We start from the raw sequence: 288,358 nt of genomic DNA, 5'->3' as shown, positions 1-288,358 counted from the left end.
TCCCTGGACCGAAATCAAGCATCCTAGGATCGGCTTCTGGCTATCAGCTGTCTTCAGCCACGATAGCTGGACTCCAGTGGTGTGGAGAGCACGGGACTCATGTCTGAGCATACACGTCCCACTCGGGGTGACAAATGCAAAAACAACAGTTGATGGACAGAATGCAGAACAATGTCATACATTCACCCCAGTACAGAGATCTGGGCCTAAATCCATCGTGTTTTGCACTCCACACCACCCCAGTTCAGACATGGCCATATGCAAATCAGACTTGACCCTGTACCTCATAGGAACAGTCCAGCCCGAACTACCAAGCCATGTCTTCCCTGGACCGGAAACAAGCATCCTAGGACCGGTTTCTGGCTATCAGCCAGGATAGCTTGACTCCAGTGGTGTGGAGAGCACGGGACTCACGTCTGAGCATACCCGTCCCACTTGGGGTGACAAATGCAAAAACAACAGTTGATGGACAGAATGCAGAACAATGTCATACATTCACCCCAGTACAGAGATCTGGGCCTAAATCCATTGTTTTTTTGCACTCCACACCACCCCAGTTCAGACATGGCCATATGCAAATCAGACTTGAGCCTGTGCCTCATGGGAACAGTCCAGCCCGAACTACCAAACCATGTCTTCCCTGGACCGGAATCAAGCATCCTAGGACCGGTTTCTGGCTATCAGCCGTCATCAGCCAGGATAGCTTGACTCCAGTGGTGTGGAGAGCACAGGACTCACGTCTGAGCATACCCGTCCCACTTGGGGTGACAAATGCAAAAACAACAGTTGATGGACAGAATGCAGAACAATGTCATACATTCACCCCAGTACAGAGATCTTGGCCTAAATCCCTCTCAAACCAACCCATAAACAGTTTGGCGTAAGAGGGAGCAAACCTGGAGCCCATCGTCATTTGCTGCATTTGGTGGTACCATTGTCCGGCAAACAAAGAATAGTTGTTTGTAAGAACCAAGTGGCTCATCTCGATGAGCATCATAGAATGCATCATCAGACTAGCACTACGGCCAAAAAGAAAATGTTTTAAGGCTCGGTGTCCTAACTCATTCCGAATGCAGGTGTATAAACCTACCACATCCACGGTGACAAAAGCTCATGGTATCATCCCATATCACATCTTGTAATTTGTTAAGTATATCAGTGGTATCACGAATGTAAGATGGGAGATTGGCAATCAGGGGTTTCAAGAAAGAGTCTACATACTCAGAGAGAGGTTCAGTGAGACTTCCTATGCCTGATATATTATGTCTACCTTGGGTTTTTTCCTTTGATTTGTGAATCTTCAGCAGAATATAAATAAAAGGGTGCCAAATTCAATAATGTTCAAGTATCTAAATTCACTGTTGTTCAGAAGCCCAGTTTCAGTCCAAGAATGTAGCTTGCCAGAAATCAAACGTCACTTAACTGCCTCATGCTTTCCCCATCATATTCAGTTCTCTTCATAATAACAATGTTCCCTCCTTTATCTGCCTCTCTGATAACTATTGAGTTATCTGAGCCCAAACTTTCTAATGCATGTTTCTCTTCATACATAAGATTGTTCTTTTTTAAATATTTACTGCTTTTTGTAGATTTTCTTCTATTTTATGCAAATGTAAGCTGTTGATCCAATGCTCCCCTCACCTCGTATACTTCTGTTTGCTTTAGCGCCGGGAAACCTTCGGGTAGCTGTGCGCTTAATCAAGTGTAATTATAATAATAATAATAATAATAATAACTCTGTTATAGTTTTCTTTACAAATAAATCAATGGCTGCATATTGGTTTCCTTGTGGAGTGATTTTGGAAAAAGGCATTAAACCACTGTTACAATTGTAATCCATCTCTATATCAAAGTGAGTGCAGACATTGTTAACATCAAGATGTTCATCTTCAGAAAGAGACACAGTGTGCACATTTTGTATATCAGTTATAGACATAGTTGTTCTTTTTATTTTAGTTCATTCAACAATAGGCATTTTCTCATTGCTTGCCTAAAGCTTTCCAACTTCAATCGTCTCGCAAATTTAAACAAGTCAATCTGTAATTCCACAAAATCACAGTTTGTGTTAGGATAGAAAGTAAGCCTGCATGATAACACTTCAGATTCACAGTTTGTCAGAACCCTATCTGGGAGATTCACTATTTGTAAGATACCATTTCCTCTAGATTCATGGGAAAGCTCATCACTAATTAAGTAGTGAGTTTATTTTGACTGCGGTACCCATCCTTGTATTTTCTATGTTTCTGTTTTCCCCTCCTAGTCTTCCTATATTCTTTCACTTCCCCAATTTCATTCTTTGCATTTCCTTGGAAAAAGAAGACGAATAAGGCAATCCAGTGACCACCAAATTACTTGATCCTGGTTCATCATTCGATGATATGTCAGAGCTACTATAGTTCACAGAGCGCAATTCAGCTGTTTATTCTTTATTTATTCTTTAAAACTAGGTTCTTTAATCCTACGGGGAATCCAGTTATTACAAGTTTCAGCAATACTCCTAATCAGTTTTAACTTTTCCGTCACTACACACACTTCACCATCCCACCTAGACCTTACTTGCATCCATCATACGGCAACAAAAACAAAAGATAGCCGAAGTGACCCTTCGGGGGACATGTAGGGCATTGCAGCACCGGCCCCTTCTCTCGTTCCTTCTTTTTGTCCATGTGGGAAAACCCCTCCCTTCGTCCTCCTTCCCTCTCCCATTAACCCTTGCATCTTGTTCAGTGAAAAAAAGCAGGATGTGTGGTATCCTCCATGGTGGTTCCTCCAATTGATTATGACCCTCTCTGTTCCTTGGGACAGCAGAACCTTCTGACATGACATTCCAACTGTGGAGAGAGTTTTCCCTTAAGTGAAGAGCTGTACCTGTGCTGTGGCTAGAGTGTTACCAATAAACCTATCTTGAAGCACATCCTCCTCCTGGTCCTTCATTCTACAGTTCCACAGTATGTTATATAGATTTTGGGCTGCGGATGATTGGCCGGTCCTTGTGAAGTAATGATGTATGGTAATTTATGCATTCAAAAATTGCACTCGTAGAAAGGTACTGTTATGAGGTACAAGACAAAAGAAGAAATAAATAACGTTAAAAAAAAAAAAAGAACCTGCAATAGTGAGATAAAAAGGCAGGGAGTTTCTGGTGGTCAATTAAAGAGGCATGAGGGGAATCTAGACTACTCATCCTTGGGATTCAGCACCCCGACCTTCAACAGCACCAGCCATGGGCTTCTGAGCAACACTTTGTGTACCAACATATTATTTTACAAATTAAGCACTGCTTGTAGGGCCATATAACATCACTAGCGCGAGTACGCTCCCAATCAGCATCAAGAGAACTTCTTCAGGAAAATGATCCAGAGGCTGATTAGGCCCTCCTTCATGGGAAGAGATTGGTGATAGACGGGCTTAGGCTTGAATCATAAAATTTGACGTTACAGTGATCTTGTCAAGGAAGGGCTAGGCCCTTATGTACAAACGCAGTTCCTCATACACACAAAATGAGTCAAATCTTTCAATACTTCAGGCTTGCAGAGGTTGACTTATAAACTCATGGCAACAAATTCACCCAAATACACCCAAAGAACATAGAATGTCCCCATTTTTGGCAGTACTCAAGTCATACACCAGAATCAACACGCTACATGCTACCGGTGGACCAAACCTCAGGGGCAGCCCTTCTAGAAACTGGACATGGAGTAATAGTGCTATCAGATCACATTCTAGTGATCTGATAGGGGCACAGTATTTCAAAGTAGACACCCAATTTGGAGCCTAAGTTACACTTTTCTTATAGACCCAGTAGCAAAGCAAACAATCCTATCTCAAATCAAAGACTTTTTCCTGCTGAGTGATATAAGAAAATACAGTCTTATGATGGTATGAGACTCTTTGAAAGCTGAGATAAGGGTAACCTGCATAGTGGAAGCAGCTAGGCTAACAAAGATAAAAGAAAACAGAGGGCTTTAGAAGCGCAACATAGGGTGACACCAAAGTTCAGGTAGAGCACAGCAAACGGCAACACTACTTTTGCGGTATATCTTAAACCCTTATCTTAAAGGATATGCAAAAAAAGCCAAATAACAAAGGATTGAGACTAGGGATAGATTAATACAAAATTGTAATGTTTTCCAATGATACTTTGGTATCACTATCAAAGCCTAAGGGGTCCTTAACTCCTTTGAAGAGGGAACTATAGGAATTTGGTGCTGTCTTGGGTTTTAAGGAGAACATACATAAATAAGCTCTTAATATCAATATTCCGAATGGCTCCAGACATGTTTCCTATTTAGGTTGTGTGCCTCATCAATTAAATATCTGGGGGGTGAAGAGTCGGATACTAAGATCTGGTGCGGAGGGGAAGGAGTAGGAAGTAACATGTCTTTGTGAGACTGCTTACCTAAATAGTGTCGGCCATCTTGGATTGGGGTGACACTCCTTGTCCTGCCAGCAGCAGCCACATTTGATTGAGAAGCTAGCCCTGAGCAGCAGCTTTTAGACTTAGAACAAGCAGCACCTCAACCCGCACACTCCAAAATCTCTGCAGGCTCATGACCATCACGGCTGCCTTCCCAAAGCAGCCACTCCCCTTTGACACTACATAAAAGCAGAATATAGGTTCAAGATCGGCTGACTGGATCAACAGATTAAACTAATTCATTGACCCCCTGGAGGAATCGGACAAGGCCAAAGTAATCAGATACTTAAAGAATATTGAGAGTGATGGAGTAAAGGAAGTCATCAAGAAGATCCTGAAGGAAGAAGCCAACACATACCAGAAAGTGAAAGACGCGCTCAACAAGAAACTTGGCCCTGCCACCAATGTAAATGTAAATGTACAGGAATTTATATAGCGCAAATCACCAAGCGGTTTCTAAGCGCTTGCTTAGGGAACCCGTCCTGGTATTCCCCTGTGAGATAACCCCGGCAGGGTATCCGCAAGGTGAAAGCCAGGCATCCCGCCGCAAGGGGCCGTTGTGGAGATTAAGCAAGCTATTGCCCAGAGTCGCAGAGTGTGAACCCGTGAATCGAGTAGGCACCGGAGCGAGAATTGTCGAGTCCATGGACATTTTAGGACTCAAGACCCCCCCGAGCCGGGAATTGAACCCTGGTCCCGGGCTGACGTCTGCTTCCAGGTCTGCCTCCTCTAACCAGTGAGCCACACTTCTCCAGGAGCGACCATGGACGAAATTGTGGAGTACCTAGAAGCCCTCCTCAAACACTGACATTTCAACAAATTCAATAATGAGATAGCCATGTGGCTCAGGATCATCGATGTGTGCCAGTCAGAGAAATTTCGGACACACATACTGAGCAAAATACTTGCTCTCGCCAAGATACTTGTGGTGGCACGCCCCAAAGAATGAGCCAAGAAACAAGCAGCCACCATGGAAGCTGGACATCCCAAAGAGAGACAGTGTTGGTCATGTGCAACAGCCACCAGTCTTGGAGAGACAAACACAGACCTGCACCCAGCGGATCATCGAAGACATGCTACCCATGTGGTCTTTCCTACCCACATGATGGCAAATGCCCAGCCACAGGGCACATGAGCAAGGGATGTGGCAAAGAAAACCACTTTAAATCTGTGTGCCGGGCTCAAGACAAGCGAAAGATTTCTGACCATCACTGGCCCCAGGAAAAGGAAGAAGGGGGTGGAAATGCAGCCACAGATCAAGGAACACAGTGAAGCACCACATGCGGAGCATCTCATTCACTTCCAGACGACAGCCCACCGCTTTGTCCTCTGCACCATCCACTGCATCATTGGCCAGCAACAGTGAGGAGGACAGATATCTCCTAATACTGTCCAAAAGCAGCTAAGTGGGTCAGCTAACATCTGTCATCTTAACGATAGGAGATCACAACATGAACTTCATAGTAGACAGCGGCACCACAGTCAAAGTGATAATAAGCAAGCAGGATCTGGCACGCCTACCAAATCTCTCTCCATTAGCTGAGTCTCGGAAGAAGATGTACTGGTGGTCTGAGAAGATGTCCCTCCACTGCACTGGAAAACTCACCACGATTCTCAGACACAAGGAACGTGCTACAACTGCCAAAGTCTACATACTCGAAAGACAGACATCCGCACCAGGAGTCCCATGCCTAGATATCACCGTCCACCTTGGAGCAGCGCAATTTATGCTCAACCCTTATATGTCACAGAAATGCCCTTGTATATTCGCATTTGACAATATATTCACTGTGTGCCCTAACTTCATCAACATGTGTAAAACATATAAACGTATTAATGGACTGAAACAATTATAGAGATTAGAAATGTATACACGTGTGCACTAGTGTTCAGTTTAAAAATGTTTGTTTGTATTCTTTATTCACGTTCCTACACTTATACTTCAATCTACATTTACATTTGCAATCCAGCATGTAAAACTGAAGGGTTGATATTCAAATGCCCTATCATCCACCTGCGAGTAAATAACCACTCCATACCCTTCATCATTGATAGCGGTGCATTCATTAATGTGATGTCATGTGATTGTTTCATAAAACTCACACACACTCTAAAGCCTCTCTGCAGCTGACGATCATTTATGGCCACTGTAGCTCATGGAGAGGCGGTCACCGTAAACACCATACAAGTCTTACAATGCAATACATCAGGGGCATGCCTCCTCAGCTTCACCACAGAGATGGACCTCATTTACGTCAATTACCACATATAGACCAGCTACAGAGTCACCCAGAAATGTCCCTCCCTCTTCAGGTGTCCGCATCCAGCTTCACATCAATGTGCCTGTCCACCTGGTGGAGCAAAGGCACCAATGAGTAGCATTCCACTTGCAGTAGAGAATGAGATCAACAAACTCCTTCACCTCAACAACATTGAGCCTTCCAAAGGCCCAACGCATCAGTGTCCCCGATAGTGGTGGTACCAAAAAAGATGTGTGGATCTGTGTTTATATGCGCCAGCCAAACAAAGCTATCAAGCAGGAGCCCCAACCATACCATGCCCTCACATTGCAGACATGATCACCCAATTGAATAATCCAAAACGTTTCTCCAAGCTCGACCTAAACAAACGGTATCACCAAATTGAGCTAGAGAAACAAAATTGATAAATCACGACCTTCGTACACACATATGGGGCTCTTCCGATACAAGCGACTAAATTTCGCCATCTTGTCATCAGCTGAGATCTTCCAAGATGTTACCTGTCGAGTCATCCAGCCGGTGGCAAACACATTTAATGACATTGTTGACATAATAGTACTTGTAACTATGCGCACAAAACATGATGTAGCATTGGACAAAGTCTGTTACCTACTCAAAGACGTGGGGCTCCCTGTCAATGCTGGTAAGTGTGAGTTACATAAGACTAAACTGAAGTTCTTTGGGCACATATTCTCAGATCAAGGCATGACGCCCGATCCAGACAAAATAGTGGCCTTCACCACCTATGCCCCACCGCAAGATGTCAATGCACTCCGATCCTTGCTTGGCTAGTTACTGTGCTAGATATATACATGACTAAGTCACCATCAGCACTGGACTAAGCCACCTCACAAGACAAAATGTGGACTTCTGGTGGTTGCCAGAGTGTAATCAAAGTTTTCATCAAATAAAAGCGGCAATTGAGAAGGAGACCATCATGCCTACTTTGATCAAAACAAGAAACTTAGATGACTTTAGATGCCAGCTCAGTTGGGCTGGGGGTCATCCTGGCACAACACATCGGAGTGCCAGAGGCCCAGTGACTAAAGGTAGCCTACACCAGCAGGAGTCCCTCAGACACCAAGAGAGCTTATTCCCAACCAAAGAAAGAAAGCTTAGCAGTAGTCTGGGCTTGCAAACATTTCCACATATTCCTATATGGAAAGCAGTTCATCAATGTGACTGACCACAATGTCCTCCTCACAATTTTTGGAAATCCAAGAGCAAAAAGGTCTCCCAGGCTTGAAAGATGGTTTATACTCCTACAAGAATATGACTATGTCATAGTCCACAAGTCTGGAAGAAAACACAACCCTGGTAACTACTTTTAAAGTTACCTGGTGCAACAGGCAAAACAGCACACATCAATGGCTTTCATTTTCTAGTCACCACAAGCATATACCCTGCTCTCTCAGTTCCACAAATAGTCATTGCCACCATGGAAGACAGAGATTTTACACTAGTCAAGCATCTCATAGAGACACACAAGTGGAAACACAGCAAAGGTGAGGGTGGTGCCTAGGGAGAGATCATGGTTTTCTATAATGTCAAGGTGGAGCTAGCAGTGACACAAGAAGGCATTATACTAAGGTGGTCGCTTGCGTTAGTGACTGTAGTTCCCGAAGCTAGATGCCGTAGCAAAGGCTGAATTGCAGGCATGCCATTTGCATTTGCCTGTCATCAGAATCGAAACAACTGCTTCTAGAGATGTCAGACCTTCCAGATGGTGCGTTGGAGCGGGTGACGGTCAACTTCTTTGGCCCACTCACCACTGGCAGAAACCTACTTGTGGTGATAGATGAATACTCCCGTATTCCACTGGTCAAAATGATCTCATCAACTGGTAAACCAAGCCTTGAACGACATCTTTGCAATGTGGGGACTCCCTAAAATACTGGAGTCAGACAAAAGCCCCCCCATTTACCAGTAGATATGTTAAAGACTTTATAACTGACATGTCAATCGAACATTACTGGATAACCCCACTGTGGCCCTAAGCCACAGTGGGGGCCTTTTACAATGGTGTTCTGTACAATGTATGCGCCTGTGCGACATCAGTGGGTCGAGCATGGACTAGATTTTGACATGCATGCTTTTCGCACTGGTCCCTCCTTCTGTTCGATTGCTGGCACTTCCCGGATCTAGATCAATTGTGCCATTAATAAGATGGGACTTTGTTTTCATCAACATATCTAGGATCTTTTCCTCTAGTCTATATCTTGATTTAGACTTTGCATAGTTCATGAGGCAGAAACCTCATTTGCAGTCTCTACTTCACACTTGAAAAGTTGAGTTTACATCATCAAGCTGAGTTACCACATGGTACTGATATGTAGAAGCAGTGATGAAGTGTGTAAACGAAACACATTTTTTATGTGTCCTGATAAAACATACTGATAGCGTGAGCACAGTTGATATGGCCAAGTGTTACACAATCATGTAAGACCAAAAGCTTCTTATTTTTCAACCCAACCTTGTACATTATTAGTCTTAAACATATTCAAAATAGTGTGCTATATGGTCTACCCAATGGACCGTTAACAACTAGGTTCCTTTTGTTTAAGAAGGTAGCAAATTTTGAGCTCTTTCTTGATGGGGTGTGCCCTCAACTAGCAAAGACCTTATATATGAAGTTTAGATATGGTGTATTATATATAAATGCAATTATGTCACAATGGGCTATTAATCATGCTGGAACAGGCAATGATTTGTGTTCCTTATGCCCAAATAAGGTTAAAGAAAATGATTTGCATGTATTATTCTTTTGTCCTGCTTATGCCAAGCCTAGAAAGACATCGAAGAAATCAATTTGTATAAATGTGGGAATAAGGTCTTGTAAAGAGGCAGAAAGAATACTAAAAACTGAAACAGCACAATTAATTGTATTTAGTGTAAGTACATTTCTACTATCTGTAAGTTTTTTAAAGGCCAAGAGTATCTGAATTATTTTCTAATTAAATGTTTTCACATACCACGTGAAACTACAACTTTAAAACCACAGAACCATTCTCACTTACCATTCACTGCCATTGTGCTCATCACATCATAATAAACAGTTTTATTGGCATCCCAGTGCTTCTTGGCAGCAGATTTGTTTGCTCATGTTAAAATACACAAAGCCTTAGTCTGGCCACATTATATAGTTCTCTTTCTCACCTTTAGTTCTTGGACCTGACTACAGCAACGTTTCCTGGCAGTCAAAACATGGGAAGATGTATCTGTTTTATTTGTTAACTGTGGTGATTGCAAGTCAGCATGTTATTCTGAAACGAAATGAAATGAAATGAAATGAAATAAAACTTATAAACGCGCAACTTTGCCCGAAGGCATCAAGGCGCCTACCAAAACAATGAAAAATTAAAAAGGCGAAACCAAAAGCTAGGGGTAGGCTTTACCAAAAAGCCATGTTTTCAGGGCCTTTCTGAATGAATGAATTGAGGGTAGAGTCCTAATTTCCAAAGGAACCGTATTCCACCATCTTGGAGCCAGATTGGAAAAGGCTCTGCCTCCCCATTTAGCTCTTCGCACTCGGGGAGCGATGAGGAGCAGTTTCGCCGAGGACCAGAGGTTCCTGGCAGGAGCATAAGGAATCGGGAGATCTTTTACACCTCCAGTCTCAATCCTATTTAGGGCACCAAACACCAAGCATAAAACTTTATAAGAGATCCTGGCGTCAATAGGAAGCTAGTGCAAAGATTTCCTGGCGGCGGTCGCTGATGACCTTTTAGGAAGGTCCTGCACAAACTTTGCCGCGGCATTTTGCACGGATTGAAGACCTTGCAACAGGCCCTTGTTAGCTCCCGCGTATAGAGCGTTGCAATAGTCAAGCCGAGATGTTATCAAAGCTACCGCAGTTTGTTTCCGGGCTTGCACGGACAGGTAATGTTTAATTTTACGCAGGATGGCAATGGCACCCCAGCAGGTGGAGATAGTCCGCTTTACTTGGAGGGCCATATCGAGGGAGGGGTCAATCATAACCCCCAGATTTCGTGCTGCCTGGGTAGGAGCTGGGCAGGCCCCCAGAGATTCGGGCCACCATTCCGCCGACCAGATGTCTTCCTTCACGCCGAACACAAGGATCTCCGTCTTTTCGCCGTTTAGCCGCAAAGAATTGTTAATCATCCAATGGGCAACTGCCTCCATACAGAATCTAAACTTGGAGGCAGAAGAGCTGACACGAATGCGTGGAAGTATAGTTGTATCTCTCCAGGCTTTCACGACAATGATAGTGCCATTGTAATGCATTGCTCATTTACAATCATCTCTTTCTTGCACTCCCTTTCAGTTATTCGAGCAATCATACTGTCATTACTTCTCTGGTGAAAGGTGCACCGTAGGTCAACAGTCCTCATGTGGGGCCCGGCCAGCCCAGGATTGCACTTCCCTAAACTAAAGGGTCTAAGAGAAGTGAATGGAGGCCTCTCTCACCTCTGATGGGAACATCCAATCTGCTGTGATTTTGTACACGGAAACATCAGCTCACAAACCAGGAATATGGTCTGCTATTTTATGTCTGCATGAACTGTCTCTGAATGTTTAATGTAGTCTGTCGTCTTGTATGTGCGTTAAATTCAGGACACAATGGGGAAAAATGGACCGCTGGCACAGCACCCTGTGACAACGTCTAAGATTCACTCCAGCAGCAGAAAACCCCAGGCTTTGCCTCTGCTTGGCCACTTGTAGGCAGCTTCCCCACATTAAAAAAGAGATCTCATTCTATGAGCCCCTTACCTACAAAATCCTCCCTTTTAATCTACATTCACATTCTCCTACACCAGTGTAGATTTCCTATGCTAACCTAGCTCCATGGGCAGTTCTCCCAGAATAGCCTTGAAAATCGTCTATATTTTCGCTGAACTGGCATTTATAGTGACCCTGCCGATTCCCAGGGCTGAGCCACCATGGAGAGGCATTCATTTTGATCATTTCCTGCAAAAAGAACAATGTTTCTATGTAATTTCAAACCGGAGCGACCCGTGCAGGTAAGAGCGGTGGTGCGGGGTGGAGGGCGGATTTGACAGACGACGCAGAGGGAAAATGAAATGACTCATTCATTTTCCCTCGTCGTCGTCTGTCGAATTAAGCACCCCACTGCTCCACCGCTCTTACTTGCACAGCCTGCCCCTGATTACAACCTTGACAACCTGACATCCAGACTGGCACCAGGAGCGTGTGCTATGTAAATGTGCTGATTGGTGTTAAAATGTCTGTGCTTCAGCTCCTTATGTGCAGTTTATGTGAGTCATGAAGAAATACAAATCCTTTTTGCACAGTACCCTTCTCTATCATTGTTTAAACAAAGCATACTCAAACTCAATTATAAATGGCTTGAATTACAATCCATAGGGAAATGTGATAAACTCCATTAGTATATTTTACGGTGGTCCCATTCTATTTACTCACGGCCAATTACGATGTCAGGCAGAAAGCCTCCTCCCGACAGTCAGAATTTCCTCGAGTCTGTCAGTTTACATTCCAACCAACCGATTACGATGTTCGTTGTCGGAACTTAAACCGGGCGGTTATTCCGAATCAGTTCCGACTGGCTTTCGGAGTATCCGTGTAGGTCGGACCCGCATCGCACACCCCTATGGACAGCGTTTCCGCTCACAGGATTACGATGTCGATTTCCAACAGCCTTTCTGATTAGGACTGTCGGACATGGAAAGGCTGTCGGGAAGTGACTTTGGGGGGCCCTGGCAGGGCCCCCTAGGCCCCGCAGCCTATGGTTGATGGTTGAGGGGGTACCTAAGGGACCCCCTTGTAAAACGCTGCACTGTGTGGAAGGCACGTGGGGTGCCTCCCACAGGGTGCACGGTTTTCCACAAACACCCCATTTCCCAATAGGAGCCAGTGTTACGGTCGGTTCACGGGCGTAACATGAGCTCCCATAGGAAACCATGGGTATCTGACCAAACAGTGTTTGGTCACATCGTAATCCGTCGGTCAGAACCACCAACCGTGAGTCAGTCGGTCCCGAGACCCCGACGGCGTTGGTCGGAGGCAACTCCAACGAACATCGTAATGAGGCCGTTAGTGTTAGTTAGGTCTCACCCTATTATGAGTACCATTGATAAAAATATCTATTAAAGTGTCACAATTAATTTCTCTATAGCCATCTACAACAAAATAAACATTCAGTAAATCAAATCTACTTTCACTCTGCACTTTGTAAATCCATTCTACAGCATTTGCTTTTTCATTCTGTTGTCACGTAGCTTGTATGTAGTTGAGAAAACATTAAGGGCCCCTTTACGAGTTTGGCGGATGGGATACTCCATCATAAACGTGACGGATATCCCGTCCGCTTTATTACAAGTTCCATAGGATATAATGGAATTGTAATACGGCGGACGGGGTATCTGTCACGTTTGTGATGGAGTAACCCTGTCCGCCAAACTCGTAATCGAGCCCTAAGATTGCCGCGATTTACCACCTGATAATTCTTTGGCTATTTAGCTACAATACTTTGTTCCTTTTTTCCATACTTTATTCAGTGATTGAAACAATTTTGCTTCAAATGCAGAGACAGGGGCTATTCCTCGCATGAAATCCAAACCAAACACAGTGCAAACAGTCCTCAATATTATCTGAATTTTTTAGATCAATGGCACCTTCTTTCATCTATCATCCCCACAATGTTTTTCTGGTGGGAGATACAGTACTTCTCATCTCAATTATGGACAGATAGTTTGAAGCATGTGCCAGCACCATTATTCTCTGACACACTATTCAGTGTGCCAATTTCATGAGATCCAATTCACTCACAATGTACACATCTCTGAAATAATTCAGCTTTGTTGTCCTATTTAGCACTGTTTAGATGTTACAGATATGAATTTGAAATTGAAGATGAAACTTCTGTTGAGAGAAATGTGATTGTTTGACTTATAAATTATCAAAGTACGATATAGCACACTCCGAAGAAATACTATGACCTCAGAGCATATCATGCAGTTGATGGCCTAAAGAAAATCAAAAGAATAGATTTTGTTCCTCCAGCTGTCACGCATTTTCACATATAGAGCTTTGTGGTCATGGATGTCTATAATGCATAACATTGAACTGTTCATTCTGACCAGAAGCAACAGATTGTTGATCATAATTTTGATGTCTTCAGGCAAGGGTCTTCGACATTTAACCACTTCCAATCAACATACTGGTAATAGCACTTTTATTGCTTAGAGTCAGCTTAGCATTCCTGTGAACTTGCTAGATAGAAAGTGTTTCAAGTAGCCCTAATTCTAAGCATTGTTTCATTTCTTCCTGCAGCAAAGAGACCCCAGAATTTTCGCATTGGCACCTGCTTTACTAACCAAGCCTGCAATTGGAACTTAATGAAGGAGCGCTCCCAGTGAAACACAAACCTTGCTAATGGATTTTAGTGTCTCAGTCTCTAAAGATTTCCTCATCCACTGTTCATGGAAAATTAATCAGCATTTTTTTTGTGGTGAAGCACATCCCTATATGGATGAGACTGTTTTCCACTTGAAAATGTTCTTGATTAGTAGGCCCTGTCCTACAAAAACAGAAAAGACTGCCAGAAAACATTTTTAAAGAAGATTGGACACTATTTCCCAACAACAGTACATAAAACACCCACATTATCTGGTCTTGTCCCCACATCTCTTCATTCAAATCCAAGCATGTCACTGCTCTGAAATGGAAAGCCTGTATAGGTAGACACAATGCTACAGAAGACTGCTACAACCAGGAACACATGTTCTCCAACAGTCACCAAAACACCAATAAAAGAGTCTTTTGAAAATAATCTGGCCAATTATGATTGTGTTCAGGTCTATTCATTCAGGTCCACCCATGCCACTGTCTAGCAAGCCTGCAGTAGAATACTATATGGAGTTATAACCCAATTTAACCAAGTTGAATGCGCTACTTGAAACATTTACACAATTACCTGTTCTTTTCATCATTTACTTAGGACTGTCTATTTCAAATGAAGCTTTTCGCTTTCATAACCCAAAGAGTAACCTGTATTGGCAGTATTTCATTGTCCCGCATGAGTGATGCTGAACCCCTACTCCAATGCTCATCTACTCCTACACCCACAAAGTAATACATGCTAGATAGAACACCTAGATGGGAGAAAGGGGATTGGGAACGGAGAAGCAAGAACAAACAATTGGCAAGATGCTGTAACATCTGCATCACTTAACCCCTTAATTGCTGCCGTCGGCCAACGGTCGTCACGGCCACTACCTCCCCAGTGCTGCGCACGACCGTTGGACGTCCATTCAGCACTAGTTCCAATGGACAGCGCAGCACTGGGGAGGTTTATTTACAAGCTCTAAAGGGGTTAACGCTATTGTACTGCCGTGTGTCTGCCTATTTGTCTATCCTTCTGAAGTTTTTATCCTAAATACAGATAGTGCTAGTTGGTTTAGGCTTATATACACTGTCATGTGAACATGGAGGAGTAGATACATTACAAACAACAAGACATTCTAATCTAAATACAGGATCACTTCCCAGTGAGACATGCCTACATAGCTGTTATAAGCCTAGGATACATGTAATACAAAGGCCCTAATTACGGTGAGAGTCGGACAGGATCCAACCGCAGGTCAGAGGCTTTCCGTGTCCTGGCCCCCTTGCACCCTTGAAATGGCATGCGCAATTTGCGAGTACCTATTTGGTACTCACAAATTGCGCATGCAATTCCCATTCGTTCCTATGGGCCCCTAGGCCCATAGGAACGAATGGTAAGCCATTCCTCAATTGCGAATCACAATTTGCGAGTTGCAATTAAGGAATGTGTAGGAATCGCAATTTTTTTGCGATTCCTACATGCATAAGGAATTGCGATTTCTAAATTGAAATTCCTTAGAAATCGCAATTTAGGAACCGCAATTCCTTTCTTTGATGCATGTGGCCCATTATTTTCAGGATATTTTTGTTTTTAATATCGTTTTCAGTAATAATGTTCTAAATATATATTGTTTTTAAATAATTGTTTTTTTATTTTAATGTGTTTTAGTTAATATATACATTTTATGTGTTACTATTATGAGTATAATTGCTATTTTTAAAATATAATTTGCAATCTTATGTGATTTAGACTTTTTTATTAAATTGTTAAAAGTAATTTATAGTGTTGCAATGGGTTGGTGGGTTTGTTGGGGATAGCATGCGAAGCTAATTAAGTAATAATTAATTAACAATTATTTATTGGTAATTCATTATGTAATTGAATGTTAATTATGTCAATTACGTAATACAGTCTTAGTTTCATTTTAGGTGCGGGATGCTAGGTTTTGCAGAGGTATAGGGTGGGAAGTTAATTAGGTAAAAAATTATTACCAATTAATATTCATTGTTAACGAAATTTTAATTGGTAGGTAAATTATGTAACACTTATTTTAATTATATTTTAGGTGCAGGCTACTGGATTAGTAGGGGTATAGGGTGGGAAGTTAATAAATAATTAACTAACAAATAAATAACATTTAGTTATTTGATTGATTATTAATTATGTAAATTGTGTCATATTTATTTATTTTAGTTATATTTTAGGTGCAGGCTATTAGGTTTGGAGGGGTAAATGGTGGGAACTTAATTCAGAGATAAGTAATTAACAGATATTTAGTCATATATAATTAATTATTAATTCTGCACATTTTTAATAATGATTAATTTTAGTTATATTTTAGGTGCAGGTTTGTAGGGGTATAGGGTAAGAAATTAGATGTAATTTAATATAATGTTTTCTTGTATATTATTTGTTATTTGACTGCTAACAATGTACAATAATTAAGTTATTAATAATTGTGTAATTGTTCTACTGTTTTCTCATTTATGGATTTTAGTAGTTATGTGTGTATTACATATGTATTTTTAAATGTTGAGTTGTTCTCTTTTTGGATCAGTTGGTTTAGAAGAAAATAAATATATATATATTTTTTAGAATAATTTATATTTATATGTACTTTATTAATTGGCAATTAATTATGTATATTTTTATTTTTACACTTTTAATTTATATTATGGTAAGTGTTTCTGCCCACTTTATTTGTGCTATAATATTTCTTAATTGAATAGTTGTTATGTATTAAATGAAATTAAATTACTTATTTGATCTTTCAGTATTTATGGAAGTTGAATTTACTATACATAATTAGATTTTATACTTTTTTACTTTAATTATTTATGGTTGTTAAATATACACATATATATACACACATGTATATGTTTTATGTTAATTAATTATGTTTATAGTAGGAGTTGAATATTTTGGTGCATTAAAAGGGTGATTCATATGTATAACATGTTTGAAGTGAACTACATCCGCTCCTGTTGCTTAGACTGGAGTAGGAATAATAAATCTAACCCTCCGAAGACCTACACTTTCCTTACTGTTGCATGAACTGGAGTGGGAATAGCATATCTAATATTCCTAGACCCCAATACTTTTCCTAATATTGTTTAAATACATTTTGTAATATAATTTGTTTATTTTACATAATTAAATTTTTTTAATTGTTTTTAATTTGCTTATATTTTACTTATTGTATCCCTCAGGTGGGTGCTGCTTTGTTCCAGTGATTAATGTCAATTGAAACCCTCTGGTAGGCTCCGCGCCCGCAGTGCTGAAATTAATTACAGAGCTGTTGCGCTGCCTACGGGCCGGTGATCCATGCCCAGGCAGTCTCATCACTCTTTTCAATGGTGGTGCAATTCCTCCCGGCTTTGGGGCCCCGATAATTATGAACAAGAGTTCCCAAAGGCTAGTGGAACGCACACCGCAACAGCTTGTTCGTACAAACCTTTATTTGGAGGAAACATCAACATGAGGGCACAGTCCTTTCACACCGACCGGTTTCGGAGCCTTCTGCTCCTTCTTCACGGGTGTTTCCTGGAGTTCAGCGGCTTACAAACGTCACTCAGCATGCTTTTAAAACCTCCAGCCTAATTAGGCATTCTAATAGGTACTATTTTACTCCTTCTGGTGGGTTGCATGCTGGGTTTTGTAGTGTGCTTGACTTTGTTTCCCTCAGGTGGGTGCTGCTTTGTTCCAGTGATTAATGTCAATTGAAACCCTCTGGTGGGCTCCGTGCCACAGTGTTAAAATTAATTACAGAGCTGTTGCGCTGCCTACGGGCCGGTGATCCATGCCCAGGCAGTCTCATCACTTTTTTCAATGGCGGTGCAATTCCTCGCGGCCCCAAACTGCTGGCACAGAGCCCACCAGGATTGTGGAATTTCTGGAACTCGCAACCCCGTCTGGGCCCGCCGCTGCTAGCAGCAGGGGTTTGTTGCGAACTTTGGAGCTTGGATATATATATATATATTGATCATGTGATCAAGGCTCAAGCGAGCCGACACGTTATGGCCACAGCAATAAAATAAATCATTATCCGAATTTGTGGTCCGTGCCTGGTTCCTGTTCATGTCTGATAGCAAGGAGGCAGCGCGAAGGAAACGGAGGTTTTGCATATATATATATATATATATATATATATATACATATATATATATATATATATTTCCACGTTTGAATCCTCACGAATTCCTTTTGAATAACGCACTCACAGGCTTTTCCATTCCCCAATTATTTTATTTCAAATACATCCAAGGTTGAGGAGACAACCGACACGTTTCGCTATCCCTGATAGCTTGTTCATATATATATATACCTTCTCGAGTTTTCCGATTTAGAAGAGCCACAATACTGTAAGGTAAGTATCCGTTTATTTAGTGCAAGTTACAGCGCAGTGGAGAGAAAACTGTCCATGATATCCATCAGCCTAAAGCGTTTCATGCTACCTTTAGCATTTCATCAGAGGCTTATGTTCGGCAAAGCACAAAGCACCGGCATCAATCTTAACTCTCACCACCTGCCTCAGTGGGCGTTGGCACTCCCCGAGCCTGATGGGATTTGTAGTGCCGTCATTGTCACTACAGTGAGCTGCTTTACTGCGATGCAGAAAAATTTGGTAAAAATAAAACCCCAGTGGGTTTGGAAAGTGTCCCGTTACCTCTGGGCTGCAAATGCCTTCTTACACAAAACGACCTTCCTGTCCTTAACGCTGCGTGTGAGCAAGACACCATCGTGTGCCGAAACGCGTAACAAAGGAATAAAAAACTGGTGAACTATCTCTCCTGAGTACGCATTATACCTTTTGTTTGGATTTGTATATATATATATATCCTTGTACTCGTCTCACACCACAGGAATTCTTTTCCAAAAGAGACGAGGCGAACCCAATTGAGTGCTGAATATTTTTATTGCTTTTTCTTGCCCAGCACCGCCGCCATGACGCGTTTCGGTCCTACTCGGACCTTGATCACATGACCATATATATATATATATGAGGTTTCCTGCATCTCCCCTCAATATTCCATCTCATCAAGATTTCCGAGGGACACAGAAAGGCAGCATAACACTCATAACAGCAAGTCCACGGCAGGTAGTAGTTACAAAATGATCTTTTTTTTATTTTCTGTTTGTTCTCCATTGTTTTTTTCTTTGCAAACGTGCAAAAGTGCAGAGTGTACACAGAGACAAACAAACATTTATATATATCACAACAGCCGCCTTCATCCGACGGTCCAGCTGCACTCTCCCCACAGTTCCAGCAAGGGTGCCACAGGCTAGTCCAGGTACTGAATTTCTTTTTTAATTATTATTATTTCAGCATACTGCAACACCCAAAACTGGACGTCTACGTGTTTCGCCTTTCACCTTCAACCGAGCAATCCCATACCCCAAAACCATAGTGATTCTAAAAAAAGTGTGTATCATGTGGCCCTCACACACTTCACATGTACAGCATCTAAACTGCCTGTCCTGTAATCAAGTCTCAAAGCGGCAGCCATATTAGAGTTGCAAGTTGTTAGATATCCCCATGCACTTTAAACTGCATTGCATTCTTGTTCTTTATATAACAGATATAAACCACATTACTCAAGACAATATCTTCATAAGAATTCACAACCTTTCTGCAAATATTGGTCGCATTATAATAATATTACTGTTCATGGAGACCTGTGCTCAAAAATATATTGCCCATGCACATCAATGTTACAATCTCCTTGCATTAGCACAATGTGATATGTACTGTATATCACACATTTCCTATAGTGTTTAGTTCTTATGGTCTACTATTGCATTACATATACTCACATCCTTCAAGTTCCCAAGGTGACTACAGGTTTAAATATACTTTTAAACAGTGAATATCATTATATCTCATATCCAACATCGGCGGTCCGTAAAGTCCAATTATATTTCTATATGGGATTGCTATATCTCCCAATTTCTATTGTTATATCCCTTTGGCTGGTATAGCAACCACCTAAAGTGCAAGGGCATGTTTGTAAACACTGTTTCAAAGACATGGACAATGGCAGGAAATAAAGTGCAAAAGCATATTGTAGACAATTATACCCATATATACACTCCATCCTACACTTAGGGCCCAATTCTGATGCGGTTTGGAAAGCTTCCCAACCGAATTGGTTTGGGAATGGTTTCCAACCAAATCAGATCTGTAGAGTCCAACTGACCAAGTACGATGCATCCGGATGTTTCCAGATACGATTTGGTTGGACTCCAATTTACTTCAATGGGAGCTTTTGTTCCGACCAAATGCATAGGCTACCATTGAAGAAAGGGGTGACTGGGGAAAATTGAGCACCCTGTGGTGGGCACCCCCTGGGACCTGCCACACTGTGCATGGCTGGTAAAGGAAGACCCATGGGTACTCCCACAGGCCTGATTGGGAAGGCTCCAGGTGCAGGGGGGCCCACTACAGGCCCCCAAAGTCTGATTCCGACTGCATATTCGAGTCGGACGGCACGATTCGGAAAGGTGGTCCAAATCCAGCATAGGATTTGGTAATTTGGAAACGCAGCCCGTAGAGAAGTACAATTCTGCTCCGTATGGCTTGGTCCTTCCAAATGCCATCGGATTTGGATTGGGATATTCCTAATGCCTAACTCGCATCATACTCGTAGGTTGGAAACCTTTCCAAGTAGGTGGAAAGACACAATCCCGATCCGATTTGGACGGAGCAAATGCCGTTAGGAGGCCTTCCTAACCGCATCAGAATCAGGCCCTAAAAGTGCAAATGCGTGTTTGTAATCAGACATGGACAATTGCCAGAAATAAAGTGCAATCGCATATCATAAACAACTATACCCGTATATATACTCCATCCTAAACTTAAAGTGCAAATGCCTGTTAGTAAACAATAAGTCCTGATACCATATCTAAAGGGCAGCTGCTGTTCATAGATAGCACAAATAATCCTCTCCATGATAACATCTCTATATCTATGCATCCAAATTGCAAATACATTATATGGCTAATTCCCCGCTAAAAGTGATAGTGCTACATGTAAACAATTGTCTCTCCAATCCCATTACTCTCGTTTATCAACCATGTAATGCCGATTCTTCCACCTCTATTCTTTCATTCTTGGGGGCATTCACTTGTTCCTTTATATGAGACAGGACCTCGTCACTCTAAATGTAATATAAAAACAAGTTGTGCCTAAATGCTGTGATAAAAACATGTGTGCTTCCCTTTCAACATTCAGTAAAGTGCAACTGCTATTTTGTGCAACAAATTATAGAGGTAAAATCCAGAGCAAGCTCAGTTATATCTTAACAGTTCTCAAACCACCTGCATGCATTTTATATCCACCAATATAGTGATCATCAGATCAGATAGTACAAATACTGATTAATCATAGGTGAACATGCAGTTCCGCATCAACATTGTGACCCCATGCCTTAAAGAACAATCATCTTCAATTCACACTGACGCAATTCAAGTTCCCTGTTTCCTTTGCGTGGGTGGATCTTGATGTGCTTTATGCCATAATACTACAAGGATGTAAATTGCTCTGATGCACCTCCCAAAAGTGCTTAGCCATGGGGTAGGCTTTATCTTGGTGCTTAATGGCCCTAATGTGCAACAGGATCCTGAGTCTGCCTACATACTTCATCCCACAACCATATTCCAAAATATAGATCACAAACTTGGTCTCACATGTAATCCTTTCTCTGATCCTACAAGTTCTACCCTCAAATGTCCCATAGGTAGTGTGAGTAGCTCCAAATACACATGCCTTACAGATGTGTGTGTGTATATATATATATATATATATATATATATATAAACACCTGCCCATAATGTTGCTTCAAACTGTTAATTTTTCACTATTCTGCCGTAGCGCGTTTTGGTCACCATGTGACCTTGTTCACATGCACGCCGAGCCATTAACTGGCCTCTCATTTTCATTTCATTTCATAAAGCTTTATTCGGAGCATTGAAAACATGTCCATAAAAGCACACACAGTTATAAATACAAAACATATGATCAATTTAAAAAGAAACACATAATACATTATTATCCAGAGGGGGAAGGAATAAATAGTTAAAATGATTAAAAGCGCATACTTTTCCTAGTACCAATTGCTTTGAGCAGGAAAGTAGCCGTAAAAAAGCAAATGTCCGGGTGGTGCAGATTAAAAAGCAGTTTCATAGAGTCATTAATTGTTCTTACTCCAAATCTTTTCAGCATAGGCTTTAGGAACATTTTCCGTAGCTCACTGTACAATTGACATGATAAAAGAAAGTGCATAGTGCTCTGCTCAGCATTATTATCACAAGCACAGGGTCCAGAAGGGCGCATTTTTATATTGGGACACGCTACCAGATAATGTACTGTTCCCATCCTCATCCTGGTCAGCACAAACTGGTGCGAGACTCTGGTCACCTGTGTCAAGTATGGTTGAAATCCGATAAAGTCATTCATGCTATTGTACAGCATACAAGTAGAGAGTTTTAATTCCTCCAAAGCACGCCTCTCTGCACAATAGTTCAAGAAAGTAGATTTCAAATTAGACTTGGAGATGTCAGAGGCACAATATCGATTATTAAACATATCAAACCCAAAAACCTTTTGAAAGCTATCAATGACATATTTGATCCAAGGGATCTTTAAATGCTGGTCCAAAGTAAGGCAATCATTGATAATGGCTCTATTCAAAGAGGTACCATCATTCAGCCATACCGAGCGCCACAGTAATAGGGGTCTTAACATAATCATGTCATTCAGGAATTGAATCCCCAATTCCTCATGAACAAAGTTGTTGGAAGTTGATTTGGGTAAACACAGGAGCCTTTTCAGAAAATTATTCTCCTCTACCTGTAGACTCCCGGCTGATGACACACCCCATACTCCAGCCCCATACAGGGCCGCAGAAAGACATCTAGATTGAAAAATATTTAACATGTCTTTAATGCGCCTATTCCCCAACTTCTTGGCGAATACAAATACCCCGTTAGCACTCCTCATCATTTTTGTTTTAACGGCTTTATGTTCTGTATCCCAGCTGCCGTTTTTAGAGAATGTAATCACCCAAGTAGCAAAAGTTATCCACTTTTTGAACCGGATCACCTTCTATGGAATAATGGAAATTAGATTTCGGTTTAGATCGTCCTGATCCACACTCCATTACATAAGTTTTAGTCCTATTAATACCCAGTTTCCTGCTTTTGATGAACTGGACAAACCTGTCCATCAAACGTTGAAGACCCAATGGTGTTCTAGACAGCAGCACGGCGTCATCCGCATAGAGTAACACAGGGATGTTAAGGTTGTTAGCTCTCGGGACATCTGACGTAACTGTCTGTAGAACTGAATCGACCTCATTAATGAAGAGTGTGAAAAGCAGGGGTGCTAAAACACACCCCTGCCTTATTCCCCTCCCGATCCTAAACTTGCTTGTGCACTCCCCATTAGGTCCATACCGAACACTGGTGCATAATTTTTCATACAGGCGGGCCAAGAAGTAAACTATACCTTTTGGAGCTCCCATTTCAATCAGTTTAGCCCAGAGTATAGCGTGGTCTACCATGTCAAAAGCGCTGCTTAGGTCAGCAAAACACAAATAAATAGACCCTATTTTGGCCTGGGTATATTTCCCTACCAAAAGTTCTAAATTCAAGCATTGCTCTATGGTACCACGACCCTTCCTGAACCCAAACTGACTGTTAGTTAAGATCCCGTTGGTCTCTGCCCATTCCTCTAGTCTAACTAAAAGGACCCGGCTCATGACTTTCACAGATGAATCCAGTAAGGATATTGGCCGGTAATTTTTTGCATCACCCCGGTCACCTTTCTTGAAGATGGGGAAAATTATTGATTCTGCCCATGTTGACGGTATCTCATAGCTAACTGCTGCATTAAAGATCTTAACCAGCAATGGGCCCCATATCTCCGGAGCAGTCTTATACACATCTATAGGCACCCCATCAGGTCCCTGGGCCTTCCCTCCCTTGCTTGCTCTAATACTATCCATGACCTCTGGTATGGTGATATTTAAGGCAACAATAGGCCAACCATCTCCAGAGGATACCGGTCCATTACCAGAATCAAAAATGATGGAAAAATGTTGGATCCATGATTCCATGCTCACGTTTGATGTTAGCTCTGGTACCTTTTCGTCCTTAAGAAATGGGCAGTTCACAGTGGCCCAAAACAGTGTGCAATTCTTCAATTCTGCTGCTTGGCTAAGATTATCCCATGCTTCCTGCTGGAGTTCAGCCTTTCTGCGTCTAAGGGTCAAATTGTAATCCTGCCTAAGTTGGGTCACCAGACTCTTATCTCTAGGTTTAACTGCTAAGGCCTCTTTAAGGTCTTTGCGGGCGGTAGAACAGACATGGTCAAACCACCCCCTTTTTTGTCTACTCTTGTGCCCGGCTACTCTAGTAAACTTCTTATTGATGGTTGCATTAATTCTACCAAAGTGATCAATGCTGTCAGCCATGATTTTGTCTTGTTCAAGGATTGCCGTAATTTCTATCATACAGCTATTAATGATAGAATCAGATGTTATTTCGGCTTTATCTCCTTTCCACCTTAACCTGAAACCATTTGGTCTATGGGGTTCAATATTAACAATAGTACCCAGATCGGAAACAGGGGCAGGTTTCCAGATCATGGCGTCAATAGTTAAACAATTATGGTCACTTAGCATAACATCAACCACCTTAAGCTCTGAACACAGAGGAATTAGGTTAGAGGACATGCACATAAAATCGATAACAGTACTAGCCCCCCTCCCTTTGAAAGTCGGTAAACTTTCTCCCAGGTCATTCTTTCCATTTTCCAAAATTTCCATGTCATGATCTATCAGAAAGCTATTCAATCTTTCTCCATACAAATTATGGGGAAAGTGAACGTCAGCATCCCCTGAACGATCATAGACACCACATAACTTCTGGGATGATAAGGGGCAAACTGAAATGTTAAAATCCCCCACAAAAATAAATTCATAAACACCATTAAAATTATTCACAATACGACTTAGTGCATTTTCTAAGTCATTAATTACTGTGTGCTTGGTACCATCAAATATATTATTATAAAAATTAATCAAAAGTATATTTCTACCCGCTTCTTGCGCTAGCCATAGAATTTGGGAGTGAGCCCCCACTACTACATGCTTTTTCACCAAAATTGGTAACTTGACTGATATCAAAACCAACAACCCTCCTTTTGCTCTACCAAAGGGCGATGCCAGGGCAGGAAGTTCATAGGATACAAAGCCATCACTGCCCTTAAAATTTTTGCACCAGGTTTCCTGTAGGCAAATGATATCAAATAAACTAAAAAATTCTTTCCATCCTAGAATATCCTCCTTGGCCGTCAAGCCTGCAATATTCCAGCTGGCGATATAGCAAGTTTCACTTTTCCTATGATGGCTAACATTAGGCGGGCCTTCACTAAATGTGGACATGTTCTCATCTGAATTAGAAAGCTGAATGTTATACCTAAAATTCTCATCTTTTCCTCCTACGGGCATACAATCTATAGTCACATTACTAACCAGTTCGATTTCAGACATAGTTGACCCTCCATTATAATTATTGTTTACATCCCTCCCATTTCCAGGGCCCATCTGATGTCAGTCATTTTGGTCCAGAAAACTCAATGACTGATACCTATTCTGGATTGGGACTTGATAGACCATCCCATTAGCAGGTGAAAAAATGCCATCACAAGTGGGTACAAAATTGGGTGTGTGTGTTATAAATCTGTTCCCACCGGGGGCAGGGTGCAACATGTGCATAGGCAGAATGGGTCTGCCATCAGAAAAACCAGGGCTAAAGGTGGATAACACAGGTCTATTTCCAGTAGATGAAAAAATAAAATTATTATTATTAGCCCCCTCCCTACAATTAGCAGAAGGCAACCTGTTAAGATGGTTATAGAAATAGCCCAATGGTCTAGCGACGACATCTGTCTCTGACTGCGTTAATGCAGCTGCTCTAAGCAAGATCGTCGCAACATGTTGCGGGTGTTTAAAGTTTATAATTACACAATCACCCCCACAAGTCTTCCGGGTATTACCAATCCAATTGACTCTTCTGATAGATATAATTTGATCAGAGTAGCCAACTGGATAACCGCAATGGCGGTTTAACCAAGAAGTTGTTTTGTTTTTTAAGGGATCCACCGACTCCTGGATATGTGGAGTCTGAGTTAGAGCCGGGACATTAGTTAATACCACTACATAGGGTACACATTCAGGGGGAAGGTCTACTGGTCTTCTACATATCCTTACAGGTACCCCATCAGTCCCCCCCATGGCAGCTGGTGTGGCTGGTGTGGCTGACACAACTGGCACCGGCACAGTCTTGTCTCTATTTGGTACTGGTAGTGTTCTTTCATCAGAGTTTAAACCTCCAGACACTACGGCTGCTGACGCAACCGCCGGTACCTGCGAAGGTCGGCCCGTATCATGTAATAATGGGCGTGCCAATACAGGTGTCTCTTTTGGTGGTTGCTTCCCTACATTAATAGCAGGAGGGGCACTATTTACCTGGCGTGGTCGTCCCTTATCTTGTTTGGGAGCTGGGTGAGGGCATGTAGTATCTTTAATAATTTGTATGGATTTATCCAAATTAACTACATGCTGATCCACCATGGCCCTCAGTCTCAGTACTTCCGCCCACAAAGCATCAATTTTAACTAACAAAGGCTCCACAGCCAACTTCAATTTGTCATCGATAGTACTCACTAACAGGTCGATTTGGTTAGTATTAATGGAAACACAATTATCTTTAGATGATGCCCCATTATCCCCGATATTCTCCTTGTGTATAGTATCCTTTTATTTCCTAGCAGAAAGGCTTCCCCGTTTGGGAACTACTTTCCTACATGCTCTCATAAATTTTGTAGCTCTGGTGGACTGTAGAGGGGTGCCTTCAGGGGTCTCAGATGGGTTCAGTATATCTTCCACCACAGTAAGATCATCAGGAGCCTCAGTGGATTCGACATTAATACAGATGTTATCAGTCTCAGCTGCTATGATAGTATCGTTGGTAATAATTATATCCGCATTATTAGGATCCAATGATGAAACCAGAGGGAGATCAGGTAAGTTACATTTGCCTAGCGATTTCCTTCTATCGCTATTAATTCTAGTGACTACTTTCAATAGGTAGCTGTCCGGGAGAGTAGATTGGATAGACATATTGGGGGTAATTCAAAAGTCACGGGCAATTATGAAGTCACAAACAAAGTTTTATACACAATTAGCCTCTAGCCCGGCCAAACTGGGCACGTACTCACAAATTCAGCCAAGGGAGGTGGCCCGTCCCGTCCCTGGTCGTCCCCGGACGGCCACAGACGGCCCCGCCCTTGTCCCGGGCTTCTCCCGCGCGCGACTCGCGGGTGCTCGTGCGGCGTCACTCCCGCCGCCGGGGCACCTGGGTATTGAAGTCCCCGGGAGTTGGTGTGGGAGCGCTGGCCGTTTCCCTCACGGCTGGAGCGCTGATGCTGGACACGCTGGCCGTTCCCCTCACGGCTTGTAGGTGAGTCCCCCGAGGAGCTCAGGACGCTCCGTGCCTTAAGGCGCCTCCGGGCGCTCGTGCGGCGTCACTCCCGCCGCCGGGGCACCTGGGTATTGAAGTCCCCGGGAGTTGGTGTGGGAGCGCTGGCCGTTTCCCTCACGGCTGGAGCGCTGATGCTGGACACGCTGGCCGTTCACCTCACGGCTTGTAGGTGAGTCCCCTCTCAAATAGTGTCCACATGGTCAATTGCACCAAAAACAGACTGCATCTCAACGTACATGCCGTTGAATCCATTATAGGCAGCTGTCTAATTTTGTGTATGTTGTATCTACCTTCACTCACATATGTAAATCACAATACATATTATGCATCAATGCGTTGATACACAGCAATCAACCAACATATCCATTCCAAATCATTTTCACATAATTGAGCCCCATTGGGCAATTAATGATCTTTACATCAAACGTTTTCATGTTTGCATTGCTGGGCATGGTAAAAAAGATGCACAGCTTGAATTAATACCATCGTGTTGCCTTCTCTTATCTAGATTACTACTCTGCTCAGGGCTGGCTTTAGGGAAGTGTAAATTGATACTTGTATAGCGCACTACTCACCCGCAAGGGTCTCAAGGCGCTTGTACGAATACCGCTGTGGAACCCATCCTGGCTTTCCCTGTGTGGTGTCCACTCCTGGGCACCCCCAAGGTGGAGGCCAGGCATCCTTAGCGTTGTGGGGGCCGTTGTGGAGATTAAGCAAGCTATTGCCCAGAGTTGCAGAGTGGGACTCCATGATTGGAATAGGCACCGAGGCGAGAATTATCAGGTCAGTGGAATTTTGAGCCCAAGACCCGCTGAGGCGGGGAATTGAACCCTGGTCCCGGGCTAGACCTCTGCATCAGGGTCTGCCGCTCTAACCATCGAGCCACACTTCTCCCCTGTGACTGGTGAGGTTGCACAGGGCCCTTACCTGTGGAGGGGGGCCCTGTGTTTAGCAATAACTTATGATTGGCGAGATGAGGGGCACTTTTGCCCGGTGGTAGTGAGAGAATCTGCGGATGCGGTCATGGGGTGTGGGGGCGCCAAAAAAGATTGTCGCTCTGGGCACCACCAGCACTAAAGCCGGACCTGACTCTGCTTCCTTCATGTTGCATACAGCCTTCCCTTGCAAACAGCAATTAGATTTTTGTTTATAGTGACATAGATACTGTGGATATACTAAAACAATTGCACTCCAGGTGCACAGCCTTGTTCTTGTTACTCAATTCCCGAGTTTATCAAATTTCTGCTGTCAAAATTAGGTGCTCCTTTGGTGACGTCTCCGGCCCGTGACGTCTTCCAAATGAATAAACAACCGTGCTTCTAATGATCCATTAGTTGCATCCCAAAGGGAACACTGCGTTCTCCTCCCCACGAAAAGTGGATTCCACTCCAAGTTTTCGTTTTGTAACTTAGTTTCATTTATTCATTGTATTCATGAATTATTCTTTTTATAACTTTTTCTTAATTCATCCAAAGACTCATATTCTTTGCTGACATACATTAGGACATCTTTGCTAAATTTTACTCCAATGCATTTCGGGCACTAGGAAGCCCTTCCTCAGGGAGTAGCACTGAGAATTCAAAGAACAGTAAATCACATTCAATATCACATGTAATTGATATTCTGCAAAATAATACTGTGTGCAAAACACTATATGCTATTAAGTGTAAAAGAAAACAAAAGAAGAGTGCTCAAGTGTATTGTGAAGAAAGACCCGAAAATAACCGGAGTAACCAAAAAATACACTCACATGACTTCCATGTAAACCATTCGCCGTGAACCTAAAAAACATAACCACCGGTTATGATATAGACTACCATCCATTCATAACAGGAAGGGATGTCTACCCCTGCCAAACTAAAATACTAACCTTATATACTGATGTTCAATAATTTCTTAACACTCTCAGGTTCCTCTGCGTATAGCCGGAAACCGGAACGCTTACCGCGCTTCCGTGTAACTGCCAGTAAATGTAGTTTCCATTGGTTCAGTTCGCGATCACATGATCAACAAAAAGCAACGACAGACTCTAAGCTCCGTGAAACTAAAAAGATCGCTACAACCCGAACTATGATACTAAATCTTAAAAAACGCAAAAAATCGGAAATGTGGAGTAGTTCACAGAATAGACCGTGTGTGAATGCAGAAAGAGCAGAATGAACAAAATAAATAAAGTAAACATGGTTGTATATACAAATAAAGTTGCATTGAATGATCAGACTGAATCTTAAAAACACAAACATTATGCACAATCCAATAAGGAAATAGGACCCTCAGGTCGCTAATTAAAGGTAATATGCAAATTCAATTCTATCATTAAGCCCATGGGGCTTGCTTGAGCACAGTCTTTGGATCCAAACATTCTCTTGTTGAAGCAAATATTTACTATTGTCCCTTCCTTCTTGTTTCTCAACATTTTCCAAGATTAAAAACTTCAATTGTGAAATGTTATGGCGTGCTTCCCAGAAGTGTGTTGCAACTGAAGATTTAACGTTATGTGTATGAATGTTGGATTTATGTTTCGTTATTCTGATTTTAATTTTTCTCTCCATTTTTCCAACATATGTTTTGCCACAAGGACACTTGAGTAAGTAGATCACGTTTTGGGCATCGCAAGTAGCAGTAACTCTCAGTTTTATCTCATGTCCTTTCAGAGGGTGATTGATGATGTTTCCCTTTATGATGTTGTTGCAGTTCCCACAATTTAAACAAGGTCTGGTACCTTTATATGATTTTGTGTTTGTAGATTTCTACTTTAAAATCTCTCCCAAATGTTTTTCTTGCATATACCAGAGGAAAAAAATTGGGATTCATGTATTTTGAGGTATTCTCAAAGAGACTCTCTTTGGCTGAAATGATTGGCCTTCCCGGTGGTTCTATTGTGCTTTTGTGGATTTTAGGCATGAGGTATAGTACCAGTGGCTTTGGGGAATCATTATTCAAATATTGAGTTGTTTGTATGCTTCAATAGTGTACATAATCAGAAGCCACAGTACTATATTACATCCTGTGTCCAAATTACGATCTACCACATTACTATCAGATTGCAGTTGTGATGCAGTTTTTTTATCAAGTTGTGGTAGGCCCTCTGTTCATTATCCCATTTCACATGACATATATATATATATATATATATATATATATATATATATATATATATATATATATATATATGTATATATATATAACGCCAGCAGTGACGTCTTTAACCCCTTCAGTGCTGCGCGATTTTCGCTGCAGTGCTGAAGGGTTTAAAAGCGTATTGGCTCATGACGGAAATGTTCCGTCATCAGCACCGGAACACCGACGCTGATGACGGAACCGTTCCGTCATGAGCATGGAAGGGGTTAACTACACCACCAGTGAGCTGGAGCACTCACGCATAACCGCAACGATGTGTGATCAAGACCGTGTACAGGGCGAAACCCGTCACACATTATTTATGATGTGAATAAATCCCTATTCGTTGAACAATTCACTGTCTCTGCCTAAGTGTGCGCTCTATTGCTTGGAACTCTATATATATATATATATATATATATATATATATATATATATATATATATATATGTAGAGAAAGAGAAAGCCTTTTCGAATAAAATACGCTGTGCAAACCTACAAGTGGCCCGGACTTCTTTCTTTATCTTGGAGAGTTTTCGGCTGAGAATATATATATATATATATATATATATATATATATATATATATATATATATATATATATATATATATATATATATATGCAGCACGTAACTCCAACCACTTGCAACCCGCAATGCCGGCGGCGAAGAAGGAGACACAGACCACCACAGCTCTTCAGGCGAAGTTTTTTTTATTTAACACAGCCTGCCAGGGTTGGAAGTGGTTGGAATTACGTGCTGCACATTGTTACGGAGGTCGGTTGCATCCGTCACCAGACCCCCCTCCTCGGAAGTCGGAAGCTGCCCTCAACCGAAATAAACAAGTTAACAGATAACCTACGCATAACCTAGGATTTGGAAACGATATATATATATATATAACCTACTGGCACCTAGGTAGTTATAGTCAGGACCTTATTTCTATTAAAAAAACGTTTGTTCTTTCCAAAATGTTGATTTATTCTTCAATCAATTCTTATAACGCCAGCACAGATCAACCCACGCGTTCCGGTATATCCGTATGCCTTGTTCACGTGAATTTAATCACGTGATTATTCACATTTTTAAAGAACTACTTCCAGGAAACCCTGATTATGGCATTTCCTGTTTGTTACCAGGGCTACCCCACTGATATAAAAAAATATGGTAGCTTAGTGGACTAGTGCATCCAATGCAGAGGCCTGTGTTCAACCTTAAGGTCACGGTTCAATCCCAGCAGGCGGGTCCACTCAGCCTTTCATCCATGTGAGGTCAATAAAATGAGTACCATTGAGTTGGGTAACAATAAACATCTGTTATTCAGCGCCTTGAGACCCTTGGGTGATAAGTGCACTTTACAAGTACACGTGTTATGTTACATAAAAATATATATAAACACACATATATACAAATCTGGGGCCACTGAGTATAATCACACATGCTCCCAGCACTATCAGTGGTCAACAAGCCACTACACTGACACATGTCCCCTGCTGATTTATGTGTGTGGTTTTGCTTTGCGACAGTCTAAGCTATTCATTGAGACTTCACTCCACAGTGATGGCTGAGAATAGTTCTGTTTTATGACATACTGACTAGTTTCCTTAGACCTCTTTGTGATGAATGACTGTAATAGTAGATTGCAAAAAATGTATCTGGTCACTAAGACCTTTCTCTAGGGTGATGACTCAGTATAGTAGACATCTACAACAGGCTGACTGACCTCCCTGCTCATACATTTCTCCTGCATGGAGAATAATATTACTAGTGGTTTGTGACACCGTGGCCTATCCACAAAGACCTCTCTACTGGTTATATGGTGTAGTTGTTTTTGTAAATCTGACATTTGCACTAACATCTTTTTCCAGGCTCATGAATGGTGTTGTTGTTGGAGGAACTTGGCGCCTTGGACATAATAGAATACTGTACTTAATGTATATTCTAGGGCGGCCTGTACTAAGTTGTAGAACGGTGAGGCTGGAGCTCTGGGCCTTGGTTAGGGTGGTTGCTGTGGGCCGGCAGGACACTGTCTGTATGTGCCAAAAGGTAAATGGGTAGTAATGGACTGAGTATATGATAATGTAATTTTTCATGATGAGCCACAAGGGGGAGGGAAGGGGTGGGGTGGTTGGTAGGTTTTTGATGTTTTTTCCTGTTTTAGATTTACCGGTAGTATTGAATGCAGTGATTACTGGATATGACAAAAGACCTCAGGATGGGTAATACTAGAACTGCATGTACTTTGATATGGTTGGGGAGATGTGCTTCCTCTTGTACTATAACCAACATGTGTAATAGCAATATTGGGTGTCCTCCTGTAAAACAACTTTTACATTGGGATTCATACTGTGTGAATTATGACTGCCTTGTTGACTCTTACTCCAATGTGAGAAGACAATGTGATTTGTTCCACCCAATGCTGTATAATGGCATTACCTTCCAATAAAAATATGTTTTTAAAAAAATGAATGCTGTTGTTGTGGTTTGCAGTAGGCTCTTCTATACGGTTCAACATTTTACTTTGGTCATTAGTGTTTAGAGTAGTGGTTTAGAAGATACAGGACTATCGGCTGAGAACTGTCTCTTAGCTGATACGTAAGTGCAGTAGGTGATAAGGTTACAGTGAACTCTGTGCTGTACGTCTCTCACCTGTCCCTTCTTATTATTTTTAAGAAATTTAAATGGTATTTTATGAAGTATATTGAAGTTTACTTTGCTGGATGATGTTATCAGTAATGTCATCAGTGATGTAATTTGAGAGGTCACCAATGATGTCACTGACCATGTCATGAGTGATGTAATATGTGAAGTCATAAGCAGTGCATTGCAGGGGCATAAATTATAGTTAGTACAGGTAACTATATCTGCTGAGTTTCTGTGGTGGTGTGTCTGCAAAATCTGAGCCTATTTATTATGTCCATGTAAACTTCATTTTTTCAGTGACTGTCTAAGATTTTTACATTTTCTTTTTTAACTAGACATCTTTGTAATCTGTGAGTTTTCAGTGAATTCCTATTTTTTTAATGCTATTTCTTAACTATAACATCCCTGTAACCTTTGTTTTTTTAGTGAATTTCGCAGGTTTGTCATGTAAATTGCACAGCAATTTCACCTATAAGTTTGATTTAATAATATACATGTTCCAAGTTTATAAATACATTTTATTCACATATTTATTGTTAGCGTACATTTTAAAAGTAACAATTACAAATCAAGGTAAGGTAACATGTATTTTTTCTATAAATGCAATACACCTGGGGATGTATGACGTTACAACGCATACTTTTACAACGCCTACCTTTACAACGCGGTTTTTACATCGCATACCATTACAACGCATAGTGCTTTTAGGCGCTGGATAGTGATTTATTTAATTTACTATTCCAACTCCAGTCCCCGTGGATAGTAGGGAAGGTGTTGGATAGTATATTAAATACATTCCCTATCCTAGAGCGCCCCCCAGCGCTATGCGTTGTAATGGTTTGCGTTGTAAAAGTTGCGTCGTAATGGTAGTGCGTTGTAAAAGTTTCGTTGTAACGGATGTTTCCCACACCTGGTTTTTCTCTTTTTTGTATTTGTTTTATGGATTTACGGAGCCACCGCGTATTTGAGAATGGAGCCCATACAAGTACTCCAGGTTTACTAGTTCCTGTGACAAAATCACAGTGGATCTGCGGATTCGATAAAATGTTAAAAAAATATATAAATATATTGTAAAGGTCTAACAACTGTTGACATTTACATCAGAAAACCATATCTATACATTAATATTTGAAAGCCTATCTCTGTTTCACTAAATTTATTTTACGATTTTGGCGAATATGTGGTTCAACCACAATTTCACCGCAGATCTTCCGTGATTCCAAGAACACACCTAAACCTCAACTTCTCATTGGATACAGTAAGTCTTCAACCATGCACATTGCAAACCACACCCTAAATCAGTTATTCAGGTTTCACATCTCTCTGAAGACAGACTAAAAACCACATCTAAACCCTTTTTTTGCCCTTCCCTCAAAAGTACAGACTTTTAAAGTCAGGATGTCTTCTGCTAAAGATAGAAGACAAGGGAAAGAGCAGACCGAAGAAGAAGACTTCACCTCCAAAGAAGTGCCCAGAAAGTTGTTGCAAAATTTGTCAAAAGCAATATATGCAGCAAAGAACTGTCGACAAGTACGGGTAAGAAGTATTCACATGGAACATCCTCTATGTAGAAACATCTAAAAAAACATACATATAAGGATGCATTCAGGATGATGAGAGAGAGGGAAGGTGGTGCATCATCATCAGGAACTGGATTATCTGTCGGACCGTTACCACATGACCAGATGGTTACCATACCCACCGTTTCACCAAAACTGCAACACATGAGGACCCATTGTGTCAAATGCCATATGCCAGTTGCTCTAAAAATGTCATCGTTGCCCAGTTTATGGATGCTGTCAACAAACATAATTGTTAAAAATAAATTCACCTCACCATGCCACCTTGCATTCCTCTTTAAACACAAGCAGATAACTGAAAAGCAAATATAGAATACATTTCACTTTACATTACATACTGATAACATAGTATAAGCAAGTGAGTAGTTACATAAATGGTTTGTCGGTGTGTAAAAGGCTGTGTAAGTGCCTGAGTATGGATGTATAAAGGGGTATATGAGTGGCTGTACAGATGGGTAACTGGGTGAGTGAGTGGTTGAGTGGAAATGTGAGTGTGAGTATCAGTATCTCTTTGGGTGTGTGACTGGATGTGTAAGTAGCTGTGTGGGTGTGTGACTGGGTGTGTTAGTGACTGTATGGGTATCTAAATGAGTATGTAAGCAGCTGTATGGACTGGTAACTGATTATGTTAGAGGGTGCTTCAGTGTGTGCAAGTGTCTCTGTTAGTGGTGGATACATACGTTTTGTGTGAGTGGATGTTTAAAGGTCTCTGTCTGACTGGGTGTTTGAGTGGCTATAGGGTTTTGTAAATAGGTGTTAGATCTGGGGGTCTCTAGTTGGCAGAGGTAGGTACCACTGTCCAAATAGGGACCCTTGCTTCTAGTCAGGGCAAGGAGATAACCCTCTGAGATAACCTCCGCTCACCCTCTAGGTAGCTTGGCGCGAGCAGTCTAGGCTAACCAGAGGCAATGCGTAAAGTATTTGTACCAACACTCACAGTAACACAGTGAAAACACCACAAACTGACTCCACAACAGTTTAGAAAAATAAAGGTATTTTTTAATCTAAACTACACAAGACCAAAACGACAAAAAATCCAACATACACAGTTCAAGAATATGGTTTCAAAAGAGTTCTTAAGGTTGCGTTAAAATTCTTCAAGTTGCGGTAAAATAACCACAGTTGCGTGAAAAGTTCACAGTTGCGTCACGTTTACTCACAGTACCTTTAGTTGCAACAAAGTTCCAAAAGCAGAAGCTGGTGCGGTGGAAAACAAGCGATGCGTTGCTCCTGAGACCCTGGGGAGGCGATGCGACAGCCCCGCTGCAGCAGCGGGCGTGTTGCGACGAATCCGGTCTGTATGGGGAGGAAGGCCACTTGTATGGATTCCGGTGCGTAGGTTCAGTAGGAAGTCTGTTCTCGCAAAGGCACGATGCGACGATCTCGTAGGTGCTGCGACGATCTCCGGGGCGACGATGCGCGGTCCAGCGGTGATCCTCTCTCTCGCAGCTCCTCGATGCGATGATTCTGCGACGATGCTCGCAGCGACGTGATGCGGTCCGCAAGCAAGCGGTGCGGCGTTCTCACCCAGCGACGACAGGCTCTGCGACGATACTCGCAGCGATGTCCGATTCTCCCGCACCGGTCTGGTGCGTCCCGCAAACGAAGGATGCGACGTCTCTGGCAGCGGCGTCAGGCGCTGCGACGATCTCGACCTCCGTAGCGGCGGGAAACTTCTCGCCCTGTCGGGGATGCGCTCCGCAAGCAAGCGATGCGACACTTTTCAGTTTCAAAAGTCACTCAAGCTTAGTTTCCAGCTTCCCAGCACAGGTCCAACCTCCAGAGGCCCCACAACTGGATCAAGCACTCTAGGAGGGACAGAACTCTCTCAGCAGAGTTCAGGGAAGCTGGGGGTGAAGTCCTTTTGTTCCTGGGACTTCAAAACAGGGAGCCAGCTCTTCTCAGGCCCTTGGAGATTCCTTCAAGACAGGGGACACAGCTCACAAGCAAAGTCCTTCCCCTCTCCTTGGCAGCAAAGCAACAGGTCAGTCCAGCAGAGCAACAGCGGGACAATCTTCCTTCTTCAGTTTCAGCTTTCTCCTTGGCAGAGGTTGCTTCTTGATTTCCAGGATGATCTCATTTTCTGTTGTCAGGGGTCCTGTACTTATACCCCTAAAGTCTTTGTTCTCTTGGTGCATGTGGGCCCTGAGCCCGGTCTGAACCAGTTCTGGGTGGATCCTGAGCACTTTGTTTTGCTGGCTGCATCTTTCCTTTCAGAGTGAGGGGCAGGGTCCTCAGCCGCCCAGCAGGGGGGTGGAGCCAGCATTGTGGAAGGCAGGCACAGCCCTATTCAGCCCAGGTGCTAACTCCTCCCACCACTCCAGTTGCAACTGCAGTCATTCAGCCCAGTGCTGACTCATCCATCCTGCTGGGGAATTCCCCAGCCCCTGTCACTCACAAACCAGACAGTCAATACACAAACAGGCCCAGGCACACAGAAGGGTTAGACAAGAGAACAGCAACTTTCTAAAAGTGCTGTTCTCAAACACAGGATTTAAAAACAACCTTTCCTAAAAGATGTGTTATTAAATTCTGAGTTCAGGGATACTAGATACTTATGTCCTTTCTTGTTCCTATGGGAAGAAATGCTGTTAACCACTGTAGCCAGCATCCCCCATGTTAACCTATGGAGCAAGATAGCCTTACAATAGTGAAAAACGAAAATGGCTGTAATTCACTACCAGAACATGTTACCTGCACCAGTACATGCTCTACCTTTCACATACACTGCACCCTGCCCAGGGGGGTACCTTGGGCCTTCCATAGGGGTGACTAATGTGCACAGAAAGGGAAGGGTTAGGCCTGGCCAGTGGGGACACTGACCGGGAGGACATGGCAGTTCTAAACTGCCCATAGGCACTGCAGTGGCAGGCCTGAGACACCATTTTAGAGCTACTCCTGTGGGTGGCACAATCAGTGCTGCAGGCCCACTAGTAGCATTTGTCATCACCAGCCCTGGCACACCCAGTGCACTTTACTAGGGACTTCATGGTGATACAAATATGCCAAACATGTATATTCAATCAGAATAACAATTTACACAGGGAGCACTTACGCTCTGGCACTGATCAGCAGTGGCAGAGTGTCCAAAGCATCTAAACCAGCAAAAACGAAATCCAGCACAGCATCAAAAAAAATACAGGAGGTAGAGGCAAAAAGATAGGGGAAACCACGCCAAAGATGCCAGGTCTAACACGTGTCCCCTCCAGCTGAAAGTGGGGAGAACTACCCACCCTCTTGGGAGTTCTCTTCACTAAGGCGGAAAAACCTGGACAGACCATCAGCGTTGGCGTGTTCTGTACCAGGGCGGTGTTCCACCGTAAAGTCCATTCCCTGTAGGGAGATGGACCACCTCAACAGCTTTGGATTCTCGCCCCTCATCTGCATTAACCATCTGAGGGGCCTGTGGTCGGTCTGAACACGGAAGTGAGTCCCAAACAGGTAGGGCCTCAACTTTTTCAGAGCCCAGACCACAGCAAATGCTTCTCTCTCAATCGCACTCCACCTCTGTTCCCTGGGGAGTAGTCTCCTGCTAATGAAGGCTACCGGCTGGTCTCCTCCCTCCTCAGTGATTTGTGAGAGTACTGCTCCCACACCATGCTCTGAAGCGTCTGTCTGAACTATGAACTCACTGGAAAAGTCAGGTGCCTTGAGCACCGGTGCTGTGCACATAGCAGTTTTCAGGGTTTCAAAAGCAGTTTGGCAGGCGTCAGTCCAGTCAACTCTTTTGGGCAACTTCTTGGAAGTGAGTTCTGTCAAAGGGGCGACAATGGTGCCATATCCTTTGCCAAAACGCCTGTAATACCCGGTGAGTCCTAAAAAGGCTCTCACCTCTGTCTGGGTCTTGGGGGGCTCCCAAGCCAGAATGGTATCAATCTTGGCCTGTAGGGGCGCCACCTGGCCGCTCCCCACCTGGTGTCCCAAATACACCACAGATCCCTGCCCTATCTGGCACTTGCTGGCCTTGATAGTGAGGCCTGCCCTTTGCAGAGCCTTCAACACTTCGCAGAGGTGTTGCAGGTGTTCCTCCCACGTGGAGCTGAACACAGCAATGTCATCCAGGTATGCGGCGCTGAATTCCTCCAGCCCGGTGAGTACCTGGTTAACCAGTCTCTGGAATGTGGCAGGGGCATTCTTCAACCCAAAGGGCATGACACGGAACTGGAAGTGCCCCTCTGGCGTTGAAAATGCAGACCTCTCTTTGGCCCCATCAGTTAAGGCAATCTGCCAGTACCCCAAAGTCAAATCAAATGTACTGAGGTACTGGGCAGCTCCCAACCGATCCACGAGCTCATCAGCTCTGGGGATGGGGTGTGCGTCAGTCTTCGTGACCGCATTGAGCCCACGGTAGTCCACGCAAAACCGGAGTTCTGGAGGGCCACCGGGGGTAGCAGCTTTCTTGGGCACCAAGACCACTGGGCTAGCCCAGGGGCTGCTGGAGGGCTCAATCACCCCTAGCGCCAACATCTTGGAAACCTCTTCCTTGATGCTGGCCCTGACCTTGTCAGCTACTCTGTAAAATTTCTGTTTCACAGGCAGACTGTCTCCAGTGTCCACATCATGGACGCACCAGTTGGTGACTCCTGGGGTCAGGGATAACAGGGAGGAGAACTGACCCAACACTTGGCGACAGTCACTCTGCTGTTCTGGGGTCAGGGTGGGCGAGAGGACCACACCATCCACTGACCCATCTTGCTCCTTAACTGCCAGGAGGTCAGGGAGAGGATCACTATCCTCTTCCATTCCCGCATCTGTAGCCAGGAGCATGGTTACTTCAGACCTCTTAAAGTGTGGTTTGAGGCGGTTCACATGCAAGACTCTCAGGGGCTGCCTGGGAGTCTTCATGTTAACCAGGTAGGTTACCTCACTCTTCCTTTCCACCACCTCATATGGCCCAGTCCACTTGTCTTGGAGCGCACAAGGCTCCACTGGTGCCATCACCCACACTTCCTGCCCAGGTTGAAATTCGACCAGAGTGGTATTCTGGTCATACCATCTTTTCATTTCTTCCTGGCTTGCTTCCAGGTTCGCCTGAGCGAGCTTCCTGAAGCGTTGTGTCTAGTTGCGGATGGCCAGCACATAGCTGAACACATCCTGGGGGGTTTTCCCACGGGACTTTTCCCAACCGTCCTTCACCAGTGAGAGAGGTCCTCTGACAGGGTGGCCATACAGGAGTTCAAAGGGACTGAACCCTAAGGACTTCTGAGGCACCTCCCTGTAGGCAAACAACAGGCATGGTAACAAGACGTCCCACTTACGTCTCATGGGCTCCGCTAGGCCCATAATCATACCTTTCAGGGTCCGGTTGAACCTTTCAACCAACCCGTTTCCTTGAGGGTGGTAAGGAGTGGTGAACTTATAAGTTACCCCACACTCCTCCCACAGAGACTTCATGTACTTAGAGATGAAGTTGGTACCCCGGTCGGAGACCACCTCTCTGGGGAACCCCGCACGGGAAAATATCCCCATCAATGCACGGCCCACCACGGGTGCTGTCATTGTCCTGAGAGGGACTGCTTCCGGGTACCGAGTGGCATGGTCCACCAAGACCAGGATGAACCTGTTGCCTAAGGCCGTCTTGGGGTCCAGGGGCCCTACGATGTCTATGCCCACCCGCTCGAAAGGGGTGCTCACCACTGGCTTGACAGGTTTGGCAAGATCTGCAAAAGGAACCAACGTGCTTTCTCATCTGGGGCCAGTGAAAGTGGGTGACAAGCCGGTTTAGGGTCTTGTCTTGCCCCAGATGTCCTGCAAGAGGCACGTCATGAGCCAGACCCATTAGGAAGTTTCTGAAGCGCTCGGGTACCACCAGCACACGGGCTGCACCGGGCTCAGCAAACTTAGGCTCACTATACAACAAGTCATCTTCCCAGTAGATAAAGTGATCTCTGGCTGCTCCACCTGCTGCCTGGTCTACAGCCTGTTGCCGCAGACCCTCGAGGGAAGGGCATTCTTTCTGCGCCTGGCAGAATTCCTCCCTGGAGGGACCACCTTCTTGCTGCCAATGGGTCAGCTCAGGCAATTCTCCCAGTTCGGCTACCTGTTCCCCTGTAGGTTCCAGGGCATCCCCCTTGGGTTCTGCTCCTTCCTGGACCGTGGGAACGGCTGGGGCTGGTTTCCCGCGCCCTCTGCCTCTTCCTCTCCTGGCAGGTCTCTGGGCCACTGTTTCAGGCTCCAGTTCTGCTGAATCACCCTTACTGGCTGCCATAGCACGCGTGGTCACACAGATCCACGCAGGCAGACCCAACATCTCCAAGTGAGTTCTGTGTTCTACCTCCTTCCAGGGAGAACTCTCCAGGTCGTTGCCTAACAGACAGTCTACAGGCAAGGCATCACTGACAACTACCTCCAAAAGACCAGAGACTCCTCCCCATGTAAAGGGAACCTTCGCCAGCTTGCAGAGGCGCACTGAGCTGTCAGCTGCCACTACAGGGCGGAGTACACCAGGGATGATTTGGTCTTCAGACACCCACTGACACCTCACGGATGTCACGCTGGCTCCTGTGTCTCTCAGAGCCTCAATCTCCCTCCCATTGATGGTCACCTTCTGCCCATATTTCTTAGTGTTAGAGGGCAGCAAGGTTTCCTGGACCATCTCTTGGTCTCCTAGAGAGACAAGGGTCATGACCGCTAACTCCCCCCAATCACTAGAAACCAAATCCCCTCCCAAAGCTACACTAGCTAGCGCTGGGGCGGGGGCACCAGTGGGTGCTTGCTTCTTCTTGGGACATTTTGGAGCTATGTGGCCCACCTCATTGCAGTGATAGCAGGTAGGGGGGGGGCCCTGTTGTCTTTATTGTCCCGCCTGCTCTTAGAGGGCCATGGCTGTTTAGGTTTGGGGGGTTGGGATTCCTTTCCCTGGGAACTATTTTGGGGCCCTTCTGAGAACTCATTTTGATTACCCTTGTCCCCCCCACTCTTCTGCTGGGGACCCTGCCCACCTTTGGCTGTGGTACCCACAATTCCTCTGTGGACCCTGGTACTGGTCCAGCGGTCCGCCTCCTTAGCAAGCTCAATGGGGTCTGTCAGCTTGCTGTCTAAAAGATGCTGGCGCAGCTCTGGAACACAAAGACTACTCAAGTGCTCCCAACTGATTAAATGCAACAACCCCTTAAAATCAGTTACTTTACTGCCCTTCATCCAACCTTCCAGTGCACGCGAGTACAAATTCACACACTCCATCCAAGTCTCAGACTCTCTCTTTTTGGAGTTCCTAAACTGCAGTCTGTACTGCTCTGGGGTAAGGCCATACCTGAGACATAAGGCCTCCTTCATATTGGGGTAGGTCATGGCACCTGCTAATTCTAAGGGCTCTAGAGCACTCCTCCCAGAAGCCTCAAAATGTTTCCACAGGCCCGCCCCCCAATGCTGATCAGGCACACCATTCATCTTCAATGCAATTTCATACGAAGTGAACCAGGCATAAATATCCTCACCCCTATGGTAATTCTGTACCAGGTCCTTGGGAATATATACTTTACCCCCATGCACTGGCTGCGCGCTGCCACCATTTGAACTGGCTTCCACCTCCTTGGCTTTAAGATCCAGTTCCCTCATGCTCAATTCATGGGCCAAAAGCAATTTCTTTTCCTCCAAGGCGCGGGCACTTTTGCTCTCCTCCGCCGCCTTTTCTCTCTCTTTATCCATTTCAAATTGCTTCATTTGCATTCTCATTTTCATGACTTCCAACTCATACTCTCTTACTCTCTGATTTTCTTGTAACTCTTCTGGGGTGAGGCCCCTACCGGAGTGGTTGCTGCCAGCTCCTGAGCCTACTCTGCCCACTGGCAGATCTTTGACTTGAAAACCATTTTCTACATCCACATCATCCTCTCCCTCTTGTGCCTCCCAATGGGCCTTCAAGATTTTCTGCAGCTCCTCCTTTCTGTAGGCGCTCTTTATGGGGCACTCAAACTCAAGGCAGAATTTCCTAAGTTGCTCAACTTTGTATGAATACAAATCTCCAATGGCAAACTCCATCTCTACTTCTGCCTCTTTACTGGGTGCCTTCCCATGCACAGACATGATGTGTTGAAGAGTTACTCAAAAATAGAAAAATCAAAACCACAAAATCAGTAGTATGCGGTGGCGTAGTGGTCTGCACTCACTAGTGATGTACACCAATTACTGTGGGTCAAGTACAAATACAAGTTCAAATCCCACCGCCTGACCACCAATGTTAGATCTGGGGGTCTCTAGTTGGCAGAGGTAGGTACCACTGTCCAAATAGGGACCCTTGCTTCTAGTCAGGGCAAGGAGATAACCCTCTGAGATAACCTCCGCTCACCCTCTAGGTAGCTTGGCGCGAGCAGTCTAGGCTAACCAGAGGCAATGCGTAAAGTATTTGTACCAACACTCACAGTAACACAGTGAAAACACCACAAACTGACTCCACAACAGTTTAGAAAAATAAAGGTATTTTTTAATCTAAACTACACAAGACCAAAACGACAAAAAATCCAACATACACAGTTCAAGAATATGGTTTCAAAAGAGTTCTTAAGGTTGCGTTAAAATTCTTCAAGTTGCGGTAAAATAACCACAGTTGCGTGAAAAGTTCACAGTTGCGTCACGTTTACTCACAGTACCTTTAGTTGCAACAAAGTTCCAAAAGCAGAAGCTGGTGCGGTGGAAAACAAGCGATGCGTTGCTCCTGAGACCCTGGGGAGGCGATGCGACAGCCCCGCTGCAGCAGCGGGCGTGTTGCGACGAATCCGGTCTGTATGGGGAGGAAGGCCACTTGTATGGATTCCGGTGCGTAGGTTCAGTAGGAAGTCTGTTCTCGCAAAGGCACGATGCGACGATCTCGTAGGTGCTGCGACGATCTCCGGGGCGACGATGCGCGGTCCAGCGGTGATCCTCTCTCTCGCAGCTCCTCGATGCGATGATTCTGCGACGATGCTCGCAGCGACGTGATGCGGTCCGCAAGCAAGCGGTGCGGCGTTCTCACCCAGCGACGACAGGCTCTGCGACGATACTCGCAGCGATGTCCGATTCTCCCGCACCGGTCTGGTGCGTCCCGCAAACGAAGGATGCGACGTCTCTGGCAGCGGCGTCAGGCGCTGCGATGATCTCGACCTCCGTAGCGGCGGGAAACTTCTCGCCCTGTCGGGGATGCGCTCCGCAAGCAAGCGATGCGACACTTTTCAGTTTCAAAAGTCACTCAAGCTTAGTTTCCAGCTTCCCAGCACAGGTCCAACCTCCAGAGGCCCCACAACTGGATCAAGCACTCTAGGAGGGACAGAACTCTCTCAGCAGAGTTCAGGGAAGCTGGGGGTGAAGTCCTTTTGTTCCTGGGACTTCAAAACAGGGAGCCAGCTCTTCTCAGGCCCTTGGAGATTCCTTCAAGACAGGGGACACAGCTCACAAGCAAAGTCCTTCCCCTCTCCTTGGCAGCAAAGCAACAGGTCAGTCCAGCAGAGCAACAGCGGGACAATCTTCCTTCTTCAGTTTCAGCTTTCTCCTTGGCAGAGGTTGCTTCTTGATTTCCAGGATGATCTAATTTTCTGTTGTCAGTGGTCCTGTACTTATACCCCTAAAGTCTTTGTTCTCTTGGTGCATGTGGGCCCTGAGCCCGGTCTGAACCAGTTCTGGGTGGATCCTGAGCACTTTGTTTTGCTGGCTGCATCTTTCCTTTCAGAGTGAGGGGCAGGGTCCTCAGCCGCCCAGCAGGGGGGTGGAGCCAGCATTGTGGAAGGCAGGCACAGCCCTATTCAGCCCAGGTGCTAACTCCTCCCACCACTCCAGTTGCAACTGCAGTCATTCAGCCCAGTGCTGACTCATCCATCCTGCTGGGGAATTCCCCAGCCCCTGTCACTCACAAACCAGACAGTCAATACACAAACAGGCCCAGGCACACAGAAGGGTTAGACAAGAGAACAGCAACTTTCTAAAAGTGCTGTTCTCAAACACAGGATTTAAAAACAACCTTTCCTAAAAGATGTGTTATTAAATTCTGAGTTCAGGGATACTAGATACTTATGTCCTATCTTGTTCCTATGGGAAGAAATGCTGTTAACCACTGTAGCCAGCATCCCCCATGTTAACCTATGGAGCAAGATAGCCTTACAATAGTGAAAAACGAAAATGGCTGTAATTCACTACCAGAACATGTTACCTGCACCAGTACATGCTCTACCTTTCACATACACTGCACCCTGCCCAGGGGGGTACCTTGGGCCTTCCATAGGGGTGACTAATGTGCACAGAAAGGGAAGGGTTAGGCCTGGCCAGTGGGGACACTGACCAGGAGGACATGGCAGTTCTAAACTGCCCATAGGTACTGCAGTGGCAGGCCTGAGACACCATTTTAGAGCTACTCCTGTGGGTGGCACAATCAGTGCTGCAGGCCCACTAGTAGCATTTGTCATCACCAGCCCTGGCACACCCAGTGCACTTTACTAGGGACTTCATGGTGATACAAATATGCCAAACATGTATATTCAATCAGAATAACAATTTACACAGGGAGCACTTACGCTCTGGCACTGATCAGCAGTGGCAGAGTGTCCAAAGCATCTAAACCAGCAAAAACGAAATCCAGCACAGCATAAAAAAAAAATACAGGAGGTAGAGGCAAAAAGATATGGGAAACCACGGCAAAGATGCCAGGTCTAACAATAGGTATGTGAGTGGCTGTATCGTGGTTGGCTGGATGTATGAGTATGTAAATGCACGTGTAACTGACTGCCTGAGTGCTGGGTACAGGAATGGATGTATACGTGTGTGAGTGGGTGGTACAATGCCTGTATGGATGTGTGAATGACTATGTAAGTGGATGTACAGATGAGTAAATGGGTGTGTGAATGGTTTTATGGGTCTGTGACTGAGTGTGTCAGTCACTGTCTGGCTATATAGATGCTGGGTACACAAGTGCTTTTGTGGGAGTGTAACTGAGTGTGTAAGTGCCTGCTTAGCTGTGTGAGTTGGTTCAAATTACATACTATTAAATTACATACAATCAGCATTATTAAAATATATTCATTAATACTGGCTTAATAAAAAAATAAGTTTTTAGTATATCAATTCCTCTTCCTTCTCTGCCTCGCACTACCTTTTTAGTTAATGTTCCAATCTAACTTCCCTTCTAATTTGCCTTTGACTGTAATGACTAGAGGGTACACATTTTCTTTCAGGTTATATACACTCATAGGTTTTTTCCTTAAAATACATTTTTATAGTACAATCTAATGAACATACCTGTAAAATCTCTTTGCTGTTGTCCAACTTGTATTTACATATCTGTTATCATCTGTTTTCCACTGCAAATCTCAATTCAGAAATATGGCAATCCTCCTCCACTCTCAGTACAAAAGTACCAAATAATGGCTACCCTTCCCACTGCTTTCACTTCCTTACATCTTTTATTTTTGTTATACCACTTCTAAATGGTCACTATTTTTAACCCTTTCCATGTTTCCCGTAAAGAAGCCCAATTTGGTCGTTTTTTGTAGCTCTGCGGATTCACCGCGGGGATCAGCGTGGTCACCCCACTCCTCCTTATGGTCTGCGGAGGATCCATGAATGCACACAAAAACCCTTAAATGCATTTAACAATCTGTTGTTAATGCTTTTCATTTATATTATATTTTGTAAAATATTGTCAATTGCAAGACTGAGCAATTCTTATACACCAATCTTCTTTTCAGTTTCACACTGCAGTCTCTTTTGTTCCCTTCCCCCTCACTCTTTTAGCTCTGTTTCTATACTAGGCAACCATGTTTCCAATAGTCCCTGGCTACCAATAGGTCAAAAGTTCACAAGGCTTACTCTCTACAACATACTAACTTCCCATTAACTGCAGCAGGTGTGGTTGACTGTTTGCAATTCCAAGCATATCCTAATCAACAAAACCTTTTTTTCCAAAGCCAATCACAGAGTTAGTTGCTTTTTTTCTTATAGTCATTTCATAATTTTAGCTTCCTGCACATCTCCACCATCCAATCAAATATGTTATGTTATATTCTCCTTCAGCCTTTTTCGGTGTGTTGCTCCTGCTTGGCTCCAAAATGATTAGAATCTGGATTCTGGGCTACTGTTTTATGTTTTAGGCCACAAAGAGTGCTAAAAAGAGTTGCATTGAATAGGACCTTGGTATACCTAATGTGGACATTACTAACCCTTGTACTTTGTGGAATTTCACTGAGTTACTGGAAAACTGGTTGAAATTATGCAGAGTTCTGTGGCCTGACGGAGTTACCTGCACAATTCATTGCCCCCCACCCACCCTGCATTCCCTGCATAGTAAGGCCTTACCTTAACTGTCCTGAGCCTCCTCTTTGGTGGGTATGGCCGCACCGGCAGTGCAGCCCTGCCGTCAGTCTCCTAGCCGCCACTGCCTTCCCAAGTTCCTTCCTGGTTCCTTCCTGCTCCTGCTGCTTGCTGCAAGCGCCTTCTGCTGGTCCGGCATAGAGAATTCAATTAACAGGAAGAACTGCAGAGTGCATGGCTTATTGCGTGAAGATATGCCTGACTCTATCATGGGATTTCATTGGGTCAGGCATGCCCTCACGCAATGCGCCATGAGCACTGCAGTTCTTCCTGTTAATTGAATTCTCCGAGCCGGAGCAGCAGAAGCCGAGTGCGGCCAACAGTAGGAGCAGGACACCATATGGGAGGTAGTTAGGTCCTAGACTCCTGTCCTCAGCAGCGGTAAACTCTGATCCACTGCGAGTGCAGAGTTTTTGGAAAGTTTGCACTCCAAACGGAGTGCAGAGTTCTAAACCTCTTCAAACTCCGCTGGCGGAGCGGAGTTAACCATCCACCTTTAGACATTACTTGGGTTGGCAAGAGAAGGTTAAAGTGGCATCAATTTCTGCCTTTGGTTGAAAGTATTGCGGTTTGCCAACATCCCGCCTTCATGATTAGGCACTGTGGTGGCAATGACCTAGGCACAATTACGGAGTTAAGACTGTAAATTCTAATGAAGGATACCTTTGCTAAATTAATGTCACTTTTCCCACATACTGCATTGGTGTTCTCCAACATTTGCCAAAGACAGAATGGGCAGTGGTCAACCCAATTTTATCTGCAAATAGAGAAAACCAGGAAACATGTCAATAAAGCTTTTTCTGCATTTCTCCGAAACCACAACATGGGCTCTATCTACTATAACAAATACGATTTGACATGGACAGAATATATCGTAAAGACAGAGTCCATTTCACAGGTAACAAGGTGTTCCTCAACAGCTTAAAAGACTGCATCCTATTCTTTGTGTAATTATCAACTACACACCATAAACACAAAGTATCTTTTCAGAGCCAACCCTTTTCCCAAACACTGGTTGCAATTGTTTTCATATCCTTTTTTTTAATTCTCACTCGGATCCACGGATCCAGAGTGGATCCTCGGCCAAATAAGAGGTCTGCCGGCTATAATGAAGGCGGATCCGTTATAGATCTGTGGACCCTCTGTTCTCAAACAAAAGCACACATTCAATGCAAAACAGCCACACATTTAATACAAATATATCTTATTCCAATTTATATAACTATCACTGTGTGTGGGTGTGTGAGTAGCTATGTAAGTAACTGAGTGTGTGCATGAGGGCTATATGGGTGTGTAAGTGGGTGTGTTAGTGGCTGTGTGGGTGTGTAACTGGGTGTGAGAGTGACAGTGTGGATGTGTGAGTAGCTATCTAGTGCCTCTGTCTGGTGGCTCAGTGGACTAATGTGTCTACTGCAGGAACCTGTGTTTGACCTTATGGTCACAGGTTCAAATCCCGGCTGGTCCACTCAGCCTTTCATCCATCTGAGGTCAATGAAATGAGTACGATTGAGTTGGGTAACAAAAAACATCTGTCATTCAGCAACAAGTTAACTACGGGTGAACGTGCGCTTCACAAATACACATGTTGTGTGTGGGTGTGTCAGTGCTTTTCTGGATGTGTAAGTGGGTGTGTCGGTGTGTAAGTGGTTCTGTAAGTCTTAGTTTGTGTGTGAGTGGGTGTGAAGATGACTGTGTGGTTCTGTAAGCGGCTGTATAATTGATGGTTTGGGTGTGTGAGTGGCTGTGGGGTAAGTGGTTGTGTGCATGTGTAACTGGGTGTGTAAGTGTGTGGTGGTTGTGTGAGTGGGTATGTTTGTGCTTGTGTGGGTGTGTGACTGGCTGTGTTGGTCTGTAAGTGGCTGTTTAAGTGGCAGTATGGATATCTCAGTGGGTGTGCAGATCTGTAAGTGGCTGTATGGGTGTCTGAGTGGTTGTGTGGGTATGTTAGTGGATGTATCACTACCTGTATGAGTGTGTATGTGGGTGTGTGAGTGCTTGTGTGGCTCTGTAAGTGGCTGTATGAGTGTCTAAATGGGTATGTGAGTGGTTTCTGAGTCTCTGACTGGGTGTGTGAGTGGATGTATGGGTGTGTATAGCGGCGGCTGCCATAACGTGGGGTGGTTGGAGTTGCATGGGAGGCATCACATGGGGAATACACTATAAAAACAAGCATCTGCAATGCAATAGGTTTCGTATTTACGCGAGTTTGCGCTATTGACATTGCAAATAATGCCTTTCATTTTTGTTTTTGTTTTAAAACCTAAATAAAAGGCATTGCCATTTACAATGCCAATAGCTTAAACTCGCGTAAATGCGATACCTTTTGCATTACAAATGCTTGTTTGATTTGAGTTTCACACTCCATGAGAATGCGTGTATTTCCCAGCTGTCTCACTCATGTGCTTCTCTCTTCTTGCACTTGGTGTTGCTCTCTGTCACCCATGTGCTTAACGCCGCCCACTCCATGATGTACAAGCCTTCTGTACCTCCCCCCCTTTGCGGTCTTGCCCGTGTGCTTCTCTCATACCCGCTCAATGCTGTTCTTTCCCCGGTTTACTCTCAGATGCTCCACTTTGCTCTCAACGTATCTTGTGCTGTCCTCCCCGCCCGCGCCCTCCACTTTGCTTATTCACACTGCGCCCTCCGTTTTGCCTCCCTGCCCCATGAGGCTTGCCCCTTGTGTTATTGCCTCTCCTCCTGTCCCCAGTGTTGCCGTCACCTTCACTGCTTCAGCCTCCCAAACTCAAATCTTGATTTTATGCGTTTTAGTTTTTTTTAGTGACCGACCCAACTTGGATCCGGAACTAAAGAAATAGAAAGTGATTGTGTCATTTTGTAGGCGAGTACATGCATGGTGTTTGCACCCAGAAACATGTTTTCTTTTCTTTAGTCACGCTGCTCAGCATTGTGGATAATGTGCAGCAAACCAGTGCAGAGTCGACTCTAGTCTATTGTAGGCAGAAGGGGAGACTGGCCCTGCAGAGGGGGGGTGGGGGTACAGACAGGAGGATGCTCATGTACCGGCATGATGGGGGGCGGGGTAAGAAGAGGGGTGACAGGCACGAGAGATGCAGGATAATCAAAAGGAGCACCGCCAGCTGGACACAGGAGGAGAGGGTGACAACACCCGCAGACAGACAGCGAGACAGACAGCGGGACATCCAGAGGTAGGTGGGGTGAGAAGGGCAGAGTAAAGCAGAGGGGTGAGAGGCGCGGGGCGCCCTCAGGGACCCAATCACTCACCACGTAGGAGGACCCGCCCTCCCCGCTGCGGGTCTCGGTCTCTGGGATGGAGAAGTGCATGTCCCCCGGTCTCGCGCACCACGCTCCTCTTTCCAGGCACGGCACGCGCCGTCTCGCGCCTGCCCCTCCCACACACCTTCCCCTCTCCTCACAGCATCACAGACAGTGGGCGGGCGGGAGGGAGGAGGCACGGACAGTGGGCGGGCGGAAGGGAGAAGGCAGGACAACGGGAGGGAGGGGTATTTTATTTATTTATTTTATTTATGCATATTTATATAGCGTGGACTTTACCCGAAGGCATCGAACACGGACAGTGGGCGGGCGGGAGGGAGGAGGCACGGAGAGTGGGCGGGCGGGCGGGAGGGAGAAGTCAGGACAACGGGAGGGAGGGGGATTTTATTTATTTCTTTTATTTATGCATATTTATATAGCGCGGACTTTACCCGAAGGCATCGAACACGGACAGTGGGAGGGAGGAGGCACGGACAGTGGGCGGGAGGGAGAAGGCAGGACAACGGGAGGGAGGGGGATTTTATTTATTTCTTTTATTTATGCATATTTATATAGCGGACTTTACCCGAAGGCATCGAACACGGACAGTGGGTGGGCGGGAGGGAGGAGGCACGGACAGTGGGCGGGCGGGAGAGAGACGGCTAAAAAAACAAGGCCAAGGGAGAGAGGGAGGGCGAGGACATGGGAATGAATGGACGGGGTGGGATGGGAGTGCGTGTAGGGATTCGGGGGCGTGTTTTTCATGCTCTCCCCTTCCCATTGGCTGGAAGGTAACATTCCAGCCAATGGGAAGAGGAGAGGGCGGGGCTTAAAAAAAGACCCAGAAACGCCCCCGAATCGCGTTCTCACTGGGAAAGACTGATTGACAACGCTGTCTTCCAATGGCTAGCCTCCATTTATGGAGCTAGCCAATGGAAGAAGGGGCGGATTCAAGTCCCCATAATGTAAACAATAGCTTTTGCCTGGGCGTAGCCCTGCTTCGCAGTGCTACGGCCAGGTCGAAACCTAAAAAAACGTAGTCACGAAGTGTCCCCACACGACAGTGTAGAAAGGGAAGAGGAAGCCGCTACCTTACCCCTTTTCTTCTCCCCTTCCTTACAGCATGCTGCCTCAGCCGATATTGAGGCACCTGCTCACGTGACCAGGACTCTACTCCGGGAGGAAGCTACAAGCTGTCTCGGACCTTTAAGAAGGACCCAGAAGAAGAAGGAGGCGGGATTCCGGCGACGAGCAGAGAGGAAGACGTGGACAAGCCAAGAGGAGCGGAACAAGAAGAAACGGCGCTGCTACTCTGTGGGACGCGCAAGACAGCAACAGAGAGCGACCGGGGACGGGAAGAAGCCCTGTGTCCCGCCACGTTTCCGGAGGAGCGTGGCTCCCTCAGGTGCGTGTCCGGGTCCATAAGTGGATAAAATCTGCTCGAGGAAACGAGCAAACTTAGGCTGGGGAAATTTGGAAGGAAGGGCGGCAGGTGTGTGTGTGTGTGGGGGGCGGGGTCACTAGAGAGAGCTTAATAGTAAAATAATGAAGGAAACACTGCACTGGTAAAGGTTTGGTGAGAAAAAAAGATAGTAATTGACCCCTCACATCCCCCTACCACACTTATAAATATTACAAGGACGTTATTCTGAAGAGACAAGGATAAAGACTTACCTGGATCCTGTTTTCTTTCGAGGGGCAAAGGGCGGGGAACTGGAACATTCCAGAAGGAGACTGGAGAGCCTGAAAAAGAAAAGAAGAAAATAAAAGTTGGGGCGAACACATTATTTAAAAGAAAGAAAGACGACTGCAAAACTAGGAAGAATAGACTGTTCAGAAAAAGAGAGAGAGAGAAAAGACACATAATTAATATTGCGCATAAAAGAAATAAAAGAAAGATAAAACTAAGAAAAAACCTGTTTATCCTTTCCTTTACAACTTTAACCAGGAAGGTTGACTTGCTTGTCACACTTACCTTTTGCCACCGGCTCCTCCAGCGCGATTGGTCTGAGCAGGTAGGAAAGACACCCAGGAAGTCTGTGGGGTTTCTCCAGCCTGGCTACTCAATGCAGCTGGGCTGGAGAAAACCTAAGTGTGCATGTGTGTTTTGGTCATTTTAATTTACACTTGCTGGCTCTCAGCCAGGGAGTGGGGCTACGGTCCTTTGCCTTTGCAGAGGAGCCGCCACTGCCTGCATGTGTCTAGTGGTGAAGTTTGGATGGTCTGTGGTACCAATGAAGCATCACCTAAAACATACCCTTCCACTCCAAGGTACTTCTTGCTGTGTTGCAGACTCTGGAGTGGATCTCATCCTGGTCTCCATCAAAGATAAGCCTGCCTACCTAAGCTTTTCAGTGCCTTTGTCCTAAAGATTACGTTCCCATGGTTAAAACTGAGAAGCATTTTGTATATATATCAGAAATAAGCCATTTGTCTTTGTTTTGTGGTCTTTCAAATTTTCAAAGGTGCATGAATAGAGCAGGTTTAATGGATGGCCACAGGACCCATAGTTGGATACGATATTTCCGTAATCTTTCGCTTTTCGTAATGTCATAACTGGCTTTAATCTTTTCCAAGGATCAAATATTATTCTTGTCAAACAGTTCGCACACTCTAACTCATCCATGCATTTTCCAAACATTGAAACAATTCATATCCATTGCTGGAGTGAAGTTGGGGTTGCCCAGCATAGACAATAAGGTAGATAGGCCTAACCTTACCACTACCCTATCTCAGATAAAGAAGGTGGCATGAAAAATGAGGGAAGAGGACAACCTCAGTGTGTTTTTATGTAAGCACAAAGATGTCCACACAGAAGTGCCTGTGGTAGCTCAGTGTCATGTTTTCTGTTTGCATTTGAATACCATGTTAATATTTAACATGTGTAATCTTTGCTTACCTGTCTAAACATAGAAATGTATATTTAGATCAATTATGAAAAGGGATTTTACATCAATGGTTAACCATTGTTTATGTGTGGACATACTATTCAGTAGGAGTCGTTGTAGGCCTCAGATGACCAACTCCATTTCAAACTAAATGTATTCTTATCTGCTGCGCATAATATTATTCTCGCTGGAGGCACAGAGAGCTGCCGTGCTTTTGCCAATTGAATTGTTTTTGCTGAAATTCTGTGCAAAGGGCATTGTTGTTGCACTTTAATAAATTGGACAATGTTTTCCAGCACCTGTGTGAGAAGGGAGACAGAGTAGGGAATACTCCCTTGTGTGCAGTGGTGGCTGGCAGGGAATGGGGCTGTAAGGGTAAAGGAGGGTTTGAAAACAAAACCACTTACCTTTCAAATGGCCGCCATCTTTCTGTCGCGTTGCCACTCTTCTTGGTAAGTCCGAAACAGTAAGCACCTAGGCTCCCCATAGCCAATCACCGTGCTGCATTGTGATTGGCTCCCCATAGCTAATCACAACACTGCAATGCAGCGTTGTGATTGGTCTTAGCGCCCTGAATTGGCACTCAGCTGGGCACAGGGAGCCTGTGCATGTTCCTCACCAGGCTGTGCAGTACAGCCTGCTTGATAAGATGCAAATTGTATATGACTTTTTAGCCAGCCCCAGACGACCGGCCAAGCAGTCATGCACACTTGGGGTGTGAAAACGACTTCTCCCCCTGTGACCCGAGCCCCGTCCCGCCCTAACCCAGCCGCCTAGCAAAGAAAAATAAAATGATAATAATGACGTTATTATCATTTTATTTGTATTTTGTTTCTGCCCTGCAAGCAGTGCCGCGATGCTCCTCTGCCTTAGAGTCGGAGCCGCCACTGCTTGTGTGATAACCATGAAGGCTGCAGTGATGGCAATGTCTGCATTGTGCTAACCATGAGAAAGCGGCCAACACCAGGTGCATTGTGGAATGTGGGTTTGGGACTGGTCGCTGCATCAATCAGTGGGAAACGTAGAGTGGTATCTTATATCAACTGTTCCGATTTAATTGCATGCTTTTGGTATTAGTAAGTTATACTCGCTTCTGTCCATCTTCAGAGGTCGACCTCCCTTTCCCAGCTCTTGAGACCTCATGCTCCTTTTTAGCTTCTCGTGCAAGCACATTTCTTCTTGTCCTGATCAGAATCTTCACTTTGGTTCTATTTGAGGTACTATATTTGATGACACCTGCTCCTACACATTCCTAGACTTTCCCCACAACCTTAGCTTAGCATTGAGGAGTTTACCTTCAAGCAAACAGAAGCTGAATACTTTGCCTATTATGCCTTCAAATAACTTGTTTTCACATTTGCCTTTGATTACCTCAACTATATTCACATATGCTGTATTCAGGTGATTATCGATTTATCAGTAATTGAGTAGATTGAGATTTTTACTTTACTAATACGTTAATAAACATGAATGGTCCGCAAATGTACTCCTCTCTGTCACTAATGTTAATAAACATGTATGGTCTGCAAATTTACTCCTCTCTTTCACTAATGTGGGGCACAATATGCTTCAATGACATTAATATGTTGTTATGTTGATGCATTAAGCTTCAGTTCGACAGAAAAGCCCATCCCATCCGAGTAAGGTAGCGGAGTTTTAGACTTTGCACCGAATTTGCATGGTGCAAATCCCATCCTATCATCGTGCTATCAAATCTGGTACCAAGGATAGTTGTCTCTGAGGCGTAGAAAGCCAGAATTTGCCCCACAGACAGTTAGTACCTGCCCCAGCCTAGACTGCATAACGGAGCTTTCCATGGTCGGGCGTCATTGATAGTGCAAAGTTGATCGCTGGTGAGAGAGAACTGTTGTGGGGTGCTGTGGGTTGCGTCATAGGGTGGCGTGCTGTTCTTGGTCGATTGGTGAGTGTGCCACACTGGGATTGGTTGTTATGTCAGAAGGTGTTGCGTTGTGAAAAGACAGATCTGTGGTGTGGTGCTGAGATTGGAAGATAGTTCTGCTGTATATCACTTTGTGTTTTGCTGAGAACTCCCGGGTATTTCCATTTAGGTATTAGAAATTGCGCTATGCCACATATAGAATCAAGATGGCTTTTTTCATAAAATTAAGGGCTTTGATTACGGATGATGTAAAAACACCTGTTTGTTAAGACGAGGAAGCCCCTCCCGAAGGCACGCCTGCAATTTACATGATACATTACACACTTGTATCTGGCTTAAACAATAGAATATGATCACAACGAATGAAGGGTCCTTGCAGTTTTGACCATATAGAACCTTTCATTTGAATGACATTGAAAATCTGAAGAGTGTGTTGTATGAGATGAAACCCCAACCTAGAGCAGCCCAATATGAAGCTTTAAATGTCTGGGAGTGGACAGCACGTGAATGAGAAGGAAAAATATCAGACACAGACTAAAAAGACAGTTCATAGTGGGATGGATGCAAAGTGGGATGCAGAACATCAGGTGTGGCGGACAGATATGATAGAGGGAGATCGAATCTACCCCGTACTGCCTAGTGGAAAGACAAGAAGAAGGAAAGGACCTGAGGTGAAAATAAAGAACGGTGAGAATAGTGATACAGATTCCAGCAATTAGTTTTTAGTTGATTTGTAGGCCTCTCGACCACCTTCATACAACGTAGTCCAACAAGCTGGGGGATATCAACAATCTGGGGGGCTTCTGCTGTCTGCAGATACAGGTGCTAGTGAGACTGTCGATCAGGGCTTCCTTGATAGGAGAGTGAATTGTACCCCTCCACCTTCACAGATTTCACTGGATTCACTCCCAAATCCACATTTAGCACCTATTCACTTCCAGCTTCATGGGTAATGCTGTAGTATGGATGGTGGGTTCATTGTCGACATTGCTAAGTTAGCATGAGCTTCGCTGCCGTGCCTTTGCTACATGTGATTATTTTGCAAGACTTTTTATGTGCCCTTTTCACATGAGAACTGTCTGCTTTTCGCGTTCTCTGCTGTGCTCTGAGGTTTAGTCTGCATACGATGTACAAGGTCGATCAACAATGCCCCTTGTTATTCTGTTCTGGTAAGTCCCTTGCACCTAGACATAACGTGACACACAGCTGCGCTACAGAAAATCATATGTTTTAATATTGCAAGCTAAGCATATTGTGCACGCACTTGGAGGGAAACCTTTCCAGAGAGAAGAGCTGTGCTTGTCCTGAGATGTAAACCTTTCATCTAGGCCTTGAGGCATGGGGTCTGCTGACAAAACCAAGAGGACTTCTTTTTTTTATAATAAACTATATTTAGCATAGGGAGGGTGGTTAGGCACTGTCACCCTTTTCCACTGCCTTTATATAATGATACCCCTGTTTGTATTCTATGGAATTGTGACAATGCTTACAATATTGTTTCTATGCATTTTGCTGCTAGTAACGGCATGTGTACTGTACCATAGAGCGTGTTAGTTAAAATAAACATTTTTAAACTATACAGTGGCTCTGAAAACTCTCATTGTGGGCAAGTATGAGTGAGTGAGCGAAAGAGTTGTCTTGTTCCCGAGATTCATGAGAGAGTCGGGAGTGTCGTGTTCTGGGGTGTCTAATCATTGGTAGCTTCGCTGTTAGTCGGAGAACAAATGAGACACTATTGCTAGTCGGTTTGGGGGATTTTGGGTACTGAGGGGATAGGTTGGTACACCACTATCTACCGAGGTCCTGGTTTCCTGCGCATAGTTCTGTATATGTACAGAATCCCCGCAACAATGCCACCGATTCCATTGCCAAGTTCCCTCAACAATGACCCTGAATATTGTCAATGTTATTGCAAAAGCTGTCACGCTTGTAATTATCAGGACCACTGACGTATCTGGGATTGATACCTTCACTGAGATGGGAGCAAGACCTTGAACAGCAGCAACACCTGTTGTGAGTGTGCTGACTGTAGAGGTTGATAGCCCCAAGTAACGGCCATCAGAGACTGGCTCCCCTACAAGAATGCTAAATGTGGTAAAGATGAAGGTAGAGTTGGAGGAAATCATTAAAGGACTCTCAAGATGGGGTTTAAAGATTGGCACAATGAAGAGGAACTTTTGTTTCTTTGCGAGAAATCTGCTAGGCAGGCTTGCATGACACAGAAGCCCCTTGAGGGGATAGCTACAGAATTTGGGATAGACCTCTCTAAAAAGTCTGACACTAAGAAAGAATTTTAGGATGTTCACGTCCTAAGATGCACTTAATGACATGTGAACCCCGGGGTAAAAGCTGAAATTAGGAATGAGTCAGTAACATTCAGTTGCGGAGCAATACACAGAGGTTTAGAGGTAGGAGAGCTTAGAAAACCAAGAAAAGGAAAAAGAAAGATGATGAAAAGGGATCAGATGGGGATGAGAGTTGTTGTGATTCCGAGATAAAGGCTTATTCACTGAGACAAGTACATAGAGGTGCACATGTGCTTGTGCCTTGGAGTTGTGGTGATTTCACATTTGCTAATTAATTCCTAAACCTAAGAGAGGACCCTGGTCTCTCGTATATAACTGTTGATAGATTTGTGAAGATTTCAAAAGTACTTTGGAAAGATCTGAACAATTTCTTTGGCATTATGGTCCCTAATGATTTGTGGGCTAAGTGTAAAGTGACTGTTCAGTGACCAACCGCAGAGTTACCGAGAGATGTAATGTAATGTAAAAATTATTTATAGAGCGCTCGGTCACCACTGGTTTCATGGCGCTTTAGTACAGATGAACAGAGGTGGAAACAGGGGACAGTGATGGCCAGACTCATGTTCTTGTTCTGTGGTCATGGAAAAATATCATCAGCTAGTTAACTTTCTAAAAACCAAGATAAACCAGAAAGAGATTGATCGGCTGAAAATCTCAAGAACTACTCAAGAGTCCAAAGAGTCAGTGCATGCTTATTACAAAAGACTAATGCAGGTCTTTCATCAGCATAGTGGTGTTGAGAACCCCGATCAAGGAAATCTTAGTATTTTGGGTCTTGGTTTGCTTCCTGAGATAAGTTTGCACATCCAGCAGAATGTGATTTTTTGCCATTTAAAACATTTAAATGATTTACTGTGCTAAGCAAACTATTGCAGTGACCATTTCAAACCAAACAAAATAAAATTAAGAAATTCATGTTGGCTCAGACAAAGTTAGCTTAGATAGGATTTCAGAATGATCTCTACATGGCAAATCCTGATTCTGGTTCTGGTACTGGTGCCGGGATGCAGGGAGTTGGATAATAAGGTGGTGGTCAGATGATGCAGGGTGGGAATGGTGTCCCACAAGGTAGAGGATGAGGAGAGCCTATTGATTCAAATTCAGGGCCGGATGTAGCTATGTTAAAGAAAACAATGATGTGTCATTATTATAAAAAGCTGGGCCACTGGAAGTGAGAGAGTAAGTCTAATCCGAATCAAATGCAACTTTATGGTCAAGTACCTCATGTGAATGTTATGCCTGCTCCGAATGCGAAAGTGCCAAGACCTGCAAATCCTAACCTTCCCTAAACCCTGTTAATGCAGCATAATCTAAATACTCTGAGAATTAATGTGAGTCTGAACCCCAGAGGTCAACATAACCCTTTCCTGAGTTCTAATAGTTTCCTTCAGCTATCGGTCTTCAGCAGCTTCGGAGATTCAGGGATTGACCAATCACAATGATGGTGCCTTAGAGAGGAGGAATATTGTGTCCTTGGCACAGTATTGGAGGTAGACCAGAGTAGTCCTTATTTAGGTGGAGAGATGAATGGCCACCCAGTGTCCGTTTTAATAGACCCTGGAGCTACCTGTTCTACTGAAAGGACAGTTGAAGCCTCAAACCTACCCATCTCGGAAAAACAGGCCCAACTTGTAGGAGTTGCGAATGAACAAATTGTGAACCCTGTTTCAGTTAAAGTCCCTGTGAAGAAAGGTCCCCCTTAAGGAGACCACCAGTTTGTGATATGTGATTTTAGGCCCTTGTAACCCCCTAATCCTGCTCTAATATTGTTTCAGATACCCTGCGAGGCTGAATGGTTCACAGTCATCGACCTGCGCCGATCCTTCTTTTCCATTCCATTGCATGAAGACAGCCAGTTCCTTTTTTCATTCCAGTTCCAAAATAGAATTTTGACGTGTGAAAATACAGAGAGCCCCTTTATGATAAATCAGATACTGGAAAAGAATCTGGCGGCTTTGCATTTGCTATGCAGCTCGTTCTTGTCCAGGACGTTGATGACCTATTGGGGGCATTGCCAACTCAAGAAGCATGCAAACAAGAAACCATTGGTTTTCGGAATCACTTGTCCGAAATTTGACAAAACATTTCCCCAACAAAGCCGCAGTACTGTCAGAAAGAAGTCCTGCAACTAGGCCATCACATTGAAAAAGGAGCAGGAAAAGTGTCCCACAAGAGAATCGCTGACATATTGCAAATTAACCCTCCCAAAACGCAGGCAGAAGGTAGGATGTTTCTGGGAATGGTGAACTACTGTTGTCAGTGCAATCCCAACATTTCCCTAGTGAAAAAAACTCTACTTAGGCTTGCACACAAAGATGTGCCTGATTCACTACCATGGGTCAAAGAGTGCGAGGATGCCTTCCTCAAGCAGAGAAAAAGTATCTGTTGCGCCACAGCTCTAGGAACTCATGATTATGAAAAGCTGTTCATACTGAACTACTCTGAGATGGAAGGGCGAACCCTGTCAGTGCTAACTCAAAGGCACAAATATTCCAAATGCCTGTAGCCTATTTTTCAGCCACTTTGGATGCAGTAGCCATAGTATTACTTTGTTGCCTAAAGGCGGTGGCCACAGTTGCTGTCATCATTCACCAGTGTGAGTGTTTCGTCATGGAGAATCCCAGAACAGTTATGGTCCATTACTCAGTCAAAATTCTTCTCACCTGCACTAGAACCTAACACATGACCAACAGCCGATTGATAAAATATGTGCAGGTTATCCTCGCTGCAGAAAACATCACTTAGCAGAGGTGCCCTTGTCGCATTCCTGTCACATTGTTGTCATTGCCTTTTGTTGATGAAAATGATGATAGAGTTGAACACAACTGCCACAACTTGACTGAATTGAGTACCAAGCCAAGAACAGTGTCTCTGTCAATTTAAAGTCACCATCTGTACTGATAGCCAGCACAGGTTTGGTGTATTTCATAAGTTCCGGCAGTTATGGTCCCAGAGGGGTTTTATGACAATGTTTGGTTCTTTAATAACAAACCGATGTTATGTTAGGAGCCTCCTTGAAGCATTGCAGATGCCGGCTGAAGTGGCGGTTGTAAAGTGTGCAGCACTCAAGAGTATAAACAATAATGTTACAGCTCGCAATCAATATGCTGATGAAATTGACAGATATTGAGCTTTTGGGTCTTTCACGTTCAATAGCGACTTTTCAAATTAATCCAAAATTGACACGTCTATGAGCTTTATGTTGACCGTTGCTCATACATGGGACAAGATGAACAGTTTGCAGGAAGAGGTGCCAGACTGTGAGCAGGAGTGAAGAATAAAAGCAGGGTGTATGAAAAATAACAATGAGATATGAGTTGCACAAGATGGCCGACCTATGTTACCAGGCTCCACGTTGCCCCCTATAACCCAATACTTTCATGGTGCCACCCACATATGCTAAGATGCGGTGGTTCGCCTTTTTAGTACCTATGATATAATCACCAATTTCAAGTCCATGTAGCATAACTCTGTCACATGCCAACAGTTAAATGTGTGGTGGAAGACAGCAGTCCTTACAAGCCATACATGGGAATCAGGGGGTCCATTTAATTGCAGGCAACCCTACTTTGTCAAGATGTTTGTATGTAACGGACTGCGCTACATCTTGGTCGTGGTTTATCTCTTTTCTGGATGCGTGGAGGTGTATCCTACTGGGAGAAATGAAAGACTTACTGTGACCAAACTGTTGCTATAGGAGTCAATCCCTCATTTTGGGACCCTGTTTCTCTGAAATCAAATTGTGGATGCCACTTCAAAAATGAGGTGATTAAACTTTTGTGTGCAGCTTTGCAGGTAGATCAGAGGTTTTATTGTAGTTACAGACCTGAGGCTTCAGGATTAGTGGAGCAGATAAATGGCACACTGAAGTCTTGTTTTGCTTAGGTGTATGCTTCCACCTCTTTGAAATGTCCAGATGCCCTTCCATTGGTATTAAAGAGTCTGAGAAGCATCCTGAATCAGAGGATAGTGTTGTTCTCCTAGAGATTCTCATGAGCAGATCCGTGTGCCTGCGACAGCGCTTGTAAATATTGTGGATAATTTGGTTCTTGACTACTGCAAAGGCCTAGGTGATGTTGTTCTGTTCTGTCTCTCACTAGGTTGAGTTGATGACTCCCATTCCAAGTCAAGAACAGTGCCACAACCTCAGTCATGGGAACTGGGTGCTGGTTAAGAAGCAAATGAGGGAGTCATGCCTAGATCTGTGATTTCGTGGCCTGTATCAAGGACGAACTGGCCGTACCCAGCATTGTACATTTCCCCGGGAGGCTGGAGGGGTGGGAGGCTGGCTTTGTTACTGGAGGCCGGTTTTGCAGCAGTGCTGCCATATCGACCCCCGGCAAAAAAATCAGCAGGACTGTCTAGCACAATTACTCACTTCTCACTGCTTAATTCCTTACCCTCAACACGAGAGGGTCTTGGCCCCTAATCAGCAAGGCTAGGCCAATAATATCAATGTCAAAACAGAAGAAATGCCAATACTGATACCCAGTCAAAAGTCATTCTATAAGATCACACGTGAAACTCATTGTGATCTGATCATCAATTTCTTTTTTCTTTTTTCATAGCAATAGAAAAATGGTCAATCAGTTTTTTGAGACAGTGTTTCGATGGTCAACACAAAAACATGATTATTCAAATATTTACATAGACCACACCAAACCACATCTGATCAATACACCATTATTTTCATATATTTAGACGTCCCACTTATTAGACAACAAAAGACAAAACATAGACAACAAATAGTGTATATTTGAACAAATAAGCAAGCTCAAGTTCCAAGAACTTCAAAAAAGTACACAACTAACAAAGAAAGGAAAAAGGAAAAACAGAGCCCAAAAGTGAATCTTTTAGACAGGTAGTATTTTAAAAACCTTAGTCTTTTGGCAAAGACACAACAGTGTTCAGTCCAGGGTAACCTAATGATTTAATCAATCTTTTTACAGACGTTCATTCCAAGATGCAAGGAAAGGTTGGCCTGCCAATCTGTTTGTTCACTTGAAAGGTCATATATGGTCAATGCGTTTCAAACCCGGAAAGTCATTTTAGGGTTCTCCCCAGGACCTAGAACTGTAAAGAGCTTCTAAAGCTGATCCTGAATGCAGCGTTATACGCCTGTTTAAAAAAAAAACTTTGAACTCCAAAATGGTGAAGTGTGGAAGGCTGTGCTTTACTTTTAGAACCGTGATAAATTTGAATATGAAGCAGGACGCCATGTTGTTTTTTAGGTCTCGCGCCTGCGATTGCAAAGCGAGCCTATAGTTGTCGTTTCTGCTTTCAAGGACTAACAAGAGGAGACAAGAGACTGGCACGCGCACGCAGCCTGCCGGAATCGGATCAGGTCGCAGGCGTGAACACGCGCTCCGATTCAGGCAGGCTCTTCAGTCACCATGGATCACAATCACGCACGCGCACACACACACAGCCACACATATACACACGCCCGACACCCCCCACCCTCACCCACTCACCGGGCTCTTTTCTCGCTGCGCTGCTGTTCTGTGAGTTGGAGAACCTTCCTCGCACCATTACGCCTTGCCTGCTCTCTCCCGGTAACCCCATCCTTCCCGGAATCCCTACTTTCTTCTGGTCTCCCTCTGCCTCCAAGGTGCCGCGCTCTGGACGAGCTACGTCACCGGGTGCTAACCTGCTACAGAGGCGGGGAGTATCCCGGAACTTCGCAGGCTCCTGCCTATCAAAGTAGAGCCCGCCTCTCTCGCCTGCGTTCCACGCCTCGTTATTTCGTAAAAAGACAGTTCCATGTCAGTCCTATGGTGGCTACGAAATAGAAGCTGCCACGGACTTCCGGTGCAGCCCCACGAGAAGAGACACTTACTCAAAGTATGAGGGTAAGGGGCTCGTGAGTATATGCTGCCGTTCAATGGCGTCTCACGTCACCCTGACACCCAGACGGGTCACACGCCCTTCATGAACCATCCATACATTCACTGCAGAGGGCAGTCCTGTGGGGGGGAGAGGGAAAACACATATACACTTGTGCTGGGTAGAGTGTTGTGTAACGGAGTACGTGGAAATATTCCCCCACTGATGTACAGTGCAGTTTATGGGATGCATGAATATGCTGCCGCTGACGAACACTACAGTGCGAGGGGGAACGTGGAAATGCACCACCGTGGAAGGTGCCCTCGATTGCACGGGGGGCATGAACGTACACGGCCACCCGTGAAGAATGCACTTTTATGGGGACCTTGTCGGGGTGAGGAGGGAGGTGCGTGGAGCGATGCTAGTGCATGTGAGTGCGTGAGGGGCGACTAAAGATCGAGCGCGGCGGGAGTTACCTTATATTCGTGCCCCCCCTCTTCCCCGGTTAGTGAACACAGCCCTTCCCTGCTCCTCCCGGTGCTAATGTGATGGGTACCAGCAGCTGTGTTTGTGTGTCAGCCGTCTCCATTGCAACTAGCAGGGATGCTCCGGGGAGGGCCCGGCCGCAGGTGACTCAGTGTTTCCACAAAAGCCCTCAGTGCATCCCTCACTCTCTCGCCGCCGAGAGGCGCCTGCTCTGCCTGTCAGCCTGGGACGTGTCCCTGGGGTCAGTCCGAACGGCGTCCCTCTGTCCGACAGGCCAGTGCCTTGAAAGGGCGCTGAACTCACACTTACGAGTCTGCGGAGTAACAACAACTATTATTACTATCCATAGAGCCCACAGGCTGTTAGGACATTATTTTTGCAGTTATTCGTTTGAGGTTTTATATAGCGCGGACTCAACCCGAAGGTGTGGGAGCGCTTTACATGAGCACCAGTTACGGGAGGTGACATGAATTGCTCAGAATCACAGGATGTTGGGTCGACGCCGAGACTCGATCCTGGTGCCCCAGTTTCAAAGTGGGCAGCTCTTGCCCCTACTCACACCCTCTTGCTTGGGTTTTGACAAGTCTGGGCATCATGAGAGCCCGAGGACCCTCGTGTCGGTGATATGTCACGACAGGCAGTAGCAGGCAGTATGCGGTCTGTGCCACGTTACTATGTGGTGTGCCCCTGTATCACCAGGTCCCGGGAGGGCCCCGGTGGGTGCCACAGCCTGTGGAGTAAGAGCACCGCTTCGGGAGTCGTGTGTCCCGAAACTCACAACCGAAGCAATTCGCGGATATCCTCATTCGATGCCTCATTATTAGGTCTCAACTAGTACACTCTGTCCGCTATCTCTTCAATCCCGCCCGTGCATCCGTTGTCCCATCTCTTTACTCCCACCCGTGCATCCGTTGTCCCATCTCTTTACTCCCACCCACCCGCCCGTTGTCCCATCCCTTTACTCCCGCCCGCTTGCCCGTTGTCCCATCTCTTTACTCTCGCCTGCCCGCCTTCCCATTTCTTTACTACCGCCCGCCTGTTATCCCATCTCTTCACTCCCGCCCGCACACCCCTTGTCCCCATCTCTTTACTCCCGCCCGCCCGTTGTCCCATCTCTTTACTCCTGCCCGTGCACCCTTTGTTTTAACTGTTGCCTGCCCAAGATCAGGAAGCACGCATACCAAACCGGCACCTCTTCAGCACTTCTTGTCAGCCAATAGCACCCCCCATGCCCAGCATACACAGAGAACTACACTGCTATGGCACAGCACTACCAATTGCCTGCCTTCCTGCCCCTACACTGTTACCCCGCAGTGCAGCCACAGGACAGTGGCTACCAGCCGCGGGCCGTGGAGGGAGTTACGGTGGGGCAGGGAGGCGGGGAGGGGGAAGGGCAGGGTGGAGGGTGCTAAAAACTGGCATATGGATCATTGCAGGTAAGTACACAATTTAATTAATAAAACGAAATTCGTAGCGCGCACAGCATTGCTTTTTGCCATGCAGTGCGCGCTACGAATTTCGTTTTATTAATTAAATTGTGTACTTACCTGCAATGATCCATATGCCAGTTTTTAGCACCCTCCACCCCGCCCCTCCCCCTCCCCGCCTCCCTGCCCCACCGTAACTCCCTCCACGGCCCGCGGCTGGTGGCTACATTGCCCGTGTCTGCCCCGCAACACGTTGTTCCTGCCATGGAGGTTTCCCACAGGCGGGTGCAGTTAATAAATACAGGGACCCAAAGATATGTGGCATCGCAGAATAAGAACAGACGTGGTACAGGTAGGCTTTTTAAAATGTATTTATTAGTTTTCACTTTTTATATAGCGCAAACTTTAACCGCAGGTATCGGAGCGCTTTAAATCAGCATGCTTATAACAAGCAAGACTAGAACTCTATATTACTGCCAACTTTGTTTAGCATAAGCAACAGCTTACCATTCACCAACAATGTTTAAATACCAATTGCAAATAAAAAAAAATTAATGCAAAGCATTGTCATTTACAATGCCAGTAATTCAAACTTTAATGCTGCGAGACCTATTGCATTGTAAATGCTTGTTGTAATAATGTCTTTAATTTGTGGAAGGCAAAGTTAGAATTTCATCGTGGCGTAATCCTTTTAGAATTCATTTTAAATCGTCCCTTGTCTTCCGTCCCTGCGACTTTCAGCGATTGATATCTCTGATGATTTATCTTCCTGCTGGAGAGAGATCGGAATTTTGTCTATTAGTAGTTTTGACTCATCCAATGTAAGGCAGTATGTTAATATTCCCCCTGCAAGGAACGTGTGCCATACAGATCACAGAACTGTATTTAATGTGCATAGCTCAGTGGGTTACTGCTTTTGTCACAGAGATCCTTTAGTAACTTGCAATTCATGACTTAAAATCATAATAAATCTAATACAGTGAGCTATAAAATTCCATCAAATAGATGCATGCCCACTGCATGACACAGGTTCGAACGTTATGCTTTTTCTCCAGTCTTTCATTATCCTAATGTTGCTAAAATGGGTTTGTTTGGGGAGAAATACCTTCTTATAAGTACATCCAACCCCTGTGTTGCATTTTGAATCCTTAGTTTGTGCTTCTCTAGACCAAGCACTCTTAAAAATGCCTACCAGTATGTATGACATGTAATCCTACACTGTGTATCCCCTTTTGTCTTGTGTAACATTTTCTAAGCACTGTATGATTCATTGTCTATGTATGTGTGAGTGATGTAAAATGCTCCAACTGGTATGAGAGGCACTATAAAACAAACAAAATACATGTGAGAGGAGCTATAAAGAGATGAGGGGCACTCTTGGAGGGTGATACTGAGAAAATCATTGACGAGCCCGAACAAGATTGTTGTATCCTGATGCATGTAAGGTCATTGTTTGCTGTGCTTTAAAAGCTAACACAATTGACTATATAATAGAAATGTGTTGTAGAATGCACCACTTTTGTAATTTTTTTCCGAACTTCTCTTGGGGAGAGAGCCCCTTTTGTAGTGGTCAGGCTCACTTCCTGTGCTCGCTCCACAGTGCATGGGGGCTGGTCTGACAAAATTTGCCCAGTCTGCTATGAATTTCCAGTCCAGCCCTGACCTCTATCAAGTAATCCTGGTCAGAAACACTGCTGTTAAATGCGGATATCTACTGAACTGGATTCATGCTTTGCACGCCTGAAGTGTGAGACAAGCTGGAGAAGAAGTAGCAATGGCCACTACTCAGTCTCAAAGGCCAAACCCGGTGCAACATGAGAGCTCAGGAGGGACAAAGAAGAGTGTGCACAACTGTCTCAAAGCCAGCCCGAACTGTGGTAAGTGAGCCAAGAGTGATTGCAGATACCCAAGCCAAAGGAACTGTAAACGCAGACTCTGAGTCTGGAAAAAAGACAAGCAGGTGATCAGAGGGGGACAAGGAACGAGAGGTGGCCAAGGAAGGGTGAGAGATTGAGAGTTTCCATGTCAAAAGAACAAATCCCATAAACCATCAACAAGGAGACAGAGAACAGTGAACAAAGTGACATTGAACAAACAGTTGTCAGATGATCAAGAGTAAAACAGGTGCCTAATTGGAGGTACTCTGCTCCTGAAATGACTTACTTTGCTGAAAGTGAAGCTGACTTGGGAACACATGAGACTGAGGAGTGACAGATTGTTTTTGGAAACCCTCTGTGATGAAAACTGACACACTTTGACTGACTACATTTTGGATTTTGACTGATCTGTAGTCAACTGGCATTTCTGAATTAGTGAACTTTTAGATTGAATTGTGTGATTACTTTTAGGACCCACGCTCCACTAAAGTGTAGGGCTTCCATTTTAGACGAAGATTGACGTAGGGTTAGAGATTGACTTTTAAGCACCAGAATCTGATATCCAGAATCTGATATTTATTGTGAATAAGCCAATAGTTTTACCGATTTGCACAAGTAGAAACAACTAATAGACATTTCTGTCTTATGCTATTTTAAGTCTTGCATTTTTCCTTGCTGGTTTGAAAGAAACCATGTTGATCCTTTCACTAAACCATGGAGCTATAGGGTCATTGTATCAATAATTTCCATCATTATTAAGATTTGCTTATTAATAAGTTTAAGATCCTCTGCAGGTCTAAACCTACCACTTTCCCTGTAAAAGAACAGCCAAGTTTTGATTTAAAATTATTACATAGAGATAGTTCTGAGGGAAATTTTTACAACAAATGTGTTTTTAAATCGTTTGCATGAGTCTGGTAAGTCCAAAAGATTTCTATGTGGGCACCTATTTGCCTGCATCTGTGACAGTGGGTATGACCTATCATCAGGAAAATTTTGAACAATATTTTTCAAACTATGATTTGCTCCTTTCTGAGGTACCCATGCATAAACATCTGAACCGTCGTGCTAATGCCAAAACAATAGATATTGTATGGTACTTTTTCAGAACCCAATTTAAGCTTGACACTACCCAAGTCTGTAAAATATAGATAAATTAGATAACTAGGGAGTTGTGATTCCTGGGAGAACCAAACACAGTGCTTCACAAATAGTAAGTGATAGCTTTGGAGCTTTAATCCCCTCTATGGGAGTAGTTTTAAATCATCTGAAGATTAAACGGCTGTCTACCTTGGTAGATGAACCTGCTACCAGCACAGCTGGTGCATTATTAGCTGTTAATACAGAACTAGTTGCCTTTAGAGCTATAGTTTTATAGAAAAGGCTTGCTTTAGATATTTTGCTCACAAAAAAGGTGGGGTTTGTAAGATGCTACATGTCCAACAATGCTGCATGTGTGTGCCAGATAAGAGCAGGGAGATCTTCAAGTATGTGAAGAATATCACAAGTCTATCTAAAGACTTGAAGGAGCTGAAACAGGCAGGTGCCTGGGAGGTACTTAGTAAAGGATGTTCTGCTGGCGGCATATGGCTAAGTGGGATTGGCAGTGGGCTTTTAGATGCAATAGTTGGACCTTTATTGATTATTGGCATTTGTGTGATCCGTTTGTATTTAAGCTGATTAAAGGGGAGAAAGGAGGAGGAAAAGATGCTGGGAAAAAGGGGGTGAAAACAAACCCTGAGGGAATCAAACTGAAGGAGAGGCAGTGTTATGTATATGATTAGTTGAAGGAATTAGAGGAATCTATATGTAAGCAACAGCGGCCAATACCTGGTTTCTGAGTTGTCATTGAGAGGAAATGGAGTGTATTAAATGGTGTGGTAGTGTGACCATTCTGTATCATACACTCCCAACCACTTTAGGACAAGTCAGGTTTTGTTTGTTAAACCTTAGCTGAAGCCTGGGTAGCTGTGGCTCTGATCAAGCAGGCTTACACAAGGGAACGAGGGTAAAGCATGTAATTTAAACAGCATCAAAACACTTCAAGAAGAAAGAAATTTGATCCTCAAGAAATCCGACACCAATTTATAAAAATAGGTTATATTTTTATGAATTCACGGGCACCAAAATGAAAAGACCCACCAGAGGGTTCCAAATATACAGATTGTACAAGAAAAAATAATCAGGACTTTTCACTTACCTGCAAACAAACATTTGCAGGTTTAACAAATTTGAAATTAAGAAACCTTTTTAAAAGCAACTTTTATAGAGTATTATTCTCTTACTTAGAGTTACTTTGGCCGACCAACTCTGGCAGGGAACCAGTTACGGGGACACATTGCATGCTATTACAAGGCATGTCACTACAACGCATGCCATTACAACGCATGCCATTAAAATGCATTATAAGGTAAGTAATGGAGATTGTTTTAGTTTTAGGGTGGGTATGGATTTTGGGGTAGATGGGAATAGTAATTTTTACCCCTACACTATCCAACACTTTCCCTTCTGTTACACTGACTGGGGTGGGAATAGTATTTTTACCCCTACACTATCCAACACTTACCCTACTGTTGCACTCACTGGAATGGGAATATTAATTGTTACCGCTACACTATCCAAAACGTATCTTACTGTTGCCCTAAAAGTATTATGCGTTGTAATTGTATGCGTTGTAATGGTATGCATTGTAATGAAATGCGTTGTAAAGGTAATTTTTAAAAAAATGCATTGTAATGGCATGCGTTGTAAAAGCATTCGATGTAGTGGTAGTTGTGATGTAAAAACTGCGTTGTAAAAGCATGCATTGTAATTGTTTGCGTTGTAACGTCATATATTCTCCTGGGGCTCCTCCTCCATCCTGGTGAAGTGGTTCTGGCCACAGATGTCGACATCCCTCGCAGTCCTTTTGGGTTCAGCAGAAGTCCAGTCACCGCTGGGCTACCAGTTGCCCAGCACAAAGGCGGAATCAGCAATTTGCTTCTTTTGGTAATAGTTTTCCTTCTAGGCAACCAAGCTGCATTTTAACAACTCTCCTGGGTCCAGCAGACTCGAGTGCAACTTCTGAGCATCGGCCCCTGGTCACTTAGGCTGCACGGAAGAGATGACTCACGATCCAGTGATCCCATCTACCAACCCGCCAGGCAGGCTACTTCAGCTTTTGCAGCCCTGTGATGCGAACAGTGATTCAGCCAACTGATTCTTGGAGTATCTGCTTCTAACTGATCTAAGGATATGACTTCTCCATGAACAGGACTCAGCATGCACAGTAAGCCCAAGGAGCAGCAGGTGCAGTTCAACTTTGGTGCAGCCTCTTCTTTGCCAGTTCTTTGGTCCTCTTCTCCAGTCAAGTGAGCACTGAGTTCTGTGTGCCAGGGGTACCCTTTTCTATCCACAATGTGCCCTTAGGGGAGGTCTTGGTCACTTACCAATGGGCTACCAGGTTTATTCCTGCCTAATTACAATGTGAAGTGTGGTATCAAGCTACCCCAGAGTGCTCTATAGTGGTGTAACAAAACTTGAGGGGGCCTCTTGCACAGTACATAGAGGGGCCCCTCATGCTCCAGACCCAATCAGGAGCTCTCAGCCACCGCCTGTGCAAAGTGCTGGATTGCGCCTCATAGAGATCAGGCCTCCCCGCACAGCGGAGGCTGCGGTGTCTATTTTTAACCATTGGTGCTCTATTCAGCCCACCCCCAAGATGACGAGATCCCCATTCTCTTGGTGTGTGGAGCAGGGTAGCCCACTCAAGAGGTGTGGCTATCTGAGGGTTACACACCAATGGAAAAAAGGCGAGGCCATTGTTTCTCCTTGTGTCCCCGACACCAACCTATCTTTCCAAACAAAAGGGCAGCCCCTTTCTAGTGTGTCCACCATTTGCCTTTCAAAGGTGGCATCCCCTTTGAAGCTCGCCTTTTGGGCCAATATTCCTTGTGGCTTCTTGCCAGAAAAGGTTAACACCTCCTCCAGCGGCAGGCCTCTATTGTTACCCACCCTGGGAGCTGCTGACATGTCTCCTTAGTCAGGCAGAATATTGCCTCGTGGCCAGCCTCAGTAAATGCTACTGGAAAACTGGGCAACAGAGTGTCAACTTTCTATAAATTGCATGTGGCAACAAGTTGCATTAATTTTTACTATGGTATCAAGTTGGCTTAATCTGATGAGTTGTTTAATACCTTGAATTACCAACTTTGAGTAGCAGATAAAAGCTACTGTTGAAAGGTTTCAAACTGAATTACAACAGAACACCCCTAACATTCAATATTACCTCAAAGGAAAATAATCTGTAATGGAAGCTCTAAAATAGATATAAGGAAAGGAAAGATGAAAAAATAAAGGAAAAGAAAGATTAGAGGAAAATAATTGTTGAACATTGAGGAAGTTCAACAAGAGAAATTACCTCCTGGTATCTTTGCACCTGGCTTATGTGTCAATCGCCCCCTCCAAGTTCGACACCACTACCAAACTGAGCTGAAAAGCCTCTTTCCAGTTGTATTTCAGTCAGAATGCTAATGATGGTTGTATGGTGAGTTAATATAATAGATCCTTTGCTGTACACTCCTGGTGTCAGCAGCTTTTGCATACTGGTCATCAACTCTTTGTCTTTGTTTACCTTGGGTACAAAGAAGCACAGCATCTTGGCTTACCTTCTGTGGGAATTTTGTGCATTTAATAATTTTTGCATTTACACCAGTAGCGGCTGTCAGTAACTAAAAGTGGTGCGGCGAGAAAAGGTGCAGTGCAGACTTGGGGAAAATAACCATGGCAAACACTAACTAAATTGCAGACATGCATTTCATTAACATTTTAAAATTAAAATGTTTACCTTTAAAACAATAATGAAATGCATGTCGTCGAACCAGTTTACATTAAAGTAAAATTAAACATTTGCTTACCTTGCTGCAAGTCCTCACTCTGGTCCTGGTGTCTTCTCGTTATCCAGCACGTGCCCCAGTCAACTCCTCTAACCAGTCCAGACGCTGCTCTCATCTGTTAACCAGCATGAGAGAAGTGCAAGGATTGGATGGAGTGGGCTCTCTCAGTGCTCCCAAGGATAGATTCTTGAAAAGTAGTACCTGCAAGCAGAGGGGACAGAGTCTATGCCACTTGGAGGTGACAAGGAGGCACAGAAGAGCAATGACCACCGATGAGGGAAGAAGCAGGAGTGATGACGGCGACCTTGTCGCTGTAGCTATGAGCACCAGGCAATACTGTAGAAGACCAGGAGCTGTGCACCAGCTGTCTCACATCAGAAGTCGAGAACCAAGGGGTTGGCGCCCGGCAGGAGCACCAACAAGCCCTGGCAGCAGCAACAGACGTGGTAAACAAAAGAGGAGCAACATTGGGACCAGCAAGGAACTCACCAATTGCAGGAGAGTCAGAGCAGGCCCTGAGCAAGCAGAGGAGCCTACTGAAGCCAAAGAAGACCCTCAAGAGGACCCCCAGACCGAAGGTTCCGGAGTCGCAAGAGGACCTCGAGCAGTTCATCAAAGAAGCAGGCCCACGGTGTAGAGAATGCTGTGAGGACGAAGATCTTGGCAGGAAGAGATGCTGGAGTCTGGAGCTTTTGTAGCCCGAAGATCTCTGGAGTATAAAGACAAAAATCCTTGGCAACAGCAAGTTGACGCGGTGCACATGGGTTCTGTTCCAGCAGCTCTGACAAGATGGCTGGCCTCAAAATTGCTGGGAGGACAGGTCAGGCCTCAAGGTAGTTGCAGAACCCCCACCTGTGGTACTGAGCCTTTCGTAGTCCATGGGATGTCAGGAGAAGCAGACCAGTCACGGCAGTGGCGTAGTAAGGGGGGTGCAGTAGGTGCACGCCACCCCAGGTGTCATCACTGAGGGGGGTGACATAAAGGCAAACCTATGTGTTTTAAACACATATTTTTGCCATTTTGTCAAGCCGGGGGTGACAAGTGTCATCACTGAGGGGGGTGACAAAATGGCAAAAATATATGTTTTAAGCACATATTTTTGCCATTTTGTCAAGCCGGGGGTGACAAGAAATTTTCCGCACCGGGTACCACCTGACCTTGCTACGCCACTGTGTTGCGGTCCTGCAAATGCAGGGGAGTGACTCCTTCACTCCAAGGGAGATTACTTCTGGTGTCCTAGATGCCCACAGGCCTGGAGAGGAACCTGGTAGAAGCACAGGCACAGACAATGAAGAAGACTGGCAGAACAGCGAGACCAGGAGCAGAAAGAGTCTTCCTTGGTGCAGTCTCGGTTCCAGGCGAAGTCCAGTGATGTCCAAGGTGTCCAGAAGGTCGAAGTTGGAATGGTGTCGGTTTTGAATCTTGTCCCACGATGAATCTGAAGAGCCACCTACAGGTAAGCCCTTAAGTACCCTAGTAAAAAGATCGGGAAAATTCAGGTTTCCCTCCCTGAGAAGGGGCTGGACAGAGGGGAGGCTACTCCCATGTCCTTTGTCTGGTTTTGCACCAGAGCGGGAGCCGATGGCTCCCTGTACTGGCTCAAACTGGAGTATGCAAGGAAGGCACCAAATGTGCCCTTCAAAGAAGTCAGGTGGCGCTGGCAAACACTCCCACCCCAGCCCAATACACTAAGTCTTGTCTGGGAGGTGGTCACTGGAAACCTGTTGTTCTACCTTCCTCTGCTCGAGCTCAGCTCAGCAGCAGGAGGGCAGAATCGTGTCTGGGGTCGGCAGCAGTCCTAGCTTTCTGGCAGACCCTGGAAGGCCGTTACTGGGAGTCCTGGGGGCCTCCCGGAGGAGCCTCCCTGTGCACGGAATCATCCCTCCAACATCAGTAATGTTGTTGGGGTATGATTGCAACAAGTTTGATACCAAACATGCCTGTGTTCGGCACAGCCAATATATAGTTAGCCATCGCTTAATGACGCATGGCCACTATATGTATCAAAATGGCTGACCGCACTTACAATACCTAGAGAATAGATTCCGAGGTTTGTAGGGGGTCTCCTGCTCATGCAAGGTACCCTAACACTTATAACATAGCACCCTGCCTTCAGGATTGAAAAAACAGCCTTAGGGGTGACTTATAAGTTTTAAGTGCAGTGACCACAGATATAAGTAAACCTATATTTGTCGTAAGTGGTGCTAGCACCAGCTTACACAGGCTGCAAGGCAGTCCTGTAGTCACAGTTTGAGTGGTCTTCTCGTGGGTGGCATAATATATGCTGCAGTCCATGGGAGACCCCTATGCCCTGGGTACCTTAGTATCGTATACTAGGGACTTACATGGGTACACCAGTAGCCAATTGGGAATGTACCAAAGTACTTACCATAGTCAAATCTATGTAGAAAGCACAGTGACTGGAGTCCTGATTAGCAGGATCCCAGTCAGACTAGTCAGAAAACTAAACAACACAAGCAAAATGTGGGAGTAACAATGAAAGCAGATTTTACTTTCCTACTGCTGTGACCTGTTGAAGGGCCTTTTCTTAGCTAATGCTAACTAGGGCTTCAGTTAGGCCTTGATGCCATTTTGTCATGTGTGTTTATTTTCGATTATGTTGTTCTTGCTATTCTCTAAGAAAACACCTTCATCGTGGTCATAGTAACGTTCCAACTACTCAAGGTCGATTCCGCTAGCTTGCTGTATTGCATTCATTCACAATAGTTAACTGATATTTTGTAACTAGTTACAGCTAGTTTGTCCTGCCATCTCCAGCATGACTTCGGTCCCTCTAGTTGAATCAATATTAATGTAGTGGGATAGTGCTTAGGCAATATGAAGATTAATAATTGTGTTTTCCGGTTCGTCGGAATTATATTCTTTTTGCTCACACCATGATGAATCTGCACTTCCAATATATTTCTTTGGGAAGATTTCCTCAAATTTGGAGGTGTGTCAGAGAACTCTTGAGACTTTTCCGATCGTACTAGGGATGCTGTCAGATGATTTACTGCTTTTGCTGATCATTTGGGACTAAACTAATTTTTAGCTTTGCTTGTGTTTCTTTATTGCCCTGTTACTGAGAGCCTACTTTGCAAATACTTTATGCATCTATACTTACAATGTATTTATTGTACCTTTTGAATTTCTGTAATAAATATTTCCCCATTTTTTTATTCTGCCCTAAAACTCACTCACGTATTAAGTCTGTCCTTATTTAAATAACTGAATTGTTTTACTGTTGTCTGGTGCCTTGTCATGCGACACATTGGCTCATGAAATTGAGGTTTAACAGCTCCCAGACCCATCCACCTGTGGGCGTATGGCTAAGGTGTTTTTTGGGGGGTATAAGAATTTAGGGGTCGCCCACATTTTCAACAGTGGGACTGGGTGTGTTCCTTGTCTACAACAGTCGGTTGGAAAAGAAAGGTTCGTTTGGTACGTGTTTATACGCGTTAGGCTTGAAGAAAAACACGCGCCATGGGCATTTCACCTGGTCGCTGAAATAAGGAATGTCTGCTCGTGCTGGGATGTTAACTGGGGCATGCGGGTCACTGGCACCATTTCTCTAGGCCCCGGTGAATCTCCACAGCCTGCTTCCGACGCTTGCTCCGGGGGGCGTCTACTTCGAGTGGCAATGGAGGAATACACAGGGGCTGCCAGGTAAGGGTTGTCTGGCAAACAAGCAAACGGAGAGGAAGGGGCTCCGGCTCCTTCGCCGTCCGCGCCTGGATGTCACGGCTCTGTTCACTGAGGGGAAGCGTAACCTGGTAACGGGCGGCCTGGCTGTGCGCATGGTACGGCCCGAAGCCGCCTCCCACCCCCTCCGCGCCGCAGTGGTTCTGCCCGCTCGGATTGGGGGCGCGCTGCGCGCTGCCTTCACAGAGCGGCATCACGAGGATCCAGGTGCTGGGGAGTGAGAACACCCCTGCCGCGACATGGGCCCGCCGGTCGCGATCAGCACGCGCTCGGTGAGCTGAAAGAGGCGGAGGCAGCGGGAGAGCCGGGCACTGATGGACCAGCTCAGCCTTGGAGTGGCACCGCGGATACCGGGGGTCTGGAGGAGCAGTGCGCAGCGCGGAGCAGGAGGACCCGTCCACGCAGCAGCCCTGCGAGGGCCACTGAGGCAAGCAGCTGGGTGGGCTGGGGGCGGAGGAAGGCCACGCAGACACGCAGTGTGACCTGTAGCCCAGTGTCCCATCTCCCCCCATCCTCTTGTAATAATGATTTCGAGGAACTCGCCTAACATTCTAAAATAAAGCCGACATCGAGAACCCCCCCCCCAATCTAACCTTGCCCCATTGGGTCCAAGGCTCTCACCCCTGACATTTAGTGAGGACCGGTAGGTGATGGGGCCCAGGGGTGCAGTGCTATAGGGTGACCGTAGGTCTCAGCTGTGCAGCTATGAAGGGGCGCCCTTGCCACAGCAGAACGCTTCTCACTCTGCTTTTACTTTAATGCTAGTTCTTTGATCATTTTATGTATTTGTGCTCTCCCATCGTAGCTGTTTCTAAACAGGTGTGTGGTTATGCACGTTCGACTGAATCGGCCCCCCCACCACCACCCGAAGAGTTGTCACCTACCTTCCCCTCCCCCCTGGGCCACATGAACTGCATGGGGCCTATGTTACGCCACCAGGAGATGCGTATGTAAATATCACCCCAAGCAACAACGCATTGGCATAATCGACGGTGCATCACGAAACGCTTTTTATGAACCTTGGAAAGATGAAAGGCAGTGACCCTGCCAGCCATCATACCAGTGACCGAGAATGTTATGCAAAGATCTTGGTAAGAGCATATAACCCACCCCCACCCCAGCTCACTTGCTAGAAAAAAAGTTAATGTGTCCACAGTGTATCACAAACGGTGATGGGGAATACATGCAATAAGTCTAACCACTGGTAATCCTTTGGGGTAGCATTCCAATCAATTTTCCTTTGCCCACCATGCCACCTTAGTTTAGACCCAGCCATATGTAAATGAGTCTTGACCACTGATTGGTTCTCATCAGTTGGTGCAGTTTGGTTCCAGTGGCATAATGAGCACGTGGTGACCCACCTCAGGGGATACCCTTGCCAGGTACAGCGATACATCAAACAGATAAAAGGTGATGGGAGGAACGCTTATAATAAATCTACCCTCTGACAATCACTCGGGATAGCATTCCAACCCACTGGTCCTTTGCTCACCATGCCACCTCAGTGTGGACCCAGCCATGTGTAAAGCAGTCTTGACCCTGCTCCAATAGGAGCAGTCCAGCCCAAACTGCCAGGCACCATCTTAAGCACTCTTGCATTCCGGTTGCTTTGCAGCTCTTAGGAAGCAGGGGGCATGTTTGTTGCTTTGGTCATTGGCCTGTACTTCTTCATACACACAGTAATAAAGGCAATAACAGTGTGATGCCTTCACTTCTATAATGATGTTCGGGCTCCCACTGTGGCTGTTTGGCATGCTCCTAGGGTTCTTATGAATGTACATCCCAGGAAGACAGCTCCATTGAACCATTCCGCTGTGCTCAGTAGTAGCAAGTTGTCTACCCTACGCTGACAGAGCAGAGTCCATTGGGACCTAAGGATGGAAGAATGGATTGCCCCAGGACTCGCATTTCTGAGTAAATTTGCAGTCCTGCACTCACCAAGGTTATTCATTGTATGAATAGATTGTGACTCCTGACAGGGCGAATAACAAACAACTAAATTGGGGTGTGTGCTGTTTATGTAGAGCCCCCCCCCCATAAACTGAATTAACTTTGGATTCCTGAGAAATAGCAGGCCTCTAAAGTTTCCTAGTAGCCAACATGGCTACTCACTTAACCAGCAGAGCAGAACTGAATAGGCCACCCAAGCCACATGTTTTCTGTGCACCCTGAAACGTGTCTATTCTTTGCACATTTGTAAAGCATGGCTACCCGAGGGCTTCCCAGCGCTAACACCTGACATACAGACTGACCATCAGGTAACAGCAAGGTACTTGTGCGACTTTTAGTCTTGTTTATCTCATCTGTTTTTTTTTATCCACGAATATGTCCAACCCCTCGGATAGTGCGCTAAAACCATGTGATCTATTTTACTGGCCCAAACCACTGAGAGGAGGGTGCCACGGGCCGGCTGTGAAGACGCCGTGGCGTGGTTTCTGGAGAAGGATGCCCCTGCACACACACAGTCCTATGATCTCCACATGAAGCCAGTGCGCGGCGCCCCTGGGTGAGCAGCACCAAGCATCACAGTGGCGGGAGCAGGCGTCGGCACGTCATTTGTTTTGCTCAGTGCCCGGTGCGCACTGACTGCGTGTCCGGTGCGTTCTCCGTCACTGGGATGTTTCGTCTGTTTGGAACGCTCTGTACGTGGCGTGTGGGGGGATGGGGCTGCGTGCGGTAGGTTACCGTGGGTAGGAATCTGTGTGGACAGATCTGCGTCCTTGGGGGGCGGAAGGGGGGGGGGGATTCACTTTTTGAGCCCGTCTGGAATACCCACAAATGGTGGACGTGCCCATTTACGTGAGTAGGTAGCTCAGCGAATGGCCTTTGTCGGTCGTTAGTGGGACATGCTGACGTGGGTACCTGACGCTGTGTGCGCGCGGGCTTTGCGTAGTTTTTGTAGGCGCTGCATGACGCCGGGTTATTACAGGTTTGAGCACAAAGGTATCTGGCACACACTGAAATGTCTGGTTTTTTTGTAGGGGGGGGGGGGGGGGGCGGGGGTATGTTTTAATGCCACTGTTTGTGAAGATAGTTTGGGTACGTGACCGTCATTGTTCATGCACTGCATGTTGGTTTGTGGGTACTTCAAGTGCTATCTTTGGGTTTGTATGAGTCAGTTTGTTAGTGGGCGTGCATTTGCAATTAATGTCAGTCTGTGGCGATCCATCGCTTCCTAGGTGAGGGGATTCTCACACTAACATAATCATTGCATTACTGGTGTCACCCACTTTCGCTCTTACTAATCTGACTTTGGCAGTGTAATAGCAGAGCTCTCAACTTTCCCAGAGTAGCCCATCTGTCGTTTTTTACGCTAGGATTTGTAGTCTTATTTAACCCGTGATAAACTAGGAGCACCAATCCCAGAATTCAAACAAAATAATTGGCTAGAATGAACTAGTCACGCTTAGAACGGGAAACTTTTTTTTCTCCAAATATTTGTATTTTATTTTGCAATACTTGTGAGCATTGACATAACTGTAATAATAACATTGCACAAAGACCACATTCAGCCATCCGACCCGTCCCACAACAAGTAAGCATCTGAGGGACACAAATCATAATATGAATACAAATTACATGAAGGACCTTAATACACATCCAAATATGGCAATTTCTCGCAGCCCGGCCCCCCATCCTCCCTCTGGGACTTGCAGAAACATCATTAATCCAAACTCTTAGTTGCGGTAGATTGAGTATCTTCTTCACTCAAGCACAGACCTTAAGATCTAATCTAGCCTCCCCATATTTTCTTAATTTTTTGTGACAACTTCTGCTTTTATATATGACCCTTTCGCTGGCCTTGTACAAATCCATACCCCCGTTCCATTCTTGTAACATAGCCGGGTTTCTTTCGCACCCTAACGTCGGGCAATATCCCGCTTAGCCACAATCAGTCTCAATGCGCTAAGCAGGAGTTGGGGTCTGGGGATATCCTCTTCAATCGGGATCCTCATAGAACGGGAAACTTGAGAGCTCTGTAATATTATTCACACATATTCCTGTGTTTCCAGAGGCATTTTGTTTCCTAATAACTTTGGTGCCATTTAACGAATCTTCACAAAACTTTCCACAAAAAGTCTCATCCACCACTGATCCTTCCTTGAAAGTTTTGGGGTGATCTGTCGAGTGGGACACAAGAAAATGGGGGTGGGGTGGTGGTGGGGAGGCTGGTCCCAAGCCACATTTTCCCCATTAATTCCTCCATAGAAAAATGGAACAGCGATGTAGATCCTGGTGGTTCAGAATGATTTAGTGTAAATCTATTCAGTAGTTTTTGAGCAATGAAGGGTGAAAAACGTATATTTTAAGATGAGGAGGATCCTTGGGCTGATGGATCTCAAGCTGAGATCTGATTGGCTGTCATCATCTCAACAAAGTTGTGGAGGAACCATCTTAGGACTCTGGAGTCAGTCTTGAGTCCTTGAAAAAAGGTTAAAAAAGACACAAGGGATAGGCCCCAGGGAATGGGGTTTGTTTTACATATGATAATAAAATATTACTTTACGTTTAAAAATAAAAACTAGAAATAAACTGAAAAAACCCAGGTTAAAGTGACGTTATAGTTACAAATTGTTATTATATCTTACTTTACATTAACAAAAACTTTAGAAATTCACTGAAAAAGCCTAAGGTTAAAGTAATGTTATAGTGTGGTGAAAATGTCAGTGACAACGTAACATGTTAAATGTACAAAACCACTGAAATTCACCAGTTATAGTTATATATCTCAAGTAACTATTACTTATGCCCTATGTTAACTATGCCTCCTGCTCTCGCTATGCTCTGCTAATTAGCCCACCTATTATATCACTCATGACATCTTCTATGATGTCATGGATAATATCATTCCAACATTTGAAATTAAATTATTGATGAGAAACTGTGCACAGCGAAGGCAGAAGTTATAGTTACCTTAGGGCACTAGTTATAGTTACTTGAAATAACTATATTTCAGTGGTTTTGTACGTGTAAAATGATACATAGTCACTGAATGCACGTAACTATAACGTTACTTTAACCTTTTTTTTCAGTGAACGTTTAAGGTTTTTAAAATGTAAAGTTAGATATCATTTATAATTATTTATATATATTTTTATATATATATATAATATAGCTATCTATCTATCTTTATATATATTTAAAAAACCTTAGCTAGTCAGTGGAAAAACCACAGGTTATAGGAACTGTTGGACCTGCGATAGGCAAGCCCAGCACAAAGGGGGGTAGCTTGGCTTGAGTGACAAGGCGGTAGAAGGCTGTTGTGTTAAGCCGGCTATGACCAAATAATAACTCCCTGCACACCACACAAAAAGAAGGACACCACACCACTGTTATAGAAAAATACGTTTCGTTTATGTAAACGTTCTCTGGGTTTGAAGGAAGTTCACTTAGGTAATCACATTCACATTTCTTACATGGGTTTGATTAGCTGTGTACTGGTTTCTCAGGAATAAATAGTTGGACTCTAATAAATAAATATACTGGATAAATATCAGGATTCAATACATTAGAATAAATATCAGCAATGACTGGAATAAATATCAGCAATGACTGGAATAAATATCAGCCATGACTGGACAGTTTCCTAGCAGGTTAGATACTGATCGTTTCACATAAATATCACAGGGTCATTCTGGTATCGCTGCCACCAATTAATCACTTTCAGGGTAAACACATTACGTTTGTCATTCAATGCGGAATGCGTGCTCTTACAGTTTTTGAAGTGTTCACGGGTTCGGGCTCTCTGGCACAAGATACTCGTGATAATCCCTTAGTTGCACTCACAACTCATTGCGCGTATATCTGGAAGATAAAGGCATAAAATGACTACGGCAATTACACTCCGCGGCCAGCCGGTTCAATGCTACTGCTGCCGGAGGAGTCTGTGCGCTTCTGTCAGCGCAGGCGGGGTTTCCGAAGGAGGCTCCAGTTCACGAGTCTTGGGACCGTCGAACGGGCTGCCGGAGGGGCCAAAACACCTGCGCGCACAGTTCAAAATGAGACCGCATCACAGTTCCACAACAACGCGGCAACTTCAGGGGTAGAGACGGCCCACCTCACTTCGGCGGCGCCGGTAAGCGCTCCAGTCAGTATGGCACTTCTCCCAAGGGCGAAGGGGGGTTCCAGGGGCTCCGCGATCCTCTCTCCGAGCTCACTCACGGGGGGTTCCCGCCCACACACCAGCTCCCAAGTCACTCGGGCAGGGCAGAGACAGTAATCTCGCCCAAATGAAGGCCAGCCTTTCCCCGCCCCAGCGCAGCACCTCACCTTCTATCCACAAACAGCGCGTCGACGGCGGTGGGTTCTGAGACGTCCGAACGCCCGCCAGGAGGCACTTAAGTTGAAGGTGGCATTTTTAAGAGTTGCAGTTGCGATCTCACCACTGGGAGGCGGGGAGGCTCTAACTATGGCCAAAGTCTCTGAGGGGCAATTGGGCACTCGCTGACCAGGCCCTGAAGGCTAGAGGTCACTGCTCACGCTTCTGACTGGAACGCCAGTCAGGGTCCACGCCAGCAACCTCTGCTGCTCTTCTGCCTGCGCTATCAGCTGCCTCAGGGGGTTAACAGGGCAGGTGTCAATCTGGGGTCAAGTCCTCTTCTTCTGGTGTTCTTTGATCATTCTTTTTATGGCCGCCAGGGACTGGGCCTTTTATAGCCCGTGCCCTAGGATGCCAGCACGAGCCAGAAGGTTCTAGAACCTTCCCTGGCTATATCAATGACATGGCCCTTTCAAGGTATCTTTTTGGTCATTAGGAGCCACCGTACTGGGCTTCCTAAGGCAGCCATTTTGTGTACTTGTAACTCCTGAGGGGATTCCTGTCAGGTTTGCAGGTTACACAAAGTGCGCCAAAACCTTCAAAGGGTCAGAGGTCAGAGGGGCTCCAATGGGAGTCACTCTCATAGGGGACAATGGTGTCCACCATTTTAGGGTTGACAACCCCAGTTGGTTATGCCACTGGTTCCGTCAGGCGCCTTGTACATAGGTGCCAGGAACTTGGTGAGCAACTGGGCATCAAAGAGCATCTAGCCCCATGGGACAACACACAAAAAGGTCCTGGTAGACAAAGAAAAAGCGACAAATTTTAGGAGGCACGGGGGAACAAAATAAATCATAGTGTGAGGGGACTCTCAGAAGCAGACAGGTCTAACACGCGTCCCCCCCAGCTGAAAGTGGGGAGAGCTACCCAACCCCTTGGGAGTTCTCAACACTAAGGCGGAAATACCTGGAGAGACCGTCTGCATTGGCGTGGTCAGCTCCGGGCCGATGTTCCACCCGAAAGTCCATTCCCTGTAGGGAGATAGACCACCTCAACAGTTTTGGGTTTTCCCCCTTCATCTGCATGAGCCAACGAAGGGGTCGGTGGTCTGTCTGAACCAGGAAGTGCGAACCAAACAGGTATGGTCGCAGCTTCTTCAGTGCCCAGACCACCGCAAAGGCTTCCCGCTCAATGGTACTCCATCTCTGTTCCCGGGGAAGTAGTCTCCGTGACAGGAAGACCACGGGTTGATCCAGACCCTCTTCATTGAGTTGCGATAGCACCGCCCCAATGCCAATGTCGGATGCGTCTGTCTGGACAATGAATTCCTTTGAGAAATCTGGAGCCTTCAAAATTGGAGCGTTGCACAATGCTTGTTTCAGGGTGTCGAAGGCTCGTTGGCAAGCCTCGGTCCAGATGACTCTCCTGGGTTGCTTCTTGGCCGTGAGTTCAGTAAGGGGAGCCACGATAGTGCCATACCCCTTCACGAACCGTCTGTAGTAACCTGTGAGGCCCAGGAAGGCTCGGACCCCAGTCTGGGTCTTGGGGGGTTCCCAGGCCACGATTGCCTCAATCTTTGCCTGAACGAGTTGCACCGTTCCCCGGCCCACCAAGTGACCTAAGTACACCACCGCCCCCTGCCCAATCTGACACTTGCTGGCCTTGATCGTCAGACCAGCTTGTTCCAGGACCTGGAGAACGTCTTGCAGGTGCTGCAAGTGATCCTCCCACCTGCTACTGAAGACGGCAATGTCGTCCAGGTAAGCAGCAGAGAAGGATTCCTTCCCAGTGAGGATCGTGTTCACCAGTCACTGGAATGTTGCAGGAGCGTTCTTGAGCCCAAAGGGCATCACACAGAACTGGTAGTGTCCATCAGGTGTGGAGAAGGCTGACCTTTCCTTTGCTCCATCAGTCATGGGAATCTGCCAGTACCCTGCTGTGAGGTCAATGGTACTCAGATATTGGGCAGCTCCCAACCGGTCAATTAGTTCATCCGCCCGAGGGATCGGATGAGCATCGGTCTTCGTGACCGAATTGAGTCCTCGATAGTCCACGCAGAATCGCAATTCTGGCGTGGTGCCAGGTGGTGCAGCTTTGGGAACTAAAACCACCGGGCTAGACCAAGGGCTATTCGAAGGTTCAATGACTCCGAGCTCCAGCATCTTAGCTACTTCGCTTCCGATGCTGGCCTTCACCTTGTCCGACAGCCGGTAAGACTTAGACTTCACAGGTGGGCTGTCACCTGTGTCCATGTCATGAACACACAGATGGGTCTTACCCGGGACAAGGGAGAACAGAGGAGAGAATGACCCCAAGACCTGGCGACATTCCTCCTGCTGCTCCAGAGTTAGGGATGGTGAGAGTTTCACTCCCCCCACTGACCCATCCTTCTCTTGAGACGCAAACAGGTCGGGGAGAGGCTCAGTGTCCTCTTCCTCCGATCCATCAGTCACCATGATTAACATGACTTCGGGCCTCTCATAGTGGGGCTTGAGGCGATTGGCATGCAGCACCCTATGGGGATGCCGTGGGGTCTTGACGTCCACCAGGTAGGTAGACTTGCCCATCTTTTCCAATACCTCATAGGGGCCTGTCCAACGGTCCTGAAGAGCGCTCAGCTCTCCCGGCTCCATCACCCACACCTTCTGTCCAGGCTCCAGCTCCACTGGGTGAGCGTTGTGGTCGTACCACGCTTTCATCACTGCCTGGCTGGCTTCCAAGTTGTCAGAAGCTTGCTTCCACAACTTAGCCATTTGGCTCCGGAAGGCCAGCATGTAGCTCACCACATCCTGGGGAACTTTCCGGGGAGACTTTTCCCAGGAGTCCCTCACCAGGCTCAGAGGTCCACGTACAGGGTGCCCGTACAAAAGCTCGAAGGGGCTGAAGCCCACTCCCTTCTGCGGCACTTCCCTGTAAGAAAAAAGTAAACAGGGTAGGAGGACGTCCCATTTCCTCCGCAGGCTTTCGGGTAGACTTCTGATCATACCCTTCAACGTCTTGTTGAATCTTTCCACAAGGCCATTGGCCTGTGGGTGATAAGGAGTGGTGAACCGGTAGGTCACTCCACACTGCTTCCACATTGCCCGCATGTATACTGACATGAAGTTGGTCCCCCTATCAGACACAACTTCCTTGGGGAAACCCACTCGGGTAAAGATCCCCATCAGGGCCTTTGCCACCACCGGTGCAGTGATGGTTCTCAGAGGAATTGCCTCTGGATATCTTGTGGCATGATCCACCAGTACCAGGATAAACCTGTGACCGGAGGTTGTCGGTGGATCTAGGGGCCCAGCAATGTCGATGCCCACCCTTTCAAAGGGGGTGCCAACGACGGGAAGTGGTTCCAGGGGAGCTTTCAGCTTCATCCCTGTTTTCCCACTGGCTTGGCATGACACACACGACCGACAGTATGCGTCGGACGCCACCCTCATTCGAGGCCAATAAAAGTGGGGGACAAGCCTGGCAAAGGTCTTGTCCTGACCCAAGTGTCCTGCCAAGGGAATCTCATGAGCCAACTCTAACAGGAAGGCTCGGTAACACTGTGGGACTACCAGGGCCCGTGACAATCCATGCACTGGCGCCCTGGGTTCACTGTAGAGAAGGCCATCCTCCCAGTAAACATGATAGTTCCCAGACTCGTTACCCGCTGCTTGGGCTTCAGCCTGTTGCCTCAGACCCTCGAGGGAGGGACATTCCCTTTGTCCCTTGCTCAGTTCCTCCCTGGACGGACCTCCCTCCACTCGCCAATCAGCGGGGATAGGTAAGTTCTCCAACGGAACCATGTCCTCCTCCGTGGACTCCGGGTCCACCTCCGCAGGTGGCCTATCCGCCTCACGGGGCACGGACGTCGAGGCAGGCTCCTCCTGTCCTCGACATGCTCCCTCATCAGCAGCTACGGGGCGGGCCATTGTTCCAGACTCCGACCCCTGCGACTTCTCCTCTCGAGCAGTCGCCGACCTGGTACTCACACAGGCCCAATCAGGTGTACCCAGCATCTCAGAATGAGTCCGGTATTCCACCTCCTTCCAAGCATTGTGCTCCATATCATTGCCCAGCAAACAATCGACTGGCACGGCGGGGCTTACGGCGACTCGAAGTGGACCTGCAACCCCTCCCCACTCAAAGGGAACCTCGGCCACAGGATAGTGACCCATTCTGCCGTCAGCCATTGCGGCTGGATGAAGTACGCCTGGCATCACCTGCTCCGAGGACACCAGATGACTCCTTACCATAGTCATACTGGCTCCTGTATCTCTCAGAGCTTCCCCTCTATGGCCATTGATGGTGATCCACTGCCCATACTTGGTAGTATTCGCGGGCACCTGGATCTTTGGAACCATCTCCCGATCACCCAGGGACACTAAGGTGACTCCCGCCCACTCCCTTCCCTTACTTAAGGACATCTCCTCCCTGAGCGCTACACTAGCGACTCCCGGGGCCTTTCCTCCAGTGGGAGGGGGTGGTCTCTTTGGGCATTTCGGGTCTCCTTTGTAATGTCCAATACCACCGCACTCAAAGCAATGGACAACCCTTGGCTGCTGACTCTGGCCAGAGTTAGGGTTCTCTGCGGGTTAGCCTTAGAGTTGGAAAAGGTGTTTTTCCCCTTAAAGTTATTTTGGGGACCTTTGGAGAACTCTTTCTTATTATCTCCCCCCTCTTTCCTCTGGGGAGCGCCCTGTCCGGACTTCTGAGAATCTCCTCCAGTCCCCTTCGTGGACACTCGGGTACTCGCCCAAATGTCCGCCTCCTCAGCAAGCTTACGGGGGCAAGTAAGTTTGCTGTCTACCAGGTGTTGCCTCAGCTCGGGAAGACATTTCTCGAGTAGATGCTCCTTGAGGATTAAGTCATACAACCCTTGATAGTCCTCCACCTCACTACCTTGGACCCACCCTTCCAGGGCTTTCTTGGCAAAATCCAGGAAGTCAACCCAATTTTGTGAGCTCAGCTTGTGGCTGCCCCTAAACCTTTGCCGGTATTTCTCGGGGGTCAACCCAAACTTCCTGATGAGCGCCACCTTCATGGCGGGGTAATTTACCTGTTCCTCCCGGTCTAGGGCCAATAGGGCATCCCTACCTGTCGGAGGCATGTACCGGTATAATCCACCACCCCAATGCTTCTCATGGATCCCATGGGCTCTTAAGGAGACCTCATAGGCTGCCAGCCACTTGGCTATGTCGTCTCCAGCGGTATAACTGGCGACTACGTCCTTGGGTAAATGGGGCCTGGGCTCCCTGGCAAATTCCTTTGACTCGACACCCTTCGGAGTGATGTTAGAGGCCTGGAACTCGAGTTCTCGTAGCTTGAACTCGTGTTCCATCCTTTTCCTTTCCATCTCCAGCTTGGACTCATGTTCCAACCTCCTCCCCTCCCTCCGTTCTTCCAACTCCATTTTTGCTATTTCCCACCTTAACAGTCTTTCCTCTCTCCTGTCAGCTAACTCGGTTTCTGACAACCCTCTCGATGACACACTGCTGCCCTCCCACGAGGTTGCCTTGGGGCTGATTGACATCTCACCCACCCCTGGGGGACATTCCGCAGTCCTATCAATGACAGTACCTCTGTCCGATTCCTCCTCTTCCACCGTTCCCTCCGTGTGTGCTTCCACCCATGCTCGCAGGCTAGTACGGAGCTCCTCTCTTTTGGCCCCTCGCCTGACAAACACTCCCCTCTCCTGACAGAAATCCTTGAGCTGGGCCACAGTATAGGTCTCCAGCTCTGACATTTCGAATTCCATCTTGTCAGTGAAAAGTGTGGACCACCACCCCGAAGTAGGTGACCAGGATAAGAACTTTGAGGGTCACTTCCACCCACCTCCAGGAAAGAATTTGGAAAAATCAAAACTTTGAATTTGAGGGCCGCTAGGAGAAAACTCCGGGTGTGTACCTGTGGTGCACACTGAATTATTATGTGGTTCAAAACAAGCACGGCTCGCAATCCCACCCGCTGCCACCAATTTTATGTTGGACCTGCGATAGGCAAGCCCAGCACAAAGGGGGGTAGCTTGGCTTGAGTGACAAGGCGGTAGAAGGCTGTTGTGTTAAGCCGGCTATGACCAAATAATAACTCCCTGCACACCACACAAAAAGAAGGACATCACACCACTGTTATAGAAAAATACGTTTAGTTTATGTAAAAGTTCTCTGGGTTTGAAGGAAGTTCACTTAGGTAATCACATTCACATTTCTTACATGGGTTTGATTAGCTGTGTACTGGTTTCTCAGGAATAAATAGTTGGACTCTAATAAATAAATATACTGGATAAATATCAGGATTCAATACATTAGAATAAATATCAGCAATGACTGGAATAAATATCAGCAATGACTGGAATAAATATCAGCAATGACTGGACAGTTTCCTAGCAGGTTAGAAACTGATCGTTTCACATAAATATCACAGGGTCATTCTGGTATCGCTGCCACCAATTAATCACTTTCAGGGTAAACACATTACGTTTGTCATTCAATGCGGAGTGCGTGCTCTTACAGTTTTTGAAGTGTTCACGGGTTCGGGCTCTCTGGCACAAGATACGCGTGATAATCCCTTAGTTGCACTCACAACTCATTGCGCGTATATCTGGAAGATAAAGGCATAAAATGACTACGGCAATTACACTCCGCGGCCAGCCTTTTCAATGCTACTGCTGCCGGAGGAGTCTGTGCGCTTCTGTCAGCGCAGGCGGGGTTTCCGAAGGCGGCTCCAGTTCACGAGTCTTGGGACCGTCGAACGGGCTGCCGGAGGGGCCAAAACACCTGCGCGCACAGTTCAAAATGAGACCGCATCACAGTTCCACAACAACGCGGCAACTTCAGGGGTAGAGACGGCCCACCTCACTTCGGCGGCGCCGGTAAGCGCTCCAGTCAGTATGGCACTTCTCCCAAGGGCGAAGGGGGGTTCCAGGGGCTCCGCGATCCTCTCTCCGAGCTCACTCACGGGGGGTTCCCGCCCACACACCAGCTCCCAAGTCACTCGGGCAGGGCAGAGACAGTAATCTTGCCCAAATGAAGGCCAGCCTTTCCCCGCCCCAGCGCAGCACCTCACCTTCTATCCACAAACAGCGCGTCGACGGCGGTGGGTTCGGAGACGTCCGAACGCCCGCCAGGAGGCACTTAAGTTGAAGGTGGCACTTTTAAGAGTTGCAGTTGCGATCTCACCACTGGGGGGCGGGGAGGCTCTAACTATGGCCAAAGTCTCTGAGGGGCAATTGGGCACTCGCTGACCAGGCCCTGAAGGCTAGAGGTCACTGCTCACGCTTCTGACTGGAACGCCAGTCAGGGTCCACGCCAGCAACCTCTGCTGCTCTTCTGCCTGCGCTATCAGCTGCCTCAGGGGGTTAACAGGGCAGGTGTCAATCTGGGGTCAAGTCCTCTTCTTCTGGTGTTCTTTGATCATTCTTTTTATGGCCGCCAGGGACTGGGCCTTTTATAGCCCGTGCCCTAGGATGCCAGCACGAGCCAGAAGGTTCTAGAACCTTCCCTGGCTATATCAATGACATGGCCCTTTCAAGGTATCTTTTTGGTCATTAGGAGCCACTGTACTGGGCTTCCTAAGGCAGCCATTTTGTGTACTTGTAACTCCTGAGGGGATTCCTGTCAGGTTTGCAGGTTACACAAAGTGCGCCAAAACCTTCAAAGGGTCAGAGGTCAGAGGGGCTCCAATGGGAGTCACTCTCATAGGGGACAATGGTGTCCACCATTTTAGGGTTGACAACCCCAGTTGGTTATGCCACTGGTTCCGTCAGGTGCCTTGTACATAGGTGCCAGGAACTTGGTGAGCAACTGGGCATCAAAGAGCATCTAGCCCCATGGGACAACACACAAAAAGGTCCTGGTAGACAAAGAAAAAGCGACAAATTTTAGGAGGCACGGGGGAACAAAATAAATCATAGTGTGAGGGGACTCTCAGAAGCAGGCAGGTCTAACAGGAACGTTCTAGTTAGGCTGACATTTCACTCGTACAAAACCAGAGAAACTCAGCTGTTACAGTTAGCTGAGCTAACTATAACTCGTGCCCCCGCAATGCACTGCTGATGACGTCACATATTACACCACTCATGACATGGTCTGTGACATTGCTGATGACATCACTGATGACATCTCAAATGACATCACTGATGACATCATCCAGTGACTGAGTGTTTCTAAAAAGTTTAAGAATTTTTATATATATATATATATATATATATATATATACGCCAAGGTGAATTGAAGAATGAGTGCGTGTATGAGGGTCTGTATGGATGATTTAGTGGGTGTGTGACTGAATGTATAAGTGAGTGTTTAAATGTGTCTTAGTGAATGTATGGGCGAGTGACTAATCTGTGTGAATGTGTGTATCAGTCTGTCAGTTGGTGTGTAAGTGGCTGCATTGGTTGGTGAGTAGGTACATGAGTGTCTATATGGGTTATTGATTTGATTTCTGAGTACCTGTATGAGTGCCTAAGTGTATGTGTGGGTGGGTAAAGTGGGGTGTGGCTCCCTGCATGGATGTATGGGTGGGTGAATCCCTGGGTGTATGCTCATGAGCGCATCTGCTGGGGACTCTGTGGGTGAGTGAGTGTGCGTATGGCTGTGTTAGTGAGTGAATGGATATCTCAGTGGTATATGGGTGAGTAACTGCATATTTGAACGTCAGTATATGTCAGTGTGGTGACTCACTCGACGCTTCCCAGCTGAGTGGTCGCTCCCTTTGGCTCCGGTATCGTTGCATAGCGCTTCTTGCTGTGAACTGTCTGAATTGAATTGCCTGCTGTGCGCTTTGTGTACCGATTTGCATGTTTCATTGTTCAGATTGCCAGCGCGACTTTCCTGATCTCTAAAGTGTATTCCCCCCAAGCGCCCTCCATTTTCTTGTTGTTGTCCACCTACTTAGCCCGCCCCGCCTCCCAGCTGAGCCGCCCTCCCACAGACTACATCAGCGCTCCGTTACCTGGAAGCGCTGTGACTCACTCGACGCTTCCCAGCTGAGTGGTCGCTCCCTTTGGCTCCGGTATCGTTGCATAGCGCTTCTTGCTGTGAACTGTCTGAATTGAATTGCCTGCTGTGCGCTTTGTGTACCGATTTGCATGTTTCATTGTTCAGATTGCCAGCGCGACTTTCCTGATCTCTAAAGTGTATTCCCCCCAAGCGCCCTCCATTTTCTTGTTGTTGTCCACCTACTTAGCCCGCCCCGCCTCCCAGCTGAGCCGCCCTCCCACAGACTACATCAGCGCTCCGTTACCTGGAAGCGCTGTGACTCACTCGACGCTTCCCAGCTGAGTGGTCGCTCCCTTTGGCTCCGGTATCGTTGCATAGCGCTTCTTGCTGTGAACTGTCTGAATTGAATTGCCTGCTGTGCGCTTTGTGTACCGATTTGCATGTTTCATTGTTCAGATTGCCAGCGCGACTTTCCTGATCTCTAAAGTGTATTCCCCCCAAGCGCCCTCCATTTTCTTGTTGTTGTCCACCTACTTAGCCCGCCCCGCCTCCCAGCTGAGCCGCCCTCGCCCCTCCCCCTCCACTCTCCACATATGACAGTAGTTCCCGCGCGCAGCGTTCACGCGCAGCGACCGCGCCCAATCCGCGCCGAAGGTGCGCCAAAGGTAAGCCCGTCTACGCCCGTCCGCGCCTGGACCGCGCCCAGCGCCAAACCCCCTGGCCCCCGTCCCTCCCAGCCCCCCCGCATTACCTACGATGCGGCAACCCTCCTAGCCCTTAACTCCGGACGCGCCCCAAACTGCGTCCAAGCAGCTCCTGGACACACCCATGGACCTTTCTCCTGCTACTCCTGCAATTTCAGCGGCACCGACAACTACTCCGCTACAACCACTCCACAGACTCCCGACCCCAACCACCTACAATGCATCCTTCTCAACACCCGCTCGGTCCACAGACACGCCATTGACCTATGGAATCTACTATACACCATCTCTCCAGACGTCGCCTTCCTAACAGAAACATGGATGAACGCTTCCTCCGCCCCAGACATCACCATTGCCATCCCTGAAGACTACAAGATCACACGCAAGGACCGTTCCGGCCACACAGGAGGAGGAATCGCTATCGTCCATAAGAAATCAATCCGCATCTCAACCAGCTCCGACGCCAACCTCGCCAACTCCGAACACCTCCACTTCCAAATCCACATCGACCCCAAGACCACACTCAGAGGCACCCTCCTCTACAGACCACCAGGTCCCCGCGCAAAATTCAGTGAAGACATCACGGACTTCATCACTCCACACGCGCTCCCCTCCAAAGACTACATCCTTCTGGGAGACCTCAACTTTCACCTTGAAAAGATCAACGACCGCAACACCACCACCATCTTGGACAACCTCGCCAACCTCGGACTTAAACAACTGGTCACTTCCCCCACCCACATCGCAGGTCACACACTCGACCCCATCTTCACCTCCAGCAATCATGTCTCCTTCAGCCACACTACGGATCTCCTCTGGACTGACCACAGTTGCGTCCACTTCACCTACAACAAGCCAAAACCCACCAACCACCTCCAACCAACTCTGCAAAGAAACTGGAACAAACTCACCACCGACCAGATCTCCACATCGCTCCTTCTCAACACCCCAGCTCAGTCTTCTAACCCAAATCAAGCCGCCGCCAACCTCACCCTATGGTTATCCAACACCGCCGACACCTTAGCACCACTGAAAAAACGCCAAAGCAAATCTGGCAGCAAGAAGGCCTCTTGGTTCAACGATGATCTTAAGAAGTCCAAGAAACTCTGCCGCTCCCTTGAAAAGGCCTGGAAAAAAGACCCAACCACTAGCACCAAGGACGCCTTCAAAAATGCCTCCCGCACTCACCACCAACTAATCCGAAAGGCCAAGAAAGCAGCATTCAAGGATCGACTTGACAACAACGCCCACAACAGCAAGGAACTTTTCAACATCGTCAAGGAATTTTCCAATCCCTCGGCCAACTCCAACGACATCACCCCCTCTCAAGCCCTCTGCGACTCCCTAGCCTCATTCTTCCACAACAAGATTGCGGACATCCACAACAGCTTCGACAACCAACCCGGAGACCAACCCGCCCAACCATTTGCTGAACACTATCCCCCCGTGAACACCCTCAACCACTGGAACCCAATCTCCACTGAGGACACAATCCGCCTGATGAATTCCATCCACTCAGGATCCCCCACAGACCCATGCCCTCACCACATCTTCAACAAAGTAGACTCCGTCATAGCACCGCACCTCCGAGACGTCATCAACTGCTCCTTCAACTCCGCCACCTTCCCGGAAGACTGGAAACACGCCGAACTCACCGCCCTTCTGAAAAAACCCACAGCGGACCCCACCGAACTCAAAAATTACCGCCCCATTTCGCTCCTTCCATTCCCGGCCAAAGTCATCGAGAAAGCTGTCAACAACCAACTCGCTGCTTTCCTCGAAGCCAACAAATCACTCGACTCCTCACAATCTGGCTTCCGAGCAAAACACAGCACTGAGACCGCCCTCATCGCAGCAACAGACGATATTCGAACTCTACTGGACAACGGAGACACAGTCGCCCTCATCCTCCTCGACCTCTCTGCAGCTTTCGACACAGTCTGCCACAGCACCCTTTTACAACGCCTCAGTAACACCGGAATTCAAGGAAAAGCACTGGAGTGGATCACCTCGTTCCTCACCGGAAGAACCCAGAGAGTCCGCCTTCCACCTTTCAAGTCCGAGGCCACGGAAGTCATCTGTGGAGTACCACAAGGATCCTCACTCAGCCCCACCCTCTTCAACGTATACATGAGCCCCCTCGCGGCCATCGCCCGCCAACACAACCTCAACATCATATCTTACGCGGATGACACTCAACTTATCCTTTCTCTCACCAATGACCCCAGCACCGCCAAAACTAACCTACACGAAGGAATGAAAGAAGTTGCCGAATGGATGAAACAAAGCCGTCTGAAACTGAACTCAGACAAAACAGAAGTCCTCATCTTAGGTACATCCCCCTCTGCATGGGACGACTCTTGGTGGCCGGAAGCCCTTGGAAAAGCACCCATCCCGACAGACCACGCACGGAACCTAGGCATCATCCTGGACTCTTCACTCTCAATGAACAGACAAGTCAACGCCGTCTCCTCATCCTGCTTCAACATTCTTCGCATGCTCAAAAAAACATTTCGCTGGATCCCCACCGAAACCAGAAAAACAGTCACCCACGCTCTGGTCACGAGCCGACTGGACTACGGAAACACCCTCTACGCAGGTACTACCGCTAAACTCCAGAAGAAACTCCAACGAATCCAAAACGCCTCAGCCAGGATCATTTTAGACATCCCGCGCAACGAACATATCTCTGGCCACCTGAAAGACCTCCACTGGCTACCCATCAATAAGAGAATCACTTTCCGACTGCTAACCCACGCACACAAATCACTCTACGACATCGGACCAGAATGCCTCAACTCACGACTGTCCTTCTACACTCCCCCCCGCCAACTACGCTCTTCCAGCCAAGCCCTCGCCACTGTACCTCGCATCAACAAGACCACCATGGGAGGCAGATCCTTCTCATACCTGGCTGCCAAAACATGGAACTCACTACCCGCTGACCTGCGCCTTACCCAGAACCACCTAACATTCAGAAAGCAACTTAAAACGTGGATATTCGACAAGTAATCCTCTTCCCCTTCCTAAGCGCCTTGAAACCCTCTGGGTATGTAGTGCGCTATATAAATTCTCTGACTGACTTGACTTGACAGTGTTGGAGTGACTGTATGTGTGAGTGAGTGATTGTGTGTGGCTGTATGGGTGAGAGTGAGCTTGTGTCAGCGACTGTATAGGAGAGTAAGTATTTGTTGGTATCTGTATGAGTAGTGAGTGTGTGTGTTTCTGTATCGGTAAGTGGCTGTGTGATTGAGTGTTTGAGTGAGTGAGTAGATGTGTGAGTAGCTCTATAGGTGACTGACGGTGTATGAGTGGCTGTATGGTGTATGAGTAGATATATCAGCGGCTGTATTGCTGAGTGACTGCTGTATGAGTGCCTGTATGGGTTAGTGAGTGGATGTGTATGTAGACCTATGAATCAGTGAGTGGTATGTATGTACTGGTATTGGTGTGTCTATGGTTTCAAGAATGGTAGTCTGAAATTTGGAGTGGGTGTATGATAGGTTATATTGGGTGTGTAGGTGCATCAGAGAATATGTGGATGATGTCATCAGTGATGTCATTTGAGATGTCATCAATGTCATGAGTGATGTCACTGACCATGTCATGAGTGATATAATATGTGATGTCATCAGCAGTGCATTGTGAGGGCGCGAGTTATAGTTAGCTCAGCTAACTATAACAGCTGAATTTCTCTGGTTTTGTACTAGTGAAATGTCAGCCTAACTATAACGTTTCTGTAGCCTGTGGTTATTTCAGTTAATATCTAAGGTTTTTTTAAATGCTAATTTCTAACTATAACGTTCCTGAAACCATTATTGTTTTTAGTGAATTTCTAAGGTTTTTTAAATGCTAATTCCACCTTTCCCATGTCACTGTTGTAAGTCTCACCATGTTTCCTAAGGCTTCAGTGCGTGTGTCTGTTTCTTTTCCTAGTGACATGATACATAAAAAGAAACCTAGAAATACTAGAACACCTGTGTTTCAGACCGCATGCTTTTTAAGTTTCTGTACAAGAAGGTTTATGTATTCCTTTCTGCTCATAATATAGGGCACGTGGGTATTAAACAGTCTATTTGAGGGATTCTGTGACACCTAAATAGGTATGACATGTCTCCCTCTGTGACCGAATGATGGAGCGGTTCTGAGAAGATTTGTGCACCAGTATGAGAAGCTACCAGGTTTACTAGCAGTCCCATTTGCAGAGTGGTGTAGAAAAGGTGCTAGGCCTCCAACCAGTTTAAGTTTAAGTTTAAAAATTTGTATAGCGCACTACTCACCCAGAGGGTCTCAAGGCGCTTGAGGGAGGGGGTACTTTACTTATCGAATATCCAAGTTTTTAGTTGTTTTCTGAAGGAGAGGTGGTTCTGTGTAAGGCGGAGGTGGGTGGGGAGAGAATTCCAGGTCCTGGCCGCTAAGTAGGAGAAGGATCTTCCCCCCATGGTGGATCTTTGGATGCGTGGAATTGCGGCGAGGGCTTGATTGGACGATCTTAGTTGGCGGGTGGGGGTGTAAAAGGACAGACGCGTGTTGAGGAATTCGGGTCCTTGGTCGTAGAGGGCTTTGTGTGCGTGGGTGAGGAGGCGGAACGTTATTCTCTTGTTGACGGGGAGCCAGTGGAGGTCTTTCAGGTGACCGGAAATGTGAGCTTGGCGGGGGATGTCTAGGATGAGTCTGGCCGAGGCGTTTTGGATGCGTTGGAGTTTTTTCTGTAGTTTGGCTGTGGTTCCGGCGTAAAGGGTGTTTCAGTAGTCCAGTCGGCTTGTGACCAGTGCATGGGTGACCGTCTTTCTTGTTTCGGTGGGGATCCAACTGAAGATTTTTTTGAGCATACGTAGGATGTTGAAGCAAGATGATGAGACGGCGTTGACTTGTCTGGTCATCGAGAGGGAGGAGTCCAGGATGAAGCCCTGGTTGCGTGCGTGGTCCGTCGGTATGGGTGCGGTTCCCAGGGCCGGTGGCCACCATGAGTCGTCCCAGGCGGAGGGGATGATCCTAAGATGAGGACTTCCGTTTTGTCCGAGTTCAGTTTTAAACGGCTGTTCTTCATCCATTCGGCTACTTCTTTCATCCCTTCGTGTAGGTTGGTTTTGGCGGTGTTTGAGTCTTTGGTGAGGGAGAGGATCAACTGGGTGTCGTCTGCGTAGGAGATGATGTTGAGGTTGTGTTGGCGCGCGATGGATGCGAGGGGACTCATGTATACGTTGAAGAGGGTGGGACTCAGTGATGATCCTTGTGGTACGCCGCAGATGACTTCGGTGGCTTCTGATCTAAAAGGGGGGAGGCGGACTCTCTGCGTTCTTCCGGCGAGGAACGAGATGATCCAGTCCAGTGCTTTTCCTTGTATTCCGACGTTGCTGAGGCGTTGTATAAGGGTGCTATGACAGACTGTGTCGAAGGCTGCGGAGAGGTCAAGTAGGATGAGGGCAGCTGTTTCTCCGTTGTCCAGTAGAGTTCGAATGTCGTCTGTTGCTGCGATGAGGGCGGTCTCGGTGCTGTGTTTGGCTCTGAAGCCGGACTGTGAAGGGTCGAGGGCTTTGTTGGATTCGAGGAAGGCGGCGAGCTGATTGTTGACGGCTTTTTCGATGACTTTTGCAGGGAATGGGAGGAGCGAAATGGGGCGGTAGTTCTTAAGTTCAGTAGGGTCTGCTGTGGGTTTCTTCAGGAGGGCGCTGAGTTCGGCATGTTTCCAGCTTTCCGGGAAGGTAGCGGAGTTGAGGGAGCAGTTGATGACGTCTCGGAGATGGGGTGCGATAATGGAGTCAGCTTTGTTGAAAATGTGGGGGCATGGGTCGGTTGGCGATCCTGAGTGGATGGTGTTCATCAGGCGGATGGTGTCTTCAGTGGTGATTGGGTTCCAGGCGCAAAGGTTGTTGGAGGGGGGTTTTAGTTCGGAGGTGGGTGGGGTGGACTGGTCTCCAAAGCTGTTATGTATGTCAGCGATTTTGTTGTGGAAGAACGAGGCTAGAGAGTCGCAGAGGTCTTGGGAGGGAGTGATGTCGTTGGTGCCGGCGGTGGGGTTGGTAAACTCTTTGATGATGTTGAATAGTTCCTTGCTGTTGTGGGCGTTGTTGTTGAGTCGATCCTTGAATGCTGATTTCTTGGTGGATCGGATCAGTTGGTGGTGTTTGCGGGTGGCGTTCTTGAGGGTGGCCAGGTTGTCAGTGGTTGGGTTTTTTCGCCAGGCTTTCTCGAGGGTGCGACAGATCTTCTTGGATTTCTTAAGGTCATCATTGAACCAGGGGGCTTTTTTGCTACCTTGCTTGGTTTGATTCCAGCCCTCTGGAATTCTTGCAGGAGGAACCAGGAGGGCTTCTTGGCCCCCAAGGTCCCTCAGGAGTAAAGTGGACTTCATCCCCCAACCAGAAGTGCGCCACGAGGCGCGTTTGCAGAATAGTGGAGATAGGGGGGGTGTGGCCTCCAAAAACCTCCTAGCAATCCCACTGTGTGGGACTTACTGGAGGTAATAGGAGGGGTAGTTGTCCCTCAAAGACGTCCTTGGGGGCCAACTACCCCTCCTATTACCTTCAGTAAGTACCACACAGCAGGATTGCTGAGTTCTGATACTAGGCCACGCCCCCTTTATCCACCACTATGCATACGTGCCTCCTGTGCGCTCTTGGTTGGGGGATGAAGTCCCATTTGCTGCTGGGGTCCTTAAGGGCCAACTAACTTACCTGTTGCCTCTAGTAAGCCCCGCACCGTGGCATTGATGAGAGGTGGTCGCAGGCCACGCCCCCTTTCCCCACCACTCTGCAAACACGTCTCCTGGCGCACTCTTGACGCCCCCCCCCACACACACACACTTTCTTTTTTAAACATAGCCTGGGGACGTGGCGGTCCCTGAGGTTGCCGGGAGACCATGTGGACCCCCCACCTGCATTTAATAACTACAGCCCCGGGGAGGTGGCGGTTCCCGGGGCTGAGTGGGGGCTCCAAAGCCCCGGGGAGGTGGTGGTTCCAGAGGATGCGGGGGTCCACATGCCCACTTCATTTAATGACTATCACCTCGGGAGGTGGCGGTCTCCGGGGTTGCGTAGGGGCTCCAAAGCTTCGGGGAAGTGGCGGTCCCCCGGGGCTGCGGGTTCACCGCAGGCACCCGCATCATAATTTGTCATTGCCCTCAGGACCTGGCCCACTCGAGCGCTTAAAAGGAACAAAGCTAAAAAAATCGCGAACCCAGTGCCAATCCAGCCAATTAAAAAAAATATGCTTTTTTTGCCCTGGGGGTCCGTGTCGGACCCCCTGAGCAGGCCTAAGGGGTCAGGGTGTTTATACCCTGACCCCTTTTCTTCTTTTTAATTGTGTTTAATTACCTTTTTTCTTGTGACTCAGTTGTAGTTGGATAGGTCTCCAGTAATGGGCAGGTTCTGAAATTATTTGAGTATCACTACTCCTGCGTATTGCGTTAGTAGGGAGCTTTTTAGTTTGTGGTTAGTCTCCCTCATGGCTACAAAGTAATTGTTGAGGCAGCCCATCTACAGAGCTCACTGGAAAGATGGGGCAATGAATGGCAGCAACCATTGCACCAATGCCTATACCCGGTGGAGGATCAGTAGCAAACAGTACAGTAGAATGCACTGGAGAGGGATTGTTGCCTCCATGAGCCCTGCCATCCATGATGGTACAACCTGCACACTGGGAAATATGTCATCTTCAATATTACCCACCTCTGTGGAGCACCTGATGTTCTTGCAGTAGTTTGTGGTAGGCAGAAAAACTTGATGCCTCTGCTGTCTTCTCCGCCTCTGTGGAAAGGTGGAGCTCAGGTGTGTTCTCTTTCAGGCTCGCTATTAATGTTTCTTTCTAAACATTTGGATTTGGGGCACGCAGTGATTTCAGCCGTGGGCTGGGCCGATAAAATGTATGTTCAGCAAAAGGTGTCTTGCTCTTCTACAGATGATGAGGTGGTCATTCCTAATGTGGTTTCATGCTTCAAATATTTGTTGTTTTTCCTTCATCTGTTTAACTTGAATGTTTACACCAGCTCAAATACATCCCATTTTTATCTTCTTTGGGTTCCCTGCACTCTGCTGTGGTAAGCAGAGCCAGATTGTGCCATGCACCGGCAATGTCAGACTGTAGATCAAGCACTGCAGTCTTCTGTGGCATCACACCAATCCCCAATGAGTTGAAGGGCCATTGCAAAGATGACTCCATATGCTTTTGTGCTCTGGTTAGGACTAGGATGGTGTGCAACAGTTCCCTATTTCTTGGTAGAACTGGGCTAGTGTTTATTACCTCCATGATGATGTACCCATTGTCAACGTGCCTTTTTGCATGCGTGTGTGAGTGCCGGATGGTACTCTACAGCTACCAGCATCCCTCTCACGGCAAGTTGGTCTCTTATCTCGAAGAGAGCTGCAGCACTTTCTGAGGTTCAGAACCTAAGCTTCAAACGCAGCTCCTAGTGACCAGACAGCTTGGCTAAAGACACCGTAAGGTAGGGCCTCCTCTTGGGGATTGGTTGCGGCAATCCCCTCTATCCAGCAGGCAGTTCCTCCTTCAAGGGCAGTCTCAAGCTGTCATTGCATGGCTTTGCCTCAGATTTGTTGCTTACTTGAAAACAGGGCTGTCAATCAAAGTTCCTTGCTCTGGCACACATTCTTCTTCTTTCCTACTCTGATGTGTTGTGTATGGCATAAGAACCATTGAGGTGACTATCCAGTACTATTTCTCTGGCTGGCATACCAATTGTGAATTCCAGCTCTCCTCTCTGTTTTGTGTGGTTGGAGAGTTTCACACAGCCTATTCCAGCCATATTCTCTGATTTGCAGATTCATCATGTGTTGGAAAACGAGGCAGCATCTGTGAGGCCTGCACAAATAACATGACACATTTGTCATTCACTGGGAACCAAACACCCTAGGGCAGCGCCTGACTCTCAGAGGGTAGCGTTGCAGAGCAGTCTGAGGCTTACTCAAGGGAGGTGGTGTGGGCTAGTAATCGCCATTTACAGGTGCCCAAAAATAACACTCAATAATTGATTGTCCAGTCTGTAATTTGCTTTATAAAAGTAAGAGTACATTTATTAAACACACACACCATCAATACTATACACCAATTTACAAATATACATAAGCTGATGGAATTACTTTGTGACATTACATAACATCTCCACCCCTCCCGCAAGGGGGTGATGTGCACTCCCATGTATGCACATCATCTTGCCCCCAATGAAGTGAATTGGTCTTAACCTGGAGAGAGGGCCCTGCGCACTGGCACCATCCCAGTGGCGACCCCCCCCCATTACCTCAACAAGCATTAAACAGGCTACACCTGCCTTGGTGACACATGACCCTGACTGAGCATCTCCTACTGACCATACAGTATGCCCCTCTACATCTTAAGGGCTACTAGTCTGGGGTCTTCACCTAAGCGCAGCAGCAAGAATACATGTTTACGCACACTTTAGAATGACAGTACTCAACACATTTGGATATCATTAAAAATGCATTGCAATTACAGCCCCTAAAGGCATCACAGATGATCACAGGATTAAGTTGTAAATGCTGTCAGACACCCTAGCAAGAGTGTCTAGCCACTGAGCTTATGACATCACCTTACACCAATACTTCCCCTTGAACATCAGTCCCTCTAAAAGAAATAACCATTAATAACTGCATTTCAGTGCAATTACACCTCTTCACCTCCAGGGGATGCCCTTCTGCAGACATCCCCAACTCAGCCCTTCACTCCTTGATGCAATTATCAAAACACCCTCAGCTGAAGAACAAAAGTTCCAGCCCAGAAGGTGTTAACTGCAAGTTGAGCCCTGGAGGGGTTGATTCCTTCGAATCCCCAAGACGCTTGGGGTGGGACATTTCTCTTCGTGCAGGGGGTAGACTGCGCTTCTCCAACACCTCTCCCAGCACCTGCACATTCATGGGGTGGTCACCCCGTCCTCCTGGGGCCACCAAAGGCAAAGAACACGCTGTTTTGACCCTGCAGGCCGGTCCTGCCCTGCAAGGCATTATGGGGCGATTGTGCTCCTGCTCGTGAATATTTGATGAGCGTCTCTCCCGTTGTGCTGGGGAGAGCCGCGCTGAACCGCTGGTGGCTTCGCTGCATCTTCAGGCCTTGTTGGGGGGCCCGGTCCCACCCGGACCCCCAGGTAAGGGTATGCGACGCGGGGAGCCCACCCCCGGCCGCTCCGCGCTTTGGTCTGGGGCCCGGTCCCACCTGGGCCCCTGGCTCCTCCTTCCTTGTATGGAGTCCCGGGACCCCCGCAGGCTCTCCACGTTGGAGGGCAGTCCAGGGAGCCCACCCCCGGCTGCCCCCGCCGGCACCCCGCTCGGCCGGCACCCTTGTGTGCGACCGCAGGAGCCGGCCCTTCAGTTCTCGTCTGCCTGCTCCGGCGGGCAGACACGGAGACCAGCGCAGCTCCCGCTGGCCTCGGGGGAGTGCAGCGGCACTCCCCCTTCTTCTGCCTGTCTTCGGGGCCCGGGGATGGGGTCCCGGGCCCCCGGACTCGTTCGGGGGGGGCTCAACGGCGCTCCCACTCCCTGACGGGAAACGCGACTACGCTCCCCAACGACTCTGCATTGGCTGGGGCACTTCGGGGCCCGGGGATGTGACATCTTTGCGGGGGGGGAGGGGGCGCGCGTGACGGTGCTCCCCTGCCTCCATCTTTGCTGGGGGCCAGGGTGGGCTCCTGGCCCCCATGCAGGGCAACTTCAAGGGGAGCGCTCGCGCTCCCTGGCTTCCCTCCTCCATGGGGGCAGCCCCGGGACCTGACAGACCCCGGGGGCATCTCTGAGACCGGTGGTGGAGCCCCACGCGCTTCGTCGTTGGTCTTCTTAGGGGTCAAAGGTCGCCTACCTTCCGGGGGCCATATCTCAGCCCCTGGGGGTCCGATCTGCCCCATTTTCACGTCTTCTTGCTCCTGGTGGCGTCCCCCAGCCACTGGGAGCACTTTTCTTCGCCCTTCTGGTCTCCAAGAGGGTGCATTCTGTAGGGAACGGTCTTCACTGCCTCCCTGCGCCTCTCTTCTCCCTGCGCAGAGGCCTCTTCTCCTGCGCACCGGTCCTGGGTTCTCTTTCTGGCGCTGTTAGGGGGCTGGGGGACAGTCAGGGGTGTCCTCCTTCCAACTGCCCATTGCCCCAGGCTCCAGCACCTTTCGCCTCAGCAGACCACACCCCAGAGAGAGCTTCTTTTCCTGTGCAAGTACTTTTTAAAAGTTGAGTAGGGGGCTGGCAGGAAGTCTCTGTGTGTCTTATCAAACAGCGACACATCACTTCCCTGCCCCTGCTCCCTCCTTCTTGTCCAGCCTCTGGGTTTGTTCAAAATGGTGCCGTCCAGTGTTTCTGGCAACATGGCCTCTGAAACCCAACTCCTTCCCCCTCGCTGCCTGCCCTCCTTGGTGCAGCCTGGGTCCTGGCACCCAGCGACAGTGGTTGATGGATTGGCTTGTAGCTCCACCTATCTTTTCTCCTTGGAGGGAAGATCTTCGCTCTGGGAAGAAAGGTCATTAATCTAACCTGCCAGGGCCAGACCCCAGCCAGGGATTCAGAGAAATATGAAATTTCTGTACTACCAAAAAGCAGTACAAATATGACTTTGGACTCAGCGGAATACTCATTTTCACATCCGCTACTCTGGACTTTAGTGCGTGTCTGGAATCTGAAGGCCTCGTGGAAGTTACTCTAGCCATGGGTTCCACCTTCCCATAAGGGAATAATGAAGTGAAAAACACAGTAAAACACACTGACTTTCCCTGGCATGTTCCCTTCCAGTGTATAAAGCCTATTCCATGTCACCACCCAATTCTGCATAAGTCCTGCCACACCATTTACTCTGAAGCTGCTCCTGGACTGCGCACCCTAGGAATCTCCCCTGCACAGCCCCTACACGTGTGCACACGCATGTACACCCGTTGTGGTATTGGGTTCCGTCAGATCTACATACTCTGCAAAACTCTCTAACACCATTGAATAGAAGTTGGCACGGAAACTGGAAAATGCAAAAGACAAGTTTATTAAGACCCCATGGGGTGGTGGTACATTCCTACAGCACCCTTCGGCAATGCAAGAAGTATCACACCGAACATCGGTGTGTGACCTCTTTTATACAAGTTTAACAGTAATAAAAAGGTAGGCGGTATACTCTTTTCACAGTTTTAGGTACATATAAGGGCATTTTTGGAACACAGCCAACATGTGGGAGGAGTTTAGTACCACTGGTCAGTTAGAGAGAACATTCCTAAGAGGTGACCACTCATTAATCTGAATGTCGAAGTACGCATGCGTGATCTTGACCAGTGCTAAAAATAGCCTGTTGCCGGGCAAAGTTAATGGTCATTGGTACAGAGAAAGGACAAAAGTGTATGCTGACCACGAGGCTGCGTGTTCATACAAAATGGAAGCCAGGGAATACAAAATGGCCCCCGCATGTTTGGTCAAGTTAACGGTGAAAGTTCGTGTAGCTAAGCTAAATGCTAACTCAGTTGCTGCCAAATTACGACAGACGGCCCTTTTAGCATTTAGCTGAAGCTACCTCATAATGGAAGTAATCAGGATACTCGTCATCAATATTAATCATCATTATTTTCAACATTTCTGCGTTCATCATTTGCTCATGTTTGGCAATAGCTCGTTTAGATGGAATACAGGCTGTAATACATACAGAGCATAAAGTAGGGCCGCATTGAATACACAAACAAAGGAGAAAGAGTATTCCAATGATCATACATAGGATAGTCAGCAATTTCCAGCCCCAGGTGCTAAGTAAAGTCCAGAACCAATTAGAGAATGTCCATGTACCATTTTCGGGGTGTATTTCAGCAGCAATTTTGTGCAATTTAGAAATGGCATCATACACAGAAGGCGAATTATCTGGGACGTAAACACAACAACTACTACCGATAATGCGGCATGCACCCCCACGATCAGCTAGTACTACATCAAGAACCATTTGGTTCTGGAGCGTTACAATCCTAGAAATTTGGAGTTCCTCAGTTAAGTTCCCTAAAGCAGAGGCAGTTTCATTAGCAACAGCTTCCACAACACGTGTTAGCCGTCTTATTTTCCTACTGTTTAAGGCAGCACCAACAAAAGAAAACAGGCCTAAATTAAAATCTACATATTGTTGTAAGGAGGTGTTGGTTTGATCTACATTTTCAATCTCTAATGTTCTCTTAACCCTATTTAATATAAAATCATGATATAATACAAAGTCATTATGGTACATAGGCGGGGCAATAAATACAGGAGGTAGTACAAAAGATATATAGCAAGTTCCTAACCATCCAATGGGAAGGCGATGATATCCTTTATTTCCACAAATGAAATAAGTATTTCGCGAGGCTACAAAAGCAATACCACTTGGTGTGTCAAATGTGAGAGTAATATTACATTCACTTCTCCCTACTGAAATTGTACCCTTATTCCTTACACATAGGTCAGCCTTGGTATCAATAACCGTAATCACATGTAAACTGGACATATTTACAAATCTTTGATTAGAAAAAATACGAGGTGTAGATACATTGTCCGGTCGATATTCTTCCCACTCAAATTTAGTTCCTTCTGCCTGTGGGTAGCCATCTCTATCATTATAGCATATTTTATTTAGTCGAAAAAGTAGTCCACCTTTTGTTTTATTTGTTTATTTATTTGCAAACTTGTACCGCGCTAGGAATCGACTCCCAAAGGAGTATCTCCGCGCCATTGGCAGCATCTGAGAGCAAAAAGAAGGCCCAATCATATATATTAATTCCCCAACCAGATAACTAGTAATTGAAAAGGAATGTTTTTAGTTTTTTCCTAAAGGGAAGGTGTTCCTTGCATAGTCTAATTTCCTTGGGAAGTTCATTCCATAGCTTTGGGCCGGCTACTGATAGAGCCCTTCCCCCTTGTCTTGTCTTCCTGAACCTGGGGACACATAACAGTTCTTGATCCCCAGATCTCAGAGATCTAGAGGGAACGTATGGAATTAATTTTTTGGTTAGGTAATCTGGACCTTTACCAATAAGGCACTTGTGAATGATGCAGCAAGTTTTGAACATCACCCTCTGTTTCACTGAGAGCCAATGAAGTTTAACTAATAATGGCTTTGAGGGAGTACGGGCCGGGACATTGAGAACTAGGCGTGCAGCAGTATTTTGCACAACTTGTAGTCTAACAATAATCCCCTCATTGGCGGCTAGCAGCAAACCATTACAGTAATCCAGCCTACTCAGCACGAGCGACTGTACTAGTGTTTTCCTGGTGGTGTCAGGTAACAGGGGGAATACCTTCCGGAGAAGCCCAATAACATGGAAACAGGAGCTGACCACTTGATTGGCATGTTGTTTAAGGGCGAGCTCCTGATCCAGTTTAACTCCTAGATCTTTCACGACCACTTTGGGCTCAGGGACTGGGCCTAGATCTTGAGGCCACCAGTCAGGAGTCCACAGGCGTTTGGCTTCCCCAAAGAGCATAACCTCAGTCTTAGAGACGTTACACTGTAGGAAGTTTGCTGCCATCCAATGTGCCACTTCTTTCATCCCCCGGGCAAAGGAGTTACGTACTTCAGGAGTCATGGTTTTAAACGGAAAGAGGAGTTGAGTATCGTCCGCATACGATACGGGGATAAACCCGTGGGATCTCATGATGTTAGCTAGGGGCGCCACATAGATGTTAAATAACGTAGGGCTCAAACAAGAGCCCTGTGGCACCCCCTTAGAGACCTCCACCTCCTCCTGAGATGTTGGCCATCTCAGGGTAAAAAGCAGAGTGTACCAAGCATTACAAGAACCATTATGAGAGAAAGGAAGAGGAATAAGTGGAGTTCCTCCTTTCTTTTGATGTCCAGGCAACATTCCACATACCCAACAGTGTGAAGTGTTCGTCATATTATGAGTATGATGCAGAATCTGAATGAAGCTGTTATTCAAATAAGTCTGTCTATGTCTCTCTTCATGATAAGGCAGAGTAAAATGGAAATGTTCAGATGGGATTGGAGTGGTAGGCAGTAAATATTCTCACGCAGGAAGCAATCGTTCTACAGTCCAAGCTATTACTGCTATTACCACTATAGCCATAACAAAAAGTACTGCACCCAGAATTCTTCTGCTTCTCATCGTAGTAGGTGCCATAGAGCAAGGAACAAAAGTTTCAAAACCAACTAAAAAATAAAAAGTGAGTGCTGAGATCCGAGGTAGCCGCTGGTTTCTTCTCCGAGATTCAAGACGGGTGTCGCTACACTAGCCAGAACTGACCCCCCCCCTTGATATTCTCGGCTTCCGTTTTCGCAAACCTCAGAACGGTAGCTCAACCAGTCTCGCACAAAACAACTGCTTTCCTTGGACGTAGATTGTATTTCGCTTCTCCAGAAACAGTGTGGTCCGGGAAGGCTCCCTCCGACTCGTGAGGCGAAGCAGCTGGGCTCTTCTCTGCATCCAAGATGTCTCGATAATCAGACAGCACCGCAGGATTCACCAGATCCGGAGAGACACGACGGCAGTGAGTGGAATGTATCCACCGCTTCTTATTCGTGACTCGCACAGCCGTCCGAGTTGCCAGCAATACTTGTTCAGGGCCACGCCACCTCGGCTCCAAACTGCTAGCTCTCTCAAACACGCGGACCATAACGTGGTCCCCAGGACGGAGATCGTGAGCCTCTCCAATGGAGTTGTCAGGGAGCGCTTCTCGAACCTGTTGATGAATAGAAAGTAAATCATTTGTTAATCGTGCCAAATAATCGTTCATCATTATACAAGGCACATCATGTATCAAACGAGGCTTTGGAACTCCCCATATATTCATAGGCCTTCCAAACACCACTTCATAAGGTGTGAGGCCTGATCGGGAATGTGGCACTGATCTAATAGATAGTAATGCCAAAGGCAAAGCGTCCGGCCATTTCAAAGACGTGGATGCCACGATCTTTGCTAGCTTCAGCTTCAGAGTTGCATTATATCTCTCTACTAGACCTGCTGACTGCGGGTGGAATACAGCGTGGAATTTTTGTTTAATTCCCAATCCTTTCAGAACATGTTCCACTATTTTCCCAACAAAATGAGGACCATTGTCATTCCACAAAAATTTACAAACACCATAGCGTGGGAAGTACTCCTTGAGTAACACCTTAGCCGTTGTCAATGCTGTATTATCCTTCGTGGGGTAGGCTTCAATCCATTTACTGAAGGCTCACACCACTACTAGGACATACTTGAGATTATTACAACGTTCAAGCTGGATGTAATCCATTTGCAGTACTTCGAATGGCGCAGTAGGTGGAACAAACCCTCCTTTAGGAGTATAAGTCCCTTTAGCAGGATTGTACTGTAGGCATATCAGACAGGTCTGCACTACTCTCTTAGCCGCACTGGCATTCTCAGGATGCTCCCAAACTCGTGTAAGCAATTTAGTAATTGCAAGAGCTCCAGCATGTGCCAGCCCATGTGTCATTTGGACCATTGTTTGCAAATAAGCGGCAGGCAATTTCCATCTCTCCATATCCTTGCTACGCCAACAACCCTCATCGTCCAACACTCCCTTTGCTGCCCAGGTTGCAAGTTCTGTTTCAGATGCTGATTTTTGTATGTCTAATATTTCCTCTCTAGCATCATGCCATCGTTCAGCTTGTGATTTCACCACATACATAGGAGAGATATTTTGTGACATAGCAGTCTCTCTCACTATGCGATCTGCAAAAGCGTTTCCTTGTCCTATTTTGTCTGTCTGCTTCTTATGTGCACTACATTTGATTATCGCTACTTTCTTTGGACATAATAGTGCATTCAGGAGGTCACGTACTAATTCTCCATGCATTATATGCACTCCATGTGAGGTCAGGAACCCTCGTTCCTTCCAGAGTAGGCCGAAATCGTGCACTACTCCAAAAGCGTAACGGCTGTCCGTGTAGATATTCACACATAATCCAGTACTTAACTCACATGCTTTCGTTAAGGCTATCAATTCAGCTGCTTGGGCCGATTTTTGCGGTATTCGTGCTGTTTCTACCACTGTCTTAAGTGTCGTGATCGCATAGGCTGCGGAAGTCGTACCATCTGGCAGCTTTAAACACGATCCATCAACCCACAGTTCCCCATCTACTTCTGGAAGTGGCGTATCCTGTAAATCGATACGACCCTTTGTTTGTTCTTCGGTCAGGAAAACATAATCATGGTGTTCTTCCTTATGGGTCTCAGCAACAGGATATGGCAATAAAGTAGCAGGGTTCAAAGTGGCGCACCTCTTCAGTGTAATATGTGGCGCCAACAGCGTTAGCTCGTATCCTGTTAAACGAGCACTAGTTAGATGCTGTGTTTTTGTTTGGTTCAATAAAGCATCTACCGCATGGGGAACTAACACCAACAATTTGTGTGACAAAACTATTCCCTCACTCTGTAGTATAGCCACAGCTGTTGCTGTAACTGCCCGAAAACACCCAGGCAGCCCTCGAGCCACAGGGTCGAGTACTGCAGAGAAATACGCAAAAGGTCTCTGTTTATCTCCGTGCATCTGTACTAAGACTGACAATGCGCACCCATCCTTCTCATGTACATACAGTGTGAAAATCTTTGTATAATCCGGTGTACCTAACACTGGTGCAGAACAAAGCGCTTGTCTCAATTGTTCAAAAGCATTCTGACATTCATCTGTCCATTCAAGGGGAATTGGTGTAGTTTTGGACAACAACGCTAACAAGGGTTTTATAATGTGCGAAAATCCTAGTATCCACTGTCTACAAAAGGACGTCAAACCTATGAAGGCACGAACATCTTTTTGAGTGCAAGGGACTGGCGTATCTAAAATTGCTTGAATTCGATCCAATGTCAATGCACGCCCCTCCTTAGACAAAAGATGACCGAGATAGGTCACCTTTGGTCTACAATATTGCAACTTCTTCCTTGAGACCTTGTGATTATTTTTGGCAAGAAAAGAAAGTAAGGAGAGAGTACTCTCCTCGCATTGTTCCTGTGTGTCTGCTGCAAGCAGAATGTCATCAACATATTGAATAAGAGCCACCCCAGACTGTAAGTCGAAAGAATCAAGCTGTCTTTTTAAAGCCTGGCTATAAATGCTAGGACTTTCTGTGTAGCCATGAGGAACTCGACAGAATCTGTATGATTTGTTATTTAATGTGAACTCTGAAGGACGCCTGCTGCTTGCTACGGACCACGGACTTCTCTCCTCCTTAATTACCTGCCATCACAGCTAACGGAACCCGCTCCGCGGGTCCCGCGTCGCAGAAGGGGGCAAACGAGGTCTGTGCTGTACTGCTGGGCGGTGAGTGTGCGACAGGGCTGCGAGCTGCAACCCGGACTCAGTCTCCCAGGAGTCCTGGGTTGCCTTGGCCGTTACAGCTGGCCTGCTCTCCCTGACCGCCCCGCCCAGCCCCACACGCCTCATAATCGGCTGCATTCTCTACCTGCATTGGGACTCTGAAGGACGCCTGCTGCTTGCTACGGACCACGGACTTCTCTCCTCCTTAATTACCTGCCATCACAGCTAGCGGAACCCGCTCCGCGGGTCCCGCGTCGCAGAAGGGGGCAAACGAGGTCTGTGCTGTACTGCTGGGCGGTGAGTGTGCGACAGGGCTGCGAGCTGCAACCCGGACTCAGTCTCCCAGGAGTCCCGGGTTGCCTTGGCCGTTACAGCTGGCCTGCTCTCCCTGACCGCCCCGCCCAGCCCCACACGCCTCATAATCGGCTGCATTCTCTACCTGCATTGGGACTCTGAAGGACGCCTGCTGCTTGCTACGGACCACGGACTTCTCTCCTCCTTAATTACCTGCCATCACAGCTAACGGAACCCGCTCCGCGGGTCCCGCGTCGCAGAAGGGGGCAAACGAGGTCTGTGCTGTACTGCTGGGCGGTGAGTGTGCGACAGGGCTGCGAGCTGCAACCCGGACTCAGTCTCCCAGGAGTCCTGGGTTGCCTTGGCCGTTACAGCTGGCCTGCTCTCCCTGACCGCCCCGCCCAGCCCCACACGCCTCATAATCAGGGCTCCTCCCCTTACTTTACCGCTACTACATCTTTAGCTGAGAGCCCTGCTGCGCGGGAGCGCGCGGGAGGGCGCCGGGAGAAGCCCGGGACAAGGGCGGGACCGTCTGTGGCCGTCCGGGGCCGCAGGAGGCCGGGCCGGGCCCCCTTTCTTGTTTCTTGTTTCCCCTTAGCGTTAAATTAAGGCTATGCCGTCGCCTCCACTACGGGAAACTCCCTTAAGGGATGGTGCTTCCAGCTCTGGGACTTTGGACAACTACTTTAAACCCAACAAAGGAGAGGCGGACTTGGAAGGTTCACTTGAAAAACGTAGGGCGGAGCGTAGGCGCTCCATTGAATCTATGAAAACTAGGCCCTCGCTAGATATCATCCCCTACCCCACCACTCAAGAGGTAGGTGCGCTAACCACTAGTTTAGATAATTCTACTTTAGAGGATTTCCCTGTTTTATTAAGGGAAGTTCCCTCTACTTCAGGGTTAGCATCTGCCAAAAACACAGAGCCAGCCCCCCTAGAGATTTCTCACACCCCGGTTAATTTGGTAACCCAAACCCAACCTACACTAGTGGCTATTAAGAGCAAGCCTAAATTAAACGTCTTGGCAGAGATACATAGGCCCCCACCCAGTAAACGGGCTCGGAAAACAGCAGGGGGGCGGGGGAAACCCAAAATATCACATCTGGACTTTGGCAAAAAACACACTAACACCACCTTACCGGGGAAAACTACGGAGAGAGTGCCGCCACCTAAGCTCTCAAACCCCAGCACATCTGCCACCACTAAAGAGCCAGAGGCTATCACGCCGATTTCAAACCACTCACTTTCTGCTAAGGGAAGCATTGAATTTCTACTCCGCTCCCTTTTGCAGCCCATTACCGACAGTTTAAAAAAAGTCGAGATTAGGCTCACCTTACTAGAAACTTCTCTTACCACTCTGAGTACTCTAGTAAGCAAGCAGACTAAGCTAGCGGAAACTCATTCCTCGGCTGGGGAACCTTCTAAATTAGAACCCGCAACTAATGCTAATAAAGCCCCCTCCAGTGGCATGACACCTGCCGTCCCTCTGCAACCCCTCATGGCGGTCCAACTCCAAGCACGGCTCAATAACCAAAGTAACAGACATATTGATCCGGTGGTTTCTGCCCCACATAGTTCACAAACAGAGCCAACTCATACAAACCCAGATCAGGTTAATGCTCCCCCACACACGCCCGTTTGCCCAACTCCCAGACCACGGAGGCCAGACCTCCCACCTGAGGCTAACAGATTAATGGTGGTCCTAGCTGGTGCCCCCCATCTAAGATCAGGAGAAAACGAGGATTATCAATCCCTTAAGAAAAAGGTAATTAAATGGCTCAACTGGAACCGACCCCTGCCACCCCAATTTAATAACGAGATCATCATGGTCAGAAGGGTTCCATGGCTAGGGAAGACCAGGAAAACCATAGTGGGGGACTGCATCTTGGTAACTTTTAAAGACCCGGGCACGGTTCGATATATCTGTGGAGGAATGAACCGATCCCTTGATTCCACCATACAGACCCTCCGAGTATCCTTTTTCTTTCCCCCAACTCCCAGGCACCAGTCCCCAATACACGATGACTGGACAAGGGTGGATTATAGACGCAATCATAAAGGCTTTGTTCAACGCCCGTACTATCAACCGCCGGACACACCTTTCTGCGATTTCAATCGCTTCAACTGTCTAAACGGGTTGGACGGGGTCGACTGACTTACCGTCTGCAAGTCTGTGCCAGGGGTATCGGGCTTCTGTGGCCCACTGGATCCCCCCACTGTGTCCCCCGATGCAATCTCCGGCCCATTGAATGATTCATCTGCCCTAGACCACGGTCGAATTGAATCCTTCCACCTAGCCACTGATGGAGTAGTTGCTGTCGAGCGGATAACTATGGCTCCCTTCCCTGTGGGTGAGGGGGAGTCGGGACCCCTGGAGCCACATGCATTCTTTCCTGCCCCAGCCACAGGCCCCGCAACACAACTGGACCATGGACTTACCCCCTCCATCCTTTATGCTAGGACTTCTCCCACCTCCGAACATCTGAGGATAATCTCCTGGAACATCGCGGGATTAGCAAATAAATTGGAAGAGCCGGCCTGGGGAAAGTACATAGAAACTGGCGACATATGTATGTTCCAGGAAACCTGGGCCAGAGAGGACTATGGGCATCAAGGCTACTCATCCTTTTTTATTCCAGCTAGGTGGGAAGGCAAAGGTCGACCATCGGGGGGCCTTGTGACATGGATTGCTGTTCACCTGGGCTGTGTGGCAACACGGCTCCCATGTAGCTCTGATGACATCCTCGTGGTCTCACTAACCTGGCCAAATAAAGTTAACCTCCTGCTGGTCAATATCTATTCAAGGCCAATGGGAAAGGCAAAAGAATCACCGACTTTTAATGGACTTTCGAATTTTTTATCTGAACTGTCGACTGATTCATATTATCTGGTGGGTGGAGACTTTAACTCTCACTTTGAGCCGCTCCCCGGCCTACAGGAAGGGTTCCTATCAGAAGAAGAAGATAGGTGGGCAGTACCAGGGGTTGATGTGCCATCTCCGAAAGCTTGGACCCCACTAGCGTTGCAAATTACTGCCCTCACGTTAAGGTACGGACTCAGAGCGTGTAATGGGCGAACCAACTCCGATACACCAGGCAAAATTACTTACAATCGCCATGGAAGGGAGTCACACTTGGACTATATTTTGGTTCAACTAGCGAGGTGGTCAACAATACAGGATTTTAGGGTAATTGATAGGACGGATAGTGACCATAATGCCCTCGAGTTAGACCTTGTACACCCAGCACCCCAGGGCATAGAGACCCACGAGGAAGGGAATTATCCCACACTCCTTATAGACAACACCAGGAGAAGAATTAGGTGGGAGCATATGGTCACAAATAAGGACAATCTCCCACTGCTTTATGCAGAGATTTCCCCCATCCTGGAAATTGTTGGGAACCTGGATAGTGTGGCAAACAATACAGACATAAGGAGTAAACTGTTTGATGCCCATAAAGAACTCATAAAAGCGGCGGCACCCCACTTTACACGTAAAGCACGAAAGCCAAGAGAGAGGTCCCAAGGCAAAGCACAATGGTATAACATAGCCTGCAGACGGGCCAAAACAGAACTCCTTGGAGTAATCAAGGAGGGTAAAGGAGGGGAACATCTTAAGCAATGTAGACAAGCCTATAAGAAGCTTCTTGTACAGGCCAAAATAGAATGGGAGGAAAATCAGTGGGAAGAGCTCACAAAGGCCCTAGCAGTACAAGATCAACGCCTCTTCTGGAGAATGGTGAATGGGGGATCAGGGAGTCTACATTCGGCAGTGGAGCCTAATATAGCTCCTGGAGTGTGGCAAGCCCACTTCCAGTCGCTATATAGCGCTGAGTCCGGAGAACTCCCTGTGTCAATTGATACGGCGTATCAGGGCTTGCAGTCGGACCAAATAACATTGAGCGAGGTTACTGCTGCTATTTCAGGCCTGGCTTCGGGGAAGGCGCCTGGGCTGGACGGGCTACCGGGAGACCTGTACAAACAGGAGATCATCGTCTGGGCGCCCTACCTCGCAGCTCTTTTTAACGGTGTCCTCGGTGGGATGGAAATCCCCAGTACTTGGCTGGGGGCTGAGGTGGTCCCGATTTTCAAAAAGGGATCCCCCCTGCTCCCAGCCAACTACAGACCAATTAGCCTGATAGATGTAGCACAGAAGCTGTTCGGCAGGGTTCTTCTGAACAGGCTTCAGGAATGGATTGAGGAGGTGGGCGCCCTCAGTCCATATCAGGCAGGTTTTAGGAAAGGGGTATCGACTGTGGACCAGGTCTTTAGACTGAATTTGATCTACTGGAGGACAGTGAGGTTCGAGGGCGGTAGTCTGTACACGATTTTCGTGGATTTAAGAGCTGCCTTCGACCTCGTGCCCAGGGGAAAACTCTGGGTTATCTTAGCAGGGATGGGCGTTCCATCAGACATTCTATTGACCCTGCAGAGGCTGCATCACAACAATTATGCCCAGGTGAGGTGTGGGAGGTCGGGGGAGCTGACTGATAGATTCCCCGTGGGCAGAGGGGTAAGACAGGGTTGCGTGCTGGCGCCTACCCTGTTTTGCCTCTTCGTCAACGGGGTAATCGCTCATCTAAACGCCACCGACTATACAGATGCCCCCAAACTGAATGGCAACAGTGTGCCCGCAATAATGTTTGCGGACGACACACTGTTGGTATCCAAAACACCTATGGGCATCCAAAGGATACTTGATGCCTTTGTGGCCTTCTGTCAGGATAGAGGGCTGGAAATCAATGCCACAAAAACCAAATATATGGTATTGAACCCAAGCCCCAAACAGCGCCCGAATCCCCTACTGGGAGAAGCGCGACTGGAAAGAGTAGCCACGTTCGAATATCTAGGCATGACACTCAATGAAAATATGACCTGGGAGAGCCATCTAACCAGGGCTAACCTCAAACTAGTACAAATCACCGGGGGTATTTCCCGGATGATGACCGGGTCGACCTATCGCCCATTGGGGGCCCTAATTCAGATATATAAGGCACAGGCAAGGGGGGCGATCTTATACGGGGCTGAATTGTGGGGCCACACCCCATGCCGGATTTTGTCTTGCACAGAAAATAGGTTTTTAAGACAAATCACCGCACTTCCCCCCAGCACCCCGCTTCTCCCCTTGAGGCTTGACTTAGGGCTACGGCCACTAGCTGACGAGATAAGTCTAAGACCCATTGCCTTCTGGCGCAGGCTATGGAGCAGCGACGATCTCGTCGATTACAGGGCAGAACTGGTCGAACTGCTAAAACACCCTAAGGCGCTCAGTATTCCCTGGGTCCAAAATATCCAGTCAGCTTGCACAGATTTGGGGCTCCCTGAATTGTGGACTGAACCAGCAAATACAGCACCAAGAATCTCTAAGAGAGTCTTGGCGAATCTGTACCACGAACACAAAAGGGTAAGGGCTTTAGCTACCCAGACAGAGGGGTCCCTTTCCTCCATATTTCTGCAAACTAAGGATCTCTATACATTTGAGAAAGCTCTTGATCCCGTATATCCCATACTCACTAGAAAGTTATTTCTCCAGTGGAGATACGGCACACTGCCTTTACGGTCCTTTTCCAGCACTTGGTCACAGGTCCCTTCTACCAAGTTCTGTCCTCTTTGCGCTGACAAAGAGGAAAATGATTTGCATGTGATTTTTTTCTGCCCAGCATATAAGGCAGCCAGAAAGTACTGGCTGCTGCCTTTGATTAAGAATTTGGGTGGCAGGGAATATGCACCGATGTACAGGATTTTAAAATGTGATGTTTCCGGCCCGACTGTCTTTGCACTTTCCAAATTCTTTACGAATGTCTGGCATACGCGTAGTCGTCTTTTAAAAAATGCTGGGTAGACTGTAGAATCGCTCACTTCTTAATAGTACCTGTATTGTTTGGGTTTTTAATTTTAAAATTATGCATTGATGTTTTATTGACTGTGATAGATTAATGTGATTTTACTGTATGTGTATCTTTTATGACCAAATGGTCGAAATAAAGATTGGAAAATGAAATGAAAATATTTAATGTGAAGCCGAACAAATATCGACTGTCAGGATGAATGGGAATCGAGAAGAAAGCATTCTTCAAGTCAATAACAGTGAATGTAGTGGATGTAGGTGGAATCAAAGTAAGTAAGGTGGTAATGTCGGACACCACCGGATACTGGGGTACAACTATCTTATTAATTTCTCTCAAATCGATAATGAAACGGTAGATCTTAGTATCTGTGTCTTTCTTCAGGATCGGAAGAATCGGACTGTTACAAACATTATAGGGGACTTCCTCCACCACCCCTGCCATAATCAAGTCATTTACAATATGTGTCAAGGCCACTTCGCCTTCTCTGGAGATCTTGTACTGTGGTACACGAGGCAAAGACACTCCTTCCTTTACAGTAATACGTACAGGAGGAATAATCATTTGACCCACATCGGTATCAGAAGTGGCCCATAAAGTGCTTGGGAGAGAAGCTAACGCATCGGCCTCCTGCATGAGGCACGATCTCTCAACCTCTGGGTAGTTCTCATTCAAAATAACCCGCACCCCTTCAGGGGCACAGCGTATGGTTGCTCGAAAATGTTTTAGCATATCAAGTCCCACAATATTATCTGGTGTGTTTGGATATAACAACAAGCATTTACAATGCAATGGTTTCGCCTTTGGAAAAGTTAGAGCTATTGGCATTATAAATGACAAAATTTGTATTTATGTGTTGGTTTTGAAAACAGATAAATAAATGGCATTGCCATTTACATTGCCATGTTAGGGCTTGTTAGGGGTATAGTCGAGATTTATTTGAAGCAAATTGCTACCTGCACTGAGCCTGCTTCTAAACTCCCCCAATATTTTCATATAATAGGAGAAAGACATAAGACTATGAACTTTCCTTTTGGTTGGTGGCTGTAGGTGGTTATTGGACAGTATCTACAGTGGATACTGACGTGTGCAATTACTTTTTCGGGTTTTAAGACTATTTCATCCATTTGTAGAACAGTAACTCATTTTGTAAACTTCTCTCCCAAAAGTGGAAATATGGAGCAGTCGAGGCTTACTCCAAGAGGTGGCAAAGAGTATGGAACTCAATTACAGTATGGCAGAGTATTCACAAGAAATATGCTCAACCCGGAAGAGTTATAGCTTTTAAAATGACCTAATTTACTGGAGGATGAGTTGTGGATAAGCAGGGTAACCAGGGTTATTTGTAAATGGAATGCTGGAACTTTCAATCTCGGACAGAAATGTGCGATAATCACCAAAAACTGATCGATTCAAATGTAACTCTCTTCCCAACTTCATGGGAAAGAGCAGAAATTGTACAAACTGGCAAACGTCTAGTTAGTGCACGCTTTAATAGTACGCTGGGGAGGACAACATTTGGTGCAATTCTAAACACAGCTACAACCTAGAGCCACAGCTGCAGAGGACCTATTCAAAACTGGAAAGTAAACAGAACACATTTTGTCTCACTGGTGTGAAGCTTAAGGTGATGTCATATCCAATCTCTAGAAGCAAAGACTTGCCCCCAATGTATGCTTATCCACCTGCAAGGACACCTAAAGATCATGTGATGGACAGCCTCCAGAGCAAGGACCGTGATCAGACAGATGAAGTTCGACAAACGAACATGAGGTGGAGGAACAGATATTACCAATTAATTACGACAGAGTACATTTAGTTACTCCAAAGTATGGGTCCTAATCCCCATCCAATATTGATTATTACAAAAAAAATCACATTCAATTCATCCCATGTCTCAACCGTAATGTATTTCTTATTTCGGAAACTGGTTGGGACTATTACTCTTTTCACACACATTCAACACACAATTTCTATATACAAAATACAATATACAAAATACACAAATTGATAATCCAACTCGTTTCCTAAACCCCAATTCTTTACACAACCAGTGGCCGTATATCACAAATCTGTTGTGGTCCACTGTGAGGTAACCGTAATGTACAGATGAAGAAACTGTTCCACCTAAACACATTAGTTTTAGTTCTGTACACAACAATTAATTAGTCTATGCCACTGGGTTCCTCCTTTACAGTGGTCTACGCGTTTTGACCCCTTGATTTGGGTCTCATCAGGACGCGGATAAGGATAGCGTCTAGCTGCGGACTGTAAAAACTTCCGGAACAGCCGCTCCGGTCAACGACTCATGTCAGCATGGGACTCACTAGGGACCAACTCATTTCTTACGGCTCCTGTTTAGAGGTGTGGATCCAAGTCGGGTCTTGCTTTTGCCTTCTATCAGGCTGACACTTGCAGTCTCTTGGAATTGCAAATCTACGCTGCTCTGCATCAATCAAGAGCCCCGCCGTGTCAGATGGAGGAACGCATCCTCAGTTGTTGGGTTCCAAGGCCAGGAAACAACTCATCCAATATACAGACCATACTGTCCAAACACTACATGGTGACTATTGCTGTATTGAAATCCTCTCAAAATGCATAGCGATGCACTACTAATAAATCATGCTACGTCATGCAGAAAGATGATTTTACTTGTACTACTTGAGGAGGAAGTGAATATTTGGTCATGGATACGTTTAGCAATGTTGACGAGTAGGGCAGCAGATCAGGAAATTTGATTTATGATAGAGGATGTGAGAATGTCACTGGAGAAGAGTGTAGGCTTCGAAAGCAGTAGTTTTACCAACCTCTTCCAGAGAAAGGTTGCTGTAGGAGGACCAGAAGGAAGTGATTGCAAATGCGATCTAAGAAAGAAGTCTGTGGATGGTCATTAAACTAGAAATGCAAACACTAGAAAGTGTTCATGTTACATTCTGATTTCACTGAAGATGTAATTTAGTCACCAACCGCAACCATGGGGTGCAGGACACGCAGTATTGTATGGGTGAGGCAATACTGCAGGTTTATGAAAAGAGGTGGTGCATAATAATGGGGCTGTACATGCGAACGGCGCGGAGTGCATTGCTGCAACTGTGGTGATAAATATTTGAGGCAATGGGGCATGCACACTGAAAATGACATGCCAAATAGAAGTGGCGTAACGCAGAGACCTGCGCCTCCGCGGCGCAAACTCAGAACTGGGCATCCTGTCGCACACCGAGCCCGTCCTGCAGCAAAGAACCCGACATGGTATCCCTGTCCTTGCTCTCAGCCCTCTCTACAATGCAAATCGTGCCCCGGCCGTGCAGCCTACCTGCCCTCCAACCGCCCAGTCTTGGGGTCTCGGCTGAGCATCCCCTCTCTGCACATCCACCGCCTGTGCACCCTCCCTCACCTCATTAATGTAAAGCGCCGAGCGGCGGCGCTGCATGGGCGGCTCCTCGGGGCCCGGCTGCGGCTCCTTCACTCCGCTCTCCGCAGCGCCGCGGACATAGAGGCGCTCGGCGGGGCCGCCATTTTCTCCCTACTCAAGCCGTTCAGGAAGAGGATGCCGCGCGCCGCTACCAACTTCCGGTCCGCAGACACCGTGCACGCGCGTGCGACACCCTGTAGCGAGACTGTAGGGGGCGCTCGCAGGACTGCGGCCACTACTGGAGGTAAACGGTGAATATTGTGGGGGAAATTATCCGCTTACTGACGTAGAGGCTGTTTAAAACAACCATAACGTAACAATAACCGTGCTTCAATCAAAATAAACGATTTGTAATAGTGAAACCGACCACAGGTAAGTAAAACAATCAAATATTTAGATGTGTTATGTGCCAAAACGTATCTAAAAATATTTCGGCTAAACACACGTAACCGTAAAAATTGTCGTTCGAAGGAGTTAAATAAAATAGTCGCATTTCTTTAGCCTATCGTTCGTGATCTTCGCGTACAAGCGAAGTATTTGCTAAGTTTCAAGATGGCCGCAGGTGTTGTGTGAAACCGTCAATGTTTCTTGTATGAAACCGACGACCATGTTTGGAACGAAAGTCGCCCTTGCTCTGCAGTGCAATGTAAGCTCAGCTCTTGGAACATCCTACCGTACTAGACTGCCACACTGCATTTTTTTAAAAGAAAAAAGACAAGCACCTACGAGGACACAGGGGGCGGGAGAGGACACGGACGGCGGGAGGGGGCGGGAGAGGACACGGACGGCGGGAGGGGGCGGGAGAGGACACAGGGGGCGGGAGAGGACACGGACGGCGGGAAACGTGCACAGGACAGCGAGGGGGGGGGCGGAAAGGCACACGGGGGGGCGGGAATGGACAGACTTTCAGTGAAAGGGGAGGGAACGGGAAAAAACGTAACTCCGCCCTGGGAAAAAATCTCGGGAACGCCCCCGAATCTGGTCCGGCCTTGACGGACAGATCCGGCACTCAATGGCTAGCCTCCATTTATGGAGCTAGCCAATGAGAGCCGGGGGACGTTCCCGAAGTCCTTATTGTCAACAAAGGATTTCACCTGCGCCGAAAAGCTGCGCAGAGCGCAGCCTTAGGCAGGCGAAACCCAAAAACGGACATGGGGCAGTAAATTTATCAATGTGAAATGTAAGGGGTTGAGACAATGGGCTAAGAGAAGGTGTTCCATCGAACCCTATGGAAGTAATTGTTTCGCCAGACAGGGGAGCCCTTGGAACCAAGTGTTTGGACAGAGCGCTACGAGTAGCTCCTGTATCAACCAGAAACTGATCAGTAGAACCCAAAACATGTGCTGATATATATGGACCCCTTTGATCGACTGGTACTTCAACCGATTCCACACCCCATCCTACGCAATCCTATGCATAAGTATTATCCTGAGACTCAGTAAACTCTCCTTCAGCTATCTGATACTGATTTCGTCGATCAAAAGTATTATGATCAGCCTGACCACGACTCCTTGCCTCAAATCTACCACGATCATTCGCTCCACCTCTCGGTCCTGAATAACTATTCCGCGACCTTCCATTCCCTCGACCACGCTTATTACGCTGTTCTCGAAGCACCGGACAATCTGAAGCCCAATGTCCAAACTGTTTACAGTATGCACACTGATCCTCAGAAATATCAGTACGAGTAGAAGACGCACCATACGATCCTCGTCTACCCCTATCGTTCCCTCTCGACTGTGTAGCATAAACCTGAGCCAACATCACCTTTGTCTTTAAATCCTTTGCTTTCTTATCACTACTTTCTTTAGCCTCCAATTCCTGTCGTTCATAATACTGAACAACAAGGTGTGGTGATGGACAGAGTCTCTGAATTAAGCAGAAAACTCTCACCCAGTCAAGAGATCAGGGCTAGATCCAACACCGTTTTTTAGCTCACTGCATCATCCCAGTTTCAGAACCTGGCTGTATGCAAATTAGTCTGTTCCTGTCCCAGTGCATGATGGGAACAGGGCAAACCAAACTACAAAGCCAATTCTTACACTGGAAAGGAAACAAGCTACCGGGGACCGGTTTCTGGCATTTCAGCCTCTTCGGCCCGGCTTGCTTGAATCCTGATGGTGCAGTGAGCAAGGGACTCATGTCTGAGCATACCCTTCCACGCTTAGGGTGGACAAAATAATTAACAACAAGGGGTGGTGATGGACAGAGTCTCTGAATTAAGCAGAAAACTCTCACCCAGTCAAGAGATCAGGGCTAGATCCAACACCGTTTTTTAGCTCACTGCATCATCCCAGTTTCAGAACCATCAGGATTCAAGCAAGCCGGGCCGAAGACGCCTGAAATGGCAGAAACCGGTCCCCGGAAGCTTGTTTCCTTCCCAGTGTAAGAATTGGCTTTTGTAGTCTGGTCTGCCCTGTTCCCATGATGCACTGGGCCAGGGACAGACTAATTTGCATACAGCCAGGTTCTGAAACTGGGATGGTGCAATGAGCTAAAAAACGGTGTTGGATCTAGCCCTGATCTCTTGACTGGGTGAGAGTACTCTGCTTAATTCAGAGACTCTGTCCATCACCACCCCTTGTTGTAAATAATTTTGTCCACCCTAAGCGTGGAAGGGTATACTCAGATGTGAGTCCCTTGCTCATTGCACCATCAGGATTCAAGCAAGCCGGGCCGAAGACGCCTGAAATGGCAGAAACCGGTCCCCGGAAGCTTGTTTCCTTCCCAGTGTAAGAATTGGCTTTTGTAGTCTGGTCTGCCCTGTTCCCATGATGCACTGGGCCAGGGACAGACTAATTTGCATACAGCCAGGTTCTGAAACTGGGATGGTGCAATGAGCTAAAAAACGGTGTTGGATCTAGCCCTGATCTCTTGACTGGGTGAGAGTACTCTGCTTAATTCAGAGACTCTGTCCATCACCACCCCTTGTTGTTCATAATACTGAGCCATAGTTAATAAAGAAGCGGGGGTTGCCGTGGTCCATGAACTTTCACTAGTTTTTAGACGTTTTGCAATCTCCGGTAGGAGATTAGCCACATACTTATCAACGAACAAATGTCTGCCCGTATCCTCTGTTAATGATTGCCCACTGTAATCATGAAATGCTTCCTCGAAACGTGAAAAGAAATCAGAGACCGATTCATCCGGCTTCTGTTTGCAAGAAGCCAACATCGTCCAATCAATTTTCTTAGGGGGAACGAGCGTTTTTAATTTATTTAAAATAGCCACCGGGAGATCTAAAATCAATTGGCATGGCTTACATGCAGGTTCTCTATCTAAATCAGCTCGAGCTATGTCCTTCCAATCTGCACCTAGAATCGTTCGATCATCAAACTTACGAATCGCCCTCCACATATCAGGAGGCAATATCAGCCCAAAAAAAAGATCAATATCAACTAATGTCATAACACATGAAGAAATAGCACCTTCCACACCTTCATAGAAAGCTGCTGGATTTTTACGGGGGTCAGGCAAAGCATTCTTAAGCGCCATAACATCTGTTCTATTCCATGGCGTATAAACCCAATTATATACAAAATAACCCTTCGCATCTTTGGACATCTTATCATCGTCTGTGCCTAGCCCTTTAGGAGGAACATACAAAGGCGCAGCTTCTCGCATAGGCATAACATGAACTGCGGCGCTCTTATCTGTTCCAAAGATAGGACACTCGTTGGATACTTCCGTTGATCCAGACGTAGACGAACCCGATGCCTTTTTCTCCGCTCGTAGCCGTGTCGCCTCATCCCGTAGCTTAATCAAACGCCGGAAAAACTCATCCGCATCTGTAAGAACAAAAATACCTTTACGAAAATTCTCACGACCAACTGATATATCCTTAGGTTCCAACTCAGGTGAATACCGTCTAAATCGTTCGACAACTTCATCTCCAAAGTGATCTAGGAAATACAATCGTTCTCGGTCGAGCCACTTACACATAAGGCCATCAATCTCCGAAACAGTTATAGAATTTACATTAAGTTTACGAGCAAACGCGCGCAATTCCGTAGCTCGATCAGCAGTTAACCTGGTACGCTGATCTCCCTGATCATCCTCATCCAAGTCCTCATCCGGAGCCGTAGGCGGAACATACGGAGGCGGGCAACGATCTAGTAATGAAAAATCATCTGATTCATTAGTAAGGACAGGATAAAGAGGACGTCGAATAGGAAACTGACCATTAACTTGCAAATTACGTTCTTGAATATCCCTCTCTTTCTGTTCCTGTAATTCTTTTTCCTGCAACTGTAAAGCTTTATCACGAGCAGCCTTTCGCTGCTCTTTGTCCGCCAAGGCTTGTTCACGCTTCATTCGTTCACGCACCGCTTTCTTCCACATACGCACACAATCAAACATATCCTGTCTAGACCTGCGCTGAAACAAACACTGCTCCACATACTGAACGTTTCGTAGATCAAACGACCCATGTAGTGGCCATTGCAATTCACGATCAGTTTTTGTGTATTTGTGCCACAATGTACTATACATAATGGGGGGAAGGCCAAATTTTATGTACATTTCACAATTAGGTGTCCCCTCTGGGGGAGCCGGCTGAGATTCATTTAATCGATAACTGGTACCATTTCCAAAACAGCACATTCCTCGCAGTGTGCTTAGAACAGGCATGTCAAAATATCACGAAAACGCAATATTACAAAAAATGGCACTTAAATATGTTTTTACACACGGTGTGCCGTTCAAACAAATACAAAGTCAGAGAAATATCTCTACATGCCTGTCTATGTGAGGTGCACTCCACATATAACTCAAATCATAGGTCCAAACGTTAGCTAACTCAAACAAATCCAAAAAGCCACAGTAAGCGTCAGTAGACTACCTTACCAATCACAAGCTTACCAAATATTTTCAAACGTCCAGGTTCCAACTGCCAAGTTCCGTAATCGAATCAGCCAAACGGGCACTGCATGGCAACCCAATCGATCAGGATCTCAGTCGAGGACCGGCGCCACCTGGAAGGTCGAGTCAGAAGGAAAGGAAAAAACACCGTGGGTGCCAAGACTCGGGTCACTCAGTGGCAGCGTACGCGTCCATGGCGAGGTTCCAATCCTTCGTCGCGACCTCTCCTTCGGGCATCCGAGTCACCGATGAGTCCCTTCGTGGTCGCCAATTTGTGGTATTGGGTTCCGTCAGATCTACATACTCTGCAAAACTCTCTAACACCATAGAATAGAAGTTGGCACGGAAACAGGAAAATGCAAAAGACAAGTTTATTAAGACCCCATGGGGTGGTGGTACATTCCTACAGCACCCTTCGGCAATGCAAGAAGTATCACACCGAACATCGGTGTGTGACCTCTTTTATACAAGTTTAACAGTAATAAAAAGGTAGGCGGTATACTCTTTTCACAGTTTTAGGTACATATAAGGGCATTTTTGGAACACAGCCAACATGTGGGAGGAGTTTAGTACCACTGGTCAGTTGGAGAGAACATTCCTAAGAGGTGACCACTCATTAATCTGAATGTCGAAGTACGCATGCGTGAGCTTGACCAGTGCTAAAAATAGCCTGTTGCCGGGCAAAGTTAATGGTCATTGGTACAGAGAAAGGACAAAAGGGCATGCTGACCACGAGGCTGCGTGTTCATACAAAATGGAAGCCAGGGAATACAAAATGGCCCCCGCATGTTTGGTCAAGTTAACGGTGAAAGTTCGTGTAGCTAAGCTAAATGCTAACTCAGTTGCTGCCAAATTACGACACCGTGTCTGCATGTAACCAGCACGGTTTCCCCTACTCCAGCTGCTTTGCAGCGGCCTAGTAAAGCCAGGGGTACACCAGTAAAATCTCCATGCAGTCTCCTTCATTATGAGTTCACTGTGGGTGAGTCCCAGATTATGAGGCTCCCCCACAGTAAAAGCTCAACAATTACGTGCTCAAAAAGCGAAAAATCCAGGCGGCCCATAGTGTCAGAACCACCTTCTAACATCATTAAAATAGGATGGAGGTGGATGTGCCCTGGCAGGAGATGGAAAACAATGGTACAATAGATGCAGAGACATTCGAGCTACTGTACAAATCTATGCACAGGAACAATTCTTGGGAAAGGGAAAGGTTGCCTTCGCAATTCTACAAAGACCTGGCTGACTTGAAATAGTAGAATTCTGCAATGTCCTAGGACCGTCCCTCAATCCGAATAGAACCTAAGCAAGCCCATCTCTAGTCTGTTTTGTTCTGTCCGCTCTACACACAAGAGTTACAAGTTGAAGGTATGCCCCATAGATTGAAGCACAACACACACTCCATGTTCACCTTAACTCATCCATGCAGAAAAAATATGCACTCTCCATCCATATCCCACCTGGATGGAAGTAAGGACCCGATTGAAGGGTACTAGACAGACCTCTTACAAATAGAGGCAACTGGGCAACAGACAAAACGTGTCCATCAATTTGCCTATAAGTAAATGTTGCCACCAATACCAGTCCCTTTGAGCCCAGTCCGAGGACCGTGGTCGTTCTCTAAAGGAAGGATGCTCTTTTTGTGCCCTTCATGACGTCCGATCTACACTTTGGAATTTCAAAACATTACACAGGAGTCCCCTGTAAACATTTCTGATTCTCATTCGCAGAGACAAAAATAAAAAACCTATGGGGAGCGTACTGTGACTTTTTTCCCAGGCTTTAACAGAGCAAGGGAGTGCGATCTACAGAGACATGCAGGGGGCATGTTCACCCCAACGCTTGTTTATCTCACATTTTGTGTCTTATTGTTATGGAGATGGTATCGAAATATTATTCGCCTTTAGTAAGAACTGGGCTTTAAATTCAGTTATATCCACTGTAATGTGGTTGGCTACCTTTTATGATACTGGTGCAGTCATTGTAGTAAATATCTCCCTAAAGGATATGCTGGTGAAAAGCCACTTTCAGACTAAACAAATAATAGATTGGCTTACCAACCAACGCAAAGGATTTAAATCATGCAAATCGTGTAAGGCCTGCAAAATAGGCAGAAATATGACAAATATTCAAGAACCGAATAGAAAAATGATGGTGATTGAAAAGACCATAACCTGTACATCAAAATTTGTCATATATGTGATAGAATGCAAATGCGGTATGAAATATATCGGCAGCACGACATGCATGTTAAAAAAGCGTATCCTAGAACACATACGTGCAGTGAAGAATGCCAACATGACATATGCTACAGCAAAACACATCAGTATGTGCCAAAAAGGAGATTGGAGAGCGATGCGTTTCTATGGGATCAAGATTATACCACAAGGAAATCGAGGTGGAAATCATGTTCGTAAGCTGCGTCAATCTGAATCGCGTCTGATCATAAAATTCAGGACTAAATACCCCGGAAGTATCAACAATGACGAGGAACTTTATGTTCATCTGGAATAACTTTTTGCTCTCCTTAAATGACAGCCCTCAAGATACTTTACAAGTATAAAAAACTTTTTCTCAATGCAATTTATAAAACGAAGGTACTATACCTTAACTAGAAAATAACTGAAACGATGAAGTATGATGCCAGGTACTAAACCTCAGCACATACAGGAAATGGTATATATACTTTATATGTTTAAAATAATGCTAATCTGACAAAGAGCGCAATTGTCTTTCTATGTATGTATAAAGTTGAAAAAATGCGATAAGCTACATATCCCACAATGCCACTTAAAGGCAGAAGTGAGTATATAAGTTGAAAGCAAAGAAGGACTTATTGACCGTGAAAAAAGCCTAGTGTGGCTGAAACGCGTTGGTGGGGGAGAGCTTATCAATAAAATAAGCCAAAAACCATTCGGAGTGCCGCATCCTTTGGTCAAAGAATATATATATATATATATATATATATATATATAGCTATATAGCTATATAGCTATAATAGATATGGAACCGCGAAATAAGGAAAAATGATTCACAGCCCCTAAACCACTCTGCAGAGCATAACCATTGTCAGGGCTACTAGGAGTATGTGGCATTGAGGATGACATTATGTGGCAGGTTTGCTAAATTATGCAACAAAAAAACAACTTATTTGTCACATTTTATGGCAGTATTATTTAAATACATTTGAGCTAGAAATATATTTTTGTGAAATCTGCAAATTATGTGGAAAAATAAATGGTAAATGCAGTAAATCCATAGATATGTGGGAATCTCTTCAGCCACAGAATAGTATAAATCCACTGGCTTTTACCTGTAACCATTAGTTTATCAATAATTTATTCATGAAAGGTGAACAAATGCCTTGAATCAGAGGCGCGCACAGGAACATCGTAGCCGCTTTGGTTCGGCAAAAGTCAAGCAGCCAACCAGTCCTGTCCAGAACAGCGACCCGATGGGATGGTGAAACCTGTGGAGGGAAAGGAACGGCTGCATCCACTATGACAATACCAACCTGAACTATGTAAACCAAGGTGCACTGCATGCACACGCCCATAGGGGCGGGACTATGTGATCTAAAACGTGAGGGAGATAATTTGCTCAGCTGTTTCTCCACCGCAAAGCCAAACCAATGACTAAGGGAGAGAACACGTATGGCGTAATTGGCACACAACACTCTGGGAGGTCACAACTAAGTTCACTGCTGCTTGCCAAAATAAAAGGTGAAAAATACAATTGTGTGTGGCAGCTTCACTCTGGGAGCAGTTTCGATTTTATATTATATATATATATGTATATTCTTCTCCAAACTTTAGCGTGTCCAAGCCACTTGCACCGGCGGGCACACGGCGGGATCGCTACCCCCGTAATAAATACACCAATCCTGGTACAAAATCCTCTTCATCCGAGAAATAACCAGAGCTGTGGCCACAATCTGTGCTCAGCGTGTTTTATTGGCAATCCGCCAATAAAACGGCGTTGAAACTTAATCCCGAGGTTCTCCTGTTATCATGCCGGTAATCGCCATTCACAACACAGGTTAACATCTGCTAGCCACCGTCTGCTTGGCCATTCTGGTGTGCCTTACCACAGGGAGTTCACAGGTGCCTCTTTTATTCACATGTCTACTGCTAAATACCCCTGCAAGATATTATAGTATAGCTTTTAAAGTTACTCTTACCGCAATAAATCCTCATCATATCAGTTATTTTTCCTGATACTGCGAGGTTCCTCACGGATTAGGAAGATACTTGCTTTTGATCTTGCTCCTGGAGAAACGTGGTTTCGTGTGGATATTATTATTGCCTTGTGGTCATCGCTTTGTACCAACACAATAGATCATATAATATTGAATCAAACCACCATACTGTGTCTGAATTGCTGGGATTAAGTTTCAACGCCGATTTGGCTTTTTTATACTTGGAGCCTTGACGAAGTTCCTACGGGGAACGAAACGCGTTGGCTGTGTGTTGTTCTTGGTAAAGATTACCGAAATAAAGAAAATAATTGCTTTTGGGCTAAGTGAGCTCGCGTTTGATTTCAACGAGTGCACCTTCCACTTTTTGATGAACATTTTGACCTGAATTGCACCATGGGGCGACGGGTGCGGGAAGTGTTTTGCACCAAACCTAGAATTATTTATGGTACATGCTGGGTTGGTGGCGCGGGACCAAGATGGCCGCACTGCAGTAAGGCTCTTGCCTAGTTGAGCCAAAAGTCCATCCTTCAACCTATCCTGACCAGCACAAATGCCTTGCACGTAACGGGAGCTGATTTATCTTGCTGCGAGGAACACTCCGGTGTTATCGCCTCCCGGGTGGCGCTCCCGGAGCCGGTGAAAAATGCCCTTCCCCCGCGAGCGACGCCTCGCGCTCTGCTACGGTTCCGGCCTCCCGGGTGAGCCAGCTGGGAGAGGCCGGGGCTTGGCGGCCTGGACGGAGACGCCCCCACCTCTGAGCGGCGCCGCCGTGTGGCCTACTTTATTGTCGCACTACTTTTCGGGACGGCTGGATTTGGAGGTGAGACCCCCCCCCCCTGCCTACGACACCTGCTCGCGCTCCCCTCCAGGCCTGCTAACCTGCATTGTTGGAGCCCCCGCTCGCTGGATCCCGCTGAGAGACGCCTGATCTGACCTGCCACTGAGCCCGCCCAGGCGAGCGCGCAAATCACAGTGACTGGGCGACCGCTGACGGGACTTGCGGCGCCGCTGCTCCTGGAGGCCCTGTTGCCATCGTGGGGGGGTCTGCCTACGCTGAGTCATAACGCCTAGATCCCTGGTCCAGTGGTGTGTTTTGGTGACGGCGGACCGGCATTGCTCAGGCACACTTCCCTGTGAGGGTCGGGGCCATGTCTGACACCCCCCTCCTCCTCCTCTCTTCTGCCGCGTTGTGCCTCACCTCTGATCAGAAGCAAAGGCGCCGTCGCGGCCATCTTGATAAGCGGCCGGACCTACTGTTGGACGCCTGGGCGGTGATTTAGGAGGCAGATATTGTGATTCGGCTCCTACGCTCCTACGCCTCTTGTGCTCACTTGTGCCTCCCAGAGTGCTGTCCCACGACGTACAGTGAGGGCTTCACACCTACTCCTGTGTACCCTGTGTATCTACTGCTGTAACGCATCGTCTCTCCTCGTGCTGTGGTGCGCAGACTCATGCTCCTTAGATTTTAGTGGTGACCACATAACGCTGAAACGCGCCTTTGCCCCAGGTCAGGTCTTGGAACTCATCCCGCCTGGCCAGTCACATACCACAGGCGGAACGCCTTCACCACGCTAACGCAGGCCATTAGCCCTGACCCTTCCTTCCCCCGCCTGTCTGGGGCTGGGGGGACCGTGGGGCTGACATCGCGCTCCTTGACTTTGCCGCCCAGCTCACACCAGGTCCCCTTTTGCCTGTACCCTCCTGAGACCTGGCGTCCATCTCCTCTGCAGGGTCGCACACGCCGAAACGAGACATGGGCTGCAACGACGCCAGGCAGTCTAAAATTCCGTTCGAATCTAAGAAAACCTCAAAATCAACGCCGGAGGGGGGTGGCAGCCCTACGGCCTCGGCCCCTCAGGAGGAAGACTGGAAAACACTCTTGCTGGGCATGAAACAAAGCTTGTCAACAATTGACTCCAAAATTGATACCATAAATACGCGCATGGACAGTGTAGTAGCTACGCTGGAACTACATGACACCCGAATAAAGGAGGCTGAGGACAGGATTTCGGGTTTGGAGGATGGTGCTACCTCTTCCCATAATCACATCACTCAAATGGACAGGCTGCTCAAAATCATAGCGGACAAGAATGAGGATTTGGAGGCGAGATCTCGCCGTAATAACGTCAGAATTTTGGGCCTTGCGGAGTCCACCAACACGGGGAAGATGGAGATATTTGTAGAAAAACTTGTGGTGGAACTGTTTGGTAAGGAACCATTTTCTCCGCACCTCATCGTTGAGAGAGCTCCCCCTCCTCCTGGGGCCCCACCGAGGCCCGTCATAGCGCGCTTCCTTAACTATAGAGACCGAGATGCGGTTTTGAGGCGTGTGAGAGAGCTTGGGAAAGTGAACTATGAAAACACAACGCTATCCTTTTTCCCCGATTTCACCCCCTCGGTCCAAGACGCCAGACGTAAATTTGCAGGGGTGAAAAAGAAACTACAAACCCAGGAGATCCCGTATGCCATGCTATATCCGGCGGAACTAAAAATCTCTCATCAGAGCAAACAGCACTTTTTTCAAAACCCGCAGCAGGTGGAGGACTACCTCAAGCAGTGTAGGAAAGAACAGCACAGGGAAGAATAAACCCGCCGACGTTCCGGGTCGCATTCGCCACTATCACAGCAGGACTGATCTACTGCACTGTTATATGGACCCTTAAAGTCGAAAGGCCCCGGGTTGCTGGCTTTGCGTAATCTGATATCTGTGTATACCGGTGAGGTATTTGCTCTGATTTAACCATTACTGGTCTAAATGTTTCATAAATGCTCGTACGTCCACCTCCGTCCCGCAGAACCGACCGGGGTCACCTGGTTGCATGTGGGTGTAAGTAGGGAGGTGGTTGGCAGGCCTGGTGCCCCTCGTTCGGACCCCCGATGGGTGTACCCCTGATTACCTCTCCACCTCTGTGGACGGGAGCTTCTGCAGTAATTGTTTTGGGTTTTGTTCTTGTTTTGTTGTGGTTTTGGGGGCTGGGTGGGGAACTTATGCCCGGCTAGTTGGGGTTGCCGGTGTGGGTGGGAGAGCACTCCGATTCCCTATTGTCATGCTCGATGAGCTGCTAATGCGAGTTTGGGGCTGGTCTGCCGGGAGGGTCCCGGGAGGGAAATGTTGTTACAGTATATTTGAATCTGCTATGATCTGCACTGAGGTACCACTATGCTACACATATTTACACTCGGTGGAATGGGTGACTTAGCACCTTCACAGCCGGCACAGCAGTTCCGGCTAGTGTCATGGAATATTCGAGGGCTGAACAACCCGAGAAAGAAAAGGCAAATTTTAGGCTATCTGGACAGGCAAGGGGTATCTATTGCCACGCTTCAAGAAACACACTTACGAACTGATGGGGCCCCTCTGTTTGCACCTAGATGGGCCTCCTGCAAAGTGTTCTCTTCTTATTCGAATTATGCTAGGGGAGTGACAATACTGGTCCGGAGAGGGGTGCGCTTTACTCCAGCTGGGACTGAAATTGACTCAGCGGGACGATACTGCATGATATGGGGGACACTACACTCGCATACAGTCCGCGTTGCCAGCTACTACGGCCCCAATACAGATGACACGTCTGCACTCCTCACGCTGTGGGGTAAGATTCAAACATTAGGCATACACCATGTTATATTGGGGGGCGATTTCAACACGGCACTGGAACCGGGCCTGGATAGATCCCACCCCCAGGCGTTGCACTACACGCATACCCAACGTACATTATCCACGCTTGTCGAGGAGCACCATTACATAGATGCCTGGAGACACATTCACCCCTCCCTCAAACAGGGCACCCACCACTCTGCTGTTCATTCCACGTGGGCTCGGATTGACTACGTATTCCTATCGGCTGGCCTACTTCCCTGGCTGGTTGGCGCTCTCCACCTTGCTAGAACATTCTCAGATCACTCGCCAGTCCTCCTCACATTATGCATACCCATTGATGTTTCCCCGTACCTCAGTTGGCGCCTCAACCCCGCACACCTCACTGACTCGGCCTTCAGGGTAGAACTTGAACAAGACATACAGGACTTCTTTGAACGTAACGAGGGATCCGTGTCAACTTTCACAACGGTATGGGAGGCCTTTAAGGTCCGGTCAGAGGTTGGTGTATTTCAAAAGGTGGGGGAGTCCTCAAGTCGCTTCGCAGTGAACTGCGCAAGCTAGAAACGGAGCTCCGAGACCTTGAACGGAGCACGGCTCGAGACACGAGTGGACATACTTCTAAGGCACACCTCAGGGAAAATCTAAATGAGTATGCAGAAACGGCGGAAAAAGAATGCAAGTTTCTTGGGAAACCATATACGGCTCGCCTCTATGGCGAGGGTGACAGGCCGGGTAGGGCTCTAGCCTTTGCTGTCAGACCCCCGAAGTACCACAACTATGTTGCGACCCTACTAGATGAACATCAGGTTCCGCAGAGAGACCTCACGGTACAACTGCGCATCCTCACCAATCACTACTCCGCACTATACAACACCCACAGATTGACGCCCATTGACTTGCAGACGTATCTTGACGACACTGCCGTAGCGTGGATAGGTCCATCTCAGCAGAAATTTTTGCATCATGAAATCGAGGTAGATGAAATAAAAGACGCTATCATGGCTATGAAGTCAGGTAAATCACCTGGATCAGATGGGCTGCCAATCGACTTTTACAAGACATATATTCATCTACTGGCTCCTATACTGAAACGGGTTTACTACTCTGCCCTTGAGGAGGGAACCTTGCCGACCACTATGCGTGAAGCCCTTATAGCATTATTGCTGAAACCGGGCAAACCTCCAGAACACTGCGACTCTTATCGACCTCTGTCGTTGCTCAATACTGATGTGAAAATCTTGGCTAAAGTGCTCGCGACGCGCCTTAATTTATTGATGGAACGCTTGGTCCTGCCGGACCAAGCTGGCTTTGTCCCAAACAGGGCGACGTCACACAACCTACGCACCCTTCAGGCTGTACTGCAGGACATTAACCCTCGATGCGAGGCGGCTGCAGTTTTCCTAGACGCAACCAAAGCGTTTGACTTCCTCGAATGGGACTATCTTCTTGCCCTTCTGGAACGGATGGGGATCCCCTTTAACTTTCTCGATTGGATCCGACTGCTGTATAGCAAGCCACAAGCCTCTGTTCTGTTAAACGGCGCCCGCTCAGCCCCGTTTGGGATCCACAGAGGCACCCGGCAGGGCTGCCCGCTCTCCCCGGTTCTCTTTGCGATCGCCATTGAACCATTGGTGGCCAAACTTAGGCAACATCACAATCACCGCTCTTTAATATACCCCGAACGGCAGCTACTCATTGCAATGTATGCTGACGACATGACCTTGTATGTAGACAAACCGCAGGAGAACCTTAATCCTCTGTTGCGCGAGATAACCAAATTTGGGGCCATATCGGGGATACAAATTAATTGGTCGAAGTCAGCTCTATTCCCCTTGACGGACAGGACCGTCTCCTTCCCCCTAGAGTACCCTCTAATGTGGGAAACGGATGAAATCAAGTACCTGGGCATAATAGTGACTAGCAACCGTGAAGCTCTAATTCGGGCTAATTACGGCACGGTCCTGGACAAGCTGACTGATTCCATCACTAAGTGGATCCACCTCCCATTATCAATGGCGGGGCGTATTTCCCTGATTAAGATGGTGGTCCTCCCCAAGCTCCTGAATTTATTTACTAATATCCCGTATAATCCAGGCTCCTATTTCTTCCGCGCCCTCAATTCCCAGGTATCTAGACTTATCTGGGGTGGCAAGCAAGCTAGGCTCAGTCTAAAGACGCTCATGCTGCCTTACCACCAAGGGGGGTTTGATGTCCCGAATTTCCAGCGATACTATGACTGTGCCCAAGGACACTTTGTTGTGTACTGGCTACACCCCCCTCCCTTCATGGCTCATCTGGCGGTAGAGGACGGATATATGAGACCCGCTCAACCATCAGGTTATTTATATACCCCGTCCCGTGCTTCAGACCATGACCCTACCACGGTGGATTGTACGGTGCAAGCCTGGAATCGCATGGCTGCTCACATGGGGGTCGGGTTCTTATACTCGCCACGTATGTCCCTACCACATGATCCCAGGTTAAGCGTCCCCTGCGAGGAGATATGCCGTAAAATGCTTGCGAAGTATGCGGCCCATGCTTGGGGCGATCTATATCTCCAGGGTCAGTTTCGCACGTCGGCTCAATTCTTTGGGGACTCCGCCCCTTCAGTAATGGACACGTTCCTTTATACTTCGCTGCGTCAGAACGTCAAGGCGGTCACACCCAATTTTCTTGATGAACCGGACACGGTGACACCTCTACACGGTCTCCTCCAATCTGATCCCCCGAAACATGTAGTATCGATGCTATATAAGCATGCGCAGGCGCAGGCGGCCCCTTCCCCCCCACCACTCAGAGCGCGCAGGGACTGGGACAGAGATCTAGGCACTCCATTGTCGGACGAACAATGGGATGAAAGCTGCTCACACACCAATGCGGTAACGGGTAATGCACGTCTCAGACTGGTGCATTATAAGTTCCTACACCGACTCTACTACACCCCGGCCAAACTGTTCCGCTTTGGTCTCTGCGACACTGACCAGTGTTTACGGTGTAGGGGAGAAGGTGCAGATTTTTTTCACCTGGCTTGGTTGTGCCCGGCAGTAGCAGCATTCTGGGATGAGATATTTAAGGCGTTATCTGTTATGATTGGGGTGGATACTGCACCCTGTCCTAGGATTGCTCTACTAGGTCAGTCGAATCCTGCGGTCATCACGCATAGGAAATTTTTGGCGCTAGGACTCCTATTGGCCAAGCGCCATGTCGCGTGTCGCTGGGGACGAGGTCGCGCGCCCAAATTAAAGACATGGCTGTCCACGATGTCTACATGGCAGGAACATCTACACACATACGCCGACCTTCTACCACAAAAATCACGCCCTAAAGACCTATGGGGTCCCCTCACCACATACCTCCTTAACTTGCCAGACGAAGATGCATCGGAAATGGGGAGCGACAGAGAATTGGGCTAGGCTGGCCTGACCCCTTTCTATGAGCCAGGTCCGTGTGCCGTATAGGCGGGAGATAGTAGACCTCGCTCCACTCCCCCCCCCCCCCATGCACCATCCTACTTTCAGATAACCTGAGTGACTGACACATGGGTGGGTGGCTAGGGACACTGAGACGTTCATGACATCAAGGGAGACTGGATCACCTGCCGCATCTGCCACTGCCTCCTTGCGCATAGTTGGTCTGCTGAGTATCCCCGTCACCAGATCACTTAAGTATCACACTTACATGTCACTTGTAGTGCTACGTCCAATACATCAGGTATTGTTGTACTCTCAGGTTGGATCATAGACCACCCCCCCTCTTCTCCCCTCCCCGCAGGCCAGGAGTGACATGCAACACTGCACCTCAAGACACTTCTTGCAGTTTCTTTGTATGTTAGGACTCATGGAAGAAGTGGGTTTCTGTTGATTTAGTTAGTTTGTTATCGCAGATAAACGTAACCTCAAGTGGATAATGATGTATGTACACCGCTGACCTGCTTGCTAGAAGAGATATCTGTAAACAGCTCGCATAAACTTTATATCGCGGCCGGCCTAACGGGTTGTAGGCGGCATGCTGTGTTTAAAAGGTTGCTACTCTACCCGGCGTGAAGTATATGCATGCTTTACTTTGACTGCAAATGCTGCCGGCCTGCGGAGGCAGGTTGTAGGCGAATAGCTGTGTACCCTTTATTTGTCCTTAATAAAGGTTGTTAAAAAAAATATATATATATTTATGGTACATGTGTTCTGGTTGTGCTAGACCTTGGTTGGTCGTTCTGTTCTTCATTTTATATATATATATATATATATATCACAAGAGTTGCCTGCGTTAACAGATGGAAGCCACACGAGAAGATTAAGAATCTGCCACGTTTATTCAACCTCTAAGAGAGTGCCATGAGACACAGTGTCGAAGACCATGCTGCCATACTGAGATCAAGTAGGATCATTGAGTCCATCTTGCCCACATCCAAGAGCCGTCTAAGATGTCCTGTGACTCCTAGTTTCGAGATCAGTTTGACAGTGCAGCTGTCTCCTGGCCTATTTTTACGAACTTTTTAAAATGTACATAGAGTGAGCTTTGGCTCCAGCTGCAGGATTATTAATCACTTACCTCATAGTACTGGTTGTTTCACATTATCCCCCTGCCTCTTATAGAGTGCTTTCGCTGCAGTGCATTTGGGTCTATTTTACACATCAAAACAACACTGAATCAATCAATTTGTTACATGCACTGAAAACAATTGTTTCTTTGTTTTGTTTTTTCCACATCAAAAGGCTTTTCTAACATATTTCAATGAGACCTCAAAGTACAAGCCAGCCCTATTGCCTTTGCCAGTGTTATTTTACTCTCTTGACTCCTGACACTAGGACTGGACCGGGCAATACAAGAGGTATCAAATTTCAAGGGGGGCGTGGCTAAGCAAGCAAGCCACGATGGCGGGTGTGTCCCGCTGAGGCTCAGCGATCGGGCTGGCATCCTACCCGGTTCCCAAGCCACACGCGCCAGAATCAGTGATTGGAGCTCACCGGGCACCTGGCGCCCTCCTGCAGTCCTTGGCAATCTGTGGTCCAGCTGGGGAAACGACATTCAGCCCACCGGAGCCGCGCACCGGGGCTCAAGATGGCAATTGTGACCCCTTGACTCCACGCCGACAGCCTCCCTTGGGCATCAAAAGCCCTACATTGACCAGCAGTCACCCCCGGGATGATCGCGGGGCTGGCGGAGGCCCGCTCCCGGGAGGCCCTCCCGCGTCGGTCCCGTCTGCTCCACTGCCCGGAGGTCCCGATGAGGCGCGACCCGCCATTTTGACTGCACCGAGCTGCCGCCTTCCCGGGCAGAGTCCCGACCACAGCAATCCACGCAGCGGCACCATAACCGGAGGGGGCACCTGATCGCTGTGGCCAAGACCTGGGGGCCCGCCACCGCTCATCGTTTCATCGCCATCCTCCTGGGGGACTCGGCAAACTCGGCCCGCCTGACCCCAAGATGGCACTCGTGGAGCGCTGTGAGTGAGGAGGCAGACACAGCAGCCCCCCGGAAGCGCTCACAACACCACGGGCATCAGGTGAGCCGAGGCCCCCCATATATCACCTGCAGGGGCGCTTCCCTGGCTGAGGGGTCCGGCGAGGCCTCATTGATGAACTGAATGCCCCCTCCTGGGACTGCCACAGGAATTGCCTGACTTTAAAATGGAGGCGTAACAGCTCTCCCTGCTTCACATATCGGGCCACCCTCACCACTGGGACACAGGGCCGGGGCCCCTGCTCCGTCAACAGACTATACACTCCCCGGGGGTCTCCCCCCCTCAGGGCATACTGCTTCGGAGGACCTGGGTGCTGCGGCGAACATACACTGAGCAGTGCACAGACGACCTGAGCCGCAAGATAGACTGGTGTGCACCGGTCAACCCCTCGCTCCTATTCCCCTGGGCAGGACACCCGCTGAGCAACACACTCCTCACTGCCTCTGACGCCGCGCAGTGTCCCGGGTGATTGCCGCCATGGGGAAACCGAAGGTGACACAGACGCCCACGGTGCCGGAAACTGCTCCGGAAAATATGCCCCACACTTGGGCATGGTCGCAATCTAATGCGTCGCAGGCTGACCCCACCGTATTGGCCAAATTGGACCAAGTGCTAGCGGCCATCGAATTATCCCGACTGTCCATGGAGGAGCGGCTCGGTACCCTGGCGACCGACATCAGCCTAATCCGCGACGACCACCGGAAACTTGCGGATAAGGTAAAAGACGGGGAGAAGACCCTAACCGACCTACAACCCATGGTTAAAACGCACCAAACCACACTGCCGGATGTCCTTCACCGCCTGGCTGTCATAGAAGAGCGTGCAGACGATTTGGAAGGACGGTCTAGACGCTGTAACATACGCGTGCTGGGTCTGCCGCAGGGAATTGAAGGCTCGAACCCCCTGGAATATATGGAGACGTGGATAAAATCTTTTACCCCGGCTATGGACCGAACAACATTCTTCTCCATTGAACGCGCCCACAGGGTCCCCAGCCCGGAGACCGCCGTCAGGATCTGCCCCGAGACCAATGCTTGCTAAGTTCTTACACTTCCGCGACCGGGACTGCGAGTCCACCGTATGTCGCCCGGGACGTCCCCATACTCCCCATTACTCCCACTGGTTGGCTGGCCTAGGCTCGAGACATACTATACAGCCAACGTGTTAACGGCGTGGACAGAGTGTGGAATCACGTACATGGAGTCCCTCATCGAAGACGTGCAGATTAAACCATTCCAACGCCTTGTGGATGAGTATGGTCTCCCCCCGGGTCAGTTCCTGCAGTATCACCAACTTCTCGAAAGCTTTCGCCCACACCACAACCTCCAAGTAGGGGAACCAAATACACACCCGGTCATACATACCATCCTACACATGGGGGTGTGGCGACACTTAATCACCTGGCTATACAAGGCGCTTCGGGAACTAGCAAACGCAACCCTAACGACCCTACGTGCCACTTGGGAAGACGAAATTGGTCGTCCACTACACGAGACGGAATGGACCAAAGCCCTGGAATTTTCCAAAAAGGAGTCCAGGAATGCCCGATTTAAAAATATACAATTTTATATACTCCACAGTGCGTATCTGACACCAGCGCGCATGCAAAAATTCTACCCCGACACTCAGTTCCGCTGTCCCAGATGCCACTCTCCGGAGGCGGACTTTCTCCACATGTTCTGGAGCTGTCCCACTCTTCGGTCCTTGTGGCAAACTGTCCATGAGACGCTAAAAGACCTCACAGGACTCACACCCTGGACACTTGGGAAGCCAGCGCGCTGGGCATATTCAGGATACAAAAACATCTCAAAGCACACAAGCGTTTCATCTCACTAGCACTACTACTAACCAAAAGGAGTATAGCTATGCACTGGCGGTCCCCCACGGGCCCCCCTTTAGGGGCATGGGTAGGAGTGGTATCTAAATGGGCGGCTGCGGAGGAGAATGCACTGCGCGAAGAAGAGGTTAAGGGGATAAGTAAACACCCCATCTCCATGGAGTGGGCCAGTTCAAGGCATGTGGGCTGCTGAATTCATATCTATAGCATAGATTGCCGCCTAGTGTTGGGTCCGGATGATTGCACATTGTTGTCCTGGAAGAGTCTTCGAAGTATCACGAGATAGGTGGCTCCTCCCCTGGACTACAGTGCGCATGGGCATCGACTCCATCCTCAGATTGTTTTTTTCCGCCATTGGGTTCGGATGTGATTTCGTTATCTCCTGTTCGGAATCATTATAAAACTTTTTCTAGGCCAAAAGGCCTTTTTCGAACCGTCGGTGTTGTTTGCGTTCGGTGCCCGACTTTATTCCTTCTCGTCGAGTCGGATATCCGGGGAGTCGTGTGACTCTTCGGTGATCGAGGCCCAGTCGACGCAGCAAGACTTTCGACGGCATGGAACGGAGTCCGTTCAAGCACTGTCCCGTGTGTGGATCCAAGTACCCACACATTGACGTCCACCCAGTTTGCAACAAATGCCTGTCGCCGGACCACGAAGCCAACTGTATGGCCTGTTCCAGGTTTCGATCGAAGAAGACGATCCGGCTTCGGCGCGTGGCGCGCCTCGAGGCCCGGCGGACCGCCCCAGCACCGGTGGACATCTTCGACGATGAAGAAGCAGATGAACAAGAGGTTCAGATGCAGATTTCACCTCCAACAGTCGACGTCGAGTACGAATACGAAGAGGATGTCGAAGGCCTTGATGTAGAAGAAGTCGTCGACGAGGTAGGGGACGACAATGAGGCCTATGGGGCCATGGAAGATAGCTCGGAGGAAGAGCTATGCCCCGTTCGAACACTTTCAAAGGCTCAGGTCGAGGGATCGCCACACGGCCTTACCCAAGACCCTATATCTGCATCCACGGCCCCGCCTTCTGGCCCGGCTACGGACACTTCCACGGAGCGGCCATTGTCGAAAACGAAACCGAAAGTGAAACCATCGGTGTCGACAAAAACAAAATCGGTTGAGGCGCCATCGAAACCGAAAACGTCGGCACCCCCTTCGACGCCATCGTCTTCACAGGGGTCGGGGCCACCGAAGCCGAAGAAGACCGTCAAGCCGGTCAAGTCGGGCAAAGGCGTCGAGCCGAAGGTGGTCAAGTGCGTCGACCCGAAGGTGGTCAATGGCGTTGAGCCGAAGACCAGGAAGGGCGTGGAGTCGGAATCGCGCACGAGCGCTGACCCGAAGTCCAACAAGGGCGTCGAGCCGAAAACAAGTAAAGGCGTCGAGCCGAAAACAAGTAAGGGCGCCGAGCCCCCGGCTGGGACCCCGAAACAAGTAGCACGACCCGCCGATCCGAAACCATCGGCGTCGACGGCGGCTAACACGGACAAAGATCGTAGCGCCCCTAACAAGGATGCTGCTACGCCTCGGATAGAAAAACCAAGGTCATCGACGCTCGAGTCTTCCCATGTTGGTGAACCGAGGTCGGCTGTCGGGTCGACGAAACCGTCCGCTTCCTTTACGAAGCAGGTCTCGGACTCCCTCAGACGGATCAGGGGAAAAGCTTCAGCGGCGGAACCACAGATGCCTGCCTCTCCGAAGCCACCTGTCCCGAAGCCAAAAACTTCGGCGCCGATCCGCTTCACGCTGCCGCCAAAGGAGGCGCCGAAGGCCTTCGCACCGCAATCGGTGCCCAAGGACACTGCGGGGTCGAAGCCAACGGACCGGCCAGGGAGTTGGAAGCATCGAACACCCTTGCTGGAGGAGGAGTCGGAGCATTTCATTGATGCCGACACCGGAAAACTTATAATTTACAAACGGAAGATCACTCCATCGCAACCCTTGGAGTCGTATACCATTCCTCTAAAGCGCAAAAGGCCTGCTTCAGACACACCAAACTTGGTTGAACCAATAGTTCCTCAGACTCCAAGAATTGCAACACCATCACCCACTTATTCTGATGGAGAAGATGCTGGGGATGGAGATGAGGAATACAATTTTCCTGATAACACAGAGCCTGACGAACAACAGGACTCGTGGGTAGAGGCAGGTGACCAAGGGGATCAGCACACTGCCCATGAACCTCAGGTGTACAATGTCAAAACCTCTCCCACTGAGGACTCTGCAGCATTTAATGCACTGATGGAAAGGGCAGCAAAAAACCACGGTGTTGAGATGCATGCTGACCCTGTGGAGGTGGACTTCCTTTTTGACACTTTTTCAACTGCTGAAAAAACTGTAAAAACTCTACCTATGCTAAAGGGGGTCATTAAACATGCTGCAGACATTTTTAAGGAACCCACGCGGGCAAGGGTGGTCAACCCTAGAATTGAGAAGAAATACAGACCGGCACCTGGCGACCCTACCTACATCAAGGGCCAGTTGCCATTGGACTCTCTGGTAGTTTCTAATGGCCGCAAGAGGGCGAATTCGCAAACCACTGGTGAAGCTCCTCCCCCAGACAAAGAATCAAAAGTGCTGGAGGCATCAGGAAAGAGAGTTGCAGCTCAAGCGGCCAATATCTGGCGTATATCTAACACGCAGGCACTCTTGGCACGTTACGACAGGGCACACTACGACACACTAGAGACCCTATTGCAACATCTACCAGACCAATATAAAGAAGCAGGGGAGATGCTTATCCAGGAAGAGAAGCTCATCTCTAACGCTTCCATCAAGTGCGCACTAGACGTTGCGGACACTGCGGCCAGAGCAATTAATACCAGTGTGATGCTCAGACGGCAAGCATGGCTCAGAATCTCAGGTTTTAAACCAGAAATCCAAACTACCATCCTTAACCAGCCAGTAAACCCTGACAGGTTGTTTCGTCCAGAGGTGGATACCACCCTGGAAAAAATTAAGAAAGATACTGAGACTGCCAAGTGCATGGGAGCTCTCCAGTCCCAACAGTTTCGTGGGAACACTTTTCGTCGCTCAGGCAATCGAGGTGTTAACAGAGGCCAGATGTCACAGCAGACACAGTTCAATAAAGGTGGGGCGCAATCCCCGTACACCAAGCAGAGTAGAGGAGGATACCGGGGCAACAGCACCAAGGGCAGAGGCAGAGGCAACAACAACTCCCGTTCCTCTGCCACCGACAAACAGTGACTCCCTGTCACTGCCCCCCGACCATCCAACACCTGTCGGGGGGAGACTCCAGCAGTTCCTGCCAGTCTGGAAATCCATCACCACAGACAGGTGGGTCAGGAAACTTATCCAGTTCGGTTATTGTTTGGAGCTGACATCCACTCCACCCAACATACCACCAAGACACCGTCCTATGTCCACAGAGCATTTGCACTTATTGCAGCAGGAGGTTCTAGTCATGCTGCAAAAAGGCGCAATAGAGCTTGTGCCAGTGGAGGAAGAAGGCACAGGGGTGTATTCCCTGTACTTCTTAATCCCAAAGAAGGACGGGTCCCTCAGGCCTCTGAACCAGTACATTCTCTCAGAACACTTCCACATGTTAACACTGCAGCAGGTTCTTCCGTTGCTAAATCAGGGAGACTTCCTCACAACCTTGGACCTCAAGGATGCTTACTTTCACATTCCACTCCACCCATCCCACAGGAAATACCTCAGATTCACCATTCTGAATCGGCATTATCAGTTCAAGGTCCTTCCTTTCGGAGTGACAACAGCCCCCAGAGTGGTCACGAAATGTCTGGCGACAGTGGCTGCGCACCTCAGGAGACAGAACGTCCATGTATACCCTTATCTGGACGACTGGCTAGTTCAGGCAAAGTCGGCCCAGCAGTGCGCCGCCGACATGTTCCACACCATTCACCTTCTTCACGGTCTGGGCTTCTCACTGAACTATCCGAAGTCGCACCTTCAGCCAGCCCATGTGCGGCAGTATCTGGGCGCGACGATAGATACTCTGGCGGCGACGGCTCAGCCAAATTCAGTGAGAATAGACAGCATTCAGGCGCTGATCCAGAAATTCAGACCGCAACACTCGCTTCCAGCAAGAGTGTTCATGCAGTTGATAGGCATGATGGCCTCCTGCATCTTCATAGTCCCGCATGCAAGGTTACATATGCGTCCGCTCCAAGAATGCTTGGCACATCAGTGGACTCAGGCTCACGGACAGTTGAAAGACCTAGTGTTGGTAACCGGTCGGGCATACAACTCTCTGCATTGGTGGAATCCACACAACCTTTGCAAGGGCCGACCGTTCCAGGAGCCTGTGCCACATATTGTCCTGACGACGGACGCATCTCTCCAGGGATGGGGAGCTCATGTACTCCACTACACAGTGCAGGGACTATGGTCGACGCAGCAAAGGAAGATGCGCATCAACTACTTAGAACTGATGGCAATCTTCATGGCACTGAAGTCCTTCAAAGTACATCTGTGCAACAAGGTCGTGTTGATCCGGACGGACAACATGACGGCAATGTACTATATCCAAAAGCAGGGAGGTACACACTCTCCACAGCTGTCTCACCTGGCTCAGAGCATGTGGAAGTGGGCCATTCAGAGGAACATCTTCCTCATGGCGGAACACCTCCCGGGCAAGGACAATCAGATGGCGGATCTGCTCAGCAGGTACAGCTACCAGATGCACGAGTGGGAGTTACACCCATCAGTACTCCACCCGTACTTCCAGCAGTGGGGTCATCCAGAGATAGACCTGTTTGCCACAAGGGAAAACTCAAAATGCCAAAGCTTTGCCGCCAGGTTCCCACACCCACAGTCGCAGGGCAATGCGATATGGATGAACTGGTCAGGCAGATTTGCGTACGCTTTTCCCCCAGCACCTCTCATACCGCTGGTGGCAAGAAAGCTAAAGCAACACTCGATGACACTCATCCTGGTTGCTCCAACGTGGGCACGCCAACCATGGTACACCACGTTTCTAGAACTCTCCGTGGTACCGCATCAAAGGCTGCGCCTCACACCCAGGCTCTTGACGCAGAACCATGGCGACATTCAGCACCCGGATCCGCAACAGCTCAACCTGGCGATCTGGCTCCTGAGGTCTTAGAATTTGGCTACCTTGACTTGCCTCCTGAATGCATGGACATCATCCGGGAGGCGAGGAGGCCCACTACCAGAGCTTGCTATGCAGCGAAATGGAAGCGGTTTGTCATTTACTGTACAGAACATCATATCAACCCCTTAGATGCATCCATTCCTAATATCATCTGCTATTTGTTACATCTTTACAAATGCAATCTAGCATATGCTTCCATTCGGATACACTTATCCGCCATAGCGGCTTATCTCCAAAACAGGCAGCACCTCTCTGTTTTCAGGGTGCCTGCTATTAAAGCATTCCTAGAGGGGCTAAAGCGGGTCATCCCCCCAGGACCCCGCCAGCTCCTGTGTGGAACCTCAATGTGGTCCTCACCAGATTGATGGGCCCACCGTTTGAGCCTCTGCACTCCTGTGAGATTCAGTTCTTAACATGGAAGGTAGCTTTTCTCATTGCCATCACGTCTCTACGACGTGTTAGTGAGCTACAGGCGCTCACAGTACAAGAGCCATTTATTCAAATTCATTCTAACAGGGTGGTGCTGCGCACTAACCCTAAGTTTCTTCCTAAGGTGGTGTCGCAGTTTCATGTCAATCAAACCATCGAACTGCCCGCATTCTTTCAGAACCCCGAAACAGTAGCAGAAAGAATGCTCCACACGCTTGATGTCAAAAGAGCGTTAATGTACTACATTGACAGGACCAAAGACTTTGGAAAGACACAACAGCTCTTTGTTGCCTTCTCAACCCAGCACAAAGGCAACCCCATTTCCAAAGCAGGAATAGCCAGGTGGATCGTTAAGTGTATTCAGATTTGCTATCACAAAGCTAAGCGCACTTTAACGGTCCCCCCCAGGGCCCACTCCACACGCAAGTTGGGGGCCTCCATGGCGTTCCTGGGTAATATTTCTTTGGAAGACATTTGTAGAGCAGCCACATGGTCTACACCACATACATTTACTAAACATTACTGTGTAGATGTGCACTCCAAACAGCAGGCAGCTGTAGGACAGGCTGTTCTTAAAACACTTTTTCAGACTTCTGCAGCTGGCACAGGCGGCCGCCGTTAATGGAGGGACTGCTATGTATTCTATGCTATAGATATGAATTCAGCAGCCCACATGCCTCGAACTGAATATGCTACTTACCAGTATGCATCTGTTCTTGGCATGTAGGGCTGCTGACATTCATATCGCCCGCCCTCCTCCCCGGCGCCTGTAGCGGCTGCAGACTCTTCTTGCATTTCATCTTAGCATGGCCATCGCTTACACTAATACACTCCATCTTTGCCACAATGGCTAAAAACAATCTGAGGATGGAGTCGATGCCCATGCGCACTGTAGTCCAGGGGAGGAGCCACCTATCTCGTGATACTTCGAAGACTCTTCCAGGACAACAATGTGCAATCATCCGGACCCAACACTAGGCGGCGATCTATGCTATAGATATGAATGTCAGCAGCCCTACATGCCAAGAACAGATGCATACTGGTAAGTAGCATATTCATACTACTACACCGCTTTAAACAATCAACACGTGATGAGGACCAGGACGCAGGTCCATCCCACCCCACTACCCCCCACCCACCATCGCAAGCACAACTGCTGCCCTTGAACCCCCCCTGTCGGCGCACTCATGCTGTTGACAGATGCACCCCACATCCCGCCATACCAGATACTTGATCCCTGTTATCAGCCCCATGTAGCCCCGTCCTAAGCGGCACTGGAGTGCCGATGCATAACCCAACGAGATATACACCCCCCAGACTCATACCATATCTCCCACACCCGCGCTCTGTATTTCCATGCACTTCTTCCTGGTTTACGCCCCAGTTTCAATTTTCACTGTTGAATAACGCCTACAGATCCATTTTGCATATCAAAGATATCATTATGGACTCATATAACTGCAGTATATCTTTTTGCTCATATGTCTGAACACCTGATATGTAATGTTCACATAACGAAATTCCAAAAAAAACATGTTTGAAAAAAAGAGGTATCAAATTTCAAACTAGGGGTAGCAGCTCCTTCGACCCCAGTTTCCTGCAGTTGACTTTTGTTCTTGTACTGTCTTGCCTTCGGTGAAGTCATGCGCCAGTAAGAGCCTAGAGGATTTTTTCCAGGGTCAGCTGAGGACCCCCAGGCAAATCCTGCCCTTGCTTTTCAATTTCATTTGCCACAGACTCTGGGCTCTGCTGGGAGTGCGAGAGCTCTACTGCTTCACTTTGCAGCACAGCGGCTCAGGCACATCCAATGTCCTGTAGCACTGTATCACATTGGAGCTTGTCCTGCTGAGCCAACTGCAAATCATTACATTCACGCAGAGCCAGTCAGCCAGTTAATGTTCGGAATAAAGCTCAATTGTGCTCGAGTTGTCGCTTCCTAAATGGGTAAGCGAGGCCTGCTTACCGTCACTTCTGGTTGTTCAAAAACTGAGCACAGAATTCATCAGCTAGACTTCTGCACTTTATGACCCAGCACTTCTTAAGAGTGGGAGCACCTGCATTTAATGTCTTGGATTGTCTTAGCAGCATTGTTTGCTTCACCCCTTCTGCCCTCTTGCCACCTTCCCTGCAAGCTTTTACCCCAGCTTGCTTGTCTTGCACTGCTGCGGCCCTCTAGGTAAATCCCAAAGATTTGGAAAGATTCGTGGGAGATCAAAGCCTGCAGATCTGTTCATGTTTTTAATTTAACAATAACTAAAGTCAGCAATGTGATCTCACCGGACAACATGACCACCCTCAAGCTCGCAACTCGAAAACACCATCAACTGATTCGCGCCACCAAGAAAACAGCATTCAAGGAAAGACTGGACAACAACGCACACAACAGCAAGGAACTCTTCAACATCGTGAAAGAGCTCTCCAACCCCAACGCCGGAATCAACGACATCACCCCATCACAAGACCTCTGCAACTCCCTCGCCTCCTACTTCCACAACAAGATCGCTGACATACACAACAGCTTCAGCACACAACCAACGCTCCCCACGACCGCACCAACGCCCCCCACCACCACCCTCAGCGCCTGGACCCCTATCAACACCGAAGACACCATCCGCACAATGAACTCCATCCACTCCGGATCTCCAACCGACCCCTGCCCTCACCACGTCTTCAACAAAGCCGACGCCGCCATCGCACCCCAGCTACGGGACATCATCAACGCCTCCTTCGACACCGCAACCTTCCCTGAGAGCTGGAAGCACGCCGAACTCAGCGCTCTACTAAAGAAACCAACAGCAGACCCCACCGAACTCAAGAACTACCGCCCCATCTCGCTCCTCCCGTTTCCAGCCAAAGTCATCGAGAAGACAGTCAACAAGCAGCTGGCCGCCTTCCTCGAGACGAATGGATCCCTCGACCCCTCACAGTCGGGCTTCAGGGCCAACCACAGCACCGAGACCGCCCTCATCGCTGCCACCGATGACATCCGTGCCCTGCTTGACAACGGAGAAACAGCGGCCCTCATCCTCCTAGACCTCTCCGCGGCATTCGACACTGTCTGCCACCGCACCCTAGTGCAACGCCTCAGGAACGTCGGAATCCAGGAGAAGGCACTGGAATGGATCATCTCCTTCCTCGCTGGAAGAACACAGAGAGTCCGCCTACTCCCGTTCAGGTCAGAGGCCACCGAAGTCATCTGCGGCGTTCCTCAAGGCTCCTCGCTCAGCCCCACCCTCTTCAATGTCTACATGAGCCCCCTTGCGGCCATCCCACGCCAACACAACCTCAACATCATCTCCTACGCCGACGACACACAGCTGATCCTCTCCCTGACCAACGACCCCGCCACCGCCAGAGCCGACCTACACGAAGGGATGAAACACGTAGCCGAATGGATGATGACTAGCCGCCTGAAACTGAACTCAGACAAGACGGAAGTTCTCATCCTGGGCTCCTCGCCCTCCGCCTGGGACGACTCCTGGTGGCCACCCGCCCTGGGCTACGCACCCAAACCAACAGACCACGCACGCAACCTGGGCTTCATCCTGGACTCCTCCCTCTCCATGACCAGACAATTCAACGCCGTCTCCTCGTCTTGTTTCAACATCCTGCGCATGCTACGTAAGATCTTCCGGTGGATCCCCACCGAGACCAGGAAGACGGTCACCCAGGCCCTCGTCACCAGCCGTCTGGACTACGGCAACGCCCTCTATGCCGGAACCACCGCCAAGCTCCAGAAGAGACTCCAGCGAATCCAGAACGCCTCAGCAAGATTCATCCTCGACATCCCCAGACGAAGCCACATCTCCAGACACCTGAGAGACCTGCACTGGCTCCCGGTCAACAAGAGAATCACCTTCCGCCTCCTCACCCACGCACACAAAGCCATGCACAACCAAGGCCCGAGTTACCTAAACAGCCTCCTCAACTTCTACGCTCCCACACGCCACCTTCGATCGACCAGCCACGCCCTCGCCGCCGTCCCCCGCATCCGAAGAGCCACAACAGGAGTAAGATCCTTCTCCCACCAAGACTTGGAACTCCCTCCCGACCCACCTCCGCCTGACCCAAGACCACCTCGCCTTCAGGAAGCAGCTCAAGACCTGGCTGTTCGAGCAGTAGCGGACCCCCCCCCCCTCCCCAAGCGCCTTGAGACCCTCCGGGTGAATAGTGCTCTATACAAATGCTATGATTGATTGATTGAGAAATATGCCCCCACATGCATCAATCTAGGATTTTGCATTTCTTAAATAGCGAAAATTAAGGAATCGCTATTTAGGAAATGCAAAATCCTATGCATCAAGAAATCCTAAAAGTTTTTAGGATTTCTTAATTTTCGGAAATTGCGATTCCTTAATTGCGAATTGCAATTAAGGAATGGCATTACATTGATTCCTATGGGCCTAGAGGCCCATAGAAATCAATGCCGTTTTGCATTTCTTTTTTTTGCACTCGCAATATGTTGATGCATTGCAAGGGTGCAGAGGGGGGTCCAAAGGACCCCCCCCTGTACCCCTGAAATGTATTTTCAAGTGCATGTTTCACACACACATGTCCTAAGGACATGTGTGTCTGTAACATGCAAGTTTAAAAAATGCATTTTTTTGCTTTTTTTTAAATTTTCGCAAATTAACACGAGGGTCAACCTCGTGTTAATTTGCACTTCCAATTTCAAAATTCGCTATTTTTAAAAAAAATGATGCATTGCATTTAAGGAATCGCACAAATGCGATTCCTTAATTGCATTTGCATTTTTAAGAAATGCAAAAAATAGCGAATTTTGACACTCTGTTTCATGCATCCCAAAAACGTATTTAGGAAGTGCAAACGGCCGAATTTACCGATTCGCACCGTTTGCACTTCCTAAATAGGTTGATGCATGTGGGGGATGATCTGTTATATCTTGATGATGATCTAACCTGGAGTGCATACTCTTCCCTTGGCCATTCTGCAAGGAACACCAAACCCGAAGACTAGAATAACCACATTGTCAATGATCCAAGACACAACAAACGTGGAAAAGAGAATATACACATGGTGCATTCCCAAACCTAACCCAAACTGTAACAGAATAGACACATTGTCCATTCTCCAAGAGACAACAAACCTGGAGAAGATAATAAACACGAGGTAAATTTCTAAAACTCACCAAACCACCAGATAATATACACATTGTCTGCCCTGCAAGACACATCAAATCTGAACAATATACAAGTTGTGCATTCCTCAAGACCCATCAACCTGTAAAGGGAATGTACATATTGTGCAGTCTCCAAACACACCAAACCTGGAGAAGAGAATGTACTCGTTGTGCATGCTCCCAAATTCCAGTCTTGGGAAGAGAATGTTTCTGTAGAAGATAATGTACATATGGTCCATTCTACAAAACTTCCCTAACCTTGTGAGTAGAATGTTCATGTTGTGCATTCTCCAAGACATTCCAAACGGGGAGAAGATAATATACACATGGTCCATTTTCCAAACTTAACCAAAACTGAAGTAGATGAAGTACATGCGGCTGGCATGTAAAGAGGGCAGTAGGGTAGGGGGAATAAAAATAAATAAAAAATCATTCCACTTACCTTCATCCTGGTGCGATGTCCTCCTCCTCCTCGTTCGGGTCTTCTCTCTGGGCGGGCGGGCAGGCAGGCTCCCGGACACTGGAGGAACCAATCCTGGCGCTGCTCTCATACTGAATGAGAGCAGCGCCAGGATTGGAGGGAGCAGCCTCTCTCACTACGTTCGAGAGCACTGGAGCCCTATGCTTGCTCTAACTCAGCTGTCTTGAGACAGCTGGGTTATAGAGGTTTAAACTCCCTGTGTAGGGTTGGCCGTCGTAAGACGCCCAGTCAAAAAGACGTGCACACTAAACCTAAGTTTCCTGCCTGTCACTACTTTCTGCTGCTGCCTGACTGACAAACAGTGGTCCTAGACTATTGTAACTTAAGATACAAAACATTATCATTGAATGAGTATAGTCATTTAGGCACATAAGATCATAAGCACACATAGAGAAATAGAAAGGCCACTTCCAAAAGACTGATAACTTCAATTTATTCAGTCACACATTCAGTTATTTTAGAGAAACACAATTTTCCCCTGAAAAGGCCTACACCCTACATCTGCCCCTTAAACCTGACTCACAGATGAGGTTACACTGTGAAGAGGAACAGTTTAACTAATGTATTGTACGCAACTGTGTTTATAGGGGTAGGCCTGAATTTTTTAAGGGAGACCATTACAACCTATGCAGGTTCTCTAATGTTCTAAACATTCGAATTTCCTCAATGCAACGACAATTGCTTTTTCTTTTGTCCTTTCATTCTTTCACATGAGCACTAACTTTTCACGTACCTCCTTCTCCCTGATGATAACCGTGTGGATAAAACATTGTACATCTAAATAACCAAATTGTGTTTCTTTAAAATAACTGAATGTGTGACTGAATAAATTCAAGTCATCAGTGTTTTGGAAGTGGCCTTTCTATTTCTCTGTGTGTGCTTATGATCTTATGTGCCTAAATGACTATACTCATTCAATGATAATGTTTTGAATCTTAAGTTACAATACTCTAGGACCACTGTTTTTCTGTACTAAACGATACCCAGGTCCTTTTGACTTTATAGGGTAACCCCATTTGTGATAATGGCTGCCTGACTGACAATGTCAATGTCAAAGGCTTTTGTATAGCGCAACAATTCACCAGAAAAGGTCTCAGGGCGCTTCAGCAGCAGAAATCAGAAAGCGCGCCCTCGTCCTGACGCTCTGCTCGGGATGGGGGTTTGAAAAATTAAATGATAATAATTTAACTTTTTTACCATTTTATTTTCTATCTTTGGGGCACTTTTTTAGTGGGGCGGTGCTCCTTCGCCTTTGCGAAGGAGCTGCCCCTGGTAGAGAATGTGCATATTGTCCATTCTCCAAGACACCAAACCTAAAGAAGAGAATAAACACACTGTCCATCCTCCAAGACACACCAAACCTGGAAAAAAATAATATACACATGATTAATTTAAAAAACTCCTGAATCCTAGAGAAGAGAATGAACACAGTGTCTATTCTCTTAAGGATACCAAACCAGGAAAAGAGAGTGTGCATTCTCCAAGATACCCAAACTGAGAAAAGGGAATGTACATGTAATACGTTCTGTAAGAGACATCAAACCTGGAGAAGCGTATTATATGTTGTGTATTTTGCAAGGAACACCTTAATCTGGAGAAGATAATGTACACATGGCTCATTCTCCAAAACTAGCCAAAACTAAATTTGAGAATAGACACCAAACCTGAGAAGAAAATATACACATGGTCCATTTAAAAAAAACGTACCAAACCTGAAGAATATATACACATTGTCGAAGACACCTCAAGCCTGGAGAAATTAATGGCCTCATTGTGGATTCTTCAAGACACAACAAACCTTGAGAAGAGAAGTCCCTCGGTGTGCATTCTGCAAGACACAGCAATCTTAGAGAAGAGAATGTACACGTTTTTCATTTTGCAACACACCAAAACTAGAGAAGATTATATTTGCAGGGTGTAGTTCCAAAACTCACCACACCTGCATTCTCCAAAACACTCGAAACCTAGAGAGATATTATCCTCCCACTGTTTTTTATGAGAAAAGGTAACGTTGTACGGTATTGTGAGTTTGCAAACTTGGGTAAGATGGCGGAAGCTCCGTTCAATCTTGGAAAAATAGACTGGCAAACAATTGAAAACCATCTGTTCTCGAACATATTAGGCTTTGTGAGGAGTAGACAGGCTCTGCTTGTTAGGTGCTTGTTGTCAGGGCTTTTAAAAGCTCAGAAATGCACAATGCAAATTTCTTGAGATTACCGGGCTTGGAGAAGATACATCTGTGCATCTATTATATGTGAACACACAGTGACCGTTCTGAGGCTTCGAAAGCTCACAGGAGTGTGGAACAAGTAACCCCTTTCAGCAACCAGAGCCTGTTTACATTAAACGAGGAAGGGAAAAGATACCTCTAACCAGGAGGAGGCTTCAGCTGGTCACTTGTAGGACAGCTTGAGATCGTGGGTTACAAATGTGTACAACTTCTCTGGTCCTTGAACTGGGGGTGGGAGTGATACAGTAATATTCCTCTGTTGCCATTAGGACTTGAGTTGGAGCATTGGTGTATTCCACAGGCAGGGAAGGGGCACCTATGTCGTCTTCAAGGAAGCAGAACGCAAGAAAACAATCTGATTTTTATTTTCCAATCTAGATTTTTGATTGTACTTTAGATGACGTGGCAGTAGCAGGCTGGGGCCCTTTTTAAAGCTCCTTTATACTTATCCAAGAAGGAGATCACGATGTATATTGCACTACCTACTGTGACAGATTCCCTGCCCTGTCCAGGCTGATTGGAATCCCCTGAGCCCCTCCTCTGTGCGCGTGCTTTCAATTGCCAGGGTCCCATGGTGACCATCAGCGACAAGAATGATCTACTTCGGCGTTCCCCTGGTGCCATGGCAACCAGGTCGTCACTGCTGCCGGTTACATCACGAGGATGCCTGTGCTCCTGGTTACACAGACCTGTGCCAATAGCATACACACTGGGGGTGAATGGTACTGTTTATTAAACACAGGGTAGTCTTCTGGTTACAGTACTAGCAGTCCGGAGGCTACTGATATATAAATAGCTGGTACTTACAGTACTAACAGTCAGGAGGGTAGACACTACTTACAAAGTTAGCAGTAAGAAGAGTACAGATATGGGGATGTTAGTTATAATACACTCCGAGTCAGAAGGATACAGATCTATAGCCGCAAGTTACGATATTAGGAGTCATGAAGGGACAGAAAAAATTGTTGCTGGTAACAGTACTAGCGGTCAGGAGGATAGAGATACATAGCTTCTAGTTACAGTGCTAGCAGTCAGGAGGGTAAGGATATACAGCAGCTCGTTACAGCGCTAGCAGTCTCGAGAGTACACATATATATATAGCAGTCAGGAGGGTATAGATATATAGCTGCTAGTTACAGTGCTGGCAGTCAGGAGGGCACAGATATATAGCTGCTAGTGACATCTCAGGCAGTGAATCTGAGGGGGACGACCGGCCACCAGCACATGCGCACCATGCACGCGGGGAGAACCCAGCTGAAGGCCACAGACGTCGCAACCACATCACGGCTAACAATTTCTAGCCCACCCCCTTCCCCCACCCCACATATCACAATTGCATGCAAACTGTAATGATTACACAAGGCGTATGTGTGCAGCAAAATAAATGTATTTGTTTGAATCACAAAAAAAAAAGGGTCATGGTAACAACTATTTACAAAATGCAGTATTCATGCATACTGCATGAGACGGTTCATGGCAGGCTTAACTTCAGCCTGCGCCTGTGTCCCTGACACAATGTCATTGGCGCCTCCGGCGCACAATTCCCAGGCGCCTGTGAGGCTCTTCCTCATCCTGGGCAGCTGTAGCAGGCGTAGCCCTGGTGCTGCGCCTAGGTGGGGGGGCCTGCGTGGCAGAGTGGCTGCTGACACTGGAGGCACCCTCACTAGCATCATCACCCCCCACAATTGCCGGTAGCACAGGTGCGTGCAGTGCGGTGACGGCGGTGGTCAAGTGCTCCAGCACCCGGGTAATATCCTCGCAGCACTGGACCAGTTGGTGCTGCTGGGTCAACGAGCGCCGCGCAAGCAGGCTGGTGGCATTTGCCGAGACATAATTGGAGCGGCTATAGGTGGACAGCCGGCTCAGCAGCTGGTGGTGGCGCCTGCTTGCAACACTGCGGTGCTTCACCAGCGCTGCAGTGTTGTCTTCCATAGCCGCCGTCATGCGGTCCATGGCTGCCGTCATGCGGTCCATCCTCTCGCCGACTCCAGCCACATTGCGGCCTATCTTATGCAGCTGGAGCTGGATGGCTCCTTGCTGCTGGGACTGGCGCTGGTGTATGCGGAGCATGCGCCGCTCCACGCTCATGCAGGCATGGAGATGCCCATTGCCCCGCCTGCTGTTGGGCCGCTGTGTAGCGGATGTGGCTGGCTCAGATCTTATTGGACGTGCTGCAGGTGTTGTAGCAGCTGGTGTTGCAGGTGCGGCAGCCACTGGAGGCACATTGGTGGGGTGCCTGGCTCTGGCAGCCGGTGGGCCTGCAGGTGTTGTAGCAGCAGAGGCGGGGGGCCTGGCCTTGGCAGCCGGTGGGCCTGCAGATGTTGTAGCAGCAGAGGCGGGGGGCCTGGCCTTGGCAGCCGGTGGGCCTGCAGATGTTGCAGCAGCAGAGGCGGGGGGCCTGGCCTTGGCAGCCGGTGGGCCTGCAGATGTTGTAGCAGCAGAGGCGGGGAGCCTGGCCTTGGCAGCCGGTGGGCCTGCAGGTGTTGCAGCAGGTAAGGTGGGGGGCCTGGCTGCTGGTGTTGGCGCTGCTGCAGGGGCTGGTGGCTGGGTATCAGGTAGGGATTCCTCCTCCTGGGCCTCCTCATCGATCAGCAGCCTCTCACTGTCACTGCTATCACCCGCACCTGTGAGGGTAAGTGGATACTCATTAGGTGCATGTGACTGTCAGACGTGCAGATGTTACATGCATGCTGGGTGTCATTCCCTGGGTGGCTGTGTATTTGCGCACTTTGGAACCTTTCTGGCCGCATTGTGGTACTACTACATTGTGGACATACTACGTCTCCCACAATGCTTCAGGGCATTTCCTGATGCACAACATAGGCATGACTAAGGGCCAATGAGTGAGCCTATTTGGTCAGGGGCGGTCATAGGGGACAGGGTCGCAGTCGCATGCCACTTACCTTGGGTGTCTTGGGTGGGGCGGGAGGAGTCCAGAGGGGTCACGCCAACACACGCCTCCCTCTCCAAGGTGTCCTCTACCTGGTCCTCCAGGGGGGTGTTGGGTGGGACAGTCGGTCCACCACCTCCGGTGCCTGATGCCTCACCAAGGCGCTCCGCCACCCTCTCCTTGGCACGCCCTCGGAGGTCGTACCACCGCTTTTTAAGCTCCTCCAGAGACCTGTCCGCAACGCCCACAGAGTTGACACTGGAGGCAATCCCCACCCAGATCCTCCTCTTCTCCTGCTCTGGGACCCTCCGGGAGTTGGCACCAAACAGCTGGTCGTGGTTGGCCACCACCCCTTCTATAAGGTTCTCCAGCTCCTGTTCGGAGAATTTCAGTTTGCGCTTGCGGCCAGCCCTGTTGCTGGGGCCTGGCTGGGGTTCGTCCGACATGGCGGTCGCTATTTCGGCGGGGTTGTGAGTCGCTAACGGCGGTTTAGCGGCAGCTTTCGGTCGTGAACACTCGACTGATAGCGTCACTGTGTTGTTTGGGGGTGGGATTTGGCTGCTTCCTGGTTGTGATGTCATCACGGTGCTCGTAATGCGTCTTCCCGTTTTCCAGATCCCGCGAGATTGCGACTCGCATTCCCGATCGCACGGGATTGCGAGTCGCTATCTCGTGCGATCAGGATTGCGAGTCGCTATCCCGTGCGATCGGGATTGCGAGTCGCTATCCCGATCGCAGGTAGCCGGAAATAGCGATTTTTCTGCGTTTTTTGTCGGTCGCTAACGGCTTTAGCGCCCGCGTGCGAGTCGCTATTTTTTCCCCGAAAAGTACATGAATGCCGTTTTGCGTTTCCTCAATAGCGAGTCGCTATTAATCGCTATTAGGGACACGCAAAACGGCCCGTACATGAATCAGGCTGATAGAGATTTTGAGCTATTGGCATTGTAAATGACTATGGGCCAGATGTAGGTCGGTCGGTAACGGCCGAAAATCGGTATTTTCGGCCGTTACCGACCGGTATGTATGAATTGGTATGTAGGGGCATATTTTTACAGAATCGGTAAATTTACCGATTCGGTAAATTTACCGATTCTGTAAAATACCGAATCGGTATTTTTACCGAATCGGGAAATCTCAGATGTAGGTGGGACTCTTCAGAGTCCCAAAGGCCCTACAAATTCGGTATTTTACCACACAGTAAAATACCGAATTCAGGTGTGAATGCACACCTATGCCATGTGACAGACAGACATGCCCTTAGGGCATGTCTGTGTGCCACATGGCGCACATGTCAATTTTTGGGGTGTCAAAGTGACACCCCCTGCACCCTTGCTAAAACCGGTATTTACCGATTCTGTAATTACAGAATCTGTATTTCCCATCGATTCCTATGGGCTTCAAAGCCCATAGGAATCAATGGGAAATACAGATTACAGAATCGGTAAATACCTAATTTTAACGAATCGTTATTTCCACATCTGGAAATACCTACATCTCCCCCCTTCATATTTACCGACTCTTCTAGACCCAATTTTTGGAAATTGGGATGGCATAAAGACCTCACCCCCGATTCCCTTAATCTGGTCTGACCATAGTATGGTGCCATTTGAGATAGTAAGAACTTCCACTAAGATTCTATCTACTAAGCTCCCTCCCCACAAACGACGAAATTGGAAAAGATTCAACCCTGAACTCTTTGCTATCAGGCTAGCTGAACAATCTCCACCTAAAGGTAACACCTTGCAAGAGGTTTGGGAAAAGTACGAACAATGGTTAGAGGCAGCACTTGATAAAATCGCCCCCTGGACCACCAAACCGCCATTGAGAAAAACTAAAACTGCTCCATGGTTCTCAGAAAAGCTCAGAATGGCCAAAGCCCAATGCAAATCAATAGAGCGTAAATGGAGAAAAAATTATGCTCCTGAACTTAAAGAAAGCTACAGAATTGAGTTAAAAAAATACCAAAAAATGGTCAGAGCAGAGAAAAGTCATCATTACAAAAGTAGAATTGAGGAGGCAGATAATCCTACAAAAGAGTTGTTTAGCACCTATAAAGAACTTACTACCCCCAAGCGGTTAGACACTCAAGACACATACTCTGCTGAGATATGTGATAAAATTGCAGATTTCTTTGTGGAAAAAGTAGATAGAATTCATGCAACCTTTGTAAATAATGAACCTCTGGCAAATAGCAACGTAAACAACAAAATCATTAAGATGCACAAATCCTCACTTACCAGTTTTACAACCCCGAACAAACAAGATCTATTGAAGATCGTCAACGGCATTCACTCGGGCTCCCCTACTGATATATGCCCTCCAAAGCATTGTAAGGGAATTATGGAAAGCTTGTTGATTGATCATATCAGCTATATGATTACTCTATCCTTTCAGGAAAGCTATGTACCTGAAACCTGGAAAATTGCCCAGATGATGCCTTTAAAAAAAAAGCCGAATATCCACATTTCCCAATTCTCTAATCTGCGGCCTATTTCACTCCTCCCGTTCTGTGCCAAAGTAATAGAAAAAGTGGTTAATACACAACTTATGGAGTTCTTGGAGAAAGAAGCCCTCCTCCATCCTTCTCAGTCATGATTTAGATCGGGCTACTCCACGGAGTCAGCAATTCTTTACTCGACCGAATACATCCGGAAGATGGTGGACGAGGGCGAGACGGCAGCGTTGGTCCTATTGGACCTCAGTGCAGCATTTGACACCGTGCTGCACTCAACGCTGCTATCTCGCCTCTCGGATCTGGGAGTCAAAAGTCAGGCACTCGCGTGGTTTCGGTCCTTTCTGACTAACAGAACGTTCCAGCTGCATTGCCCACCCTTTAGATCATCTCCCCGCGGAGTGAGCCATGGGGTTCCACAGGGCTCCAGCCTGAGCCCAACTTTATTTAATATCTATATGGAGCCCCTGGCGCACGTAGTGGAGAGTTTTGGGGTGGGCATTGTCAGCTATGCTGACGACACCCAGCTAGTGTTCAAACTGACCCCGAACTCGAAAGAACTGGCCACCAACTTCTCGAACTGTTTGTTGGCTGTTTCTATCTGGATGAACAACAATTGTCTCCGATTGAACGGAGACAAGACAGAAGTTTTAGTGGTGGGAAGAGAGACCTCTATATGGTCTCAGACATGGTGGCCCAGTGAACTGGGCTTACCACCCACTCCCGTAGAAGCGGTCAAAAATCTGGGTGTCATGCTGGACTCAGACCTCTCCGGAAAAACCCAAGTTAACAAAGTTACCGGAAAATGTTTGGGCATTTTAAAAATTCTTCGAAAAGTATTAGACCTTATTCCCATTAAAGCTAGAAAAACCATAGTCCATGCGCTAATAACACCCCATCTGGACTATGGAAATGCCTTCCTAATAGGTCTCAGCCAGAAGGGCCTTCACCAACTACAATGTGTACAAAACACAGCTGCCCGACTGGTGCTAGGTCTCCCAAAAAGAACATCGACCAAATTTGCCCTATCCAAACTCCATTGGCTCCCAATTAAAGAGAGGATAAAGTTCAAAACTCTTTGTTATGCCCACCGCATCGCTCAGAATAAAGGCCCCGAATATCTGAAAACTCTTCTTATCACACATCGCCCGACAAGGGATCTTAGATCATCAGGCAAGATGCTATTTAAAATTCCCCGAATCACAAGAGCCAAAATGGGAGGCAAATCCTTTCGACATCTGGCTACTAAATACTGGAATGCTCTTCCACTCCACCTGCGGATGGAACCGTCTGAAGTCAGATTCAGAGCAAAATTAAAAACTCATCTGTTCCTCAGCTTCTAATCTCCCCGGTTGATCTCCACACTTTCTTTCCTCGGGACTAGGATGTATTTGCAGTTAGCGCGGGGACACACAGTTTTGTGCAGCCAGGCGCTTTACAAATGGCATATTATTTTATTATTAAATACCGAATCGGTAAAATTCGGTATTTAAGAGTCGGTAAATATGAATTACCTACATCTGGCCCTATACCTTTTATTTATGCGTTGTTTTTAAAACAGATAAATAAAAGGCATTGTCATTTACAATGCCAATAGCTTAAACTCTTGCAAATGCGAGACCTATTTCATTGCAAATGTGTGCTATAAAATTTTTTAAAAAGCGTTAGGAGAGAGCATTTCCTGCAGCAGGCAGGACAAAGCTATTGGAGAAAATAGTGCTTGGAGGCTGTAATTAAAGCCTACCGAGTAACAATACTTGTTACAGGGGGTGTCGTAATGGGAGGTTACAAAATGAGACAAGGCGTGTACTAAGGAGGGACTACTAAGCATCTTTACCAATGAACAGCCACAGTTTACAGTGGACAGTGACACAAGCCAATGAAAACTATGGGCTGAGAGTGGGTAGAGCTTCAAGTCCCTACCTCAATACAGCATGCCTCGCAGAGCGTGCGCTGCCCAGGCTCGACCTGAAAACGGAGATTATATAAGACACAGCAGAAGGGGGCTGATTCCCTCAGGAAACAATTTCCCCATCAAATGTATTCTGCTGTCTACCACAATGAGCTTTCTGATGGATCTATTGATGGACCTTTCCCATGATGTAAATTATGTTGTGAAAGATGCAGGTGCACCAGCAATCCACGGTTTGATTATTCGTCAGTTGTTGTGGATTTCACAGTATTGCCATAGGCACCATTGTAAAGGCTACCAGCTAGAGGTAAGCTTAGAGGCTGCCATGAAGGCAGAAACTGTTTCAGGGTGACCGAACACTACACTAAAGGTAATGCTTCTGGCACGATGTGTTTTGAGTTGCTGCCTAAGCCTCATATTAGGGGCGTGCTGATTCAGACTGAAGTTTTTCGTAAAAAGTAAAACAAAAGTGGGGTAGCTCTTCGCTGTGGTTAGAAGTCAAAATTAAATCTGTGAAACAGATTAAAGTGAAAGCAGAACAGAAAGTCCTTCTGCCCGAGGATACTGACAATACTTGTACACAAGACTGCTTACGATTAAGGAGGTTAGGACAAGACTTTACCGGCCTATACTTTGTAACATCATACAGAATAGAGCACTATATTGATTATTTTATGTTTAAAAAATGTTATTGGGCATAGCCTATGGTCAATAAGTGACCTTTGAATCCTCGCCAGCTTTCACGAACCAAGCCCTTAAATCTAAAAATGTGCTGCGGCAGAAACCTTTCAACACACATTGTTGGCGCAACTTTAAACTATATAGAGAGAAAGGATCAAGGAGGGCAAAATAGGAGAGTAGGAAGGTGAAGAAGGACCTTCTCCATCGTCAGAGTAGCATTTCATCTCTACGAGATCTTCCAGCCCCTGTAGTCAGGTTGCATTCTCAAGCCCTCCACAACCCTTGTTGTCGGACAGTTGGACCTGTCTCCACACAAACACCTGCGCTGCTGGCAGATTAGCAAACAGGTAGCTCTTCCCTTTGAAATTCACCCTCAACTTTGCAGGGGAACAATAACGAAGCTTCCAGCCAAGCGATCGCTACTTTTAGTTAGCATCACCATACTAAGGTTGTGGAATGCTATCACTTTGTTGCCTCTAGAAGCGAGGCATCAATGCCTGGAAGCCTCACGCATCACCGCCTTTCCTTGGTGAGGGGTGCCCATCTCGACAAGGTCAGTTCCCTGCCCGCCCCTGCCCCAGTAGTCTCCTGCTGATCCTTTCATTGGTAAACGTTGTTCTAAGCGGATGTCCCTGGGGAAATCACTCACTTTCCAGTAGTTCTAACGGTAGTAGATGGATATTCACCCCAGTTTTCTCAGCCGTGAGTCCCTACCCAAACTGTCCAGAGTTACCACTTCTTTCATGGATGGACCAAGACTGTGATAGAGCAGTCTTTGACATTTTAATTTGCCCTCAGTGCTTCTTTCTGGTCATCCAGCAGAGTCTGAACTTTTATCAGTCACTGGTCAAGGCCCACTAATTGCAATTAATTTCTGTCCACTCTTACCTTGAATTCTTCAAGACCCTCCTCGATAGAGGAGACCTTCCTATTGATGCTTCCAATAGTGTTCCTTATGTCCCGCAGGGAGACTACATTTTTTGTTTAAAATGTCTCTCTTGTCTGACAGTTTATTCTTGGCCTCTTTGGGAAGCATTATTGGTCTCGGAGGAGGGGTACACCTCCAGGCTTACAAACCCTACTGTCCGGTAAAATATGCTCTGTTTAATTGTGCCCTGCAGAGTTTAACAGTATCCTGCTAGCTGCACCAGCATCTAAGGGCCCTGCTGCCCTGTCTGTCTCTATTCATACTTCCCTACACTCCCAGGCTCACCTTCCCGCCACTCCAGAGTGGGATGTGGAGCTCTCTGCCCTGACACCGGTTGGTGTGTCAGTCTGCCTCACCAGCCCTTTGGAACGTGGTGTCCACTTTAGTAAGACACCCTCAAGGCCTGGTCTCATCACATCTCGGCCACATCATCTTTCACCTTTGGTGGTCCATCTTGGTTGTTCTGGCTGCAGGGAGGGGCTAGCAAAGCCAGCATCTGAGAGGGTTTGGGACTGGACCAACCGGTACCCCAGGATCCGAGTTTCCAAGACACTGCTGGTGACCGAGCACTCCTGCTCATAGTCGCAAATACCGGCCCAGAAACTGGAAGGCATGACAGAGCTTCTCTGCAACATGGCAGCCCAAAGCCTGGCTGGCACCTCTCCCCCCACAATAGTTATTTTAGATATTGCTGTGTTTTATAGGCTAATATTCCAAAGCAGACCAATCTGAATTGGCTGGGACTGGAGATCTAGTCAGAACCTTCTGACTACCCTTTCCAGTGAGAAGTGGGAGGAGCTGAATTTGCCAATCGACTTTCTTGAAGTTATCGCGGCCATACCGTCCCTAGTGCGAGGCACCTATAAGAAATACAAACACTGCCTAGCTCACCATCTTTATAACATATTTGACGAAGCCCAGGTTGATGCATTATTTCTATTCATCAAAGACTCAGCAGGGATGACTGAGTGCTGTAAATAGCAATCAGGTGGGCTGACTAGATAACTGGTAATCTTTAGCTACCGAAGAGCAGACATATGTATGTGAAACAGTTGCAAGCAAACAACATGCAGTACGTAAAAGCATGGGTTATTATCTATATAGATTGCAACACGCGCTGTGTCCAAAAGCGTGAGAGCATGGCCCATCTATAGACAGTAGTATGAAGAGTTGGGGGGAGGCACGTGTATGTTAAACAGTTGCAAGCAAACAACATGCAGTACGTAAAAGCATGGGTTATTATCTATATAGATTGCAACACGCGCTGTGTCCAAAAGCGTGAGAGCATGGCCCATCTATAGACAGTAGTATGAAGAGTTGGGGGGAGGCACGTGTATGTTAAACAGTTGCAAGCAAACAACATGCAGTACGTAAAAGCATGGGTTATTATCTATATAGATTGCAACACGGGCGGTGGATGAGAGCATGGCCCATCTGTAGACAGTAGTATGAAGAGTTGGGGGGGAGGCACGTTGTGCAACCGAAGGGAGACTAGGGCTTAGTTAAGAGCTGCCTTTGACGTAAGATGTGGATAAGTGTAAGGAGTGGGCCAGTGTGTTGTGAAGTACATTCCAAAATCGTGGTGCATTTCGTAAGAATAAACTTTTGAGGGTAGGTGTCTTTCTGAAGCCTGGATATTTAAGACGGAATAAAGATTTGCTTCTTAGAACTCTGTTCTTACCAAATAGCTCACGTTTTTATAAGAGGTGGTAAGGGGAGTTAGAATACACCACGCTGTTTCATATAGAGCGTGGTTCACCATCGAAGGGCGATCCGTCTGCAGAGTAGAGGACCGCTCTGATTGTACAAGGCATGTTTTGGCACTGCCTTAATCAAGGCCGTGCCATATTCAGTTTGTGATATTACTAGCCCTTGTACAGCAGATTTAAGGTATTTCTGGAGAAGAATAGTGTAATACTGCACAGAAGCTTCGGTGGGCGTCTCAAATTGTTAGTGACCCCTTTTGATATGAGTGTAAAAGATGAGGGACGTACATTGTCAAAACCCAAGACACCTGGCAGACGTCACAAATGTAGGGGGAATGTTGAGTTTCTGTAGGTTGGTGGGCCATCTTTCAGGGACTCCCTAGTGTTTGTTTGGGTGTAGTAAGAGAAACTCGGATTTGTAAGGATTTAGTATTTGTCATCTGGGACATGTAGGGACCGTGTCAGGATGCTGTTTTCTATGCTGCGCTGCGACGGTGCGCAAGTAGTCAGTGCGTTTCTTTTTGGCATCTTGAGTGCACACATGGAATCAAAATATCTCAGCAATAATGCTTGTTTTGCTGACAGCAGTGCTTGGTAACACAAAGAGACAATTACCACCCTCTGTTTCCAAGCTTTGTTAATGTATTAATAGAAGGTGCTAAGAAACACGGATCCCTCCTGACATTTGGATATAGCACCATGAGCTGATATTCTCGAGACACAAAAATAGCGATTCGAGGCATTCTCGGATACTGATCTTCATGCAGAGTTGTGTGTTATCCTGCAGACCGATGAATGGTAATGGGAAACATCGCATAGAATTCCACAAGGGATTCCACACAAAGATGTTATCGGGGGTGGGGGCAAGGATGAATCCCTAAAGGAATCTATAAATAACATCAGAGAGCTCAGACATGGCATTTCATATATTTATACATTGTGATCTATTAGTGAGATAGGATTTAAACCACTTCAGGACAGAGCCCCTAATGTCTCTTCTGCTGCAGATATTGTGAAAGCGGTTGTCAAATTCAGTGATTTTGATCACTGCATCTCTCATCAACTATATTTAGGGTGTTATCAACAATTTTAAACATGGCTGTTTCTAAGCTGTGATTAGGGCCAGATGTAGGTAATTCTATTTTACCGACTCATAGATACCGAATTTTACCGATTCGGTATTTATGAATCGGTAAAATAGAAGGAGGGAGATTTAGGTAAATTCGGTAATTGAATTACCGAATCTGTAAAAATCGGTATTTACCGAATCGGTAAATACCGATTCGGTAATGCCCATTGATTCCTATGGGCATTGAAGTCCATAGGAATCAATGGGCATTACCGAATCGGTATTTACCGATTCGGTAAATACCGATTCAAGCAAGGGTGCAGGGGGTGTCACTCTGACACCCTCTAGCACCCCAAATACAGGCATGTGTGCCATGTGGCACACAGACATGCCCTAAGGGCATGTCTGTCTGTCACATGGCATAGGTGTGCATGCACACATGTGCATGCACACCTGGATTCGGTATTTTACCACCCAATTGGATTGGGTGGTAAAATACGGAATCTGAAAGGCCTTTGGGACTCAGAAGAGTCCCACCTACATCTCGAAGTTACCGAATCGGTAAAAATACCGATTCTGTATTTTACCGATTCGGTAAATGTACCGAATCGGTAAAATTGGCCCCCTACATCCCAAATACCCATTTACCGGTCGGTAACGGCCGAAATCGGCCGTTACCGGTCGGTAAATGGCCACCTACATCTGGCCCTCAGTGTGAAACCCGCCAGGAAGTGGCGGTGTATTATACTAGCTGAATTGCGACGCATCGCTCTCTTACTGTGGAGGTAAAAGGTAGCCCACTGATGAGTCTTTAGTTATGCAGAAGTTCGCAGTCCTCATTTAAGTTTATCTATTTGTTATAGTGTGATTTTCACCAAGGGCATCTCCTTGTTATAGTATGAAGCAGCTGCGACCACAGGGAACAGATGCAGAAAACTAGTTAGGAGCAAAGGTGGGTACTAAGGTGTTTCATGAATGGGTAAAATCTGTCTGGGAGAACATTCCAGAGTTTCGTTGTCTACCACTCAAACGGCTATTTCACTTCACCAAACGTTCTTAAAGCATGGTGCCACTAGCAGGTTTTGGGAGTCAGATCTAAGGATTCAACGAAAGATATAGGGAACTTTGATATGCTAGTGAAACCTAAGACCCGATGCACAATACAAAGTTTCTTGTACTGAATTGAAACTCAATGGGGAGACTGTAGTTTTCATGTTGCCTCCGTCACATGATCAAATTTCAGGCAAGCATATATGAGGCGAATAACCAAGTTGTTGAGTTTCGAAAGTGCCTCAGGTACGCTAAGGTGTTACCTTCCTGGAGCTGGGCATGTTGCTTCTTTAGGATAAAAAGTGGAGTTTTTATGGGACCTAGGAGCATCAAGCTAGAGGGCCAGACTATCTCTACCTGGGTCTTCGAATACAAGGTGGGGTCAAACCTTTCATTGAGAAATCACCCAAGCTTCACCTCCTATCACCAGAATATTGGTTTTATTGGAGTTTAATTTCTAAATTTTCAATGCTGTCGAAGTCTGTTGACAAACACTCGTAAAGTCAGTTGATTCCACCCACCATCAGTATTATTTGAATCTCATCAGAATAGAAAAAGGCTTCTAGATTACAGCCACTAATCTGTCTGAGTCTAAGCAAAGATGTTGAACAAGATGCGGTACAATGCGGGATCCTGCAATCTATTGCAATTACTGAAAACCGAAAAAGGGGAGAGGTAGACTACGAACCCTGTGGTTTTTAGCCAGGAGTTTGGGTTTAGCCTGGGACGTAGATGTTAGGCCTGCATCATGCATGACACCCTGCGACACTCGTAGTTTTTAGCCAGGAGCTTGGGTTGGGCCTGAGACGTAGATGTTAAGCCTGCACCATACATGACGCCCTGCAACACTTGTGGTTTTTAGCCAGGAGTTTGGGTTTAGCCTGGGACGTAGATGTTAGGCCTGCATCATGCATGATGCCCTGCAACACTCGTGGTTTTTAGCCAGGAACTTGTGTTCAGCCTTGGACGTAGATGTTAGGCCTGCATCATGCATGACGCCCTGCGACACTCGTGGTTTTTAGCCCGAAGCCTGGGTTCAGTCTGAGTTCAGTCTGAGACGTAGATGTTAGGCCTGCAGCATACATGACGCCCTGCAATACTCGTAGTTTTTAGCCAGGAGCTTGGGTTCAGCCTGGATGTTAGGCATGTATAGTGCATGACGTCGTTAGCCACTTTGAGCTTTTTAGCCAGCAGCAGTTATCGTTCTGCGACTTTTTTTATTCTGCTTTCAGTGTGTATAGATTTATGGAACAATTCAAACATACAAAGGGGAGTAGAGTTGAGAGCTAAAAAGTTAAAACCTACTATAAGGGAGTCATATAAGAAATAAGCACATTGACAATTTCATAGATCAAAGTAACACATTACAATACAGTGACTGGAGCCTGAAATAGCAGGGCTACCCCCAATCGGAATCCTATCTTGGTCTCCTCACCAAGTCCCAGGATGCCTAAAGGTATTGTTGCGGGTAGATCTTTTAATACCACCACTATGACCTTCCACACTTTAGAAGGGTAACTGCTAGGGGGCGTCCCTCCTTTGACCGGAACCAGCAAGAACTGATGCTTAGACATTCTTTGGCTCTCTGGCTGAAGGAGAGGTCTTTCTGTCGCAAACTGAATTATTGGCAGGCGTTCTGCGTGAGAAGCTGATGGGCACGCATTACATGGCGAGTACTTCATGGGCTCGCATTTTGTAGCAGAGTAATTGACCTACACACATTATGCTGCACAGTGCTCCGTGCCCATGCACAGTTGGCACACTACCCCGGTGGTCATAGGCATCTGTTTGGACATTTCTACATATACTACTGAGTATTCATAAGTTACGCATTTATATTTAATGTTATTACCAATATCGAGTGCCATCACTGCACTGTTCTCTGGGCACAGTAATGGTTGTAACTGTCTTGTTCGATGCCACTGGAATTTCAAGGACTGAAATACATTAGATCGCCTGGCACAGGTGTATGTAAGGGGTGAGTTATCTTGGCACATTAGTGTGCCAAGATAAATAACCCTCATTTCGCAAAGAGAATGTTTTCACGCAGAGAACTGGATGTGTGCCAAAATGAGCTTGCACTCACACCTCATGTTTTTAGGCAGATTTTGTGCTCACAGTTGTGCGAGGAACTGTGACCCATGAAATTCCAGAAGCATCCGTCAGTCACATAGAATCTGGGCACATCTCCTGTCCACCTGCCACAATAAGATAGGGCATGAGGCAGGCAAGTGACAGAAATGTCCCCTTTGCCTACTTTCCACATTTGTCCTCCTCAGTTCTTAACGCACATGAGCCGTGGACACTTACATTCCCTACATCCCTATGTATATCGAGATGTAAACAACATTTGTCAATAACAATTTGTTTTCTAAAACTAATCGAAAGGCACAGAATAGTCTAAATTGTCATTCGAGAAATTATCCCTGGTTATCACTAGGATTGTAGTCCGGTTTCTACCTACCTTCTCCAATACTAACTTATTTACTCACTCAGTAACATATCATATTGCTGGAGTCTGCTAGCCAGTGTACTATTGGTTCTTAATACTACATGACCAGAGATGCAGTCTTAGATGTTGTGCTCTATAGTGTAAGACACGTGAGAATAGAACTGTATAAAAAGCAACCCCTTAATGCAGCTGAAAGAATGATTTTGAACACTAAAAAATTCAATCACATCGAATATTCACTGGTCCAGCTTAAACAGCTTCCATTGCGAGCCCGATCCATGTTCAGATTAGACTGTCATTTTTAAAGCTCTTAAGCCAAACACAGCTTACTATCTAGGAAACTAAAGTTAACCAGAACAGAAAAGACCTTTTCTTATAGCAAACAAGCTCCATTTGCCAACCTAAGACTAGAGAAAGGTCGGAACACATTCTTTCTCCGGGCTTACTCCTGAACTATTGAACATTATAGTCTTAGCAATAAGACAGAACCGGCTCCTTCTCAAGCACCTCAACATCCCTTGAAACCTTTCACCAATCTTCCCTTTATCAACATTTTACCAAACTAACTCCCAAACTTATCAACCTAAGTTTATCTTTTCTAACAATCATAAGTTGCTGAAATTTGTTTCAGAAGCCCAAATATATGATTGCATAATTGTATATATGAACTCATAGAAAAATAAAGGCATGTATCCCCTTACTTTTCTCAAATTCTGTATAGTACTCTTACACCCTTTGAGATAATGGTCTGGCTATAGATCAAGCAGTAAATAAATCGAGTAAGATGGGCTAAAGATTGTTATCACATAACCTACGCCTCAGTTCTGTTGGGTACCCAATGCATGTGCTTGCCAAAAAAGCACAGCTTTAATCAGTGACTTTGCCGGTTTTGGGGTCTCGAATATGTGAGCATGCGCTCTCCCTTGCTACAGTTAATATGTTTGTTCAACAAGGGGCTCGGAGAACGCCCATTGCTTACCAAACATGGGCTTCATTGTCGCTCTCATTTGCTGCCTTCTAATTGGACAGCTTGAGCCTGCTTCACTTCCTCTTCTTTCTGCTGGAGCATGAACCAAGTACTGATCACTTCATCTGGATTAGCGTCCTTCTATTGGTGGCGCTGTTAGTGAAATACTATTTTTTATTCACTTTCTTCCCCTGTTTTCCGTATTGCTCCTTCCCCTCCCACCTTGTTTGTGTTGCTACTTCCCTACTTAGCACGTCCTTGTTGTTTCTTCTCCTCCCACCCCGTCTGCTTTGCTTCTTCAAATCTCACCCCGTCTGTGTGGCTTCTTCATATCCCACCCCGTCGTTGTTGCTTCTTCCCCTCCCATCTCCTGTCTGTGTTGCTTTTTCCAGTCCCATCCCGTCCGTGCTGCTTATTCCCCACCTACCCTCCTGTCTGTGATGCTTATTCAATGCCCAAACACCTGTCTGTGTTACTTCTTCCCTGCCCACCCACCCGTCTGTGTTGCTTCTTCCCTGCCCACCCTTCTGTGTTGCCTTTCCATCCCACTACTGTCCATTTCCCTCCCACCCCTCACTGTCTCACTTGCTTATTCCCCTACCCCCGTGATAAGAAAATTAAAAGTGCTATGCCTGCGCCAGCGATGGCCACTTCATAACCCTATTTTTTACCGTATTGTTTCCTCCTTCGTCGACCATCCTTCCATGTGCCCGTTTAACAGTTCTTTCATCTAAACACTTGCTAATCTGCACAACTAAACATACAATTATCAATCAATGTACTTTCATTAAAAAAATGACATTGGTGGTTTTTTTCATTGTAAATATTTAATTTAAATAATGGCAAATTTAGGAAAATCACTACAGTGAGCTCTAATACACGTGCAAGTAGGAATCGTTCTTCGCATCAAGAAAAAAATATTCGGGAAATGCAATTGCATCCACCTTTGCAACTGTGGGGAGGAAACCCACCAAAGCAGCGACCTCTAAAAGCAGAACAAGTAAGTAACAAAAATATTGGACCTGGCTTCAACAGAGGTATGACCGGAAAACAATAATACGTTACTAGAAAGCACCAACACTGTAATGTTGCAGGCACACTCATTGATGACTCAGGAGCCAGGCTCTGTGTGGATTGCTTCTTTATTATTATTCTACATATATATATATATAACTATATGTCCCAAAGAGCGCCGAGCCTCTGCTCCGGCGCCAACTCACTCTCCTCCGTTTTCGCGCTCCTCGCGCCTGCCACGCCCCCTGCCTACGCAGCCAATCCTGGCTGCCCGCACGTCACGTCCGCCGACGTGCCGTGCGTAACTAGACCGTCACTACATATCTCCCTTTTTTCCACACAAACATTTTAACTTACAGTCCGTCGCTCAAATCATAGTCTCTGAACCTCGTGGGCCTCACCACCACTCTGCCGCTCCGTGTTTGTCTTCTTGGGGTGGTGTTGTTCTCTTCTTCACCTTGTCTGTTCCTGCCGTCGCCATTCTCATCAGCTCTTATCTCCTGCTCGCTGTTCTCTGCTTCTCCTTGTCGTTGCTCTCCTTCTCTCTGTGCGATCTCATTCTCCTGATGTTCCTGTTTCTCACTCTCACTCCCTTCTGGTTCTCCACCTGCTCTGTCGTAGTCCCAAACAAGGATCTTATTACATCTGGCCATGCGGTCTTGTGACCATATGTTACCGTCACTCAGCCTGGCCGCTCTGCCCTTAATTTCCTTCACCTGCAAGGGCTTGCTGTATTTGCTCTCTCCTTTTCTTTGCAGAGTGGGCAGCTTTACTCTCACCCACTCTCCTTCCTTAAGATCTGTGTCTCGCGCGTTCCTCCGTGTGTCGTAATGTCTGGTGTATACTGCCTTGGCTTTCTCTATGTTGGCCCGCACCACTGCAGGGGACCATTCACTTATTATCGTCTTTTCTTTCCATACCCGGTTGTCCTGAGTGAAGGGTTCCCGGCCACGCAGCAGCTGAAAGGGGCTATATCCCGTACTAGTGGGAGTGATCCTGTATGCCCATAACATGTGCCATATGTCCTTCTCCCAGTCTTTGTTGTCCGAGATGGCTGCTTGGATCGACCCCATCACCACCCTGTTGAAGCGTTCTACTTGGCCGTTTCCTGCAGGGTGGTATATCGATGTATGCTTCGCCTGGATGCCGTTCCTTTTCATGAAGTTGTCCCACTTCTCCGATCGGAACTGGGGCCCATTATCACTGAGGATGGACTTGGGTATGCCTTCCCTCACAAAAGTGTCTGCCAGGAACTTCACAATTGTTTCCGTGTCCATGGCTTCCTCTATCTTGACTTCTGGCCATTTCGAGAATTTGTCGACAAGGACACACACATACTTCTGGACCCCTTGGATGTCTAGGATTGGGCCTAAGATGTCAACTGATAGCTCTTCCCAGGGGTTCCTTGGCGTTTCAAATGTACCCAATGCTGGGCGCAGGGGTTTGAGTGTCTTGTCTGCGCCTTGGCACCTCACACATTCTCTCACATGCCGTTCCGCTCGTATGTCCATTCCCGGCCACCAATAGTTCTGCTTGGACCTCAGTTTGAGCTTACCAATGCCCAGGTGCCCTTCATGCAGCATATCCAACAGTCTGGGTATGATGTTCATTGGAGGGACGACTTTCTCTCCTCTATATACAAATGTCCCTTGATTGTCCAGGGAGAGTTCCTCCCTCACTTCAAAGTAGGGATTGAGTTCTTTCCGAACCCGTCTCTTGTCCGGCCAACCTTGGGTAATGTATGTTTTCACCTCTTCCAACGTCTCATCCTCTACATACGCCTGTGTCCATTCTTGAAGGCTGATGACCTTTTCGTGATCCTCCATTAATGCCACCCATTCCTCTGTGCCGGACTTGTCTTCCTCGCCTGGTTCCATGGCTGCCGCTCGGCTCAGGTAGTCTGCAACCTTGTTTTTGCTGCCTGGTATATGTTCCACGTCATACCTGAACTCTAGGAGTTTTAGCGACATTTTTGATATCCTGGGCGTTGCCTCTGCATGGCCACTCGATGTCAGCACTCTCAGTAGTGGTTTGTGGTCGGTCCGCAATTGAAATCTGGTGCCCCACAGGAATTGTCGGAAGCGCGTGGTGGCCCACACCACCGCCAGCATCTCCTTCTCTATCACACTGTATTTTTTTTCGGTGTCACTCAGGGTGCGTGAAGCAAAGCTGATCGTTTCCAACTGTCCTTGCCCTCGGTCTTGCATGAGGACAGCGCCCAATCCCTTGTCGCTGGCGTCTGTAGTTAGGACAGTTTTGCATTGGGGGTCGAATCCTTGAAGCGGTATGGCCCCAGCCACTTCCTTCTTGATGATCTCAAATTCCCGTTGGGTGTGCTCTGACCACTTGAATTCCGTATTTTCTTTGGTGAGCTGCCTCATGTGATGGGTCTTTGAGGCGAAGTGCTGTACGAATTTCCCGTAGTACTCTGCCATTCCCAGGAATGACCTGACCTCTTCCTTGGTGGTGGGGGACGGTGCTTCACAGATCGCTCTGACATTTTCAGCTTTAGGGGTTACGCCTTGCACCCCTATCTCGTGCCCCAGGTAGGTTACCGAGTTCATCCCTATCCGGCATTTGGACCATTCAGCCGTGAGTCCTTTGTCTTCCAAGATCTTCAACACTTTTCCCAGTTTCACATCGTGGTCTGGGATGTCTCTCCCCATCACCAAGATGTCATCCTGGAAGTATTGGACGTCGGTGAGGTCCTTGAATAGTTGGTGCATCATCTTCTGGAACACCGCCGCTGCTGAAGCCAAGCCGAATGGCATCCGGCGGAACTGATAGCACCCAAACGGGGTGATAAAGGATGTCAATCTGCGGCTGTCTGGGTGGAGGGCAATTTGGTGGTACGCTGATGTCAAGTCTATGGTCGAGTACCACTTTATCCCTCTGGTGCTGGCTAGCATCTCCTCTATTCTGGGCAAGGGGAACCTTTCCACCACAATGTTCTTATTCAATTCTCTCAGGTCGACACACAGCCGGACCTTTCCGTTGGGCTTCTTAACCACAACCAAGGGCGCCAGCCACTCTGCGCACGTGATGGGTTCTATAATCCCCTTCTTCTCCAAGTCTTGGAGTTCTTCCTTTACAGCATCTCTCACTGCCAACGGGATATTCCTTGCTTTGTGGGCCACCGGGACGGCGTCCTCCTTAAGAATGATTTTGTGGGCGAATTTCTCCAGCTTCCCTACGGTGCCTCCAAACACTTTGGGGTATTCGCTCCTCCATTTGTCCAGACTTGGCTCTGTATCCTGCTCCGTCAGGAGTATTTGCTCCTTGCCTCCCGGATCTAGTTTGATGCCTAGGTCGCCTTGATCTAGCCATCCTAGGACCGACGGGCCCTTCTCCGACACGTAGAGCTTGCATCGTGCGGACCGACCTCGAAATTCGAAGGTCAGGGGTCTGAACCCCGCCATGGGAATGCGGTCCCCGTTGTACGTGACTGGGCAGATGTCTAATCTCTCCAGCTCCGGGCCGAGGCGTGGTGCAAATTTCTCCTCCCACACTGCTCTCTGGATGATGGTGAAGGGTGATCCCGTGTCGGCCACCACGTTGATCTTGACACCGCCTATGGCCATTTCCAAAACTGGTTTCATCGTACGTTTTCCTTCTCTGTCCAGGGCTCTACCGTCTGTACTCAGGACCTGGTCCTCGATGTAAATCACCGTGACTTCTTCTGCTTCCGAATCGTCTTCCGGATCATCATTGCTTTGGTCCACACACCTCACCATGCTCTTGGAGGCTTTCTTCCTGCAGACCTTCTCGTAGTGGCCAATTATTCCGCAGTACGCGCATTTGGCGCGAAATGCGGGGCACTTCCGATCATGTGCTTCATGCGACCAGTTCCCACACCTGTAGCATGGCTTTTTGTTGCTCCCTGCTTGTTTCCCTGACGTGCTTGCGTTGCTTTGCCACTTGTTGGGCCCTCTTTCCGCTGGTTTCCTGTTCTGATACTCTCTTCGAGGCCCTTCATTATCTACCTTGTTCACCATCGTGCTGGACGCCATGTCTTTCTTCGTCACTTCTGCGCATCGACGAGCTAGCTCCGCTCTTTTTACAATGACTAGCACCTCTTTCAGTGTGGTGTCCCCACTCGCCCATAGCTTGTCCTGCACTGTCGTGCACGTAGTGTGCATAACCACCTGGTCCTTGATGAACTCTTCTTCCCAGTTGGCGTATTTGCACGTGGCTGCCAGTCGTTTCAGCGCTGCCACGTACTCCTCCACTGTTTCTCCTTGCTTCTGCTTCCTCTGTTGAAAATTAAACCTGTCCACTGACACGCATACTGCCGGCCTGAAATGTTCATTGAGGTCATCGAGCGCCTGTGCGTACACATCATCGTCGGTGGTTGTTCTCTGTTTCGGAACTAAGCTCTTGTATATCCGGAGACCTTCCGGGCCTAGGTTCAGTAGCAATATGCGCTTCTTCCTCTGAGGTTTGAACTCTTCATCGTTCTCATCTTCCAGGACACCTATGAAATTATCTATGTACTCTCTCCAGTCCTCCCATTTCATGAGGGGTTCCCCTGGCCGGGGCAAGAACTGTACCGGCGCTATCGCGTAACCTGCTTGCGCGCTCATCTTCTCTCTCTGTTCTGCGGGTGGTGTTCTTCCTTGGCTGCGGGGACTCCCTGGTGTGTCGTCCTGTTCTTCTTCGCTTGCTGGGGTGCGGGGACTGTCTGTGTCGGCCCCCTCAGCTCCCTGTGAGCCCTCCAGCGCGTGTTCCCTGGGTCTGCTGTTCGCTGCGTGGGTCGGTGCCCCTTATCCTGCCTTATTGCTTGGTTCCTGGGGCCTGTCCCCCCTTTTCATTCCTCTGCGCCACACCCTCCTGTGTGCTGGGCTCTGCCACGCTCTTTGGGGTACCTGTTGTCCGGCACCGGGTGATCCTGCTCCTCTGTCCCTTGTGTGGTGGTCCTGGAGCCTCCGGTGCTTGCTAGTCGCCTCAGGTCGAGTCAGTGGTCCTGCCTTGCTGGGGGTCTTCAAACCCACCCTCGTCGCCACTGTAATGTTGCAGGCACACTCATTGATGACTCAGGAGCCAGGCTCTGTGTGGATTGCTTCTTTATTATTATTCTACATATATATATATATAACTATATGTCCCAAAGAGCGCCGAGCCTCTGCTCCGGCGCCAACTCACTCTCCTCCGTTTTCGCGCTCCTCGCGCCTGCCACGCCCCCTGCCTACGCAGCCAATCCTGGCTGCCCGCACGTCACGTCCGCCGACGTGCCGTGCGTAACTAGACCGTCACTACAAACACAAAGGATGAAATAAAGGTGATATATATATATTTTTTTTAATCTTTTTATTAACGGTCATCGGCATACAGGCATTCCTAGCAACAATTTCAATATTGATTTAGGCATGACATAAAACAGAAATAATCATTCACATTACACACAGTAAGGACAGATTATAGTGAAAGCAGATCATCTAAGGGAAGTTGCTGAGGGGGAGCACAGATGTCTCCCCCCCGCCGTACGAGTTCCAAGGCCTCCAAATTCAGGATCACTTTTTTGGGCAGCCACGAGCAGCATATGCTGTCTTTTCACGGAACATGGACCAGTCCATACTTGACTTCCAATCTGCTAGTGTAGGTGTTCCCGCCGCCCCCCAGGCCTGGGCGATGTTCCTTTTTGCCAGCATGAACCCCAGGGTGGCCCATTGTGCCTGATTTGCGTTTAGATCATTTGGTTCCCAGTTGTTCAGTAAACCTCTACGTGCTTCTAGGTGTGTAGGAACCGCAAGGACTGCCCCCATTACTTCATGTATCTCCTTCCAGTAGGACTGAATGTGTGTGCATTCCCAGATGATGTGCATAAAGGTACCCGTGTGTCCACAACGCCTATCCCCTGTTTCTGCTCTTCCTATTTGTACCATTTGCGGCCCTGTCATATATACCCTAAGCAGGATTTTGAGCTGCACTAGTCGTAGTCTTGTTGGAATCACAACTACCCGGGGGGGAGACACGGCCTCCGGCCACTCCTCATCATCCATCTCAATACTGTCCGCTACCCATTTTTGCCTAAGCAGGGAAAGGAGGTCTTCCATGTTATATATTAGTTTGTTATAGATCAATGAAATGGTCTTCTCCGGGAGGTAACCGTCCAATATTCTATCCTTCAATGGGGAGGATTCTGGAGGGGAGGTACCATGTGGGAGGACTAAGCATAGAGAATGAGGCACCTGTGTGTAACGAAAATGCTCAGAGTCCGCCAATTCGTGTTGGCTTTGCAGGGCTGCAAATGTTTTAATTCCTCCCTTCTCCCACAGGTCTTTAATTCGTGAGATGCCAATCATGTCCCACTTGACAAACCCCTTTGTTGTCCACAGGTTCCCCAATTGTGCAGAGTCCCATAGGGGGGTGGCCAAAATCAATTTACCCTCCCAACCAAGGGACTTGTGCGCAGCATGCCATACGTTTATCGAATGTCCAGTAGGGCCTGTCAAGGGAGGTAGGCTAGGCTTTGAGTAAAGCGACCTATTATAGTTCCCCCCCGGAAGAAGGCACTTGTCCATGCAGTAGCTCGGATAATCAGGGCCACCGTAGGTGCCGTGATTAATTGCAGCTAGATGAGACGCCCAATAGTATTTTTTAATGTCGGGGAGGCTAATGCCTCCATCATACCATTTTAGGGTAAGTTTCTGCAGGGCTATGCGCGGTGTTCCACTCCACAATAACTCCCTCTGGAGGCATTCGATTTCTTTAAAATAGGTCGGAGGGGCAAGATCGAGCGAATTTTGTAGGGTGTAAAGGAAACGGGGGCGGGACATCATTTTGAAAAGGGCCGCTTTACCCAGGAGGGAGAGATTTCCAACTGGCTATGTCTCGTTTTAGTCAAAATAGAGGAGGAAGCAGATTGTTATCGTAATTGAGTATGGGGTCTAAGGAGATGAATATCCCCAAATATTTAAATCCCTTGGTACTGACTAAAAGCGGACAATTACAGGGTAGGGCCGGTACACCCCCTTGGAGGGCATATACACAGGACTTGGTCCAATTAATCGTGAACCCTGAATACCTCCCAAATACTGCCAATATGTCCAATACGACGATAAGAGATTTTTTAGGGTCAGTCAGGTAGAGTAGTATGTCATCTCCATAGAGCCAGATGCGGTCATCCCAATCTGGTGACCAGCGAACCCCGCAGATCACCGGGTCTCGTCGGATCCTGGCCGCCAGTGGTTCTAACGCCAAGGCAAATAGAAGGGGAGAGAGTGGGCATCCCTGACGTGTGCCGCGGCTCAAGGCAAACGTGTATGACTGTTTATTATTAACCACGACTCGCGCCAATGGCGCCGAGTAAAGGAGGCGCACCCACCAAATGAATTCCGGGCCAAACCCCAGTTTCTGGAGCACCGCAAGAAGATAGGGCCATTCGATAGTATGGAGTGCCATACTGGCGTCCAAGGAGACCAAAATAGCCAGTTCCATTATAGTGCCCGCCCTGCCTAAAACACCATGGACTCGGCGCAGGTTCAGAGCTGTGTTCTGATGTGGAATAAAACCAAACTGGTCAGGGTGTACAAGATTGGATATGATTTTTATGAGACGATTAGCCAATACTTTTGCAAGAATTTTAGGTTCAGCATGAAGGAGGGAGTTTAAGCGGGTACGAGATACAGTCCGTTGTGGGTTTGCCTGTCTTATGGATAGTTACAATATTGGCTATTCGTTGATCTATTGGTAAATCTCTTCTCACCCTGCTCTCTTCAATTATGACTTTAAGGTGGGCAGCCAATTTATCAGGGTTAAGTTTATATAATTCGATGGGGATCCCGTTAGGGCCAGTGGCCTTCCCTGAATTGAGTGATCGAATTGCTTGCGCCACCTCATCCGTAGTTAAGGAGCTATCCAATAGTTGTCTTTCAGTCAAAGAGAGGGTGGGCAATGTTAAGTCCTTCAATAATTCGGCGGAGTCTTCTTCGGAGTAGGGAGCTACCGCCGTATACACCACTGTGAAATGTTCAGCGAATTGATTTGCAATTTCCTGAGGGTCTGTTATGTTGGCTTTGTTAGTGTCCTGGAGAACCGGGACCAACCGACTTGACCATTCCCGTTTATCAAGCCAGGCTATCAGTTTCACAGCTTTATCCCCCAGATCGTAAAGTTTCCTGAGTTTCTCCCACCCCAATACCTTGGCCCTGTCAGTAACCAGAGCCCTATATTCGTCCTGCTTAAGGCATAGCAGATGGAGTGAGTCTGGAGTAGTCTGCATTTCCATTTCCCTCTCTAGTTGGTAAATTTAATCCTCTACGTTAGATACCTCCGTCTGTAGTTCCCTCTTGTGACCTGATATTAGGGACAACGCCTCCCCCCTGATTACTGTTTTAAAGGCCTCCCAGAGAGTCTGAAAAGAGTCAACTGTGCCCATATTTTCATTAAAATAGTTGTCCATTGCAGTTAGGAAATGTACCCATAGTGGTGAGTGATCAGATCTGCCTCTGGCTAGATGTCTGATCTCGTGGATATGTGAGATTTGGGAGCTGGGAACCAAGATATAGTCAAGTCTAGAAAGGCTGTGGTGGGCCCCGGAGTGGAAAGTGTGTTGCTTTTTATCAGGGTTGTATGTACGTCAGCTGTCCACCAGACCCATGGCCTCAAGGAAGTCAGGGAGCCATCTATTGGTGGGCCCCAATTAACGCGGGGGTGGCGATCCATGCTACCCGAGCCCACTGAGTTAAAGTCACCTCCCAGTAACAGCAGTCCCTCTGGCAGTGAGAGAAGTGTAGTGCGTAAGCCCTGAAATGTGGTAGACTGGAGGCCAGGTGGGACATAGATAGATACTAATGTAAGTGTGCGCCCCTCCCAGGACCCAGTGATGCCTACATACCGTCCCCTATCTTCGGTCCAAATGGAATCCACACTGAGGGGGAATGTATTCCTTACCATTTTGTATTTATTTATTTGTATTTATTTATTTATAAAGCGCTAACATTCATCCTAAAAGGACATCACGGCGCTGAAGAAAGTTGCAAGTGGTTTAACATCAGTTCTGATTGAGGATTATTGATCTAGCCTGGGAAAAAGGAATGTTTTCAGTTGTTTCTTAAATGAGACAAAGCAGTCATTTGTTCTAATTTTAGGGGGTCGCTCGTTCCACTTTGTTGCCGCAATGTGAGAGAAAGCCCGCTCTCCCATCCTGACAGTACGAACTCGGGTAATAACTGCTCTTCCTAACGTCATAGATCGTAAGTGTCTAGAGGGTTTATGAAATCTGACCCTGTCATGTAGGATGGTAGGGCCTGAGCCGTAGAGTACCTTGTGAGCAATACACAACAGCTTAAAAATGGCTCGTTGCCGCATTGGGAGCCAATGAAGCTCATGCATGCAACTTTTAGCTGAATCATATTTTCTTTTATTGCAGATGGCTTTTGCAGCGGCATTCTGAACCATCTGTAATTTAGAGAAGAGATAATCTGCCATTCCTACAAACAGAGAATTACCATAGTCCAGCCTACTCATCAGTAGTGACTGGACTAAGGTTTTCCTACAATCCGTTGGCACCCAGGGGAAGACACGTCTAAGCATCTTCAAAAGTCCAAAGCTCCGTCCACAAGTTATAGAGACATGGGATTTCATAGATAAATCCTTATCCAGTGTTATTCCTAAGTTTTTTGCTTTAGCAGTGGGATTGGGAGGCAAACCCAAGTCACTTGGCCACCAGCTATTGTCCCAGGCCTGTGTACCTCTGCCGAACAATAGGATTTCGGATTTGTCGGCGTTTAGTCTAAGACAGTGGTCCTGCATCCAGGTTGCCAATTCAGTCAAACAGTTCGTCAATCTGGTTTTAGAGTCATCATTTCCATCAATGGTGACCATCAGCTGAGTGTCATCAGCATAAGAGCACATTTCGACACCCCACTTTTTGCCAATGGTTGCCAGCGAGGAGACGAATACATTAAACAAAGTTGGGCTCAATGATGCCCCCTGGGGAACTCCGTATTTTATGAGTCGTGGAGGGGATGTGTAGTCACCCAAGCGTACTGATTGGGTTCGATCCGCTAGGAACGATTGTAGCCATCCTAATGCTTTGCCCAGTATTCCTTTCTCTGCCAGGATGTTCAATAGTTGATTGTGGGGTACGGTATCAAAAGCCGCTGATAGATCAAGGAGTATCAGTGCGACTGTACCATTATACCTACACCTCTCGAACTTGTTGTGAATCCTGCATGCGCGACCAGTTTATACCCCCATCTGTTCATCGCCTTACAGGAGTGACCTATCAAATGCGTTTCCTGAAGGAGGACGACGTCCGGGCCTGTTTCCTAATATATTGAAGAACGATACTACGTTTAATCTTGTCTCCGAGACCATTGACGTTCCAGCTCAGAATTTTGGCACTTTTATCGCTCTGTGTATGCATTAAAATTGTAGGAAGTCAGCAAAAGCCTCAGTCATGCCTGTCATATTGCTAGCCGATGTAAAAATGTTAACAAAAAACAAACTAAAATCCCCTACTCAACAGCCCCCCTCCCTGCTTCCCTGCCCTCTGGACTTGAAACTGCCCATACCAAACTGCAGAGTGCCTGTCGCCCAACTTCAGTACTAATCGAAGAAAATTGGGGTATATGGTGCTCTGTCTCCCCCCGCCCCCCACCTAGAAAAACAAGTTATGCGTCTCTGAGAGGAGAGAGGGGTTCAATAAGTGTCCCGGCCTGCAGCCAAAATGTACACCCGTTACCAGTCTCATAGTGTCTCATTGATTCCACCGATGGTTCCACTCCAGTCGGGCGCGTCTCACGTGGAGGTCTGGTGTGCTCCTGGCCTCTGCTCGCCACCCCCATAGTGCGGGTCTCTAACCAGTTCGCCGCTATCTCTGGGTGATCGAAGAACCAGGCCCTTCCATCTGCTCCCACACAGAGTTTAGCTGGGAAGAGCATACTTGAGGCCTTTATCTCTCAGCATCTTCTTGACATCCAGAAAGGATCTCTGCTGCTTCTGGACCATCTGGGTGAAGTCAGGGAAAAAGGTGATGTCGGCGTTTTCAAGTTGGAGTGGAGGGCCCGTTCTACTTCGCTGGAGGATCGTGTTCCGATTCCGGTAATTGGGGACCCTGGCTAGGATTGGGCGCAGGGGTCCCCGGCTTCGGGCGCCCCCCCCTGGACTCTGTGGGCTCTTTCAATGACAAAGAGATTACTAAGACCTTTTGGTTTTAGATGTTGAAGAATGAGCTCTTCCACAAAAAGGTCCACGGAGCCTCCTTCCATTTTCTCGGGAACTCCTAGTATGCGCACGTTGTTGCGCCTAAGGCGCCCTTCGTAGTCGTCGAGTTTAGTCTCTGCGAACTTCCAGAAAGATTGCAGTTCATTAATGTCAGTTTGAATTTGGGAGGTGTCCTCCACCACGCTAGTGGTCTTGAGTTCCACCTGTTTCAAACGTTTGTTATTTTTATTGAGATCTGTATGGATGAGGTTCACCTCCAGAGTTATGGTGTTCATTTTGTGTTCGAGAGAGGTTTTGGTCTCAGCTATCGCCGCCATGACATCTTTAAGGGTGGGTTCTTTGCTGGGACTCCCTTGCTCCCCAGTATTATTCTGTTTGGGTGAAGGCTCCGGTATGCTCTCTTTTGAATATGCGTATTAGTCCAATCGATTGGAATGTGCTGCCTTGAGGCCTCATGTGGACACCATGTTTATTATCTTGGTGCCGTGCTATCCGGCACCGCGGGGTTTCGTATGAGGTCCGGGGACGTATTCACCCTGTGTTGTGGCCCTGTAGGTTAAGCACTGCTTATCCAGGTAGATTTGGGGGGTCCTCAAGTGTCCGATAATCGAATTGTCTGGATGGTGGTATTGCAGGTGTTACTCATGCAGTCCCCCCCCCCCGAGTATGTTATGGAGTATCCTGTGGGGCCCCCAGCAATTATAGAGAGTCCAGCCGCACTTCTATGGACTAGCTTCAACTGGAGGAGTGTCCACGCCACATCTTTCCCAGAGGTCACCACCGCTCCTGGAATAGTACCTACCAGAGGGGGGGAGGGGAGAGAAGCTCCCGCCGCGCCTGCCTGGGGTCAACACACTCCCCACAGCCGCCGCCGATCTTAGCGCCGTGTTCTTCACCCCCTCTTCACCAGCTCACCGATCAGTAGTGCTGATATCCCTTCCACAGGTGGAGTACTGATCCGCAGCTCTGCCAGTGGCCCCTCCTAACTGAGGATGGTTTGGTGACTTGTCGCTTTCCGAGGGGGGGAAGCGATTGTTTCGGAGCCAGGCCTTGGCTTCCGCCGTCAACGCTCGATCAGCGGCCATTGCGCTCCGCCGCGTAACCACGCCCCTAAAGGTGATATTTTAATTCTTTTTTTTTTTGTCACAAAATACTTCATTAAATCAAAAATATAGGTTAACTTTGGCATACTCTTAAACGTGATGGTAATCTTCATACTGTGAATGTCAATAACATTTGTAGAGCACAAGGTCACCAAAGTTGTATCACTCTGTGGAACACGAGGAACACAACTAAACGGATAAACCGGTATTATTCTTATCCTGTGGCAGGGGTGGATTAGGCAACTTTTCAAGACTTTTCTGAAAAAGGTGATGACATTGCATCCCAGGCTGAAAAGAAGAGCGTTTAATTATGTCATAAATTGAGTCATAGTAAAATGAGTCATGGGGAACGGGCAAACGAAAATGTGAACAACTTGTAAAAGTGTAGTTAGTTCGCGACTACCTTCTGTTTCAGATTTACCTCAAATTCGCATTGTTGACAGTTAATAATGTAAGGTGACCCCGGTTTTTCCTCAAAGTGAGCGTATTGTGGTAATGTCTTATCTGTGCTCCTCGATACGCGGGTACTTAAATTAAACAAACAATGTAGCGGTGGGGTTAGTTCGCGGCTATCTGCCATTTCAGATAGATAGGTGGATTATAAGCTGGGAGAGGTATACAGCTGGGCGGAGGTGTACGCACGCCGGCGACAAAACAGACCAGACACACAACAATCAAAAACATCATCCTCAGGCAGTGACATATCTAACAGACCGAGGGACGCATTCAATAAACCTAGATTTACAAAACAACCGACCACATCCAGTGAACAGCCACACACTTCTGGAGAGCCTTTTTTAGAAGTAGGCCAACAGGAAAAAGAAGACCCCAGAGGGGCAAAGGAAAAAGAAGCTCCAAATACCAGGAGCACCACGGCTGGAGGGAAGAAGGACAAGGGGAAGAAAAACTAAGTGAAATGAATTTAGTTATCAACATTTCAGATGAACCTTTGGAAGAAATAGAAATTCGGACATTGCAAAAGGGAATGTCTTTTGTACCCATGACACACACAACCAATTTAGAACTCGAAGTGAGTTTCTTTAAGTTGATGATGAGAAAACTGCGTCTTAGAAATGTTTTTTTCAAATGTTGTGCAAGAACAACGCACAGGAGAAGAAGATCAACTGTGGGGCCTCACACCCCAAAGTTCATATAGGCCACCTGTCAGTCATAAGACCCTGGACATATTCGAAAATTTGGTAACAACGGATTTATCCAAACTAAACTACTCCAAAAAAACAAAGAAAAGCAACTTATCGCAAAAAGAACGGGGCATTTTTTAACAAAATTGCTAATAGTCCTAAAATCATATGCCAGAAGGCGGACAAAGGAGGAGCCATCGTGGTCCTGAATACCACGCATTATGAAAGGGAAGTGGACAAATGTCTCAGATGAAACAGTCTACATCTACCGATCTTTGCATATCAAAGAAGTAGCAATATAGGAGACATACTGAAACATCCTATCAAAGAGGAGAGAACCACATACAAGGGCACGTTACCATGCCACAATTGTAACAATTGTAATAATGCCATCAAAGGAGACACCGTAACACACCTGTGGAAAGGAAATAGAATCAAACTACGAGTGACAGCGACATGCGACACCACTAATGTTGTCTACTTACTAAATGCCCATGTGGCCAAGCATATAGTGGTAAGACTGACCGTAAGAATAAAACAAGACTCAATGAACACAAATCTAACATACACAACAAAAACCTGAAATCCACAGTAGCTAGTCATTTTGTAGAAAATAAGCACAGCATCAGCCAACTCAAATATTTAATTTTGGAAGTGATCACCAAAGAGGAGGGGCGAGACAACAACAAATACCTCTTACAAAGAGAAAACTATTGGATAAAACAAATTGAAACCATCAAACCATTTGGAATGAATGACAGAATGGAATATACTTGTTACCTATAGAAGTCTCTGGCAGATCTACGTAAACAAATTGTATAGACTTTATTGTATGTTTTGACGACTATTTTGTCCACATTGATGATAACACTACTCTTCATTTTGTGTATACCATTACAGAAGTACCACATACAGAATTCTGACTCTCGACACTAATAGAGTCTTATGCGTGAACTGTAGAGCAAACATGTTTTTTTAGTTTTTATAATTCTTACCCGTTTTTCAGGAATTTTCTTGTGTTTACCCTACATATCTGTTTTGAACTGACTTTATGGAACTCTCACTTTATAGGTATCCCACTGCTGCAATATAGTTTTTATGCACCCATAGTTGATTCACGATTGAGTACAATATTATTCACCTTCAGACAGTTGGTTGTAACTTAGAGCACCCCACAGAGTTAGCATTTGCTACTTATAAAGATACCCCGATCCAAGATAGTAACTGCGACCGTTTAGAAAGTAATTTTGTCTGTCATCGATGCCTACACCCTGCATGCTACTTAAATAATTCACTAACAAACACGGGAAACATATCACCCACAAACCGACTGAGCACGCCATGTGCGAATACTCCCATAAGTAGTTTGTTTTAACAGGATGGATGTCTTGCACGTATAGTCTTTTAATTACTCGCTTAGACTAGTTGATATGAGACACCGTAACATTGTTTGTTTAATTTAAGTCCCCGTCTATCGAGGAGCACAGATAAGATAGTACCGGAAACACTCAGTTCGAGGTAAAACCGGGGTCACCTTATAACATTAACGTACAACGCGAATCACTGTCAGCCATGCAAATTTGAGCTTAATCTGAAACAGCAGATAGCCGCGAACTAACCCTACTGCTAAGTTGTTTGTTTAATTTAAGCACCCGCGTATCGAGGAGCACAGATAAGACATTACCGCAATACGCTCACTTTGAGGAAAAACCGGGGTCACCTTACATTATTAACTGTCGACCATGCAAATTTGAGCTAAATCTGAAACAGCAGGTAGTCGCAAACTAACTCCACTTTTACAAGTTGTTCACGTTTTTGTTTGGCCGTTCACCATGGCTCCTTTTACTATGACTCGATTTATGACGTAATTTAAACCATGTTAACCCTCACCACTAACCAATTCATTGAGTCACACACAGAGTCCCCTCATGTATTTAGACTTATTTAAATTAATGTACAGCCTTTTGTTCCCTGACGAAGGGTGTTCTACCGGAAATGCATTGGAGGATGAGGAGTATGAACTAAGAACTTGAATGGAATATCTTGTCTAAAACCATTAAAGGAATTAATTCATATGAAGAAGAATAAATATTAATAAGTAAACATTTACCGGAGAATTGGTGTTTATACTAAGAATACAGCTTCTACAACCCCTCACTGGGCCCAGTTGTGCCTGAGCGGTCCCCTTTTGCAGGGCACGCAGTTCACAGAACGTCTACTAACAACCTGCCTCAGGGAGGACTCGGAAAGGGAGTGAACTGGTCTGGGTATGGCTAGAGCAAAACGACGAACCCCTTTAGAGTGAGAGGCAATACCAACGAGGGAGGGCCTGTGTAGGGGAGGATGATCAACTGTGTCAAATTCGGTTAACAGTTTTGAGCAAAATAAATAGCCCAGACCACAAGCATCCACTTCCATCCTATGATCATCCAGCCGAGATCTCTCCTGGATCGAATCCAGTCTGGAAAGAGTGCAGGATACCAGTGCATTCCGTAGACATTGAAAAGTGACTTCTTTCTCACACTGTTTGTGTTTACGTGTATGGTAGTTCTGAATTGAGATGAGCGTTTCTTAATTCTTCTGGATTAATAAGTCTTTTTTTAAGTTATGATGCAACCATTGCAATCTTAAGTGCATCAAGAGCAGGAGACTTCAAAGTGAATCATCATTCATAAAATACTGAGTGTGGTAGCCATATTCTTATTTATTTTTTAATATGGGTTATTACTTGGCCCACTGGAAAGAAACCAGTAATCACAGCTGAAAGTCTGTCTATGGGAACTTATGGAGGACATGAGGAGGTAAAGTAATGGTTTAATTTTGAAGGGTGCAACCAAATTTTACAATGTCACAGGACCTTCACAGTGGAAAGAGAGGGGATTTTCAGTATTCTTTAGATTCTTTTTTATGAATGTTTAGTTACCCCACACATAGCACAACTTGTACATTAGATGAGGTTGATTTCTCATTTATGTTTCCGGTAGCAGTCTTACTAGCTTTGCTTAGTCTCAATGTTATGGTTTTGAAGCCATTTGTATTTTAGATGGAGTAGTTTCAGTAAAAGTCTGCCACATTAGGCTTGAGCCATTTCTTATCAAATTTTCGGGTTTGTGTTGCGCTGACTTTTCTTGCTGAATCGATGCTATGGTTACAAGTAGAAAGCAGAAGTGTGAGGTGTAGTGCAGTAGTGAAACAGTGATTTAATTGTCAGTGGTCTTGCATTAATACTACTTGCACTCTTACTATTGGTGGAATTCTCTTTGGGTGATACTATTGAGATTTTACTGATTGTTAAACTTCATAGTTAGTTTTGATAATCAAAAGATTTAAACCTAAAATTAAAATAAAGGTTTAAAAAACATTAGTTTTTAAAGGAAGATTTACCCTTTTCTTAGTCATTGGTTCAAAGCCTTTTAGAACATTGTTGTGGAATAGAACCACCTCTGCTTACGGGCCAGTCTCATTTGTTTCTGTATGGTGCATCTCAGAGTGGATTTTAAGATGGGTTCCCGGCTTCGTTTTTGATGATAACACTGCATTGGTATTCTTAAGAAGCAGAGGGCGTGCAGAATCCATTCCATGGATTCCAGCTGTCTTGTACACCCCTTCTACTAACTGAACATTGTTGCCAGTGGAGGCATCAGGCCTCAAAGATTACTAAACATTGGGTCATGGCCAAGACCTGTGATTGTATATCTGCCAGTCTTCTCTAGAAAGAAAGAGCTTTAAACTTGCCTTGTGGTGTTTTTGCTCTTTACCCCCTTGCTCCAGTCTGGGACTCGCACCTTTTGGCAAATGGAAATAAGCAAATCTTTTGTGCAGTCATCTGACGCCCATTCTAAGCAGGTAGTGCATTGCTATTAGGTCCATTGAGAAACTGAAGTGTACCTAGAGCGGCAAAGAGTTTTGGAGGATTTGCTATTTTTCACCCTCTAAGAAAAATAAAATCCAGGGAAGAAACAACATTGGCTTGAACTAATCCCAGATCAAGATAGATCTTTTTCTACTCCACGGAGCTTTCTGCTTCGGTTTCCCATATTGCATTTGCAGCTGTTCTTTACACCGTTTTCAGTCTTGTTTTGTTTGGGTGATGCTGTGAACAGGCAGCTGAAGACAGCTGCACTCCTTTGTGGTCAGCGAACGTCATTTGTTGTGGAATGGGCAAGGCCCGACGGCTGCTATCCCAAGTACTCTTTTCCATCCAGTTAGGTGGACTGCAAGGTATGTCCACATACACCATACCTACTCATGCTTGGGGCAGTGTGTTGTGATTAGATGGAAAGGTGTGCCCAGACTGATTGGAGGGAAGTAGAGAAAAATATTTGTCTTTGGGTACCTTAAACCTGAACGAGGGAACATCTTTGCCTCCTTCTAAAGGTACCAGGCTCCGTTTCAAAGTAGTGATAGAAATTCATCAGGACCCTCTAGATGAGTCTGCCATACCTGGATTGCTCCTGCATGAGTCTGTGAGGGGGATAGCGTGCTCATCCAGCGAGAAGCCTAAGGAAACGCCTGATAGTGCCCTCCCGCCGCCGTTAATCACACCTGGCCGCCGGGTGGAGGAAGAGCCAAAACTACAATTCCCAAGGGGCATAGCGGAGCCCCACGTCATCGCCCGACACCGGAGGCGCTTGAAATTGCGTGCTCTCCCCGCGTCGCGGGACGCGAGCCGGACGCCCGGACGAAGCCCGGACAAAGGGCGGACAGTCTTAGACAGTCCGAGACTGGCCGCGACTGGACTGGCCCCGGACCCCTGCTTGTCCTTTACCCCATGACGATCGGTGCTCTAACTTAGTGCGCTTTACTTCAATGTTTATCATTGTTCCCTCTGAATGTGAGTCTGTCACTTGGAATTGTTACTTTTGCCTTTTGGCTTATTCTCTTTAACCTCATCAACTGTTCTGTGAGCACGCAGGATTTGTGTGGCTAGCTAAGGGGGAGTTATTATGTCGAAGCAAAAAACCCCATCAGTGTCGAACACTATGGACAACTACTTAGTCCAGGTTGTCAACAATATTAATAGCAAGCGTAGGATGTCGTTGAGGTTAAGTGTTTCTCCTCCTAGTAGCGTGCAGAGCCTTTCACAAGAACCCCTTAATTCTGCACCTCCAATGATGGATATTAGCCCTGCTGCACTGGACATAGCCTCTCATGCTAGTGATGCTAGTGATACTATGGTTGAAAATATATCCCCTGTTGTAAACCTAGAGAATGATTCTGAGGATGACACTGAAATAATAGCAGATAAGTCCCCATCCCCACTGGCTGCGCCCGCGCATAGAGTAATGAGAGCGTGTAGAGCTAGTCAGTCTAAGCGGGGTGGTTTACGATCGAGCAGGAAAAAGATAGCTTCTCCTCCCAAAAGAAAAGCCATAAATGAAGGGAATGGGGTTCAAGAGGGAAATATGATGTGGGATGATGAGCTCATTAACAAATTAGTTGGTATGATTGATTCCAAGTTCAAGTCCATTACTAAACCGCTGATAGCCAAAATAGATAGGCTAACTGCTGAGGTCAACAGATTGGGGGGGCTCCAAAATAAAATAGTGGAGGAGGTGGGTACCATCTCAAAATTAATTGTAAATAGAGCTCCCTTAGTAGTAGCCCCCCAGGGAAGCACGGTGGGTGGAGAGATGTCAGCTATGCCTCCACCCACTCTCCACCAAGCAAATATTGACGAACAAATGCCTGTCATAGAAAATCTTTTACCCAGACCTATAGCACCATGTCCAGAGAAAGGCCCAGTCGAATTGGTTGTAGAAGCCTCTCCCCTTGTTCTCGTTCTGGCTAATGTACCCCTTTTGAAAGAAGGCCAAATAGAAACTGCACCTTCGCTGTTGAGCAAAGCACTACATTGGCTGACCAATAATATGCTGATAACCACAAGGGGCAAACAACAACTTGCTGGGGAAATAACAATGGCAAGAAGGGTGGGCTGGATAGGGATGGGCCCGAAAAAGTTTGGAGGTGACTGTGTTGTTTTGACTTTATCAAACCCAGAAGTACTCCCAGAAGTATTGCTAAATATACTCCCCCCCCAACGTAGGAGTACTGATATAATTCCTCTAACACTTGACTTCTTCTATAGTACGGGGGGTACAAGAGTGAAGTCTAGTGTACTAAGGACTAAGTGGAATCTGGTATCGAATAATGGGAGTAGGGGCACTCAAGTGAGCAAATGGGGGATTGACTTGGAAAACAGATTTGCTGCTTTGTCCAACCTAAACGAATGTGATTGACTTGGAGGAGTTGTTAATACTATGCTCATAGAATCAAGGGAGCTTGACAGGAGCCTTGTTCCCCCATTCAGGGGATCTGTGCTTTCCAATAGCACCCATGTAAACATAGAAAAGAGGGAGGCAGTTCCAAATATCCCAGGGTCCTCATCAGTGCTCAGTAGCCTTGTGCGGCTGGACCTTGATGAGCACCCTGCAATTTGCAATAGGCCAAGCCCAGATTTCCCCTCTTTGGTGACAGTAAGCCCCACGGTTGCCAACCTCCTAGGCTTTGATTCTGGAGATGTGACTGCAATCCAAGATACCTTAATATTTCAAGATTTGCCATGCCCCTCCGTAGTGGGGGCTAGGCTGCTTATCCTCTCATGGAACCTAGCGGGTATATACAATAGGATAGTGTCTCCAGAATGGTGCAAATTCATTGACCAATATGACATTATTTTATTTCAAGAAACTTGGTCATTGATCCCAGTGTATTGAGTTGGGTTCCTTAGCTTTCATGAGTTGGCTACGAAAAATACTAAAGGGCGCCCTTCTGGTGGGCTAATAATTTGGGTTCGTCAGTCTATACATTGTAAAATCAGGCTTAGGAATTCCCCATCAACTGATATCTTGTCTATAAATATTAAATGGCCCAACAGACAGGAAATGGTCTTTTTCAGCATCTATGCTAGGGGGATTGCGGGAGGCCAAACCTCGGAAGTAATTGCTACCCTAGATCATGAACTTGAGCTGCTTACAACTTCGGCATCAATAATGGTAGGAGGTGATGTTAACACAACATTCGAACCGCTGGGGCAAGAGGACCAATTTTTGGCAACAGAAAAGGATAGTAAGTGGGGCGTGCCTCAATTGGAACTACCAGGGGTCCGAAGATGGTCAGCAGCAGCCATTCAACTTAAAAGCTTATGCCTGGTGAGAGGACTAAGAGCAGCGAACGGTCGCACGCCCTCCGATCGTCAGGGAGCTAATACTTTCGATAATGGGAGGTCTTCGAGTAGAATTGATTATTTCCTTGTGGATATCAGGGAATGGTACAGGCTGATTGATATGAGGATAAGTAACAGGTTGGAAAGTGATCACAATCCACTCTGCTTAGAATTTTCAGCCTGTGAGGGCTCAAGAGTAACAAGCCAGGAGGGTAGAATGGTACCACTGGATGTTGTAACCTCGAATAATCTGAGGCATATAAAATGGGAGAGAGTGATTGAGAACCTTGAGAGCTTGGAGTCCCTTAAAAAGGTGGCTGCTGAGGAAGTGGCGAATATTAATCTATTTAGTAATGATCCCCACTTTCCGATACTTATGTTAGAGGCTCACACAAATTTTTTTATCAAACTCCAAGGGTACTTCATGAAGCCCACAAAACCTGCAAACGCCAATTAAAACCCTCCCCTAATGGGGTGGTACAACCAGGCCTGTAGATCAGCTCGCAGAAATCTTGGTATCCAACTTAGATCAAGGAACAACCAGGCAGTAAAAGAGGCAAGAGATAAGTATAGGAAGGCCCTGAAAGCAGCCAAGAGGCAATGGGATGAGGACTATTGGCGGGATCTAAAGTCTGCCTGTATGGCAAAGGATCAAAAACGTTTCTGGGCCCTTGCCAAGTGGGATAGAGGAGGGAGAGCCGATACCCCTAAAAACAATGTAGCAAAAGACAAATGGATTGACTTTTTCAAACCCCAATATGCTCGTGATCAGACTAGGTGACAACATATTACCTCCAACAGTATTTTACCTCCACTAACCATTTACGGCAAAGGAGGTTTACATAGCTTTGGATTGTGTGACCGCTGGTAGGGCTCCAGGTATGGATGGGATACTAGCCGACATATTCTTGAGTGATCGGGCAGTTTGGGGTCAGTACCTTGAATGGATAGCAAATTCAGTGGCCATTGGGGCACCCATTCCTGATTCGTGGCTGGGTGCGGAAATAATTCCGGTGTATAAAAAGGGGGACAAAGCTCTACCAGGCAACTACAGACCTATCAGTCTTATTGATTCTGTGCAAAAAGTGATAGGTCGGTTAGTGCAAAACAAATTGCAATCCTGGGTTGAAGAAAATGAAATTTTGTCGCCTTACCAAGCTGGTTTTCGCCCTTGCACGAGCTCAATTGATCAAGATTTCTTTTTTATTGCTCTTTATTGGAGGAACGTGACCTTATCCAAGGGGAACCTCTACGCTGTTTTTGTTGACTTAAAGTCAGCTTTCGACTTAGTCCCTCGGAACAAACTTTGGAGGGTTCTCGCTGATGCTGGGATGAGCCCCGAACTGTTATCGTTGATCGTCCGTTTGCATGAGAACAACTACGCCAGAATTAGGTGGGGGGCCCAGGGTGAGGTGACCGACCTGTTCCCTGTCGAGCGAGGTGTTCGGCAGGGGTGCGTCTTGGCACCCACACTGTTTTCTATTTACATCAATGGCATAGTAGACCATCTGAGCCAGTCCCCCACCGATGCTCCTGTCCTGGCAGGTGCACGTGTTCCAGTTCTCATGTTTGCGGACGACACGTTGATAGTTTCACAAACTCCAAGTGGGCTGCAGAAGGCAGTCAACGCATTTGGCGAGTTCTGCCGGATGCGCGGCCTTGAATTAAACGCATCTAAAACTAAGTTTATGTGCCTCAATCAGCGAAAAACCTTCAAAGGGAAAATTAATTTTAACGGAACTCCTCTAGAAGAGGTAGAGGCTTTCACATACCTCGGAATTTTACTTCAGAGCAATATGGGATGGAAAAACCATACTGATATGGCAGTTTTGAAACTCCACCAAAATGCAGGTGCAATATTAAATAAGCATAAAGCTTCAATGACAAAATTAATTAGCCCTGCCCTGGAAATGTATAATATGAAAGCAGTGAGTGCCTCCTTGTACGGGTCGGAACTTTGGGGATTCTCAAATTTAAAGCAATTAACACTGGCAGAGAAGAGGTTTCTGCGCAGTTTAATTGGGGTTCCCCAAAGTACCCCATCCATTCCAATAGCCTACGATCTGGGGAAAAAGAAAATAGAGGATTTGGCACGGCTTCGTCCGTTGTTATATTGGAGGAGGGTAATGACGACCCCTGAATTGTCCCATTATGCTACTGCCCTACGGGATGTTATTGGGGCCGACCGTTTCCACTGTATTCCCTGGCTGAAGGAACTAAGGGGTTTGTTAGCCAAAATGGATCTAGGCCATTTATGGAATAGCCCCAATGTTACAGGGTTTCCATCAACGGCATCTTTGAAAAAAATATACTGGGATATGATCTGGTCGCCTGATTATAGCAACGGTTCCATTACTGGGCTGTCTGAACGATTTCTTGATACCAAGCCTTTACCATCTTATGAGCCATTTTGGGATATTATTGAACGACCATTTGATAGGAAATTGTATTTCCAATTTAGAATTGGTACTCTTCCTTTAAATATATTTACTATCAAATGGTCCCCATCTAAAGGTGACAAATGCCATCATTGCAAAACCATGCTTGAGAATATCTCACATTTTATGTTTGTATGCCTCTTGTATGTAAATCCTCGCCGTAGGTGGCTAAGACCTGTGTGTTTAAACTTGGGCACACGTAGTGGTATGGAGGCGCTAAGAATTCTTGAAACAGACTGCAGACCGTGTATTGCTATTGCGGTTGCAAAATTTTTGGGGTGGGCTTGGACTTTACGTGCCCGCGATATCCAGCGTTTCGTTGATGCCCAATGAATTATTGTCTTTGAATTTTGTATGATTAAATGTTATCCAAATGTTAAATTGAACTGTTTTAATTGCTGTTTATGAATTGTTTTAAATTGAATAAGACAGCTTAGTTTAATATGATTTTAATATAAGGATTTTTAAACAAAGTGTAGTATTTATTCATTGTAGGTTGTAATGTGATGCAATGCTTTTATGACATGCTGTCGAATAAAGCTTGAAAATTGAATTGAGTGGGCCATTGTTCTGCCGCTCGTCAAGACGACTTTTAAACTGGGCCCCATCTTTTACCAATCAATCAATCAATCAAAGCATTTGTATATCGCGCTACTCACCCGGAGGGTCTCAAGGCGCTTGGGGAGGGGGGGTCCGCTACTGCTCGAACAGCCAGGTCTTGAGCTGCTTCCTGAAGGCGAGGTGTTCCTGGGTCAGGCGGAGGTGGGTCGGGAGGGAGTTCCAGGTCTTGGCGGCGAGGTAGGAGAAGGACATTCCCCCTGTGGTGACTCTTCGGATGCAGGGGACGGCGGCGAGGGCGTGGCCGGTCGATCGAAGCTGGCGTTTGGGAGCGTAGAAATTGAGGCGGCTGTTGAGGTATCCTGGTCCTTGGTTGTGCAGGGCTTTGTGTACGTGGGTGAGGAGACAGAAGGTGATTCTCTTGTTGACCGGGAGCCAGTGCAGGTCTCGCAGGTGTCCGGAGATGTGGTTGCGACGGGGGATGTCCAGGATGAGTCTTGCTGAGGCGTTCTGGATCCGCTGGAGTCTCTTCTGGAGTTTGGCGGTGATTCCGGCGTAGAGGGAGTTGCCGTAGTCCAGTCGGCTGGTGACTAGGGCCTGGGTGACTGTCTTCCTGGTCTCGGTGGGGATCCACCGGAAGATCTTGCGTAGCATGCGTAGGATGTTGAAGCACGACGAGGAGACGGCGTTGACTTGTCTGGTCATGGAGAGGGATGAGTCCAGGATGAAGCCCAGGTTGCGTGCGTGGTCTGTTGGTTTGGGTGCGCTGCCCAGGGCGGGGGGCCACCAGGAGTCGTCCCGCCGTCCCAGGCGGAGGGTGAGGGAGAGGATCCCAGGATGAGGACTTCCGTCTTGTCCGAGTTCAGTTTCAGGCGGCTGTTCTTCATCCATTCGGCTACCTCCTTCATCCCTTCGTGTAGGTTGGCTCTGGCGGTGGCGGGGTCGTTGGTAAGGGAGAGGATCAGCTGGGTGTCGTCGGCGTAGGAGATGATGTTGAGGTTGTGCTGTCGTGCGATGGCTGCGAGGGGACTCATGTAGACGTTGAAGAGGGTTGGGCTGAGCGAGGAGCCTTGAGGAACGCCGCAGATGACTTTGGTGGCTTCTGATCTGAACGGGGGGAGGCGGACTCTCTGTGTCCTTCCGGCGAGGAAGGAGATGGTCCACTGCAGCGCCTTCTCTCGGATTCCGACGTTGCTGAGGCGCTGTACTACGGTGCGGTGGCAGACGGTGTCGAAAGCCGCGGAGAGGTCTAGGAGGATGAGGGCCGCTGTTTCTCCGTTGTCGAGCAGAGCTCGGATGTCATCGGTGGCTGCGATCAGGGCGGTCTCGGTGCTGTGGTTGGCCCTGAAGCCAGACTGGGAGAGGTCGAGGGATCCGTTCGTCTCGAGGAAGGCGGCCAGCTGCTTGTTGACGGTCTTCTCGATGACTTTTGCGGGGAACGGGAGCAGCGAGATGGGTCGGTAGTTCTTGAGGTCGGAGGGGTCGGCTGATGGCTTCTTTAGTAGGGCGCTGAGTTCGGCGTGCTTCCAGCTCTCCGGGAAGGTAGCGGTGTCGAAGGAGGTGTTGATGATGTCCCGCAGGTGGGGTGCGATGACAGCGTCGGCCTTGTTGAAGACGTGGTGAGGGCAAGGGTCGGTCGGAGATCCGGAGTGGATGGTGTTCATCGTGCGGATGGTGTCTTCGGTGCTGATCGGGGTCCAGACGCGGAGGGTGGAAGTAGGAGGCGAGGGAGTTGCAGAGGTCTTGCGAAGGGGTGATGTCGTTGTTTCCGGCGTTGGGGTTGGAGAGCTCTTTGACGATGTTGAAGAGTTCCTTGCTGCTGTGTGCGTTGTTGTCCAGTCGTTCCTTGAATGCAGTTTTCTTGGTGGTGTGGATCAGTTGGTGGTGTTTTCGGGTGGCGAGCTTGAGGGTAGTCATGTTGTCCGGTGTTGGGTCTCTGCGCCAGGCTTTCTCAAGGGCTCTGCAGTTCTTCTTTGAGTTCTTGAGTTCGTCGGTGAACCATGGGGCTTTCTTGCTGCCGGGTCTGCTAGGCGGGCTCCTCAGGGGGGCGAGGTCGTCTGCGCAGTCGCTGATCCACTTCGTGAGGTTGGTGGCCGCTTGGCTGGGGTTCGCTGCGCTGGTGGGTGGGTTCTTGCTCAGGGAAGTTGCGAGTTGATCGGCTGTGATCTTGTTCCAGCTTCTGCGTGCAACCTGTTGCTGGTGGTGGTGGATCGTGGTCCTTTTGAAGCTGAAGTGGACGCAGCTGTGGTCCGTCCAGTGGAGTCCGGTGGCGTTGCTGAAGGCGATGTCCTTGCTGGAGGAGAAGACGGGGTCGAGAGTGTGTCCGGCGTAGTGGGTGGGGGTGGTCACCAGTTGCTTGAGTCCGAGGTTGGCGAGGTTGTCCAGCAGGGTGGTGGTGTTGCGGTCGTTGTTGTTCTCCAGGTGGAAGTTGAGGTCCCCGAGGAGGATGTAGTCAGCAGAGGGGAGGGCATGCGGGCTGACGAAGTCGGCGATGTCCTCGCTTAATTGTGTGCGTGGTCCCGGGGGTCTGTAGATGAGGGTGCCTCTGAGGGTGGTCCTGGGGTTGATGTGGATCTGGAAGTGCAGGTGCTCGGCGGGTGCGAGGGTGTCGTCGGCGTTGGTCGTGATGCGGATGGAGGTCCTGTGGATGATGGCGATGCCTCCTCCTGTCCGGTTGATGCGGTCCCTCTGGATGATCTTGTAGCCGTCCGGGATGGCGATGGCGATGTCGGGCGTTCATCCAGGTTTCCGTGAGGAAGGCGACGTCTGGGGCTGTGGTGTCGAGCAGGTTCCAGAGCTCGACGGCGTGTCTGTGGACCGAGCGGGTGTTGAGCAGGATGCACTTCAGTTGGCTGTTGCTGACGCTCGTCGAGGTCTTGGGCACTGCTGGAGTGGTGCAGGTCCGGTTGCAGGTGAACTTGCAGGTGTTGCAGCATTGGCTTACAGCATTGGCTTACATTGGCAAAGGGAAACTTTGTTATGTTCATTTTCTAGTTTTGCTAGTTGTCCTCGCCTCGGATATCATGTTGCTGTCTGAGATGTGAAAACCAAAAAGTGGTTGTAAGCTGATTTTAAGAAGGAAGACGAAGGTATGGATCTTTGGAGTGAGAAGTTGCACTGATCCGTGATCTATGTTAGGATTGTGTTGAAAATACAGCCAACATTAAAAAGTTAAAAAAAAATACTACTGATGTGTACAGTAATAACAAGCTTAATACACGCGGGGACACTCCCTGTCATGGTGTACGGTTCCTGATGCATCATGTGTGCTTACATCAATTTGTATTTACATTGATTAACTTGTGAAAAGGCAGAAGATTGGTGGAAAGTGAGGCGGTGCCTGAGTCTGTGACAGAGAGAGCAGATGTTGAGGGGGCTGGTGTTGCGTAGGCTGCTGGCGGCGCGGCTATAAATGGCACGTGGCTGTTGCTGTTCTGCATACTCTGTGGTGCATGTGCATCACTCTTTACTTGGCGGGCCCTGGCATGCTTTATAAATGAGGATCCACCCCCTTTTATTGCCGCGTATTGCTCTTTTGCCAAGTGTTGTTCGTGTCGCTCTCAGCTGTTTCCTTCCTATAAAGCAGAGACATTGGCAGATAGCAGCCAGGCTGCAGGTATGGTCCCTTTATAAACATGACGTGGCGATATCTGGAAACGCAGTCAGGCTTTCTCTCTAGTCTGTCCGGAGTTGGTTCTTGTGAGTCCTGTGGACCGAGCTGCTGGGCGCGCCACGGTCGCTAGTAGGCACTCTCTCGGCTCTTGCATTTATGGCCGGCCTGGTGCCCTTGTAAAGTACCCCGGGCGCAGGAATCGTGAGTAACAAGTACTTTATTGGCATCAATACACCACCCACAGGAAAACACCTCCAACCTGAAGTGGCCCGTAACAGCACCACAGCCCTGGTCCGATGCAGATCTCCTCAGTATAAAATGTATTTACTGCCACGCTTTTTGGGCGGGCAGGGGGTGTAGTGTAGAATTTCAATCTGTGAGACACTCGGTATGCATCTTCGTCAGCGAACCTCCCTTCTCCACTCAGGTCAACGTTGCGCGTTTTTTCCACTTCCATCGCCTTCTGCACGTGATGCATTAGACCCCCTCACCAGGCACATACATTCTGTGTCGAGCACGTGAGGGCGGGCGTGTTAATACCAAAGGCTGCATGCACAGAACCGAACGCACACGCATCCCTGCCAGAGGTTGCTAGGCAGTGTTTGCGCCGCAGACGGGTTATTAATCCCCGCTGTACACACACAGCGGCGCGAGCGGAGGGAATCAACATTAGTCACCCAGGGGCGGCCTCATTTCCCAGCCCCAGGCGCTGGCCGCGGTGCTGAATACCTGGAGAACATTAATCAAGGCAATTACTGCTCTCCCTGGCGGACGAGTCTTACGGAAGGTGAGCTCCGCGGAGCCGGGGTTCAAGAGAGGTGTGTGTGGGCCTGAAGCTGTCCGCTAGTAAGGCGCCCTGCTGCTGAGGTGTCCTGAGAGGGAAATAGACGGACGGAGGGATGGATGGATGCCTACCTAGACCAGGGCGGTGGACTTTGAGCTGTCCACGAGGCAAGCGCCCTGCTGCTGAAGTATCTTAAGATGGAGAGGGAGGCAGACAGACCGACATCCAGGCGCGCAACGCCCATTGGGACGTCCTGTGTGTCAGCCCGGGCTGCGACAGATTCCCAGGCACACACACAGCCGCACCCGAGTACTTCACAGGTCTTCAAAAGACCATTTACTTGTTAATGAGGCGTTCTTCAGCCCTTGCATCTATCTCCACTCTGCCTATTGCTGGAAGAATCAGCACCCCCGCCCCCCTCGAAATTGGGCTCTAGTTGCGCCTCTGCCGACATCCATAGATGCGGCCTAGAGCAGGGTGGTGAACTCTGAGGTGTCCACAAGGCAGGCGCCCTGCTATCCAGATACCCTGACAGGGAGACAGATAGGTTGATGGGTAGGTGCCAGCCTAGATCAGGGCCATTAACTCTAAGGTGCCCACGAGGGAGGCGCCCTGCTGGCAAGGTGCCCTGACAGACAGGTAGGTGCAGGCCTAGATCAGGGTGAGGAACTCTGAGCTGTCCACGAGGCAGGCGCCTGCTACTGATGTATCCTGAGAGAGAGGAAAGGGAAGGGAGAGACAGCTATAGATAGATGTGGGCCTAGGTTAGGGCGGTGGACTCGGTGCTGTCCAGGAGTCAGGCGCCCTGCTGCCAAGGTACCCTGAGGCGGATAGATAGATCAGGGCGATGGACTCTGGACTGTCCACAAGGCCCTGAGAGGGAGAGAGAGAGAGAAGCAGGCCTAGATCAGGGAGGCGGGAATGAGTTGTCCAGGAGGCAGGCAGCCTGCTACTGAGGTATCCTGAGATGGAGAGGGAGGCAGGTAGATAGATGCAGGCCTAGATCAGGGCAGTGAACTCTGAGCTGTCCACGAGGCAGGTGCTCTGCTGCGGAGGTTTCCTTAGAAAGAGAGAAAGTGATGCGGGCCTGGAGCAGGGGCGGTGGCCTCCGAGCTTCCACCAAGGCAGGCAACCTGCTGCCAAGTTTTCTTCAGAGAGAGAGATGGGGAGAGGTGCAAGCCTGGAACACGGGCAATGGACTCTGAGCGGTACACGAGGCAGGCACCCTGCGAGCGAGGTTTCTTCAGAGAGAGCTTGGGGAGAGGTGCAGTCTGGAGCAGGGTCAGTGGACTCTGGGCTGTCATGGTTTCCAGAGGGAGAGGGGGAGAGAGAGAGATAGAGATATAGAGATAGAGATGCAGACTGGAGCAGGGGACCCTTAAAAAAAAAAAAAAGAGAGAGAGAGAGCGCGCGCGCAATGGACATAAAAAACGTTTACTCAGTGCAGAAATTACAGGAAAAAAAAGTGTATCAGGGACTATATAGTTTTAGAGTCACATGGGGTAAGGCTCCAACATATAATCATGAAATGTACAGCTTGGATAAAAGCCAAATAGTGCGCAATGCCAAACCTAAATCTGGTGAGGTAAAAACGTTCGGCTTGAGTAAAGAAAAATGTGAGATATGGTTTCATAATAGTGGTGGTAACAAGGGGGAGAAAATTAACTGCCCTCTTTTTCCATTTCTCAATCTCCAACCTATGCTGTGCCCCAATGGCAAGAAATTCATATTTTAGTTGTTTCAGAGAGATGTTAGACAATAGTGATGGATTATGATAACAGTCCTCCCTCCCATTCAGGGGAAGCTCAACCAACTACATCTACAAGCTTTATCTAAAGATTTGCATCATTAATTATAATTAGGGCTACCAGTTTTATGGTATTTTTTTTGACATTTCCATTTGTATTTATCCATATTTATTTTGTATCAACTTTATCTGTATTTATCCATGTTTATTATGGGTTATGTGAGAAAAATAAAGCTGAAACTGGTATATTCTACATTTATTTAACCAATAAATAAACAGTCAAGCTTGAATGGCTGTGAGGTTTCAGTGATCTGAACACCCGCAAAAGATAAATCAATTAACTTATATGATGATATGCCCATTTCAGTATCATCCTTGTGGATATCTACTGCTGTTTAAGCCTCTTTACAAAAATTCATTTTTGTTTAACCCCCTTACCTATCAATCCACACAGTTATTTGCCTGGCAGTCATGGCGAAGTGTATTTAGAATCACTCCAAAAACACACAATTTCCGTTTTTATCCACATTTAAAAATAAATACAGGCATGAAAATAAATGTTTTTCTGTGTGTATTTATCTTTAAAAATCAGTAAAAACGGAAAACGGGGAGCCTTAATTTTAATCCGATTGAGTGCAGTTTCCTGCTTAACCCAGATGGCTCTCCACAGCATTAGAGGGGGATAATTTGACATAGTCTTCTAGTGGCACTAGACCTAGATCCCAATGATGGATAGTAATAGGGAAGGGGGCTGTTTTGAACTGATCAATGTGCATTCTATGTTCTATGGAGAGTACTGTGGTCAGTTGCACTGCTACTCTCAGGGTGCATGGATGCTCCAATTAAGTGCTTACTAAACTATCTGTGTTGTGGAGTTTTCACTACCATAGAGACACAGGCATGGAGCTAGGGCGATTGACTTTGAGCTTTTCACAATGCGGGCACCGTACTGCTGAGGTTTCCTCAGAGAGAGGCTCAGGCATGGAGCAGAGGCGATGGACTCTGACCTATTTAGGAGGCAGGCACCCTGCTGCCAAGGTTTCTTGAGAGAGAGTGATGCCAGCCTGGAGCAGAAGCAGTGGCCTCTGAGCTGTCACTGAGGCAGGCGCCTTTCTGCCAAGGTTTCGTCAGAGACAGAGAGAGAGAGTGAGACGGCGTGGGGTGCAAGTCTATACACTGGCGATGGACTCAGCTGTCCACAAGGCAGTCGCTCTACTATTGAGGTTTCCTCAAAGAGAGGTGCAGACATGGAGCAGAGGCGATGGACTCTGACCTATCGAAGAGGCAGGCGCCTTGCTGCCAAGGTATCCTTAGAAAGAGAGAGAGAGAGAGAGAGATGCAGTCCCGGAGCAGAGATGCGGACTCTGAGTGGTCACCGAGGCAGGCGTCCTGCTGCCAAGGTTTCTTCAGAGACAGAGAGAGAGAGAGAGAGAGAGAGAGAGAGAGAGAGAGAGAGAGAGTGAGTGAGACAGCGAGGGGTGCAAGTCTAGAACATGGGCAATGGACTCAGCTGTCCACAAGGCAGTCACTCTACTGTTGAGGTTTCCTCAAAGAGAGGTGCACACATGGAGCAGAGGCGATGGACTCTGACCTGTCGAAGAGGCAGGCGCCCTGCTGCCAAGGTTTCCTTAGAAAGAGAGAGAGAGAGATGCAGTCCTGGAGCAGAGATGGCGGACTCTGAGCGGTCACCGAGGCAGGCGTCATGCTGCCGAGGTTTCTTCAAAGAGAGACAGAGCGAGACGGAGAGGGGTGTGGGCCTGGAGCACACGTGGTGGACTCTGAATTGTCCATGAGGCATGCACCCTGCTGCAGAGGTTTCATCCGAGAGAGGTGCGAGCCTGGAGCAAGGGCAATGGACTCTGAGCTATCCATGAAGCAAACACCCTGCTCTCGAGGTTTCCACAGAGAGAGACAGGCAGAGGTGTGGGCCTCGAGCATGGGTGGTGGGCATTGTGTTGTCTGCGAAGCAGGTGTCCTGCAGGGATGTACGTCATTACGACGCACACTTTTACGACGCGTTCCATTACAACGCGGTTGAAACAACGCAATTCATTACAATGACTTGCGTTGGGGGGGCGCAAATTAAAAAAATTTAATTTACAATTCCAACACCAGTCCCCGTGGATAGTAGGGAAGGTGTTGGGATAGTAAATTAAATGATTTAGTATCCTTGAGCGCCCCCCAGCGCAATTTGTTGTAACAACTTTCGTTGTTATGTCCGCGTCGTAATGGAACGGCGTTGTAATGGTTGCGTCGTAAACGTCGCATACCGTCCTGCAGCTGTGGTTTCCTCAGAGAGAGAGAGAGCGAGAGATGTGGGCCTGGAGCAGGGACTGTGGACTCTGAGCTGTCCACGAGGCAGCTACCCTTCTGCTGAGGTTTCCTCAAAGAGTGGGATGCTACCTAAGGGCAAGAGAGGAGGGACAGAAAACCAACCCAATAGAGGCACTCTTAAACCACTAGGGAGCAGGAGGGGAGCAAAAGAAAGCCAACCCTCTTAAGGCACTGTTAAACCACCAAGGAGTATTACATAGAGTCTACACAGAAACAAGAGGAGCAACAGAAAACCAACTAATTGGAGGTACTGTTAAACAGCCAGGGAGTACTATACGGAGTAGACCTGGCAAAAAAGAGGCGCAACAAAATAGCAGCCCATTAGGGGCACTGTTACTCCACAAGGGGATATTATACTTGGTTTACCTGAGAGCAAGACAAGAGCAACAGAAAATATATACATATGTATGGTGCTCACCCAGCATTGATGGGAAGGGCTACAGGGAGACACACAAAAGAGGAAGAGACTAGGGTTGAGGACCAATACCCCAGCAGGTCCAAATGGTAAAGACAACCTCATTTCTTTCTGGCTGGATGTCTACATATGGAAGAATCAAACAGAAAGAGGAAGGGGACGAGTGGAAGGGATAAAGAAGAGCTAGAGGAGTAATCCTGGACAAAACAATAGGATGCAATCACTGTATTTCTAGCAGGGAAAAGAAAAAAGGGAGAGACTATAACATGGGTGTAGGAACCAGAAAACACAGGGAATTTATCCTCCCCCGCCCACCCAGATTTTAGAGTGGGGGGATTCATTAGACAATATCCCCCCACACTCTATATTTTGGAGTGCAGCGGAAAGTGAACATTCTACTGTATGTCTCTCTGAATCCATGCTGTACATCATGTCTCCTTGAGGGAATGTAACCGGAATAGTAAACTCTATGGGGGGCTCCAAGATCTCTTTGTTTTGTTAATTAAACACAGGCATTGACGTGTTCAGCCTCTTCTAAAATCATTCTGTTTGTCAAGCCAAGCGAGCTAGCAGAATAATGGAAGACTCGAGAGGTATTTTATGTTAATATGACTACTGGCTCGCCTGACTTGAGAAAAATAATATTTTTATGAGAGACCCTACACCTCAATGATCCCAAATAATCAGCAAATCAAATAGGGTCTGGGAGCCCTCATAGTGTTCGCTCTTAGTGTAACAGCTCTTCAAGGAAACACATGGGATGTTCAGGTTGGCTTCAGACAGACAAGTCCTGTCGCTGTTTTTTGATCTCCACTGCCTGTAGATACATTCCAAGAGAAAGGCTCACATTTTACTTTGTGTAGCACCTTAAATCAGTATGACACTCTACATACATATATAGGTGTGTGTTTTCATAAGTTTATTTATTGAACTCCGTATAATAACACTACTTTGTAAAGTACCCAAACAATGACCTTTGGTGTTAAACAGAAGAGAAAAGGATGAAACCATACAATAGCTGAATTGCACAATGTGCAACTACAAACTCTAGGTTCAATTCCTGGCTTCCCGCCTTGACCAAATTGTGTTATCCGTGGCTGTTGGAAATTACCATCTTCTGCCTGGTATTCCCCCCGATTTTTTCCTGTCTGCTTTTTTGGCCTTAGACCTCTGCACGCTTTAACCCCTGCTAATCAGAGGTAAAGTACCTGCGCTCCCCCTTTAAACATGGTAAAACTTCGTATACTCTTGATTGGTTTATGACATTTTCCTATAAGTCCCTAGCATATGGTACCAAGTGTACTCCAGGCTGTAAATTAAATGCTACCAGTGGACTGCAGCACTCTTTGTGCCATCCGCTGGAGTGGCACCGATAAAACATGTCTCCAGGTCTACCACTATATAATTTGACTGAGCTGTTTTAAATAGCAGATCCGACATATCAAAATAACCCTTTTTTGACTGGCCTAAACCTTCCTTTTAATTATTAATAAGTCAGCCCTCAGTTGGCCTTTTTGCCCATAAGGCAGCATGCATGGTATTTAAAAGAAGGACATGTAAAAGTATAATGTTAAACATGTCTTTACAGTGACTAGCACCTCCAAGCTGTTTTCACTGTAGCCGGGTTGGCTGTTCCATACCAAAGCACTGGGATACAGTGTTGAGAAGTGAAGACAAGAAGACTAGGTGAGAACTGAAGAACATTGGCCATCCACTCTCCAACTCCGCTTCACAGTCAACCTCACCTCGAAGGCTGACTCTAGGGGAAGAGTCTACTTGGGGAGAAGAGGGAGGTTACAACACACCTTTATAATACACATAGGGTTAAACATTGCTACATTTAACGATTCTGTCACAACTCCACACCTGCCCGTTCTTGAGTAGTACTACATTGTTGTAGGTCTTGGATACCCAACAAGGAGGATAGTATTTGCTTTCTTTGATTGTCTTTAATGCTTCTTCTGATTGGTACCCAATCTCCTTCCCTCTACTTGGGATTTTTTACCCCATTCTTACCATCGTACCACTCCTTTTACTTGCATTGGTGAAGTTCTACTCTCTTAACAACCTCCTTGGATTTTGACTCAACCACCCTACCACCACCCAACCACATGGGGTTAAACTTTGTGCAGGGATCTGTTGTGTACCATTTTAGGACCCTATTGTAATTCTCCCGATTCATGACCTTATATAGGTATAAATCACCATATCCTTATATAGGCATAGAAATCATAACCATATTTAGACATAGCTCATGCAGTCCAAATACAGCATGGCTACATCCACTAGTTCTGAAAATCTACAACAATTTCTTGGAAAACTCGGCTTCAGCAGCTAGGGACTTCCCCTTGCTCGAGAACTGACTTGTCCAAGAACTCATGGAGTTGTCAAAGAACTGAGACTCTTCGATGACGTTATTATGTCCACCTTTACGTCAAACTTGGTACCTTCAAGGTATAAATATGCCCACACTTGCCATAGCAAACAAACAGTTGTTTGGAGCAGTTTGACTATCTACTTACCCGACGAATCCTGCTACAGCAAGCGCCGAAGGAAGCCGACCCTCCAGCAGACGCACTGAGAAAGACGCTGTCTTTTCTCTTGCCGAGAAATCCAGCTCCAGTGTTTCCAAGCTACCCTTGCCGGTTGTTTGGGAAATTGAGTCCTGAGCCTGACCTTCTTCATTCCAAATCAAGGTACGGAGCTGATTAGACCCTAAGAGAAATCTTGGACAGATTCTTGGCAAAGAAAAGTATATTTTTGCTACACCTCACTTACTTCTTCCCTCGTACTAAGCTTAGGTTAGGTACATCGGGGTAGGCATATTTTAGAAGCACCAGTTGAGTACTTTTAGCCTCTGTTATTTATGTATGTATTTATCTATGGTTTAGGAACCATACAATGCTCTTACAGTATTATTTTATTCTACTCTTTCTACTGTATGCATTATATTTTGCAACCAGTTTACGATTGTAGCAGTTCATTTCTTATGCTTGAGAAAGAAGACTGTTCAATAAATCCTTTTATTGAAAACGTCCGTCTATCTTTTTCTCTGCACCTCTGGTGAAACGAAGCATGCACGAGTGACTGAGTGAAATATCTATCTATTGTTTCCACGACTCTGAAGATCAGTTTTATCTTGGGGAAACAAAGTTGTCATGTTTATGCGGTTGTCAGAAACTAAATCCCTTGTGCACTCGAGAAACTTTCTAGTGACCTCTGAGCTAGCTGGCACTCACAATTAAGTCTAATATATTCAATAGAGACCTAGTCGACCTCAGTCCTATGTCTAATCTATAGGATATATTATTCCAATGCGCAGAGCCTATTGGGAATATAGGAACTACACTACAGTTCTCTTCCTCTGAGACCAACAAATGGTGACACCCCCGAGATGAGATTGGGTGTGGTGTGGTAGGCCCATACAGTCACGTAAGGATGATTCAATGTCATGAACATTTACTACAGCTAGTTGTATGTGTTCTTTGATTAGTCTATTGGCCTTTTCAACTAGGCCATTAGCCTTGGGGCAATATAGTGCAGTTCTTTTGTGTTTGATGTTAAGATTTAACAGAAACTCCTTCATCTGATGGGATGTGAACTGTACCCCATTGTCGGTGACCAGGGTAGATGGAAATCCTTCCCTTGAGAACACGTCCTTGAGAAAATCTAGGACCATTTTAGTGTTAACGCCATGGAAAATTTTGTGGGAGACCCAGTGCGAGGTATAGTCTACTAACACTATCATGAACTTTTTGTTCATCCCCTAGATTGTCCATTAGTCCAATTATGTCCATGGCGAGTTTGCTCCAAGGTTTAAGAGGTACCTCGACTGGGGATAATGGACCTTTGCGTGTAGACTTTGATTAGTTCTACTAGCGAGTCCATCCTGGGGAAACAAAAGTTTACTCTAACTTTGTTTTTTGTCATGTTCCGCCCCAGGTGTCCTTCATGTGCTACTTCCACAGTTCTCCTTCTCAACCCTTCCGGAGGTACAATCTTATTCTTGCTGAACACTTTACCACCTATGGTGCTCAATTCAAACCTGACTTCCCAAAAGTCTCTGATTTCCTCTTCGACCTCACTGCATTTGCTGGGCCACCCATCCACAATCATCTTCTTATCCTCCTCCATGCCTTTACCCTATTCCTCTTCTGTTAATGCAGGATCAGTACTAGCAAGGATGGGATTGTCTAACACTTCTTCAAGCAGTTCATTTTGTAATGGGGCTCTGGACAAATAGTCTGCAATTTTGTTTTCACCCCCCCGGATCATACTCAACCTTGAAGCAGAAATCTTCCAGATCCAATATCCATTCACAAATACGGGGTGTACTGTGTTCCATGCCTTTAACCGTGAACATGAATGTAAGTGGCTTGTGGTCAGTACGTATAGTAAAATTCAAACCCCAAAGGAAGAATTTAAAGTGTTTCACTGCCCGTTAACATGCCAGGGCCTCCTTCTCAACTACAGAATAGTTACTCTCAGCTTTGGTGAGGCAGCGGGATGCAAAGGCAATCAATCGTTCCTCCTTGCCTTCCTTTTGTGACAGAGTTGCCCCAAGGCCCTTGTTGGAAGCGTCAGTAGTAAGGATGTTTTTTTCCTGGGGTCAATAGTGCCCAGTGCTGGGGAATTGACTATATCTTCTTTTAAAACATCCACAGTGCACTTGTGTTCCTCACGCCATTCCAACTCCTGGTTTTTCTTTAAGAGATCCCTCAAATGTTCACAACTCTGAGAAGTTTTTGATGTACTTGGACACATACTCTAGTAACCCCAGAAATGCTTTTAACTCGTTCTTGGGATACAGGGCATCTCTCACTGCACTCAACAAGTTGTTTTTTGGTCTAAAACCATTTCCTAAAATGGAGTGCCCAAGGTAGTCGACAGACATCACTCTGATCTGACATTTGGATTTCTGTACAGTCAACCCTGCATCCATCAACCTTTGGAAGACATCCCTGAGGGTTTGGTCATTGGCTTCAGCGGTCCGTCCGTACACCAGGATGTCGTCCTGGAAACACATGGTGCTACCCCCATCTCTTAGGATCTGTTGCATTATTTTTTAGTAGACTGCTGCAGCCGATGCCAGGCCAAACGGCATTCTTTGGATCATGTATGCTCCATGCGGGGTAATAAAAGCTGTAAGGGGTCTAGAGTTGGGGTGGAGATCTACTTTGTGGTAGGCCATGGATAGGTCTTTGACGCTAAAGTACTTTGCCGGTCCCATGGTACTAAGTATTTAGTTTATGTTGGGAAGTGGGTACCTCTCAATGCAGATGCTTTCATTTAGACTACGCAAGTCTACGCATAAACGAATGCCACCCCCATTGGCCTGAGAAGCAATCACAATGGGGGCCAACCATTCAGAGGTGTCAATGGGTTGAATGATGCCCATACTACACAATCTGTTCAATTACTTCTCTAAGGGGTCCTTTATCAAATGAGGTACAGGGCTTAGCTTATGCACAGTGGGTCTAGCATTGGTTTTAAGCGTTATCTTGTGCTGGAAATCCTGAAAAAGGCCTAGTTTCTCGGAAAACACTTTAGGGAACTCTTCACATATGCTAGCTTTGGATTGGGTAACATCCAGCAGAAGCACCTGTTCTTGATTATTGGGATCAAGAATTATACCTAACTCTTTCTGATGTTGCCATCCCAATAAATTCGACCACGTTTCCACAACGTAAACCTTTCCCACAGTATTTCTGCCTTTAAATTCAATATGCATCTCTTTCCTACCCATTAGAGGTATAGGTTCTTTGGTACAACCTGTGGGTGAAATGTCCGGCTTTTCTAACAACACACTCCCTTTTGAGTTCATGTTCACAAAATCTGCAGGGCTAAACAAGTTAACGGCGAACAGGAATCAGCATACATAGTGATAACCTTATTGAGCATCACATCACATTCAGGATAAATGAGATTAATACTACCCATTGTGTGGTTTACCTGTAATACACATTTCTTCTCATTGGGAGTGACACAATTAACCTATTTTACAGACCACCTACCTTTCCCCCACCCTCTCTGTTGTTGTAGTCACTCTCTCTACACATTCTCACAAAATGCTCCCTTCTATTGCATTTTTTACACGTAACACCTTTGGCTGGGCATTGGACATTGTTGGCTAAATGATTGCTCCTGCCACACCTGAAACATCTAAGTTTCCTCTCATTAGATTGCGATTTGTTTTGTAAGCTTTCCTTGCCCTTGACTTTACAAATCTCAGCGTCATCTACATCCTCCTGTACCCTGGCTACTAGCCCCGTAGGAGATTTCATCTCTTTAATACACTTAGCAGTGTGCTCAACTGAATGGCTAATGGCTACTGCCTCCATGAGGGTGGGATTTTTGGCTAAAAATTGTTCTTCAATGCATATGTTCATGCAACATACCAGCTAACCCCTTATACGGGAATCAGTGAGGTTCCCAAAGTAACACATTGGCTTAGACCCATCAAGGCTGCAATGTAATTGGTTACTGACCCCTCTTTCCCTTGTGTTCTGCAGAAAAACCTATGGTTCTAACACCACATTTATTTTGTCTCCAAAATGAATTTCTAATTTGAGCATGGTGCTGGTAAAAATGTCCAATGCTTCACCTCCCCTTCTCATACATTCTCAGGTTGAGGCAGTGTCTCATAGATTTTCCGTCCATAAACCCCCAAATTATGTAGCAATATGTGCTGTTTCCGCAATGGAGAGAACCGTTCTAAACTTGACAGGATGCCTGCGCTGAGGAGGAAAAGCGCTACCTTGAAGCAGACACTAACTTCCCTTGCAGAGAGAGGCTCCGTCACACACCTACCTAGAAGAGAAGAGACGCCGGGAACACAGTGCGCACCTCTCGTACGATAAGTGGCTCAGCCCCACGCTATTGCAAAAGGAAAGGATCTGGTGACAGGAACTTCAGAAGAGGACAACAGTGCTCGAGGGGTACCCTTAAAATCCTAAGACACCAATAGAAGTCTGTTTGTCTGTCAAGCAAGGGGACGCAACCGACACTCCTTGACATGTGAAGACGGTGGTTGATGTTGCCAAGTGCAAGACTGCCGTCCACGCCACGAACCAGCTGACGTTGGGAGTACCACATACATCAATCCTATGAAAAAGAAGGGTACCTCACTCACAATGACCCTTGGTGAGCGATTGGAGAATAGCTTCTTCCTACTTTGGCACCATACAGATCATTACAGAGATTCAGTATAGCTGTGGAATCTCAACCGTTCCAACCTCCTTCTGTGGTGATCCACCACTGCAAATAGACAGAGCACACAAAGGGGATATGGCCAAGACTACCCCCTATACAGTATATCGTCGCCAGTGTTGAGAAGTAAAGAAAAGGAGAAGACGAGGTAAGAACTGAAGAACCTCTTTATTGGCCATCCACTCTCCAACTCCGCTTCACAGTCAACCTCACCAACATTCTTAGGCAAACTCCAGGGGGAGAGTCCACTTGGGCAACCTGGGGGTGGGAAGGAATGTACCACTGGGGTAAGGGAGAAGAGGGAGGTTACAACAGATACAATATTATGTTTAATACATGTTGTCTCTGCCTAGGAAACACCTGCAAATTAATTTTTGGGACTTTTTGAAATATGTTTTACATGCCCAGTTCACTAGTGAAGTTGGATTTGTGATAAATATTTTGGAAAGGTGACTTTTAGAAAATCATCTTTGTCTTGCCCGGAAGTTAAATATGCATTGTGCTTGCTTGCTCCCTCCCACCAGCCAGAAATGACCATTTCTGGAGGCGTGAAAGAGATGTGATGTTACACGCAAAGGCAGGACAAAAGGCCTTGGGTGTGGGGAGGTGTTGTTGTGCCCTCGACAGGATGACCTGTGGGCTGGGCTCAAGGACTTAATTAACTTCAAAGCGCCATACCCTGTTACAAGTAGATTTAGTTAACACCCTTGCCTGTACCCAACTTTTTTCTCCACAGCCAGACCGGGCCCATATCACAGTGGGCCACTTGTTGGTATCATGGTCTCATATCCTGGTGGAGTGTCAAGACCTGCTTGAGAGGTCTGCTGGGGTTTTCATATAACATTTAGGGCACACTTCAAAGGAGAGAACAAGATGCCAAAACAATTTGTGTGTATCAACTGTCTAGTTGCTGAACTCACATTTTTTTCTACCAGACCCTGTCACCGAGTTTGTTGCGGATACTGCCTAAAACTTGTTAGTAGTTTTGGATGTTGGAGGACACTGGAAGTAACGTATTACATTCTCCACACACACTCCCAGCCTTGAAAATGGCCAAAGTGGGTAGGGCTGTCCCCGGAACCTTTACACCCATTGTTTAGAGCATCACTAGGGGTTATTCTCACCCGCTAGCTTGTGTCAGGCATAAATGTAACAATTTCAGGCTCCTGCTTCAGAACTCTCCAGGACCTGACAAAGTTCAGATGAGGGCTGAATCTGCTGCCTACAACCTGGGAAGACCCTTGTATCATGGACTCGACCTTCTGTCTAATACCCAGAACAAAGAAGGGGACTTTAAGGGTTCTAAGGATGACCTGCTAAAGCTGCAGGGACACAACAAGCGGCAAGAGGCCTTTTCCTGCAACTACTCAGCTGACCATTGCCAAATGGACCTGGACCAGACGTTTATGTTGGCTTCTCCCGGCCACCCTGTGATTCTCTAAGTGCCAACCCCTAAGGGGCTTTAGAATTGTACTCCTGTGGTGGAATGGGACCTAAACGACTAAAGTCAGAAGATAAACTCATTGACCAGGATGAACCTGGCTAGTGTATCCAACCTGCGTTCCACTGGGATCAGTGTTAAATTGTGCCTCAGTCCTGTTCTTTCATGACCATTGACTATCATTGTAACTTTGTTGGTCTTGGCGCCATTTCTACTTTCAACTTTAAAAAATCATATCTCCAGTCCCCCTTATCAGGTGTGTATCATTTTGGTGTCATTTTGTTTTATTACATTGTACTCTATTTTCTAATTTGTTTTGGGATTTTTGTTTTGTATTTTGACTTTATTACTGTTTTAGTACTGCAAAAAAACTTTGCACACTGCCTTTGAATTAAGCCTGTCTGTTTGGTGCCATGGCTACCAGGGACTTGAGCTCCGGTTTATTTAGTGCATTTACCCCTAGATTCATCAAAGTTCCGTTTTGCGAGTCTGTAATAGCGATTATTAAGGAATCGCTATTACAGACTCGCAAAAAGGATTCATGTACAAATCACAATTTATTTTGCGATTCCTACAGCTTCTTTATTTGCGATTAGCTGATTGCTAATCGCAAATAATGAATAACTCCCCATTCATTCCTATGGGCCTGAATGAATGGGAAGACATATCAATGTGCGAATCGCTATTAGCGATTCGCATTTAGAGTTTGCGATTCCAAGGGTGCAGGGGTGTCCGAAGGACACCCTGTTGCACCCCTGAAATGATATTGGACGCTGGTGTTACGCACACACATGTCCCAAGGACATGTGTGTGTGTAACATACAACTTAAAAAAATGCACTTAAGTGCATTTTTCTAAGTTTCCGCTATTTACCACGAGGTTTGACTTCGCGGTAAATAGCGGCCCAAAATTGCGAATTCGCAATTTTTTAATGTTTCATGAATTGCATTTAAGGAATCTCAAATAGAGATTCCTTAAATGCAATTCCTCGCAAAATTGAGAATTCTATAATAGCGATTTTTGCATTTGGGATGATGAATCCCAAATGCAAAAATTTGCGCTCGCAAAGGGCCAGATTCTCAGGATCTGGCCCTTTGCGAGCCGATTTTATGTTGATGAATCTGGCCGTTAGTGCTTCACTATTACCCACCTCAAGTATTATGGTTATTACTTGAAGTGGGTACTAATAACTGAATTACAGCAGCTGTGTTGGTAAAAGTTACTATACATTCCCGTGTTCCTTACAGCCCCATAAGTGCAGCATTTATGTGCCCAAAATGTTTAGTGCCCTTGCATGCTTTGGATAAACTGGGTGAACTTCCAAACGAAAATGACAGGTACCGCATATTTTCATATTGTGTTTGAGCACATTATAAATAAAAAAAGCTGTTCTATTACATAGACGAAAGGTCAAAAAAATTTAACAATCAACATTTTTGTGAGTGCCGGAAGGGACGTTTATTCCTCTGGAGGAAAACGCATCAAGTTGAACTTTTAGGTGACATTCCCATGGTGCTCTCCTTCTCAGAACTACATCCCTGTGATCCTGTTCAATCAAGTACCCACTGGAGTGAGCCGTGATCTGCAGCCCACCTCCTGTAAGAGGGTCCACTTCAGAAGCCTCAGCTCCTGCTGTGACCCTCCACGTTTTGTACTGCATGGCCAGTTGCTGCACAGCTCTTGAGTAGATTGCTGTGTGTTTCCTGGAGGCTCCTGTTGCTGGTGAGATACTAATGCTGTGACAGGGCCAAACACAGCCCAGTGCTGCAACTATGAACTTTGTGAGAGACTGAACGGGTCGAGGTCCAAGAGGCTGAGTACTAAGACTTGTTCAAAGAGGAAGGGGTGGAGAACTAGCGGCACCTATTGATCTACCTCTAACGCAAAACCTCAGGGGGCGGGGGGAGCCCGGAGACAGAGGAGACCTATGAGTGGCAGGTGGAAAGCTGTTCGGCGGAAGCAGCTAGAGCACAAGGGCTCGTACCCATGAACTGGGTATATATGCATCATTGATTGTGTAGTGGAATTCTCTGTTTTCTGTGTAATAAAGTACTTGTTTTTACTACAAAGAGAAGCACTGGGCTGGACATTGGTCTAATTATGTTCTTTAGTCTGAGTAACCTCCACACTAACGTATTGAATTGCTATTTCATGCTGTGAGCCTGCTCTAATAACTCAGATCCCTATGCTCTGCATCCTTTTTTAACTACAGCTGTGCATACACGCCCAGGTGGCCGCCACGGACTGTTCTTTCCAATCTAAGGAAACCTGCTGGCCTCATTTCGATTTAAGGTTTGAAGTCGCTATTCCATATCTTTGGGTTAACATGTCTAGACTAAGGGAACATCCTCTTCATAGAGCTGCCCTTGAACCTGCCTAAAAGCTCTTGCTAGTTCAGAACACACTGGTAGCACAGTGGTTTCTCACACCCAGCATTTTACGCCTACTCAGTGTGCTATTGACTGGTTGCTCGTAATATTCCATGTCTCGTTCAAGTTGGCTGTAATGGACTTCGAAGCTCTATCGCATCTCGGGCCACATTTTACACAGAATTGCTTGTTACAGCAGATGGTTGTGATCAACAGTCTTAGCTCCTCCCTATACCAGGCGTACAGCTACGCAGACCCATGGGTGTTTCTCTCAATGATGGATGAACTCATGTATGCTTAAGGTGCTCCTCGTCCTCCTTTGACTTTGGTTTTATAATATAAATTGATCATGGTGAGATGTAGGTCTCATCGAAATTGGGACTTTGTCCTATGGGAATCTGTTACCAGTGCAAAGACAATATGTACATATCATTAAAACTCCCGGTGGTGGGAATTGGCTTTCTATTTTTGGTACACTCCTGTTCTTTAACACTCTAGATGTGTCTGCGTTGATTTATGCTGTGTTTTAAAATAGAATGAATTAAAGCCTGGCTTTAAAGCTCAGGATTCTAAATATATGCAGTAGAAAACAATGCCTAGCTGCCTGTGCCCTCACTTTAATGGCCTGCTTTCTACGTGACAATTTAAAATATGTTCATTATTGACACTGTGCAAATATCTTCCATCATAACGTTTGCAAACTTCAGCTCGTTTCACAGGTCCAAAGTAACCTGCCTGTGTATCAGTTGAATGCAGTCAAAGCGTTCCTGTACTGAGAACCTCAACAGTGATCAGGGAGGGAACAATACGTGAATCTCTCTGTCGCTCTCTTTAGTCCCTCTCTACCTTTGCCTCTCACTTTGTCTCACACGCTGCATCTCTCACTCTGCCAGGCTGCCATGTTCCTCACTTCCTGTTTCTTACCCTCATACACTCCAAGTCCTCCCCCGGCTAGATTCTTGGCTTCTCTCTTGACTATCTGAATTCTGATCCCTCCTCTCTCTGGGAAGAGCAAGCTTGAATGAAATGTACCAAACGAGTTCATTAATACTTATTGCGATCGCTTTATTGATGACGCAGTTTTCTCTCCCTCTTAGGTGACTGTTCCCAAGCAGGCCGAATATGGACTAGACATGGAGAGCAGGCTTCCGTCTGATCCCACCAGGGGATGCCCCCGTAGAATGACATCATGAGCGGAGATTCCAGCGAACAGAGATGTACAAACCGGTGCGCCCTCTTTCCAAACAAGGTGAGCCTGCTGTCCTAGCGGTAGAGTCTGCTGTCGCTATTGGATGGCGCTAGTCGCGCTACCAAGGTACTAGCAAAGTTAGTAGTGCAGCGGGTTGAAGAGTGGGTTATGAAACTCCGGCAGTGCCGCGGCAGCAGAGCTTCGTGTCTTAATCTCGTGTGGACCGGAGCAATGTGTTGCTGCTTTGTGGACGTTTGTGCCACATTCGGCGGGTGGATAGACAGAAACCGTGAAAACCGAACGCAAGAGTATCCTAGAGGCTGGTCACCATTTAACATGTTTTACATAACCAGAACCCAGGTTCCGCTAGTTCTGGGAACCAGTGCCCAGAGAAAATCCTACAAAAAATAGGATGAAGCCCTGCTGCATGCTGGCCCCAGTTCTGTTGAGTTTATACGTATCTTATATGCCGAGACAGCTACTGAAGGGTTCTAATTTGCTACAAGGCAGGTAGATAGATGCATGATTCACTTTAGGCAGATAATCTGGTGGTATTAAAAAATGACTACTCATAACGTTATGTAGAGTTAACTCTGTGTCATCAACCACCCACGACTTCTTGGTTTATGTAACCACCATCCCCTCAATTCTCAACCACAACCTGTTCCAACTACTGTGCACTGAGGCCATTCCGTGATAATGTACGTAATGAAGTGCCCGATTTAGAGTTTGGCAGACGGAGTAAAGGTAGTCAGGGTGGCAGCGGACTATACATGCGTCACTCTTCCTTAACTCATCACAGACTACCTCCTTTAGAGTTCACCACTGGCTGTACGGTGTACACACTGGGTTTGCATGAACCACCGTCACGGCGGGAAATACAAAGCCATTTGAACATTTGGTGAGCATCCATCCAGGGCTGGACTGGCCATAGCGGGCACCGGGCGTTTCCCTGGTGGGCTGGAGGGGTGGGGGCCGGTTTTGCAATATTGTGCTCCTGTAACATAAGCGGGAGCTGTGCTTCTTACTAGCACCTGCCCCCTCTGCTCCCAGGGCCAGTCAAGCAGCAATCTACCAGGGCTGGTTGCTGTTACCAGTCCGGCCGGGCATCCATCATTGGTGACACCAGGCTTTTAAACGTCTTTTCTTTTCTTAAAGCAAACTCCTAAAGTAGGAGTTTGGTTTTGGAAAAGAAAAAGCACTATTGACCCCAACAACATGGGAGTTTACTCCCATGGTTTGAGGGTCGCACTCTTATTTTTACTGTCCCTCATGCCAGGATATGTCTGCAGTAAAGTACACTAAAGTCATCCAGCTGCCCACTCTAAATAGGGCGGACAGGCTGATGGTTTACAGTTGAACATTTTACGCCTACCCTGTTAGTGTATACCTGATTATCCGCCTGCCTCAAAATCGGCCCGGTTGGACCGAGGGTTTTGTGGAAAGGGCACTCTTACAACGCAGTACCTTGTCTGCCAAACTATAAATCAGGCCCAAAGTTTGCTGTCTGCCAAGTGTAACATCGGAGGTCTTCCACATTCAGTGATTTCCACCCAGTATGTTTGTATCACCATTCAAATTAAAACACATTTTTCATACTCTTAACTGCCTTTTTTAATTTTGACCATAATGATGCTGTGCAGTGGAATCTTTAAGCCCAAATGTTATGTAGAGTATTTTTTAGGTCGAGCCTGGGCAGCCCATGCGCGGCTCTGCGAGGAATGTTGTATTCAGGTAGAGACTTGAAGCTCCACCCATTTCCCGCCTATCTTTTCAATTGGCTCATGTTACTGTCCTTTCTAAATGGTTGCTTTTGATACATGATTAGGCTTAGCAGTTTCTCCTTGGTACCGCCTTGTCTGCATTTGTAACCTCCCATGAGGACTGGACTTTTTACTTGTGTTGTTTCACGGTCTGCTTTATCTAGTCTGTGAGCGCTATTTTCTTGAATGATTTTCCCCTATTCCACCCACTACGTGCGTTCCTACAATGCAGCACGCCGCCTGCTCTTATATTCTAATTAGTAATGGCGGTCTGCTTTAACTATAGCATCCACTCTTCTTTATTTATTTTCTTTGGCTGCGCAGTCTGCTTAAGTATAGCGGCTGCGCTTCTTTATGTACTTAATTTGCCTGCATGGCCCACTGTAACTATAGCGGCTGCACTTCTTTATTTACTGTAGTTGCCAGCGCAGTCTGCTTTAACTTTAGCGGCCGCGCTATGAAAGCTTTTTGGGGGGGGGTGGAGGGGGCGGAGTGAAAGCCCCCCATACCATGCTTTCACTTTACCAGTGGCCACGCCCGTTTATTTAGACACTCCTCCCTGTGTTTAGGTTACAGCAAGCCATTTAAACAAAGGGGCACTGCCGCCATTAAACTGAAAGCACGGTATGGGGTGCTTTGGCAAAAAAAGACCAATTTGTTTGTGAATTTGTTTACAGGGAGATATTTTGTGGTCCTGGGGCACTGGACCAAGGCAGCTTAATTTGAGGGGGAGCTTCTATAAAATATGAAAAAATACACGTGTAAACAATAATAATTGAATTAACTTTGTTAGCACTTTATTACATGTAAACCACTCCTAACCTGGAGTGAAAAAGGAAACACTGAGTGCAAAAACGAAAAGCTGTGTCTTAGAAAAGACCAAAGGGAACACAATTCATGTTACAGATCTGACATGAGCATATAATGAGATGCTTCAATGCAATAATAAGAGAAAAATAGCATTCCGATTTATATGAAAGAAGAACACTTTTAAAATTCAATGAGCCTGAGCAAAGACTTGGCATATAAAGACACATTTCTGGAGTGAAGAACAAACTCATGCAATGTAAATATATTTAGATCAATGGAAATCATGTGTGTTGCAGAAGATATAGCTTGTATTTTAGCAGAGAGGCATTTGGGCCTACTGAGACAGTGTGGTCAACTTAACAGATTCCTATATGTTAGCTGGTGGTGCCTTATCAGGGTCTCATGCCTCAGGTGTGTGCAGAATGGCCGTGGGGTACTTTATGATAAAATAGACCCTGCTTCAAACTTCATTAACAAATGAAATGTTTTATTTAAAAGCACCCCATGTCATGCTTTCACTTTAATGGTGGCTGCGTCCCTTTTTTTTACACAGCTCGCTGTTACCTGAATATGGTGAGCAGCGTCTAAAGAAAGGGGTACAACCACCAGGGAAGTGGTCTCTCATTTGCGAGAGTTTGATCTATTGGCATTAGAATTGACAGTGCCTTTTATATATGTGTTGGTTTCCAAACGCATAAATAAAAGGTATTGTCATTTACAATGTCAATAGCTTAAACTCTCGCAAATGCAAGACCTATTGCATTGTAAATGCTTGTTTCTGACATGACTCCTGGCAAGCTGTGAGCTGTCCAGGCATCATCAGGTAAAAAATAAATAAAATTGTTATACATAGGAAAGAAAATGTCTTCTGCTGACTTTCAAACAAAAAAAAATCCCTCTGGCACCATTGCAGTCAGGAGAAAAAAAATCCCCCCACCAGGTTGTTTTAAATAGGAGCCCATCCAAGAATGGAAGAGCTTTTTCTCTGACAGCAACGACCAGCAGACGCTAATGTGCCTGATACCTGCCCTGTGCCCCTGGAAAAAGCTAACTACTACCAACCTGCCATCCTGTACCACCCCCCCCCCCGCCCAACCAATAGAAGTGTGCCCAAGAAGCACCCTCATCCCACTTGCGTACGCTCTGCCTCGGGGACTAGGCATAGGGACTTGTGTGCCAGGCGTGCTGGGAATGGGGCCGCCGCAATGGACAGTCACCAGAGGTACAAAGGCTGCAGTGCAGGAACAGCCTTACGCAACCTGAGGAGTAGAGGTTCCCCGACGTGGACCTCCTCCACATCACAGTAAGGCCAGAAACAATCTATATATCTTTGCAGCGGGCAGGTGTACCAGTGGCGTGCCAGATGCAAGGCTGTCCATGCCTGTCTCTTCCTACATGCCACCACCCATGCTGCCTGGTGAGTCGTTTTTGGAGGCTAAGATTGATAACTCAATCAATCTATGAAGGGTTTGTAAAGCACCGCTACTCGCCCGTTAGGGTCTCAAAGCGCTGGGGAGGCGGGGTGGCTCCATTGGGTGCTGGGATCATCTGAAGAGCCAGAGTCACTGCAACTCAGCAGAGTTGTGAAAAGTATATGACCCCCACCACTCCGTATAGCCTCTCAGCTAGTAAGTGTACCTCTTTAAGAAAGGAAGATCTTCTATCTGAGTCACTTATTTCAATACCTAAATCTGTGATCCCATCCTCGAATACTTACTCCATTGTGAGAGTCACTGCATACATTTCTTGCTTTATAATGTGAGATCGGCGGTGAGACATAGGTCTGAAATAGCAGACCTCTGCTGTTCCCATAAAATCGTTGTGTGTGTTACAACTGAGATCAGGTAGCGCATCTAACTGGGCGCCTGATGAGCTCTTCCCCCTTGGACGTTGTATTATTATGAAGGGAAATGTATTGCTAAAAAAGAAGGCAGAGTTACTATCGTGTAGAAATCCTCAATTAAACCAGACCCTCCGGGTTCTGAGAAGGTTTATTGGTAATGTTTTGATTTGCTCAACAAGATTTAAAACATGAAGTTTAAATATCTTCATCATCTCCCGTCCACCAGATACAACCAGATATAATTCTGAAGCCCTCATTAGCTATATTGCTAATTTCACGTTAAGTAATGAAGGAAATATTGTGTTCTGTCATTTCAGTTATTAGCTGACTACTTGCAAACTGGTAGCGGTGATATATCCTTTTTAATTTGTCCCGTCTCAGTCAGGGCCCCCTTCATACTTAAGGTGACCAGTTGGATGAGTCGATGTTTCATGATTTTTTATTTGAAAGATGGAAAACACCATTTAATTAATTAGGCAAGAGTTGTGAGAAAGCTGAATTATAAAATGTGTAAGGGTGGCGCAGGCCATGGTATTGCCCTAGGTGCTGGTTCCTGTGGTGTACTCTGAGGGTGTGTTCTTGGGGCAGCTCAGCCTTGTGTTCAAATGAACAATATAGTGGCCTCGCCTTTCTCTCTGAAGGAGGGAGTCCAAGAAGGGCCATTCCCAGGAAGAGTATAAACAAAGCTTGGACGTAATTCACTTCCTGCATCCAAGGATAGCCTCGGGGAAACAGTGAATGCAAATTGTTCGGAGTGGTTGGAAACCTGACCTGCTCTAGACACTTCACTGTTACCTGAAATTAAGTGAAAATTCATAGGACCCGATGAAGCTTCTCAAGTAGTGCAACTTATCCTCAATCGAAGACAGGATCTTCTATGCTAATCAGTTTTGATCCTCATGCTGCCACTCCAGCAACAATAACATGAGGACAGGTCTCACTCGCACAACACAAGGAGATCCAGCCAGAGCAAAGCCATTGAGTTTAGGATAAAATATGGCCCAAAGTATTCTACTCAGGGAAAGCAACTTATGAGTGAATGTGTGAAAAGCTGAGAAGATTTTACTTGCTAACCCTTAACACCTTGAAAGGAATTCTTACTCTAAAGGGTTGATCCTAATACCAAACTGTTATTTTAAACCTTATGGGGATGTTAATGAGGGTGATACAAATCTAAGGCGTTAGCGAAAAGCCCCCCTCTAAATCCCAAAAATAAATCAAATAAATAAATAGCACACCGAGCATTCAGGGTACATGCCATTTCATCCTATCCCGAGCACCTATTCATGTTATGAAGACCACTATATGGGGAAATGTTACAGGACTAAATGTAATACATGGAACAGACCTCAGCATTGTGCTATAACGTAATGCTCCTGTTATGGTCATGGTCATTGAACCAAAGGCTGTTGATAACCAAAATGAGGTCCTACTGTGCAGAGCGATCTCATGCTGGAGTCATGTCAACGTTCTCAATGCTATAGCTTTGATCTAACTAGTATTTTAGTGGTTTCTGTAATCTGTTGTCCTGGCATTTATGAATCCTCACAACAGTACTAGTAGTTTATCTGAGTAATGATGTGGTGCCTTTTAGACTCAAATGCCTCAGTGACTGATTACCAACACGCTCAGCACGGAATAGAACAGATGGCGTCTACTTCCAAGGCATAGCGTCAATAATGCAAATTTCATGAAGGCCAATTCAGGGGTTTTAGAATGTAGCAACACGCCTAGAAGTTATCTGTTGCATGATGGTTACCATTATTCCTGGGATCGTAAAGTGAATATTACAATCTGTGCTACATCATAAGCCTGTAACAAGTTACACAGGCTGATACTGCTTTGCATATTATGGAGCCTCTGGTCTTAGAAACACTTCAATATTCCAAGAGTGTCCACGGTCCTATCATAAGACCGATTCAGAACAAAAAACATATAGTAACACAGAAACACACCAGGACAGCTATGACGTTATAACTTATTTTCAAAATAAACGACCTGTCTTTAGCTCTGATTTAATTATTACTGTGTTAGTGTGTTGTCTGGAAACATAAGTGAGTTGTCATGAAATTTCTTTATTGATGTCATAACTACAATTTCCCGATTACTTTATCACCCTTCTTGCTTTCTCAATTTTGCTTGAAAATGGACCATTTTACCCACCCTCTAAAAATAAAAGTCCTGTGTGAGAACCCACTACCCCAAACTCACTTTATGACTGTCGGCTCGCTCACTACGTTCAATTGCCATAGGGCACTCATCCCGAACCTTTATGCCTTACCACTTTCAAATGTCACTAGCTACCACTGGGCCAGAGCAGAAAGTTAATGACATTTTAGAATGAGAGCACAGCATGCATAAAATGTATCACTAAATTGGAGGTACTCTCAGATATTTTATTCATGGAATATGGATCTCTGTTGCATACACTTCTTTAGCCAGAGCGCCATTATTTGCGATATTCTCCATGTCATCCATTCATATTCCCGTTGTGATTGTAATCTATACTCCCAGAAAATACTGACCTGAAACATCTGAAATAGTCTCTTACAACAACTCTTAATGCTAGAGTCCTCACAGGTACCCAAAGATTTGACCTCATCTCGCCTGCTCTCAAGAGTCTCAGTTGGCTCCCAATATAAGGAAGATGCGTCTTCAAGACAGTGTGTATAATCCACGAAGCCCTTCACATTGCAAATCCTACATATTTAGAATACAAACTATCAAGAGCGGGTAATAATCAGAAGTTCCAACTCACTCCTTCTCATCCCGCCCAAAGTGGAAACAAAATCCCAGAAACATTCTTTCTCACGTAATGCTTCATGGAGCTGCAACGCATTTCCTAAAGACCTCCAATGTAATCCCTTGTATACTTGTTTCAAATGGAACCTCAAATCATTATTGCTGAACAAACACTTCGCCCCCTGAACTTCTTACATCAGCAGGAAAATTCGGTACGGTCCCCACGTCCCAATTCAGCGTTTAATCCGCCAGCAATGAATAATGTTGTATTATATGCTATTTTTTGATATACATATATAATGGCTGTAATTCCTGGTCCGTGTCACTGCTTTCCCCCCACGCAGCTCCACCATTGAGGGACTGCCCTCTGAGCCTGGAGCTTCTGTGCCAGGTAGGTGTTCGAGGTCCTCCTCCACTCGCAGGCTCCTGCCCACGCCTCATCCCTGGTGGCCTAGTGGAAGAGCACTCTGCTCTTCTGCTGGTCCGCTCTGTTCTGTGTCCACTGTGCCGGTTTTTCTCTTTTTGTTCTTTCTATTGTGCTATTTCTGTTTTTTGCTCCTCTTGTTTTATTTTTGATAATCAATTTTATTGGTTTTATCACAACAAATGAATACATCGGTTGCAGATCAATAATCATTGAGAAAAGCCTGCTGGGTAGGGCTGTCTGGCAGCATAAAAACCCGGAAATGCAAGCGCGCGCCAGTCTGCGCCCGTCCGCGCCCAGGACGCGCCTAGGGCCAGCCATGCTTCCCGTCAGGCTGTAGCTGCAGGGCGCCTGGTCTATGACAGGGATCAACTTATAAATCTTGGTATGATAAATAGCAAAGTGACACATTCTACAGCTCATGAGCTAATGGTGGGTAAGATTCTCATATGTGGACTGATTAACAGTTGGTCACTTGTCAAGCACCATGTTGATGTTCTAGGTTTAATTGAAGACATGAGTTTAGACGCTCGGTTTTTGACAGAGACATGGATCACTGCTGAGTCGATGGTGGAAATAGGGCTCGCTTGCCCTAACGGTTACAAAATCATTCACAAGCCAAGAATTAGAGGCAGAGGGGGAGGAGTGGGAATTATCTTTAAGGAGGAGTTGAACTTTACGTCCCTATCGATAGATGAAGTAGAGGGGATAGAAATCATGGGCTTTACGTTGCAGACACTCAGGGGTAGCCTATTGACTGCTATGCTACAGACCCCCCAGCAGTACCACGCAATATCAAAAACTCCTAGATACTATCACCAACTTAACCCTGACACATACTAAAATGATTGTATTGGGATATTTAAACCTTAGGGAGGATGGGAACTGCAGCAGCCACCTGAGAGATCTAAAACATACGTGCGCAAACCTGAATCTCGTTCAGTTAGTGGAACAGCCCACGCACCAAGGGAGACATACTCTTGACTTACTGTTCTCCAATCAGGCCACCTCCAAGATACTAAATATACTACCCCAGTCTTGGACCGACCACTATCTTATTCAGTTTGAAATTAGGCAGCCCCGCTCAAAGGTCAAAACCAGCCAGCAGAATTCCTACAGAAGCGGTAGGGATTGGGCAAAATTAGATAAGTCTGGTCCTCTCCTACCTGATAAGGAGGATAATTATTTCTCATCATTGGTGACTGTTGAAGAGAACTACAAAAAGTACACCAGATATTTGACTGATACTCTCAGGAAAGAATATAAGACTGCCATCGAAAGAAGGCAGCGTGACATTAGAGAGGATGCCTGGGCCGACCTGACCTCAACTGATGTATTGAAAAATAGCGCCAAGTTTTGGGCTGTGGTTAATCAACCCTATTTTTCAGATCCGAGTAACAATGAATTGGATTGTGGAATCCAAGAAGACAAATGGCACTCGCACTTTAGGTCCGTTTACGAACAAGAGACCTTGGGGGTAGAAGGCATGATTGCATTCCCCCAATTGCCTTATACCTTGATCCTGAACGAGGAAGAGGTGGCTGTGGCCATTGGTATGATGACCAGTAATAAAGCTCCTGGACCAGATGGCGTTCCCTCTGATCTTTTTAAAGTTGACATTTTATTTTGGTCCAAAGTCTTAGCGAATGTTTTTAATAGAGTTTCTAAGACAGGCATTCCAGAGTCATGGACTCAGTCGGTAATTGTCCCTATCTATAAAAAAGGGGATAGGGGTGACCCTGGCAATTACCGACCTATATCCCTCATTGATTCCGCGGTCAAGGTTTTAGGGAGAGTGGTCCTAGGTAAACTGACCGATTGGCTAGAGGAGACTAATACTCTTTCTCCTCTACAGTACGGTTTCAGAAAGGGGCGCAGTACCATTGACCAAAGCCTAAATTTACAACTGCTTATCGGGAAGTACACTTTAGCTAAGCAAGGATCTTTGTACATTGCCTTTATGGATCTGTCCTCGGCATTTGACCGAGTAAACAGATCCAAGTTGTGGGGCCAGCTCCTTAACATTGGAATAGATCCAAATATTGTGTACTTCCTAGCTGACCTCCATAGGGACCTTACTGCAACGGTCCGTTACGACAGAAAGGGGAACTGCACGGAAAAAATTAGTATTATTAATGGTGTAAGGCAGGGATGCATTCTTGCTCCCCTGCTCTTTACACTATATATAAATGACTTAGGTAGAGACTTGGGCGCAGTGTGTAAGGACATCCCGAGGGCAGGGAAACATCTACTGCCAGCCTTACTGTACGCGGATGACGCCGCTCTCCTAGCCAGAACTGCAGTGGGACTTCAATGCCTGTTGAACTCTTTTTATGTTTTTATGAAAAATCTTGACTTAAGTATTAACTTTGGTAAATCCCATGTCATGGTGGTGGGCCATAAAGCGAAGGCCAAAAAAAATGTGATGTCATTGCACTGTAATGGGCATAAGTTGTCAAGAGTCCCCAGATTTCCCTATTTGGGGGTTGTTTTTGATGAATGTTCTACGTGGCACCCACAAATATTGGAGAAAAAAACAGCCCTGGCACGCTCCATTTCTGCGGTGCTGGGCTTTTCACGTAAATTAGGGGTGAAGCCCATTGAGGCAGTTTTAAAAGTATATGCTGCCAAATGTACTGCCATCGCTATGTATGGCGCTGACCTGTGGGGCTTCAGGTCAGTTACATCGCTTCAGGTTACGGAAGATAATTTTTTAAAAACGCTTCTTTCCCTCCCAAGATCCACGGCAAGCTTCATTGTCCATCAGGAATGCGGCCTGGACTATTTGGAGGATAGAATTGCCATGGCTCCCATTTTAAAATGGATATCAGTCTGGCTTAATCTAGAGCTTGAAGTGAATCATGAAATCTTAAAAGACTGCCTAATGCTAGATCACTGGGAAAAGATCCCTTGGTTGAAATATGTACAACAAATGTGCGAGAAGTTGGGTCGGCCTGAATTGTTTAACAAACCTTCGAGTCTGGTGAAAGGTGATTTGAAATGGGTCAAAAACACTTTTTTGTTGAACAGAGGAATGGATAGAGAAGGCAGGGAGCTGTTAAAGCCCTCTGTCAGGACCCATCAACTGATTGTTTCCTCTGGCCACGATCCGGAACTTTACCTTAAGGTTGTTAACAACTCCAACCACAGGTATCTTTTAACTAAGTTCCGATTGAACAAGATCCACTTATTAATTTCTGGCCGCCCTGGCTGGACCAGGGGTACAGACCTAGATCTGTGCAAATGTGACGGTTGTTCGATCATGGATACTGTTCACTTTCTGTTTTTCTGTGAGCACTTTAAAGGCATTAGGAAAAAGTTCATTATACCCTTGTTAAAAGGGAAAGGATTTAGGCAAGTTAAGCCAGCTTTGTTGTACCTTCAACTTTTAGCAGAAATTTGGGAAATCTATAACGTGGCTAAATTTTTAACCATAGCGGTGAGACTCAGCAAAAAGATCACTTGGTCCTAGATGACCCCTCATAAATGTCGACCATTGTTACTTGAATCAAGTCTTTTCAAATTTACAATTTCTCATAATGAGTTTTTTTTATTGATTGTTGCATATACTGTTGTTTTTAAACTCTTTTCACCATGTGCTGCATATCTTAATGGGTACTCCCTTCCTTTTTATGTTGTATTTTATCACTGTTGACTTGTGGACCATTTTTTCATGTTTGTGTACTTTTATGGTTTTTGTAAATTGAACCGAATAAAGTATTTCTTGACTTGACTGATACTCTAGTCCAGATAATCCCTATAAAAAGGATGAAAAATAGGAATAAAATCATGGCTCCCTGGTACAATGAAGAGCTGAAAGAGGGGGGAAAGGAAATGGAAAGGGGATACACTGAGGAAGGCAAAAAAGAATTGAGATCTATACAATTGAAATATAATGAACTCATTCTCAAAACAACAGCCGAATTTTATGCTACCTCCATAATACAAGCGCCGAATGGAGCAAAAGCTCTTTTTAAAATCATCAAGGACCTATCTTCTCCTACCTGTTTACACAACAAGGTAGTAGCATCACAAAAGTTATGTGATGACATCTCTCATTATTTCCAGGACAAAATCACAAACATTGTTAATATACTTAATCCCAATAATGAATGCCAAGATGATTTAGAACAACCGGTGGTTGATGATTCTCCCCAGCCAATTGTCTTGGATAATTTTCCGGTCCTCACTGACGACGTTTTTAATAGCTTGGCCCATAGTGTCATGTCGGGGTCCCCCTGTGATCCTCTACCTCCTAAAGTCTGGAAGACTTGTGATAAAGACACCTTCCCATGGTTGAGATAGATCTGCAATCAATCACTGGTGGAAGGAACTGTTCCGGAAAGCTGGAAACAGGCTATGGTGACCCCGCTGATCAAAAAATACACCCTTGATCCATCAATCCCAGCCAGCTTCAGGCCCATCTCTCTCCTGCCCTATCCGGTCAAAATCCTGGAAAAAGCAGTCAGCCAGACGCTGTCGTGCTTTCTGGAGGATAACCGCCTGTTTGATAGAGACCAATTTGGGTTTCGACCAGGCCATGGGACTGAGACAGCGCTTTGCACCATGATGGACAACCTGCGCATGCGCGCCAACAACGGGAATGCAACTGTTTTTAGTGCTCCTCGATATGTTGGCAGCATTCGACACTTAAATCACTCCATCCTAGTGGAGAGACTCAGGAGGCTGGGGGTGAAGGGACGTGCATTGCAATGGCTCCAGTCCTATTTGATGGGAAGACAACAGATTGTGTCCTTAGCATCATTTTCCTCTAGTAAATCACCAGTAATATGTGGAGTGCCACAGGGCTCTGCGATCAGTCCTATTCTTTTTAATATATACCTGCAGCCCCTGCTTCCAATTATTAAATCCTTTGGAGTCAGCTTAGTTAACTATGCTGGTGACACTCAGTTGGCGTTCTCTTTAGAAGGTGAACATGCTCCTTGGATACTTTCCAGCAATTCATGAAATGCACGGCTGGCTGGCTCAGGAGAATCTCCCTTCAATTCAATAGCGGAAATACCGAGGTGTTGTATTGCTCCTCTGCAAGGATACTTAAACCTCTACCTTGTGAATATAAACTCACTCCTGAGGAAGAATCAATAGCGCCGGTCAAGAAGGTACGCAACCTGGGGGTTCTAATCGATGACAACCTCCAGATGGAGTCCCATGCAAATAAGATCGCTAACGTATGTTTCTCCTTAATTCAGTTGCTACGAAAAATACTTGCGCTATTACCCACCGAGTCACCCTTACTGGTGGTAAGAAGCACCGTGCTAAGCAGGCTTGATTATTGTAATTCTCTGTTTTCGGGTGCCCCACAATACATGATCCCGGGACTGCAGAGAGTACAGTCTGCAGCGGCGAAATTAGCACTCAATAGGCCGCGAAGTTCATCTTCTACCATGGCTCTGAGAGAGCTGCACTGGCTGCCTATCAAGGAAAGGGTCCAGTTTAAATCTTTATGTCTGATCTTCAGAGCAGCGCACAAGTTAGGACCAATCCCCTTGCAGGAAAAGTTAATGTGGTACCAACCAAGAGGCACCTCCGCTCCTCTAGTGCTGGCCTTCTGTCGGTCTCTAGGTTCAAACGGGCCAGGGCAGGAGGGAGGGCATTCAGTGTTGTGGGTGGCCGCCTCTGGAATGAACTTCCCCTGAATCTGAGACAAGCAGACACCCTGTTAGAATTCCGAAAGAGCCTTAAAACCTGGCTCTTCCCTAAAGCTTAGTTCTCTGCCTCCTATACACTCAGCTCAACCTTCTTTTCCACCAAGGTCCTTCTCTTCAGTCAGAAGCGCCAAGATACCCGTAGGGTGACAGTTTGCGCTATACAAATACAGAATCAATCAATCAATCAAAAAGGGAACAGTACATACAGTTGACGTGAAGAGTAATTGACCATCGTGGTAAAACATGACAATCCATACATTAGGGATAGTTATACATGAAGGAAGCGAGATTAAAAAGGGGATATAAAAGGAAAAGGGTACAGGCAGAACATCAGGGGGGAGCATGTTAAACCATTTTCCCCACACTTTATTAAATAGGTCCGGGCACCCCCGAGCCTCGAACATGGCTTCCTCCTGGATCCCACACCAGTCCACTCCCCTCCTCCAACCTTTTATTGTAGGCGCCTTAGCCTGGGACCAGTGTGCTGCTATGTCTCTCTTGGCCACCGCCACAGCTGTCCCCAGTAGGCGCTTGTCCGCCCTAGAGCCATCCAAGCCATCAAACACCCCCAACAGCATACGTAGCGGGTCATGGGGAACCTCCAAGCCCAGGGCCTGCGTGAGCTCCCGCTCCACCTCCCTCCAAAAAGGCACCACAACCGGAGAGCACCACACCATGTGATAGAAATCCGCAGGGGCGGAGGCACACTGTGTTCATGTTAGAGAGGGTTTCACCCGGGCCTGGAATAATCGTGTCGGGGTGAGATATGCCGCGTGTAGGTAATATAGCTGGACCAGGTGCAGTTTAGAGGATGTGGTTAAGGTTTTGGGCGCCATAAGGGCATCTCTCCAGTCTGCCTCCTCTAGGGGGCCCAACCAACCCTCCCACGAGCCCTGAGCCGATCTAGAGAAGCAGGCCGTTGTTCACCAAGGATCGGTAGCTACGGGACACTCCTCCCCTCCCTAGATTTCCCATCATCACCTGGTCTTCCAACGGGCTGAATTTTGGAAGGGAGATAGGAGGTGAGACATGTGCATGAAGGGCGTGTCTGAGTTGTAGGTATTTATAATGTTGGGAGTGTGGAAGGGCGTAGCGCTGCTGCAGGTCCGCAAAGGAGCGGATGTGGTCTCCCACCCAGACATCTCGGAGCACTGAGACCCCGAAGAGGTCTCAGCGTCGGAACCCCTGCAAGGACGAGACCTCTTGCATCCAGAACCCGTGCCAAAGTGGCATCTGCCGAGTGAGTTTCCGGTCCCACCGCACGTGGCGAAGGGCCGTGCGCCAGGCCAGAAAAACCGTCCTGGTGACCGAGGGCAGGACCTGAGGGATTGGGCAACCATACAAAAACGCCTGGATCTGTGGAAAGTCCAACGTGCTGAGTTCGTGCGGTATGCAGGGTCGGACCAGCCGCCCGCATACCAATCGTGGACGACGATGAGCTTCGTAGCCAGGTAGTAGAGGTGGAGATTGGTCACCCCCATGCCTCCATCAAAAAGGGAATACGACAGTGGGCCAGAGATAGGCGTGGTCTACCCCCTCCCCAGAGAAACCGGGTGAGGGCACCGTCAAGTTTGCGGAACCAACTACCCGGGAGGTGGATAGTAATTGTTTGCATTATGTAAAGAAAGTGGGGAAGGACCATAATTTTGAAAAGTGCACTCCTGCCCAGGGGGTTAAGAGGGAGAGTCTGCCACCTCTTGAGGTCTGCCTTCATCCGGACGACCAACGGTGTAACGTTGAGAGCCCATTCGAGTTCTGGCAGAAGAGCTATCCAAACGCCAAGGTATTTGACTGAGTGCCTCCCAAGGGGGACGGTTGACTGCCAGTCGAAGAAGTCTCTGGAGGCATGTAGGGGGACCAAAGTAGACTTCGTCGGATTGAGGCGGAGTCTGGAGACCCCCTAAAAAGCGACAAGGGCCTCCAGGCACCTGGGGCCAGAACTATCAGGGTCTGCCAAATAAAGCAGGACATTGTCTGCGTATAGGGCTATTTTATCCACCTGGCTCGAGTTCCAGGCCCAACCTCGGATTAGTGGGTCCTGTAGGATGAGGGCCGCCAGAGGCTCCATCACCAGCGCAAATAAGAGTGGCGAAAGCGGACACCCCTGGCGCGTTCCCCTTCGGATCGGGAAGGCCCCAGAAAGCACCCCATTGATATGTACTCAGGCTCTGGGGTTAGTGTATAAAACTCTGATCAGATGGCGGAACGAGGGACCGAAACTCATCCTGTCCAGCACATCTTGCAGGTACTCCCAGTTCACCGTATCGAAGGCCTTCTCAAAGTCTAAGAAGAGCAGTGCCAAGTACGGAGTGAGGCGACCCCGGTGGGCCAGAGCCAGGTGGAGCCGGCGAAAACAGTGGCGGATATGAACCCGCATTGGTCGGGTGGACAAGGTCTTGCAGAAGGGGACGGAGTCTTTGAGCCAAGACAGTGGCAAAGATCTTGATCTCTGTGTTGATCAGTAAGATCAGGCGGTAGTCAGCACAGTTCAGGGAGGGCGGCTGCGTCTATGGAATAACCACTGTCGTGGCGACATCCGACTCAGGCGGGAATGTCCCTGCCTCCGTCACGTGACGGAAGAGATCTACCAAGTGGGGGGCCAAAACATCCCGAAAGGTCGCGTAGTACTCTTGAGGGTACCCGTCGGGAACCAGTGTCCTTCCAGAGTGTAAGAGTGAGATGGCATCCTGGATTTCCTCCAGTGAGAAAGGGCGTTCCAGAGCCTCAGCGGTCTCCAGAGAGAGACACGGCAGCCGGGTACCAGACTCGTCCAGCAAGTCAGTCAGAGAAGCACCCGGAGGAATGGCCGTTTCGAGGGTCGCGTAGTAAGCAGCAAAGGTTTGTGCGATGGCTGAAGACATCACCTAGAGGGCCCCAGTATGCAAGCGGACTTCGAGAATTATACGGGTGACTTTGGGATAGGACACAAGATTATGGAGGAGCTTTCCATTTTTATCACCCCACCCATAAATACGCGCGACCGATGAACGCCAAAGCATCTTGGCAGATTCCAACGAAACACGGCGGATCTCCTCACGCACCACAGCCAACTGACGGGAGGAGTCCCCCGCGTCGCTAGTGAGTTGAGCCGCTTCGAGCCGCGCCGCCTGGGACTCCAGCCGAACAAGCTGGGCCGTCTGCTCTGACCGTTTCCCTAGCCACTCCCCGGATAACAGCCTTGCTCGCCTCCCACAGCATCCCTGGCGATGGAATAGAGCCTGTATTGGTGTAGAAAAAATAACGTAACTCCTGGCCTAGTGACTCCACCATCTCCGAGTCCTGCAAGAACCAGGCATTTAACCGCCAAATCGCTCTTGGGCCCTGCAGAGGGGTCCCGAGACGGAGGGAGACGGGAGAGTGGTCTGAGATCCCCCTGGGCAGTATCGCAGCTCCAGCCACTAGCTTGCAGTCCGTGGCTGACATGAGGAAAAGGTTGATTCCCGAGTGAGTATGATGGGCTGCGGACGTGTGGGTGTACTGTTCCCCACGTGGGTTCCATACCTGCCACACGTCCCAGAGACCTAAGGCCGAGGACCAGCTTGAGAGGACCTTTGCAGAGGTGACATGGGCTGCGGAGGGGGTCCCCGTCGTATCCCACGGGGCTGCAGAAAGGCATTGAAGTCCCCCCCCTACCACCATGAGACCCTGTGGGAGGGAGGAGATCACTTGTGTAAGATGGCGGAACGTTTGGGGCAGGAGAGGGGGGAATATAAAGGCATAGAAGGCTCAGGGGGGCCCCTCAATGGTACCCGAGATGGCTACATAGCGGCCCTGTACATCAGACTCAGCTTTAACCAGGGTAAAGGGAAGCCCTTTTTCTGATCAAGATGGCCACCCCCGGGAGCCCCGTGTAAAACCAGAGTGCCAGACCCTGTCAAATCCGTAGCGAGCCAGGAAGTTGCATTGTGTACCTAGGAGGTACCTCGCCTGGAGGAAGAGAACGTCTGGTGCGTGGCGATGAGCAGCGCTGAGGACAGCCGTGCGCTTGATTCGATCCAAGAGGCCATTGACATTCCTTGAAAGGATGTGGATAGGTCTAGTGAGGGTAAGGGTCATCTGAGGGAAGGGGCTGTGGAGGGTCGGATGCACCCACCCATAGCCCGAGCACAGAAACGGAGCCATGTAAGTTTTCTTTTTTTTAAAAAGAGTTTTATATAGCGCTGGCTAGACCCGAAGGTATCAGAGCGCTTTACATGAGAATCAATAATGTAACAGAACAAGTTCAACAAATTACACAATACATGAAAAAATAAGCAATACAATTAGGAGGGGAGAGAAAGGAGAGAGATAAGGGAAGAGACAATAAGGAGAGACCAAAAGAAGTCTGTCTAAAGACCGACTGGGTAGGTGACGACCAAGGAGGGAATCCACGGCCCATCTCCTCTATAGCTAAACCAGGTAGCTCCATCGGGCGTCAGACAAAATAGTTCAGTCTCAATACATTGAGAGAGGAGAGAAGGAGAGACATAAAATAGAGGGAGGATGCGGGAGGAGAGGACAGGAGAGACGAAAGGAAGTGGAACAATGTGGCTCAACAATATAACAGAAAAAGATCAACAATTAAACATTACATCAAACAATCAGCAATGCATTGGGAGAGGAGAGAAAGGAGAGAGAAAAGTAGTGGGGGGTAGGGGAGGTGAGAAAGTGATGATAAGGGAAGAGACAATGGTCTGCCCGTCAACCATGGGAATCGGGGAAGAAGGGTAGTGAGTTGCCAATAGGAACCCCCGATGGCGGCCTGTAGGCGGCCAAAAATAACAAACTGATGGAAGATGTGATCTGCACGTCAACTAGAAATCAGTCAAAGAAACACAGGTGTCAAGAAGAACAGCAACCAGCGGACCATAGGCGCCTAAACAAAACAAACTGTTGAGGGACAACGGTCCCCCGCCCCACCCAGCCACCCCAACTCCCCCCACCCTACACTTCTGAATTGGAAGTATCTGTCGTCCAAAACCCCAACTATTAACTACACCATTAAAAGGCGATTCGTTACTCTAAAACGGTTAGCTACAATCAGTCAGGAGCATGGCTGAGTCGGACCCCCATCCATATATATTCGGATGCATGCCCACAATGGAGAAGCTTGGTGTAGATAACAAAAAAACACAAGAATATTCGAGTCCAGGTTGGCGGTATGAAGGTAATCCCTGGCCGAGTCGTCCAGCAGGGCCACGGGAGAGTCCCGTTCTCGGGGTCGGAGATAGGTTCACTATTATCGGTCTAGAGGGATAGAGCGAAGGCATACAACTGGGAGCACCGACCACACCCTCTCCTTCCCCCCAGAGCCACGGATCAAAGGGCTCCCAGACAGGTCCGAGTCCGACATGGCCCTTCGCCGGGTAACATCTGGTCCAGGGGCGCTACCCAAGTCGATAAGGGAGGACACCATGGTAGGAGTGGAGGCCCTCTGGCTCAATGTCTGACTTGGGGAGCGCCGGGACTGTGTCCCCGGCGACCAAGAGCTCCTTCCCCGGCGGGCTCCCCGTCTTCTGGATCCAGTTCGGCATTGCTGCGCCTTGGGCGCCTCCTGGCTGGGTTAGGTTGTCAGTTTCGAGACAGGGGCCGGGGTCGCACCAGGCAGGAGGGGCCGCTCCTTCGTGAGCCAGGTCCATGCCACCTGCGGGGTATCAAAAAAAAAGGTTTTGTCCTGGAAATAAACCTTAAGGCGAGCCGGGAAGAGGAGCCCATAGCGAAGACCCGTGGCCCAGAGTTTCTGCTTGACCTCATCATAGGACCGGCGCTACGTTTGCACCTCCCTAGAATAGTCCAGGAAGACCATGATTTTGGAATTTTGGAAATACACTGGACCTTGCACCCTGGCGGCCTCCAGAATCGCATCCCTGTCCCAGAAGATAAAGGCCCTGAGGATAATGGGGCGAGTGGGAGCACCAGGAGGGGGTTTAGGGGCCAGGGAGCGGTGAGCTTGTTCCACCGCGAACCAGGGGTAAAGTTTCTCCTTGAGGATCCAGAACTGGACCCAGGCTTCGATGAAGTTGTCGGTGCGTCTCTTCTCCACTCCCTCCGGAAAACCCAGGAGGCGCAGGTTATTTCTTCTGGCCCTATTTTCTGCGTCTTCAGCCCTATGATGTAACTCCGCGGTTTGTGCCTGTAGGCGGGTCAACTGGGATTTGAGAGCGCCCTTGTCATCCTCCACTGTGGAAAGACAGGATTCTACCTCTGTAATCTGGGTCGTGGCATTGTGGAGGTCTTGTCGGATCAGTTCCACGTCAACCCACACTTCCCCAATCTTGGTTTCCACCGATGCCTGCGATGCACTGATCGCCTGCAGGATAGTGGATAGGTCCCCTCCGGCCGACCCAGGTGCCCCCGCCGACCCAGCCACTGGGTCGCGATCAGGTCTGGTGAATTGGTCCATTGTGGTTTGAGTCGAGGGGCCAGGGGCCTGAGAGGCACGGTTCTTGCCCATATTCCCGTGTAGTCAGGTTTAGGCGCTCAACTGGGGTAGGGAGGGGCGTACACAGCAGCGCCGAAGACGCGGCCCCGCGGCTGATCCCTCTCCCACTCCCAGATAGAGCAAGGCGGCCGCCCACTAGGGTGTCATACCTCTCTCAGGCGGCGGCGGCGGCCCTCGAAGCAACCCCAGTAGGCCCAGGGCCCCTCCACCGGTCGCAACCCCAAGATCCCGGGCCCCAGGCAGGAGGAGGGGGGGCAGGCACACACGTGCGCCACATGACTCAGGCGCCGATCTGCCCCTCTCCAAATCGCAGCGCGTACTTCAGCATGCCATCCAGCGGGGGGGGCGAAGGGGGGAACCCTCCGGTCTGTGTGTCAGGGCAGGCCGGGAAACCCAGCGGACCTTCGAAGTCGGGCAACCCCCTCTCCGGGACCCGGAAAAATAGGGAAGTTGGCGCACCTCTTTGCAGGGCTCCCCACCTCCAGCGCAAGGGGATTGATGTTCGAATAAAGCCGCAGGTAACCCCCCCTGCCGCAGGTCCTTCAGCACCCCTAGATGGCGGAGGGCGCAAACTTCAAAATCAGGGCCAGAGGGGGAGGAGGGTCGCCTCAGCAGGGAGGGCCCACAGGGGCGCGATGGGGCCCACACAGGCAGGGACTAGTTCAGGTTTCAGCACCTCCACACACAGCTCAGCCGCCCACCGCAGACCCAGTCTCCCAGGCCCTCGTCTATGCGGCCCGACACGGCCGCCGAAGGGTGCGGGGGGAGAGGAGGCCTACACTGCAACCCCCGCCTCCTCACCTCCTCCAATGCTCCATGTAGGCCGTCCCTCGGCTCCAGCCGCCTCCGCAGACGCCTCGGCAGGCCCTCCGCCGAGGGCCAAGTTTCATTCTAGTCCCGCAGGCGGCCAGGCCTAGACTCGCACCCTCAGGCAGCCGGCGGGTGTGGAAGCGGCGTGGCAGGCTTCGCACTCGGTGTCACCCGGCAGCGACTCATCCGGATGCCCCACCACCGGGGGCCTCAGGCACGATCCACTCCCTCGGGTGCCGGCAGCAGTTCGGCCCCGCGCCTTCAGCGTACGCCACCGCCCTCAGAGGAGCGGAAGTAGGCCGAGCAGGAGGGGGGCGTCCGGCCAGGTAGATCAGGCCACAGGTGTAAGGGGCGCGGGGGCCGCCATATTGTGGCAGGAAGGCCGTCGGGAGCACCGGGTCAGCGCGGGCAGTAAGGACACCAGGCAGGCCCCACGAGAAGTCAGGGCGATTCAGACAGGTAACAGCAATCGGCCCTGAAAGTATGGGGCTTCGATGGCTAATAGAAGTGGGTCGATGCGAGGCGGATGACGGAGGGGGTCCAGAGCACTCTTAGAGTGCGACCGCCATCTTGACGCCTCAGGCCACGCCTCTGCTCCTCTTGTTTTGCTCAGTCTGTTTTGCTCTTTCTGTTTTTTGCTCTGTCTGTTTTGCTCTTTCTGCCTTTGCCTTTCCCCTTTCTGCTCTCCCTTTTTCTCTTTTGCCCCTCTTTTTCTGATCCTTCTTTCTGCACACCCCACCGCTGCTGACCCCGTGCCCCCTCCACCAGCCCGTCATTCCCACCTCCCAGCTGACCGCCCTCCCCCGACCCCTACTTCATGGCGCCCGCTACGTGGCAAGAGCAAGACCTCTGACCTTCCTGGTCAGTGTCACTGCTCTCTTCCCGCGCAGCTCAACCGTTGAGGGACTGCCCTCTGAGCCCGAAGCATCTGTGCCAGGTAGGTGTTCGAGGACCTCCTCCAACCGCAGGCTCCTGCCTGTCCCTCATCCCTGGTGGCCTAGTGGAAGAGCACTCTGCTCTTTTGCTGGTCCGCACTGTTCTGTGTCTCCTGTGCCCGTTTTTCTCTTTTTGCTCTTTCTATTGTGCTCTTTCTGTTTTTTGCTCCTTCAGTTTTTTGTTCTGTTTTCTGCTCTTTCTGTCTTTGCTATTTCCCTCTCTGCTCTCCCTTTTTCTCTTTTGCCCCCTCTTTTCTTATCCTTCTTTCTGCGCTCCCCGCTGCTGCTCCCCCGCTGCCCATCTTCCCCAGCGTGTCACTCTCATTCCCGCCTCTCGGCTGACCGCCTTCCCCAACCCCTACTTAATCGCGGACGGGCTGCTGGCGCACCAAAGGCAAGCCCGTCTGCACCCATCCACGACAAGCGCCAGGGACCCTGGTCCCCCGATCCCCTGCCGTTACGACCCCAGCACCCTCCACGCACTCAACGCCGGATGCAGCAGCAACTGCCAGCTCCAAATGTCGAGCAACACCCAAGGCCCGATCTCCTGCCATCACTGCCGCCGCACCTTCATCCACCTCCGGACCCCGGCAGCAACCCCCAGCCCACCGGAGGCACACAAACCACTGAACTGCATCCTCTTCAACATGCGCTCGTTGCACAGACATGCCATAGAAATCTTGGACCTCCTCAACACTCCTGCGCCTGGGGTCACCTTCCTCACAGAGACCTGGACCAATGCCAGCTCCGCACCAGACATCGCAACCGCCATCCCAGATGGATACAAGATCCTGGGAAAAAGCCACCCCACTCGCCCCAGAGGAGGCATTGCCATCATCCACAAAAGCTCCCTCCGCATGACAACCACGGACCTGGATGACGCCTCACCCCCATGAAACATCTCCACTTACAGATCTAGATCAACCCCAAAACGATGATCAGCGGAACCCTTGTCTAGAGACCGCCTGACCCCCGCGCCCCTTTCACCAACATCATCACTGACCTCATGGCACCCCACACCAGCGCCTTCACAGACTACATACAACTCAGAGAACTAAACTTCCACCTGGATAACCACAAAGACTCCAATACCACCACCCTCCTAGAGAATTTCACCAACATAGGACTGAAGCAAATTCTCTCCGCTCCCAAACACACCGCAGGACACTCTCTCAACCCTGTCTTCTCAGGAGGAAACAGCATTTTCTTCAGCCACACCATGGAACTGCTCCGGACAGACCACTACTGCATCCGTTTGTCCTTTAGAAAACAAACCGCACACAAGCCCATGCGCTGCCTCCCACGCAGAAGCTGGAACAAAGTCACCGAAGAACACCTCCCCTCCACCCTCTGCAGCACTACCCCTCCCCCAGTGAGGCCAGACACCAACATCGCGGCAAGCAACCTCCACCGATGGATTACCAACTGCGCCGACACACTCGCCCCTTCCGGAAGGCTACAGGACGACACAAGAAAGCAAGCTGGTTCACCACGGCACTCCAAGAATCCTAGCGCTCCTGCCGACAACTTGAAAAGAGATGTAGAAACAGCAAAACTCCTGAAGCACGCACCACCTACAAAAACAGCCACCACAGCACACCACCAACTCATCAAATCCACAAAAAAGAACTCCCTCCAAGACAGAATCCTCTCCATCATACAGGACATTTGCTAAACATGACAGCAAAACGACAAACGTCCCACCCTCTCAAGACCTCTGCAACAGGCTCAGCTCCCACCCCCAATGACGACAGCCAACAGACCCTACTCAAGTGGACCCCGCTCACGACAGAAGACACCTTAAAGACCATGAAGAGCATCCACTTCAAGGCACCCTTAGACCCCTGTCCGCCCCTCAACTTCCACAGGGCCGCCACAGGCACTGCACCCGAGCTACGTCGAATGATCAACTGCTCCCTTGAGACCGCCACATTTCCCAATGACTGGAAGCACGCCGGAGTCAACCCCCTCCTGAAGAATCCCTCTGCAGATCCGACGGATCTCAAGAACGTCAGGCCCATCTCGCTGCTCCCATTCACAGCCAGGGTCATCGAAAAGGCCGTCAACACCAAGCTAGCAAGCTTCATCGAAGCCAACAATGTTCTAGACATTTCCTGATCCCAATTCCGCAGCAACCACAGCACCCAGAACTCCCTCCTTGCCGCCACTTATGACATCCACGCCCTTCTCGACCAGGGCCAAATGGTAGCCCTCATCCTCTTGGACCTATCTGCAGCCTTCGACACCGTCTCCCACTGCACACTAGCCACCAGACTCCACAAAGCGAGCATCCGTGGAAAGGCCCTAGACTGAACATGCTCATTCCTCACAGGCATAACACAGAAAGTCCGACTCCCGCCCTACCTCTCACAACCATGTTCAAGTTCAAGTTCGGGCATTTGTATAGCGCACTACTCACCCAGAGGGTCTCAAGGCGCTTGAGGGAGGGTGGGTGCATTTCATATCGAATAGCCAGGTTTTTAGTTGCTTTCTGAAGGAGAGGTGGTTCTGTGTAAGTCGAAGGTGAGTGGGGAGAGAATTCCAGGTCTTGGCTGCTAAGTAGGAGAAGGATCTTCCTCCCATGGTGGATCTGCGAATGCGCGGAATTGCGGCGAGGGCTTGATTGGATGATCGTAGTTGGCGGGTGGGTGTGTAGAAGGACAGTCGTGTGTTGAGGCATTCAGGTCCTAGGACGTAGAGGGCCTTGTGTGCGTGGGTTAGGAGACGGAACGTTATTCTCTTGTTGACGGGGAGCCAGTGGAGATCCTTCAGGTGACGAGAAATGTGAGCCTGACGGGGGATTCTGGCTGAGGCGTTTTGGATGCATTGGAGTTTATTCTGTAGTTTGGCTGTGGTTCCGGCGTAAAGGGTATTTCCATAATCCAATCGGCTGGTGATCAGTGCGTGGGTGACTGTCTTTCTTGTTTCGGTGGGGATCCAGCAGAAGATTTTTTTGAGCATGCGTAAGATGTTGAAGCATGAAGATGAGACGGCGTTGACTTGTCTGGTCATCGAGAGGGAGGAGTCTAGAATGAAGCCGAGGTTACGAGCATGATCTGTAGGTATGGGTGCTGTACCCAGGGCCGGTGGCCACCATGAGTCGTCCCAGGCAGAGGGGGATGATCCTAGGATGAGGACTTCCGTTTTGTCCGAGTTTAGTTTTAGACGGCTGTTCTTCATCCATTCGGCTACTTCTTTCATTCCTTCGTGTAGATTGGTTTTGGCAGTGTTTGGGTCTTTGGTAAGGGAGAGGATCAGCTGGGTGTCGTCTGCGTAGGAGATGATGTTGAGGTTGTGTTGGCGCGCGATGGATGCGAGGGGACTCATGTATACGTTGAAGAGGGTGGGGCTGAGTGAAGATCCTTGTGGTACACCACAGGTGACTTCAGTGGCCTCTGATTTGAAAGGGGGGAGGCGGACTCTCTGGGTTCTCCCTGCGAGGAACTAGATGATCCAGTCCAAAGCTTTTCCTTGTATTCCAACATTGTTGAGGCGATGGATGAGGGTGCTATGACATACTGTGTCGAAGGCGGCGGAGAGGTCGAGTAGGATGAGGGCAACTGTTTCTCCGTTGTCCAGTAGCGTTCGGATGTCGTCTGTAGCTGCGATGAGGGCGGTTTCGGTGCTGTGTTTGGCACGGAAGCCGGACTGTAAAGGGTCGAGGGAATTGTTGGATTCCAGGAAGGCGGCGAGTTGGCTATTGACGGCTTTCTCAGTGACTTTGGCAGGGAATGGGAGGAGTGAGATGGGGCGGTAGTTCTTAAGTTCAGAGGGGTCTGCTGTGGGTTTCTTCAGAAGGGCGCTGAGTTCGGCATGTTTCCAGCTTTCCGGGAAGGTAGCGGAGTTGAAGGAACAGTAGATGACATCGCGGAGATGGGGTGCGATGATGGAGTCTGCTTTGTTGAATATGTGGTGGGGACATGGGTCGGTTGGCGATCCTGAGTGAATGGAGTTCATCAGGCGGATGGTGTCTTCAGTCGTGATTGGGTTCCAGGCGAAAAGGTTGTGAGAGTGCTGTTTTGGTTCGGAGGTGGGTGGAGTGGGCTGTTCATCGGACTGGTTTTCAAAGCTGTTATGTATGTCGGCGATTTTGTTGTGGAAGAAAGAGGATAAAGAGTCGCAGGGGTCTTGAGAGGGAGTGATGTCGTTGGTGCCGGCGGTGGGGTTGGTAAATTCTTTGACGATGTTGAATAGTTCCTTGCTGTTGTGGGCGTTGTCGTCGAGTTGATCCTTGAATGCAGATTTCTTGGTGGATCGGATCAATTGGTGGTGTTTGCAGGTGGCGTCCTTGAAGGAGGTCTGGTTGTCAGTAGTTGGGTTTTTTCTCCAGGTTTTCTCGAGAGTACGACATAACTTCTTGGAATTCTTAAGGTCAACGTTGAACCAGGGGGCCTTTTTGCTACCTTGTTTGATCTGGTGGTTTTTCAGGGGTGCTAATTCGTCAGCGCAGTGGGTGATCCATTGTGTGAGTTTGGTGGCAGCTTGGTTTGGGTCCGCTGATATGGCAGGAGGGTTTTGGTTAAGCGATGTGAAGAGTTGGTCGGTGGTGATTTTGTTCCAGTTTCTTCGGGGAATAGGTTGTGGGGGGTTGTGGGTCGTGGTCTTTTTGTAGCTGAGGTGAACGCAGTTGTGGTCCGTCCAATGGAGAGCTGTGGTGTGGTCGAAGGAGATGTGTTTGCTGGAGGTGAAGATAGGGTCGAGCGTGTGTCCGGCAAGGTGGGTGGGGGTGTCGACAAATTGTTTGAGTCCGAGATTGGCTAGGTTGTCCAGAAGAGTGGTGGTGTTGCTGTCGTTATTCTTTTCCAGGTGGAAGTTGAGGTCTCCCAGTAGAATGTAGTTCTCGGAGGTGAGGGCATGTGGGCTGATGAAGTCAGTGATGTCTTCGCTGAATTGTGTGCGGGGACCTGGTGGTCTGTAGATGAGGGTGCCTCTGAGTGTGGTTATGGGGTCGGTGTGGATCTGGAAGTGGAGGTGTTCGGCGTTCATGAGGTTATCGTCGGAGCTGGTCGTTATTCTGATGGTATTCTTATGGACGATGGCGATGCCTCCTCCTGTTTGGTTGGTGCGGTATTTTCGGGTGATTTTGTATGAGTCCGGGATGGCTATGGCGATGTCGGGTGCTGATGAGGCATTCATCCAGGTTTCTGTAAGGAAGGCGACGTCCGGCGATGTAGTGTCGAGTAGGTCCCAGAGTTCCGTGGCATGTCTGTGGATCGAGCGAGTGTTCAGCAGGATGCACTTCAGGTGGTTGGAGTTGGAGCTGTGTTTGGAGGTAGTGGATTTGGTGTGGGTCCTTGTGCAGGCGAACTTGCATGAGTGGCAGGCGAATGGACCATGGGTGTGTCCTGGGGCAGCCACGCAGCATTGTGGAGTGCGTCCGGGGTTAAGGGCGAAGAGGGTAGCGGTGTCATACGTAATGCGGGAGGAGTGGGTTGTGCGAGGACTAGGGGGTCTGGCGCTGGGCGCGGTCCAGGCGCGGACGGGCGTAGACGGGCTTACCTTTGGCGCACCTTCGACGCGCATGGGGCGCGACCGCTGCGCGATACCGCTGCACGCGGAGGCATCTGTCATATGTGGATAGTGGAGGGAGAGAGGGGCGAGGGAGGGGCAGCTGGGAGGCGGGATCGGGGTGGAAGGCCGGGCAGGGAGTCACAACAACAAACAATCAACAAAATGGCTGCAAGCCAAACGCCAAACACGATTGGGGCACACAGAGAATAAGCGCGACGGAAACGCTAGTGGCGCTGGCACAGTCAGGCAAAGATGAACGTTACAGGCAGATTAAATATCAGTGGCAATGCAAATCTAGTCAAAGCGCACTATCGTACTATAGCGCTAATATGCAAATATGCGAGGCGATCAGGCACTAGGGATGTTTGGCAGCAATGCGAGCAAGCACACAGCAAATGGGAGGTATAGCGCTACGATACCACGAGCGCCGATCACACCAGGGAGCAGAGAGGAGCGACCGCTTCAGAGGGAGTCTGGACGGTCACCATCAGAGACCAGATGGGGAGTACTCTAGGGATCCTCCCTCAGCCGCACCATCTTCAACATCTACATGCCCCCCTCGCAACCATCATCAGAAACCACGGGCTCAACATTGTCTCCCACACCAATGACACCCGGATCATTCCCTCACCAAGGAATCCAACATCTCCAGGCACACCTTCCAGGAAGGGATGAAAGCCGTTATCACCTGGATGAAGGACAGCTGCCTAAAACTCAACTCTGTAAAAACAGAAGTCCTCATGCTTGGCTTCACCCTCTCAGCTTTGGACGACACCTTGTGGCCCCCCTGCCCTCCAAAACCCAACCACCCCAACAGACCGTGCACGTCACCTCTGCATCATATTGGACTCCTCCATCGCTCACTATGAACCGCCAGATCAATTCTGTATCCTCGGCCTGCTTCAACACCCTCTGCATACTCCGTAAAACTTTCAGATAAATCCCCTCGGAATTCAGAAAACGGTCACGCACGCCCTCATCACCAGCAGACGGGACTACGGCAACGCCCTCTACGCCGGAATCAACAAAAAACTCCTCCGCAAGCTCCAGAATGCCGCAGCCAGACTAATTCTTGACATCCCCCGGCACAACCATATCAGCCAACACCTCTGCGATCTCCACCGGCTCCTCGTCGAAAGACGAACAACTTTCAAGCTCCTCATGCACGCATACAAGGTTCTCCACAACATCAGACCACAATACCTCAACAACAGTCTCTCCTTCCATGCCCCTCTGTTTAGCTGGCCTCTCCCTGGCCACAGTCCCACGCATTTACATGAACAGAACGGGTGGAAAGTCCTACCTTGCAGCTAAGACATGGAATGTCCTTCCCCTCCATCTCCGGCAAAGACCCACTCTGCTCCAGTTCACTAAAAACCTCAAGACCTGGCTCTTCAGATGACCCCAACAGAGCTGCACATTTCCCCCCTACCCTTCCTAGTAGCGCCTTGAAACCCTAAAGGGTGAGTAGTGCGCTATACAAACCCCTGATTGATTGATCCATTCCAGATAGACTATATCAACCTGTAATCCTTTTACCGATGCTATGGTCTCTGTGTCTTGTACTTGTTTTGTGTCACATGTCTTGTAAAGCGCTCTGGTACCCTCAGGTCTAGCCAGTGATATATAAAACTGTCAGAATAAATGCATCCACAAAGGAAACTTGATTTTGCCTTGGTCAGATCATTATGCTTGTTTCATTTCTGTTAATGTACAACGTTCATAAGCCCCTCCCACCCTAAAGCAACCAAACAAATGGTGACTATCCCTGAATGGATTTTTTTTTCCTTTTAAATACGTACACTAAAATAATTCCTTAGGTTCTTTCTTTGACTGTAAGCTAGATGAGGTTAAAGATGTGACCTTTCTTTTGCCCAGATTGAGAAAACAACCTTACAACTTACCTTCCAAAACATTTCAGCAAGCACCAAACAGTAAATACCAATGCAATTCTCGTTTTAACAAAGATCTTGCATTTCAAAAACATATCCTATACCTTGGAGGCTAAGCTGGTCTATCAGTCAATATTAGTTAATTAGTAGTCTATGTTTTACCTGTCAAAAAGTAGTTACTTTATTGATACTCCGTTTTTTAACTTTTCGAACCTGCCAAGAGAACTTTTTAAGGTCTTCATGACCCTGTCTGCTCCCATTTCAAACAATACCACAGAAGATCCACAGCACACACTGTGTGACCAGTTGACAGCTTATTTTGTGAGTAAAACCAAAAATATTCGTACTGACATCAGTAAGGCGACTGTTTCTTTTACTCCATCTATACGCAATCCGAACTTAAGCTGTCCTACTAAATCGTTGACTTTCCCTGAGGTTAGGTCAACTATTTAATTAGAAAAGTGTCTGGTTCACCCATATAGCTCAGCTAAAGTTACAAAATAGCTCGAACAGTGCATGATCCCTGACTTTACTTTTTTGTTTAATCATTCTTTCAGTCAGGCAAGGTGCAGTGCTCCTAGAAGACTGAGGTGGTGAAGCTGCTGTTGCAAAACACCACTCTGGCTTCTGAGGATGTTAACAATAATCGCAGTGGCGGCTGGCATTTAAGGAGGGTGGTGAGGCGGCAGGGAAAAAAATAAGTTATAAATGCATTAAAAAAATATTTACACTTGCCTTTAATCCTGGTGCAACGTCCTCCTCGCTCTGGTCTTCGGCAGGCATCCTCCAACGTGGGATCGAGAAACTGTGTAACCAGTCCTCCCGCTGCTTTCATGCAGCATGAAAGAAGGTCCAGAATTGGAGGGAGTGGCCTCCTTCGGCACTCCTGTGGACACTGGAGCCCTGTGATGTGGGTTCGAGAGGTTTAAACTGCACATGTTTGGCTGGCCGTCGTAAGACAACCCGGCCAAAAAGACATGCCCACTTTAAACCTAAAGTGCCCTGTCCAACACTGCTTTCTACTGCTGCCTGACTGGCAGCAGCAGAAATCAGAAAGCCCCACCCCCTGTCCCGACGCTCAGCTCAGGACGGGGTTTTGAAAAAAAAAATGGTAGTAAATTAACTTTATTACCATTTTATTTTCCATATCTGGGGGGAAATTGGTTAGTGAGGCGACACTCTTCCACCTTAACTGAGGAGCCGCACCTGAATAATCGTTGTTATGGAATGGTTACGACAGGTGGCCTTGGCTCCCTTGTAACTTTGGTATATTTGGTAGTCCCACAGCATTCAATATTGTCCCCTCTACTCTTTAACCTCTATGTTGCTCTTCTGCCTTTGGCCTTAATGGACATAGGCATCCATTTCTACATGCATCTCGATGAAACTGAGTTGTTATTCAAACTTCATCCAACGACAAGTAATGAAGACTGGGGGCCAGATATACCAATTTCTCATGCAGCGCAGTGCAGCAACCGCAAATGCTGCGTTGGGTAAGAAGGAAAGAGCAGGAGGGTGTCAAATTTACTGAAATATGGCACTCCTTCCCTCTCCCTAACTGCCGGCGTTGAAATCAGCCTTTGTGCACCATGAAGACATCTTTGCGGCATAGTGCAAGTGTGTCTCCGTGAGTCAAGCATAGGTTTTGTACTGGAAGGATACACTTCCAGTCCAAAATACTATGCTTAGACTAATTTAAGCAATTTCCCACTTTGTAGTGTGCTGTACAGTGCAGCACACATGTGATGTCAGAAAAAGAAAGCAAAAAAACATTCTCCTTCATTGCGCCTGGTTGAAGGGTGCGCTATTTTCTGGTCTGGCGCTAAACCCTGTTTACTTTATTTAGTAAATTGGGTTTAGCATCAGAAACCTTGGATGGTTGCATGGGGTTTTCCATGCAACCATCCATGGTACGCCCCCTTGGTGCTAAGTAATTACGGTGTTGCTTTCACGTTATTTCCAGCGCTAAACAAGTTAAGTGCTGGAACGAAAACCAGACAAAAAGATTTTGCGCAGATTTTCGTCACTTTTGTGATGCAAACAACATCAAATCTTACTAAATATGCCCAATCTTGTCAAATTCACTGTTTTGTCAGACATTGGATGACTTGGAAACTGTGCCCTGCCTCTGTTGCATCAGCTACCGTGAAAAATCGTGCAGTTTTGCTTGATGCCAATTCCTCCTTAAAACCGAAATTATTAGGGTAACTGGCACTGAATAGTCCTGCCCACGAGCGGGATCCCGGAGCAATAGCCAATAATATGCATATATCTACATATATACACATATAAATACCCATATATATATAGATAATATGCATATACATATACATATGCAGCCTTAAACAAACCATATTAGGCTCCAAAACTGCCATTATTGCATGTAAAATTTTGACATTTGACCAAATAAAGACATATAAATCACCATATATGATACATGTAAAGAAGAAAACTGCCCCGAGTTTCTTTGAAACACACAACCTTTATTTTCAAAGGTAAAAACAGGCAGGATCATAGAGGCAGGTTTAGCCTAGACAGACTGCATACGAAACCATTGGAAAATTGGCGCGGTGCCTTTTAGACCTCCAGGAAACCCCCAGGCTCCCATCATGCACCACAGGTGACAGTTAGGTCAGTTCTTTTTTCCGGCTCCTTCTGTGAGGATCCTGGAGCATTGAGCTTGCCAGTTGGTGATATTTTATCACTTCTTTCTGGTAGAAACGTAATTTTTTGGACTTCACTCGACGTCTTTAGTCTCTATCTGACTAATTAAGAAATTTTTTCTGACTTTTGCCTATTTTTTCCAGTCAAAATGCCAACCTTATTTAATAAGTGCCCGGCCTGTAGTAAAAAGATGGCCAAGTCAGACCCTCATTCGGTCTGTACTCCTTGTTGGCCTTCAGCCCACAAGCCAGACCAATGTTACCACTGCAGCACGTTTTCCAAGAGGACCCTTAGAGAGAGGGAGAAGCTCAAGCTGCATTCCCTTCATGAGAGAGGAGAAACAGTGAGTGGGCGAGAAGAGCATCATTCCAGAAAGCCCTCTTCTCATCCTAAAGAGCGCAAGGAAAGAGGTGAAAAAAGAAGGTATCGGTCTCCTTCTCCGTCGAGGGACAGATCTTCATCCAAGGTACTTCTGTGCTCAGAATCGGCGTCTAAATCACCGTTGAGAAGTCTGTCGTCGTCGAAACATCCCTCGTCGTCGAAGCATCCTTCGTCGTCGAGACATCCCTCGCCATCAAGACAAGGTGAGAAGAAACAGAGGATGAGGGCTCAATCCACGCGCAGGCGGTCCAAGTCTAGCTCGCCTACGGCGGCAAGAGGTCGGGACTCGACGTCGATCCATCAACGTCGAAGTTCACCGCCGAGAGGCTCTGGACCGACGTCGAGATCGCCGTTGACGGCGAGAGGTCCACTGGCATTGACGTCGAGCCGAACACCAAGGGCTTTGACGCCGAAGAGAAACAGTCACTCGACGTCGAGACACATGCCGTCGACGCCGAAAAGATCGACGTCGAAGAGATCGCCGTCGAGGAGATCGCCGTTGAGATCAAGAAAAAGGCCTTCTGGGTCTAGGAGGTCGAGATCCAGGTCGACGTCGAGGTCGCCGTCGAGGAGATCAAAATCGGCTTCTCCTCCAGCGAAGAGACCTAGGGCGACGTCGAAGGACCGTTCGACTTGTGACGCCCCGGTGGTATCTTCAAGGAGTGCTTCTTCCTCCCAGGGTTTCAGATCGTACAAGTATCTCCAGAGCCCTCACCAGCACCGTCTCCAGCCCGACCAACCAATATCTCGTCAAGATGGCTAGGAGATATCAGAGAGTGGAAGATCCGCAGAATTAACCTACCACGGTCTTCTTCAAGGTCAAGGTCACCTTTGATACAGTTAGTGCATTCTTCTGGGAGACGCGAGCGGACCATGCCAAGAAGATCCCCATCGGTGAGGAGGAGATCATCACGCTCTCCTAGGAGTGGAACATCACGCTACCGATCTTCTAGAAGGCGAAGCTATAGGTCCTCCACAGGGTCGTCGGATTCCAAGGCAGACTGTTCTCCAACTCTTTCCTCATCTCCTCCAAGCAGAATATCACCCATCGATGATGTTCTAACCTTTAATGAGGTTCTCTGCCGTGGGTCTGCTAAATTCCACATTGAAATGCAGGTCTCTACCACCAAGACACAGTGATATTTGAAACCCTGCAGCAAAACTCCTCCTCGAGACCTTTGCTTCCTCTAGTGCCTGGATTGTTGGAGCCTGCGTTGCACAAGTTTCTTACTCCAGCAGCAGTGGGGGCTGTACCATCTAGGACCTCAAAGAAATATAAGGCTCCTGATAATGACCCTTTCTTCCTGAGGGCTGACCCTCCACCGGACTCTGTTATTGTGTTGGCGGCACGAAAGAATCAGACAGGGCCCCCTGATAGAGACAGTAAGGCTATGGACTCTGTAGGGAAGAGAATGTGTACTACCTCGGCTTCCTACATGAAAGTAGCCAGCGCCTCGGCCCGGCTGGGTCGATATGATCGTTCTTTATGGGACTCACTGCACGCTTCACAGAGAAGCTCCCTAAAGAGGACAAACACGATTTTGTTGAAATCCTGCATGAAAGTGGCCTAGTAGCCAATCAAGTGATCAGTGCAGCGGTGGATGCGTCAGATCTAGCTGCACATGGCTACCTGCATGGGATCTGTGCTCGACGCTCAGCATGGCTGAGGCTCACAGGACTGAAACTTGAAGCACAGCATCGGATTCTTAACCTTCCGTTCAATGGGTCATCACTCTTCGGATCTCATGCCGATGATGAGATGTCTCGAATGAAAACCGAGCTTAATACCGTTAAAGCTGTGGGTCTCGAAAAGAGGAAGGACTTCAGGCGACAGTACCGTCCTTACGACCGACGACAAAACCAATAGAGTGTTCAAACCCCTCAATGGTCCTCGCAACAAAACCAAGGAAGGTCACAATTCTCCCAGCGTCGTCCTGGTAGAGAAAGAGGTGGCAATTCAAGACAGTCCACACCTGCTGCCAAGCAACAGCAACAGATGTGAGCGCTTGCTTCCCCTATCTCCGTTACCCACTCCGGTGGGGGTAAGTGTACGGTTTTATCTGGAAGAGTGGACAAAAGTCACGCTAGACAGGTGGGTGCTGAATATTGTAAAGAATGGGTACACCATCAAATTCACGTCCCCGCTACCTTCCATTCCTCCTCAAAAGACTGTCACCCATCACATAAATCTTTTGAGGGAAGAGGTGTCTGCTCCACTCCTAAAGAACGCCATCGAGGAGGTCCCATGGCAACAACGTCGGCAAGCGATCTACTCCTGATATTGTTTGGTCCCAAAGAAAGGTCCAAACAAGGAGTTCAGGCCTATACTAGATCTCAGACGTCTCAACAGATTCATACTCCGAGAAAAGTTCAGAATGCTGGCATTACATCAAATAATACCGCTTCTGCATCAAGGGGACTGGATGTGTTCCATAGATCTTCAAGATGCTTATTTCCACATACCAATCTCTCCAAAGCATCGGAAGTTTCTACGGTTTTGCATCCAATCAAACCACTTCCAATTCACGGTCCTGCCTTTCGGGCTGAAGTCGACCCCCTGCACTTTCTCAAAGTGCATGGCAGTAGTAGCGGCTTTCTTGAGGAAACAGCACATATTCGTCTATCCTTACCCAGACGACTGACTTCTCAAGAGTGCGTCTCCCACTCTTCTGCAACAATATCTCGAGCAATGTATTCATCAGTTGCATCGGCTCGGACTGCATGTAAACTTCAAGAAGTCCATCCTCAATCCAACACAGAGGATACACTATCTAGACGCAACTCTGGACTCAGTCAACCCAAGAACGTATCCTTCGGAGGAGAGACTATCATCCATTCTTCTCAAGTGTCGAACTCTCTTGAAGACACCTCAGCCTACGGCCAGACAGATTTCCTCCCTACTGGGGTCTATGGCCTCGTGCATATTTCTCTTTCCAAATGCCAGGCTTCACATGAGACCTCTGCAGCAGACTCTGGAGGATCAGTGGTCCCAGATCTCCAATCACTGGGAGGACAGGTTGTCTATACCTCTGTCAGTCCGACTCTCCATCAGATGGTGGACGCGACAGATTCATCTCATCGTGGGAGTCCCTTTTCAAGAGGACAGGCCTCAACAGACTCTGGTGACGGATGTGTCCCTTCAGGGATTGGGCGCTCATATGGGATCATTGCAGGTCCAAGGAATGTGTTCAGAGAAAGAGCAACTATACCACATAAACATGCTGGAGCTCAGAGCTGTACATCTAGCTCTCAAAGCGTTCTTCTCGTCAATAACATCGACCTCTCTGCTTGTTCAGACGGACAACACAACAACGATGTACTACCTGAACAAGCAGGGCGGAACAAGATCCAGACCCCTGTCTCTGGAAGCACAGACAATTTGCAAATGGCTTCTGGCACGAGTTATGAGAATATCTGCAGTCCACTTACCGGGCGTACTCAATGTTCAAGCGGACAACCTAAGCAGGCACTTCGCAGAAGCGCACGACTGGGTGTTAAAACAAGAAGTGGTACAAGACATCTTCCACAACTGGGGAACACAAGACATCGATCTTTTTGCAGACGCGGAAAACGCAAAATGCCGCGTCTTCGCCTCCAGGTACCCGCAACCAGCGTCCAAGGGGAATGCTCTGTGGATAGACTGGTCAGAGACATTACTCTACGCTTTTCCACCAATTCCACTCATTCCCTTGGTGATCACGAAGCCTTACGAGGCCAAGACAGACATGATCCTGGTTGCTCCAGATTGGCCTCGCCAGTGGTGGTATCCGGACCTTCTTCACCTATCCAAAGTACCACACAGGAGGCTGCCATGTCATCACAATCTGCCGACCAGGGCCAGCGGCAAGGTGTTCCACCCCAACCTGCCATCCCTGAGGTTAGCAGCACGGCTCCTGAGCTCATCCAATACCGACATTTAGGCCTCTCACAGGACGGCATGCAGATTTTAAAAGAGGCCAGGAGAGCTTCCAAAAGAAAGTCTTATGCTTTTAAGTGTAAGCGTTTTTTCATGTGGTGTACTGCTGAAGGTCATGACCCTATTCGAGGTCAAGAACAGGTACTGTTGCCATACTTACTGCCTGTGGCCAAAGCAGGTTTACAGTATTCCTCCATAAAAGTTCACCTGGCAGCGATAACAGCATATAGAAAGTCTCCCACTCAGGCTTCTTTCTTTCAAATGCCAGTTGTTAAGGATTTCCTGGAGGGCCACAAGAAAGTCTATCCTCCTGTTAGGGCCCCTTCTCCTCCCTGGGAGCTAAATGTGGTCCTATCTAAACTAATGGGCCCCCTGTTCGAGCCCATTCGTAAGGCTTCCTTACAACACCTATCATGGAAGACTGCTTTTCTCGTGGTAATCACTTCTGCACGCAGGGTAATCGAGATACAGGCCTTATGCTCTACAGAGCCTTAACTCGTTTTTCATGCAAATAGAGTGCTGTTACGTACTCACCCGAGGTTTCTCCCTAAGGTGGTCTCGGATTTTCACATTAACCAGGCAGTCACTCTTCCCACTTCTTTTTGCCAATATGGACACTCCGGCTGAGAGGGCTCTGCACTCTTTGGATTTAAAACGAGTGTTGAAATTCTACCTTGATAAAACAAAGAGTGTACGAAAGTCTGACCAATTGTTTGTAAATTATGGTCCGTTGAATACAGGTTTCCCTGACTCTAAAAGGTCCATTTCTAGATGGATAGTGTCATGCATTTTGTTATCTTATCAGTTGGCACAAAAGCAGCTCCCGGGCAAGCCGAGATCACATTCTACAAGAGGCAAAGCTGCTACAATAGCAATGCTTAGGAATGTACCAATTCATGAAATTTGTAAGGCAGCCACAAGGCGTTCAGTTCATACCTTCACACGTCATTACTGCCTTGATTCTGATACTCAGGCAGATGCTCAGTTTGGTCCTGCATCCCTGAGAAATTTGTTTGGGTAATGTCTGTTGGTAAAATGTTTTGGTAGGCTGGTATTCACCCGCAGGGTATGGGGATGGGCTTGCTAATCTATTTAGTGCTTATGACTATTGATGAGTATCCCCTGGAAGAGAAGGATAAGTTACTTACCTGTAATCCTAGTTCTCTTCCAGGGGTATACTCATCAAAGTCATAAGCAACCCTCCCTCCTCCCCAGACGAATACCAGACCTATATATGTACCTGTTACCCATGCTGTGATTACACTGTTATACGCCGTCCAAAAGAACTGACCTAACTGTCACCTGTGGTGCATGATGGGAGCCTGGGGGTTCCTGGAGGTTTTAAAGGCACAGCGCCAATGGTTTCCCATGCAGCCTGTATAGGCTAAACCTGCCTCTATGATCTGCCTGTTTTTACCTTTGAAAAGGTTGTGTATTTCAAAGAAACTCAGGGCAGTTTTCCTTTTTACATATATCATATAAGGTGATTTATATGTCTTTATTTGGTCAAATGTAAAAGTTTTACATGCAATAATGGCAGTTTTGGAGCCTAATATGGCTCAGGCTGTATATGTATATGCATAGTATCTATATATATGGGTATTTATATGTGTATATATGTAGATATATGTATATTATTGGCTATTGCTCCGGGATCCCGCACGTGGGCGGGACTATTCAGTGCTTATGACTTTGATGAGTATCCCCTGGAAGAGGACTGGGATTGCAGGTAAGTCACTTACCCTTACTTGGACCTGCCTACCAAATCTATCAAAAAGCTGCAATTGATTCAAAAGGCTCTGTTTTTCATCTTTCTTCGAATGGAAAATATTTGTTATCAGTTCCCAAAATTAAGACCTCTTCATTTTTAGGCAGTGCTTTCTCTCTCACACTGCGACAGCTTTGTTATTGAAAAATGGAGTACCATGTTTAAATTAGCTCCTTTGTAATTTTTGATTTGCCTAGCACCAAGAAGGATTGATGAACAGTATAAATAGTTTAAATTAATGAAAAAGACTGCTTACTCTTAGAGATATAAACCCGTTTTTCAACAGGCAGGTGCCTCTGGGACGTAGGCAGAACAGGGTAGGCACTTACATTCCATGTGATATATTGCAAAGTGGGTAGAACTGCAGAGGATTCATTTACCTGTCAGATAAACTCCTGGAATACAGGTGGGAATGGGGAAAGCAGTAATGTGTCAAGAGCCGCTGAAAGAGAGAGAGCACATATAGTTTAGTTGCTGCTATGCAGGTCCCTTAGTAATTGTATTTATTTTGTATGTTTGAATGCCAAAACCTATCACGGCCCATGTTCTGCTCACTAGGCCAGTTAGAGGCGGCCATTCTGCGTGCTTGTGGCGGAATCTAGAGATGAGAAGAGGGAGATCCGCCAAGCATGTGTGCGTTAGACGAATCTCTCATACACGCTGTTGTTGTACTAGTAGAACTCAAAGTACAGTGCTTTGTTCTGTATCCTTATTTCAGGAAGATCCAGGTCTTGACTTCTATTCTGACCTTCAGAGGCTCCTGCATACTTCAGAACTCAACTGTCGGGAAGTTTCGACGTTTTGAATGCTCTCCCTACAGTAGTGTATGTCTATTGGTGATGGTGTGGCAGGATTCGATTCCTGAGGAGAGTGCTCAGTAGAATTTAAGGTATCTCAGACCTTTCGCTTTGATGGCTTTGTGAATTGTGCACCATGCCTTCAAGGCAGAGCGCCTGTGCAGCGGGCGGAGTACTGATGCCACGTGTTTTTCGAAGGGAGATGTAGTAGCAGACTTTCTGATCTGTTTTGGAGGCTTTGTAATGTGTGTGTAGAAAGAAGCAGGGACTTGTAGGTTCATGCATAGTCCACCTTTGACAACTCTATCGTGAGAATGGCATGCATGTTGTGTGAATATCCCAGATGAGGGAAGAGTCGTTGCAGTGTCAGCACAGTACAAAATATTCTTCTTGTGACTTCATTTACATTTGGGTTCAGGGATAGTCTGGGATCCATGGTCACTTTGAGATTTTGGACAACCTTGATGTGGATGATGCAGTATCCAGCTCCCTGGGATTAGTAATAATTCCCCTGTCATCCTCTGGGTGTTGGAGGACTAGAGTTTTAGGTGGTTGATCATCCATACTTTCTTGGCCCAGCCACTAGTCTAGATGTGCATATGTCCTTGGGGTTTTCAGTTTTCAAGATAATCTGCGTGTTGTCTGCAGGGTTATAACATTTAGGTTGAAAGAGCAGATCAGGTTGAGGATGTAGGGGAGTGGACTTCGAGCAGATTGTTAACAATATGGTGCTTTCACCAGCCCCACATCCACCATCAAGGACCGCGTATGTCATCCACTGAGATGTATCCGCACCTGACCAAGAGGGCATTGCAACCTCTGGAATTCATGTATTAATGGGCGCCAGGGCGTTTCATCCACTGAGTTTTAACTATACTTGGTCACTTCATCCCTTGATATTTATTAATTTAGTCCTTTGCACCACGGAGTTTTATCCAAAGATTCAACCACACATTAGTGTCACGGTCATATGATTGTCGCCCCTGGGCATCAGGGCATTCAATTACTGAGATGCATCCACACTTGGATGGCAGAGCATTTAGTTCATGAGAATTATTCACAGCTGGGTGGTAGACGTTTCATCCACCGAGATTTATTTCCGTGTTTGAAAGGTAACTGCAAACTGTGGGTGCTAATGCACATTCTGAAGCAGGCTGACAGTCAAGAATGCCTCTGAATTATCAGAGGCAGGTCAGGGCCATAGACAATCATGTATAGGTTTGCCCTTATTAGCAAACTTCCCCAGACCAGCTCCTGGTAATCCCAAAAGCTGATCCAAGCGGTGTCGGGGATCATTAAGTACTATTGCCATGCCGAGGGAAGAGAATACAAAAAAACCTTGGTGTCTGCATTGCAAGGAAAGCAAAAAGAATCACTCTGGAATTGTCTTGTGAGTCCAGCTGTGAACAGAGGACTGTACCCAGTGCTTAATTTGAGCCGATGGGGCATTTCCCAAGAATAAGAGAGGGAAGCACACACAAAGGGAAAAGAAGGAGGACGAAAAAAATGGAAAACCCATCAGTAAGGGGGATGCAGGAACCTGCAAGAATGAAATAAAGTGACTAAGAGTGCCTGGTAGCGGATTAAAGAGGCCTGAGTTTAATTCAAAATTAGGTTGCCCTGGTATTCTGTGAGCGGACATATAATAGTGCCGTCTGCGGGCTGTTGAGCAGCGCTTTGGGCACCAGCATTCATTATTTTATAAATTAAGCACGGACTGTACTCCTGCCTCCTCCAGACCCTTAGAGTATGTCCACCAGCATGCATAAACCCGCCTTTCACTAAGCATTTGTAACGTGTCCACTGGTGTACATGTCTAGCCAACCCTTGGTCTCAAACACAGGATGTAGAAGCTTTTGCCGGGGTGCATACTTCAAGAGAAGATTGGGCATGATCAGAACTATGGTAATTGTAAATATTGGTCTGGTGGTGTTATTTTAACAAATTGTTCTTATTCTTTTCCCTGTAGAGATCAGAAAGCTAAAGAGAACATCATGGTCTTTGCCCTTCGAATGGACAACAGTCATCCATCCTTTGTTGTCCCTACTCTCCTTCTGCCGCTGCAGAACAGCAGTCCATCCGAACACCCAATGCTTCTGCAGAGCCCTGACATGACAAGCCAATACCGAGAGAACAGCAGGCATGGTGCCAACAGCACAGCCTCACAGGAGCACCTACAAGTACTCATGCCTGGGGAAGTCGTTGCAGCTAGCCTGGTTTTTGGGGTCCTCTGGCTGCTCTCTGTCTTTGGGAATGCATTGGTTTGCTTGGTCATTCACAGGAGTCGAAGGACCCAATCCACAACCAATTATTTTGTGGTTTCCTTGGCTTGTGCTGACCTGCTGCTAAGTATAGGCTGCACCCCCTTCGTGCTGCTCCAGTTCACTTCAGGTCGATGGGCACTTGGTGGGGTCATGTGCAAGCTGGTGAGGTATTTTCAATATCTGGCTCCAGGAGTCCAGATATACGTTCTGCTCTCAATCTGTGTGGATCGTTTCTACACCATCGTCTACCCTTTGAGCTTCAAGGTGTCCCGCGAGAAGGCCAAGAAAATGATTGCAGCTTCCTGGGTATTTGATGCAGCATTTGTTTCGCCTGTCTTCTTCTTCTACAACTCTGATCTAGGTAATCATTGCAACTACTTCTTACCAAACTCTTGGGATGGTGCCATTTACAGTGTGGTACACCTCTTGCTGGGGTACCTCCTCCCATGTGTCCTCATTGTCCTCTTTTATCAGAAGGTCATCAAGTACATTTGGAGGATCGGCACAGATGGGCGGACTGTGAGGCGGACTATGAACATCGTCCCTAGGACCAAAGTAAAAACTATCAAGATGTTCTTGATGTTGAATGCTGTGTTTCTGCTGTCTTGGCTGCCATTTTACATAGTTCAGCTCTGGCATCCCAGTGAAGCAGACAACAGAAAGAGCTCTATGGTGTTCATGGCCATTACTTGGATCTCCTTCAGCTCTTCTGCATCCAAGCCCACCTTGTACTCTATCTACAATGCCAACTTCAGGAAGGGGATGAAGGAAACCTTCTGCATGTCATCCATGAAGTGCTACCGCAGTAATGCCTACACCATCACCACCAGCTCCAGGGTGGCAAAAAAAAACTATGTTGGCATTTCTGAAATACCCGCCCCTGCTAAAACAATCACCAAAGATTCTATTTATGACTCGTTCGACAGGGAAGCAAAGGAGAAAAAGCTTGCCTGGCCAATAAACTCAAACCCGCCAAATACATTTGTGTAATGGAACAAAAGATTGTGTAATCGTTGGGCAAAATAATTTTTGCCGCAGCAACAGAGAGTTGGATGTTGGTTAATAGTGGACATCATAATTTTCAACACTCGTAGATTCATGGGAAGGTAGCCATATGTGACAAAGTACTGGGCTGTCAATTTTAATTTATTAATACGTTTATTAAAGCCATTCAGTCTTTATAAACTATAAAAATCAGTGTGAGGTGCCTACGCAGAAGTAACCCTAGAGTGGGGCTATATTTGAGAAGTCTCGCTATATACTATAAACGGATACTAAAGTTATTTGCATAGAGGCAAGAATGTATTTATAGTCATAACGTTTTAATAAAAAACATTGTGGCCTAACCACTCTCCACAATCTAAAGACAAGCTCGCTTACAGGAGCTAAAGACCCTGCTTATAAGAAAATAAAACATGCCAGGGGTTTATGAATCCAGACCCTCCATAGGCTTACCAAGTTCCCCAACAGCTATTTGAGAAACCACGACATTGCCAGTGCCTGAAGGTCCAAGCCTATGTGAGCTGCAGCTCTATTGCAGGGCAGCTAACAGACCGCATTTTTCGACTCCATGTTGTGGTGTCCTGTTCTCTTTCCTTCATAGTGATTTCCGGGAACTCCTTTTGTCACAGGCAGAATCCAATATTTCCCCTTAAAAGTGGGGGGCGCCCAAGTGTGCATACGCCCCACATGAGCCAGCCTAACTAACACTTCCTGCTTGCAAGTTCCCAACTATTTCCACTCAGTTTCTATTGTTTCGGACTCTGGGTAGTCAGGAACTGCGGTTTTTTCGAGTCAAGCTTTTCATGTGTTTATATACAAAGTCTAGGACCACTCTGTATTCTGAGGCGGAACAACAGTGACTAGCAAGAAATCGTGGTTCCGAAGAAATTGCTTTTACGAGGAATTTGGAAACATTTGAGTTGTCTGTGGCAGTGTTTTTAACAATTTGTGTCAGTTTTCCCTTTAAGGTTGGTCTAATTTCTCATATAAATATTATGTTTTTATTATACTCTCTTTTTTGCATTCATCGAAAATTAAAGGTACTGCAGGAGCAAAGAATGTATTGGATTTAAAGGGCAGGTCTTGTTGGCTGATTCACGTCTAGCCTGCGCTTCCTGCTTTGAATATTTACGTACCTTGAATTACTGTCCCATTTGCTAATAGTATCAAGGTAATTAAAGAGTCTTCTCCCTTCTGTGCAGAAGAGAGAAGCGGTCCCACAAGGAACAATCAACTGGTCACTTGATGTATGAGTCAGAGGACCTCTGTACAACGTGCAGTATTGGCGTTGGCCAAGCCTTCCGTCCTGCTGCGAGTGCTGCAGTCCCGGTTTCTTTAACCTCCACCACATTTTCAGGCGCTAATCTTCGAGGTTTACACATCCATTAACATCATCTGGAGAGAACATAGACTGTCTCAAGAATGGGTTTCTCAGGGTCCTTCAGAACTTGTTATTCTGGAAAAGGTAACCGTGGTTCTGTGGGACAAACCTCTTGCATCTGTACAAGGTCATTCCATCTTGGGGTAATTAGTTTGGCCAAGCCTTTCTAATGGTCTGGCTCACATTTCCCCACACCACCTAAACAGCCTAGAGAGCATACTGCTACTTAGCAATCTCGATTTCAAGATGATGTTGAAAAAGTAACATTGTGTGTTATATACCACACTGCCATGCCACTATTGGGTTACTTTGGAACAGTGTATGGTTTTGGGTATGTTGGGTTGCTGTTTCTTACATTTGAGGTTGGGCTTATGTTGGTGGAAAGCTAGCATTCCGATATCAGTTTGCTTGCAATGGTACTAATGTGGGATAGAGGGTTGTAGATAGTGGAGGTCTGGAAAGAAGTTTTAGTTATGAGGCAGACACAGCTCACATTCTTCACCCACACTAGGAATCCACTGATCGTTTATGTATTGCGGTTTTAAAGGTCTCCGCTCCCCGTTGTGTCATCTCACTTATCAGTAATTTCCAGAATACTAGATAATTTAGAGCATTCCAGAAATTTGGAGTCTATACACCCAAAGAAATGTTGCAATGTTGTAATATTTTAAACTTCTGTTCACATGTGGTTTTTGCATTAATTGGTGGTACCCGATTAGAACTCAGCAAGCGGTCTTCTCCTCCATGGAGTTTGGGACCATGTCTGTTCCCAGAATACTTTAAATTAAATCCTAGCTTCCACCAAGAGCCAGTGGAGCGTATTCAATTTTGAGTTGGTGTCACCATGTTTCTTCCAATTGAGATCCAACCTTGCTATGAACTTTCATGGATACTGTAACCTATCACTGAACGTTTTGGGTAACTCCATTTAGGCAAAATGGCAGTAGTTCAACTGCCTATACCTACTAGTCCTGTTAGCCCCATTGAGTGTTCTGTTTCAAGGTTTAACAGTGCCTTGCTGAACAATGTTAGTTGGAATAGCTTCCTTTTACAACCGGTTAGGGGGTAAATGAAAAGTTTGAATTAAAAAAATCCTAGTGTCCTTACCATCAGAGCTGGGGTTTTGACTGTTTCCATTACCGCAGACCATGCAAATGTGATTGCACTGCTGTGTTCTAACCAGAATTAACATTTCAGTGTTCTTATCACTAAGGCGCAGAAAGCTTTTCCTCATCAAGTTATGTGGTTGAAACATTCTACGCTATTAGCCTGGCTTCAATTTCCAAAACCGTTTTCCTCTTGGCAAGATTTCTTCATGCAATCATAGTGAATTTTTGGGAGAGAATGTCACTTCCCCTCAGTGCAGCTGTGCACAACTTCAGACCTCACATCCCCCGTTGGAGTAAATGTGTCCCTGTTCCACCTCGAGCGAACATTCATTGCTCAAGATTCGGTGATTGCCACCAAAGAGGGCTGTTTATTTTTCTCCGGTCACATTTGCATCACCCACAACTGAGATTTACTGTTTAAAGGAACAACAATTTTCAGATAGTAGTTCCAGGTCGTGTCTCCAGCTGTGGCTAAGCTATTCATTCCACTAATCTACGCCAGCAGACCTATGCCCACAATTGCCCCTATCTCTCAAGGGTATACATACATGTGTGTGTGTGTGTGTGTGTTCCTTCCAGACTGTAATCATCACAGCTTTTCCAGGTCCCCAGGTACTGTGAACATCTTTTTGCTAAACCGACACAAAATATCATGTTGGACCGAAGTCCATGAGAATGTAAAATTAAATACCAGTTAGCAAAACACGGTCAAAGCGCTACCCGTTGCACTCTAAATGGGGAGACTTCAGTTGGTTGTCCATCATCGTTCAACTCAAATATTTCTTTAAAGCCCCACCCCCATGAAAAGGAGAAGGATGGCTTAGGGCTCCCTTGAAGGGATGACAGGAGATCCTCACTGGACCTTATCCAAAAGTATACTTCAGTTTAGTTGTGTTGAATACACACCTTTCTCACGTAGGAAAAATGCATCAATGACCACAAATGTTTGATTTGCTCATGTTGCACACGCTACAAAACTTTCCAGTTTCTTGGCTCCGAAGCATACAGTAGAGGAGAACAAACAATTACAAAGGCTTCCAAAAGGTGAGGGCCAGAATCGAGGAAGCCGAGCGTAGGGAAAAATTACATATTTCAACCTGCATATCAAAATAGGATACATTAGGAAGATGCATAGGTCACAAAGTGTTACACTGTACATGGGATCTTGACGAAGTGATAGCGCATAAAATGGCCATAACCAGAGAGCACTGATGATGCCTAAAGTACATCAAACAAGCAATGTATGGATAACATACATACAGGTGTGAATAAGGGGCAGCATGCTTGAATCAGCGGCTTGGAATTGTGGTCTTGATCACTATTAGTGATTGTGACTGGTGGATCTGTTTATCCAGGTATGAATGAGTTTTCACCTCTATACCACCGAGGACACCCTTGGGAAATTTCCCATCATTCTTCGGTTGAGTGATTTCAAGATAGGAACAACCATATGAAAATCAGTCAGAGCTTGCTCCAGAGGCAAGTCTAGCCCGAAATGCAAGGCCTAAGCGCACCTCACCTTCTGACTTTATTGCATTGTCAATGTTCAGCTAACTCGCTGGATGCGTTTGTTCCCATCACTCCAACCCAATAGAGTTTGGTCATGTCCTTGTTCAGCACTGGTTTCTCTTCACACTTCGGTGCCTTATTAAACACCTCTTTAATGTTTCAGTTTATCCACCTGAACGTGTGTTTCTTTGCTCGTCTCTATGCTGTTCTTACTGCCTCGCTTGATAGCTGGAACAATATTTCTCATTTCCCCCTTGGTGCTTTGTTCTTTACTTTGAATTCTGTTTCTCTCAATCGCTCTTTTTTCATTGGCTAACAAAGTGTACTGTTAGGACAGGGCAAGTCGCCTTTTCCACACATACAATTTGTAATGCGACTGGTGCAGTACAACGCATAAAAAAGCTAGTAATTCTACCAGGTCCAAAGCTGAACGATTGGAAGTTAGGGGCATATTATCAAGAAACCGCGGTAACATTATCGCCGCTTTAGCGGCAGAAAACTGCTGCTGATGGGCAATAATGGGCTTGATAATACGCCCTATGAATTCCCATAGAAGCCCATGTTCACACCAGAACATGGGCTTCTCGGGAAATTCACAAGGGCACTGCACTTGCATCACCTTTTACCCCAGTATGCCACTCACCTGTAGCTCGCTTCACCTGTAGCTCGCTCCACCTGTCCCACCGTCTCCACCAATGTGAAGGCTTCGAATTGTGCTATAGAAGAGTCCGCACTGCCCATTTCTGCAGCACAGTAGATTTGAGTACTTATGCGCCAAAAACAATCATGTTCATGGTTCCCCATCTGATATGTCATATTTGCAACATGTAGTTGGCACAGATAGTATTATGGTTTAAATTCTGTGCCATGACCCACTGTTACATTTGCTATTCAAGAGGAACAACACTCAGGGAGCGGCGTTTGGCTACAGGCTACCCTTTCTCTGATGCATTGACCCCCCGCAGCCCCCACCTCCTCAGGACAGTAAAACAAAAACATATATATATATATATTTTCCGACAATGTGGCTGCATTCACCAGAGCATCACTGCAGCGGGTGCGAACGTTCAGCTCAGCCAAAAGCCAGGAGGCATCAATTTTTATACAAAGAAACGCCGCACTCGGGAACTTTACGTTTTTAAGGTTTAATTAAACAGAGCCCAGTGTGCAGACTGGGCTCTGTTGAATTAAACCTTAAAAACTTAAAGTTCCCGAGTGCGGCATTTCTATGTATAAAAAAATTAATTTATATATATATATATATATATATATATATTTGTGTATATATATATATATATATTGGGTTAGAATGTCACTAGTGGGTAAAAGTTTAAGCCATTGTCCTACATCAGCGCCTATTTACAATAAACATTCAACAATAAGGGTCAACAGTGTTGCTTCTCTCTGAATAGAAAGACCTTGGAAATACAACAGACGAGGGTCTCACCTCTGCAGCAGTTCCCTAGGAAGACCCATTCAAAGCCTGTTTTATTGTAAATTTAAAAAATGAGCTCTAAAGTAGTTGTTGAGATTTTTTGTCTTAATGCCAATATAAAGTTTTAACCTTTCTCAATCAAGGCAACCCTTTTTGAGCGTAGCCCATTCAGAAAGCTTATTGGCCAGTTCATCAGTGTTGGCATAACTGTTTGTTGAATTCGTTTTATAATGGCTTTTTGAACATATAGCACTGCCAAGGGGATTTGCACCAACACTCTGGATATGTCATAAAACACAAACTTTTCAGAACCACTATAGCTTTACCTATGATCGGACAGATTCTCTTCAAAACTACTGAAAATGTGAAGGTTTAGTGGCGCTCACATCTCACTTGACTAAGATTTTTTTCTAGTGGGTTTCTTGGTCAGAATGTCCCTTTTCAATGTAGTCAAGATGAAATCCACTTTTTGAAAATAATTTGGTCCAAGAAAGACTGCATGTGTACCAGTCTGTCAGTTGATTTATAGAAAAAGGTTTTCCATAATTTTAATTCACCACAATCATTGTTACTTTCTGGGAGGAACAGGCTTACTGATATTTTTTATATGAAAACGAGAGTTGAAAGAAAAAACACAAAAAATGTAATTTTTTAAAACTTGGTCAATATTCTTCTAGCAAAGTGTTATACATTTGTTGACATTTTCTGCCTTTTCATGTATTTTTAAATGAGCATCTCAACGCTCATGGCTTAACATTGCCACTCATTTGGGACAGCATACAGACAGACTTATTGTTTGGGCTCTTAAAGCGGGAAGGCACTGACAGGCTCAGCAGTGTTGGGTTCCGACTCCGCCATCTCTTGCTGGCATACAGAATGAACTCTGTCCATTTTGCATCTCCGGTTGCCAAACTCGGTGACTGAAAAAGGGCTGTCAATCTACTTGTTGTTATTCCCTCAAGGAACCTTTTGTATTTAGGTATCATTCTGTGTGCCGGCAAGGACAATGATACTATGCCTCCAAGAATGAGGACCTTCTCCTTCAATTTATCACCAGTGGTCGTCTGAAACGTTGAATCGCCTCAAAATGTTTGATGTAAAAATTATGTAGCAGTATTGTGCTTTGCCTCAACAAAAGAGCATTTTCGTGTTCCCTATGTAAGTGCCCGCACAGCAGTATGAGTGGAAAGTTGTCTAGGAGTGCTTGCTTTAAAAAATGTTGTTTGAACTTCAGGGATCTCACTCTAACCCAAATCCTCGTTTGTTACGAAGTTCTCATCAACAGACCCAAAGGCCATCGCGACTTTGGAATGTTGCGTCATCTTCTTCATCGTACTATCAATATGACTGGACGCAATCTCTACTCTACCACTTTACTTTCAACTTTCACTTATTGCTCTGTTGTGTTCTTATCAATTCATGTAAACATTCTTCTGTGTGAAAACTGTGTTTTTGAACTCTTTCACTGGCTTATACACAGAAATAATTTCCAGTAAAAATGAATATTGGTATCCACAGTTCTCATTTCATAACCTCTGGGTTTTCTTCTTGGGGGCAGGGGGAGGAGGTCCCCATAAAGAGTCCCTTCATCTTCCATGTATCTTAGGTTACGAATTCTAGAATCTCCTCTAGACAGAATGTAAGGAAACTCCTTAAAATGCCTACAAAGAGTGTGTTTCTCCTGGGAGTCCAGCATTCAAATGATCAGTGTTCTGGGTTCACCTGGCCCTCGTGTCATTCTGCAGCCTGCTCCTGCCCTTGGACATCTCCTCCAAAGCACTATGATCATGTTTCTATTTGCATTGTTCTTCTTATAACCAGGTCTTCAGCTCTAGCTCTCGTTCTATAACCATTCATATTTGAATAATTTCCAGTACAGATATTTGTCCCTCTTCATTTCTTTTGCCCACCTCTAACTGACATCTGAGATAAGCCCCGTTTTGTAGGCAATGCCCTTACTTTTCATTGTCTACGGTCATGTCATGAAATATCTCCCCATGCATTCTAATACATAAAACCAGATGTTCGGCAAAATGTTATCCCTCCTGACTTACCCAAGATGTGTGGTGACATTTTTTTAAATGGGAAAACTGGTTTTATACACTTCTCTCAGACAATCCCACTAGGTGCCTTTAGGGCTCACACTTGTAAAATTGCAAGAATTCCCAAAAAAGCTAATGCCACGCAACTATGGTCTGTTAGACGCTGACATATGAATGACTTTGCTGGAGTCCTGCCAACTTTCACAGATTCTCCATCATTGTAAGGAAGGCCTCCCAACCCTTCCTAGTGCACAGCCACTTAACCCGTGCAATATGTTGAGTTCAATGACTAAGGCTGGGGCCCTGGCTTGCTGAAGCCAAGAGCAGGCACTATCGTCAACCTGCAAGACTTTAAAGCAGACTACAACCTGCCACTATGTTAGGTATATGTCGAGTTTACTCTGTTGGTAATTTCTTTGGCCATTTGGTTTCTCTTTGCATTCTGGTAACTCGTTTGGGAGCTTTCATCCCTTCAGCTCCCACTCGCCTTGTTGTCCTATCTGACCTTCATTGGATTCCACCACATTCTTAACAATGTTTGACGTTTGGACAACCGTGTTATATAAATAAATACATTTTTAAAATAAGTTACGTCTTCATTCATTCATTTTGCCCTTGTGAACCAGAGATACACCTTGGAGTAGAAATAAGCCGATATTAACAAATATGCTTTGTTTAACACAAAATCTTTTCCAAGCTTTCCTCCTACTCTGATCTATGTCGTGCTTCTTTCATTTATGAATAGCCCACAGGGCAAAGCAGGATGGTGATTATGTGAATGTTAAAAGAAATATGAATATCACATTGCCAAAAATAGACTCATGGTAAAGGAGGTGTTCAAGCACATAGTAACTGAGAGGTCAGTGCAAATCTGTTGATTCATGGTGTGAGCAGTAGGTCTACATCTGTCAGATTCTCTACCAGTGAAGCGGCTATTGGCATGATTATTAGTACTGTATTATTCCAATGGAGGAACCACAAACAACAATCTTACCACATCTGATAGAGACTTCTAGCTGTAGACTATTTACCTTAGAATTATCCCCAGGTGTCAGACTGGATCCCGAATGTTTTCATGAGCAGTACATTTGCCGCTGTTTTAATTCAGTCACATTGTCTTTCACTATATGTTTTTATAAATAAGGGTGCATACCATGACCCCTAAGCACTCACTGGATGGGCAAGTGTTATTAGGCTTGTGGGATGACATAACCTGTTTATTGGATATTTTTATCTGGTAACTTTACACTGCTTTCCATGTCACCCCACTTTTAGGTTACTACTAGGATTGGCGGGACAGCGTGCTCGCACCTGTGAAGAGCGGTAGGTAGGAACCCTTCCACCCACCACCATGTGTAGATAGTTTTGCTCTTAGGTCCTGATGAAATGTGATGGATCAGTATTGGCATTAAACATGTTGACCACATTGTACGAGTTGAGCGTCGTTCCACTGGACGATTAAGCCAGAGAGCAGCCACTCCATTTCTATTTTAATAAGGTGGATAACCACCCTAATAAAAGTTTACTTGGATTATCCAACCTTTTTTAGCACCACCCACTCCTCCACATCTACACTGTCCTCTAGGGCCCTCACACCCACAGCACCATAAGGCAAGGAACAAAAGATCTCTGCCAAAGAGCCCCTTTATGGGTGCCCAGGTATTACAGCGCCGACCCGACGAGGAGCAAGTCCATATGATGAAGCATGACACCTAGCTTGCAGGGTGTGTGAGGACTCTAGTTCCGAAAAGGAGGATTCCCCTCCTTCCGCCTATGTAACACTTTGTCCACATTATCCTTGGGGAACAGCATACTCTTTATGTTAGGCAGTACATCTATGTGCCAGTAGGTGTCATTGTTCGGCTCTGCTTGGCATTGTCCGCACTGGAAGTGACGTACGTGGTGCCTATATAGGCCCGGTACCAGTGCGTGGACGTCAGTTTTTTTTCTTTCCACACCAGTCAGTGCAGAGCTGGGGAGGTAGCCCTAGTAACTAGTCACTTTTTGACTGACCTTTTTTAAACTTTTGTCTAAGCTTTTTTGTAGACTTGTACCTTGTGTCGCAGGGATGTGTACGAGGAAGGCTGGATTCAAGCCCTTGTCTGTCTCTGGTGCCTTGAGCGCGACCACAACGCCAAGACCTTCATCGATTGTCACGCCATACAAAGCCTTGTGGGAGCAATTCTTCAAGCTCCTTTCTGCTTGACGTGCAACGATCTTGATCCCTATCAAGATGGAGATCACGGGATCGGCCGCATAGTCATAGATCTTTGTCACAATCAAAATTGTCCCACCCTGGTAAGTACCAGAAAAAGAGCAAAGTGGAAGAGGTCTTCGCCTTCAGCTCATCACCCAAAGTCATCCCACGAGGGAGTGTCATCACTGGAGGCCTGGCTCCGCAGTGGAGTCTGTGCCTGGGCCGTCTCCATACCTACCTGAGTTTCCCAGAGCCGGAGCGACTTCCAACTCTGAGAATTCTTTGAGCCATGCCACTTACATTTGGGTGTGCCATCCCTGCCGGGGCACCTTCGGCCCTGTGAGTTTGGGAGGGGCCTCTATTGGTTCACCGCTGGCATGTCCACCCTTGAAGCCAGTTGGGCTCTTTGGATCCACAGATCAATTCGGACTGATGCCAGTTATACAACCTCGACCTTCCTCAACACCGGTCGCTCTGTCAACGCTCTTGGCGCCCTCCCCATTTGGATCACTGACTCCAACACAGAGCCTGAGGTGTTCTCATACGCAGACTCCGGCACCTACTGGAGCCATTCCCATGGGCTAGGACTTGGGGAAGATTGGGAGGGCCAGTAGACCCTCAAAAATACCAGCCGCTAGACCCAAATATGGACTGTTGTGTGGAATTGGCAGATGCCAGTAGACCAAACACCTCCCCAGATAATGGCTTGGTCTCTCCTCCTACTGTGGCTATGAAGCAGGGTGCCACATTTGCGATGGTGGTGAGGAGGGCGGCTGAGGTCCTCAACCTTCAGATTCCCTCAGTGGCCATCAAGGCTAACGTCTTGATGGAGGTGCTTCAACCAGGAGTCACCCTTTCAGAACTGCTCCCATTTAATGCAACCTTTACGGATGCCCTGCTCGGGGTCTTGTTACAAGTTCTGTACAAGGGCTCCTCTGGACAGGACAATTGCCCCTAGCCATCGCTCTACCCCAGGGGACCATTCTTTCCTCACACAACAATCTTCCCTGAAGAGCTTCGTGGTCCAAGCCACCACTTCCAGGGTACATCCTGGTGCATTCCCTATCACCTCACCGGATGGGGAATCCATAAGTCGGGGCACCTTGGGTAAGAAAATATTTTCTTCCACCAGTAAGGCACTGCAGTCTGTGAACACCGCATTCCTTTTGGGATTTGGTTGAGCTGGTGCTGCCTACGGTCCCAGGGCAGGCCCGAGCTATACTCTTCAAAGCTAGTTGGAGAGACAGCTAATTTCGCAATCCGATGTGTACTGGACACAACTGAATCCCTAGGCAGAGTAGTTTCTGCATCGGTGGCCTTACGGAGCCACACCTGGCTGAGGAGAACTGGATTTTCAGGAGATGTCCAAGCTTTGCTTATGGATGTGCCCTTTAATAGCTCCCCTCTCTTTGGGGACAATGCAGACTCCGCGTTGGAGCGCTTCAGGAACAGCAGAGCTACAGTCAGGTTCTTGGGCCTTTCCATTGTTCCCCGTCAACCCCAGTCTGCCTATTGCTCCCTTCTTGGTCATGGAAGGGGCTTTCATGCATGTATCTATATGACCAGCCACTATGTCTCGCAAACTTCCCAGCCCTGCATGGCCAAGGATGCTGAATCCATGGACCCCATAGGTCGGGAAAGAAGAGGTCAGTCCAGTCCACCACCCCCCAGTAGCCTCAGCATCCAAGCATCTTTAGTTTGCCCTCAGACCATCATAGGCAACCAATAGGCGGCAGAATACACCATCATCTCCACCACAGGCGGTCAATCACATGAGGCCGTTGGGTTCTCCAGAATGTCCAAAAGGGCTTCTTCCTCTCCTTTGTACCCATGCCACCCACTTATAACAGGCTGACGGAGAAACATCAATCTTTGCTCTGCCAGGAAATAGCGGCTCTCTTGGCCAAGAAAGCCATAGAGATGGTGCCAACATCAGAAATAGGAGTCCAGCTACTTTCTGGTGCCCAAGAAAGATGAAGGCCTTTGTCCTATCCTACACTTATGCCCTCTCAATATCTTCAAGAAAAAGGAGAAATTCAAAATGCTCACGCTCGCAGAAGTGTGGTCTGCCCTGGACCCAGAAGGTTTGATGGTAGCGGTAACTTCCAGGATGCTTATTTCCACATTCCCAGCCTGTCTGCCCACAGATTTTACCTGCGGTTCACAGTAGGCCTTACTAGCACCACAGGGGTGTTAACCAATAATGGCAGTGGTTGCAGCTCATCTGTGGAAATCAAGGTGGCAGTCTTCCTCTATCTCGATGACTAGCTGTTGAAGGCGGGCTCACCCCATGCAGTCGTCTCCCACCTCCAGAATACGGCGAACCTCCTGCACTTCCTGGGATTCACCATCAATGTGTTCAGAAACATCAATGTGCTCAGAAACTCCCGTTCATCAGAATTGTTCTGGACACAGTGCAGTTTTGGGTTTATCCTCCAAGATGGAGAGTCCAGGATATTTGAGCTATGATATCAATGTTTTAGCCTCTATCCTGGGGTTGGGTGAGACTGATTGAGGCTTCTGGGCCTCATGGTTTCCTGCGTCCTGTTTGTGGCATATGTGGACTCTACAGAGGGACATGAAGTTCCAGTGGTTGCAGAAACAAGGGAAATCTTACTGATATGGTGCAGATCTCTGTGATAATTGCAAAAGATCTGCAGTGGTGGTTAAAGAACCGTAATTGAGTCAGCAGCAGACCCCCCTCCTCCAGACCAGATCTGACAGTAGTGACAGATGCATCGCTCCTGGGATGGGGTAGCCATCCGGGAGAGGTGGAGATCAGAGGCTTCTGGTCTCCGGCTGAATCCGGACTCCACATCAACCTATTTGAGCTCCGAGCGATCCAGCTAGCATTGAAAGTCTTTCTACCATCTATCAAGAGAAGGCTAGAATTGGTGTTTACGGACATCAACACCATGTGGTACTGCAACAAACAGGGTTGGGTCGTGGACCCCTTGTCAAGAGGCCCTGTGCCTCTGGACATGGCTGGAACATCAGGGCATATCCAAGGTGGTTCAACACGTGGCGGGCTCTCCGAACATCAAGGCTGAAGATACCTAGTTGATCACAAATGGCGTCTTCATTCGAAGGTGGTGCAAGGTCTTTCTGTGGGAAGACTTTTTTAGATCTGTTCGCCACCACAAGAACGCACAATATCAGCAACTTTGCACATTAGAGTTTTCAAGGCGGCTCTCACTAGGATACGCTTTTTGTCTCAAGTGGAGCTCACACCTCCTCTTAGTCTGTCTGCCCATACCACTCCTGCCTAGAGTTCTCATGAACAAGTGGCTCAAGTCATCATTGTGGCTCCATGCTGGGCTCCGAGAGCTTCGTATCCAGAGCTGTTGAGCATAGCCATCAGTCCTCCGGGAGGATCTTCTGTCACAACTGCAGGGGAAGGTTCTCCACCCCAACCTGTCAATGTTCCGCCTTCATGAGTGGAGATTAAGCAGCAACAGTTGACAGCTTTTGATGAGCAGCGACAGTTGACAACTTTTGACCTTCCGCCCGAAGTCTGCAATGTTATTTTGTCAGTCCAGCATCCCTCCACCACGACAATATACACCGGCCGTTGGAATACATTTGTGGCATGGTGTGCTGAGAAACAGATTGATCCCTTATCTGCTTCCCTTTCCCATGTTATTTAGTTTATCCTTCCCCTAGCTGTGCAGGGCTCTGCATTGGGCACCTTGAAGGGTTATTGATCCGCCATTTCTTCCTTTCTGTGGTTGCCACATCAGCCTTCCCCTATCAAGTCCCCTATTGTAAATAGGTTTCTTAAAGGTCTACAACAGGTTTCCTCCAGCTCCCTTTGTATGCCTTAATGGAACCTTAATTTGGTTCTTACTTTCTTAATGGCGCCTCGCCATTAAGAAGGCTTTTCTGGTGGAAATTACATCAGCCCGGACAGTCAATGAGCTACAGACACGGTCCTTTCAGCCTCCCTACATCTCTTCCCCCTGACAAACTGATCCTCTGGACTCAAGCATCCTTCTTGCCGAAAGTAGTCACCCTGTTCCACGTGGGCCAGTCTATCAGGTTGCCTACCTTTTACGCTCCGTCTCATCCCTCTAAGGAAGAAGAGGGACTCCACCAGCTGTACCAAAAAAGAGTGCTGTTGTTCTATCTTGACCGCACAAAACTGTTCCAGGTGCAAGATCAACTCTTTGTTGAGTTTGTCAGGGCCAAGAAAGGGAATGCCTTGCAGAAATGGACCATTCGCCGATGGATCATGCTCTGCATTAAAAACTGCTATGCATTGACCAAGAAGCTACCCCCTGAGGGTTTGAGTGCTCATTATACCTGAGCAAAGGCTGTGACCACTGTGTTATCACACAGAGTTCTGGTTCTGGACATCTGCCAGGCAGCAACATGAGCCTAGCTGCACACATTCACCAAACACTGCTGCCTGGGTACTCTAGTCTGCCAGACTGGGCACTTTGCCCATTTGATCATGCAGGATTTTCTGGTTTAAATCATGTTCGCTGACCCACCTCAGCGAAGGTATTGCTTGGGTATGTATTGTAAGTTAAGGAATCTGAGGATAGAAGTCTATATCAGATGAACAAGTTACTTACCTTCCGTAATGCCATATCTGGCAGATACTATCTAGACCTTCCACACCCTCTCTGCGAACAGATTAGGGGTCAATGCTTTACCCTTTCAGGGTCATAGTTTTCCACACCAGTGGTCGGTTTTCTTCCTAGCTCCCTGCTTCTGGCATGGAATGGAGTGCTGCCTATTTGGCACCGCACATGTCACATCTGGTGCGGACGACGCCACACTGAGCTGAACGCCACCTACCTGCTCATGAAAAAATTCCAGATCCAGTGAGACACCTGGGGATAGTTCGAAGGTAATGAAACTGCAGCAAAATAGAGTCTCTAACACATTAGGCGCTACCGAAGGTAAGTAACATGTTCCTCAGTCTGATATCAGCAGATTTACAGTTATGTTCCATTTCTTAATTAATGCTATAGTTGAGCAGTGCAAGGAGGCATACAGACTGATGCTAATCATATTAGACGAAAGCATCAGCGATGACCATCCGAGTTACTACCCACCTTAACACTTCCATGCATACACCAATCAGGGCACACCTCTAGCTCTGTCACATTTAGTTAATGGTATACTGGTCTAATAGCACCTTTCCTTGAAAGAAACAGCGCTCTGTCAAGTAATGCAAAAGAATGAAACAGAGGAACATAGAAAGTAAAGTGCAGAACAATTCTAAACAGAATGCGGAGATATAAAGGAGAAAGGGGTACCATCAAAGAAAAGAAAAAATACAGGAGTTATGCCAACAGACTCCTGAATAAATGTGTAGTAGGCAAGAGTACGCAGTGTCACACAAACACCAGTATCAGTCAGTGTTTTCAGCAATGAAACTGCATGGTGCACCACCCTGGCATGATCCATTAGCATAAAAGTGAGGCATGACCAGGTCAGTAGATGCAATGAATGGGTACTCGTCAAATGATGCATCCAACATCTAGCACAGAACATACAATTGTAAAGCACAGCGACAATCTGAATGATCACACATGCCCCACTGTTGCTGAGCCCAGTTTAGACACCTTCATCAGCACCTGCCTCAATTATACTGCGTAATCTGTTGCCACCACAGGCCAATGAACTCAACGCATTTCTCATCAGCGGAACCCATCAGCATCTTCTTGGACTGATCGGAGACCAAAGTTGTTGAGGTGGTTGAGAATCTGAGAGGAAGCCACTCTATGGCGGTGCCTTCTATTCTTTATAGATAAGTCTGTGATGTGTATGCATCTGAGGTCAGGGGAATTCTTGCACTTTCAGAAATTAGAGCTGAACCCGGCGTTACCTTCTGGAACACGCATGTCACCTATCCGCAGACAAGAAAATAAGCTAAAAAGCTCTAAAACAGTTGCAAAAGCTCCCAATTGTAAGCAAGAATTTGGAGTGAAAGTTCCAGATGACGCACAATTAGCTCATTAGTGTAATCTCTCCTTGTCCAGAATATTTTAATGTGGCATGTTTGGCACTTAACTGGAGAGAGGGTGTTGCTTCATCTGTAAAGCCCCGCTAGAAAGAAAAGTACAATACCTTGGCACGCTTGGATACGTGTTAGGAAAACGTGTGTCTTCTTTTGGATGGTTATCGAATTAGCCTTCCATAGAGCGCTAAAACCTCCTTATTCACATCCTAATCTGGTGTTTTTTTCTCTCGTTGACTCTTTGTATTTTAGCGCCAGGACACTCGGAGTAACTGCGCTTTACAAATCTTATTATTCATTGTTTACAATAAGAATATACATTTCGGGGGGAAAACCAATGACTTAGTGATGTTTCAATATACTAGTTAAGTAAGACGCCAGAGAAGGAGTAATAACGAGAAGGCATTCAGAGAAGATCAAGGAACTACATTAGAGTTCGTAGATCACGAAACAGGTAAGTGATGGAAATGCAGGAAGAATACATAAACTGAAAGATGCTCTATACTGCAGCCAACAAACAATTGGAAGGACAAAGGCACAGCTCTACCTGCAGAGGAGTAGGATAGGTTTCAGCAAAGAGTGTAAAGCAAGTACCGTAACAGCAACCCCAAGAAGATAAGCCCTGGTTGACAGTGAGCGGCAGGACTAGTCTTCAAGGCATCTCCCCAAAGAAAAGGACACCAAAAAGGGAACCGCTAATGTAGGTGGGTGGAGAGACTGAAGACTAAATCACCAAACAATGAGAGATAATGTAGAATACAATGCCTCAAGGGCCTACAATCAGAAGGGAGGCCCGTAAAATATCTTTCTCAAATCGTCCAAAGTTGAAGCTTGACCTGTGGGTGGAGGATATACACATAAATGCACTGTCCTTCACCATGTATACATCTAAGACTCTGGATTGTACCAGAATCAAGGGGAGCAGCCAAAGGAATCCTCTGAAATGGCACAAATAATATTCCACCAGATTGAGAGTAGTGGCTTCGTAAATACATCAGATAAGACAAAACTCGAAGTGGGCTAAAAGGCAAAGAACCAAGCACATACCTTCACCATAAGAGAATACAGTTACGTCAACCAAAGCTAACCACTGGTGCAGGTAGGGTCGCCTGGCATGCAAGTAAACTTCAGCCTCACTAGTCTTTCAAAGGAACCCAGCAGTCAGAAAAATCTCTAATTTTCCCTATGGGTTAGTGTAACACTACACCTAAGGCAGAGATGGCATAGATAGCACTTGGGATGTTCGAACATCGGCAAGGTATTACATAGCTATGTTGGCAAGTTTAGCACCTGGGATTTTCAAATGTCCAACTTAAGCTACTGAAACAATGCTGTCTTATCCCGTGCGTTTTAAGCATGCTCCTCCCTGCACGCTTACGACATTGTGCTGTTGAGAAACTGCAAAGTAGAGTGGCGTTTAGTGAGGAGAGTATGGGCTAGGGGCTAGGGGCTGGCTAACAGGAGGTGCTGAAGAGCTGCCAGCTCAGTGGGAGTTGAGGGCTGGCCTGGCCAAAGCAGGCCCATGAGGAGAACCTGGGTGTAAGAGGAGAGTCCTGGGCCAGGTGGCGACAGGCTCGGGTTTAACAATGGACTGGGCTAACCGGGTCATTTGTCTGCTGAGTCAACAAAAGGAGACCCGTGAGGAGCGGGGATACTTCCAGCCTGCTGCCCGTGTTGCTTCCTGATGCATTCATGAAACCATAGACAATGCAATGTTACCCAAAGGGGTTTCACGTTAGCCACACCTTAGCTATGAAGGACCTTTGGGAACAAGACTAGAACTCCTTTTTGTCGATTTACGTTGTTGATAAGTAATATTTATTGTGCAGTTAATTAAAACCTTTGCAAAAATTAGCCGTCTCCTATTACCAATAAAACATTCATTTAAAAGGCTGATAGCCACGCTTAAGAACATACATTAAAATTACAGAAGAGATCCACTCCCTCAGCCTTGGTGACCCATAGTCCAGTTTCTACATTTTTGTTTTTGGAGTTTTAGCAGCAGTTCATGAGGTAGAATTACCCCCCTGGTCAGAGTCTTGACTGCGGGTTGAAGTTAGGCGAATAAGTGTATTATATTATATTATATTATTCTCAGGGCTCTTGCAATGGTACCATTCACTGTTTCCGCATCTCTCCCTCTCATGGCTTCACTTCAATAGGTGATTGATGGAATTAGTTTAGCCTGTATCACACTGATCAGAGGGAGAAGGCTTGGTCCAGCAGTCATATTTTTCAGGTTTCTTAATGCCACCGCTGTCGTTAGTCCCCTCTTTTTTATTGCCTCGCATTGTGCTTTGTAGTTGCCTTTTGTTGTCGATCATAGCCCCCAGGTATTTGTAGTCTTGTACAACTTCCAGCTTGACTTTTGCCAGGTACCAGTTGTGCTTTGTTTTTATTTTCTGGTAATTTACACACATGACATTTTTTTTTCTTGATTAATGCTTAGTCTGTTGGTCTCCAAATAGTGAGATGTGATGTCAAGCAAGCGTTGTAGTCCTGTAGGTGTCCAGCTGATGAGTACCAGGGCATCTGCGTATAGGAGATTAGATAGCTGACAACCTCGTAGCTTTGGGGCATGCAAGTTGCTTCCATTGAGTTGGACTGAAAGCTCGGCCATGAAGAGATTAAAAAAGTTGTAAATGGGAGAGATTATCGAGCCCCTCCACGATGATGGTACTGTTGACATTTGCAGAATTGTGTTGCAGATCGGTTTTAGAACTGAAGCCCAAAATTCTGCATCTTGTTTAAATAGTATGGGTGGGATCCTGTTGGGCCAGGAGCTCCCTCACGTCTGCCTTTCAAGATTCTTTTATGAACTTGTGTATTCGTGATAGTGAAGTCCTGTCCCAGTTCTGCATTAGAGTTTAACTATGATGATTGACATTCCAGAGTGGACGCAGGTTTATTAAGCCAATTTGGGGAGTCTGTTCTTTGTTAAAGTGTGATTCTAGGTAAGTTATCCAAGCTCCTTCTGTGACATTGGAGTTGATGCACTGGCCTTGCGGGTTAGACAGAGCGCTAATCTTTTTCCAGAATTGTGCGCTATTGTTGTTTTTGATATCATGCAGAAGTATGGCCCAGAGAGATTCTTCGGCTTCCTTTTTGTTTTGCCAGATTCATGTTGTTGGGCAATCAAGACAACCAAAAAAAAAAACAGAAAAACAATATGAAAGTCCATATTCCTTTGGTCGACTGCATTGACAATGCACTGACCGATGTACTATTAAAGGCAAAGAAAGTCATGCTCACTTTTTCTTGGCTTCTTGTTACGGACTTGAGCTGCTTTCCATCGAAGGCACTGTGCAGTGTCACTTCACCCTTCTGCAGAGTACAGAGAGCTCTGCAAGGGCCTCAAGCAGGACTGAGGCACCAGTTGTCAACTTACAAGTTTGGCGGCACAGTTATAAAAAAAAAAAAAAAAAGCTGCCATCTCTGGGTACTACCTGCCATCACCAGTGGGGTGGTGCCTGATCCTGGAAACAACAAGGCAATTTGCCACCTTGATCTTCATATATTCCACTAGCTGCAAGTTGTGTATCTTTCACCACGTTTCACCTATGCAAGATCATTTGGCTTTGTCAATGTTCCTTTAGAGAGCAGGCTGCTCTTCAACATGGCTTAAAGTAGATAAAAAGTGCAATGGCACAGCCAACGCTGACCGTGTCATAGCATTTTGTCTCTATGCCATGTTGCACAGCAGTCAGCTCTGCTGTGCACCGTGTCAAAAAAAAACGGCACAGCCATTGAACCTGGTGGAAGAATGAGTAGAACAGGATGGGCTAACCAATAAGAAGAGAGGAAACGAGTGACACTGGAGCCAACCAATGGTAGGTAATGGGCAGGCTCTCAGCCAGAGTTAAGCTTTTTTTGTTTACAAAAGATTTTGCCAACAGAGCATGAACTCTCTAAGGTGAAACAAAGGTAGCCGACCCTGATGTCCTTTAGGACATATCAATCACCTTTGGCAATGCAACAGCCTCCATTACAAAACCATGCACACAGTCCACACGGAATGTCAACCACCTATGAGTTTGCATACATTTAGCCCACTGCCAAGGGCCCTTTTGAAGGACTCAAGAAACTGACTGGGTGTGCACAATATGTCATTATGAGGGAGGACACCGTCTGGGGATCTTTGGGTTGCTATGAGAGTGTGTTTACTATTGTTGTGTAGTTCCTATGAACCTGTATAGGATCTGCACGTCAACATAGACTGTGGGACTGGTGTCCAGACTGATTCCAGGCAACCCCACCGGGTATGTTCGCCTGCATACCAGCTAGCTCACAGTGCCACTATAAACTCTTCTTACCAGGGAGAGAATAGTTCTTGGCAACTATCGAACATGACAACTCTAGTACAGTACTTTTCGCAAGTCACTCTTACTCACTTTGTCTCAGAGAAATACACTGAATAAACGGTGGGGACGTTTTTCACTAAGCATTTATTGAACTATCATCATTCTAGTATATAATATGTGTGCTGAAAAAACCATAAGACACAAACAGATATAAAAGATTATAAGCACCAATAGAGTAAATGGATGGTAGATTCCTACCATAGTGCTAAAACAATGAATATATGCAGGTATAAAAATACATGACAATAATAATGCGTACACCTACAATACAACCCTAACTAGATGTACTTGAGGGTACCTAGCACGTATGAAGGTGTAGAGCCAAGAATCCCCCCTAGGCTGAAGCCAACCCCATTACCTGACGTGAGAGACTGTGGGACCCCATCTTGGTCTCGCGATGGACACCCCACGAGGGATGTCAGACCACTGCGAGCTGTAGTATCTGAGTGCAGGAACCTCAGCGTCTCGCGTCAGTGCGTGAGCATGGAAGTCTTTCTCCTCTGCATGCCCCAGCAAAGATATGGTGTTTATAGACCCATAAGGTACCCTCAGGGGTTCTACCTTGCTGTGTCATGTCGGCCGAGGATGACGGATGGGATGACCCGTATACATAGTTATTATGCAGAAGATGGGAATCCTGCTGTGTGTGATTCTGAGAATACAAACAATGAGATTCTATCTTGTTTTTCTTATTTTTTTTAATGTTATTGTGATGTGTGAGCGAGTTGATCCCTAGAAATGTAAGGGAGAAGCACTATATGTTTTTAAAATACCCGTCACACACTATGAATCCCATAGTGTCATGCTTCATCATAGGGATCTTCCCGTCCCACTACGGGGAGGGGCGTGCTACGACCTACGACTACGCGGGAGCACTCAATTTTATGTGAGTAGACTATATGTGTGGTGGATTTGTGAGAGTGGTAGGGAATGTGCTAGTTACAAAAAGGCTACAAATTTCCTGGCTAGTGGATAAAATACACTTTATTCAGTTCCCTAGCTGGAAACGTGAAAACGGGGAAAGGAAGTAAGTAGGGGGTAAATCCTACTCCCTACTTGGTCGACATGTTTCGAAAGCAGTCCCCACTGCTTTACTCATCACGACCAAATATGATCCCTACTACACTCAGGCATACTATATATTCACATAAGTATCCCAATTATCTCACGTAGGCTGACCGCAAAAATAGGCTGGTCAGCTTCAGAAAAGGGGGCGATTGGCCCCTAAAAAATACCGAATTGGTACCTGTAAAAAAAAAAAAAAGAAAAAAACATAAACGTACAACCAAGTAGTTGTTGTTGCATAACACATCATCATAGTGTGGACTGGTACTTTAGATGTGCTTAGGTGATATATTTTCAAAAACTGATATATTTTTTTCAGTTCCGTTTTTTGGCTGTAAATACCGCTGTTCCTTCATGTGAATTAAATAATAAAGTCATTTCCATTTAGAAGTAGACTGAACACTTACTCATGCACAAGTCTGTACGGGCCGACATTCATTCAAATACACACTCGATGTGATGTTTTTGAAGGTTGTGGGCATATGCCATTAATGTACATGATTTCATAAATCTATTGGGCTGTGATAGAGCAAGTAGCAAATGAGAGAAATCTTTTTGAAAAAGAGCAGCGATGGGTGCACCGTCTCAGGACCAATGAAAGAGGTCTTAATAATGAGATCCCCTGGAGCCAACTGTAGGAATACACCATCAGGCTATCCGCGCTAGAGCTAAGCCAGTGTGACTTTTGATCGCGGCTGCGGTCATAACCCAAGAACCATTAGAATGCAGAGACATCGTGCAAATGCACGATCAAGACATTAAAAAAAACCACTAACTCACAGAGAGTGCCTCTACACTCAGTATTATTTCCAGTAATACTTATGTTAGCACCTTGAGTGACTTAGGCGGGATAACGCGCAGCATGAATCTGGCATTGGCTCATGAAACCTGAAGACATTGGACCTCTATATGAGACTATCTTAGCATGAGTTAGCATAACCGTGGATGCAATGGATCGCACCAGGGATGCAATATTCAACACACCTACAGCTAGGATGTGTTGACTTTATTGAAACAAATGCATCTCCAAAAGCTCGTCAGCCCCCAAGCTGACGAGCTTTTGGAGACGCACCTGCGCGCCGGAGAGGCATCGAGGCCTGTGACGGTTACTTGGCAGCCTTCTCATCCACCCCAAGTACTTTCTCTACTGATGAGGGGAAACTATCCCGAAACCCGGGCCATGTCTCGGGTCTAGAGATCTTGGGAACAACAAGTACTTACTTGCACCAACTTTGGTGAACCACTTACGAACTTTGTTTCAACTCTTCGAACTACACGCACTTCACATACCAGAGTGCTTAGGGGCGATCCGGAGGAGAGGCTAGCGGTGTGCGATCCATCGTAGATTTCTGTTAAAGGGCTCCCATGAGCCCCCAAGCTGACGAGCTTTTGGAGACGCACCTGCGCGCCGTAGAGGCATCGAGGCCTGTGACGGTTACTTGGCAGCCTTCTCATCCACCTCAAGTACTTTCTCTACTGATGAGGGAAACTATCCCGAAACCTGGGCCATGTCTCGGGTCTAGAGATCTTGGGAACAAGTACTTACTTGCACCAACTTTATTGAACCACTTACGAACTTTGTTTCAACTCTTCGAACTACACGCACTTCACATACCAGAGTGCTTAGGGGCGATCCGGAGGAGAGGCTAGCGGTGTGCGATCCATCGTAGATTTCTATATGCATCAGGGTGGCTATGAAAAACAATGAACTCTCCCAGAATGCACACCGCTAAATACCAGAGACTATCTACAATGTTTATAAATGAGTGGTTGTGTGAATAACAATGAACTCTACCAGAATACACACCCCTATACACCAGTGACTGTGTAAAACTTTCATAACTCGCCCGAAACACAAAGCGAATAAAAGCAATAGTAAGAGATGCCTTTTTGTTGCCAGAAAAGCCTTTTTCACATTTAGTATCAACAGGAAGTTGTGTCAGGGCTGACTGGAGAACGGTCCCGTACAGAGCGGCCATTTTTGTTCTCTTACTAGTTTTCCCTCAGCCGGCAGTGCTCTTCCTGGCTAATCGAGGCGCAGGTGACAACAGCATGGTTCCGTACAGAACGGCCTTTTGAGGCGCAGGTGTGTCTCATTAAAAAAAAAAGCGGGAAGGCAGCCGTTGCAATTAATCATGGCATAAATACCGGATCCCGAGTCTGCCGTACACGAACAACAGAGCAGCACGGAGGTATTGTGCGGGCAAGGGAATACCGGTTTACACATAAGTCAGACTTTCGCCAAGTCTTTAAACCCCGGCTACTACACCCAAGAAACGAGTCTCGTTTTCTCAGACTAATAAAGTCACCCAAACTCGATCTGTTATTTCATTTTGTTTCACAGTGAGAAACAAAGGAAGATGCTACTTACTAGTATGCATCTGTTCTTGGCATGTAGGGCTGCTGACATTCATATCTTAGCATAGATCGCCGCCTAGTGTTGGGTCCGGATGGTTGCACCTTGTTGTCTTGGAAGAGTCTTCGAAGTATCACGAGATAGGTGACTCCTCCCCTGGACTACAGTGCGCATGGGCATCTTCTCCATCTTCAGATTGTTTTTCGCCATTGTGGCAAAGATATAGAAAAGTAAGAGATGACCATGTAAATGTATGTTAAGAAGGTAACCCTGCAGCTGTGACAGGCACCGGGGAGGAGGGTGGGCGATATGAATGTCAGCAGCCCTACATGCCAAGAACAGATGCATACTGGTAAGTAGCATTTTCCGTTCGAGGCATGTGGGCTGCTGAATTCATATCTTAGCATAGACTGTATAGCAGTTTCTCCTCTAGCGGTGGTTACCCGTACCAGCTGCAGTGGTTTGAAGAAGAGTTTTAAGGACAGCTTGGCCTACAGCAGCTTGTTGCTTAGCTTGCACGTCAACACAGTAGTGTTTAGTGAAAGTGTGTATGGTAGACCATGTAGCTGCTCTACATATGTCTTCTAAGGGAATATTTCCTAGGAAAGCCATGGATGCCCCCATTTTGCGCGTGGAGTGTGCTCTTGGGGGAACTGTTAAAGTGCGCTTTGCTTTTTGATAGCATATTTGAATGCATTTAATGATCCATCTGGCTATTCCGGTCTTGGAAATGGGATTACCCTTATGTTGTGGTGAAAAGGCAACAAATAGTTGCTTTGTCTTTCTGAATGATTTTGTTCTGTCAACATAATATAGCAGAGCTCTTCTAATGTCTAGTGTGTGTAGAGCTCTTTCAGCTACTGATTGCGGCTTTGGAAAGAAAACTGGCAATTCTATGGACTGATTGATGTGAAAAGTGGAGATAACTTTTGGCATAAATTTAGGGTTTGTATGGAGTACTACCTTATTGTGGTGTATTTGCATGAAAGGTTCCTGAAAGGTTAGTGCCTGTAGCTCACTTACTCGCCTAAGGGAGGTAATGGCAATTAAAAAAGCCACCTTAAATGTTAAGAATTGTAGTTCACATGAATGAAGTTGTTCGAAAGGAGGTCCCATGAGTCTGGTAAGTACTATGTTTAGGTTCCAGACTGGAGAAGGTGGATGCTTTGGAGGGATATTTATTTTAAGTCCTTCCATAAAAGCTTTGATAGGTGGTATTCTAAACAGGGAGACATGTTGTCTGTTTTGAAGATATGCTGGTATAGCAGCAAGGTGTAGCCTTATTGATGAGTATGCTAGGTTACATCTTTGAAGATGTAGCAGGTAACAAATTAAGTTTTGGATGGAGGCATCCAATGGATTGATTTGATTATTATTACAATAGATTACAAATCTTTTCCATTTAGCTGCGTAGCATGCTCTGGTAGTGGGACGCCTTACTTCCTTTATAATGTTCATGCAGTCGGGAGGCAAGTTAAGATATCCGAACTCTAAGACCTCAGAAGCTAGATCGCTAGGTTCATCTGATTGGGATCTGGGTGCCTGATTTCTCCATGGTTCTGTGTTAGCAATTGTGGCGAAAGGCGCAGCCTTTGGTGGGGGACTACAGAGAGTTCCAGGAGTGTCGTGTACCATGGCTGTCTTGCCCATGTGGGAGCAACTAGGATCATTGTGAGTGACTGTTGCCTTAGTTTGCGTGCCACTAATGGAATCAGTGGGGTTGGTGGAAAAGCGTACGCAAATCTGCCTGACCAGTTCATCCATATCACATTGCCTTGTGACAACGGGCGTGGGAACCTGGCGGCAAAGGACAGGCATTTTTGAGTTTTCGTTTGTGGCAAACAGATCTATTTCTGGATGTCCCCACTTTTGGAAGAACGGTTGAAGAACTTGAGGGTGAATCTCCCATTCGTGTACTTGTTGACTGTGTCAGCTCAGTAGATCTGCTATCTGATTGTCTATTCCTGGAAGATGTTCTGCCAGGAGATAAATGTTTTGTGGAATCGCCCACTTCCATATGCGTTGTGCTAGGTGAGACAGCTGCAGAGAGTGTGTCCCTCCCTGTTTTTGGATGTAGTACATGGCTTTCATGTTGTCCGTCGGATTAACACAGCTGTGTCATACAAGTATTTCTGAAAGGCTTTCATCGCTAGAAATACTGCTAGTAACTCTAAGTGGATTATATGTAGTGTCTTCTGTTTCATTGTCCAGAGACCTTGGACTGTGTATTGAAGGAGATGGGCTCCCCAACCTGTCAGTGATGCGTCCGCTGTTAATACTACTTGTGGAACTGGCTCTTGGAACATTCGCCCCTTGGAAAGGTTTTGTGCGTTCCACCACTGCAGAGAGTTGTAAGTGTGACTGTCTACCAACACTAGGTCTTTTAATTGTCCTTGAGCCTGGTTCCACTGCCGTGCTAGGCATTCTTGTAAGGGACGCATGTGAAGGCGAGAATGAGGGACGATGAATATGCAGGAGGCCATCATGCCTATAAGCTGCATGAACACTCGAGCTGGTAGAGAGTGTTGTATCTGAAATTTTAGAATGAGAGATTGTATGTTGGCTATCCTGGCTGGATTTGGATATGCCTTCCCCACTGAGGTCTTTACTGTTGCTCCCAGATATTGTTGTATGTGGGAGGGTTGCAAATGTGATTTTGGGTAATTTATGGAAAACCCTAGACTGTGCAGTAGCTGGATTGTCTGTGAGGTATGACTGGCACACTGAGCGTATGAATTGGCTTTTATGAGCCAATCATCGAGGTAGGAGAACACATGGATGTGTTGCCTTCTGAGGTGTGCTGCTACTACTGCTAGGCATTTTATAAAAACCCTTGGTGCTGTAGTTACCCCGAAGGGGAGAACTTTGAATTGATAGTGGTGACCATGGATTGTGAAACGGAGGTATTTCCTGTGAGCTGGATGTATAGGGATGTGAAAGTATGCATCTTTGAGGTCTAATGTAGCAAGGAAGTCTCCTTGCTGGAGCAGTGGGAGCACTTGTTGTAAAGTGATAATATGGAAATGCTCTGATAGTATGTATTGGTTCAGAGGTCTTAGGTCCAATATTGGTCTGAGTGATCCGATTTTTTGGGGATGAGGAAGTATAGAGAATATACTCCTGTCCCTTGATATTGAAATGGGACTGGCTCTATGGCACCTTTTTGTAGCATGGAGAGCACCTCTAGTTGTAACAGCGTGATGTGTTCTTTGGACATTGGACGGTGTTTGGGCGGTATGTTGGGTGGAGTAGAAATGAGTTCCAGGCAGTAACCATACTGGATAATTTGTCTCACCCACCTGTCTGTAGTGATGGCGTTCCAGACTGGTAGGAATTGTGTTATTCGCCCTCCAACTGGTGTGAAATGGTCTGGAGGGAGTGTGAACAAGTCACTGTTTGGTGGTGGTGGAGGCTCTGGTGTTGTTACCACCACGTCCTCTGCCTTTGTTATTGTTCCCTCTATAACCTCTTCTATTGGAGCCCCTATTAAAGGTGCTTTGTGTAGTACTTTTAAATGAGGAAGAGGCCTGGGATGTGTTGCCTCTGCCTGAGCCTCGAAAAGAGGAGTGACGAAAGTAGCTTCGAGACTGTTGAAATTGAAGTGCACCCATGGACTTAGCAGTGTCCGTGTCTTTTTTCATCTTTTCTAAGATGGTATCCACTGCAGGGCCAAACAAGAAATCCTGGTTAATGGGTTGATTGAGTATGGTAGACTTCACTTCATTCTTAAATCCAGAAATGCGGAGCCAGGCATGTCGGCGTAGTAACACACTAGTGTTGACAGACCTAGCGGATGTATCCGCTACATCAAGGGTGCATTTTATGGCTGCATTGGTGATGAATTTCCCTTCCTGTATTAGTGCATTTGCTTTTGCCTTATAGGGTTCTGATAGGTGTTGTAATAAGCCTTTCAGTTCATCATAGTGTGCTCGGTCATAGCGTGCTAGGAGACCTTGTGTATTAGCAATTCTCCATGTATTAGCCGCTTGAGAAGCTACTCTTTTGCCTGAGGCTTCTAAAATCTTTGACTCCTTGTCTGGGGGGGGCATCACCTGTTGTTTGCGAATTCGCTCTTTTTCTTGATATAGGAGGGGTCTGTAGGGGCTGGTTTATATTTCTTTTCAATTCTTGGATTGAGTACACGCGCTCTAGTTGGGTCTTTAAAGATGTCTGATGCATGCTTTAGTACTCCCTTTAACATGGGTAGTGTACATACAGTCTTCTCTGATGTTGGGAATGTGTTAAATAGGAAATCCTCTTCTATAGGGTCAGTGTGCATGTCTACGCCATGATACTGAGCTGCTCTGTCTACTAGCTGGTTAAAAGCGACAGTGTCGTCAGTAGGAGATGGCTTTGTGGGGTATGTGGAGGGATCGGGTATGGGTTGTGTATCATATGGGTCATCAGGGTCGTTTTGATCGTCCCATGTGGTATCTTGGTTTCCTTGATCGTCAGGGTCCATAAAATCCTGTTGAGGATCTTCACCCATGTCTTCTCCCTCATCATAATGTGGAGGTGTAGGAGAATATGGAACATAAGGCATGTTAGGAGTGAAAGGAGGAGTTGTAAAAGGTCTTGAAGGGGATGTCCCAAAGTCTTTTTTCTTAGGAGGAACAGGAGAAGGAGCTTCAGTGTCCAGTCTTCTCTTGTTTTTACTGTAAACTGCTATATGTCTTGTTTCAGGTTCTACATATAGTCTATTTTGGCTAGGGCTCACTAGATCAGGATGAAAAAGTTCTTCTTCTACTGTCCGTGGCTGTGGCGCCGAGATTTTTGGATCGGTCGCTTTTTTGTCCTTATGTTTCCTTGGAGCTGTATCCGGCTCGACGTCTTTTGTCGGCTCGACAGCTGTTTTCGGGTCGACGTTCTTGTTCGACTCGACTGTCTTTTTCGGCTCTACTGTCTTTTTAGTCTCAATGTGCCTTTTTCGGTTCGACGGCCTTCTTCGGCTTGGCGGTATTCTTCGGCTCGCCGCCATTCTTCGGGTCGATGGACTTTTTCGGATCGACGACCTTTTTCGCGTCGACGCTCTTTTTCGGGTCGACGATTCTTTTGGTGTCGGTGCCCGTTCTCGGCTCTGTGGCCTTTTTTGAATCGACAGTCTTTTTGGGAAGTGTTTTACTTGGTACCGGTGTATCGGAAGCCTTAGGTGTAGTCTTCGTAGCCGAGCCGGAAGGCAGGGCTTCTGAAGCTTTGTTTCGGTCTCGGTTAAGGCTTTTGGGCGATGCTTTGACCGGAGCCTTGGATGGAGGTGGAGGCAGGGTAGGGGCTTTGGTACTCACGTTTTGCCCCGGTGTGATCTCGTCATCGGAGTCAGACTGGTCTTCTACGGTGACTAGTTCTAAGTCGGAGTCCGCTGCCTCTGGAAGTTCATGTTCGTCCTCGAAAATGTTTTCTGGTTCTGGTGCCTGCCGCTGCATCTCTAGTCGGGCAGATCTTCAGTTCTGGATAGTCTTCTTCGACCGGAACTGAGCATAAGCTGGGCAGTTTTCTTTGTTGTGCTCCGGAGATGAACAATTGTTACTTACCTGTAAACAGGTGGTTCTCCAGTATTGGTGTCTTTCATATATTCACATGCTTGAATATTCCCCGTCATCGAAGTGGGAGTCTCACGGTAAATAAAATAGCAATAATGCTAAATATATATATATATATATATGAAAACATAATACATAATAAAAGAAGAGGAAATACAACTGAAAACCTCCAAAGCGATTCCTACATAGGAATGCATGGTAAAGAGAAAAACTACTTGCAACACATTAGTGTCATTATGTTAGTCCAAATCCCAGCCAATCAGGCGCCAGCACCCTCTAGAACCTTCTCCTCAGAAGCTCACGCCCTCAGATTTTCATAGCACCAAAGTGACCACGAGTGTATGAGGAGAAGAGAGCCTCTGAGGGGAGGAGGGTGGGTCGCATGTGAATCTATGAAAGACACCAATACTGGAGAACCACCTGTTACAGGTAACAATTGTTCTTCTCCAGTATTAGGGGTGTCTTTCATAGATTCACATGCTTGAATAGAATAGAAAGCAGTAACCTCCATAGAGCTGAGATTGCTAGGCACATATGGAAAAAGCCAAAGACAGTAAAAATACAGTCATGTAAACATTATTAGCAATCACAGAAAACACAAAGGAGGAGGGAACAGAGGCTCACCTTATTTGAAAAGATGACGAAGCACTGCCTGTCCCACTGCGGTATCCGCCTCATTGATGGCATCCAAGCAGTAATGCCTGGTGAAGGTGTGCCTGCTGGACCATGTCGCTGCACGGCAAATCTGATGAAGTGGCACACCGGCAAACATGGCGGTGGATGAAGACATCGCCCTCGTAGAATGAGCCCTCACTGAAGACTGCAATGGTTTGCCAGCTTGTTGATGGCAGTAGGTAATGGCTGAAGAAAGCCAACGGGCAATTGTTGGTTTGGAGACTGGATGCCCCTTATGCAGTCGTCCGTAAGCAATGAACAGTTGATCGGACTTGCGGAAGGAGGCAGTTCTGGCAATGTAAAATTTAAGGCACCGTTTGATGACCAAAGAATGTAAGCGCTGCTCCGCCGGAGACTTTGGGTCCGGAAAGAAAGTTCGTAGGAACACAGGCTCATTCAGATGAAAATCCGTAGGCACTTTAGGTAGGAAAGAGGGGTTGGTGTGAAGCGCCACTCCGTTAGGTTTGAACTGTAGATAAGGTGGTTTGACAGTGAAAGCGTGAAGGTCGCTCAAGCGACGAGATGAAGTTAAAGCCAAAAGCAGCGCAACTTTCCAGGTGAGGAATTTGATATCCGCCTTATGGATAGGCTCAAATGGTGACTTCATAAGTTGAGATAGGACAACATTGAGGTGCCAAGATGGAGGAAGGCGCCGAACAGGTGGGAACTTGCGGAAGAGCCCTTTGAAGAATTGACCTATGATTCTGGACGAACAGAGAGAAGAAGAGCCATCGTGTCGGAAACGAGAGATTGCAGCTAGGAACACTCTCAGGGTAGCATGTGAAAGTCCTGAGTGAGTGAGACTTAAGAAGAACGGAAGAAGCTGCTCCGGAGTGGAATGGATGGGATGGACATAAGCTGCCACGCACCAATGACAGAATCTCTTCCACTTGAGTTTGTAAGTTTTGATGGTAGACGGAGCCCTAGCATGAGCAAGGATGTCCCTGCATTTCTGAGATATGTTCAAGTCTGCGAATTCAAGGTGCTCAGGTTCCATGCCGACAATTGTAGCGTGGAGGGGTCCGGATGGCACACTTGGCCCCTGTCCATCGCTAGAAGGTCTGGACGGGGACGCAGAGGAATGGGCTCGCACTGGGACAGCAGAAGCAATTCCGAAAACCATGCCTGTCTGGGCCAACGAGGTGTGATCAATTGGATGTGGCAGGGCTCCCTCCGCATCTTCCGCGGCACTAACGGAATCGGCGGAAAAGCGTAAGCGAATAGATCGCACCAATCGATCAAAAGGGCATTCCCGCACGACCCGGGGTGGGGATGCCAACTTGCGTAAGACTGGCATTTTCGATTCTCCGGTGTTGCAAAGAGGTCTAGAGCTGGGCGACCCCACCGGTGGAACACAAGATCCAGAGTCGGCTGGTGCAGTTCCCATTCGTGTGTTGAGGAAGTGGACCTGCTTAGAGAGTCCGCCAGAATGTTGGACACGCCCGGCAGATGGACAGCTGTCAAGGTGATCTGACGACGGAGAGCCCAATCCCAAATTGACTGGGCCAAGCGAGACAGATGAGGAGACTTGGTTCCTCCCTGCTTGTTCACGTAGTGCATGCTGGTTGTATTGTCCATTTGGATAAGCACTGACTCCCCGTGAACTACAGGCAGGAATGACTTGAGCGCTAGGAAGATAGCCATCAACTCTAGCCTGTTGATAAGCCACATGCGTTGGGGCAGAGTCCACTTGCCTTTGATGGATAGGCCTTAGAGATGAGCGCCCCACCCCTCCAGAGAGGAGTCCGTCGTGAGCGTGAGATCTGGTGCGTGAACGAGGAACGACGTTCCCGTCTCCAGATTGGTTGGCTGCGCCCACCAAAGCAAGCTCTTTCTCATGTGGGCTGTGACAGCAACTAGGTCATTGTAGGACCCGGAGACCTGACGCCACTGTAAGTCCAGTTCCTCCTGATTGGGACGGGTTCGCGATCTGCAATTTGGGATCAGTGCGATACAAGATGATGCCACCCCCAAAAATGACTTTAACGTCCGAACAGAAACGGACTGTCTTTTTCGAATGAGGGAGACTAGACGTAGGATCTTCTGTCGTCGCTCGTGCGATACGAACGCTTTGGAAAGTTTTGTGTCCAGGATCGCTCCCAAGAAGTTTCTGGTTTGCAGAGGCGCAAACTGACTTTGACGTTGATGGTCAACCCCAGGGACTGAAACACCTGCTGGCAAAGACGAGTGTCCTGACATAGTTGATGGCGGGATTGAGACTTGAGGAGGCAATCGTCCAAATATGGAAAGATTTGAACGCCTTGGAGATGCAGGTGAGCCACCACAGGGGCCAGTACCTTCGTGAACACACAAGGAGCTGATCGCAGCCCGAAGGGCAAGACCTTGAACTGATAGTGCGTTTGTCCCACTTTGAAACGCAGGTACTGGCGATGTTGTTGGATAATCGGGACATGAAAGTACGCGTCCTGAAGGTCTATGGTGGTCATGAAATCCTCGCTGGATAGAAGACGCAGGATTTCCAGTAATGTCAGCATGCGGAAAGATTGGCACTTTAGGAATTGGTTGAGAGCCCTCAAATCCAGAATGGGTCACCAATCTCCGGTCTTCTTGAGTATGAGGAAGAATCGAGAGTAAAACCCTTCTCCTCTTTGATGTTTCGGGACCACTTCGACTGCACCCTTTAAAACAAGAA

At 47.1% G+C, this 288,358-nt stretch overlaps 2 protein-coding genes across 2 annotated transcripts; both read left to right on the top strand.

The window, feature by feature from the left end:
- The first annotated feature begins 75,884 nt into the window (after positions 1-75,884).
- GPR19 (G protein-coupled receptor 19) lies at positions 75,885-261,187 on the top strand. Its single transcript, XM_078673562.1, has 3 exons — positions 75,885-76,109; positions 214,364-214,515; positions 254,771-261,187. The coding sequence occupies exon 3, from the start codon at positions 254,796-254,798 to the stop codon at positions 256,053-256,055; it is 1,260 nt and encodes a 419-aa protein (XP_078529688.1). The 5' UTR covers positions 75,885-76,109; positions 214,364-214,515; positions 254,771-254,795; the 3' UTR covers positions 256,056-261,187.
- Positions 139,449-142,638, top strand: LOC144769552 (uncharacterized). Its single transcript, XM_078653705.1, has 2 exons — positions 139,449-140,588; positions 140,634-142,638. The coding sequence occupies exons 1-2, from the start codon at positions 139,833-139,835 to the stop codon at positions 142,485-142,487; spliced, it is 2,610 nt and encodes an 869-aa protein (XP_078509831.1). The 5' UTR covers positions 139,449-139,832; the 3' UTR covers positions 142,488-142,638.
- Positions 261,188-288,358: the final 27,171 nt, after the last annotated feature.

Source organism: Lissotriton helveticus, chromosome 1_1, assembly GCF_964261635.1.
Source record: "Lissotriton helveticus chromosome 1_1, aLisHel1.1, whole genome shotgun sequence".
Classification (NCBI taxonomy): Eukaryota; Metazoa; Chordata; class Amphibia; order Caudata; family Salamandridae; genus Lissotriton; species Lissotriton helveticus.
This window is presented reverse-complemented; position numbering and strand designations above follow the sequence as displayed.

Coding starts and splice junctions, on each gene's coding strand:
- LOC144769552 (XM_078653705.1), top strand. CDS start 139,833: ATGGAACGGAGTCCGTTCAAGCACTGTCCCGTGTGTGGATCCAAGTAC. Junction 140,589..140,633: donor AGCCGAAGACCAGGAAGGGC/GTGGAGTCGGAA, acceptor AAGTCCAACAAG/GGCGTCGAGCCGAAAACAAG.
- GPR19 (XM_078673562.1), top strand. CDS start 254,796: ATGGTCTTTGCCCTTCGAATGGACAACAGTCATCCATCCTTTGTTGTC.